This window comes from Dermacentor albipictus, chromosome 2 (genome assembly GCF_038994185.2).
Source record: "Dermacentor albipictus isolate Rhodes 1998 colony chromosome 2, USDA_Dalb.pri_finalv2, whole genome shotgun sequence".
Taxonomy (NCBI): domain Eukaryota; kingdom Metazoa; phylum Arthropoda; class Arachnida; order Ixodida; family Ixodidae; genus Dermacentor; species Dermacentor albipictus.
In genome coordinates, this window is record NC_091822.1 from 153,931,506 (window position 1) to 154,219,863 (window position 288,358).

Sequence of the window (288,358 nt, forward strand, 5' to 3'; positions counted from 1 at the left end):
CAATGACGCCAGACTCGCAACGCAAAATAACAACCATTCCACTTTGTGAAGATGGAATGGCAGCGAAAGCACTTTGATTTTCGTTTGAGAGCTTTGACTGCCATTCCATGGATCTTCACAGAGTGGAATGGTTGTCATTCCCTACCTGCCCCCCCCCCCTTCTTTTTTCTAATGCGCGAACAGAAGTGGCAGCAAAAGAAATATGCGCTGAAAATGCTGACGTGAGGCGTTTTAATTGTGTGATACTGCACTGTGAGCAATTGTGAAGAGCGTTAACCTATTGTTCATCATAATGCGGTCATTCATTTGATTTCTTTATTTCTCAGGTACGGCAAAGGGTTGGGACTTCTCCAACGTTTCGTAGGTTCCGACTCTATACTCGTGCAGCCGAACAGTGTCTATGGGATCATATTCTACTGCACCGTTTTGATCTGTGGTAAGAGGCCTGGAAGCATTGTTACCGTTCTTTTTTCCCCGTTACTTTGTCACCATAATAGAGGCCGAATACGTTTTCAAGCTGCTGGGACACATTTTTCACTGTGTAGGTATGATTGCAGTTACCAAGATGTCTGCGTGGAAAGGTACACCACCCTCTGATTGAAAGAGACTGTTCTACTCAGTCTGTCGACATAGACAAAAAGACATGAGCTTTGCATTAAAGCCTGTCCAATTTCCAGGTGTCGCAGCTTGCTAAATGCAGTAATACTTTGTAATTCTGCCACTTTTAGAAAGATAGTAAATTATATTTTCAGATGAATAACTCCTCTCTGTAGAGCCTTCAAGCCTTCACTGTAAATAAATAAATAAATGAATGATACACACAGTAATAATTAGGACAAATTCCTTTCTGAAGTTCTTTTGCACCTCACAGCGTTCTGTATGTGCACATTCTCTTGCTTGCAGGTATGTTCGATGGAAGACGCTGGGACAAACTGCACCTTGCTCTCTGCATCCTGTCAAACATCACATCAGTCTACCTCGCCTACCTCCTTTACTTTGTACTGTATTCCCTCTGCGTGGTTTGCGTAACAACATATGTGTGCAACGCCTTGCTCCTTGTAGGCAGCATATACCGTCTGAGTGCTGCTGATGTGAAAGCAAAAAAGGCGTAACTCAAATTTTCATTACCAAGCATAGCTGACCATGTGCACATTTGCAGCTGACCAATCTGTTGTGTGATACGGCAAAAGTATTTTAATAGCGGTGTGAATATCTATATGTAACTGTGCTGTGCCATGTGAAAATTCAACAGTGACAATGAACTAGCAAGGTGTTGATTTGCTTATCGAACGTTTCGCATGGACATTGTACCGTCGTTTGCTTGGCGTTTTGTTGTATTCAAAATTAGGTATGTCAAGAAACTGTATTGCATCTCTCCGATTCATGGAGGAAGCACTTCATGGTTAGTCTGTTTACACAGCCTGTCTTATTTCGCCTACAACAAATTTCCCTGAAGAATGTGTTTATGTGAGCTCTCCGCAGCTCGTTCTCTCACAAGTGGCAGATGACTGCATCAGCTTCGTCTTGAAAAGGTGTACGCGCCAGGTACCACAGATGTATACAGAGAAAATTCACTCTCGGAAAACCACAAATGCCATGGAACAAGATGTGCAAATGTGATAAACTTTTTACACGGGATTGTGCGACACTGTTTACCTGCACTCTGTCCTGCGCTGACAGTTTACGTGCACTCTGTCCTCATTGGATACACTTAAAAGACACCCGAGCATTTGGTCTAGTCATGTTGCTGCACTGATGCAATTGTGGGGTGTAAGCATGTATGTATAGAATGCTTTTATAGTTGTCAAGGTTGTCAAACGTGGTACCTTATGTGGGGGGTTTTCTTTGTGTGGTTATCAACAATCTTTCACCTAGCCTCTACTGTCACTCCATAATGAAGTGCGAACTTGAGAAAACTAACTAGAGGGCACATTTCCTTTTCCACATTCGCTCGTGTGTGACATTCATGTGATTTATATATAGACCATTACTTTTCGGTCTAAAGCACCTTCAGTGCCTGGCACGTGATGATTGTACATGATAATTTTGAGTACAACTGTACCTTCTTTTAGTGAACGCTGATAGAATTATCAGATATTATGAAGTAAATCTGCAGTAGTTATGTAATGAACACATGCTTATAACAAATATTCAGCAGATATTTTCATGCCACACATGACTTCTTTGTAATAAGGTTCAACTGTAGTATGAAGCATAAAAGAGCTGTTCTTGCTTTGTTTCTCCTAAATGACATTTCTGATGCGATAGTATGTATTCATTAGAGGTGCAAGGACTTCATGTGCGAGCATGAGGTGTTACAAGTGATGGAATGAAGGGCATTGTTGATAGGTAGGTGCATGGTAAGCCTTTGCCGCTCCATTTCAAGCTATTGCATTATGCTAATTGCGCACTGTTCATTTGTTGACACTGCTGTCACCCGAGAATATGTGTGCATGCATGCATGCTTTGAGTTCACTTAACATCACTAATGTGAAGTTATAGTCACTGTAGCAATTTACGCTCGCTAGTCTCTAGAAGCACATGCACTGCACAATTGGTTTTAGTAGAGAGCCCACTTCATTGCATGCGACACTGAACTAGGGTAATGCGACGTGCGCATGAGATTACATATGCTCAGAAGTTATTTACCAGCGCTGCTGCGCATTGCATAAGTGTCTCAAATGAGCCTTTTATGGTGTTCAAGTGTAGTACTTTTGTAACGTATATCTACAGATAAATATATATTTACTGCTTATTTTAATATACCATTTATACATGTGTTTTTCATGAATGTCTGTATATGGAGTCTTCTGAAATAAAGTGTGCACAGATTCTCCTTCCTTTTTAAGCATCATTGGTGTCTAGCTCGGTTGTCTGTTTTCTGTAAGCGGTGCGATGGAAGTACTAATACAGTGGTCCCAATGCATTGCAGTACTGAAGGTTTGAAAGGCAATGGCTTGCTCTTTTTTTTTTTTAGTTGAATTGTTTACCAAAATAAAGGTTCCAAGCTCATCAGGTCCGTGCAGTGGGTTGTAACTAAGGCTTACCATTCCTGTTTTATATTCTTTAAAATAATATTACAAGGTTTTCTAACTTTCATTCTCTACAAGAGTAAAAGAGAAATTTGTATTCTCTAATGAATGGTCACATAAATGTTTTACCTTAGCATTTAATATTTGCAATTCTTGTAGATGGCATACATTTTTGAACAGTGAGGGTTCAAGTTAAGCTGTTCCTGGAAACATCTACCTACATAGACGAATACTGAATGCTCTACTGCATTCTTAGTTACTCAAAATAAATTATGGTTTGGTGTGCATGTTACTTTGTGGGCTAGATATTACTAAACAATGGTGAATTAAAACAAATGACATCACAAAGAGGAAGCAGAACTGTATTTTTGCATTCAGTGTTGCCTTATTTGCACGAATATAATGCAATTTTAGAAATTTTAGGCTTCTGAATGCATGTCGCATTCGGGTTCATGACATGAATACGGCAGAATCTCATTAACTTGAACTCCAAGAGGACAGAGTTCAAACTAACAAGAGCCCCTTGAAATATAGCACCTGATCAATTGTGCAGTACAACGCACAAAACCGACACTAGGCTCGCATTGAAAGTGTTTCCTCCATCAGTGCGCAACAACATATGCAGGAAAAAGCCTAGGTTCTGTATAACTTCCGCGTGCAAAATGAGTAGATCACGTGACCAAGTGTGCGGCAATGTGATGAAGTGTGCGCTAAGGTCTTTCTGTTCAGATAGGAAAGGACCGCGCACTTCCAGTTTGGTCTCCCAGTTCTGTCTGTTTCCTGTGTGTCTTTCCTTGTCATATCTTTATGGCATGTGGCATTATGGTAGACAGCGAAGCAGCGAACCTTTGCCTTTAGCTCGGCTGGGTTTGTCTGAAAAGCAGTTCATGGGATTAAGAAATTTTGTTCAAAATAAACACTGCATGATTTTTTGAAGTTCAAATTCACAGGTTTTTCTTTTCTCTATTGAAATACATGGGACATTGCCGATGCCAACAGAGCAGTTCATATTAAGGGATTTCGAATTATCGGGGTTTCCCTCTAGTTGCATTTTTTTTTCTGGAACTTCAAACCGCAGTGAGCTGAACGACTATGCACAAATGCGATCACTACTGCATGCGGAGCCCTCCTTTGCATGCCTCCACTGTGCTAATGCGATCACGCCATCTGATCGTGCCATCATTGCTCTCCTAATTTAAGCTTATTAGTAATGCATCAATGTACTTATGGTATGTCAAGAACATTTCCAGTAATACGCAATTACTAATTGCGAGTTAAATAAATTAAAATATATGTCTGTGACCTCAAAAGGTGAAGAAAAGTCATTTCATCTTTACACTGCGTGTAGCTGCGTCTGCTGCGCTTGGCCTCCTAAATGGCAGCGGCACGCAGCTTAGCGTAGTCTGCCTTGGGGCCACAGCAGGCTATGCCACAACACTCAACTTTTGACTGGGGCCTTTACTCTCTTGGCTTCTCCGCTGTGTAGCTTTCAGCGTGCTAGCAGAGATGAAAAGAGAGAGAAAGCTGTGTATCGGTGCAATAACTCCACTTATAGTTAAAAGAGTCGAACAATTTTTGCAGCACGAGATTCGTGGGATGGCGTTCTTTAACAGTGAAGCCATTCTACGATTAGTTAGAAAATTGTTTCAGGGCCCCTTTAGGTTACAATAAGCTGTAGACGGTGCCTAGATAATGATGAGAGCTGTCATGTAGTCTTGAAGGGAAGAAAGCTTATCCTTTCTGTTGTGATATAAGGAAAATTATGGTTAGAAAAATAAATCTTAATGCTTTATTTCATGATGTGCACCGGTTTCATACAAAATCTGCTTCCCTGTAACAGATTTTTTCCCCGAGTGACATGGTTGGAAGTACAACATAGTGAAATGGTAAAGGGAGCGGCAACACGGTATGTTCACCTGGAAATGTGGCTATGTGACATCATGCTACATAGTACTAGTTTTTTTTTATATCACATATTTTTAGTAAGAAAGTGTTTACTGCTCTTTATACTGCTTTTTAAAACTACTAGCTTTACCTCAAGTGATATTTTAATGCCTTGAAGTTGCTGTCAATGCTTTGCTTTTTTAGTGAAATTGCAAATTTATTGCATCTGTGATCAACACTGCTAACTACAGGTACAGACTGTATACCACAGGAACATGAGATGAACATAAGTGGGCACAAACGGCACTGTGTGCATCTGTCCATGTTCATGAGCTGTACCTATAGTCAATCACCGCCAAAAAGCCAACATTCCATCCTCTTGCAATGCTGTTAAGTTCCTAACTTGCAGCCCATAATTCAATGCTGCTGTCCATTAGATGTTACTCAGAAGCTTAATGAGAATGTGGAGAAAGGACCAAATAAGCTGCTCTTGAGTGACAGTTTTAATTTTTCGATGCAAGATTCTGGATGTTAATGAGGGTGCTGATGGCTCTGCTGGTTCTGAAATGATTTTTTTGTATTTGGCAGAGAAACTAGATCCCAAGTTTCTGTTTTTTCTTCTTGGCTTTAAGCAGTGATGGTAAAGGCCCAGTGAACTTGAAGGCAGTCCTGCAGGAGAAATGAAAGTGTTGTGCTATCCAAAAGCAGCAATGCTACAATGAAAGGATATGACATATCAGGCCAATTTTTGAAGGGGCGGAACACACACACCGAATAGAAGAACAGCAGCGCATTTCCAAAACGGCAGGTGGTACATTTTGCATAGGATGATGAGCAGACGGCACATGATGCAGGAAACCAAATAAGTACTAAGTCAGTGACTAATTTGTGCTTTTCTCTCACTCTATCCATCTCCTTGTACTTGTACAATTCGTCTCCTTGAGCAGCACTGTTACATGCACACGTGTTTACATCAGGGAAGAAAAAAAAATAGTCTTCACACTCTGTTCACACAATGGCCAAGGTGCTCACAAACCCAGGCGACGCTATTTTAGTAACGTAAGTAGCAGCTATGAGGCAACAGGCAACCCTGCGGGGAAAACTGAATGGAACACAGAAATTCGCATTCAATAGGTCAGGCAACTTCATGAACGCCTATGCCAAGCATGAAATTATTCCACGAGATGAAAAGTTTAGTAGGAAGTTATACAGCACACATTAGCATATCAAGGCTGTATTCAGTTAATCACTCTTAAAAAATACTTTCACTAAGGTTACTTTTGTCTAGCACAGAACACGTTGGTGTCTTCAAAGGGCAACATTTCCGGCACTGTTTGAAGGCAGCGCAATTAGCGCTGTGCCATAAATGCTACTGCATAGACACTAATGCATCTGGTACAAATTAGGTGAATCCTCATGAAAATGAAATCGTCCCCTGCGAATATCGCCCTAGGTTGAAATGCAGGCATCAAAATGAGCAAATATTGTTTAAAGACAAGTTTGGCTTTCTTCTCGCATTGTTGGCATGCACGAAATGGGTACATGCTCCAACAGTGCATTCGGTAATGAATACATCAAAAATAGCTCTGCTGCCAAAGACAGTTAACCATGGAGGGTCACACTGTCAACGCGGCCACAGAGCCAAAGCTGGTGATTAGCTGGGCGAGAGGTATCCTTGGTATAAAAAGCTGTTCGTGGGCGCCACGGCAGCCAATAGAAGTGGGATAAGTTTGGAAATGTTGTCAACAGATGGCACTATGTGTCTGTTTCAGGGGTGGTCTGGTTTCTTTCATGTGCATTTTATCTTAACTTGACATTTCTAGAACATCTGCACGTGCATTCTGGCAACCATGTGCCTTGAAGAGGTGCAGTGGGTGCATTTCTCGTGTCAGATTCCACCAAACCCTGGCAAACGAAATCTGTCATGGCAGCATGGACTATGCAGTGCAAAAAGGAAAATAAAAAAGAAAAGGCGCCAGCACGACTCGGCGTAGCCTAGACCAACTGTGTGAGGCGAAGCTGAACACATGCTTTGAACAACAATCTTACATTGTGCCCCAGGTCAGCAATTAAAAAGTACAGCGCTGCTTTCTAAATGACTGAGTGTTTCAAGCTTTACCACACAAAAATGAATCTGTGATTGGTAGTTGGAGAGCTGAAATGAAAAGTGCTCATTCAGATTGCAAATGAGAGAGAAAGATAGAACATGTTTATTAGATGACTAAGTAAAAGGCAACCCCTGTGGCACTTTTAGTGAGCTACTTAGAAACTTCTTTGCATTTTTTCAGCATTTATTACTGTACAGAACTATTATAATGAATCCGACTGTGGAAGTTTACGTAGCGTGCATACAGGGTAATTTGAACAGAGGGCCACACAGGGCTCACAATATTTGATAGCCAATGGGTTAAACACTGCGAAGACAATTCTTTTCACATGATGACTCGAAGGCATTTCACTGAAATCTTTTTAACACCTGAAATTGTGCAGCACAGCCACAGGAAAGGTTCATGTTAAGAGGAATACTTACTGGCATGTAGAGCAGATGGGACTGAATGCACAAAAAACTGAAAAGAAACAACAGTGTCATTACTTTTGCAGAAGTTCCAATTGCAATCCAGGCACAGAGTGCTTGAGGCTATCCAATGCAAGACACCCGAACGTCACTTTTGGCAGATTGTTGAGTGTGATTTATTAAAATTAGTTACACAGAACTGCAGCAATCCACCCTACACAAATCCTTGGTACCTTCTTAGGTGCCATGTGTTCACTCTATATCAGCTCACTGCAAAGCTACCAAACCTTCTTCAATGAGCATGAAGGAAGGCAAACCTTAAGTAACTATATGATGATCTTACGTTTACCAAGTCTATTAAATAATTACATTCCAGGGTTTCATGAACCAAAACTATGATATGATTACGAGGCACATTGTAGTGAGGGTTATGGATTAACTTTTACCACCTCGGGTCCCTTAGCATGCACCTAAATTTAAGTACATGAGCGTTTTTCCATTTTGCCCCCATTGAAACACAGTTGCTGCAGCCAGTATGGAACCTGCAACTTAGCAAACAGTGCAACACTGTAGCCAGTGGGCTACAGTGGTGGGTGCCAAGGTGTATGAGACTGTTCTAAATTGCTTGTCTTTCAAAGTTCACAACACTCTAGTAAAGCAGTGGGGGGCTGGCTGAGAGATGGAGATCATTAAACAGTGTGTTTACATCACAGTGCTGTACTTACCAAAAACACGCGATCTTTTTCCCCTTCAATTTTCAATATGAATCTGCACTCCGCGCTGTATTTGAACACTGCTACAAATATAAAACAAAAGCCTTTTCGATTTGCTCCCTGTCATTGGGCTTTGCTTTTATGTGTCTCGGCTATGGGTGAAAGCTAACACTAGACCTGACGCGATATTTGCTCTGCGAACTTTCCTACACATCTGCAGAAGTGCGAGGATACTGAAGGTCCAGCTACGTCAAAGCAAAGATGACAAACAGGCTTATTGCATGGATAAAGGACTTCCTTTTTCCTTTGCTTATAGGCATTAGTTTAGAAGCAGTTCCATGATTTTTTCCCCCATGCCTTTGGGATTGTCATTTATAGCTGTAGCATCAGGTTCCATTTTCCTTTTGGTTTCCAATGAACCGCAATATATTCAATGACACAAAATTCAGTAACGTTACTGAACAAACCTGTTTCACAGAATATTTGCTAGCCATATCTATTATGTTTGCATGCAGCGTGTCCAAAGTGAGCAGAGGACCAGTCATTACCAAAACCTGCGTCGCATTACATGATACTGCTGGAGCAATCCAAAATTGGTATCACCATACAAGTCTTCAGGCACACCGGTCCCCGAAATGAAGACAGATAAATGTTATTCTGCAGATGTTCCCTTAAAAGGGCCTTGAACACTTTTCTAACCAACCATAGCAAGGCCTCACTAGCAAAGCACGTCCCCTCTCGAATCTCTTGCTGCAAAGGTACTTTAAAACCTTCAAGTATAATCGGAGTTAGATGTAGTTATTGCATCGGTGAGCAACTTTCTTTCTCCTCTCGTCTCCACTAGTGTGCTAGAAGCTACTCATGGGAGGTGGCAAGGGGGCATCGTCAGAAAGATGAGTGTCACACCGGCAAGAGGGCTTCTCGCGGCACCCTGTAGTGGTTGCGGCATTTACTTTACACAGCACGTCGCTGCTGTCTTGGAGCCCAGCAGCTATGTGCAACTGTCCTGTGTAGACCGGCAGTGCAAAGATGACATGCTTTTTCTGTCTTTTTGAGGTCGCAGACATACACACTTTTCATTTATTTACAACAATATTAGCAACAATAGTATTACAGTTGAACCCACTTATAACAATATTCAACTGCCTTGAAAATTCCACTGTTAAAACCGATAATCATTATAATCGGGTTGCACGAAAAAAAGAAATCAAAATGGGGGATGGCATAACTGTTCCGAGAAAACTATAATGGCGGGGAGGCCAGTTCTCCCCACCACCTTCTTCCATCCGGCCTCTCATTGTGTTGACTCGTTTAACTGTTTAACTCTGCTTCCTGCGTGCTGCGGTCACATGTTGTTAACAAGCCCCGGCTGTCGGCATTCAAGAGTGGCAATGCCATAACAACTGCAAACAGGGGACACGGGTGGCAAGTCACATATGAGCTCCGCCGAGGCATCGCTTTCGTGGCCTCAAAAGGCACCTTTTAAAAAATGCAGAAAGGTTGCTGTGGCACCATCCCAGCTTGAAAAATCAAGAAGAAATGCTGGGATGGGATCGCCACAAGCATCTTGCCACGTACTTCCCACTGGCTTTCATGAAAAATCGCATGTCCATTGGCCTTGCTTGCTTAACACGAAGCTTGCCAACATCTTTCTCCAAGGCATCCAGGTGCTCCAGGTAGTGAAGCGGAAGGTCCCTCACATAAACAAGTAAGGGACTGAATCATCTACAGGACTTCCCGCAGGGATAATGTGGAGGCAGCCTGTCCTATCACATCAGTGCTGCTGTTGTGGCCATCACTGTTGCTATCCAATGCAAGCACATTCACGACGATTGCCTCATCGGTTAGAAGCACTTCATTTCCAAAACTATAGCAGCACGCTTTCTTTTTACTGTCAACGACATGCATTGCTGATGATCAGTGGGCGGATCAGCCATGTTCCGTTTCAGCGGCGAGTCAAATGAGGCTGATAAACTACGTCACCAGGAATGACTTCAACGCAATGAACAAAGACAAGCAAGAGTGACTTAATCCGCTAGCATAATTGCACAGAATGAGGGCCAATGAGAAATCTGGGGGCAGCGCTGTCAGCGCAGCTGGGGCAGTGCATTTGCGTTTTGGAGGGTGGTGGAGCACAGAGTTGTGGGTGCAGCCCATTCATGTTTGGAGGGGTGGAAAGGCGACGGCAGAGATGTGTGTGAGGCTGGCGTGCATCTCTCAAGGAGAGAAGCACGCAGCAACAGTTGGGGTGGCGGGCGATCATGCAGCGGCTCACATTTCACTTTTTTTTTTTTCTTTTCAAGGATTTCGCATTCCGTTACCTTTTGGCACGGACACCTAGCAGCCAGACTTTTTCGTTATAACTGATAATGCGGCATGGGGACATTGTAGTAAGCGGGTTATTTCTCCATAGAAAACATACCAAAGTTTAAGGTGCAGCAGCAGCTTTTCATTGTTATGTATATATACATATATATAATCGATATAGTGTTAAAATTGGTATCGTTATAAGTGAGTTTGACTGTGCCGAGAATGTTCCTGTGATCACAAAATCAGCCATTAGCTGTTGGTGGTCTTCGCTGCTTGCGATGACGACATTGCGAAGGTGATAGCAAGAAATTTAGCAAGAAATTTTTTATTGTTTCAACACGAGATTGCAAATTTCCTACTGCATGCAGTGCAACAATATTTGGCTCGAATGTTCACAGGGGCCTCTTCTACAGATCCCCAACATTTTCTTTGTTGTGTTTCAGGGAACCTTTAACACTAAGGCCCCACCCACAAATTCTCTACTCTCAGTAAAAGTGACTGTCTGCCATGATTTCTAAAGTGTGGTCATCTGTCTAGCTGAACAATTTTACTTTAGTGTCCCTAAAAGAGGCCCTGCAACAATTGCTGAGCACAGTAAACATGCATAACCACTAGACAATGCTCTCATGAACTACTGAGCTGAATATTGCTGTACACGCAGCAGAGCCTATAATTGGGCTCAGAAGTGTACGCGTTTGGGCTGTGTGGTTCATGGTTTCTGCTCACTTCTGCTAAAGTGTCCTTTCCCTAAACTTCTTAAAAACCGGCCATTTTTCCGTATTCATTGCGGTGCACTGATGGACATTATAGCCATCGGCTGGATTTCAGGAGGTGTCACGACTAAGCAGTGCCTAAGGTAAAACTAAATCCGAGGGCATCTCATGACTAATAAGTGGATGGTGCCATCTGGTGGCCAGAAATGATTCCACTGTGTCAATACAACGACCTATGAGACCAGCCAATGCAGTGACCTAAACTTGGAGGCCATGCTGATTCCAAAGGTCAGAGCAACAATGGGCAGTGCAATGCAAAGTGGCACAAATTCCAGTGCAGCACCGAGGATGAAAAGCAAAGGAAGGCTGTCTAAGCACAGCAGGGACACCACCTGATTGCATCATAACTCATACAAGGTACATTAAAAAATATCAGGGATATTTTTAACAACCGATAATACCAGGCATATTCCACACATTTCTCAGAGCATGTTGGAGGGCTCCTTGAGTGAAGTAAAAAAAGAAACACAGCCTTACATGGCCAAGTTACATGAAACATCAAGAGCAAACTCACTGGAAAGGCAGACCGAGCATACATAGCCGATCTCGATGAGATTCCTGTGGCAAAAACAGGCTGCTCTGTAGTCTACATGAACTGGTGGTGGGAAGACCAAATAGTCTCTTGTTGACTTATCTGGAAGGAACAGCCACTGCCAAGGAATAGTCATAATGAGAAAGAGAAAAGACTATTGAAAACTTGAGACAAGTTGCTGTTTGAGTTAGTACTGTTCTAAGAAATCGGAATGCTGACTCGTCATATGTGTAGAAGGCTTTCATTATAAGCTGAGCCTCATTACAAGAAATACTTTATGAATGATTTTGAAATTGCATCGCCTGCAAGCCTGCCGTCAAATATCACTGGCTACCAGCTATTGAAATTATTTGCACTTGTTACATTCATTAATGTGAAATCACAGTGAAGAATGCACTTGAAGCTACCTCAGGACATGTGAGACATAAGTCGATGCACTCAAGCTACATTAGGAAAGTTATGCAGATCCCACACACGGTGGCAATCAATATTATGTGAAGCATTCTGCAGGTAGGTACCAAGCATTTATTGGGGTTCTAGAAAGTGATAATACAAGATGGGGCAATGCGTCCATGTAAGGCAAGCAATTTAGTGGGTGACACAAGCATGGAACTGCAAAGCATAAATGATGGAGGTGACAATGTCTCAAAAACAACGACAGCGAGGACTACCCTACAACTAACTTAATTACTGCACTCTGGTGAAAACACGTTACAACCTGTTCCATTACGACCTGGGTCAATCCTCAAGGTAGCACATTGGATAAATTGGGGCCCAATAAGTTGGCGAGCGTCTCGGCCGTGGCTGCGTGCGCAGCCGCACAGGCTGCTTTAGAGGTAATCTGCCGCATGTGCATAGAGTGGGCGTGTTGAGAGGGATTGGCACCATGTAAGCTGTCCTGCCGTGCATTTAGTATTGCAGGTTGTGTAATCTCGAGTTTCAATGACACGCTGGAGTGAGAGGCAGACGAAGCATTAGCTCCCCGCTGCCAGCACTTTTCCTGTTGGCGCCGTCCCAGTGCGGGCGACGCTATCAGCCATGGAGGATGGAGTGCACGTGAAGCGTGGCTGGCTTCGCTTAATTTGTGGTGCAGATGTGGAGATATCATCGACGTACGTGGCACTAAGGCGTATCATTCGTCGCCGACTTCCAAATTTATCAAAATGGATTATTTTCTCATTCAAATCTGCTTTCTTCGATTGAGTGATAATTCGTAAAATTCTGTGGCACCTTTTTGTGAAAGAAAAATTGATCGGTGGTTGTACTTGTTTGCATGAAAGGTATTTCAATAGAATGAATGTGTGTATGCGCGCGCGCCTTGGGGTAACCTATTTCAAATCCCACCATTGGATAGGTAAATTAAAAAAAAAAAATTCAAACAGCCCCAAGCTAGGTGAGATCAGAACACATACCTTCTGCAATGTGCTAGGTAAGAGGCCAAGAATGCTTTGGACTAGAAACATCGAAATGCACAGTACAGAGCCCTTGCAGAATTTTATGAAGTAACAGGTGCATCCTGACATTCTATCGCAAACTGGGTGACAACACCTTGCATAAAAATACTTTAAAACTTGGCTGCTTTTGTGGTCCACCCTGTATTCTATTTAAAATGCTTCAGAACATTGCCTCATTGAACTCAGACATGTTACGTATATAAGGCATGACGTGACTGACTGTCATATCATTTTAATATTGCTGATGCGCAAAATAACAAGAACTGCCATAGCTGGGATGAAGAGGACTTACCAGTAAGTACTGTAGGAGACCTGTGTGGTTTGGCACCTTCATGTACTTCCCACCAGTGATGTCACAGCCCTAAGAAACAATAGCGACACAGAGCAGGCTTCTAGCATCTCTCTCATGTCACAGTAAATGCAAACTAAATGGCACAGCTGTGCCATTGTACAAACAAGATGTCAAAATAATGCTACATCCAATTTTGAAATACATTCTTGACTACACACATGATTTTCTCTCACATAATTTTTGCAACATTTCTAGTTCCTCTCCATCAGCTAGTAGTTCGCACACTCAAAGCAACATCTCTGGAAATTGGATTTGAGCACAGAACAATGTAGTTAATTGAACAGATTGCCAGCTATCACTAGATTAACTGACTGGTAATCCAGTTGCACGGACGCACATAATGTCTCAAATGAAAACAAAACCAAACCACACGTATGGCAGTATTCCGCTGCGATCGCTGTCTGCGCAGTGTTGCAATGACCGCAGAAAAGGTTGCTTGCACAACACAGATATCTAGCTGTCTTACTTTGTTAGCATTTCAAACTTGTGGTTCTTATCCTTATTTTATCTTGGCATGTCTTGAGAGGACAAAGACTGCCGCAGAATTACCTTTTGCAGTGACAGAAAGCAAGTTTGTTAAGCACAGAGGTTATCTCTGGAAAACTGCATGCAAAATTTTAAAGAGCGTGATGGGCTGATTAGGATCAAGCAACTTTGACTCATTTGCCAATTCATTGTTCTTCACGACTATGTCATTCACTGGTTAATTTGATCATCTATCCATTAGTCATTGAACCATACTAGAAATAGTCATTTCAGAGTACGGCACACTTTAAATCAAGCAAATGTACTCAGCCACATGTATGAGATTTCAAGAAGTACATTACTAGAGTACATTACTAGAGAGCAGCAGATGATAATTTGTGGAAAGCCCTCAATTAATTTATTTTTTTTTACTACCAGGAAAGCTTCTTCTTTTTAAAAACATTAAAGAAGTGCAATTTATGACCAACACGAATAGTGGTAGCATAGGTCTATGCCTAATTTCTTGAATCACTGGCTTGAAGCACAAGAAATGAATGTTACTATAAGCCGCTGGACACCAAAACAGAAAGTTCACTGGTGACACAAAAAAGAAGCGATGAGGGCAGAGCAAAAAAAGCTCACCTGCTGAAGCAAGCCAGAGTCCTTTTCAAGGACACATGCATCTATGATGACATTCTGAAAAACAATGAGGGTTAATTCAAAAGCACAACTGCAAAATACCCATATTTTAATTTTTTGTCAACTTATATTTGCCAGCACCACTATTAAAGTGCAAAACAAAACAACAACAAATTCTGCGGTTTTAGGTGCTAGAACCACATCTGATTATGACGCACGCTGCAGTAAGTAATTTCGAATTAATTTTGACCACCTGGGGTTCTTTAACGAGCACCTAATTCCCACTACAGGAATATTTTTGCATTTTGACCCTTTTGAAATGCGGCCACCGAGGTCATGATTTCATCCTGCGAACTCGTGCTTATGAGCACAGCTCCGCAGACACTAAGGCACCGTGGGGGGGTTATAAAACCAACTTTCGTTGGCATACATACTCCTCCTGAACCTCTGTTGGGATTCGTCACTCGGTGACGCTAAAAAAGCAAATTACATTACGTCAGCAGAAACTCACTGATGTTGTGCCCCAACACCACTCTGCTGGCACAGTTTCTGCATGTGCAGTGCCCCCTCTGTGCCAGCCTGCAACTCCCCTAGAATGCCAATGTACAGCCTCTGAGACTGTCAGAGCCGCAGATGGTTATCGTGCAGTGCCAAGGATCTCGGAGTCAGGAGGACTTACAATCCTCTGTACAACACTGAGAAGATTAATATCATGGAGAGACATGCAGCCTTGAATGGCAATTTGTGCCTCAATTTTGCTCTCACTTGCCACACAATAAATGCTAAAAATTTTTGAAGAATGTACCTTACAGTTGCAGAGGTATACATCATGTTTGTTGTTCAGGCAGACTTGACAGAGCATCATTGCGTGCAGTTGCACATATCAATGCACAATCCTCCATGATAAGGCTATATTGCTAGGTATATTTTAGCAGATCGAGTACGATATACTTCGTCACACCTGTGCCACTGTGCGAGACGCACTCACAATACGACTGTTCATGCAGTTCAAACGTTCCGGCCACACGCAGAAAAAAAGGACCATTTTATCAGAGTTTGCCGATTATAGCGCATTCTTGAACACACAGGGCCATCTCAAGAGAATCTAGAATGTATGATGATTCTCCTGTAAATAGGCGACTGCCTGATAGCAGCGTCATATGATTCGATGACTACCAACTGCACTTTTTGCTTCCGCCACCAGAGTTCTACTTTGATTTAGAAGGCACAAGTTCACCCAATAAATAGTTACTTCCACGCTTGTTGGTTTCCTGTTTGTCTGCCGGCCTGCTTGCCAGCGCATGTCACTACTACATGACAATGCAAGCAGCCTGCATGCTGTACCTTGATGGGCATTCTTCTACAGGCATCCAACAAACACTCGATAGTGGTTAAAGAGGCACTAAAGGAAAATATAAAGCCAAGCTAGATCAATATATCATTTGTCCGTAAATCCACAGTGGTTTCCTGCATGCCCATGCGTCATTTTGTAGCATAGAAAACTGTCACGAAATGTCCCACTGATGTCCCCGATTTGAACCGCTCACATCTCGACAGACGAGTTGAAGCATTCTCCCTGTGACCTTCTATGGCACTGTCTGTGAACCAGACAGTGCTGATGTGACAGGTAAAGTAACATAATTCACTAACAAATGGCACCACTTCGATTTTACATTCTTGTCATTTTCTCACTTCAGAAAGCTCTGTTCTTGCTACCATTGATGAATTTGTTATTACTGAAGCCTAATCTTTCAATCTAGCTCGATTTAATATTGTCCTTTAGTGTCCCTTTAAGGGGCAACTGGGCCTTTGAGCAAAATTTTACTAAAATCTTTACTCTCCACGTTATGGTGCTAAAAATGCGTGCACACCGGTAAACTTATGGGCTAATTTTGAATATGAGGCTTATTTCTGCTTATTTCATTTCGTCCTAATTTTATGGAAGCTTCCTTCACTTATAGGGCAACTCCGGCGATTTTTCGGTGTCCGCTTACCTTTTTCAAGTTTTCAATATAAGTTCTCTTTTGCACTCTGACCATCAGTTTCAAATGATATGGCTGCAAATCATTCAGTTTTCTTGAAAATTAATTTCAAAGATTGGACATGTGTCCTCGACTCATGCCCATGAATGTATGACTGGCCACCCTGTGTTTGTACTGGCCAGCCTGTGCTTGTAACGTCAGAGACTACTACGCCACTTTGTCCAGAAACAACAAAGCTGGCTCCTTTTTCTACGAGACGACAGTCGACAACCATCGTTTTCACAGACATGATAACCGGTGATTCTCTCCATCTTGCCAAAGCACAATGCGTTGAGCTTGGGCACGTCAGCTGCCCAGCGCGATAGTAGCTGGTCAAAAGCAAATGGCAATCCTTCAGCACTCTTACTGTCACAGAAATTGCTGCTGTCTAGTTCGAAAGAGCTTTAAAAGCTCCCTGTGTCATCAGGAGACATCACCAGCTTCGCTCTTTTGGCGTTAGTGCTTTGTGTACTGTGTGTTTACATTACGGTAGTGTACGATCTGACGTCATCGACTCATTGTGACATCACACGAAGCAGCTACCAGTTTCGACTTTGGCACTTCATTTATTGGTTATTTAAAGTTACTGATGAGTTTCTAAGCAAATTGAACCATCCTACCGGTTACAGGGCTGTCAAGCCATTTGAAAATGACGATATCCTAATATGGGCAAAAAAAAAAAACGCCAGAGGTGCCCTTTAAAGAGGCCCTGCAATGCTCCTGAGAAAGCTTGTTGGGCAGCACTAATAGCATCACCACGAGGCGATGATTCCATGCACATCTTGTGACGGACGTGACATCAACGTGCGGCACTATGATCACTGCTTAAAAATGGAATGTGCGATTTCTGTTTGCACGATATTTGATTATATTTATGTTTGCGTGATATGACAAAACAAAAACTATGGCCTGACCTTCAACAGCTATTTTAGTTATCGCATAACTATCACACAGTCAGGTACAACGTGTTGTAACCATGGGAATGATGCACCAATATGCCATGCACATGGCGCGCCAATGTCCAACTTGCGGCAGCCGCTGTAACCATAGTAGAGATGCTATGGCCTCTGAGAATGGACCATGCACTGCCTGATTGTGGAGGCCGTGCTGGTGCCATCAACAAGCTGAGAAGCCTAGACAAACAAGGCATGCAAATGTTCGCTTTGTAACATGAATGTCCTGCTGCTAGCGGGCGCTGTAGTTTTACCTCATGGAAGAGTGAGATGCCACATCCAGAAGTGCGAAAATTCTAGTTCAGGCAAACTCTCATTTTGCTTGCATTTTGAAGTTTCTGTAAACGCAACTTGGGCTTGTGTTCGTTAATTATCCTGGTTACAGAGGTGGAAGAGGTATTTGACCTACTGGCGCAGGCAAAAATCTGATTTCGCACAGCGACAAACACCTTTGGTGCAGTGTCCAACACGCCTAGATTCAAGATATGCTTACGATTTCAACTTGAACAAAAAATTGAGCGGAGCTAGAATTATGTGTATCAATCAGAGATTCAGGCTAAAAATTACCAGAACAGTTCAATCAATTTTTAACAGTAACTAGAATGGCTTTCCTTGTGTGTATATCCCGCTGCAGAGTTGCTTCTAAGACTTTAGCGTTGCACATACGGTGCATCTCAAAAGAGCAAGAACAAAGTTTGCTAAACTAGAGCATGTCAACAAGACCATGCCCTGGAATGTGCACGATTAAACCAAAGTTACAGTTAAGACATCCAAGATGGCTTCTAATGTGCGCATGGCAGGAGGGATTGCCATGGTACATACACAACATGACGCATGTGAAAGCTGATTAAATTACAACAATGGAATCTGCTCTTCTGATCACGCAGTATTGCAAAGAATGTCCCCAGTCACAAGCAAACATATTACAAGATTTAGTGGCACCAGACATTCAACAATGCATTTTTTTTGGTACAATATCCTCTTTCGCGAGCTTCATGCCATGCTGGTACAAGATATAAACTGTAGCATGGACTAACATGAATGTCGCACACTGGCTGTACATTGGAACATTTGCCAGAGAGAAATGCAACACAAGCATAAAAACAGCGAATGAAGAACCGTTGGCATCTGTTATCCATGGCTATGGCCACCTCAGTGACTTTCACAATGATGATGGCGGCATGGTTTAGCTTTTGGTTTGTTTTACTGGCCGAGACCTTTCGCTCTTATGCTTCATTTGGCACAGGCTTGGTGCCATTTTGCACTAAAATGCTACTTTGAGCAGGACAGCACAAAGGATCACTCCTGGTGCAATTTGGTGGAAGTGGCGCAGCTGTTGCAAACCTGTAATTCGTCTCCATAGTTCCAGGAAAACACTCAGGTGAGTGCTTCTCTGGAACTATGTTTTACTCACGCATCTGTAGGTGCAACACATACCCATTACACGGTATAGGTAAGCTTAACTTTAGCTTACCTATACTTAATTACCTCATTAATTACCTAAGCTTAATTTGCCTTAATGCCTGTTTAGATGCAACAAGAACCATAAAACTACAATGGTAATGAAGTGAATGGCAGCTGCAATTACTAACCTTTTTCTGTGCAGTAAAGAAGACATTCATGAAGTTGAGGTACTGAGAAGCACTTTCACCTGATGCAGATAGCACCTGTAAGGAGGAAGAAAATATTTAACTATTCGTAAAAATTACACCCATCATTACGCTAAACTTACCAGTATTCGGGATGCTATTTTTTTCTGACCTGCCGTCTCCTTTTCTATCCTGTGAATGTCTGTGGTTTTTATAGGTTCAGGAGAATATGCATCAAACTCAACACAAGCAGATTATAACATTTAGTGCAAAGAAAAAAAAAGCGTCCAATTTCCGAAAAAGATACAACAAAGGGCAAGGCTGAGTCCTCCTGTGAGCAGGGTTTCCGAAATGTGTGATTCAGACTTATCTGAAAGTGAGAAGGAATACAGAAGATGATGTAAGACTTCTCTGCGCTGTGCCTAAATGACAAAAGTACTGCATTTGTTTCTCCTTCTGTCGCCCCGCAGTGAACAGCATCCTAATAACAGTCACCATGCCTACCATGTTGACATTGCATGTGATGTCAAGGCATGGTTGGGACACTCAAAAAATGCTGGTGGTCATGAGACAGTACAGTGTTACAAAGCACAGGCAAGCCACATCACTAACAAACTGTTGTGTTATGCCTTAAGTATGGGCCTCAGCTGCCCAACCATGATGTTGCCTGCTCCACAACATACACCAGCTGCCTCGCATGACATCAAGGTGTGCAGGTGAAGGTGCCCTGTTGGTTATTAGCCATAAAACAGTTCGACCAGATAGGATGCATGCATGAATCATAGGGTGAGTTTCCTTGCAATGTGGATGCCAGGATAATAAAAAGTGTCCCACAGTAAAACTGCTGGAATGGTGCAGGACTGATTTCAATAGCTGATGGTGAATGGTAGCTTTAAACAAATGACACAAGGGCAAATAAGAGCACAGAGTGGCATGTGAATGGTTGTTTAAAACAAATGATACAAGGGCATATAAGAGCACAGAGTGGCATGTGAAGCTTATAAGTTTTATTGCACACAATGTTATGAAGTACTGGAGTGTTCTCAGGAAATGGGTGCTGTAGACATGAAAGCAAGTGAAATGTTCAGGTGTAGTATGTCGAACTGATGTAATAGTACCAAAACTATGGAAGTGCATTTTCAAAGCATAAAATTAGCTTTGTGCATGCATTCCCAGGTTGAGTAGACACGAATAAATAGCATATAATTCTAATTACTCCTCTGCACATTGACTGATTAGTTTTGGTATGTGCAATGAAATTCATCAAATGAGAAGCTCATTAGGTCACGTATATCTACTGGAGAAAGCAAGAGGAAGAAAGCCCAGGAAAGCATAATGGAAACAGTGTTCTTAATTTCACGGAGCTATTTATGTTTGGCTCTTGATATAATCTTACAAAAGTAATTCCAAGTTCCAAACAAATGGTTTATGACAAAGCAATACAGTGCAACAATCGGCAACACTGCAATATTAGCGGTCACTTGTATCACTATTTTCACTAGAATGCCCATTTGGGCACATCCATATTCAATAACAAAGCATTTAGTGCAGCACAATTAGCAATAGCAAGATCATGCAATGAGAACGCTGTCTGGCCGTTGTCACAGCTTGCTGACAATAAAAACGTAACGTCTTTATTTGTGGCGTTATGGCATCACTTTTAGTACTCTGTTGCTACTGAAACACAGCTTTGCAGCACACTTCTTAGTCCTTTCTTAGAATTCTCTAAACATGATTTGCACTTGAACTAAAACTTACCTGACAAAACTAGCTCTTTAACGCCTTCCTTGATGGCATTTGTAACTTCGCTGAAGAGTTCGTACTGCCCATCCACTGAGACGGTTTCTTGGGCAGGGGGCTGAGCTTTGGGGTAAAGAAAAATGCTGAAAACAAAAACGGATGCATCACACACAAACCGTCACAGCCATTCGCTGCACCAACACACACTTTTGCCAACTGTACCTTTTGTGTGAATGGCAGGCAATGACTGCCAACCTGTTGCATGGGTTGAGCATCAGATGCGAATTGCAGAACACGGTGGCCGCATCGAGAAACCTTGATACTATCCCCTGCAAACATAATATACACTCAGTCATCAATCAGATGCAGCCACACACTCAGTAATCTGATACAAATGCCAAGTACACATGCTACACGGTGCTGCAGCAGCCAGTAAAACTTCAACAGCTGACCGTTGGAAAGGCGAAAACATTACATGTCCTGCAGTTCAACACAGGTACGTACGTACTGTATGCGTACACGCACAAATCTGCCTTATAGTAAACCAGAGCATTGCAATTGTCTCTTTGTAGGTAACGTTAAGTGTGTGTGAAGGACGTGTGTGTGTTTGTCGGTCTCCCATCAAGCTGAAACCCCCGATATCTTGATCCACATCTAAGGTGCGCCGTTCACAACACTAAACTCGGAACAGTACGTTACATGCGAACATAAATTGCACATTTGCCAGCACTGCAACATGCATGAAGGATGTGTTGCGACTTTTGGAACAAGGGATAGATACAAATGCAGAATACACGAAAAACAAAATGATGAGACCTTGCAGCAGACGCTCACCTCTTCATTCTGAAGTAAACTGGCGCAAGGATTTGTGTCGATGATCGTGACCAACAAGCTCCCTTCATCTTCTGTTCAAAAATAAATTACGGAAGAAATATGAACTATATGCAATCGTTATTCACGATTATCCGACAAGCAAGTTGAAATCGTCGGGACAATTATTAATGAAACGAAAATTGTTTGTTCGCTCGAAGATAGATTCTAAAGAGAACAAACGTGAATGATAGAACATACCGCAGGGCATGGTGAACGATATTTAAATACTTTCGCTGTAGTATGCAGTTAGAAACAATAGAGTATGAAAATAAACTTCGAAAACATTCTCAGTACATGAATGTACCGCGGCGCACCCACGATAAGCCGGTTTGCCGGCGACGGAAAGTTGCTTCAAAGCCCAAAACTATCCAAAAACTATTTTGCTGTCAAAACGTGAAGTTTAAGGATGGCGGCTGTGACGTCAACAATTGCTTATAAGCGTGGTCTTCAGAATTGTTCTTTTGATGTCGCTCGTAGGTGTTAGACATTCCAAACTTAAGAAATAAGCTCATTAACGTTTTATTCAAACGTTATTTTTACTTCAAAACTTAAGATGCACAAAAATAGAAAGTGTCTGCGTTCACCCGGTGAACGCAGCGCAAGCGTTAGGTTCACCCAAACGTCACGTCCGGGACGCCACATCCGGTCTTTGTTTTTTCACGTCCGTGATGTCACATCTGGCCTTTTTGGCGGCATAATATGGCATATGGCAGGCTCGGTGTGCACGAAGCGGTGGATCGCTTATTTTTCGGGCTTTTGCTTCTCGTAAGTATACTTCGTCTTTGCGTTTGATGTGCATCTACAACGCGTAGCTAATCTTTCGACTGCATGATGCCATATATAGGTGTTCTGTGATGATACTTTATAGCCAGGTTCCTCACGAGCTTTTGTGATGCATTGCAGGGACCGCCACACCGGCCAGCCAGTGCTACAGTGTCCTAATGCAGAGAACGTATATTACACGGAACTGCGCTCCTTCAGAGTTATTTAGAGTCTTTGTCAGAAGCACGTAACAGTAACATTACTTGGTTACGGTGCTGCTACATGGCAGAATATTTGAATGGCAGATGTCCCGAGTGCGGCATGTAAGTACGTACGTACGCGCGCTTGTTTAGCCTAAATAAGAGTTTCTATTGTTCCCCAATGGAAATGCACATTCCTGATGCACGGTTCAGATCTGCCGGCTAAGGGCGGTAGTGAATAAAGTCACCAAATTGCGGCCTCGTTGCGGTCTCGCATTGCGGCCTCATTGCACGGTCGGGAAAAATTGCTTTAGAACCAAAATTTCGCTGCGCTGTCAGTAGCCATTCACTGATAAGCTTTCTCCGCAGCGTAATGCTCAGTGCAGGTGTGATGGGGGTTGTGTGTGCGGTCGGTATGTGACCGATATTCCTGAACGCAGTGTCATTCAGCGATGTGCACAGCTGTGGCTGATTGTAGAATGTGGGCTGTGACAGGAGTGATGGGGACCATGCTCCTGCCTCGGCCAAGGTTGCAGCGATTTCAGAGCTGCAGGGATCGCCCAGGCAGAACCTAATCTCGGCCCTATGCTGCAGCTCCAGCTTCTTGAGACGGGCACGTGGTAGTGCCACGAGTGGGAGGACGTACCGCAGGCGTGAGGTGGCTACTGCATGGTACAGCCGTAGAGCCCACCTAGTGGTGCAGCTCTGTCCTCGGGCAACAAGCTGGGAGACTGCCTTGTGGACCCGGAGGACCTGGACATGCAGGGTCTTGACAGCAGGCAGCCAGGTCAGCCGGTGATGAACGTGTAGCCCCGGGTACGTCACTGCCGGGCTTCAAGGTCGCCTTCCAGTTGCAGCTGTGCAGCGGGCGGTTGCTCTTGGGTGGAGCAGCATGGCCTCCGTCTTCCTTGCCGAGATGGCAAGGCCAATGCAGCTCAGGTAAGCAGCGGCGGTGTCGAGGGCTCTTTGCAGAGCCGAGCGCGCACTGCTGTGGCTGTGTGGTGGATTTCGCACACATAGGGTGATGTGGTCCGCGTTGATGGAGGTATTCACGTGGTTGTGGGGGTCAGTCTGCAGGACAGCAAGCAGTCGGGCCAGGTTGAACAGGAAAGGGCTCACCACTGATCCTTGTGGGACGCCCTCTACCAAATAGGTCCAGGGCCTGCTGAACGACTGGATAGGGCAGGCCGTCAAAGGCCCCCTTCATGCCGATAAGCACCAGGAGCACGGCGTCACTGCAGGCCTTGGCCTCTTCCAGCGTGGAGACCACGTCCACGATGGAGTCCGCACTGCATCAGCTCCGCCGGAAGCCTATCTGCTCATCGGCCAGAAAGCAATGGCCTCCATCAGCTTGCAAGCAGCAGAGGTGAGTGAGACTGGCCGATAGGAGCTCACGTTTTTCAGCCGGCCTTCAGGATGGGGGCCACGTAGGCTGTGCGCCATGACTCCGGCACCTGCCCTGACTGCCAGATGTTTAAGCAGTCAAGCAGGTGCAGCTGCTCGCTGGCGGCCAGGTTGCGAAGCATTTGGGTTCCTGGTGCACTGGGCTCCTGGTGCACTGCGATGCTTGGAGCTCGTGCAGCGTCAGCGGGTCCTGGTAGATAGCCATAACCTGGCTCGATGGCCACCCTGGGTGGTGAGAGAGAAGGGAAGACGGAAAGGCAGGGAGGTTAACCAGGCTGAGTCCAGTTTGCTACCCTACACGTGGGGAGGGGAATGGGGAGTGAAAGAGGAAGAGAGAGAACTTAAGTGTAGGATGTCTATATTCGGGCACTCAAGTCTGTTGCCCTCAGGTAGCGAAAAAGCGCTCGGACTGCTTTCTGGGCCAATGAACTGTGAGGCCAGGCTCCCAAGACTGGATGACAGGCCATTTACAGAAGCGAAGAACCTGTGTGGTGGTTGTGCAGGCAGCTAGGCAGGCTGACGGAAGGCTGCCCTATCTTCAGGATGGCTGCAGTGCGTGGTACAGCCAGCGCAAACTGGTTGGCGAGGAGCTCCGCAAGGGCCTCTTCGCTGATGCTCAGCGTGATGGCCACGGCGAGGACAGGTTGTAGGCTTCCTCTCCTGCTGGTGAGGGATTTGAGCAGTCTCCAAGCCAGGGGTCCCCTGGACCTGCCTCGATGGCAGAGCAGAGGCTCCTCCTGCGCCGGGCTTGGCGTCTGCAGCGGGCATCTGCACGTCTGTACTCGGTCCAATGCTCTGCCTTGCCCGTCCGGATTGCTCCATGCTCCATACGGCGCCTGGAGGCACGAATGTTGAGCAGGTGGAGGTCCGGAGCGGGGGTATCTGGTTGGGTAGAGCACTGAACAGTGGCAGCCTGAGCACAATCCACGATGGCGCTCAGGAAGTCACGGCCATCGTCCAACTTGCTGCAGTGCTTCCGGAACAGGGACCAGTCTGTGACGTAAGTTCTTGACCTAGGCCTTCTCCCAGACCTGGGGCTGATCACAATAGAGAAGTGGTCAGACCCCCATTTGTCCGAAGTTGTGGCCCAGGAGTAGGAGCACTGCTCAGTGTTGAGGGAGAGGTCAATGGCCGTGCGAGCTCTGCGGTAGACGTAGATGGGCTCCCTGGTGTTCCAAGGTCAGCAGGCCAGCTCAGCTGATGGCATCTGTGAGGCCTTTGCCTCAGCGGGTGCAGCTGCGGCTTCCCCAATCCGTGTGGTGTGCGTTGAAGTCACTGCACAGGACTGCATGCCCACCAAGGCGAACAGCCAGCTGGATGAAGCTGGAGGGATCCCACGGCTTTCCTGGACGGATGCAGATGCTCGCCACAGCCGTGTCCTGGCTGCCAAGGCGTACCACAACGGCGCATGACTCCAAGGGGCCACCGGCGATGTCAGCAACAGGTAGAACAGCACGCGCCAGGGTGCTGCGGACATAGATTGCCGTGCGTGGCTTTCCTGGCTTATGGACTCCATCTAGGCAGGGTGCCACAGTGCAACTGCGTGTGGCACAGGTGGTGGCACCCGAGTAGTCGGGAAGCCGTAGGTTCTCGGCCACGGCATATGTCTCCAGCAGTCCGAGTACCGTATAGTGCGGAATATAGGTTGAGGTTTTTTCCCAAAAATATTACTAAAAGTTCACCCCTTGACTTACATACCAGCCCTTGGCACAGCATGAATAGTCGTCTGCCAGCATGTAGGAGCGCAGACCTTTCGGCATCCACATTGTTATCGCCCCCTTGGTGACCGACGCGGCCCAACTCGCGGGCGCTGCGCGGTTCTTTATTCTGACGAAGTTCTTTATTCTATGGCGCAGTGCACCCGGAGCTCAAAGACAGGGTGGCGGATTTTGTCCGCGAACATCGTGCCAGATCTTTGCCAGTCACAGCAGAACTCATCTGCATCAAAGCTATTGAGATCGCCCGAAAATCCGGACTGCCCAAGGAACAATTCAAGGGCTCCATTTATTGGGTTCGTCGCTTCATGCAACGCAAGGGATTCGCACTTCGACAGTGCAAATCAATCTGGCAGAAGCAGCCAGAGGCATACGAGGGCAAGTTGGTCGAATTCCAGCGCTATGTTTTCCGTCTCCGGCAGCAGCATGGCTACATGTTGGTACAGATCGGCAACGCTGATGAAATGCCGGTGTAGTTCGACATGCCGTCGCTCACCACAGTGTGCGAACGCGGCACAAAAGAAGTCGAGCTTCTTTCTACGAGGAACGAGCATTCACGGTGATGCTCGCGTGTACTGCAGATGGCAGAAAGCTGCCCCCATACATAATATTCAAGAGGAAGACGCTGCCGAAAGAGGCTTTCCCACGGGATGTCGTTCGCGTGAATGAAAAGGGCTATATGGACGAGGCCCTCATGCTCGATTGGATTAAGACCGTCTGGAATCGGCAACCAGGGGCACTCTTGCGGTGTCCGAGCATGCTCGTCTTGGATGCCTTTCGCGGGCACTTGACCGCAGGATTGAAGCTGGCACTCCGCGACGGGAGGACGGAACTCGCCGTCATTCCGGGAGGCATGACGTCAACACTTCAGCCACTGGACGTCGTGCTCAACAAGCCTGTTAAAGACCGTGTCCGTGAACAATATAATCAGTGGATGGCCGGCGACAACCTGATGACCCCAACCGGCCAGCTGCGCAGGCCGCCTCTCGTCACTGTGGCCACATGGGTGTCGCAGGTTGTGCTCGCTGCCCGACGATATGGTGGTGTGGGCATTCAAGAAGTGTTGCATAAGCAAGAAGTGTTGCAAAACTTTTTTGCATAAGCCAGGAAGGCACACAGGAGTCCAAAGAACTTTGTCACCAGGAGAAAAAGGGACAGCACAGTGGGTCGAGTCGTAACGAAACTTGCGAGCGTCCTGGGAGACGTCGGTGTTAAGCGGGGCGAGGCGTCTGCACTCTGCGAGGCGAGACACAAACTGTTCCAAGAAAGGAACTGATGGGGGTACAGGAGTCGAAAGGAATGATACATCAAGAATGAAACTTGGTGAACAGCCATAGATGAAGAAAAAATGTTAAAATCCAGTAGTACGTTGCGTAGCCATGTTATAGGCGAATGTCATGAACGACAGGATTGCATCCCCGTTCGTGTGGCCAGGGTAGATGTACAGTCGCATGCAATATGACTTGCAACACTCTTGTTCGTTGTTGAAGGGGCTCCACGGCCTGCGCAGCAGCTCTGACATTCGAAATAGCAGTTTAATAGACACCACTAATTGAAGCTGTGTTTCGGTCTGGAACTTACCATGTGTCTGCACAGCCGTACAGCCTTGGAACCCCTTCGACCACGGGCACTGGTGTTGCAATTCATATTGCACGTGACTGTACATCGCAATCAAGCTGTTGGTCTGCGCATGGTAACTGGAAGTCGTCTTGCGAATTGTGTTAGAGGCGCACAGAACTTCGGTGAGGATAGAAGATAGGAAGACTGCTGCGGTCACTGAGGAGAACGCGCGGAGCGCTGCGGTGTAAGATAATGTTGTGTAGAAAGAAATCGGCGACTTCAGCAGCAGTCCAGGATGGTAGAGATGCTGTCTCCGCATAGCGTGTTGGATGGTCTATGGCCGTTGCAATCCAACGATTTCCATGTGAGGTCATGGGAAGAGGACCGTACAAGTCTATTCCAACTACTTCAAAAGGCGAAGCGGGACAAGGCAGAGGTTGTAAAGAGCCAGAAGGAGCTGTTGGGTTTGCTTTGACAATGAACGCAGGGTGCAACATACTTCGCAACGGCTGAAGATGGGCCAGGCCAGGAGCAGCAACTTCATATTCTGTTGTAAGTCTTGTGGTAGCCTAGAGGACCAGTTGTCGCATGATCATGAAAGGCTTCAAGCACCTCACATTGCAGAGAACATGGTATGACCGGGACCCATTTGTTGCCATCGATGTGATAAATGTTGCGATGTAAAACCCCATTGTGCAGCTTGAATTGATTAAGTTGTCGACGAAGTCAGGCGTTTGGAGGTGACGAAGAATCTTCCATGCGTTGGAGAATAGTTCAGCAGTATGGGTCGATGCGTTAGTGGGACACAAGGACAGATGGGCTGTTGTGTCTTAGCCATTCGAGGGCTACAATGGGTAAAGCCGATGAAGAGGACTCAGGACGTACACAATCACGGAGAGGTTATGGTGAATCGTCATGATTCGGCAGAGGGTAGCAAGAGAGAGCATTGGTGTCTTGATGCTTCTTTGCAGCCCTGTAGGTGACATTGAAATCGTACTCCTGTAGGTGAAGCACACAGCAACCCAAGTGACCTGATAAATTCTTTAGCGATGAAAGCCAGCACAGTGTGTTATGGTCGGTAACGACTGTGAAATGGCGGCCATGAAGACATGGGTGAAATTTTTGCACGGCCCAACAGCAAAGCACTCCTGCTTGGTTATGGTGTAGTAATTTTCTGCACTGGTTAGTGCACGACTAGCCTAAGCAATTACTCGTTCGCGGAATGTGTTGTCGCATTGTAGTATAATGGCACCGAGACTGACTGCTAGCGTCGGTGTGAAAGATGGTGGGCGCGGTTGGATCAAAGTGGCGCAGTACTGGGTCTGACGTCAGGGCATGTTGCAAAAGCAGGAAAGCATGTTCACATTCGTCGGACGAAACAAAGGGTGCATTACTGGGGAGGAGTTGATGGAGCGGGGACGTAAGTGTAGCGAAGTTGCATATGAAGTGCCGGAAGAAGCAAGTCCAAGAAAACTGTGCATGTCTTTTTGACGCAGTGGACACAAAATTCGAGGATGGCAGTAAGCTTCTCGGGGTCCGGACGAATACCTTCTTTGCAGACTATGTGCCCCAGAACTTTGATGGCCTTGCTGGCCAAACTGCATTTGTGTGTGTGTGTGTATATGTGTGCGCGCACACGCGCGTGTGCGTGTGTTGAGCTGCAAACCAGCATTTGCAAGACAGGCAAGGACTTCATCAAGATGTTGCAAATGTTGTGAGAACATGTTTGAAAACACAATGTCGTCGAGATAGCACAGACAGGTTTTCCATTTCAACTTCTGAACTAAACGTAACAGCGCAAACATATAAGACGAGCCACAAACAGCGCCAGTGTGTGTCGTGTCTTTCTTTTTGTGGCTCGTCTTATATGTTTGCGCTGTTACGTTTAGTTCAGAAGTATGTACCAACTAGGCCCAAATGAAGTGTTGCTGAATTTCCATTTCAAGCCACAGAAGACTTATCGATCATGCGTTCGAATGTGGCAGGCACATTGCAGAGTCCAAAACGCATCGCACTGAACTCGTAGAGCCCATCAGGGGTAGCAAATGTCGTTTTTGCTTTGTCGGATTTGGACATCGGTATTTGCCAGTAGCCTGGTCTAAAGTCAAGGCTAGAAAAATACTCAGCACCGTGGAGTGAATCTAGTGCATCATCCATCCGTGACACGGGGTGAACATCTTTGCGCACGATTTTGTTCAGCGCACGGTAACAGACGCAAGAACACACTGAGCTGTCTTCGTGACAATTGCAACGACATGAGTGTCAACAGCTCAAGTGACAGTTGATCCACGAGGCAACAGTTGGGGTTCGATTTGGTTTATTGCAGTAAGCAATGCAGACCCCTCAGAGAAGCGAATAAGGCCAGGGGTAATCAGAATTGCTCGAGATAGGGTATGGTCATAGGGTAGAATGAATACGCCGCCATCCACAATGTTACAGGAGTTGACACCTATAATCTTTTCTCTAGGTGGCCAAAGAACGTAATCGGAAGAGGTGACGAGACGAATGCATTCTTCGTGGTTAGGAAGAGAATTGCCAGTGGCATCATCCAGTTGTGTGAGGCGCTGACGACAAGAGATAGAAGCAAACGCCAAAGATAAGAAGTCCCACCCCAAGATGAGTTCATGGGTCACTCACGAAATACGGCAAAAACAATGTGGTGAAGAATTTAGTCTATGGACACACAAACAGGACACGGTGCAATTGGACGAATAATAACCTTGGCCGCTGCACAAAGAGAAAGGCCGGAGTAAGGCAATTCTTGTGTTTTATAGAGTCCCAAACAGTCGCATGGCAATAATCGCCAAGCGTCTTGTAACATGGAGCCACCTCAGAATTGCGCCAAACAAAGATGATGGATGCAGCCAGTCTTGCCAGATAACTACATTTTGACTATTCTGTATTGTTTGCATTTTTTGTGTAAAAGGAATTGTCGCAGAGAGTTTTATCTTCAGTGGCCTTCAGTTGACGTCATCTGCTACAACTAGCACATAAGTTAACTCCATAGCACCACTAGGATGGAGACATTGTGTCGTGGGGTGCTTCCTTAAAAGTGGACAAGAAGATTCTAAAGGAAAAGTGTGAGAAGGTCACAGTAATAACCAAGGCATTTGGCATGGGAATGACCCAGCTGTGAAAGTATTATCAGATGTGGACAAGCATATAGTACTAAATGGCGCCTTGCACGAGTCCCAAGTGTCAAATGTAATGAGTATTGTGCATTGAAAGGGCCAAAAATGTTTTGTACATGCAAGGGAACACTATGGGCATTTGATAACAGTTGCTTAGATGTACTACATTAACAGGAACCAAACGAACTCCCTTAGACATAAGCATGCAGCAAATTCAAGGACTAGATGAAGCTTCAAAGAAGTAACTGCATTTCATGTAGGATAGGTGTGAATGACCTTTGTGCATGAGATCAGTGACAAAAACACTAAATGAATGCAGTACAGTGTCTGTATCATATCTTGTGCAGACCAAACTAGCCTGGAGTTTCAGCGTTCCTTGTCAGTTCATTTAAATAGGCACTACATTGTTCAAAGTGCAATATTGTTCTACAAAACATAATATGCAAGATGTAGCATGCTAACCCTCGTGGCTCAACAACTACTGAACCGAAACCTCAATGAGCAGTGAAGCTTCCTTGTAATTTTCATCGTAACCATACTTTCGCTCTTGAAAGTGAACCTCTTTAGTGAATTTGCTTGTGTATTAATTTTTCTTTAGGCAAGTATTTTTTATACATGTTAATGTCTCAATCCTGCTTTTTCTTTCCAGGGCTAAAACAAAATGCCTCTTATTTCACTTTGATCTTTTGACCTAGGAAGCCATCATCTGGTGCTGTGTACAGCAAGCACATGCTTCGGGCAAGGAGGGAGCCAGCACCATATCTACATCAGCAAGAACCTCGGTGCTCAAAATAAACATTTTCTGTGCAAATACCTGTCTTTTTATACTTCCAGCATGAATTAATAAGTTTCTTTTGCCTTCACATGCAGGAAGGTTTATAGGAATAAATAGTGACTGTTGAATGCCCAGGAAAAGCCTTGAAGCCATTCTACTTGTACAGTGATAAAGTATGTGTGTACTTGAACTTGATAGTTCAGAAACGAAAGGCAAAGTAACAGGCAAAATGCTCGGGGCAGCAGTCGTATAAATGTTAGATGAACACAGCTAATTGTGCTGTCCAGTTTCATTCAGTTTGACCAAATGTTGCAAGAATTGCCTTCAATATGAATCATTCAGTTCAGCCAGCTAAAGTCGAACTCGTACAAACTTTGGAATGTCTGCTGGGAATTTTAGCATAAATGGTATGTGTGCATCCTTCAGCAGCACCACAAGCCCAGTAAGGTTTTTGCGTTACTGTCCCCCCTCCCTTGGGGTTATTGCAGTGTCTACTTCACGTGCTTGAGGGTATAATGGAGAATGGCTCCATTCTCCAAAGAGAAGGCTATATAAATATGCAGTACAAGAGCTTGTAGGCCTGGTTATAAGCATTAATTAGATATGTATAGACCAAAGGCAATATGAATACAATATGTTAAATTGCATCCATATGTGGGAACTGCCCACATCAAAGGAAAGAAAGTGCAATACTTGCAACCTACCAACATAAACATCAGTCTAGGGAAGGATTCTGTAAGGATCCACTAAGTGGACTGTTTCAGCACACACTGATTAGGTAGAGCTATAAGCTGGTAGAGCAAGTGGCAATCATCACCATGGGCTCTCGTGCTCTATTCATTCAGCGTGTACTGGAATGGACAGTCCACTTAGTCAACACTTACAGACTAGCCCCCTAGGGCTGTGGAAGCACACAGTATATTAAGCTTAAGTCTGGAGTGTTACCTTCTGCTTATGTGGCAAGTCCTCCTGTTTACCTGTTCCTTTCAACTGAGAGCTGAGCACTGCCTAGGTTAAGTCAGAAAAAGCAACCAGCGTCCATAGAATTCAAACTATTACTATTTGCCCTATATAAGGGGACAGTGAAGCCTAAAATGACACTTGACTTGGGCCATATTTTTCGCGATATGCCCAAGAATATTGGGATTTCCCATCAATTTTACCCTTCCTACATCACATAGTGAACAACCTGAAAACTTGAACAACCTGAAAATTTTGGGGCGCATGAGCGGCACGTATAGTAGAATGCATTGTTCCATTGTAAAAAAAAAATTGATGTAACAAAATAGAGTGCTGAGTGTTACGTCTTTGTTACATCAAGGTTCAACAAAAATTAAGCGCTGGAAATCAGCGCTGGACGCACATGCAACTCCTTACTCCACAATGAAAACATTTGAGAAAACATTTTTTTTAAATACTTTGTACATTTGTATAAATACCTGCGGATATTCCTCTGGTTTAGCCTAATTATGTGCTGCCTACTTAACTTACTGACGCAGCATACGTATCATTGCGAAATTTATAATTTTTTGCTTTTAGAAAAAGCATCGAGTTATTGAATTTTGCGAACAGAAAAAAAATTGCAACTTCCAATATAGCGCGCTTCCTAGGCTATTAAATAGCTACAATGTTCAAGGAACGTACTGTTTCCATGAGTGGTTTACTCATGCAGTAAGATGTACTGCTCCTACACCTTGTAATAAAAAGCATATGCATCGACACATAGCAGCTGATATTCTTGCTTATTTTCTCATCACAGAGGTAGATGGAGCACATGAACCAATATGCTCACACAAATCAACGTGACAAACTACTGCGGAGACATGGCAACGAATTCTTTGTTTACCTTGTACACCACAAGTGCGAGGTTTGCGCATTAATTTGACTTCATGAAACCCTATTTATACTACAGGCTTTACGGCAATGCTTGCATGCAGTGCGGTGAAGCGCTCGACGAAACTGCACATATTATATGATTTGTTTGATATTAACTCGAGATGCAAACGTTTGTTCAGGCAGGCAAGCAATGTTTCCATTCACGCAGCGCACCAAAATAGCGAGGTATATGCATTGATCTGGTTTCATGACATCGTACTTTTGCCACTAGCTTTACGGCAGTGCTTGTGTATAGTGCTGCGAAGCACGACGGAACTGCACGTTATTATACGGTGTGCTTGAAATCCACTCGAGATGCAAACGTTTGTGCAGGCAGGAAACGAATGATTTAATTCACGTAGCACAACACGAGAGCGCGCTCTATGCAGTCCTTTGATTGAATAAAACTCTATTTCTGCCACAGGCTTCACAGCAATGCTTGTGTAGAGGGCTGTGAAGCTCGACGCAGCTGTAACAACATCCCACAGTACACCCGATTTTTACCGAGTTTGTTTTAAAGGGCCCCTCACAGGCTACATAACAAATTTTGGTTATACACTGAAAGTTGTTACGTGCCCTCTAAGAAGTGTTCTACCGCAAGCATTTTTCAAATTGGTTCATTAACAGCAGATAGAGAATGATTGAAGTGCCGCGAACGCATGATTTCAGGAGGCGAGCGTCGCCGCCTATATAAACACTCTCTCGACATTCCCCGTTTCGCCTGTGTAAGCAAATTTCCTTCACTGCGTTCTCCCATACCGGAGCCGAGGGGTCGCGGCGGGTATACCCTGCCGTCTTCCTTTTTTCACCGTCACCGGCACACTTCCGGTGACGGTGTCGCGCGAGCTGTTGCGCTTGTCTCGTTTCCTGTAGCGGACGATAGTGCGCGCTCTACACGAGAACACGTGATTAGCGGTATAAGTCAGTGCCCCAGCACTGAGGCAAACGCGAGAGGATAAAAGAGCATTCATGATCGCAATGCTGGAACACATGTAGACAATGACGTATAGTTTCGTTCTCTGCGCACGTGCAAACGTCGGGAAAAGGAGACGAAACGGAAATTCATCTCTCTTGCTACAGTGCGAAGTAAAACAAAAGCACCCAGACATTCGGGTTGTATTTTTCATTATTTCTCTAAACTTTAATTAGTTCACTGCAGCAACAGATTCAACAAGTAACTGATGCTGCCTTGAATCTAAGTCACGTGTCACTCTGAGTGCCATCACAGCACAGCCTGTGCTCCTATGCAGCAGCGAAGTTACGGGCATTCATCTGCTTGCTGCTGCGATAACATTATGACACTTTAACTCAGAGGTACGATTTTTGTTGTGTGAGATTATAGATAGCCAGTAGACTACTTGTCTGATGTTAAATGCTATGACCCACTGGCAATCCACGATGCACTCAACGAAAACGTTTTTATGCTGTGTGTGGCGTGACTCACCAGTGACCCACACGCAAGAATTCTTGCTCTTGTGTTGCCATCTGAGGTTTGAAATTGCAACTAATATATATTTTTATTGCATTGGACATGGGGTGGCATGTTTGTTTCGGAGAGTGGAGTGGCGGCGCATTTCTCAGTTGGGTTTCTTGCAAACGTTCGCAGCAGTCTTTGAAATACATGCCATTGGAATAAGTACCTGCATTTTTCTTGCTACTCCCAAACTTTTCAGCGTGTCTAATAGATAGATCCTCATGCCCCTTACGGATGAAAAAAAAAAGCACAATGCAGAGGAAACAAATAAACTTAGTTTTGGGCCAGAAGAATGCACCAGCAACTTCGCGATCACCAGCGGATGAGTCAAGTGCTTCAGTGTCAGATGTTCAGCAGTGGACAGTGAAATCAGTGACAAAGATAGTGTTTACGAACCATCACAGACCTCAGCCAGCATGTCAAATGGAGAGTCAGACCTGACTGATGATTCTGAGGTGAATGATTCAGGATACAATGCTCTCATTTCTCTCAGCCCATCTCTAGAGAAATGGACACCGGCAACAACCACTTCGCCTAGTGTGACACCACACGTACTCTAGGCCGCCCACTATCATTCAGTTGCCATCTAGCCGTTATGCTCCATCTTTATGTTCACTGTTTATTACGGATGACATTTGGCAAATGATGGTCAATGAAACAAACAGGTTCACACAAGTGTTGAAGTCAACTACTCCTAAATCTAAATCACGCTTGAAAAATTGGACGGAAACCAATGCCAAAGAAATTAAAGCATTTATTCGAATACTGATTTGTATTGGTCTCCTCCGTCTTCCTACTCCCAAATCTAAAGTTGAAAAATTGGATGGAAACCAATCTCCAACAAACGGAAGCATTTGTTGGAATACCAATTTGTATTAATCTCGTCCATCTTCCTATCCGAGTCACTACTGGGCAAAAAGTAACCTGTATGGTGTTGAACTCATTCATCAAAATATGAGCCGTGACCGCCTTCTCCCTACTTTTGAGGTTCCGGCATTTTGCGGACAATTAACTGGTTGCAGAGTTGCAGGATCATGTCTTTAAGATCCATCCTCTGGTAGAGAAATTGAACCAAAATTTTTGCCACTGTGCTTGAGCCAGGAAAGGAGGTTGTGATAGATGAAACAATAGTGCCATGGTGTGGCAGACTTTCGTTCTTACAGAGTCAGGCTGTTCAAGGCATGTACCAAAGACGGTTACAGGCTAAAGGTTGATGTATATGCCGGAAAGTGTGACTGAACAATTGGCATCGGACATGCCGAAGATGTATGCTTGAAACTCCTGCAAAATTACAAGGAAGTTGTGTGCCCGCTGTCCGTAGACAACTTCTACATGAGCTTGCCGCTCACTTTTCGCCTTCTAAAGGAAGACACTTTCATTCGTAGCACAGTTCGCTCAGTGAGGAAAGGGCTGCCAAAAGATCTCACTGAAGTAAAGGTTGCAAATGGCAGTGTTACCGAACTTCAGTCCAAAAATGGAGTGAAGGCACTGAAGTGGATGGACAAGAGGCCTGTTCTGATACTCACATCTGTCGCCAAATATGAAGCAACTTTGGTGGACAGTGGGAAGAAAACAAGGGACGGTGCACCAATCATGAAACATCAGGCCGGTCTCGATTACAATGCAGCAAAAAAGGGCGTCGACTATAGTGACCAAATGACGTTATACCACAACTGCCTTAGAAAAGGACTCAAGTGGTACAGAAAGGTAGCTGTTGAGTTGCTTGTTGGATGTGTCATCATAAATGCGTAGAACATTCGTGGCATGCTTGAAGGAAACTCTACGCCAATTATAAAATTTCAAGATGAACTGGCTCATTCACTGTTCGGCCCTCGTCAAGACAACATCGAAGAAACTCGTGGGAGAAGTGTCCACATGCTAAGAAAAACTGGCACATCGGCACACGACACTCAGTGGCTCTGCACTGGCTGCTATGCGGCCAACAGTACCAGCAGTAGCCCAAACACTATGGAGAGAGTGAGAAAAGTGACCACTTTCTGTGAATAACGCCCCGGCAAGCCATTCATCTGTTTGTTGTGCTTTAATTCTAAGCACAAGTAACCTGAGAAGCAAGCTAGCTTCAACTGTAAAGTGAGTAGGATGAAAACTTCAAGACATGGCTAATGTTCATACTAAATTTTAGCCTTTCTCTAACTAATAAATATTTCTAACACAGGAACTGACTTCTTGTCTTTTTTAATGGCAAGCACTTTGTAGTTCAACATAGGTTTCTAGCATCTTGAATCCATTGAGGGGCTACAGAATGTATTAAAGAAAGCTAAAAATGCATAATGTTGTGCTGAATGTGATCAAGACACATGTACAAGAAACTATAGTGATTAGTTCGATGAGGACAGTAATGTGCTTTATAGCAAGTTAGAACTTTGTTACCAACTTGCCCACATTCACATCTTAACAGATTTAACAATGTTTCCACTACGTGGAGAACCTTGATCTACAGTGCTTTTATCATACTGAAGAAGGTTGGTGTTCCTATTATAACACGTGTACTTAAGAAGCTCAATCTCTCAGGATTTCATGTTGTTTTACTTGACATAAGCTTACGAGGCTTACAGATTACGTGCTCGTATCTCAACGTAAACACTTACTTCCTTTTCAATGATTTTCATTTCTGTAAAAGTACAGTAAATTTCGTCAGACGAGAAGTGCAAATGTGTTTTTTATTCTTTCATACTTGGTGCTTGCTATTATACAACTTACTTATATCAACTTGCTTGTTTAGAAAACTCATAAAAAACACTCCCCCCACCTTCTTCTTTCTTCTTTTACTTTCCATTGACTCTGACTTTCATTATGCTAATAAACTTCAGAAGAGCTTGCTCTCAGGCTAGTTTGTACACACTGCTAAGAATGAAAAAATGGAGAGAAAACGGGACAAGAAAGAAAGGCCTACAGAATGCTGATTTGCGCGCGGCAATCTATATCAAGGACGGGGTGCTGGACCAGGGAAGCTAAGAAGCCGCCACAACAAACTATGGGAGCTAGGTGAATGGCTTCGATGTCCACACAGAAACATAAATATAGGAATGTTATAGAATTCTGTGTCATTCAACAACCCCGTGAATGTTGAAAAGTGGGACAGTGATCAGCTGCAAAGAGTTTCAGAGAGCTCCAGGGAGTGGGGAGGATGATACAGTAAGGGGGCTAGGGTGGTGACACGCATTAAGGGCATCAAGAATGAAGTGAAAAATTATGGAACACAGGGGGATTGTCTCATCACTGCTCGATCGCTCAACACCAGATAGCTGTGGCCAGTTGCCTTAGCTGAGATTCACCTACCCTGTCATAGCATGTGCTGTGCTTGCTGCTTTGCAGTCTTTAGAATAGGCAGGTGTCAGGGAAGCATGCCCATAATGCCTGCAATTAAGTAATAGGCGACTTGCAAAATAGTGCCCGCTCTCTTCCATACACAGCCATGGCTGAACCACTCACTAGCAAATCTGGTAAGAAAATAACGCTGACCTTCACTGTTACTTGGGCTGCAACAAGTCTGGGCTGCAAACAAGAAGACACAAGACAGAGCGCTGTCATGTTTTTAGCACAGTTCACTTTCCTAAGTAATGTACCAACAAGGTCATAATATACATTATATAAATACATCAATTTGTAAACAAAATGTTATTTTTAATATAGTCATTTTTAAAAACAGCACAAGGATGATAGCATAATTTTAGGTGTAGTCTTAGCAATGAAAAACTTTTGTCAGAAGTTAAGCAAAGTTTTGGCAACGTAAAAATGTGCATCCTCATTGCTAAAGCATTCCTGTCCGGGGAATGCTAGGAGTTTGTCTTGGTGTGATGTAAAACCCTCCACACATTTATATAGTGCTAGAGAGAGAGGTGATGGGGGAGTGGTAGTGGCCAGTGGAAATTCCTTCCCTGAAATGAATTTCTGGCTACGTCACTGAATGTCTGCAATGCCTTGTAATAGCAATAGGTCTTGGATGGAAACACTATAGATGATACCAGTGAACCTATTGAGCCTATTCCTGTTTAGTGAGGTGATGTATGTTTTCCCAAAGAATTATAGAAACTGTACAATGGAATGTTTTGTACCACCTGTAATAATCATGCTGTAAGAAAACAGAAAGGCTGAGCTTAGATGTTGTAGGAAATCTCTTAAGAGGCTCAAGGATCGGTAAAGATGACTAACTTCTGTATTCTCCACTCAACCCTCCACCTAGATTCAAATGCACAGCAGCCCCACTCCTTGACACAGGCGGTTGCTTAGCTTTAATTAAACTTCATGTCAATTACTGTGAAACACAGCGTCGTCTTCAGTCAAGGGGTGGCACTGCGCTCATCTCAGTGGAATGAAGCTTCCAGTCATAGATGGTTTCAGAATACAGGGTAAGTGACCTCACATTTTACTCTCTTCGTTGTGAAATCTAGACACCAAAGCCTCGGTTTGAACAAGTAGTGCTTTAAGCGCTCTCTCATGCATATGTTTGCTTTAAGGCAGAGTCAGCTTACTATTTCCTGCTTCTGCCACATGCAAATGACACAAAAATATCTCAATAAAATGATTGTGATTTAAGTGGTACACACTCTCTGCAATGTGATTAAATGTTTGTAATAAAAGACGCACTACTCATGTGCTGGTCAGCATCTGCAGCATTATGTTCACCAAGATAGCTTTTTTGTCTCAATATATTCAACATTGTTGCAAATTTAAGAGGTTTTGCAGCTAACATGTATCTGTCAACTTGTGTCTCGAGAACATACAGCTTTAGTTGAGAGGAGCGCTATATTGCATGAGACAAGGGAGCATTTTTAGACTGCTTGTTTTATTTATGTGTGAAAAACAATTGTGAAGGTTTTAATAGCAAAGTAATACAGTAGGTGTTGGCAACGCGAACAAGCCATGCAAAGTGTATGCATTAGAAATGAACTATCCAGATGAGGACCCCCCACCCCACTGATATATGTCAATGCTATAATATCAAATGCTGTGACATTTAACACATATGGTGACTAAAAAAAAAGGATAACTAAAGCAAGAGCAGCATTAATAAAACAATATCAACTGCAAAATTTATACAATTTTTCTCAAAACTTTTATCTTCGCATAAACTGTGGCATCACACACTGTGGGCACTTTTGCTAACAACCTTCACATTTCACTAGTGCTAATTCTAGCTTCCCTTTAGCTTCTAGCTTGATTCTAGCTTCCAGCTCAACTGCAATGTTTTGAACATCAGGGCATGTGCAAGTGAATATTAGTTTGTGATGGCCATGTGGATCTGTTTCTCTGCCTGAATAATAGGGAGAGGAGGGCAATATAATTGCCTTGAGAACTATTAAGCAGAAGCAGCATGGTGGATGAGGAGCAGTGGCCGGAATAAAACATTTCAGGAGTTCAATGTAGTAAGGATACAGGAGTCATATGATTAACTTCGCAAGAATATGAGGCCATTATAACACTAAGGGAAACAGACTGGCCCATCACACTGAATTTTCAAATATCCTAACTGGTCTAGAACACCTTGCACAGCTGCTGTAATTAGGAAAAAAAAAAATGTAGCATTGTCTTAAAAAGACAGCTTTTTTGTTTGTTTACTCTGCTATGCCACTGTACACATTATTACTATTACTTTTTTTTCTTTTGGAACAGAAAGTCACCATATGCCTGGAGGTTTTAGATCACCTTCTTGGTGTGCTCCCAATATATGAACAGTTCGAAAACATTAACATTGTTGCTTGGTTTATTGCCCAAGTAGAGCGGCACGTAACGACTGACTACGGAACCAGGCGTGTGAATATGCACACCCTGTATCCAATCAACCCCTATATCAATCAATTTTGTACAATTAGACCTCCATATATTGAACTTTAATGTAACAAACCGTTTTACTTTGGAGAACTTATTTGGTGTGCATATAGAAATCTTCAATTTATTGAATTCTGTTTATCTGCAATTTCAATTTACGGAAACTATAAATTCTTCTAAAATTTAAATGAGGATATGTGTTGCATTTGAACTGTAAATTCTATGGACGTACAAGCGCTTTCCGGGAGTAAAGCTTCACGATTTCCTTCCAAAGTTTATTCGACTTAAGGACAAAATTATGCAGCAAAGTTATAAACGACCACAGGTGACAAGCAGCTGAATGCGAGGTATCTGGTACAGACCCACGGGGGAAAACTTAAAAACCACAATAGCACAGATTCAGGCGAGTATGTAAACAGGCGAACTAAGCAGGGAACAAAAACAACACAGCACTGCTTTCATAGGTCCCGAATGATCAGAGTTTCGTCAGAGTTGGTGCAAGCACGCATCCGCAGATAAAACGGGCTCCCACCGTGCATTGACCAATACTTCGAGAGCTGACGCCTACACAATAACCGGGGTAGGTTACAGCACTTGTTTCTGCTCTGATCGTATAGTGTTCGAATGATGTCGCGACAACGCAAGTACTTGCAATAGGGGCGACGACCTTCCATAACTCCAGAACATCACAAAAGACCGTTTGCACATGTACTAACCAGCCAAACAAACTAACCACGGCAGCGAAGACCACTTAAATCGAACATACAACGCAGAAACACCTCGTAAAGGTTTCACCATAGAGAAAGGTTACACCTTGTTGCACAGACGCTCACAAGAAATTCAAGAAATGTCCAAAGCGCACTACCGCCGCCTTTTAAAAATCCAACGGGAGCCAAGCCAAATCAGTAATAAGTTGGCTATTTGGGTGAACGCAACGTACCCGTTGCGTTCACCGGGTACGCTCAACGCCGGCCCAAAAATATTTGCAAGTAGCCACATGGAGCCAACCGAGCCAACTGTAGCACCATAGGTAGAACTGGCTGCAGTCATCATCTGCAAGGACGAGCCGCACCGTGAGGTCGTCGGTGTACAGGCTGAACTTCTCTGCTTCTACACGCGCCAATCCCAGAACTTTTTCACGATGGCCGGTGGTTTTGCGACCACACTGTACAACAGTGTCTTCAAGAGATCCTCGACATTTGCGTTAGCCGCAATTGTGGGCGCATTTTTCGTGGAGCGCATCACGGACATCACAGCGAACACGATCTTCGAGTCGGTGAATAGAGGGGTACGTCCAAAACTCCATGCATTGCTTACCTCAGAGTAGTAAAGGGGCCTCCAAGTAACCCGCCCGTCAGCCTTGAGTCGCGCGGACCGTTTTACGTCTGCCCTACATTGTTAGTTGCGACCTACCGCACCAGGCAACATACGCGGCTTGGTCGTTACGCGGCTTGATCGTTTCATAGCTGGTCTGTACTACAGTTCAATGGCCGGAATCTTGCCCAGCAGAGCTCTCCTATGCCACTGCATGACGCAAAGGTGCCTCAGAAGCCACAGCCTATCTGGATATTGTAAACTTTTCATATGGAGATTTGATAGGAAGGGGCTCTAGTTCTGCTTCTCAGTAGGCCGGGAGCATAGCTCAGCGCCAATAAATCGTTTAATAGTTCTCGGAACTTTCTTCGAAACCTACTCGATCCATAATTGCTGTAATTTGTAAGGTTGTGCGAGGGCTTGCATTTTTATTTTGCCAACTGAATGTGCTCTTACCGCTGTTTCGGTATCGCTAAGTTGCACAACATAATTATTTGGTTCCCCGCAATAGCTGCGTCAGCGCTGCATTTCGCTTAAGCGTCGAGGTGCGCATAAAGCGGAGTTTTTTCTTTCCCCAGGATATACCGGAACATTGAAGACGCCATTTCTTTTTATCGAGCGGCGCGGACCAAGATATGAGCATTGCTACGAGTGAAGTTTCGGAAAATTTGAGAAAGGATGCTTTAAAAATTGAAAAATGAACTGAAGTCGCTGTATATCTTCCGTTATCAGGTCATCTTCGTGCATTGGTATGTCTGCTAATTACGTCTGCAGTTATACAGGATGCTGTGGTAACTGACACAACAAAATAGTGGTAGTAAAGTGACATGAAAACAAAATAAAACATGTTAGGCTGCTGTGCTCCTCACACAATTTTTCTTGCATTATTTTTACTTGCAGAAGCTGTGGAAAGATATCAAGGGCCAGTACGAGTAGAAGCTGCATCGGTCGTCGTAGTACTTGGAAGACCTTGGAATGGCCTCTCCACCATTGAAAAGCGGATTGTAGGCCAGCCGATTCGAACACTCGCCTGTTTAATAAGTAAAGATGTGATATTCACATTTAAGCTTGGATGTTTGCATTTTGTCATTTTTGCAACACATATCTGTTGTGCTGGCAGACATATTTAAGCCAAGGAAGGGAATGAAGCTGGGTTGGTTTCATCACTTGCACGGAGAACACCAGCAACTTCAGACAAGACGTTTTCACCATGTGTGCAGGCCAACTGCCATCAATGTTACTTTTATGTCGGTCATCACTTGACAGGTTGTCGAACTGACTCATCCCAGTTCACAGAAATTAGTCTGTTCCAGTTAAAATCCTAAACAAAAAAATTGTTCAGAATACTGTATGTTCATACATATAACTGAAGAAAGATTAGAAAAGAGAGCGAATTTATTTTGTAGTGGACGTTTCATCAGCAAATCAAATAAGTGGTCCTCGCAGTGACCTGACCTTTTTGCACTAAAGAAAGAAAAAAAGGCATCCTCTGCAGTCTATGCCAGTGTGAGTACTAGGAGTATATATGCTGGCTGTTCTCGATGATTCATCACATTCTCACCAACGCCTTGCTTTTACGGCCGCTTTGGGGCTCCAAAGCAGACTGCTGCTAGGTGCTCTTTGCCACAACAGCTTTACTAAGCACTGCAGACCTCTGATGCGGAGCTGGCACAGCATGCTGTGACAAACAAAAATTACGGATTACTGGCTAAAAAAATGTTTCAAAGGTGCTGCCTGTCCATGCGAGGCGAGGTGTACGCAAGGTAACTTGTGTTGCATAATCACTGTTAATTACATTTCAAAGCAAAAATTCGGGACTCCAAGGCAGGTTGCGTTACCGATTGGTACCAAGCATGCCACTGCACAATAACTGCTGTGAAACTACTTTAACAGTTTCGCTCTTTCGCTTTACGACTCGCAGGCAGAGTGACTAGGTGTAGGGTATAGTAAAAGTTTCATCCCTGGCCAGCTTGCACATCATTCTCTGTAGTTCATGTACCTTTAGTGGCTTTACAGCTAACTGAAATTTGTGTTAGAACAGTGAAGCATATTCAGGGCCATGACACTTGTTACAGCTGCCAGAAAGTATTGTTATATATAGAAGCTGGTGTATGGATATTGGTTTGAGCACCTAGCTCAAATTTTTTTCTGTTTTGCTTGACGTACTGCACATTCTGCAGAGTAATCAACAGACTCTTGGCGATCAACGCCTTGGGGCTAAATGGCTAGTTACGGGCACAGGTGACTGTGCCACTTCTACCTCTTGTAATTGAGCGAAGCCAATGGTGAACACAAGACTACAGGGCTAACAATGCAATGCACTAGAAATCCCAGCAATGTTGTACCTGTGCGACTTAAGGAATACATACTGCCCTTGCTAGAAACATATAATGTCCCTTAGTGTGTGGTATACTACGTTTACCGTAAATTATTGCATCTGCATGTTTTGAGTACACATTATCATAAGAGAAGTTGATGTAAACACCGTTTAATCTCAATACAGTCGAACCCAGATATATAGAATCTGAAAGGAAATTATTTGTTATATGTGGGTACGATATATGCGGGTTAGAGTGTATTGCAAGTTACTGCATATAACGGGAGTGAATCTAAAATGTTTTATCACTGTCATCAGCATGCTATGAATATACAATGTAACAAAGGTATTTCTGTGTTGGGTGCTACTTTATTACAATGAGGTCTAAGTAATTTTTTTTGTGCAAGGTTTCCTTTTGGCTACTTGACGCAGTCACATGATGCAGAGTACACATTGCTGTCGCACCTACTTCAATTATTTACACATCCACAAGGTCTAATGCAACCAACTAGCTATAGGAAGTACTTTCTCGATGGTGCTAGTGTAGGTAGCCTACCTCCACCGAAGTATTAGAATGTTGGCCAAAATTAATAGCCTTGTAGTGTGCTGCTAGCATGGTGGTCACTGACAAGCCTCGCTGAAAACAAAAGTGCCACTGCATTTAAAATTGATCTACAAAATCTTCAGAACAGGAAATCTTCCAGTAATTTCTGTAGTAATAACATTTCTGCTGGAGTTCTTGCAGTATTTTTCGTTTACCAGTATTCAATTCAGTTACAATATGGCACACCCTGCTGCTTGGGGCATTTGCAGGACGTTTAACAGAAACTTTGCAAAGACACCATCTACAGTGAGGCGTCACACTGGACATGTGAAAGTTGCCATTCCAGGATATCGCCACATGCCATAACTCGCCTTGAACACTACGAATGTCATAATGGCAGCATTTTTATTTCGTTCACTTCACAACTGATCATGGAACTCGGCACCGAAAGTATGACAATTCATTACTACACAAACAGGCAACATAGGTTCACATGCAATGTTTTTTCACTTATTAAATTTATATTGCATGCTGTTTTTTTTTTTCTAGCATATATACAGAAATCACGATCTTGAGAAAAATGCCTGGACTGATGGTACGCAATGGGTTATTAGATTCGGTGTGTGATGATGATGGCCTCCTTGATGCACTGGTCCATATTACCAAGTTGGTGCAGTGTTGGCAAGTCTTCTCATGCGCCTGAAATGAGAAAAAGCAGAAGGGGGGGATGTGATATAGCTGTTATACTTGCTCTGCATTGCATGCCTCCTCATTTGAAATACTCTTTCCAGTTATGTGCAGTAGCGCCATATCTACAGACAGGTCATTGGTGCATGAAAGCATGGCAAATGAAATTTGTAAGCTTGTGGAAGCACCAATTTTCTGGTTCGAAGCGAATGTTTCGAATAGTTACAGGATTTGCATAAGACTTTGACATAAGAGCCAGATGTTGAGAAATCTACTAAAGTTGGTGCTTACAAAAAAGGAAACAGATTCATCTCTGGGGTTCGCTTATTTTAAAGGTTCCGTTACTCGTAAATTTTAGTGCAAAACTGCAAGTTCAACATTTCTAACGACACCAGCAGCACAGAAAATTAGTCTACAGGCTCTTGCTTACTGTTATGCTTCAGTCTGTTTAAAATTTCATATTGGTTAAAGGGTCCCTGAAATGGTTCGGACAAATTTTGTAGACGCGTAGTATACAGCTACAGTAAATAATTCGCATCACAATTTGTGTGAAGCGTTTTATATTAAGAGAGCTACGGACGATTACAAGTTACCCTTCTCCATAGCCATGCATTTCCTCTTCAATTTGTTCGCCGAGTGATCGGGGCTAAGCACCGCCTTCACTGGCTCTGCGTCATAATGGAACGTCGTGTTGTCTACTTCCGGTTGTCTTGTAGCTAGCGTGTGAAGCCACTCCCCGCCAGCTACCTAGCAGTCAATCCCAAGAGAGAGCTAGTGAAGCAGCGTGTGTTGCGAACATTCTGTTGCAGTGCGAAGAGCGCCTGGTATTCGTGTAACAATGGATAGGTGGATGCGTTTTGATGGATAGGCGGAGGCTTTAACTAAAGCACCTCCATACACACTGCCGTTGCTGTGATGAAGGAGCTGTGATGAAAGAGGAAGATGAACGTAAGTAATACCCCTGTCAAGCGGGCAAGTTAAGTGCACTTACGGGGAGTGCACTTTGGGACTTTGAGTCACACTTTAGGCAACGCGCTTCTTAACGGAAAAACAATGTGCACTCGCAGTAAAAAAAAAAAAAAATGACGACATACTAAGACCGCATTTTTAAAGATATAAATTAACAAGAGAAAGCTGCTAAATAGCGATTGTTTTAAGTACACTTATATATAAAAACAAACTTCATCTATTTGTCTCAACAAAGAATGAAGATGCTTTTATAATAAGTGTGTTGCAAGTCAATGCTGGCCAAGCCGAATGCCTAGCCAATCCAAAACAACATCGCGGCGAGGCGGCAGTTGATCCTGCTCATGATGCTGCTAGAACAGAATATGAGCGAGTATATATGAGCAAAGACGGCGAGTTCGATATTTAGCTACACTGCAAATTGCCACGCACACGGCTCAAAGCACGACCGGCGTGGTCAGCACGGTTTCACACCAAAATACCGTATTTACTCGCATAATGATCGCACTTTTTTTGTCAGAAAAATTGAAGCAAATTCAGGGGTGCGATCATTACGCGGGTTAAATTTCCCGGGAAAAAAAAAATTTTTTTTTTCGTCCGCGTTTGCTGCGGGATGCGAGATTGCGGGTGCGGGACACCAAAACAAAAATGGCGGCTAGCGGAGCGAGCCGAACGCGCCGAACGCGATTTTGTTTTTCTTCTCGTGAGTACATTACGTGCATTGAAACAGTTTCTTCCGTATTAGTGATGAATAATATCGTTAATATCGGCAAGTTTGCGGCAATAACGTAGCCATGTCCACTTTGAGGGGACAGAAATAGGTGGGCGCGCTTAGCTGCCAGTGACAGAAACACATGACGGGCATGCTGCGGAAACTGCGGCATCTGTCTTCACTACTTTCCGCTAAGGGTGGGCGAATATCTTAGCTGTGTTACAAGCGTCGGCGTATGAATAGGGTACACTTTTAACGTATCAGAGTAAACGTGGCTACTATCATTGCCGCGCGCGATTTGTTGCGTGCTCACGAGTGCAAAAGCAGATAAAAAGAATCGAAGTGCGCCTTTATTGTTTTTGTTGACATCAGCCATTATAAAGCCAACCCATAATAAAGGCACGTTTGGTTGTACCTCATTTTGTCATGGAAGTGCGGAAAGTGATGAGAGTAATGAAATGAGGCATCTACTTAAGAATGTTTAGTGCGTGCAGGCCGCTTGGCTTGTCTTGAAGAGTCGTTCGCGTAGCATTCGACAGGTGGTAAGCGCGATCATTATTCGCTAGACTTAGCACACGACATATCGCTGCGGCAAGTTCGCGGTGCGATCATTACGCGGGAAATAAAAAAAATCGAATTTTGACGACAAATTTTAGGGGTGCGATCATTACGCGAGTGCGATCATTATGCGAGTAAATACGGTAAACACGAACTGAATGAACATGGCGGCGCCGCAGTGCCGCATCATTCTGGCGCCGTTAGTTGCGTACATGATAAATTCGTTTCTTCATTGTGCTGTTTCGCTTCTCGCTAAACACAAATTATATTGTTAAAAGCTGCTCAATAACTGAAATGAACTTTTGTGTCCTTTTTCTATGCATTACATTTTGCGTCGTTGAAAGCGTTGGTGGCGAAGCCAGGCACGCCTTCAAACCGTTGGCGGTGAGGCTACGCACTCGGTCAGCAAAGCGTGTTCCGTGAACGTACTCCGACTTGAGTGCACTCATCTGAGAGTACACTCCGCTGCGACGTTAAGATTTGGGAAAGTGCACTTAAAAACCGAGTGCACTCGCCGTAAGTGCACTTAACTTGCCCGCTTGACAGGGGTATAAGTCTGCATGGTCGAACCACTTGCTGGCCCAGAGCTTAAAAGGGCCGTGAGCAACCCCTCAGGCTTGGTGAAATAACATAGTCCGTGGATAGCATATGCTGCTGTGAACATCTCAGCCAAGTTTTGCTGTCGTATGCGGTGCGCGGAGCTCGCAAGCCGATCGTCAAGTCATCTTTCTCTCAAACGCTCTCTTTTTAACAGAAGGCCTTCTCCTCGCTCTCTTCTGGACGCTTTATTTGATCACCGGATGCTTCATTTCGTCATTCCCTTAGACAGCTGCTATTGGCCGATAGCCAACATCAAGCTACGATTGGCTACATGGTGTAGATACCACGGCTGCCGTGGGGTGTAGCCATTAGTCCACTGGCTAAACGCACTGCGGTTCACTCAGGACAGCCGCATCATAGGCACTAAAGGTGGAAGTCATGGCGTCTAGGTCAACATCCAAAATTAAATTTGAACTGCGTGCCATGGTGACAATTAGAAGGCAGGGTGTTGTAGGCAAGCCCCACTGCGCCGTAGCCTTTGCAGTGCAAGGCACTGAAGAAGGAACGGGAGCACAGAGGAGGCCGTGTTTGAGTACCAATAATTCTGCTGAATGCATCGAAGTACTTTTTACAGCAAAGTATTTTTCAAATAGCCTATCTTCACTTCAAATGCCTTTCCCCACTTCAATAAAATGTGGTTCAGGGCCCCTTTAACCCGTTCCGTTCTGAAAGCACACAGATGAACATGGTAGGCAAGTGCCAATGATCTGGAGCCTCATCACTGATGAGCACACTTTCTGTGATGGCGATGGTTTGCTGTCAGCCTTGGCTCTTAGGCCTAACCAATGCTGTTTAGTCTGGTGTTGACCACTAAAATATAGTTTAGTGCCGCATAGACACAAATCTATTCAGAGCAGCTGTACGGGGCTCAGGAAAGCCGTATGGCCTCTGCAAATAATAATCCAGCAGATGTAGAAATCAGTAGGCAAATGTAAATGAATTCGTCTTTGCCTTGGCTTGGCTATGAGCTATGCAATGCAATTGCTCACTAAAAGCGAAGTTGTCATTTACGCATCTTTTTTTAAATTTACAATATTGTTGCATGTACAACACTTTTTTTTTTGCATTCAGCAGTAAAATTGGAGTGCCAATTTTATGCGAATTTCGACTTGTGTAACTTCACAGCACCGCTGATTTCCCTTGGAGGTGTGGTGTCACGGCAGTGCGGCCTACGCTGCCGCAAAACCTCCTTTAGGGTAAAGGTCTGCTCCATCAGCATCACTGTGGTGGTGCAGAACAAAGCCACTAGCGGAAGATACGACATAAATAATTCGTGCAACTGTGAATGGCGACTGCTTTTACAAAGATTTGGACATCATATGGAGTCACGCGTGGACATTTTCTTTCCCCGCGATGTTGTAATTTGAGGTGCCGCTTATATGTGAAAAATATGTACTAGTATACTCATTTGTTTCAAAAACTTTGAATACTAAAATTCACGCCTAAGCAAATATCAAATAGCATAATATTTGATTGAATGTTTGCACAAGCCTAGAAATTTGATCACTCAATACCTCATAGTTGGTTCAATTGAGCCTACGGATGGCTAGAGAGGAAACATTTAGTGACGTGCAAGCTTTTCTTGTTTCCTAGTGCCTTATCAAAAATGTGAACATTAGCGCAGAAGTGATTGCATTTGAGCTCACTCAATCATTCACTTGCTCGAGCTTGTTGGCATATTTCGTAGCTCAGTTGCCATTTATGGTGATTAAGGCACGAGGTAAACAACATGCCAGTGTAGTCAGATAAGGATGCAGGAATTGGACAGGACACAAGCTATGCAAGGTAGCGCTTTTAGCGAAACTGGAAGAATGTTCTCAACAAGAACAGGTAATTCATTTGCACGGTGGGGAAGTGTAGGCTGTGTCGGCAATGCTTACCGAGTATTCCTGTCCTGGTCCCGAATCTTCTTTTCCATTTCTGCATCTGTAAGAGTCTCCAGGAATGGGCACCACTGGTCGGCCTCAGTCTGAGTACGGAATGGAAGCTCAACAGTCGGCAGTGGTGCCTCGCTGGATCACAGAAAAAGAAATAGAGGCATACGTTTGAAAAGCTTTCTTCAGTTTGCAATGAACGTGCGGAAACCTAGTTTCTTTGTGGCATCTATGTTCCGACAACTTCATATTGGTATATTCATCTGGTAGCTCCTTTCCTACAATTCCAGGCTGAAAGATCCAGCAGCCATCTCAATTCCATCCCAGTTAAATATGCGTCAACATTTGAGGCACGGATGTAGTCTCGTGTAATCTGCACGAGTGGCAGGTTGAAAAATGTATGCTCTACAGTCTAGCGTCTTGATGCTGCTATCGCGGCCAATGGCATTTGGCATGCTTTGACACCGTCGGTGAGGAAAGAGAATGTGGCCTAACTCATGCCATAGCCGCTTGACCATAATGCACCATGCACTAGCTTTGCATGCCGGTATACAGTTCATGTGCATGCGAGAATGTGTGCTCAGTATGTGCCTTCACCAAATGACAATGCGCTTGCTCGGCATGTGCTTGTGTGGATGCACTGTGGTAATAGCCGATTGCCACACCCTTTCCTACTCCGCTCAGCTCGCCAAACAGTACGTGGGGCAGATTTTTTAGCACAATTATCGCTGGTGCAACATATCCAACTTCATCGGCCGCTGCCTGGCACACCAGAGCAACGCCAGACAACATCTGCAAGCAATAATTCAGAACGATGCATGGAGGAAACTTCTAACGAGATTCAAGTACAGCAATGCCATTGTTGTGAGCAGGGATAAAGAATCCTGGTTGGACACAATGGGTAGCACTCCCAGTCACATTGTCCATCTTCACCTTGACATTGTAACTTATGGTCAAACAAAACAAGGCCAGACAAACAAAAACGCAACATTGGACGACAGCACAGGGTCAAAGGTGTGAATGAACTGCCTTACTGTTGCTGCTTGAGCTCAGCTATGTTTCACAACTGATATTTTAAAAATTCTGCATGTTCCCACCTGTACGTGCTCCCACCTGTAACTGTAAGTGCTTCGCAGTACTCTCTCTCAGTAAAAGGTGATTCTAAAAGACAAATCAAATATGTTTGCAGCACTTTCTTAAGCAACTCAAATGCGCTGCATAATTTTAGAGTGCTTGAAAATGGTCAGCTCGAAATGCTGTCAGTGTTAGCAAATAAAAATATGTGAGGGATCTTCAAATAAGGCGATTTGTTTATTATAAAAACTTCTGCATCAAAGAAAATTGCTTTTGTCACCCTACCTGAAGGCGTATGTTCGCTGGTGCCATGAGAGTTGACCACGGATGCTGTAGGCAATGGCGGTGACGAACTCCCCACCCAGGCCCAGCTCTGAGCAAAGCTTGAGTGCAAACTGCTCCGGGCTGTTCTCTTTCTCGGACATGTCCCATTCAAACTGGTCAACGAGGGAGATGTTGCCCACGTGAATGTTGAGCTGCATGAGAGGACAACAGCCTGCTGTACGAGCACGGTCTCAAGTGTTTTCTGAAGTCCCCACACTGATGCACTGCGGTGTGGGGAGCATTTTAAAGCACAGTACTGCGTTGTAAAACAACGCGGTACTTGCTCCGACAAGTGGCACTTTGCTTTCCTCGACTTTGACCTCTTCATTTCGTTTACCACATATGTAATGATGGTGCAAACATTTTTATCATTTAATGTTTGCTCACAAGACTGGGAGAGTTGGTGAATTTTCAGATCTAGCATAGAAGTTTCACCAATGGCACAAAACAGTGACAACAATATACTGTATAGACTTGTGTAAGGGCCGCACTCCCAACTTGGCAGCTCAAAATTTGGAAAAAAGATTTCTAATGAAGAAGCAACCGCATTTGGTGCACCGATGCCACATGTACGCATTGGAGAATTTTCGCACGCTGCATACTTTCGCATGCCGCTACTAGATGGCGAAAGCTGCACGTTGACCTCTGATGCAATAGTACATCCAGGGATCTGGGGTGTGCACAAGGAAGACTGCACCAACACCATTTTGACCAAAAGGTTCAGTCGCGTGTAAGAGCCGCAGCTCGCCAAAATTGTGGGGAAAAAAAAGGCGTAGCCCTTACAAGAGTCTATACAGTATATGTGCACTGTTATGCCAAGAAGGATGATCAGCACATCTGTTAACAGCTTTAACAGAGAGGCAATAAAAATGTGTTTGGAATAACTACAGGATATGATTCCTTCGCTTCCTCATCCCGAGTGTAATTTTGCATCACTGGCTTCAATTAACTCCTTCACCATGAGTGTTCCATTTCTGCTGTCTCGTGCACCTTAGCACACAGCTTGGTTGTAAGCCACTGCCCACTCTTGGCACTCGGACATTATCGACATCCAGGAGACTGGTCGGAGTTTAATTTTTTTTAGAAGGAAAAGTCCCAGGGCCAAACCAAATGAAGTGTCTTCTTATTGCGACTTTATACATTTTACGTACTTTACTGTTAATGACATGATGATGATACTTAGCAGGAAAATACTATGGATACACCTGCAATACCTACTGCTGTAGAAGTTGCACTGCAATAATGTTCCTTTCACAACTGAACATTCACATTTCCCTATGAACGCACTGCCCACAGTGACTGATCGTGTCTCCTGGTAAGCACGTAATAACTGAAACCAAGCCACTGATTCTGAACTGTGCACCCAAATGCTAATACGAGGCATTTACACGTACTAGTAGTGAACCAAAAGAAAGACGAGGGTTTTCACAACGAAAAAATGGGAGAAATGGCTTGTCATCCTATACGCCCATTTGGATGCATGTACCGTGCCTCTAGAGTTTTCTCTTCTTTGGATTACCAGTGGCTTACACGCAGTGATAAACAAATTTAGAAATGAATACTTATGCCACTTTGAGTGGCATAAGAACAGGCTTTTTATTCTAACAAACAAAGCCCCAACCAGATTTTCGAGATGTAAGCTCAGGGGAGAGGTCCAAGACTCGCAACTTGCCTTGATGATGACCCGCTGGTCAGTCTGGTCATCAAGCAGGTTGTCAGTTGGAAAGGCGTCAATTTGTTGGCGAATCGACTGAGATATGGCTGGCACAAAAGAGAGCGGAGGAAGGTCCAAGTCATCGCACAGGATTTCGGCAAACTGCTCCGGTGTAATCTGTGTCTCTGTAAAAGATGCCGCAAAGCTTTGTTAGAACAAAACATATTACATTTGCAAGATAACTACAAAATGAGCTGCGATTCTGCAGTAAGGCAAATGCACCTGCTTAAGAAAAAGAGCTGCAACATAGCCTGATACTTGGCAGTATTTATTCCCATGTTGTTCCTTCCTGGAAAAGTGCATGAAATTTCCTATATTTTTTACTTCAGCCACATTTTACAACATTTTCGACTAAAAATACTAACTATGGCTTATATTTCAAATTAAATAAAAATTTTGATGTGTAAGACATCAGCAGGAAGTTTTCCTCAAAGTACACAAAAGTGATCTGAATGATCGTAATCACCAGAGGCTCTCAAATTCTCAAATCTAGACCACTCTATAGCAAGAATTTGATGGTAGCCTTTAGGCTATCACACTGACAACAAGAGTCCAGCCAAGCTCCCAAGAGAACCTTCTTCAGACAAAGGCTGCTTGAAGAAATTTGACAAAAGCAAAGCAAAGTGCATGTGAATGAGTAGGATTCTCCGATGGCAACGTTGATACAAGCTGGCAGTACAAGTGAAACTTCGGCTTGAGGAACGAAGCACTTAGACACGTATACAAAAAAAGTTCTTATGTTTTTCGATAGTAAAGGATTAAATTATTCTTACTGACTACTGCCTTTTATTTAAGAGCATATTTTTGATTTCTGGTGGCCAATGTCACGATCAACAGTAATTTGTGGGCACTAAATTCCATCAAATGTGTAAACTATTTGTGTATTCAAACACAACTGTGAATTGGTTGCCAATTCATTTTACTTGAACTGAGTGCTGTTCCTAAAATGTAATGTTCTCGCAGAAATTAATGACGATAACATTATGCTGTTCAACATGTGCTTGCAGCATGCAAAGCTCGGCGACAGGTCAGACTCTGGTTCCGTAACACCTAGCAAACAATCAAGTCATGGAGTGACATTAACCCACCATTCTTGTTCCATGTGAATGTGTCACGGAGCTTGTGGCCCTCTATTTCCATGTCAAGCCGTATGGGGACAAGCACCTCAGGCTGAGCTGAATTCTCATGCAGCGTTGCTGGGTCCAAGTCATCATATCTAAACACATCCATCCATACAAATATCATTAACTAAACAATATGTCAACAAATATTTTGGCAGCAATTCAAATAATTCACCGGGTTTGCAACTCTGTACCAAATGTATAACAAACTACCTATGCGCGTTTCATCAAAGCAACACTTCCTTTCTAATCAGGCGCCCTCATATACTTAATGCACAACTTATAAATCTTGTACTATGCCTATTGCATAAAGCAACATGATAAACCACCGCCATCAAAGATGGACACTTGACACGATTAAGTAGTTGTCTTTTATGTTGTTGGTGTTCGAAGACAATGCTGAGCAGAAAATTTTTTTCGGGACTCCCTCTTTCACAGTTTAGCCAATCAATGTGCTCTCAAAGTGACGAACATCAAATCAAGCAAGGTGACACAACTGGAACTTATTAAAGAGAATATAACCCCAGAACATCTTATCCTGCTTACATTAGTTGCAAACCTCAGTACACATGTGAGGAAAAGCTTACAAACCACAGAATCATGGGAAAATATTCACAGACGATTATGATACTCCCTAATGCGAAATTTGAGTGCTGCTCTATATGTGTTTTCACTTCGCGATATACTGGTGGGCGCAAACAATCTGTCGCGCGAAGCACGTTGCAAATGGAGTGAAGCGTGGCCTGTGCCACTGCCTCGCTAATCTGAAGATTGCGAGAGCCAGCGCATGGGTGACGCATGAGCGCAATTCACAGCAGCCGCCACCGACAGACCTCCCAGCCACCATCACTATGCTGCGCTTTTCCTCTCACCCTTTTGCCACGCCCTCTTCCTCCACTTTCTACCTCACGGTTTCGCTGCACTTTCCCCTCAGCTTTCTTCCTCGCGTATTTTTTCCCCCACTGCGCTCCGCGTTCACTTTCATCTTTCGCTGTGCTCATTCGCTCGGTTACGCCGTAGGATAACGCCGACGCTCGCCGCAGAAACGGCCGCCTAAGAGCTGCGCTCCAGAAGCAGAATGCCTTTGCAGTTCACTCATGCAACCCCCCAATGTTGATTATTACAGTGAAAACTTGACCACACGAACACCACGGTGCTCCTGTAAATTTTCAGCTGTGTCTTAAAGGTCCCCTCGCCAGGCCCCATAGCAAATTTCGGTTATACACTGGAAGTTGTTACGTGTCTTCTAGGGAGCATTCTGCCACAAAAATTTTTCAGATTGGCTCATTAATAGCTGAGATAGAAATATGTGAGCGCCGCAAACCCATGATTTCAGCAGGCGGGCTCCAGTGCCAAGCAAGACGCTCTCTCCACTTGGCCCGTCTAGCCTTGGCAAGCGAAATTCCTTCCCTGCGTTCTCTCGTATCAAACCTTGAGGATCGCGTGACGCATACTTCGCAGGCCCCGCCTTAATTTTTTTCTCTTTTCTTTTTCCTGGCGCTACGCATTTAGACTGACAGCTAAGCACGCGAGCTGTTGTCTCGTTCGCGCAGCGCATAATTTTGCATGCTGTGCACAAAGAAACATGACTAGCGGTATAATTCAGTGCCACACGAATACCGAGGCAGAACAAGCTGATTGCAGAGCATGATCACATGCTGGAGCATGGTAGAAAATGGCATAGTTTTAATACCTATGCATGTGACCGCACGACTGTGGAACATGCAGAAAAAATGGCTGTGGCTTAGCTAAGGTTAAGCCCAGGATGCGAAGCATACTAGCCTTTATTTTAGTTGTTGAACCACTGTTTAGCCTGGTGAATTGCTGTTGCTTGGCTAGGTATATTTGGTTCGGCTAGACGAAGAAACAACTCATGCGTTCGCAAGAGGAACGGGAGTTAGGCCGCAGCACCGGCTGTGCGACCGCAGGCGAGCGCAAGAGTTGAGCCCGGCTTGCAGCTGTTGTGATGTCAGTGCCCTAACGGGAGCAGCGGCAGTTCGGCCGCAGTACCATCTGTGCGACTGCAGGCGAGCGCACGAGCTGAGACCCGGCTATGTAGCTAGGCGGCCGCGGCCGCAAGCGAGCGCTCGAGTTGAGCCTCCGCTTTTGCAGCTGTTATGACGTCATATGGTAGCTACGCGGCCGCGCGGCGCAGCAAGGAAGAGCGGGGTTGTGCAGCTAGTATGCTTCGCATAAAAGCGGAAGTAAATCTCTTTTGCTTCGGTGCAAAGTAAAACAAAAAACATGCAGACATTCCCTTTGTGTGTTTCATTATTTCTCTAAACTTCAATTCGTTAATTCAAGCAACAGATCACACAGATAACAGATGTCTCGAACAATTCTCGACGTCACGAGTCACCATGAACGACGTCACACTGCGGACTCGAGTACGTCATCCTCCGACATGGAGCGCGGCGGCCACGAGAAGGAAACGCGGTGTTCGGTTTGAAATTTCAGATCTTTCCGCGGCGTGTAGCGATGTAATACTTTGCAGACACGATCATCATGCAATGTATGCTCTGCACATGTCAGCTCAAAATGGCCGGACCTGGTGAAGGGCCCTTTAAGAATGAAGGAATTTAATTTCTTCTAGACACCTGTGGTGTATAAACTTTTGATAACAGTTGTACATGTGCTTATGTGTGACACTGCAATAATACTGGAAATTACTATTTCATGAGTAATAGGCCAAGCACTCAGATGAGTTTATAGCCATTTGCACTATATTATAGTTCTTGAAGCAACATACAATCTTAGACAGTTTTAGTTTAGCGTGCGCTATACCATTGCATACGCTATAAAATAGCGGGTTGTCACTGCACATGTGCAGAACGCTAAACAACCCATAGCGTATAGCGTACGCACCCTATTTCTCAGATTTAACATTAGCGTCTTTGGGTGGTTTCCGTAGTTTGTGTCAAACATGGCAGCGGTCCCGGCTGCCCGCTTCGAATTGAATTTGGTGCTGCTGCTGCAAAATGCACTTCGTGCATAGCAAATGACAGTGTAAATGACTTCAGCTTAGTCTCAGGCGGCTTCGACGACAGGGTATTATGGATAACCTTGTGGTGTTTTCGAGATAGCTTCTCGTATTGAACGAGCTGAAGCCAGTGAAAGAAACATTCGAGATATCAGCACCACCTATTGCTGCAGTTGGGAGATAGCCGCAACGACGGCATATGGCCTTTGCAATCCGAAGATCTCGCAGGGCAACTAAATCTGTAACAAACATGTGCTGCTTAGCATACGCTATAGTTGTGTACACTATACTATAACTGTCTATTAGCGTCACTGAGCCATCATTGTTGACTAAGAAAAACTAACCATTAACACTACTGTTACTAAACATGTCTCAAAACGCAGCTCATGCCTTAAAACAGTCCGTACAGATAACACACTTGCTCGTCCCCATATTTGCATATAGCTTTTTCCAATTAACTGTTGACGTCTTCCTTTGAGATTGCCACTAATAAAGACAAGCTGCATGCATGCACGTAAAAATAATTGTACGTACAAAAGTGGAAATGTGCGTATCTTCTTATGTGCTATCCTATTCCGATTGACAGGTGTGGAGCAGGGAACAGCATCCAGATGGTGCGAACTGTTTGGCAGAGTTGGCATCCATGTGGAGCCACGCTTGGATTTGGTTTCCCTGAGAAAAAGCAGAGAAAGAATGTCAGACGTGATGCCAGTGATACACTTTGATCACCAAAGCACTTTCGTTTTACCACTTAAAAGCCAGCTTCAATTAAATTTCACTTTTGCTGAATTGTTTATAAATGTGCAGTACTTTACTATTGAAGCAATTTTTTGGCTATGCCATAGGGATAGTAGTAGTCTAATTTTCTTATTAAAGGGACACTAAAGAGAAAGACTAAATCAGTTTTGATGGATAAAGCGTTACTTAAAAACAAACCTTTGTTAGTTCTGAAGAACTATATTACCAGAGAATAAACTGAAGATCAAAGTTCAATTTTTAAAATTTCCTACTGAAACAACAGCACCACTACGTCAGTGTGACCTCTCGAACTTGAAAGTATTTTTTTAAATATAGCTGAATTTTGGTTCTAGATAGTTGATGTGCCATACTTCAGGAAAAATAAATGGTGCAACACAGACGTGGACGGAGAAACACGAACAGGACATGTACAGGATGTGTACGTGTACAGGCATCCATCCTGTTGGATATGTTTCCCTGCTTGTGTCTGTATTACGCAGTTTATTTTTACTGAAGTATTTATATCATATTTATGGCCATTGTGGCTCAGTAAAAAACTAAGTTTAGTCTTTGGCTCTTTTAGAAGGACAATATAGTCCACCTTTACCAATAAAAAGTTAACTAGGCTCCAGCAGACGCACTTGAAATCCATGATGTCATGGAAAGCTGGTGCAGGTACTTGAAGGTGGCATCAGCAAGCGTTTGCTCTTGCATTTTCCTTGGTTTACCAAGCCTTCTTTCACAATAATAGTGGCTTCACTGGTATTGCAAAAGGATAACTTGCTACTACAGCTCAAATAATTGTTCTCTTTAATGTACCTTTAGGAGCCTTTACAAAACACCTTGGCAGATGACGTGACACAAATGATGTGACACAAGTCCTAGCATGTAGTCTATCAGATTTTCTGTGTGCCATGGGCACCACCTGATCTCAAATGTCATGCCAAGGAGCCATGCTGGTTCTTGACATTCTGGGTTCTGTAGCATTTCCGGTGAGTGCATATGGCGGTGTTTCTTTTTTTAATTCCGCATAAAAAATGCCCATTTTTTTTCAACCTTTCATGGTGCACCCATTTGCATTTCAAACATAAAATGTTGTACGAAGGTTGCAATAAACCTACACTAGTATTTGAAGCTAGGATTTTTCAAACGCACCAAAATTTCGTTGCAGTTGGCCTTTAACAAAACACGCCATGCAGGATAATCTGACGAAACACACTAGCACAGACGAAATAAAACTTTTGTCACAGATTGCATGTCAATGACATTGCAGTAAATCTTGCAGTTTCCATACACAAACTTACAAAAAAGTACCCATGAACCTAAAAAAAGTTGCAAAAAGCCACCAGATTGAAGATTAGGAGTGGCCGAATAGCGACTAAAAGGCACCAAAGTAGTCCACACATTGCACAGCTCTTTGTGAATATGGTAGGCATTGAATAAGCAATTAAGTTCTACGGTAACTCAAAACAACTAGTTCTAGGGCTAGTTGATTGATACATCGTGAAGCCATTGTAGGGCAAATTTCACAGGGCAAAGAAGAAGAGAAATGTGCGAAATGGCCTACACGAGAAAGGCAACTAGGAAAAAATGCACGAATACATTCACGGCACAAGACAACACGAATTGCCCCTTGTAAACCCACTATGTACTTCTAGGCATCTTCATAATCATCTCAGCCTCAAGCAAATATTTGGTAGAACCAAAGCTTTTAATTCCTCAGCATTGCCACAAGCCATTGCACTCTGGAACGGTGTTCCTGAAAGCCTTGTCTCCATCACTAACCGTTAAACATTCCATGAGAATTTTCGCACTCACTTCATGTAAAGTTAAATGTTAAGTATTGTATAGAATTTTTAGTCATTCACAAAATTCATTTGTTCCTATTTGTGCTCTATGTAATTTTGTTGTATTACTTCTTCCCACATCACTCAATGTTCTTACTGGAACCTGTGGTGTATATAAATAAATAAATAAATAAATAAATAAGAGGCATCAATCATATCAGTGACACTTCTAAGTATCTATTTGAGAATAAGACTTTTTATTTTTTTTTGCTGTGATGAACCTGTCTGCATGAGACTGTGCATAAAAACACAAGACTGGACACAAATTTCCAGTCTTCTGTTTATAGTGTGTTTTAGTTGAGCTACAATGGCTTCACTAAGTTATATGCAAGTACACAAGGTGAAGGAAGTGTTCCGAAATGAATTGGCTTCGTTTGTAGCTTTTTACAGCACCAAGGTGGATGACTATTTTCCATTTCATATCAAAGACATACCCCAACAATGATGAAATTTTGACAGATATATTTCAATAATGGTCTTGCATTTTAACATCACGGACAATTGAACTATTGAGTACAGCTGGGTACATGCTGGTGTAGTAGTGTAAAATGCGGTTCTTTATTCCAAATTTACTTTTATGACAATATTATAGTTATTGCAATAGTATAGGTAGTGGTGGTCTATACTGTTAGCAACAGCAGCTGAAAACTAGGCAAGCAACAGAGTAGCCGAAACTTTGATGGCTAAGGGACACCGAAAGTAGGCAAGCCTGAAAAGAGGCTAATACTTGAATCCAAGTGAACAAAAGCTACAAAAGATTTCGTTCTTTGTTCCTGTCTTGGCTGCCAGTAAGAAAAATGTCTGTTATGAAACTAGTAACAAACGATGTTACTTCTGTATTCTAGCACAGACAAAAAAAAGAAATTATTAAATCAGAAGTGCAAGAACCAAAGACAGTGTGAGAGGTGGGCAACATACTAGTATTGTTCAATCCAATTTCGCGTCCCAAAGCCCTTCTCTTTGGAAGCAAAAACCTATGACATCTTTATGTGATGTCCATCAACAGGCCCTTGCATTTTTGTAACTTGGGTTTTAGACTGTTCAGTTTGCAAAAATCATACTCGCACGAATGCAACGCGACAGTGAATATAACAGCAGGCACATTTGAGAACTCAACAAAAAAGAAAACAAGAATGCTATTCAATTGCAATGCAAGGTAAATGTTACCATGCAACCACTAGCCAAGGGGTTAAAACAATGTTGTAGCATTGCACAAAGTGTGATGTGCATAGACACAGGGCAACCTGCCCGTATATCAAGGCCTGAGCACCACAATGACTTATAGGACTACTAGAGTGCCAAGCAGCATTGCCCTCACTTTTAGCGCCTTTTCACACCTGTTGGTATGCTAATTTCTCCAGGACAGACACAGGCTGCTTTACTAACACAGCGCAGCCACAGTGAAACTGAGCTCACTGCAAAGCGAAATTTGAAGCCCTTGAGCACAGAGTATGCAAACAATATGCTGATAGATGTAACATGCATGCATATGCAAATCGCATATGCCTACTATGAATGCAAATAGCATGGCGCATGGTATTTTATTCTTGTTCCTTTCTCAATTCACTTAAAAGTGCATAAACGAAGCTGGACGTCCTTTCTTTTTTATTATTCGATGAAATGGTATTTACACCATGCACGGAGTGAGGAAAAAAATTACAGCAGAAGCCATCTCATGATGACTGTTGACGGTAATACGATTAGCATTATTGTTCAAGTCACATGAATATAAAAATTGTAGTGATAACTTGGGACCTCCGTTGCTTCAGCTACATGTAGCATACGCTGTCTCCAATATCGGCCCACTTTGCTATGGCCCTTACTTGCCAAGGCCACCCATAAGCATGATGGCAAGTTTGTGACGATGCAGTGAGGACGATGAGATGATGAAGAAGGAATGATGTCGATGGAACAACAAAGGCACTATTACAACAAATGTATGACAATGAAAGTGGTGCAGCAATGGCATAGAGGCAGAGCATCTGCCTCGCATGCAAGAGGACCGTGGTTCGAATCCCGCTGCCGCGCAATTTTCCACCGGATAAAAAAAAAAGAATGAAAGAAAATCTGTGTGTTGATAAAATTGCATAAACCGGCCTGATCCCGGTGACCAGAACCGGTAACACACTCCCTCACCAGAGCAAGACTGGCCACCATGGTGCAGTATTGGCCACAACCTCCTATATGAATACAACAATCAAACCCCGGCCCTCAGTCCCCAGCAGCTGCGAAGCAACTGACCACGGCGGAGGTCAGACCTGCGACGCAGCAGAGGGTGCTAAGAATCCCTGGCTCCGGACAGGCCGCCATTGGAATCTGAACCTGGAATCTGAATTTGGCAACGTTTAACGCTAGAACGTTATCTAGTGAGGCAAGTCTAGCAGTGCTATGGAGAAATTAGAGGGCAGTAAAGGGGATATAATAGGGCTCAGTGAAGTTGGGAGGACAAAAGAAGCATATACAGTGCTAAAAAGCGGGCATGTCCTGTGCTACCGGGGTTTAGCGGAGAAACGAGAACTAGGAGTCGGATTCCTGATTAATAAGGATATAGCTGGTAACATACAGGAATTCTATAGCACTAACGATAGGGTGGCAGGTCCTGTTGTGGAACCTAATAAGAGGTACAAATTGATGGTTGTACAGGTCTACATCCCTACATCCAGTCAAGATGACCAGGAAGTCGAAAGCTTCTATGAAGACATGGAATTCGTGATGGGTAAAGTCAAAACAAAGTACACTATACTGATGGGCGACTTCAATACCAGGGTAGGCAAGAAGCAGGCTGGAGACAAGTCAATGGGGGAATATGGCATAGTTTCTAGGAATAGCAGGGGAGAGTTATTAGTAGTGCTTGCAGAACAGAGTAATATGCGGATAATGAATACCTTCTTCCACAAGCGGGATAGCTGAAAGTGGACGTGAAGGAGCCCGAATGGCGAGACTAGAAATGAAATAGACCTTATACTCTGCGCTAACCCTAGCATCATACAAGATGTGGACGTGCTCGGCAAAGTGCGCTGCAGTGACCATAGGATGGTAAGAACTCGAATTAGGCTAGACTTGAGGAGGGAACGGAAGAAACTGGCACATAAGAAGCCGATCAATGAGTTAGCGGTAAGAGGGAAAATAGAGGAATTCTGGATCAAGCTACAGAACAGGTATTCGGCTTTAACTCAGGAAGAGGACCTTAATGTTGAAGATATGAACAATAATCTTATGGGCATCATTAAGGAGTGTGCAATAGAAGTCGGCGGAAACTCCATTAGACAGGATTCCAGTAAGCTATCGCGGGAGACGAAAGATCTGATTAAGAAACGCCAATGTATGAAAGCCTCTAACCCTACAGCTAAAATAGAACTGGCAAAACTTTCCAAGTTAATCAACAAGCGTAAGACAGCTGACAAAAGGAAGTATAATATGGATAGAATTGAACATGCTCTCAGGAATGGAGGAAGCCTAAAGGTAGCGAAGAAGAAACTAGAAATAGGCAAGAATCAGATGTATGCGTTAAGAGACAAAGCCAGCAATAATATTACTTATATGGATGAAATAGTTCAAGTGGCTGAGGAGTTCTATAGAGATTTATACAGTACCAGTGGCACCCACAACGATAATGGAAGAGAGAATAGTCTAGAGGAATTTGAAATGCCACAAGTAACGCCAGAAGAAGTAAAGAAAGCCCTGGGAGCTATGCAAAGGGGGAAGGCAGCTGGGAAGGATCAGGTAACAACAGATTTGTTGAAGGATGGTGGGCAGATTGTTCTAGAAAAACTGGCCACCCTGTATATGCAATGCCCCATGACTTCAAGCGTACTGGAATCTTGGAAGAACGCTAACATAATCCTGATTCATGGGAAAGGGGACGCCAAAGACTTAAAAAATTATAGACCAATCAGCTTACTGTCCGTTGCCTACAAAGTATTTACTAAGGTAATCGCAAATAGAATCAGGAACACCTTAGACTTCTGTCAACCAAAGGACCAGGCAAGATTCCATAAAGGCTACTCAACAATAGACCATATTCACACTATCAATCAGGTGATAGAGAAATGTGCGGAATATAACCAACCCTTATATATATAGCTTTCATTGATTACGAGAAAGCGTTTGATTCAGTCGAAACCTCAGCAGTCATGGAGGCGTTACGGAATCAGGGTGTAGACGAGTCGTATGTAAAAATACTGAAAGATATCTATAGCAGCTCCACAGCCACCGTAGTAAAGAAAGCAACAAAAAGAAAGAAAGCAACAAAATCCCAATAAAGAATGGCGTCGGGCAGGGAGATACGATCTCTCCAATGCTATTCACAGCGTGTTTACAGGAGGTATTCAGAGACCTGGATTGGGAAGAATTGGGGATAAGAGTTAATGGAGAATACCTTAGTAACTTCGATTCGCTGGTCATATTGCCATGCTTAGTTACTCAGGGGACCAATTGCAATGCATGCTTACTGACCTGGAGAGGCAAAGCAGAAGGGTGAGTCTAAAAATTAATCTGCAGAAAACTAAAGTAATGTTTAACAGTCTCGGAAGAGAACAGCAGTTTATAATAGGTAGCGAGGCATTGGAAGTGGTAAGGGAATACATCTACTTAAGGCAGGTAGTGACCGCAGATCCGGATCATTGAAATAATCAGAAGAATAAGAATGGGCTGGGGTGTGTTTGGCAAGCATTCTCAGATCATGAACAGCAGATTGCCATTATCCCTCAAGAGAAAAGTGTATAGAGAAAAGAGAGAAGCTGTGTCCTACCAGTACTCACCTATGAGGCAGGAACCTGGACGCTTACGAAAAGGGTTCTACTTAAAGTGAGGACGACGTAACAAGCTATGGAAAGAAGAATGATGGGTGTGACGTTAAGGGATAAAAAAAAGAGCAGATTCGGTGAGGGAACAAACGCGAATTAATGACATCTTTGTTGAAATCAAGAAAAAGAAATGGACACGGGCAGGACATGTAATGAGGAGGGAGGATAACCAATGGTCATTAAGGGTTACAGACTGGATTCCAAGGGAAGGGAAGAGTAGCAGGGGGCGGCAGAAAGTTAGGTGGGCGGATGAGATTAAGTGTGCAGGGACAACATGGCCACAATTAGTACATGACCGGGGTAGTTGAAGAAGTATGGGAGAGGCCTTTGCCCCGCAGAGAACGTAACCAGGATGATGATGATGATGATGATGATTAGTGTTGAATGAGTCGTGAAAATGGCACTTTGTTTGAAAACAGTGAGAAAAATACTTGAAAAAAATTAGAAGTCAGAGTGCTGACCACCAATTGAAATTTATTAAGAAAATACAAATGCATATAAATTTCCCACACAAGAAAAAGAGTAGCGGAAGCATGCATACAAAAGAAGGTGTATCTATGACTATCTAGGAACAATATATACATATATTTTTTTCCAGCAGGCTGAGCGATGCCTCCCTAGCACACTTATTTCAAGCTTAAGTGACGAAAAAGACGCCTCTGCAATTTCATGTTCCTGGTTAGGTGTTGCCTTTTTTTTTTTTTTTGGAACTTAGCCTTACTGAACGAAAGTGCACAAGCGCAAAATGTACAGTGATCAACTATGTGATTGCCGTATCTGTCTTTAGAGTTGTTGGTTAAGTTTCGATGCCATGAAGTATGTCCATGGTGCACCATGTAAATGGCATTGAACTTTAGTGCACCTTTAAAACAACCACTGCCATGAGTCCGTGTGGTACAAGCACTAGTGCTAGAACACGCCAGAAAATAAAGGAGAGAAGTGTGGCAATATTTGTGCAAAAAAAAAAATCTAAATCTATGGCATGCAGGCACAAAAAGAAAGTTAGAAAACAACCTTCCTCTAGGAGATTGTGGTTACAGAACAAAAGAATAAGCTGGTGTTACTTTCAAAGCAAACAGAGCTGCTAGTTGTGACACTGACGAGCACTGGGGCTAAAAAATTTTTATATCAACAAAGCTCTCCTGCACCTTCAGCTGTTAGCTGGCACGATAAGCAGCACACAGGGCAAGGGCAACAAGCACAAGCTATAGTTTCATATTTTCTAGCCGCATAAGGCATAATGCCGCAGCAATAGTTTCAGAAACTAAGCAGAAAGCATATTACATTGACGAGTTCTGCGAGTGCATGCAAGACAAAAAACAATATAAAAAAATCCAGCGTCACAAGAATTTTACACCAAATCCCAGCAAAAGTTAACATTCTTGCGACAATGTAGGTTTATACCAGTGCCAGCCAGCGATTTCCCACGCATAATTAAACAACTGAAGAATAAAAATTACCTTCAATATTATTCTCACATTTACACTTGACCCTAACCATCCCTTGTTTCAGGTCAGCAGAGCTACAATAATCATACCATCATAATGCACAGAGTCAACTAATACAAAGAAATGCAACACTGTGCACTTAACCAAAAAAAAAAAAAATTTTGCACTACCTTAATTAAAAAAAACTGTTAATAAGGATACTAAGCTCGACACCTATAGTATACAAACTGGTGTGTTCAAGAAGGGGACTTATGCAGCAAATATGAGAGAAACAAAAATTGGGGCGCCTTGGTCGTTGCCAACATCCTGGCGATAAACTAATAGACTTTAAAGTAAAAGAACTAATTAACCATTCGAAGTTTAAGTCCAGCATAATAAGCAACCAGGATTCTCATATGCTGTCCTTAAAGCTTGTGGGGTTTAATTACCGTTTCCACGGGTTGGATCCTACATTAAAGCTACAGATTTCATCGAACTTATTCCGCCTTGATGCAACTTTACTGTGCCGCCTCTGGTAAGGGTGGCTCTTAAGAAAGCCAACTGATAATGACCTTATTGGAATGTCCGACACACCGATCTGTGACTCGTGCAACTGTGAAGAGACGATTGAGCACGGTTTGTGTTTTTGTGATTTCTATGACAACGAATGTGACGTTCTTCAGAGGGTGCAAAACCGATTAGATAACAGACCATTTTAAAAGACTAAGATTCTCGGACCCTGGCCCCATGCGTCGCAGACTTACAAAACGACGCGGGCACTGCTACGTTTCATGGAGGCGAGTGGCCTCAGTGACCAAATATAGGAGTGAAGTTATGGGCATCCGCATGTACTCACACCGACAGTACCTCCTTCATTCCCTCCCTCTCCTTTCTTTTCTTCCCTCAAACCTCTTCGCCTGTGTAGGGTAGCCAACCGGACATGCATCTGGTTGACCTCCCTACATTTCTCCTTCCTTCCCTATCGTACTTCTCTTTGTGAGGCTTCCTTAGGATAGTTGTTTACAGCAGATATTCTGGGCAAGTCTAGAGCTTCTAGACTTGGTATGGCATTTCAGCCAACATGAGAACAACGAGTAGTAGATGAATTGGCCTAAAATTAGTCCTTTTGGCTTCTGGTGGGTTTGTGACTTGGCACATTGATCATTTTCGACAAGATATTGCATTGTACAGTCGAACACGTTTACAATGAAGTGCATAGGGCCTCCGAAATCATTCATTATATGAGTCACACTATCGTAAAGGTCAAGCCTCACTCCCCCACAATAGAAATGGGACAGAACTGTCCCACTGTTATACATGTCATTTCGTTATAGAGGCATTCATTGCAGAGGGGCTCGATTGTAAATGCAACGAGTCACAATGAGCATGCATGTGTGCATAGGCTTTATTGCCTTCATGCATTGAGAACAATATGATCTATTGGAAATTTCGAAGACAAAGCATAGTAAATAACTCAGCAAGAATGTTTGGAGTCACAAGCAAAGAGATTAGATAAATGCATGTACTACCCATAATTTCTATGGCAGCTCAACAACCAGAGCTCCAGGTTTTCCTCTAGTAATTATAGTAGGAAACACTATGCTTAAGGGGCCACCAGTACAAAGCACCAGGTCGGACAAAGTTCCACGAGGAAATCGCCACCAATTATCAGATCAGTGTGCTGTGGCGCACTGCACAAAGGTGCAAATACCCGAGCGAAAACCATGTTCTTGCCATAGCATGTGCACAAGTGTACATCTATGGGCATTGCTAATTTTGAAAGAGAGTGCAGCACGATAGTCAGTGGAAGCTTCCTGCCTAGGCAGAAAAACACAGGGGACACATTCGTGATGTCAACACGCCACACAGAAGCAAGCGGATGTCATGTCTTGTGCCCATCCAGAGCTTACTGCTTAGTCCTTGTTTAGTGCATGTGATTTGTTAATGGGGGTTGGAAGTGAATCCAACGATCTGAAAGGGTCTTCCTCAGTCGATGGACCACTCGCTAATTAAGCATCTGTTCTTCAGTAGCTCTTTGGCAGTGTATAGGTCTTTGTGAATAAGGAATTGTGGCATGATAAGGAATGTGTAGAGATGGCTCAATTCTCCTAATATTATTTCATTTCATTTTTATTCCTTAAAGACCCAGTAACGGGGTATTACATAAGGGGTGGGTTACACAGAAATAAGCAGAAACCATGTGTTACTCTATGGTGAAAGGTGATTGGTGACACTTTCTATGAAGGTAGATGGACAAGGGATGATAGCGGTGTCGCCCGGAAGGCCATTCCAGTCAGTAGCTGTACGAGGAAAAAATGACGTATAAAAGGTAACAGTGCTTGCAAGTAGGCGCGCGACTTGAAGTGCGACCAGTGCGATTAGATATGCATGTTGGAGGAGCAATGTATGGCGGGATACCCATCGAGCTATGAAAAAGTTTATAGAATAAAGAAAGACTGGCGATACAGCGGCGACATGAGAGAAAAGGTAAATTAGATTCTAATTTTAGTGATAACACACTTACATCATAAGAATACGAACAATGAATGAATCTAGTAGCACGGTTTTGAAGTGACTCAACGGCGTGTTGCATATAAGCTTGTCGCGGGTTCCAAATTGGTGAAGCATATTTCAATTTTCTCCACAGGAGAGTTTTATAAGCTAACAAGCTAACGTTCTTAGGTGCGTTATGTAGATGACATTGCAAAAATTCAAGTGTTTCATTTGCAGATGATATGACGTTAGTGACATGTAAAGCCCAAGAAAGGTCATGGCGGAAAGTGACCCCCAGATACTTGGACGATTGAACTGCTTCGATAGGAATGCTGCTAATCGCATAAAAAAACAAAAAACAAATGGAAAGTGGCGGCGGTTGAAAGATAAGGTTTTGCATTTGTGAGGGTTAAGTTCCATTAGCCAATCGTCGCACCAGTGTTTTTTATGGTTAAGATCACTTTCAAGGGTTAATTGATCAGAAGCATTGACAACAGTGTGATTAATAACACAGTCATCGGCAAACATTCGGATATTACAAGATCCATGAGTTGGTAGGTCGTTAATGTATATAAGGAATAAAAGCGGGCCAAGCACAGACCCTTGCAGAACGCCTGATGTTACTGGAAGGGAATCAGAGGAAGCATTGTTAACAAAAACAGCCTGAGAGCGGTTATTTAGAAATTCACGGATCCAATTTATGATGTCAGGGTGAAGATTTAACAGTGAAAGTTTGAGTAGAAGGCACTTGTGGGGTACTTTATCAAACGCTTTTGCGAAGTCCAGAAAAATGGCGTCACTCTGAAAATTGCAATCTAAGTTCGCATGTAAGTCGTTTGCAAACGTGACCAGTTGAGTTTCTCATGAAGAACCCCTGCGAAATGCATGCTGCGCAGGATTGAAGAAATTACTCGAATCAAGAAAGTCCATGATATGTGTGTAAATCACATGCTTCATGATTTTGCACGGGGTACTGGTTAAAGAAATGGGTCGGTAGCCTAGCGATGATTCTCTGATACCTGGAACGACCTTTCCATATTTCCAATTGGCAGGAAGCTGGCCAGTGGAAAGCGACTGCGAGTACAGTAAACACAAAAATGATGCACAAATGTTCTGTGTGTTCCTTAGAAATTTTGAGTTAACGTTATCGATCCCAGTTGATGAAGATAGTCTAACTTTGTCAATTATGGAAGAAATTCCAGATGTGACAAAAAAAATTGGCGGCATAACAGTTCCGAAGACACTGGATTGTACAGGGGATGGCATGTCGTTTTCTTTACTAAATACGGATGAAAAGGCGGTGTTAAACATATTAGCACATTCAATGTCAGTGGCCTCTTCACCTGATTCTTTTGTAAGAGCGACAGTGCATGCGTGGTTTGGGTTTATAACCTATCAGAATTTTCTTGGGTTGGTAGTCCGCATTTTCGGCAAGTCAGCGTGGAAAAAAGAATGCTTAGCGTCGCGAATTGCTGTTAGGTATGTTTTTTCCACTCTATAATATTTCAGCCACATGTTTTCATTATCCCACAGTTTGGCGGAGCGGAAGAGGAGTTTTTTCTTGTTTTCTAGTCTTTTAAGTGTTTTAGTAAACCATGGTTATAAAGGTCAGGTTGACATCAAACTGAAGCAGCCCCTTCCCTGAACTTCATATCAATAAATTTGGTTGTTCAGTACGTACTAAATAAAATGAAAGTAGAAAGACAGGAAATTCTTTCTAGCTTTACTGCAACTGTCCAACAGTAGTGGCTGATAGCTGAACGCCAGTCAGCAGAAGGGGAGGGGGTTTGGGAGGAATAAGGATGAGGAGAGAGGATAGCAAAGGCCGATACACAATTACAGGCAGATCGGGTCTAAAAGTTTTATACTCCTCAAGTAAAACAAGTGTTAATATAGAAGCAGCACCCAACGCCTCATGTGACATGCAAAACAACGTACAGAAAGAATAGAAAACATGGCAGACAGTTGCCAATTTAAAAGGTGGTTGAACCTGTACTCACTTCTCTGTTGTATGTGAATTAGCATCCAATTTAACTGAAAACTTAGCTTGCTGCCTCCTGTGTGTGTGAGGGGCGCCATTCAAGCTGTTGATATGTTTCAAAGACTGTGTTTTAACGACAAACCCCGGTGGTCCACTTCATAAAACGCCAAGAAAAGAAAACAGGAACACAGGTGAGAAAAAAAAAACACACTGAGCAATCTTGCTTCTGCACTCAACAGCATTTCTCGTGTTCTAATACCTTGCTCATGTCTAACATTTTTAGTGAAATACTATTTGTGTCATTAACTTTAGCTTAATAAGACTTCTTATGCAGTAGCACAGCTTTATGTTATTCAAAAGCAAACATCTAGTCATGATCTACTAGCATATAAAATCAATACTGTTGGTACGTTGCTTCAAATCATAAAAATCTTATGTTATACATAACTATACCTAATGAAAACATCCTTAAGAAATCAATCTCTGTGTGCAAGTCACATTATTTCCATTACTACTAACACTACATCATTAGAGAATGACAATAATAATATGAAACTTAGAAAGTACTTAAAGGCTCATTTAAATTAAGGCCTCTATTTCAACTCAACAGTATGCTTATGTGCAAGGAGTTTATGTCTATATGTCAGTTACATTTATTTGTCCACTAAATATGTTACATTGCAAAAGAACTGCCAAACAGAATAACATAAAACAAGGAAAGTGGTTTAGGTGTTCGCTTAACTCAATGTCTTTATTCAGTGATGGAACAGCCATTTGACCTTTTGGCACAGTGTCGAACGTACATCTATAATATTGTCCCGAAGACAGCTGATATAGCAGAGCCGGCTCATGTGCATTAATGAAGCAGTCAGGATAAGAATCACTAACTGGTTTAATTATTTCCACTGTAATTGCTCTCCCTCTACACACACTGCAATATAAAGCCACTTCTGCCATTCTGACCTTCAACAGGCAAGCCTCAGGAAAAGTTTGTGAAGATGCACTGTCAACAGCTATGTTGTAATATGTGCGACTGGACAATATCTGAGCCTCTTCTTCCATTCAACATCATCCTTGATTGAGCTCTACGAGACGCTAGTATGAGGAATACTGATATGCAGCACAAATGGCACGTACAAGACCGTGCACCAGTAATGCACTGAAATTTCACCGGAGAAAAACGCAACAAAAGGGCGAAAACAATGAAAAGCCGCCTGATGGCATCAGCTACATTTGTAGCTATGGCTGATTCATTGAATTCCATGATAATGATACTTTAATTAAGATTTGGCTTCCGTTTTGCAAATGAGGTAGCACCAATGAAATGAGGTGCTTGTCCTTATGCTTCTTTTGGTGCAGGCTTGGTGCAATTGGCATAGCTGTTCCATCACAGCTTTATTTCATCTAAATAGTATGCTTATCTATTATTAAGTTTGTGGATTACATTTTGTCTCTGTTACATGCTATACCAGAATGCAAAACTTGGAAAGTGTTTTAGGTGTTGGCAGCTTAATGTCCTTATTTTATCTAGGATCTTCACTAGATGAGGATATAGGTCATACGAAAAAACACTGTACGATAGGCCACCGTATGGTGGAGGAGAGCTACGTGAGGTGGACCGCCTGTCTAGTGTCTCCTTCCCACTCCTGCCCTGCACTCGATGCATCTGGATGGCAGCCACCACCCAAATGGAAAGCATCATCTACGGTATAGTAGAACTATTGATTTCACTACCCACGTACAGTGTAAATAGTGCAATGTGTGCAAGTCAGTGCAAAGCAGGGGCGGTATTCTCAGGAAATCACTTTTGGAGGTGCTATCACTCTCACGTGACTTGAGCACCAGCACCGTATATGGCCGACAGCGTTTCTGACACTGTGCCAAGCTCGTTATCTTCGCACGGTGCCAGGAGCACTGACGGCCACATACTTTGATGAGCCCGGTGCTGAGACAGGCGAAATCTGGCAAAAGGGATAGTTTGTCTAAAAGTGATCGCTCAAAAATACTGTCCTAGGAAAAATAAAATCATAACAACAATATGGTATTCTCCCATAGCCACCACCATTCAACAAGGCAACACGTTTTGCTAGCAGAACAGGCCAAAAGCCAAAACCAGCGGGGCCCTCACTCAAACCAGACGCCAAACAACATTTTCCAAACACCACTGAAGCGTGCAGTTCACCGCAGAGACACCAGAGGGAGCCAAGGAGGTGAGCAAGCAGCACACAGAGGGGGCCCGGAGCAGATGTGGCACACGATGTCCTAGCCAGCCGCAGCAGCAGTTTTTTTTCCACAACGCACCAAAGAAACTCACCTGGGAACTGGCGGCTCTGTGCTCACAGAAACGGCACGGTACTTGTCATCTTTGCCGTCAAAGATTTCATCCACCTCAGTGGCCCTAAGTAGGCTGATGCTTGTTGCAAGACTGTGAGGACCCAAGCCTGACCACGACCCCATCGGCGGTGGCACCAACAGCAGCAGCGGCAGGATCCACAATAGACAGACGACAGGGAGAAGAGAAAGAGAAAGAAAAAAAAAGAGGGGAGAGAAAGACAAAGTGATCAGGAATGAGGAACTCACCTGGAGACCGGGGGCTCTGTGCTCACGCACACTGCCTTGTACTTCTCATCATTGCCCGCTACTATCTCATCCACCTCAGAAACCCTGAGAAGGGAAACGTTGGTGGCCAGAATGTGCAGCCCAACACCTGTGGCGGAGACACATGGCGAGGAAAGGGAGGTGGGAGTGCTGTGGTTGCTCCAGCATCTTCCCGCACCGCTCTCAACGAACCACAATGCCAAGCCCACCGAGTTGTGCAGAGTCGAAACAGCCATCCTAGTACCATGTCCCAAACAGACGAGGGTACAAGTAGACAAAGAAAGTGCCGAAATTGGAACAGACAGTAAAGGAGGTCACATGCTTCAGCCAGCCACACTTTTCCATTCCCAGTGCATGCAACAGTTGTGGTAATGTACAGACTTCCTTCAGACTGACGTAACAGAAAGTCGAGGTAGTACTAGGCTGCAGCAGCCAGCCAACACTGGCCCCTCAACAGTGTCATAGCTGCATTGACAGAAAGCTGTGCTTTCTGAATGTACACACACTACTGCTCTACGCTTCTCACAAACATGCACACGAATGGTGATAACCCAAGACTCGGAAGAGTGGTCTGTGCAACTTTCAACAAAGGCTGCCTGGTACCAAGAAACTTGCAAAGGTGGGTTGAGACAGGTAACAACCTATATCAGTGGTTAGTCCTCAACAGATACCAGCATCAAAGGGGCACTAGCAACAGCTTCAACGAAAAATGTGGAATGTGTCTAGAGTTCAAGGGCATCATCTCCTCAAAAATCATTTCGTCAAACGAACATCCTGGGGCACTTTGCATAAACGATGCTAACAGCATTCAAATGCAGCCTCTGCCATGATTTCCTAATTTTACACTCCTATTTGTCATTTCTATGGCGCACAAATTTGTGGCGCCACACCCACATGAAACAATCCCTGCCATGATACACTCATCATGCTGATCTTCAGTATCAGCATGCCCTCCGAAATTGGGAGCCCAAGCAACAGTACAGTGGAATCCTTCACCAGCAGATCGCATCTTTACCTTATCAGAGAGGATATTACTGCATTTGCTTCTCATGTAGGTGCTGCTTTATCATAACGTCTAAATAAATTAAAAAAAATCCTAGACATGGTCACCATGGTAGTAAGAGTGTACAAATGTACGTGCAAAGTGAAAGGAATTTCCTGAATTTGAAAGAAAAAGCAGGCAATCTGTAGAGCAAAACATAGGAAGGTGTCTACTACAATGGCATTTTCAAGTTCCCCAACGTTTTAGAAAATTCCTTGGCAGTCTATGACCCTGGAAGCTCTGGTACAAAACAAAAATTGGTGGTTTATAACTTGCCGAGTTACTATGTCAGCCCACAATTTCGAACCGCTACCAGTAAGCTATAAATAAGGTGGGATGCAATATCAGGTTTGATTGAATCATGTGATTCATAATATTCCAACCACTCCACCAGCCTCACACAAAACCAGCATAAGACACCACTGCTTGTGGATGGCATATGTGCTCACTTAAAAACTCTAGTTGCAGGTGCAGCAATACTATTTGGCTCAGATTTTCATCACAGCATTGGCCAGTCACTGCGTTCTCCCCAATAATTGTGCTGTACGTCGGATGAAATAAGCAGAATGAATGCATATGGTCGATGCCTAGCTATTCATGGCTTATTATGAGCACATATGCCTGCAAGCTCCTGAAAACTTGTACAAGTGTATCTGCACTTGCCACTGCATAATGGTTTAGGTCTGAAAAACATCTGAAAAATGGTAGAAGGCTGCATTATCCCCACACCTTCCCAACGTTCACATACCTGTGGACAGTGTAATTAAAAAAATATGTGAAAACCTGTTAAAATTTTGCCCAAAATGCCACACTGTGGAGCCAAGAGGTGATTCATAAGTCCAGACAAATAAATGTGCGCATGCTTATTCCTCGCAAAAATGTGCTGAGCATACACTAAATGTACCTCAATACTTCATTCCCGAGCTGTACCAGAAGGATTCCACGCAGAATGAAGAAAAACCAAAATTGCTAGAAAGATATGTTAGATAGCTGCCTTTGCAAGATTCCTACAGTTGCTATTCGCACTTTCTGCATCTGTCTTGAAATCCTCTCCTCCTTTGCTGTTGCCTGCAAGGGTGTATTCATGCTATATGTCGGATCACCGACTCAGTAAGTAGATGAGTGTGATAAGACTTGACTGCAATTAATTGTCCCACAAGTGTTTCATCACAATTTAATAGCACTGAAGCATGTCATGCTAATTTCTACAATTCTGTTTGTAGCGTGAGTAAGCATCAGTTCTCAACCACGTTGCACAACTTTACAACATGCAAAGCATTCTGTGATTAAAGAACTGTGCTATGACTGTCCAACTATTCCAAGATTGAAGAACTGTAACATGGCAGCCCTTGTTCGATGGAGAGAAGAAAGGGTCTGTACAACATTTCTGCACATAAAGCTTGCCAGAGAAGGTGGGGACAGAGACCATGGAAAGCAGGATGCTTCACATGCACGCACACATGTGGTGAATGGTGCAGAGGGGTGCAGTCACATGGGTTTTCTGTCTGCCACAGGTAGATGGGTTGCAAATCCCGAGGCACGCCACTAATGCCACAGTCGGAATTCCGAAAAATACCCAAGCGGTGCGTGTTATGGCCATGCACTCTGCTGTAGGCTCCGTTGACATTCCAGCTCCATTTACTGCAATGTATTTCTGTGGCCTTTTCCCCCCAAATTTGACTTGTGCAATTAAAGACATCCCGGTAGGAACATAAACAGACACATGACATGCAAACACATGTGGATCAATGCCCACATTTTAGTGAGAGTAGAGTGGCATTATAACCCTTTGGTTTTGAAGCAACCGCTAAGGCTTGAAGCAAAATACACACACACATAAGCACATAACAGTCAGAGTAAGAAAGACGACAAAAGAATGTCTGGAAAAGGCATTAATGTTCCCGTAATTTAAACATGAGCACACTTCAGCTTAGTATTGAAAATGCCTAATTAAATCACAAATGTAACACACTGCAGTGGAAGCTATGGGTTATGTCAGCCATTCAGGAATGAGAACAGGCTGTGTGCCTAAGGGAAAGGAGGTCTTGCCCAATGTGCGATACTAATCCTTGTGTTATCCTTCAATCCAACTGCCCCTGCACATAATGGGATATTAGCAGTGGACAATGCATTATTCCTGCTTATGGCTCCTGGTAGAAAGGCACAGCTTGAAGCTTCCACTGCACTGCACAATAAGTAAGACAGAGCACACCTGTAAACCTACGATTACGCTGAACACAAACAACCACCTCAGTGCTCGCTTAACGGGCCCCACACAGAAGTGTAAGGTCCACGGTGAATTCTTCAGGGCTGCCCCAAATATAAAAATGATCTTACTGTCGTTTAAAAATTTGATGTTGCTTGTATGTCAGACTTACTTATAAGCTTAAGATTAAAGTCATGTATTCATACTTTCATATATACTTTCCAGCCACAGTCACGTAATGCAACAATTGTTGTTCATGCAGGTGATAAAACATCAGTGCTGCCCAAATAATGGGGAGGAGAGAGAGAAAGCTGTCATGACGTTTAGGTTTCACAGCCCAAATGCTAAGCTGCCGCTTGCTTTGGCCGGGTAAACAAGTTCACTTTATGGCCATCAGCTTTTGAAGGTATTCGAACAACGTGAAGATAAATGACCTACTAGTGCAACGCTTCAGTTTTCCAATACAGCATTCATTTAAAACAAACCTTGTGAAAGCGACTGAGGGGGAGGTCGATACCGTCTAAGGCATTCACTATATTTTTTTTCTTTTCTCTTTATCGTTTTAAGGCTAGTCGGAAACCACTGACAAATCTCTAGTAGCAAAATGCAGTGGTGGTTCTTTAGTCCAGCATGCTACTAGTCGTGCGAACTAGCGACGTCGCTTTCCCGGACATGGGCCATGATTAAACAAACAGCAAAAAAAAGGCAACTGGTTCACAAGCGAGAACAAATCTGCCGAACTGATAAAACAAGAGAAACCGGAGGGGGCTTCGGCTCTCGAGAAACTGAAACTGATATCTGCTTAGTTACACTCAGCAGCCGAATAAAAGCGCTGTTCTTCATTTCATTTTTTAAAGGCAGTGCTTCAGTCACGCGCGAAAAGAAATCGATAGAAAGCTTGCATGCAACCTAACCGAATTCAAATGATAGGTTACCTAATGAGGCGATCTTCTTGCGTTCGTCGACGGTGACCAATCGTCGCCAGAGCGACGGGTATTTCTTGTAAAGTGATCCACGAAACATACGAAGGTAGTTCCCCACCTAACGTAGACAAACAGAGCAGTTGACATCGTGACAAGCGATCAACGCGCCGTGAAACAGCTCTCGCCAAGAGCGAATGCCGGCGTAATAAGCGGAAGCACAGCACAAAGCCTATTCACCTCGGACCCAATATAGTAGAACTCGCCATCTTCTTCCAACTGGAAGGCAGTCGGCTTGTCTCCAAATGTTCGCATAGTCATTTTGAACAAGTATGTGAGAACCTCAGCCGATTGTAACTCAATCAGAAACTAATATGTCAAGTTAACTAGCGAAACGACTAAACACGACCCCAATGGACGCCGCCAACGGAACAGACGCTTCGTTTTGGCTTGGCTTTCTAACTGGCTTTAAATCAACACTGTTCTAGTTCTATTAGTCTCGGTTTCGTAATGGACGCGCCCTATTCTGTTTTTGACATCCCACATGATCCAACACCACCTAGATATCACATGAGGGCACTGCAAAAAAGAGTAAGCAATGCGATCACAGCATCATTATTTCGGTTGATAAAATGTTTTTGTGGATAGCTGATGCTAACATCCTTCTGTTCTGCACGTAATCAACGCTGCTACAAAGAACTCAGCAGCCCGCGAGCAATAATACAACAACGCTCTCTGTCTCCATTAATTGTCGAATATTCGGGCCCTCTGTCTATTCAGTGCGAATAGCAGTCTTTGGGAATTTCACCCAATTTGCGGTATGTTTATTTGTCTGTTTGTATTTTTTTCTGCTCTAAACTCTCTCACGCCAACTAGGCTCACTGGGCAGTCCATGGTATATAATGGGTACAACATCAGGCTGCATGCTGTGCTGAGGGAACCGGGTCTAAAATAAACAGTCGGAACAACTTGGGTAAGGGCTACTGGATATGTGCCGCTCTACAATGAAACTCCTTGACGCCAGTGGGAGGCCGTGTTGGCCAGCTCAGACCCGGTCGTCCAGACCAGGGCCGTGGAGTGGGCCACCCAGGTCGCCGTCAGCCATGAGCTGATGGCCATCTAGCACGGAATCGTCCGCACATGCGTTCTGACGAAAATAAAGTTTTTCCATATCCATCCATCCTTGACGCCAACCTGGGACTCGCGCCACACGCGAACTTCGTGGCGGCGCGGCTAGGTGGCGCACCATGTCCACAAGGAAGCGTGAGAGAGGGGAGCGACTACATTACACACCGCGTACATAACGCGTTTATGCGGCGGCAATACGGCGTGCGGCTACGTTGCTTCATTATGCTACGGGGTGATCATTTGCAAGTTTCCTGGAAGTAAAAAAAATCGCCTGTTGCTAACATCAACATACTAGTCCATATCCAAATTGGTGTCACTCTGTATATTCATTCCAAATGGATACGCCTTGCGAACTAACCGGCTACAATTCGCAAATTGCAATAAGTGCTGGGAAGTAATGACTCAAGAAATTGATTTATGATTTTCTTTTTAATTTTTTGAACATGTGTTTCGATTTCTCGAGCCAGTAATGTCCGCCTTTTGGAATGATCCGGCTGAGAGACAAAAAAGAAAATTATGCTCTCGGCCACAGGCGATGTTAAAAAATTCTGGAAAATATAAAAATTATCACCCCGTATATTTGTACGTTGTAGCATACCAATATACGGGGTGACATTGGTATTGGGTGATATTGGGTGAAATGTCAGTCGACGCATCGATCCGCCTCAGTGATAACTTCCTGTAATGTAGCATCTCTCTTAGTACGAAATTTCACGAGCCTGCTCCTATTTGTAATCCGCGAAACCGCATATTTCATTCGGTACGCGTTTCCGTCGCCGAGCACAAACGCCTGTCGGGGTGCCATTGCCTGCGGGCAAGCCACGTCGTTGGTCCTCGCTTGGGAAGAAACAAGCTTTTCGGGAGACGACGCAGTAGGCAGCCTCTGGCGCAACTGCTTTCGTTTCTTCTTGTTTAATTGTACGTTCCACCCCTGGTCATTCTTGGGCTCGTGTCCTTCCTTTTCTTTCTTTTCTGGGATGTCGGTGGTCTGGCTCTCGTTCATGTCACTGCTGTGGGCAATTTGCTTCAACGTCGTGGAGGATCCCGGCACTCCATCCTGCCTAGATCCCGTTGCCGCGGCTTCGTCGGTCGGTGTTATACCTGTGTCACACGGGCGTTTGGAAGGCCTTCCAACCGATAGTCAGTTGACTCAAAGGTCAAGTTCGAGCTGCTACACGGGCGGTTTCGACGGCCGCCGAGTCAATAGACTGCTATTTGCTGGTTTGCAAATTATTCGTTGCAACTTTGTTTTTGCCAGAGAGGTACAACTTTGCCTCTTGTAAAGGGCTTTTTAGATAAGACACTTACTATTTATTATGACCATTGCTTCCTTTGTTACACAAATGCAGCTTCCAGTGCATTCCAGTTTATTTCCATGTTTATGTAAGTTTCTAATATGAGTCTTGCATATTCATTTCTCACGTTCTGGAGTGGCAAGATGCAGCATTACTGTCTCATCGTTCGCTGTACTACAGTAGTGTTCACTTGTTACACTGAAGTATTCTGTACTAATTTCACTTTTTGCTCTTTTTTTGTATGGTTATTTTTTCTCGGCATTACCTTCTTTGATATATCCTAAAGGCAATATTTCCAATTTTGCATTGTTCCCATTTTTTTTATTTCTGTCACAGGATTGTTTTATGATGGTATGAGGTGGTATTTCTTTTTGTGCTCTTTTCAAGCTTCTAGCTGATCAGTAACATTGCTTGGAGGCAGTTACCATCCGATTCATACTCTCGCATTTTTCAGTCTACTTCTTCCGTTCGCTCCGATGTCACTTCTGCATAACTCTAGTCCATCTACTAGCACATGCACTTTACTATGATAAATTAGACACTTTAGTACACTCCAGGTTTTTCTGTTCATTTTTGTATGTGTACTTGGAATTTTGTTTATGTGCTAGTGAATGTTCACTTTCGAGTTCATTACGAATCCTTTCTGCGACTTTTGGCATTGTTGATGTACCTTTACTTCTATTTGCATTTCTCACACAGTTTGTTCGAACCTTGCATAAGCACTACATTTTAATAAAGTGTTTTTGCTTTGTCACAATGTTCTCATTTCATGCACTCTTGGCATGAAGGGCTTGGTCTGGCCACTTGCCAAGACGTGGCCATTTGTTCTTTGCAGGATGTCATTCCCATTGTGGTTGTAAGCATCGTAGCTTACTAAAGGCGGTATTAAGAATTTATTATTCTTAACAGGCTAATTTTCCTGCGACTTGGTAGAGGATGCGCCGGCCATGCGGGGAACAGTGCTTGGCACTGCGCCATGGCTCTTACAGCCAACACCTACGCTTCTACTCATCTGGGGCGCGATTGGAGATCGTTGTTCGAAACGCCCGATCAGTTTCACCTCACGCGATTGGCCTAGGCCGTGCCAACGGGTGCGGCTGACGACGTCTGCGCGGCATAGGCCAGTCGCGTGAGGCGAAACTAAACGCGTGTTTTGAACAACGATGTCTGATCGCGCCCGTCACCCGCGAAAATTAGCTTCAGATGATCGTAAACCTTTCAAGACCGCTTCTAGACCAGCTTTTTGATAACGTCCTAAAAACGTTTAGAAATTGGTTACGAATAGTTTTGCCAAAGGGATTACTTGTGTCTTTCCCAATCCTATTTCTAGACCAGCTTTTCGAATACGTCTTGCAGACCTGTTCTAGATCGTCTCAAGAAAGTAATTAAGCCGGACATTAGCAGAGATATACGACGTTTTCCCGCCGAAGTTCTCTCATTCGTGTCTTCTTTAACCCGTTTTTATCGTCTTGGATAAACGCTACGAAAACTTTACGTATCTCTTTTGTGCTGCCTGGGTTCACGCAGAAATTCGTCCTTTTTCTTCACGAAGACCACGAACTTTCTCTCACAATAAAAAAATTTGTAATGTCTATTTTTTTATGCGTTTCTCAGGCGTTTTAAAGTTTCAAACGCCTAAGAAACGCTATTATAAGATATCAAACTTCTCAGTAAACAAATGCCTAAAATTTTCAAGGCTAGCAAATGAAAGTGTACGCACGGTGCAAGTCCATCTATGGCCACCTTTACTTCAGGCTGAGCCTGTAGCAATAGCGGCTGCCCTTCGAGAAGTTCAAGTGACCTTTGGATTTCTTTTCCCACGATGTCAGCGATCGAGGAAAAGCAAGGCTGCCATCTTGGAAACATCCTCAGAAGTTTCTCTCAAGCGACCGCTCTCTGATGGTCTCGCGTATGCCGTCGGTGCCCAGTTATGGAACTTCGGCGTAGTTTGCTGGGATGGTGCAGCGGCTGAATTGGTGATTCCGCATTTCCAGAGTTTTTTTATGCTGGTGGCTTTGCGAAGAAGATCTTCGACGGTCTTCATTCGGTTTCGTATCATTCAGGCGAAAATTTCTTGCTTCATACCGTGCATGAGTAAGCGAACTTTCATCTCCTCGGACATTTCAGGGTCGGCGTGGCGCAATAGACAGCTCATTCCTTCTGTACAAATGGTAGCGTTTGATAGCTGCACTCGGGCGTCCAATAGAGCTTCGGTCCTTTCTTTCCGGCCAACGATTGTGACGGTCCTCAGCAATTTACAGCAAAACAAGTCTCACGTCGTGAGTGTGGACCCATTCTCGAACGGTGTTCTCGTGGCATCTTACAAGGAGGTATAGAGGTCCAGTTGCTGAAAGGGGCGATCCTTCCGAAAATCTCGAGCCAGGTTATGGATCATCCGACGAAACCCCATGGAAGGTAGATGGACCGCTTGGCTGATGAAGCAGGGGACGCTGAAACCGAGATTGTTTGTTCATTTGGCGACAATATTCCTGGTGGGCTTTGAAGGATTGAAGTCTGTGGCTTGCTGCTAGTCCGGGGCGACTTTGCTTCGTCGTGTTGGTGTAACGGCGCATAGCGATGAAATTCTTAGCAGACACGATCATGGGTACCCGTTGTATGCACTGCGCATGTCAGCTCGAAATGAGCAGTCCTTCTGAGGGGACTATTTTAAGTAAAACTTTCGCCAACTTGGGTCACAAAGCATATTCCACTAAGTTTGTGCGGCAAGCAAGGAATCATTTCGCAGTGTTTAGCCGTTAATGGCGCGCCATGCCCCTCCTATCTTAGGCTATATATGTTCGGAATTCTCTGCAGTACCACGTGTTGCACCACGTGTCAACCACGTGTTGCACCACGTTTGGGCGCTCACAAGCGCCCTGCAATGTGGCGCCGCTAGACTACGCCCAGTGTTCGAGAGAAGCATGAAGGAGTAATCGTGCTGCGTACACGCCTCATAGATAACTCGTTTCAGTGGTGGCAAAACAACATTCCAGTTACAACGCGCTGCTACTTTTACGCATGCGACACACTTCTGCTGGAACGTTTGTGAGAATGTCTAGAGTTAGCAACCTTCCACCTTCCTCCCAAGGCCCTCCACAAAGCCCAGTCTACGTACACCTTGTCAACACATGTACAGATCTGAGCTACTCTCGCACTGACCCGTCCTACCTCCGCGACATACTAGCGGTGTCCCTGCGCAACATTCCCACCGGTGTAGATTTTACAGTGATGAACCGAAAGCCACGGATATTGATGCAGGACATCAATACCCTCGAAGTACTTTGTCGGCCCGAGTGGATCCTCATTCACGCATGTGGAATGAGTATAGTGAAACCTATACCTCCCATCCCCGAGACAGTATATTGTATATTGTCGGCCACGGTTCTGGTCTAAGTCTTATAAATAAATAAAGCATTAATGTCAAGTAGTTTTCATTACGTCGGTATATATTGCACACCCTCCTGACACCACCATCAGTATGATCATCGTCATCATCATCGTATTTTATCTCCTCCGGAAGGCGAAGGCCTCTGCCTGCGATCTCCAATTACCGCTGTCCTGCGCCAACCGATTCCAACTGGCGCCCGCCAATTTCCCAATTTCATCGCCCCACCTAGTCTTCTGCCGTCCTCGACTGCGCTCCCCGATTGATGGTACCCATTATGTAATCCTAATCGTCCAACAGTTATCTAATCTGTGCATTAGATGGCTTGCCCAGCTCCATTTTTCTCCTAATGTGAATTAAAACATTGGCTATACCAGTTTGCTCCTGATCCAAACCGCTCTCTTTCTGTCTTTTAAAGTTATGCCTGACATTCTTCGTTATTTCACTCTTTCCGCGGTCCTTAATTTGTTCTACAGCTTCTTTGTCAGTCTCCAAGTCTCTGCCCCATGTGTCAGCACCCGTAAAATGCACTGATTGTACATCTTTCTTTTGAATCGTAATGGTAAGCTTCGAGTTAGGAGCTGGCAATGTCTCCCGTGTGCGATGTAACCCATTTTTGTTCTTTTGTGGAGTTAGTTTTCATGATCAGGGTTCCCTGTGAACAATTAACCTAGGTAAACGTACTCCTTCACAGACTCTAAACGCTTGTTTCCTTGACCGGCTATCGATCATTATCTTTGTCGTCCGCATATTAATTTTCAACTGCACTCTTACTCTCTGTCTGTTAAGGTCCTCAATCATATCCTGCAAATCGTCTGCAGTGTTGCTTAATTGAACAATGCCATCTGCAAACCGAAAGTTGCTAAGATATTTGCCATCGATCATTACTCCTAAGCCTTCCAGTTTAATAGCTTTAATACTTCTTCCGAGCAAGCAGTGAATAGCCTGGAAGAGATTATGTTTCGTTCTATGACCTCGTCCTTCATAGATCCATCCCTACTTGTGTAGAATGAAGGTAGCTGTGGACTCCCTGTAGATAATTTCGAAGGTATTGACGTAAGTGGTCTGTACTCCTTGATTATGTAACGCCTGTATGACTTCTGGTATCTCTACTGAATCAAATGGCTTTTTGTAATCTATGAAAACCATATAGAGACACTGATTGTACTCTGAAGATTTCTCAATTACCCGATTAATGACATGGATGTGTTCCATTGTAGAGTATATCTGCCTGAAGCCAGCCTGTTCCCTTGGTTGGATAAAGTCCAGTGTTGCCCTTATTCTATTGCAAATTATTTTGCGGAATATTTTATGTAATACTGGGAGAAAGGTAATAGGCCTCTGGTTAAGTAATTTGTTAATGTCTTCCCTTTCGTTCATCGGTATAAAGTTTGCATTCTTCCAGTTTTCTGGGACCTTTGAAGTCGACAGACATTTCGTATAGAGAGCCGCCAGTTTCCCAAGCATTATGTCTTCTCCATCGTTGATTAAATCGATTCCATCGATTAAATTCCATCTTGTCCTGCCGCTTTTCCTCGTTTAATGTCTTTCTAGAACCGTCTTACCTTTTGACGAGGTCAGAAGTAATAGGAGAAGTGTCTGTATCTTGTTCATTATTGCTTTGACTGGAGGTATCCTGATTCTTAGGGGTACTGTACAGGTCAGTATAGAATTCTTCCGTTGATTTTACTATACCTTCGAGATTGTTGATGATGTTACCCTGTTATGTTTCAGTGCATACTTCTTGGTTTGATCTATGCCCAGTTTGCTTCTCAGTGATTTCAGGCTGCGCTGATTTTATACGTATTCGTCAGTCTTCGTCACGTTATAATTTCGAATATTCCTTATTTTCGCTTTCTAGATCACTTTTGACAGTTCCGACAATTTTATCTTACCTCTTGAGTTGGACACTTTCATTCTTTGTCGTTTGCTTATTAGGCCCTTATCTATTTCGGAGAGCTAGCCTACTGATTGCCTTGGTGCCTTGCCTCCCACTTCAATTGCTGCCTCTATGGCCAGCGAATTACGGTTTCGTTCTTTACCTCTATGTCATCTTCGTCTGTCTGTTCTAAGACTGCATATTTGTTTGCGAGTAATAGCCTGAATTTGTCTGCTTTTACCCTTACTGCCTCTACGTTCGCCTGTTTCTTCTCGACCAATTTTACTCTTTCTCTCTTCAAATTGAGGTGTATCGTAGCCCTCAGATATATAATCACTACACTTTACCATACCTAAATCTTCTACATCCCGCACTATGTTGGGATCGGCAGAAAGCATGAAATAAATTTAATTTCTTGTTTCAGCATTAGGACATTGCCAGGTACACTTTCTGTTGCTACGCTTCCTGAAAAAGGTGTTCATCATTGGCAGCTTAATCCTTTCTGCGAATTCTACCAGCATCTCTCCTCTAGTGTTCCTTGAATCGACACCGTTGATGCCGATTGCTATTTCAACAGCCTGCCTTTTTCCTCACTTTTCTATTGAAGTCACCCGTTTCTACAGAATACTGTTTGCACTTTTTTCATTGCTAGTTTGACATCTCCATAAAACTGATCTACTTCATCATCATCGTCACTAGATGTTGGAGCATAAATTTGTAGTACGTTTAATGCATGCCTCTTATAAAGTTCGATTGCGACTCTTGTACCCTCTCATTAGTAATGTAGAATTCGTCAATGTTTCCCGCTATGTCCTTATACATTAGAAATTCTACCTGTATTGCTTCTTTTCTGGGACACCTCAATAACAGAGGGCATGGCCGTTATTCAGCACTATATAATCATGACAGTTAGTTTAATCTCATTAAGCGCAATGAATATCTGCTAATTCCTTAAAGAATCCGGCTAAGGTAGACGCACTCGAAATAGTTAGGGTGTTAAATGTGGCCGGGATCAGTTTTCAGTGGCAACCTGTCCAGGTCCAGAGATTTTTAGCACCTTCTGCTTGGTTACAGGTCTGACCGCCCCCTTGGTCAGGTGCTCCTTAGTTGCTGGAGACTTAGGGCCATGGGTTAATTGTAATAATGATTAGGGGGAGCGTGGGAGTGGCCGAATGCTTCACCAGGGAGCCCAGTTTCTGTTTTGGTGAAGGTGGTTCGTTTGTTGAAGCTTAGTGGGCTTCTTAAATTGGTTGTACCTGCATTAGCATAGTCCCATTCGCTCTCGAATGCTCGCTCTCGAAGTCTGTGAATGTAAAATTCAAGCTCATCATCATCAGATTAAAAAAAAACATCATAAAGTGATTTGAACTTCCGAATATGGCAACCTACCATCCGAAATAAATCAGTTAGCTTATCCCGTGGGCGGCGATGCTACCATGTCAGCGAAAAGTCCAGCCAGGAGGGGCTTGCGTGCCTACGAGATCCGTTGATTTATCCGCCATCGGCGGGTTTTGCTCATCGCCGTACGTTGCAGAGCATATAGCGTCAATTATCAGTGGTCCCACCATCGTGGTTCTAGTATCTCACGTACGCATGCGGCCATGAATGCGCCTAGGTACTCAATATATTTTCGGCGAATCTGATACATCAGATACGCAGTGAGGTGACAAGACAACAGATGCATATTCTAGAGTGGGCCTCACGAGGGATTGTATAAGCTGCTAGTTTGCATTCCGTGGTTGCTGTTCATAGTGTTCTTTTTAAATATTTAAGTCGCCTTAGTGCCCTGAAACAAATGAAGCCGACATGTTTGTGCCACTTTCAGTTGCAAGAAAAAGTTACACCAAGATATTTGAACAAGTCAAAATCTTCTTATCATTAGTGCAGGTGAATTTCAGGGGTTCCTTTTTGATCGAAAAAAATATGATCATAGGCACCTTTTGATCGAAGTTAATTTCCATTTGCCAGGTCTTGCTCCAGTTGCAGAAGGCACTGAACGTGTTGTTCAGCATCTCCTGGGGCATTTATTTATTTATTTTTTATTTATTTATTTATTTATTTATTTATTTATTTATTTATTTATTTATTTATTTATTTATTTATTCCTACCTCAAGTACCCCATTTGGGGTTTTACATGAGGGGTGGGCATGTTTAGGTCATATTTTCAATGAATGCCTTGAACGATGAATGACTGGAGTGGTGCACCGCTTCCGTAGGTAGACGATTGCGGTCTTTCGCTGTTTTAATGAAGAAAGGGTTAAGATGAGCGGTGGTGCGAGCTGGAGGGGGATAAACAGCCTTTGAATGGTTATGACGGGATGAACTGCGATGCGCAGGCGCGATGTCGATCTGGTGAAGCAGCGAGTGATAAAATTTGTAAAAAAGGCACCGTCTTGCTGTTTTGCGGCGGTGCTGGCGGGTTGGAAGGTTCAGAGATGACTTAAGCTTAGTAACGCTAGTGTGGTAAGAGTAGTCAGATTGAATGAATCTTGCCGCACGATTCTGTATAGATTTCAGTGCTGTGGCCAGGTTAGATTGGTGTGGGTCCCATACTGAGCATGCGTATTCTAGTTTGGGTCGAACGATTGTTAAATATGCTAGTAGTTTTACTGAGGGGGGATCAAGACGTGGACTACGGCGCAGGTAGCATAGCACATGATTGGCATCATTACTAATGATGCAAATGTATGAGGACCAACTGAGGTTATTGGACAAGTTAATGCGTAAGTACTTATAAGAAGTCACAGCACATATTTCAGAACCGGCGATAACGTATTTAGCTGAAATAAATGATTGACGACGATGGAAAGGAAGTAGCGACATTTTTTTGAAGTTGAGTGCCATTAGCCAATTATTACGTCAAGTTTCAATGACTTAAGGTCAGACTGGAGAGCACGAGAAGCAGCGTCCTGAGTAATAGGACGATAGATTACACAATCATCACTAAATAAACTAATTTTGGAAGAGCAACCTCTCGGTAATATATATATATATATATATATATATATATATATATATATATATATATATATATATATATATATATATATATATATATATATATATATATATATATATATATATATATATATATATATATATATATATATATATACACATATATAAAGAGGATAGTGCGCCAGGACTGTGCCTTTTGGCACGCCAAAGATAACGGGTGATAAATTAGACGAGCATTGGTTAACGTAAACGAACTGTTGGCGGTTTGTCAGAAAGTTGCGTATCCATTGAAGAACACAAGGGGTAAAATTAAGACGCGATATATATTTTTAGGAAGCGTCGTTCATGAGGAACCCTGCCGAAAGCCTTTTGGAAATCTTGGAAGAGGGCATCTATGGGTATGTTTGATCAAGACGCGAGCTGATGTCATTAATGAAGAGAACTAGTTGAGTCTCCCAGAACATGCCTTTCTGAAAACCATGTTGATTAGGATTAAAGAAATTAGCGGATGTTAGATGGTTTAGAACAGGAGAATAAATTATATGCTCGAGCCACTAGCTTGGAACAAACACTGATGAGGGAAATTGGACGGTAATTGTGGCAGGATAACGGTGATCCTTTCTTTGGTACTGGAATTATGTTATCTATTTTCCATTCTTGCGGTGCCACTACAGATGATAACGATTGACACTGATGTTGTTAGAGTACATGACACACAGTCATTTGTCTACACACGGAGCAGTGTTAGTAATAACGTTCTTTCATTAATGTAAATAATGAGTAAAAGTGGCCCTAATACGACGCCCTGTGAGACGCCGGAGGAAATATCGACTGAAGACGAGTGCTCCTGATTAAATAAGACAAACTGGGACCTGAGATGCAAGTAGTCTCTTATACAGCCAAGCACGTTAACTATTGCCGTGTATACCTCCGAAGATAGTGTCAAGTTCCATAAGTACCTTAGCATGACATACGTTGTCAAATGCTTCGGGGTAGTCAACAAAAATGGCGTCAGTGTGGCCACGATTATTAAGTGTAGTGGCAACGTCATGAGTGAATTCAATCTGTTGCGTAACCGTGGAGAAACCCGATGTAAAACCATGCTGATGATGTGAAATAATGTTGTTATTGTGAGGTACTCTATATTATGCTTATGAACCATGTGTTCTGGTAGCTTAGAACAAGTAGATAATAACGAGATTGGTCTATAACTGGAAATTCCTTGCCTCTTGCCAGATTTGTGTATTGGTACAACCTGAGCAACCTTCCAGTCGCTGGGAACAGTTTGTGATTCGACAGATTTTTGAGAGATGATAGTCCGATACAGCGCACAGTATTCCGAGCACCTCTTTAAGAACATGTTTGGAAAGTCATCTGTTCCTGCACTTTTACTGGTATCGATATTTAGCAAGAGGGTGCGAACTGCGCTGAACGTTATCTTTAGTTTTGGAAAACATTCTTAAACACTACCGCAGTGAAAAGTACGGATAATGCGGTTATCTTCAACAAAACGAGATTTAATCTATGTATTGAACGCTTCAGAAATCATGACGGCATTAGAACACGACGGTCCAATAATGACCATAGAAGTGGAGTTGGAAAGAGGAGGAAGAATCGTTTTCCAGAATTTGGATGGGTTACCTTTTAGGAATGTCGTCGTAGTGTTATAATAGTAGTAGTCTCCAGCATGCGGCATTTTAGCTTTAAGAATTTTTCTAAGTGATGTTAGCATTGATTTTATCGGGCATTCCGAGTGCGAGAGTCAGAGCGAAAGCGTTATATCCGGTAAATCAACTGTATAATCTTTCTAGTATACCATGGGTGCTTCCGGTTTCGTTTTGCACGCATTTTTGGCACGAAATCAGCTATGCACTCTTTGACAATGTTGTGAAACATTTCAACTAACAAGTCCACACCTAAGGCATCACTCGAAAACATCAACTCATCAAAGTGTGATGCAAGCGAGGCGACGATAGAATTGTCAGCTCGAGGAAAGTCATGGACAGTACTATATGTGGGTTTATTGGGCTCTATAGCAACCTCTAGACGGACAATTACCGCGTTGTGATCGGAGATGCCCTCGATGACGTCACATTCGCTATACAGGAGCCCATCACTCGCATCATATGGCGGTCGGTATACAGCGCCAATCACAACAGTAAAGCCACCAAAGTCAATTTTCCACCAAAAAGATTCGTTGTCAAGAAGCTCCGGTAGCAAGACGTATTTAATATCTTTAGAAATAAAAAGCGCTACGCCGCCAACGCGACCAACAGTCCTGTCATTTCTCAATACTGAGTAACTAGGCGGCGAAAGTTCACTCTCAGAAATGGAGTCATTTAACATGTCTCGGTAACACATATTATTGATGGTTTGTGACATTCTACAAGCCAGTTGAAACAAGTATATCTGTTAACCAAGCTGTGAGCATAAAATTTCAGAAGTGTCAGTTTCCTTTTACATGGAAGTCAGTTGGAATTTCTGGGTGCTATATTATCAGATGCCTTAACAAAGCGCTTTCTGACAATGCTTTATTCGTACCGAACACTGTCGATAATCAGGTGCTCTTGCTGCAACCGTACCTTCTTTGAGACTTTTCTGAGTTCCGCTGACTTCTGCCATAGAGATCTACGCACCTGCCGCACGCGTGCAGAAAAGTCTTCACTGAAGTAAATTTTTCAACCTTTCAGTTTTCGTGCGTTATTTAAGACATCTAATTTAGTTCGAACGTCTAACAGTTTGATGATGACAGGTCTATCTTTACGCGTCCTTTTTAGTCCAAGTCTGTGACAACGCTCGATGTTATCACACCTGAAGCTTTGACGTCAGCATGTGTTGTACTCAAGTGGGAAGAGCCTCAGGTGTCTCGTTCAGTTTTTCAGATAATCCGTTAGTAACAAAGCTATTCCGTCGTGACCGATTTTCCAGGTCGTCGTTCCAACGCTCCAGCTTTTTGATCATATCTTAGAGACCAGAAACAGTATTTTCTAGTTCCTGCATGCGGTCAACGACATCGGTAGTGTTGGCGACAAGTGACTCTAGTTTAGATAGACGATCATCGAAAGAGGCAACTTTAGAGGTCAGTGCTGATATTTCATTGCTTATACGAGCCAGTCCGGATAGAGATTCGGCCAACGTTTTCTCGGTAGTGGGAGCCGAATTGGTTTCTAATTCGGCTTTCGTATCAAGCGTTCGCGGTGACCTTACAAAGTTTTTTTTTTTTTTTGTAAGAGGTGCGCACTTTCTTGTGTATGTGTGAGAGAGAGAAAGGGAAGATGGAAGTTGGCTCACGTTTGTGGTCTGTAAAATTTTGTAGCTGCCTTTCGAATGGCTAAGTATATACGGCCAGGTTATAAGAAGTATATCAGTAGTATAAGATGGCGCTGCCGTATTCTGCCGCGGTGGTGGTAACAACTTTATTGAGATTCTGCTCAGTTATCTGGAAGGCCCGAGTCCTAGGACGGCCCCTCACGAGGAGCGACCCTTTCGGCCCAGGCAACGAGGGCTTTTTGTAATTTTTCATCCGGCGTTCTGAGCAGCTCCTCCCACGTGGGTCTGTTGTGAGGGAGCTGGCAGGAGCGACCTGGGAGGGGGTAAGCCCACGCAGCACCAAAGAATGTGATTTTGGGTAACCAATGATTGATTTGTGCAGTTTTGGCAAATTGGGGTTCCATTGCCCGTTGGTAATTATGGTCAGCCAGTGTGGGCTGGGGAACGACTTAGTTTGGATTCGACGCAGGATTGAGGCTTTAAATTTTATTCAACAAATCTCGTCTTTCTCTGTCCTCTCCCTGTTATGTTTACAATATATTCAAATCTGTTGAGTATTTCTTTCCTTATCCTGTACCGATTTTCATGAGAAAAAAGAAGCTTTAGATGTTTCATTTCTGCAACTTGGGCTGTCATTAAAATCTTCGCCAGTCATTCTGTCCCTTGCGGCGCCTTCGCTGGGATTCAGCCACAGCGGCCCCTGAATTGCATTGCGATTTACGACTTCGCTGGGGACACAATACGATCACCATATTAATTTTCCTATCTTACTTTTGATTCTTTAATTTTATTTCTGGATTCTAAATTACAATACCTCAAAATCCATTATACAGCCTTCTTCTCATTTCTCCACCATTTACACCTCATCCACAGTCAATATACTGCTTTACTTCGGTTATAAATTTATTGAAGCACTTGTAAAACCACCTGCTTCTTCGCCAATCCGCTGTAGCGGGTAAGAGCCATAGTAGCTAAACCTAAGATGGCGCGCAGAAGAGTCGCGCACGGGTGGATCCTATCCGTTGGAGAATACTCATCGTTGCTTATGATACTGACGGCGTCTTCCGCTGCTGTCGAAGACACATCCACGGAAACTACCGGCAAGTGTCTGAAATCCGCTATGTCTTGTTATATACGCTTTTATGTAACTATAGCACAAGCCGTGGCTCCAGCTGCGTCGAAGGCGAGCACTTTGTAGGCTGAAGTAACATTCAAAGTGCGCACTCATCGTCGTTTCGTCTTGTGGAGGCTATAAATGGCTAAATTCCGGCTTTTCATTCTTTTCTCTATTTCTATTTTGTTCGTTTCAGATAAGTTTAGCGAGGAGTACTGCGACGGGTACCGGTGGATTCACACGAAACCCGAGTGCATGAAGCGAAGCGGATTTGCGCTGCTAGGTACGTCACCGTTTAAAACGAAAAAAAAAATGATGCAAGACGGCCGGATAAGGGAGTATATATATATATATATATATATATATATATATATATATATATATATATATATATATATATATATATATATATATATATATATATATATATATATATACGACCAGCCACACTTTAGAGGTGTGTGACAGGGGGGACAATCGGCAGTGGTCTGCACTTTCTACCACAATGAGGTATGTCTCTAGATGCGATCACCTGTTGTAGGATGAAACAGCGTAAGTTTAGTAACCACATTAGTGCATACATCTGTACATATAGGCGGTAGGGACCGGAATAAAAGCTGCATTTATAGCAACTTGGCTGTTACCCCCACACCCCCGATAGTCACAGTGGCAACTTAAGCGCAACAGAAGTAGGCGTGCTTCGGGAAATTCACATTATACGAAATGCTATCCCGCTTAACTGCAGGGTAGCATTTTCATTTCAGCGAGAGAAGTAGCCCTACGATATATCAAGTCACAGCTCTGCACTCTTTGACGTCATTGCCTCCTCCTCTCGTGGCCTCAGAGATCGGGCACTACGCGCTGCCGTCGCCGTTGCCCTCCTCCTCGCACAAGCACACATCACCAGGAAGCGTGCTTTTGTGTGTGAGAGGGGTAGGAGAGTTAATCTTCTTGCTCCTGTTATACGCTAACCTGGCGTGTTTGTGTGTTCGGTATCAATGTGTATTTGGTCGGGTGCTGGGGAAGTACGGGTGCGGTCCACAGATGAGTGGTGCAGAAGTCAGTGTGAGCACGTACAATGCAGAGTACCCGGACTGGAAGACCCGGTACGAGGCGTGCGGCGACGCTATGCAGTCGCCAATCCACGTGGAATACCTGGACAGCCAGTTCCGCCAGTTCAAGACGCTTTACTACACCGGGTTCGAGAACCTCTACGGCTACGTCGTCGAGAACGGCGTGCATGGTGGTGGGTGGCGTCTGTATACATACATATACACTGTAAAATAATTTACCCCTTTAAAAGTGAAAAAGGGTGTAAATGTCTCTATAACTCACACCCTTAGGGTGTTATCTATATAATGGTCACCCTAAGGGTGTGAGTTATAGACACATTTACACCCTTTTTTGCTTTTTAGGGTGTAAATTATTTTACAGTGTACGGCGTCGCTTCGTTTCCGCACTTCGTAGAATGCTCTTTCCCTTCCTCCGTCGTGGACACCACAGTTATTCAGTTCCGCCATGCTGTTGATTTTCACAACTTTCGTTTCCTTACTTTTTAGAGCCAATCAAGGAGTGAGCTTATACCAGGTGTTTTATCTTAACCCTAACGTATATGTACTTTTAAATCACCCGCGGTATTCAGCCCAAATCTACTTATTGAGCTGGAATTCTCCAAAATGTACAGATTACATACACGGGAAGTAATGCGCGTGAAAATTAACAAAATCGCACTAATTAGATTTTCAACTACTCACTCTAACGCGCATATTGGAGTACGCGAACTTAAAGTAGTGATTTCATAAGGCACATCCACTTGGAACGAATTTTGAAACTAGTACCAGTTCTGAGATAAGCGCAGACAAACTTGTTGCAAGATTGCTGCTCTGTTGTTCCAGTTACTTTTTCGACAAAATGCCTTTTATGTATTGAAGTTTAAAAGTAACTGGAACACAAATGCATCACGAGCAGAAAACAGCGCTTCAAGAAAGGACGAAGAGAAGGACACAGATCACAGCGCTGACTAACAACCAAGTATTTTTATTACTTCAGTCAGCATAAATATACTCTACCACTATCGCGAAGAGCAGAACAAAAAAAAAAGGAACAGAAATTCGACATGTGCAGGGGCAATAAATAGTAATCAATGAGACAAGAAAGCTATCTCTTTCGGAAGGAGTGAAGTCGACGGGAAGCGACATAAGCCTCGCCGCTATTATGGATGTGAAAGGCTTCAGAAATAAGACGTGCGCTTTCATCGCGGTATTTTGAAAAGAAGGCCAACTCTTTAAAAGACGGCTTGCAGACGCATTCGATTTAATTCAGCGACGATTGACTATCTCTAGCTTGTTTTTGAAACTTGTTTGAGTGTTCGCGCGTGCGGTCATTGACGCACCGCCCCGTTTGAGCGATGTATTAAGTGCATTTCGTCGCAAATTTTCGGAATGCATATCTCGGAACTGGTGTCATCCTCAGTATTCGTTCCAAGGGAATATGACTTTAAATGTCAACTGCAACAATGTGTATATTGCAATGTGTGGCGTCAAGTAATTGGGTTTAAGCGTTAATTAGCAAAAAGTATTAGTTAGTCGTCCATTCACTCTCATTTTTTTTCTGCAAATAATTTCTGACTCTCCGAGTAAGCTAGCTCAAGAAGCAGAAATCTGCTACATGTCACGGGTGACGTTAACTATTTTGCTAATGATAAAATAAAACATCCCGTACATATAGCCACCCTGTTAGGCGATCATAGTAAAGAGTGGCGAATTCAGCGACATGGCAGAATCTGACAACCAGCCGACGGCAGGCGAGGACACTTCACCACAAACCCCTTGTTGACAGCACCAGACGTGAAAGCTGTAAGCAATGACGCCTCGCAATTAGGCTGACAGCCAGCAGAATGTCGAACTAAAACATTTTTTTTCTGTTTTGTTATAACTATGGATCGCAAAAAAAAAATGACAGTTGGAAATGCTTTGAACCAGCCTAAGTTCGTTTGGATAACCTAAGTATAGTTACGGGAAAACAGCATAATTTCACCTTGTACATAACCTCCACGGTGCTTTTCAGTTGAAAAAAATACAAAAAGAAAACATAAAGGAAAGGCCGCGAGCTATTCTTCGAGGCAAAACTAGATGAAAAATTCGCGTTGTGGAAGTGCACTTTAGAAGCAATATGTATCATTTCTCTCGCACCTACTCTAGTTTACGTAATAGTGTGATCAAAACCATCCGCTTAACTAGAAAGCGTTACTCTACTTATGCGATTATACGTAGCTCTCCCACCACAGAAATATTTAGACGGTCTTCCATTTCAAACGCCCACAATCTTATTAGAGACGACTGCCGTCAATACGGCCCTCGTGGGCCGGGAAGGAAGGAAGGAAAACTTTATTTGGTCCTGCAAGTGGTGATAATTCATCACTAAGCGGGCCGCTCCCACGTCGGGACCGGTAGGCCGAGCCTCACGGCCACATCGTGAGCCTGCTGGACAGCCCAGAATTGTTCATCCAGGTCCGGGCTGCGAAGTGCAGCCTCCCACCTGGACGCATTCTTGATCGCCGAGTCTTCAATTATTTCGCAAGACCAGAGCATGTGTTCGAGCGTGGCTAAAGCACCACAATCTTGGCAATAAGGCTCTGTATACGTCTCTGGATAAAACATGTTCAGTCTCCGTGGGCAAGGATAAGTACCAGTCTGTAGTAAGCGTAATGTGAGTGCCTGAGCCCTGTTTAGTTTAGGATGCCGGGAAGATTTGGCTGAATTACCAGAAAGGTCGAATTAACAAATGGCTACAAAATGAATGAACTAAAATCCCTTTGTTTTACTGCTTGTAGTCTGTAATGTGCTTTCTGCTTCTTGCCTGTTTTTACTAACGTATCTGTTTCCCGATGCGGCACGTCAAAAACCTCACTAAAGTCGCTGCCAGCAAGGACACGCATATGCCCGTAAAGAGAACTGGACATGCTATCACAAGTCCATTAAGTTGCCATCTTTTCTTTATATTTAAAGAGCACAAATTTCCCTTATTCAAGAGCGTTCGCATTTTAATGCGAAGCATTTTTTCGAATGTAAACCATCTACGTGGGCCGATCCCGAAAGCAGTGTAGTCTAACAGATCGTCTCAAGGTTATATTGCGCTCAGTTTTACACAGACGATGTAAGTGAACGACGGGACGTGGACGGACGTAGCGTAAACGGACGTAGCGTGGACGGACATAGCGTGGAAGAACGTAGCGTGGACGGACGTAGCGTGGAAGGACGGGACGTGGACGGACGTTGCGCTACGTCCGTCCACGTCCCGTCCTTCACTTATATCGTCTGTGTAAAACTGAGCACAATATAACCATGAACGTTCACCAACTAGCCCCCTTCATAGCTTTACTAAAAAGATCGTCTCAAGCAGTGACTTATAGGATTCTATTCGGAGCTCAGAGCTGTTATCAAGCGCCCACATAGCGCTCAATGCGACCTTCAGACCCGGTATAGAGAGTCGATGAAGCAATGTGCGAGCGTCATCCACCCTCGGATTCTAGGCATAGCGCATCCGGGTCCTTCCATAAGCGCGCGTTGACGTCAGCATGTGATGCCCATTGGGCTTGCTCTACCATAACTTGTGAATCCACCAGTGTGACCGCCAATGATGTCATCGGTCATGACACGATCGGAACCACAATCAGTCAACCGATGGACATTGAGTAATTATGTCAAATGATGTGCGTATGGATAATTGCATATAATCTAAACATCTAAAACTGCACATAGTTATATCTAACAATGCAATGACATATGAACATTTCATCCGGATTAAGGAAGCCACCAACCTGAGGGCGACATACACAATACCACCGGCTCTATCTTTTTTTTTTTTTTACAAAGTTTATTTCATCATCTTCACAACCTGCTCTGTAAGTGTTGGTCCAGAAAATTGCCACGGTTCGTGAGTACCCTTCTACTATACCAAACAACAACGGAGCGTTATAGCTCAGCGGGCTTACGGGCCAGCGGGCCCGGCGAGCGAGCGGAGACTAGAGCTACTGTATATGCTACCATATCATGAAAAGCCAACAAACATTGACGCCAAGGACAACATACGGGAAAAAACTTGTGCTTAATAAATGGAATGAAGAAGCGATAAATTAATGGAAAATAAAGTGGATGAAAAAACAACTTGCCGCAGGTGGGAACCGAACCCACAACCTTCGCATTTCGCGTGCGATGCTCTACTTATCGCACGCGAAATGCGAAGGTTGTGGGTTCGGTTCCCACCTGCGGCAAGTTGTTTCTTCATCCACTTTATTTTCCATTAATTTATCGTTTCTTCATTCCATTTATTAAGCACAAGTAATTCCCCCTATGTTGTCCTTGGTGTCCATGTTTGTTGGCTTTTCATGATATGACTAATAAAAATCGGGCCCCTCGGTTAACCCCCTTTCTTCTTGTATGTGCTACCAGGAACTCTAGCGGAGACGGCAGCGAAGTGCCGCATGAATGGAAGAGTTTAGACCCCAGCGTACCGCACATGCGCAGTAGCGTCTACGCTGGGACCTCTGAGCTACAACTCTCTAGTAAATTCGCGTTACCGGGCGCTGCAACTGAAGTTGTGGCCAACTGGATTGTCGGTCTACGGGCGTGTCTTATGCTGCGCGTTGCCGGCGGGTTCGCAGTCTACATGACCCTCAAGGACGGGACGGTGAGCCTCTACGGGGGTCCGCTGGCAGTCCTCTACAACCTGTCCCGCGCAATCTTGCGGTTCGGACGTCCGACGGGGCCCGGCTCCGAGCATCGTATCGACAAGGAGGAGTACGTCGCCGAGGTGCGCCGACTGAATTATGCACCTGCAGTTATGCAACTTGCAATGAAAATAATAATCTTAATTTTCAATTTTCGTTACAAGGTTGTGATGATGATTATTATTAACTTGTAACGATAATTATTACATACTATGTTGCTTCCTTTCTGCAAGTTTTTAATTCGTCGACATCAACCAGATGAGTCGATGGGTTCGAAATACGATACGTACGTTTTGAGCCCAGGTCATGGGCAACGGTCCAGGCAATCAGAGGACACGTGAGGGGGCGATGTCAGCTCCTTAGCGGAGCGCGAGAGGTGCTTATAGTGATGACTATTTCTAGTACTATTGGTATCTGCATTGAAACGGGGAGCCGGAAACTAGTCCCCTAGCCTGCTTGAGCTAATCAGGTTTTACTGCATCTGAGCCAGTGCAAAATGCTGCTCATCTTTCCTTGACCTCCTCGTATTTTCATTAAAAGCTCCATCTGAGTATTGTACAGCTACTTATTTCTGTAACGACCGCGGCTCTGTAGATACATTCCTTGCTTTTCCACCGATATTATGAATGTCTCTCGCTTATCTCTGGCGCTGACCAGTTAATGTTCCCACCGGCTTTGAGTTCATGCTCTTCTGGAAGGTGTGCGCTCTGTACGGTTCTTGCTGGATGAATATCATGGCGATGTGCTCCATCAAGGTGTGTCCAGCTGCCTCCGGACTTTTGCTTCAGCAGACGCTTGCCCCCATACGGTTGCGAGTAATTGTTCCGGTATGTTTTTGTCCTCAGGTAGCCAGCTCGATCCTCAAACTGCAAATAACTGTCACTTGTGTTCTCGTACAGATTTTCTCCCCTGATTTCTTTCTTTCCGTATCTGTAAGTTTTCACGGACGTTTTTGCTTCCATATTTTGTATCCAATTTACCATATCTGTTTCTCTCCCTCTGTTTAATGACTCCTCGTTGTCTTCTCACACCTTCAATTATGCTGTCCTTGGTTGCCAACTTTCTTGACCTCTTCCGCCATTTCATGTACACGCTTTCGAAGTGCGAATCTGTGTGATCTTCTGCCGCCCGCTTGTTCTTAGTCTTTCTATGCCCTTAACACAAAATGTGAACAACGACAAACGGAGAGGGTATTCTCGCTTCAGTCCTTGGTAAACTGCCACTATTTCTGCGCATTTCCGGCCTACCTACACAGTGCGTACTGCTCGGTTGTATATATCAGTCTGAGACACTCCGCGCGAAATCGTCATATATGCCTTCATGCTTGAGAACATCCTGTTGCAGTTCTCTGTAAACGTCTATCCGTAGCTATTAAAATCTCTACACATTAGGCTAGTACAAATATATGATCCCCTAAGAGCCTGCATGGCTTGAATCTCATTCTGTTAATTCCCCCGATATACAAGGTGTCCCAACTATCATGCACCAAGATTTAAAGATATTCAAATGCCACGTAGCTGGAGAGGATCAAAGTGTTGTTGTTTCAGATACTCAGATTATTATTTTGTTGCATTCCGCCTAATTACATAATTAATCTTAATTAGTTAATCAACTTCTCATATATTGTAATTAGATGAAAAGTGTCAATGCGAAAATTTTATATCAAAATGAAAAACTCCTGACACAGCTTTCTGTTGTTCAATACGTGTTACATAACAGTGTCCTTCCGAGCGTGAAAGAAGCCCGCGAATACACGCAATGTATCTCGAGCGTGTATGGAGGGTCTCTACTCCGGACCACCGTCGGTTGCGCTTTGCTTATCGAAGAGGCAGAACATATGTCGAGTAACCTCCTGAACAACAATTTGGAATGGCGGGGTGGGAAACGCGCTTTAAATCAAGGATCCGGCACCTCAGAAGAAGTGCTACGTAATGCCCACGCATTTTTATCTCGCATTTACTGCTATGTGTCGCCACTGAACTTTGAACTGAACAGAACACGTGGTACACGTGAACTTCATGAACACGTGGTATGCGCGCATGCGCTTCTTCCTCCACCCATGCAGATGCAGCTTCTGTTTTCCTCGAAAAAGCCAACCACGACCAGCTGCCTGTACGAGAACTCCGGCGTCGCAATAGTGTCCGTCCTCTTCCGCGTGAGTATATGTAGCCGCAGGTTGAGGCCCATGGGTCTCGCCTAAGAAGGACCTCACAGTGGTCAGAGCGCTTGCGCACATGTCCTGCCACAACGTGTACAGGCCATACACGTTGGGCCATGGAGGAGCTGTTAGGAATGGCCTGCCGAGGTGGAAACGTGCAAGTTATTTCAGCCCGCTGCACGTGTTTCGATACACCCGCGGTGGGGGTGCCCTTCAGAGAACCAGCGAGGACAGCGCTAACCAACCGTGAACGGCGGCGTTAATCCACCATGCGCCTAATATAATAATAGTCATCGCCGCTCTTTGGCTGTGCTTGGATTCAAGCCATACCTCTATAGTTGCATGCGATTCTAACTGCATAGCGAATTTCGCAAGTAAAATTTTACGCGCTCGCAGGCGAGCGTGTGTGCGCGGCGGCCGCATTTCTATGGGGGTGAAATGCGAAAAAACACTCGTGTACTTAGATTTAGGTGCACGTCAAGGAACCGCAGGTGGTCCATATTTCTGGAGTCCTCCACTATGGCGTGTCTCATAATAAGATCGTGGTTTAAACCCCATATATATATATATATATATATATATATATATATATATATATATATATATATATATATATATATATATATATATATATATATATATATATTTTACATTGAAATGCCATGGAAGACTTTCAGACCTCCAAGCAATTTGGCAAGCTCGATATTCGGAGTGGTAACGCCACTCCCACACCACAGCTAACGCCTAAACCTTCGCGTTACCCACTCGTAACCGCCCTACGAGTTTTATGCGAAGCATATTACGAGGGCTCAACCCAGCTCCTCGGGCGCGGCGGTGACCATGAAATCACGTGACACCGTGACGTCACGACAGAGGAGAACCGGCGCTCCAACTCCCGCCGTCGCTCGCGGCGTCGCGCCCCGCATCGGACGCGGTGCGCGTCGAGCAACGCAGCGTTCGGCGCGACAACGAAATGTGCGCCTGAGCAAGCGCCGCACGCCTGAGCCGACGCCGACGACACCGGCTTTTCTGCGACACGAGCTCCTTAACGCTGTCGCGTTAAAATAAAGGCTAGTATGCTTCGCATCCTGGGCTTAACCTTAGCTAAGCCACAGCCATTTTTTTATATCTACATTTCAATTAAACATGACAATTAACATCCCCTATGTTTCCTCTGGTTTCGTTGTGTATCTTAATTCATTCAGTAAGAGTCCTTTTGTATGTGACCTGCCTGGTTCCGTTATACCGTTCAGTGCAGCGAAAGCCCAGACAATTTTCACCGGCTAGTTCGCTCACTGTACACAGATGGCGCTTGTGCGGAGTCTAGCCATTCATTGCCTCAGAATTGACCGCGTCGCCTCCGCGGTGCTTCTATTCTCGGTTGCGGCATGCGTGTTCCCGTAGGGTTGTGATACATGAACACCGTACTTATACGTGTGTCACTCTGGCACTTTCGATGGCGATCAATCTTGATCGGGCTCGATAGCGGTCGAATCCGCTGTAAAAAGAGGCAGCGGAGGCCGACAAGCTACGGACGGACGCATTACCACGTTAGATAGATAGATAGATAGATAGATAGATAGATAGATAGATAGATAGATAGATAGATAGATAGATAGATAGATAGATAGATAGATAGATAGATAGATAGATAGATAGATAGATAGATAGATAGATAGATAGATAGATAGATAGATAGATAGATAGATAGATAGATAGATAGATAGCGGCGACCACGGGAGTGAGGTGGAGAGAATCTATACACATCACAAATCATGCCCTAGAAGACGCTCTTCTCTGAACGATGTAGCTCGCGCGTTGTGCAGGAGGTGCCGGGCAGCGTGGCGGCCATTGAGCCCCTCGTGCAGAGCACGCGGCAGCTGCGCGGTGTGTGGGGCGCCCGGGTGTCGGTGCAGCTGCGGCTGAGCTCGCTCATGGCGCCGTACGCGCAGCACTACTACGCCTACTCGGGATCGCTCACCTTCCCGCCCTGCACGAGCAGCATACCGACGCTGGTGATGGCCAAGCCGGCCTCCATCGGAGAGGACCAGGTGAACATTTCTTCGCAGCAGAATTGCTTCAGATCTGCGGAAGTCTTTATTGCGATAGGAATTATACAGATAGTCGTGTCTTATTACCGCCGTCCTGCTGTACCGATATCGACGGCGCATGCGCGGCTCGTGCGCGGAGAGTAATTAGAGGGTTTCCAGAGATCGCGAAGTGCGTTTGGCTGCAAGAAAGCTTGGGAGAGGCTTAATTTTCGCCTTTAAGAGCAGAACGCGATAGCATGCTAAAGTCCCTGACTGCTTCTCACGCTTCCCGGCAACTGCAGCTTATGCAACGCAATCTTTACCGGGAAACGCTTGCGGCGAGTGCTATGCACGAGGGCGAGCTTTCTGGTTCTTTTTTTTCTGTGCCCCGCACGGCCGGCGCCGCCGCTGCCGCGGATGCGCGCAGGCGAGCGCCATGTATAGTGGTGTTGCAAGGAACCGAGCGACGTGCGCCGCTCTGTGATTGGTAGAAACGCGGAGCGGGCCGTTCTGTGATTGGTGGAAAATATTGTCTCACGGTCGACGCCGGATTTCTGCGTAACGGGGCCCTTAGAGCTATCGCTTTAAAACGACGAAGCGAAGTGGACGCACGGTCAACGCTCGGCTCAATCGGCTCGGTGAAAGAGCGTTCTGCCTCGCGCTGCTGGCATGAGCACTATGCCAACGCCTCTTCTAGGAGGGCGTTGGCTGTGCGTCCACACACTGCATAAGCATATACTAGCGTTGCTGTCATTATGCCGGCAGTAAGGACGCTGGATGTGTGGTCCGAACTTGACGAATGCAAGATTACGCGACGACAATTTGCACCTGCGCAGGCGACAGCATAGGTTAAAAGAAATGGATATCAAAGTGCAAGAGTGATGTCAAGAAAACCGCCTTGTTATCACAGGCGTATGCGCCCTTGATCCCATTTCGCTGAATGTTGCCCGAAAACTCCGTCTCTTCATTTGAAATGCCGAATACGATCGTGTTTTCTCGTGAATGTCTTTAACTAGTACGTAGCTTTGGAACAGGGCCAACCCGGACCCGTTAGCAATTATTCTTATCAACTCTGTCTGCGATTCCAAGGAGCGCAACACGTCGACAACATGCCTAGCTTCGTCGTGTCACAATGTGGCAGCATTTGTGCGCCATGACGATGTGCATTAGAATTCTGGGATTTATACTTCTCGCATTTTAAAGAATGGTGCCGACAAATTTGTCTCGAAAACTTCAGCAAAATGGTTACATTGGGCAACTCTTCACTTCAGTTTTGGTTTATTTTCTGGCGTACGAAAGGGCAAAAGTGTAATTGGCAATAAACGAAGCGATAGTCTGCGCCTCGTCGTCTGCATGTCTGGTGTGCCCTTCCGCGTTAGTAGTCATACTCAGTTTCACTCAGCGCATTACAATATGAATGAACACCAACTATCCCGATTCCTCGCTTTATTTAAGCAGCTTCATCACGTGACATTCGGTAAAGGAGAGTTATCCTCCTTATTGCTTCTCAGCTCGCGCATGCGCATTGACCACGGAACCTTCTGCATGGGGCGATGTTCTGGTGTCATGCAGCTGACGCGGCAAAGACTAGTTTGTGTTTGAGAGCTGTTTTTTTTTTTGAAGAAGTAAAAAAAAGCAACATTATCACATGAAATCCGGTGAAGGAGGGTTATTGTCAAGGAGGCTTTCTTTAACCACCTTGGCTACTGTATCTTCAACTTCTTTCAGTTCACGCATGCGCAACGACTACGGATCCATCGTGTCATGTGAGATCTGGGGGGAAAAAAAGAGAGTTGTCCTCCTTTCTCGACTTCTGTCAGCTCGCGCATGCGCAGCGACTACAGCGTTCTCGAGGGGTGATGTTCCGGTCGTCATTGCTTGTTCGAGCCTTTTCGAGCTAGAGCGGCGAGAGTTCGAGGTCCGAGCACGACGCTCCCTTTTCTTTCTTCTGACAGACGACGTGCTTACGTCGAGCGGTTCTTGTTTGCGTGTGTTCGCGGCAGCCGGCGTAGTGCGTACGACCTTCTCTCCCGAGACGCTTGGACCGAGAACCGCTGGTCTTGCATGAGACGTATCTTACCAGACTGCTCGCCGAATGACTGCATTATGATGAGCTACTGCTGAAACGCCAAGCAAGTCGTGCAGGTCGAGTTGCTGTCAGCGGTCCAGGCCCGGCGTTGTGCCGTGATTCAACGAGCGTGTCGAATTAGGGACACTACCGCCCTTGAGAAGAGTCGGTCTACGAACGGCTGTAACGCGACCATGAACCGAGGTACAGCGCCCAGTTCCAATGCCCACTGACGACGGTCGTCCTTACGCATTCCTGACGGTCGGAACCGTGCCGCAGCCGCCTCCACGCATTGGCAAGACTGAAGGCGACCAACGTCCAGGAGCGAAGAAGACAAAGCCGGTATCGCGTACGTTTCAGCACAGCACGGAGTTATTTTGCCTGCCAAAGAAGCCTAGAGTGTCTCAAAGCAAGTACCATATTCTCCAACATTTCGAGTAGAGTTCAAGCTGCCAAAGCTGCAATTAAGTAGAGTTGCAGTGCGGCTACTCGATCTAGTCGCGGACCGATAACGAGAAGCCGGTCGAATTGCTAGCGGCAGTACGTAAGCCAATAATTTATGCCAAACCACGAGCGAGAAAGCAGATTCCCAAGCATCAAGTATGAAAGGTAGGCGCAAATTGGTACTGGATGGTCTTCAAGGCACTCCACGTGGGACGCACAGCATGCGCGCTCCAGAGACAAGCGGTGAATTATGTGATAACGCAGCTACAGAACAGAAGAGGAAGTGCACTCCCACCGTGGTCATTGAGCAGCATGCATCAAATACCCAGTTTAGAAGACCTGAGACACGACTGATGCGAAGAAAGAATCAAAATAAAACGGCCATTTCTGGACAGGAGGGTGAAGCTGCGGGCCAGAATGCCGCCTCAAGAGACCAGCAAGCATCACCAGCGTTTGAAAAGCTCGTAGCCACAACTTCAACCAAAACGCCAGCTGGGAAAGGCACCCGTACTGGAATTCCTGAGTCAAAGGTTACACGAGGCGTCAGAACGCGCGCCAACGCTGCTCAAAGGAAATTGGCACGGGCCGAAGCGTGCGCTACGGGCGATTGCGGAAATGCTCTTGAACAGGACGGCACCCAAGAAGCTGACTCTTCAGAGCTGGGCGCCGCGCGGAACAAAGAGAGCACCGGAAGACAGAAGCCGTCAGAGACAGACGCCCAGTGTGCGTTAAAGATGGACCGTTGTAAACAACCCAAGGCCACCGCAAGAGCGGGGCCAAGCGGAAGTCGACCCCGTGGCTCCGATTCGTCAGACCGCAATTCAAAGCCAGCGGCAGGACGCACAAAGGCACTGCCAGTAAGCGCAGTTGGGGGAGCGGCTCGCAATCGGCATCGCCGAGCCGACGCACCGACAGTTGCCACGCCAGACAACAAGGTAGCGTGCGACGACATGTACCAGTGCGAAGGTTTGGCTATCGGAGCCATACCAGATCATATCTTCCAACGCTTGGAACGGCTTTCGGACATTGTCATCCCGAGATCGGTGACGCCGCCGCTAAACTCCCCACACTTCAGTCCTGGAAGGGCTCAGAATAAGCGCGGAGTTAAGTCTTACCGTGTTTTACGTCAAGGAACGTGAAGTGCCGTGACGCGAAGAAAGCGCTCACAGGCCTCTAGACGCTTGAACAAATTTTAAAACAAGACAGGCTGAAAGAAAGCTGTCAATATGTCAGTAATGGGGACGATGACAGAGGATGAAAGGCGCTTTGATGAAGAACCTTTTGTTTTGTTATGATGGCTCGAAGACAAGACATTTTATGTAATTATTGAATCCCTAGCGAAAAAAATGTGCCTGTTGTGACATGAGGGCATTCATGTGTATTACTGTAAATATTCTACGAGGGCATAACAGTGGTGTTTGAACCATGTCCTTGTTTAAGCACGAAACACTTTCAGCTCCCGTTGTTGGCGACCTTCAAGAGACTTTGAGCCAAAATTTAGAGCCGTTATCCGGGAACTCAAGACGAGGACGAAATGAGAACATCCGGGCATCTTTGCGAGAACAAAACGATCATCCGAACAACCAGTCAAAGCTTAAGAAAATGCGGTCTCTGGCTCCCAACCCTTGGTGCAGGACCGCATTAAATACGCTAGTTACTGTCCAAGGAAGTTACAAATAAATTGCTTCCGATTTCTTCCTGTTTGTTCACAATTGCACTCATGCTGTAGCTTGTAGTGTGCTGAAGTTTATTTGTCATTTCCAATAGTAAAAGGCAGATACGGGGCACCATACGTTTGATTGTCATCTTTTGGCGCTGAGACAGGATTACCTGTGCTCTTTTCAACGCCAGCGGTCCACTAGATCCGCGGTGCGGGTTTAGCGCCGCCTCGAGAGATGGCGCCACGCTGCATGACCAAGCCGGCAGCGGCCAGCGTGCCGCGGATGGTTGTTTGAGCGAGACGAGATGCGCAATAAAATTGTGGTCTCCGCCTAAATAGCGGTGCTCCGCCGGGAGTCACCTAGACCACCGCGCGGGTCCGAGGATCCGAGCCCCTCAGGGGGACGATCAGCTCAGCCGCGTGTGTAGCGTGTGCCCGAAGCGGACGCTCGTTCGGTCTCCTATGGGAGCGAAACAGAGCGCCGCAAGGAGAAGGCCCAGAGTACAAGGAAGGCGTTTATTGTACGACCACCTTGGCGTTCAAGATATCTGTATACACCCGTTTCGGCGCGGGGCTCATGAGCCGAAGCTCCCGCAAGTCAAGGGGTGACACTCAGCTATCTCAAAACGCGGTAGCACGCCGCTATACGGGAGGAGGGCTCCCAACGACCGTGCTACCAGGGCAACGTTCTTTCAGCTCGGGGTAGCCTCCGAGGGCGACTCGGCGCAGTACGACCGCGCACGTCAAGTGAGCCGCGTCTCTTTGGCGTAGCCTTCAGAACAGGAGCAGCGAAAAGGTACGCAACCGCCTCGGGTCGAGGACCTTCGGCGAGACCGGCCAACCAAAGGGATGACCGGGAGAATGGGAAGTCAGTACGCACCGTTTCGCTGTCCGAGAGCTCCCCGCGTTGCCGCTCCTCGGTCGACTTGAGTCGCCAGGAGAGAGGGAACGCGGGTTCCCGCCCAAACAGACCAATCGGGTGAGCCCCTGGACCGTTCGGGGGCGGACGGCAGCAAGTGTTTTACGGTCCCGCTGCCGTTCGGCGCCCTCGGAGGAATGAGAGAGAGGGAAAGCGGTGGACCGCGCGCGCGAAGTTCGAAAGCGACCTCGCCGCGCTCGGCTCCTATGCCCAAAACGTGCTGCGCTATGGCGCTGCAACGAAATGGGCTACGTAGTCCCCACAAAATTCAGTCCAAGACAGGTTCACTTCGGCTCGGTAAGCTTTCAGCCTGCGTCGCATCGTTGCCGCATGTGCTTCTGCACCGTTCATTTCAATCAGATCGCCGTCACAAATGCTTAAGTCGAGCAATGCAGTGCAATGAAAGGAGAGGTAGGAAGCGTTTGCCCTAAACCGAGCAGGAGACTGCTCGAGTGTGGCGACAACGCCAGGATGATGCGGCCGTTCACGAAGGTGACAACACTCCACGGACCGTGGCCACCTACCTAAGGCCGCCTATTTGCAGCCGTCCTGTTCGACGCGCCAAGATGAAAAGGTAGTGGCAGACGCTGAGCTCACTGCACTGTCGGAAGAAAAGCGGTTGAAGGCGGCGGCACCACAGGGCAGCAAAAGACGCCATGTGGACCAACGTTTTTAGATCTCTAAAAACGCTGATGTGGACCGCAGTGCACAGTATGGCATCGCGTAGTGCGGTGTGGTGTGGTAGGGAGGGCCGTTGCGAACATGTACTACAAGATTGTGGCTAGTACCATCTCTAACCAATCTGCTTTGCCGGTAGCCATTTCATGTTTACATCTATTCTGATTACGGGAGAGCCAGCAGTTTATTTATCCGCGTACAGGTTTACCTTTATATACTTCACTAATTGCGGATTTCTATTCTCTGAATTTATTTGTGGACCCGCCGTGGTTGCTCAGTGCCTATGGGGTTAGGCTGCTGAGCAGGAGGTCGCAGGATCGAATCCCGGCTACGGCGGCCGCATTTCGATGGGGGCGAAATGCAAAAACACCCGTGCACTTCGATTTAGGTGCACGTTAAAGAACCCCAGGTGGTAGAAATTTCCGGAGCCCTCCACTACGGTTTGCCTCGTAATCAGAAAGTGGTTTTGGCAAGTAAAACCTCGTAATTTAATTTTTTTGAATTTATTTGTGTTCAGCTTAGCACAATGTATGTTCAGTGTACTCTGTCAGCAGATATGTGCTAGTGAACTTATGGAAGCGGATACCTGCAGTGCAACCGCATGATATGTGCAGGCCTAAGGATTGCTTAGAACAAGGCAGTCAGCTGGCACACACACAAACTGGTGAAAAAAGAAGGGAGGGGGTGATGTTACAAGCGCACTGTATACCAGTGTACTCGCGAAAATTGAATGCCACATTCGTACTACGTCTGCTGTGATCTTGCACACCGAAACGAGACACCTTGTCAAAAATTTCAGGTACGGTTACTCAACGTTACGCAAGACATGTTACGAGTTGTAGAATATTTCAAATGCAATAAAGTAAATGGTGGATGTAGCTTTCGACCGCATTTGTGCGAACCTTTCTATCTTTCGCCATTTTTGTCATATTGCCGAATTTAATGCATTATCTATGGTGTCACTGGATAAACTTTTCTTTTTTGACGACGATGATGATTTAATGGCATCCGCTTTGAAACCGGCCGGTGACAAATAGTCTCCTAGCCTGCCTGATTTTAATCAGGTATGCTATACATGTTTCTTATCTAGCATTTTTGTACACATCTCCTTAATCTTTTCTTTTTCCCTTAAATATCCACCTTGTGCCGCTGCTGATTTTACACCAGTACTCTAAATGCCTTTTGCTTATCTCGACTGCTGACCGGTTAATTCTTCCATCCACTTTAAACCCAAGCGCTTCGGGAAGGTGTACGTTACCTGCGGTTCCCACTCGGTGAATCTCTTCGCATCCTGTTAGGATGTCCTGCGTGGTCTGCGGATTTTTGCTGCAGCATGCACATGCCTCATCTATTTCCGAATATTTGCTCCGGTATGTTTTTGTCCTTAAGCAACCATCTTGAGTATCTTGAGCCTATCAAGGCACTGCCCTCTGTGTTATTGAAGAGATTTTCCCGTCTAATTTCTTTCTTCTCGTAATGCAAAAGGATGGAAAGTTGGGCGAGTTGGTACGGTGACATGATCTTGGATTGTAGCGCGAACTGAACACTCTGCGCTCGTCCTGTCTGCTCCTTTCTGTGTCCGTGTTCACTTCGCGCTACAATCCAAGATCATTTCACCGTACCAACTCGCCCAACTTTCCATCCTTTTGCATTACATTTCTTGGACACAGGGCTCTTTTCAATGTGAACGCTTTATTCTTTCTTCTCATTCTTGTAATTCTCCATTGTCGTTTTTGTTTCTATTCTTTGCATCGAATTAACCATCTCTGATTCCCTCACTTTCTTTCTGATGACTCCTGGTTGTCTATTTACAGTTTCAATTACCCTGCACTTGGTTGTCAACTTTCTTGGCCTCTTCCTCCATTCTGTGTCCGCGCTTTTCAACTGCAGATAATCGTGCACTTCAGCTGCCCATTTATTTTCATCCAGGTTCCGGAGTCTTTCTTCAAACCTGAATTTGATATGTGCTTCTCTGACTTCAAAAGAGGCCCAACCCGGATGGATGGACGGATGTTATGAGCGTCCCCTTTGGAACGGGTTGCGCCACCAAGCTCTTGCTATTATATTGCTTAATCTCGTACCTAAGTTAAACAATGAAAAAAAAAAAACACTATGAACTACCACGGCCAAATTTTCTGATCCCCTATTGCGAACTGTGCCTTTGCACGTCTCCGTCTTTTGTCGTTTCCCTACTTTTCTTCCATCAATCCTCCAATCTTGGCTGACAGCGCCGTTTCGGGGCTAATTCGTTGCGGAGCGCGGCGAATGGGACGGCCGGAGCTAAACCTGCGCGCGCACGATCTCTGAGGCAGATGATTGGTCAAACACTTACTAGAAGAGTCTGTTGCTAGGCCTTTTGGTACGTACTTTTAGAAACGATGGAACCCAACCTTTAAGAAGCAAACACCAGGCGAAAAGTAGACAGGCACAAAACATGGTCACAGTCAATGTGTTATAGTGTACCCTCGCTGTCAAAGAAAGAGATAGCTTATTTAGTTGAAATCAAGAAAAAGAAATGGGCATGGGCAGGCCACGTAATGAGGAGGGAAGATAACCGATGGTCATTAAGGGTTACGGAATGGATTCCAAGGGAAGGAAAGCGTAGCAGAGGGCGGCAGAAAGTTAGGTGGGCGGATGAGATTAAGAAGTTTGCAGGGACAGCATGGCCACAATTAGTACGTGACCGGGGTAGTTGGAGAAGTATGAGAGAGGCCTTTGCCCTGCAGTGGGCATAACCAGGCTGGTGATGATGATGATGATGATTTAGAAAAAAATGTGGTTACTAGATGTCATTTTGGGTTTTGATGATAATCACGTGGTATGCACGACGAATGCGCGCTTTGGCTGCCCTGCGAACTTCTATGCCATTGTTTTCATTAAACTTGTTGCTTGTTCCAGCGTGTGTGTGTCTACTTCTCTCCTGGTGCTGGCGTCTTAAAGGCTGGGTTCCATCGTTTCTAAAACTGTTACAAGATGTCGCTAGCAGCGCTACTGCTGGCGTCTTCCGCTGCGCGCCTACGCTGGTACGCCTCCGGTGCGACAAAGCTATTGTGCGATTCTCCGAAATTTCGAACAGAAACCGACTGTACTTCCGCTTCCAATCGGAGTATTCGAGTCGGTGAATTAATGCTTGATCTCTTCATACATGGAACTGTGGCCGAATGTCACTGGAGCCTGCATGCCACAGTCGTCCTTTGCAAGACCCTTTCACATCTCTTTAAACCACAAGCTGTCCGCTTGAATGGCCCTAAAATAGCTATGCGTGCAGAAACAAGTAAGCTTTCATGTTAATTCGCATTTCCTCCACATGTTTCTTTTATACCTTTAGAAGCCGGGTTTAGAAGCTATTCGAGTCGAGATGGTCGTTATTTGAATAACTCGAAATTTGTAAGTGTGCTGTCGTAATATGAGAGAGAACGTCGTGTGTGTGTGTATATATATATATATATATATATATATATATATATATATATATATATATATATATATATATATATATATATATATATATATATATATATATATATATATATATATATATATATATATATATATATATATATATATATAAGCAGCGATTACACTTGTGATATGTGAATTGAAATCTGACATCTTCCAACAGTAAAATGCTGCTTTCGCTTTGAACATTGTTTCATTGAGCACGTTCATGTGTGGCGTGCATGGGCGTTTAGTCGCAGTACAGCGTCTCACGAAGGAAGTTTGGGTGTTCCCTTTCGTATTACTGGACGGGGTGTAGATCAGCGTGCAAATGTTGCACAGTATTAGCACAACCTAAATGAGCAGATTTCTCGTTGATTTTGCCACGAACGCGTATCGCATAGAAGGTTTGTTCCATGCGATGGTCTACGTAAACTATACACGGTATATGCTTTGCGCCGCAGCTGGACATCCTGCGGAAGAACATGTTCGTGTCGCTCAACTACTGCGTCTACCACATGGCCGGTCAGCTGAGGCCCACCTTCGAGGCGCAGAACCGGGACGTGTACCGCTCGTTCAAGTACTTCAGCAGCAGCGGCGTCGGCCATGCCGAAGCACCGCCGACGGCAGCGTTGCTGGCGCTGCTACTGCTAAGCCTAACGTTGACGACTATGGCGCCGTTGCCCAACGCGTGGAGCATGTGCTAAGAGACTACGGCGCTGTTATACCCGACGTGTGGAGCACGAACTCGCGCAGTTCCGGATATCTAGTTAGCTTTAAATCGAACGACGACAGCTCCTGCCGTATACGATTCCGGGAGTCATTACACAATGCGTGTATGGTTTGTGGCCCCATATTGCTTTGAATAATAGCCTTCCTGTCGTTTCAATGTTCACTCGGAAGCAATTCGACCCTTGGACTCGCTGCAACATCGGTGGTTTATTTCACGCTATACATCCCACTGCACACGTTCAATTTTCTACGCTTCGTATATCTGATTTATCGAAGAGTGGGATTCCTGCGCGGCTTCGTATCACAGGGTGCATTGAATAGTGGAGCTCTGCAGCGGGGGTGAAACTGCACGCGTAACGATGCGAGTGACGCAGTATTTATACAGAGTCCATTGTTTTGGTGCAAATCGAAGCACTCTACGGTACTGTGTCTTGTCACAATATTTCGACCACGATTCTAATGTCGTTTCGTTGTTCCCTATATACTCAATACCGTGAGCGGTCGACCATGGTACGAGCGTTTGGCGCCGTCATATGTATCAATATACAAAAGCCGTGCCCGCATTACAAAATAATTTACGCCCCTAAATATGGTGTAAATCGGTCAAAAAAGCTCAGTTGGGTGCAAGCGTGAGTTATAGACCGATTTGTGTGCAAGGGTGCATACAGACCAATTTACACCTTTATTCACCTTCAAAGGTAAATTATTTTGGAGCGCACAAAGCTGCTGACGCTGCTATTTTAAACCCCCGGACAAAAGCACCGCTGAAGTCGCAGTATATCAGTTCTTGGACAGTTCATGCTCCGTAGTGCTAATCACGAGCGCTGCCATTTATGGTCACGTTAAAATAAAGCTAATAAAACTGTTTCTCATGTTAATGGTACGACAACTTTACGCACGGAATGGACGGCACCGTTTCGAAAAGCAGTGATGCTTATTTACATGGCACTTAGTTCTTCAACCTTCGCGATACATGTGTTGAGGTGCGAGGTACGAGCTAGAGCTTTACCAGCTTCTTAAATGGGAAGTGATGAGTTGGACTGGTGGTTATATTGGCAGATTATTAATTCAAAATTACGTTTACCCTTTTTATGACGGCAAGAAGTTCAACATTAGAGGAAAAAAGGAAAGCAGAGATTTTTTTTTCGAATTATTTTACCGTGCACCCAACAAACCATGCACCCAAAGCACGATTTATTGTGACATCAGATTTCTAGACAAATTTTTGTATATTTTTGTAGCCTCGCCAGTAAGTCGTTTTCTTTTTTTTTCCTTTTGAACGTAGCGCAATATTTTTTCGTTGTTAAACGAATCAGCTGCACTGTGTAGGTGCTGTCCGAAATGTGCGATATGCATAAAGGGGATGCTATCGTCCAAATTTCAAAGTGCCGTTGACACACTACTTCCGTTTTCCTATCATATTTGGCACCACAGAAAACTGTAATCCACCAATCTAACTTAATTTTGTACTTCTCTTTAGCGTCCTTTGTAGTTCGTGTCTGTGAAATGCATCACAAAGCCGAGTTCACCGAAGACAAAAAGAGCAATTGCCGCTTGAGTATCTGAGCAATTCGTATCCTACAATGAATGCGTCTATTTGTTATGTGACAGCGCACCTGCGTAATCCAGGATCTTCTGGATGAAATGCAGCTGTCCCGTGGGCCAAAATCTTAGTCCTATCGAAGCACGGAATCTTGAGTGGACCAATAGCATTTGTGTTCGGTCGATTTCATCCTGTGATAAAGCTATGCGGTGAAATTCATACAGAGCTGTGAGCTCGGCTTTGCCCCATGAATGACAATGCGTTAAAAGTTATTTTATTCCTGATGCAAAAAGCGCGAGGTGCTGTCTCTCGCGTTTCGATGTTCGTGGAGCTGCATATTCGCAGTCAAGTAGAAGCGTTTCTTCACATGAGGCTGGGCGACCGCTTCGCACCAAGGACAATGTAATGCGACAAAGCCGTATCCCTTTTTTTGTTGTTGTGTAGGAGACGAAATCGCCATATATCAGTTGAAAGGCGGCACAGTACTCACATTCGACGTTGACGAAGACTACAAGACGATGTAACTTATAGATTGTAGTCACACGATGTTTTACTAAAGTATGTTCCTCTTGCTCCGAGAGAGACGGCTCAGACTGTGTTCACGTTTCAACAATTGAGGATAAAAGTACAAAAATAAGATGTTACTGTAGAGCAGACAGCACTTTGACCATCGACAGGCTTTTCAACTCGCGCTAGCTATATATTCAAGACAGCCAGCATATAGGCATCTGCACGGAGAAGTGAGCTAGAGCAAGGACCTGGCCTGCCTGCTCAAGCTCTCGAAGCCTAACAGCCTTTGTGTACTTTGAATCAATACAACAGGAGCGGTCGTGTTTCCTTTTATACAATGGTGCTATATACCACAAACAGGTATCCGATCCTCCTTGCGTTCGACCACAGCAGTGGTAGCGGCACATATAACCGGCGGAGGGCAAGGACGCCAGAAGACAGCGCTTTTAGCTCAAAGTTATGATTTGTATATTTGTATACTTTCGCACTATACTGCACCACTTGCCTGCTATATCATGCCGCAAATGCGCAAATTGCACCATGCGAACATAACAACCGCAGCGACAGAGTGGCAGTACAGTTAATCCTAAAACGTGATACAACGATTTAGAAGCTCTATAGCTCTGCGAAATGGGCAATACATCCCACGATCCATGGCGTGCTACTCTGGACACTCGATTTTGCCATCTTGTCAACTCTGGCTCGTATAGTGCCATCTATGCCATCGTTGATCGGCTGAAAGAACAAAGATGGCGGAATTTGCGCGTATATCGCAACCGCAGAGCCCTCCTTTCGGTAGATCAGTTTTAAATGCATTTCACTTTCAGCAAGAGTTGATTGGTTACCGTACAGCTAACCGAAACGAATCTGACGAAACGATCGAATGGCACGGCTGCCATCAACGGTTCTTTTCACATCGCATAGTTTGGTTAGACCGGTAGGTTGCCCGTCGCTGCAGCGCGTTATCGTGGTGGACGTTACGTCACGCAAAAGTTGAGGTATCCCTGTAGGTGATCGATCAAGAATGCGGCACGAATTACCTTATCGACGCAATGTTAAGTGCCGCACCAAGGCACTTGTACAATACAACACTTTAGCACACAGTTGTAGGCGCTGTCTTATTTGCGCATGCGCAGGTGGCCTGCCACGTACGTAGCTACGTCTCCGGGGTCAGGAGTCGCGGTTGCTAAAAAAAAACGCCTCCTGCTAAAACACTCCCTTCGCTGAACCCAAAACAACTTTGACGGTAAACAACGACTCGGGACGATCGCGATCAAACTTCCTTCATGAAAAATTGTATACAGAGCAGAAACACGGCAAGAATAACGCTTAAAATAAAACGAGAGGGAGTGGGGGGGAGGGGGAGATGTGAAGGGCAACGTCGTGGGGGGACTCTCCTCGGGGCGCGTTTAACGGAAACGTGGCGCGTTATTTGGAGTCCGTGCCCGTCTCGACGTCGACGCTTTCGGTGAGCTGGCGCTGCTTCTTTCGCATGTTCCAGTGCAGGCACTCGGCGAGGCTGTCGAACCAGTCCGATATCTGGTCCTGGTCGCAGATCGAAGGCACCGGGTAGATGGACGTCGTCACCTTCAGGCTGCGTCATAGACAGAGAGGCGTCCCAGTGCCTCGATTATAGCTACTGCTCGCGCATTTGCTTTTATCTGTATCCGAACAGTTACACATCAAGAAAATAAGAGCTTAGATGAGTAAACAGAAACAATGGATACCAACGGACACAGAGTGCAAAGGCATTCGAGCGCTTAGCATTTAACGCACACCAGTAAAGTTCAGTCGGTCAAATGTGAATCTGAGCGCTCTACTACGATGCCTTTTCTGCTTACCACCCCCTCCCCCTCTCCTCAATAAGAGGTAAAGGTACACTATTGAGCGTAGACACTCCGTGGACTTTATAGTGTACATTTGGAGGACTATGTTGAGAAATCCCTGAACAGCATGAAGCCTACGAAATGAATTTCGTCTGTTTGTCGTCTGACGGTGGCAGACAATTTCTATCGCCGTCAATGAACTTCGCCTAGCAGCGAGTTCCGTTTGAAGAAAATAAATATAATAAATGTTGCTGTGTCTGTCTGCCGCGATTATTACGCACAGCTCTATGTATACGTCCAAGGATACGCATATGGGTAGAAAAAAAATTATTAAACGGCGTTCCCCAGCCTTACACAAAGCGCGAATTTTTCAGGCCACATATGGTGGAGTTGCGTTACAAGAACAAGGTGCACTGATTGCAATAACGTCGTGCCCTTCTTTTTTGTCCAAATGAACTTGCACGTTACGCCGAGAGAGAGAAAAGAAGTATGAGCAGCGGGACGACAACCCAATTGAAACATGCAATCGGCAAGACCATCCGCACGAAATGTCGAAAGCTGTGCAGGAAGATATCGTGGTTCGCAAAGCTGCGATTTTTCGAAAACAAACTGAATAAGTAGCACGCAGAAACCTAAACTGATACCCAAGCATGTAACAAACTGTCGCTTAAATCGTACAGAACTGGGCCAGTGGGTCCGTTGGTACTGCGTTATGACTGAAACACAAATATACAAACGACAAAGTGTCAATTAAAGCACGCTGCGGTGCTACATTCTTTAATTTTGTCGTTGGGTGTTTGCGGTTTAGCCATAACATGTCATGTAAGGTGGCAGCACCGATCAGCTATATTTGCTGTTCTTCTTCCTATAGCCATGCTCGCGGATAAGCCTTTACAGAAGCAGCCTCGGCGAGCTACCAAAGGCCCATTAGCGTACTCTCTAACAAATGAATTACCTTCACCATGATTTCAATGCGCTTCTATAGTCACGTGAGCTTCGCAAGCCTAAGTAAGTGAACTCGCCTTTCTCCATGTTGAAGCTCCTGACGCAGACGACCGTCGAAGGAGGCCCATACCGAACTTCGGGCTTCGGGCGATACCATTATCTGCGCAGAAAGGGGTGCGGGAAAAGAAGGATCAGGGGGGGCACAGTCTGTACACCTGCAGCGCTTGGTGCGAGAAACAGCCGCGACGGTCACCGGCACGCGGTGAGTTTGCAGAATACCGCAACACTCACGGCCTGACGTCTGCCAGAGCACACAGAGCTAAAACCACGTTCTGCCAGCGTCATTGTGCAAAGGCGCGGGCAGCAGTAATCATTAATACATTAGTGGCGTCATTTTTGCTTTCTTTCTCCTCCTAACTGCAAGAATAACAGCGCAACAACGAGCTTCTCAGGCGTAGTGGTTGATGAAAGCGTCACAGTACGGCGCTACAGTAGTTTTTCGACTCGGCGTGCTACATAGCGCTGTGCCACTGCCGTGCACGGACGTCCCCTGTGTTCCGGAATCCCGCGAACTGACACGCGTTTACGGACACCACAAAACTGTCCACGACAGACTGAAACGACCGTGCCGTTATCGCGCAACGGGGTACAGGCGTCGAGCGGTGGGCCCGCGTGTGTCCCGCACCTTGAGCTCCACGCCGGCCGGCACGACGATGGAGCGGAAGGAGAGAGAGTGCGGGCAGATGGGCGTCACCATGATGGCCGGCACGCTGGGGTGGATCATGGAGGCGCCCGCCGCCACCGCGTACGCCGTTGAACCCGTGGGCGTGGACACGATCAGACCTGCGCGGGTCGGAGGGGACAATCGGTGAACCCACGAGTCAGTGAGCCTCAATCAATCAACCGACTACAGTAAGTCAGCAATCAATCAGCCGGTTATGTGCAATCAATCAATCAATCAATCAATCAATCAATCAATCAATCAATCAATCAATCAATCAATCAATCAATCAATCGGTGACAAATTTACCCCTCGACTAGTTACCCGTAGTTGGTCAGTGATAAATCAATCAATCAAACAATCAATCAATCAATCAATCAATTAGTCGGTGAGAAAGTTACCCCTCGATTAATTACCCGTAGTCGGTCAGTAATCAATCAATCAATCAATCGATCGGTAGGTCCAGTGTTAATATTGGCGCAAAAATAGCTGGATCCATTGCCGACGGCCAGCCACCAGATTGGTACATGGACTGCCTATGTAGAACATACGCACTACCATAAGCAAACCCGCCGCGGTTGCTCAGTGGTGTTAGGCTGCTGAGCACGAGGTCGCGGGATCGAATTCCGGCCATGGCGGCCGCATTTCGATGGGGGCGAAATGCGAAAACACCCGTGTACTTAGATTTAGGTGCACGTTAAAGAACCCCAGGTGGTCGAAATTTCCGGAGTCCTCCACTACGGCGTGCCTCATAATCAGAAAGTGGTTTTGGCACGTAAAACCCCATAATCTAATCTACCATAAGCAAACAAAACCACGTAATAGACGTGTGTTTACGGATTAAGCACCACAGCAAATTGCACACCTGGTAGGAGGCAACGTAGAATACATCCAACCATTTCATATCTTTCATCAACAAAGCACATATACAAGTCTGGAGAGCCTGTAGCAGCTCTGCTGTGAAATTCCGAGTGTTGATTTGTTGGAGCTTTTTGCGTTGTGATGCAGTGATAGTACCTTGTCCCCCCCCCCCCCCTACCTACCCTCCCGTTTTCTTTTCTAAAATTAGCTTATCTGCCTTTCTCTGGGCATCCTTGCTCATGGGACCCGTGTTAAACAAACGAAGCCGCTATTCTATGATCACACACGTGACCGATGTCACGTGGTACGGTCATCAATATACACTGACCATCTCCCTGGACAGTGGTGATGAGTTTGCCGTCCAGGTAGAGGTCGATGTTGGACAGGTAGGGCGACGGACCCCGGTCCACGACGACCTCGTTGAGAACCTGCGCAGGTGCAACGAATTCTATGGTTACTTGGCCCGAGTGCTTTGATCCGAGCATGCTTGAAATATGCAACTACTAGAGACGTTCATGGCAGTAACAGCGCGATTAAAGACAAGGTTGAAGAAAAGCAGGGGACACAGAACGGCGCTGACTATATATGAACTAAATGTTATTGCAGAAAAACGAACAATATATACGTATAAAGGATAACTGTCACGTGGCCTTAACCCTCTCAGCAAGCACAACGAATCGCTGTAAAAACACAACCGTTAAGCTAAAAATGTAAAACTTCGAAGATGCCACACGCTTTAGGCGGGAAGAACAAACCAACCAACACTCCCCTCCCCACCCCTCCGCCCCCTCAAAAAAAGAAAGAAGAATGACAAGGCAAGCAATCTGCAAATAGTGTTGCAACCATGGACATACACCAACTTGCCCAATTCTCTGTCGCTGCAAGAAAGTTGTCACTCCCGCCAGCCCAGCGGTGTGCCGGACATCGATAACCGGTCAGCGATTGCTTATTGCAATGGCGATCTCTTGCTTTGCAGCTACTTAAGTGAGTTGAACAAGCGATGCACGAAACACTGTACATAAGGATGGCAAGCAAGGCTTCTGTTTTTCACTGCCGGTTACAAAAGCAGTAGTACAGTAGCTAGCTGGGCGAGTCGGTACACCTCCATTATTCGTACATCTCCATTCGTCGCCCGTGTTTTTAGTGCGCGCTATAAGTAATAAGGCTAGAAGAGCAGTTTACACGGCTGGCCAGGAACGCGAACAGTACTTATAACGTTAATTCAGCGCTTCTTTGTCACCGCATTCCGTCCTCGTTTCCCGATACTAGACTCGAGGGAACACACGCAAACTCAGTTTACCAACTACAGACTACTCACTGCCATTCCTAAGCTCGCGTTCGTTGATAGCCCAGTTGATGCATTCCAGCTTCGTTAGGTACGTAATAAAGGATAAGCGTTTCAGCTTTGCCTTACTGCACATGTACTGCAAGTGCAAAGGCAGTGGGATCAGCTAAGAGCGCGGGATGATCTGTGGCGAAGTGTGTTGTGTGTGTGTGTGTGTGTGCGTATATATATATATATATATATATATATATATATATATATATATATATATATATATATATATATATATATATATATATATATATATATATATATATATACGCACACACACAACACACTACATATATATATATATATATATATATATATATATATATATATATATATATATATATATATATATATATATAAGCATTTCATTTGGCAAGCTTACGCGATAAGCCGCGGCAGAAGGCAGTGGATTAATGGATTACAAAAGCATGATAGTAATCATGAAATGTACAACAGTGCAACAAATTATGATATCCCCGAATAAATATGAAATAAATGGTGAAAGACTTACAAGTACATATTACCGAGGTTTTGAAAAGCATGCAGAACTACAAAAAAATAATTCGCTACCGTACAATGAAAGTGCTACATAAGACTACTGCGAACAACGAAATTTCGGGCGAGTGGTGGCTGATCAGTAGGGGAAAAATGGTTGCAACCAAATAACGTAGGTGCAATTAATTATTAAAAGAAGGAAACGTCATACACTACATGCCTGCTGTGCACGTATAGATGATGATAATTATCGAACGGAAGACGGCAGATCTAGGCGCTATTGTACAAGACATTTATTGCTTTTGTTGCTTCAATAAAAAGATACGGTCGCTGAATTTTATGCCGTGCTGAAAGTAACGTTAAGCCGATGTTAAGAGTGTACAGTAAAGAAGTAAAAGGCGAAAAATAGACGGGTTGATTTACCATCGAATTAAAGAGAACAAATAACGAACAATAGAAAAAACCAAACATGAAAAAGACGCCATTCTGACAAAGTCATCCTTATCATGACTTAGCGACGCTGGCTAAATATGTAGTGTTTTCGACCACAACCTTGACATTTTGTCCGAGTTTCCAGCAAAGTACAAGTAACCAAGAGATAAGATGCTTTCCCAATGTAAGATAGCAAGAGCGGCAATAAATGAAAACAGCGACAATAAGCTAGAATTCTGCCTTCATTAAACTGGTTAACAAGACGCACAGAGGTTTGTCTAATATTTCTTTCTTAACGACCGAAGTTTTGAAGCATAATGCGCGCGAGCGCGCGCTCACACATTCACACACATTATGCATTACGCATATTCACACATCGTATTGTATTCCGGCCGAAAAAGCTTCTAGAGGTTTGTTTTTTTATCATATAATACTTGGACTAGTTCTTTCTTTCCTTTTTTTTCATTCTCGCAATTCTTTCCTCCCCCCCCCCCTTCCCCAATAAGAAAAGTCGCTTCGTATTACATGCAAGCTCGTCTTATACCGGGGCTTTTACGGTATTTATAGTGTATCATAGTTAAAGCTCAAGAACGTACTTGCTGTTGACAAGGCCCGGAGAGTCGTTTCTAAAGAAAAAGAAAAGAAAAGAAGAGTGCAGAAGTATCAAGAGAATTTAACAAGCAAGAAGTGAAAAAGTTAACTCATATGAGAAGAGGACGTTATAAATTGATATATAGCTTTACTATAGTTAAGTTCTCATTTAACACGTTTTTTATCACTTGCATTGCTGGTGAGTAGTGTGTCTGAATTTCTGCGATAATTAATTCATATTGTAAGTAAAAAGCTGACACTGACTGCTTTCAATGCGACTATAATTTGTTAATAATCAAGTTTCAGTTAGAGGTGAAATAAGTAACAGGGGAAGTTCCAGAGAAAGCTGCACGTCGGGGCCAATTCCGAGGTAAAGTTATTCAAATAGAGGTAAAATACTTAAATACGTATGAAACACATAAGAAAGTTCTCATTAGTCCAATATATTGTCGCGGTTGGCCTATAAATTCAGCGAGAAACACGAATGAATGAATGAATGAATGAATGAATGAATGAATGAATGAATGAATGAATGAATGAATGAATGAATGAATGAATGAATGAATGCTGGTATACTTACTAGGCAGGATGAGTTGCAGTTGAGATTATTGTCGTTGGGATCGCTCTCACTGCGGTATATGCTGCATTTTAGTCTGCTCCGTAGCGTGAGTGCAGCATGCCCTGCGCGGGGGAAAAGAAGCGCTATTCAGTGCGCGATGTAACAGGGTGTTTCGGAAAAAATCGTTCGAAATTTCTATAATATAAAGGAGCAAAAAGTAAAGGACTTCCTCTGGATTACTTTCAGAACAGTCGACCCACGTAATGGTGACACAAGCTCGTAATGAAACAAGTAATTCTACTGGTTGCATTAATTAATGCATTCTGGCGCTCTCTGCCCACTCTGACACCTTTCGTTTTGGGGCCCTTGCGTCACAAAACACCAATATCATCGTCACCAATTAACGGATTAAACAACAGAGCGCCACGTATTCCAAATGCAAGACGAAACCTGTTATTCGTTGGGAGTTGGTAACTGTCTTTAGAGATGCAATGAAGTTGACGCTGGTAATGTCTACAGCGCAGTCATTTCTCTTCAATTTCACTTCCCTCCTCGAACACACGCACGGTAACGCAAGTGAACGGCAGGTGGTTCGCAGTGAAATGGTGACGCGCTGGTCTCCAAGGCGGATGCCGAGGCCATACCTTCGAGAACGTTGTTGACCTTGTCCTGGAAGTGGTCAAAGTCGAACGGAGTGAGGAATCCCAGGGAGCCCATGTGGAAAGCCATCACGGGGGGCACGCTTTGCTGTCGACGCCAAAAAAAAAAGAAGAAAAAAAGAAAAAAATGGCATTCAGGTACTTAATCAGTCGGGGGAGTCTAAACCATCCATAGCTGCATGGTGCTTGTTAATCAGCTTTCCTGTTGAATAAGGTTTTGTGTGGTTTTCTAACTGTTGATACGTGGTGGGGTAAATGATCCTGACCCTCCTGCACAAAGTAGGCGTTCATGTAACGAGCGTACTTGCGCTACTTTAACTCAGTGTTGTGTGGTCGTAATTCCTAACAGAATGTTTGATTCAGCCGAGAGGCACTCGTTGCCTCAGCAATGTATGCATTCCTTGCAATTGGGATTCGACACACTTAGCTTATAGCGTGATGAATTGGCTCCCTCCGACAAATTATGCAAGTAATGTAAAGTTCCCCTGTAGCGTGTTTCTTTCAAGTGAGTCTTTCGAGCACTTTAACCGCGGTGACCTTTATAATGGACAGCATTTTCATTTCTTCAAAACAAAAGTCACAAGGGTGTCTCTTGAAGTTATCATGCTTTTACCAATCATTTCAGTGTTCCACGACCAAAGCAAGTGAATTGCTTTTAACTTGCGATTTCTAGATCCACCACAACGTTAAATGGTGCGGTTCTATTGAAGGTTACCGTATTAGGCATGCAAATTTGGCGAGTGCTGTGGTCAGGTGCTTGCGGAGCCCCTTTCACAAATGTTGCACGGATGCGCATCCGACGAGTGAACCATTTCTTCTATACCTCGAACGAACCAACCACGGGCCGAATTCACAAAACGTTTCGTTCGTAAGCGATTGGCCGACCACCTCCGTTAATATGTCCACCAACACGATTGGCTGGCATCTTCTCTTACGAACAATTCTGCAGCGTAAGAACGTTTTTTTTTCTTTCTTTTTTTGATTACGTTCCCGGATTCGCATAACAGATCGCGGTCAACCACGCACAAACAAGTACAAAGCGAGGCGTAGACAACACAAGCACTTGTGTTGTCTACTCCTCACTCTGTCCTTGTTCGTGCGCGCTTGACCATGATCTGCTAGCCCAAAAGCCGGTGCTCTACAGATTCGCGGCTCCGCCTTCAATGCACGCAGCTATACCGAGGAGACAAGACGTGCCCGTATCCAACGTCACACTGTTAGGCTGTACGGGTGATAATCTCAGCTGCTACTATACTGCATGCACCGTTAAAATACATTGCTGCTCCTATATATAAGAGTTAAATTCGCAGCGATTCTGCGCATATATCTTTCTTTGTTTCGGCTACAGGTGCAGCCAGTGTGCAGTAATGGAAAGGAGTGGCGTCCTGGTCACGGCCAATAGTTTCTCAGAGCAAACCCACCTGAAAAAGCGAAGAAGCGTACAGCAGCGTGCCGTCTCCGCCGAGACAGATGATGAAGTCGATCCGGTCTGTGAGGTCATCTCTGCCTGACGGAAAAGACAACAAACGCGGGGTCCGTTTACGTATACGCAGTCTTCTGGCCGATGCTGCAGGCGCAAAGCACGGGGGGGGGGGGGGGGGGGAGGAGAGGGGGGGGGGCATTGTACATGCAGCACTGTACATTTCGCTTGCCAGTCAGACTCTTTATCCGTCGCACCCAGTGGTTGATTGACAAGGGTGACAGCGGCGTGCAAGCGAACAGACAGGGGCGAAGCGAATGGAAACTGAATCGCTAGAAATGACGGTTCCTGCGCTATATCTTTTTTTTTTTTTTCACGTTACAATTTGCGGAGGAGAACATTTCCCCCTTCATGTGCGGTAACTGCTATACATACATTACTGCACAATTGTACTTCGAATAAGAAGAAAGAAGGATGATCCAGGCAAAGTGCGTCATTCCGGCGGGCCACCTTTCGACACAGGTCGGTTTCCTCAATCAGAACATCGGCTAGCTCTTCTGAAATAGCTCTTCATTGTTCACAGCACGTTTCCGCCTAGTGGCCTCTATACCTGAAGAAAGACTTTGAATGTTTTCGTTACTTTTTGAATGTTGTGTCAATGGTAGTAAGAAACTTCTAATTTGTAGGTGCACATAAATGTAAAGATGGGCATCTCCAATCTCACCTATGCTTTCTTGCATACCCTCCTCCGCTGTCAAATGGGAAATAAAGACTCATTCAGTCATGCTAAACTTTACCGCTATAGGTGTGAGTCGTCAATCTTTCTTTCTTCCTAGCCAAATTCGTTCGATTTTTTCATAGATATTTCGGTGGCAACTAGCCAGCTACGGGGAATGTGTACTTTCTGATCAGTACAGGCTGTTGCATCAGCTGTTTGTTGCAGCCGTTTAGCACCCGAGTCAGCGCAATTCCACTGTACGCAGCATCAAATGGAATCGGTTTCTCGGTACGCGTCGCTGAAGTAATATTTACATGCAACGTCGGGTGCTCATAAACTAATTCGGTAGCAGAATACGCGAACAAGTTAGATAGCTCTATGTCAATCTTTAGTGCTCAGCTACAATTATAACGCGGCATATTGTCGTTGTGGCACGGAGACCGCGTGTTGGTTCGTACTTCTCAGGAAAACTCACTGAGCGTTTTCACAATATTTTGGATGTTCTTTCTTTTTTCTTCCCGCATACTTCAAGCCGACTCAATTATCCCCATCCTGTAGGAATGACTATTTTACCACGACAGCGGCAGTGGCGTAAAAGCTGAAATAATTGGCGATGTTAAAAGAATAAATCAGCAGGAGGACGAAGTTAAGATACCGCTCCGTAGTTCCCCACAAACGTCCCATATATAGAGGACGTCCTCCACAGAATACGCTCTAGTGCGTAGTGCCGAAAATGGAGCCGCTATGGAAGGCCGCTCCTCCAGCTTACGCTGTAAATGTGCTGCGTGTGAGCCGCTCAGGCGTGTGATTTTTTTTTTTTAGTAATGCGTGAAAAGGTTGTTCCATCCGCCACCAGGGCCTTGAGTGGCGCTGATTAACAGTCCCGCCTCCAGGTCTCGTACACATCCACATATACCCAAGAAAGCAAACGAGAGGATAGCAGCCGCGTTGTAGATAGATAGATCGATAAATAGCACCGCACGCGCAATGCGGGCGGTGTGAATTCATCCCTCTCCGGCGGCAGGTTGTTATTTCGTCCACTTTAATTATCCTGTTGCTTGTTATTTCTAGATTTCGGTTAAAAACAACAGTTTATTTCCCCTGTGCTTTCCGAGGCTTCATTGTCTGCAGGGCTTCGTGCGGTTAATTACTAACAATAAATTGAGCATTTCGGTTTCGAATCTTCTCGTTCGAGTGACTATGTGAAAGCTCTAGCACGTCTTTTTAGTCTTGTCCATTAATTTTCAGTCGCTCTATCATTACGTTTTTTTTTTCTTTTTTGTTGCTTTTCTTCCTATATGATGTCGCTTGGCGACATGGGCGGTACCTTCGTTGAAGGTGCAGAGCTTGTCCTTGACCTCCAGGAAGGCCTTGTTGTTCTTCAGGAAGGGGTCCTCCAAGATGGCGTCTTCAACGAAAACAACCATGTTTTTGACCTGCCATGACAGAGAACAGAAGCATCCGAGTGGACACAGTGAATGTAGCGTTGCGAGTGACATTCCGTGCAAGCAACGTCAGTGCACAAAGGGCGCGACAAAGACATGCTGCAACGGGCGAAGGCGTATAAAAGTAACTCCTACAACCTCACTTAACGAAACCTAATCTACACACAGTAGTCTATATCGGGCCGCTTGCGCTGCCCCTTGGCTTCTGAACTTGCCTTTTTTCAAAGGGAGTTTGCTGACCAACAAGCAAGCCTCGATCCCAACGCTGGTTGCCTTTTGACGATTGTTCTTAAGTATGACGGGCTAATACTTGCAAATAATAAAAAAGAAAATATTCCAGAACCCAAGTGTAAATTCCAATAACAACGCTGAGGAGAACTTAACGTGTAGTTTATATATTGGGAAATTTAACTAACAGTAAATTAGCCTAAACGACGGCGCTCGCGCGTCTCAAGTGCATTGTAAGTGGGGACGGCCCGATAGAAAGCCAAAATTCATGCTCTCGCCTGGCGTCAAATCTTCAGATTCCGATTCAGAATTTGCATCATCTCCAACGAAATTGTTGGGGGTCACCCAGAGAAAAGCCTGTTACAAGCAACTTGAATGTGCCCGGGGGTCCTCTACGACAGCAGCAGATTAATATATGAAAGAAATGTACGAATACAATTGCGTAACTATAATGTGAAATACAGCCTAAGGCACAAAACGAATTACAATACGGTCACGCAGATACAAAAAAAGAATAAAAAGAAAGACAGAGAGTAGATGTGAACAGTAAACAGGGATGATTGTCATAACGTTGCCCGGCAGTAGGCATAAAATTTATGGCTCAACACATCTTCAAACGCATGTTATGTACAAAAGAAAAAGAGGAATCTAGAAACATTTATGGGAAATCTTTGCGTTGCAGGCCTCTACCAAACACCGAGCCAAGTTCCACACGGTGACGTTGCTAGCGGCGGTCTCTCGAAACAGGGACAAAGATTGCAGTTGTACGCGTTATATTCCGCTAGCTTTCCCGATTCATTTTCTCGTAAATTTGGTCCAGCAGTACATCGTAATGACGGCTAACGGCGTCAATCTCGCGGCGCTTCTGCAAGTTCGCGAGAAATGCAGCGGGTTCTCGAGAACCGGTGGTAACAACTCTTTTTGCAACCTCACCTCGTGCGGGAGGCCACATGTACAGTACGTGCGACAAGGACTACAAATCGATTTCCCCGCGCAATAGCTCTTCCTCCGTTTAGTTTCTTTCTTTCTTTCTTTCTTTCTTTCTTTCTTTCTTTCTTTCTTTCTTTCTTTCTTTCTTTCTTTCTTTCTTTCTTTCTTTCTTTCTTTCTTTCTTTCTTTCTTTCCTTCTTTCTTTCCTTTTTATTTGAACATTCAAGCACGTACGATGGCGACACTATATTTAGCATCTAGACCAGTATCCGGCTTTATTGTGCTGTTGTTCAAAGAGAATACTGAGAGAATATTGAACGTGCTTGAGCAGTGCGAAGTCCTCATCTTAAAGAAGTACTGGCACAACATTTTCGACATCGTAATTTTTTAGCGCACTTTGTTGAAATTATGTGGCGATGGCAGCGCGTATCATCATCATATTTTAATCATCATAATTTTCTGTCAGAAAAAGTCGCCCGCAAAAAAAAGTTTATTCGTAGCCAGTTTAAGATGCCATCACACGTCAGCGGACGTGTGAGCCGGCGTGCCGTGGTGGTGTTCGGGTGAGCAACTTCAGTTACGAGCTATATGAGCTCAGTTATGAGTTATGAGTTATGTTATGAGTTATGAATTATGAGTTACGAGTGGCACGCGCTTTGCTTCAGATGGCCCCCTTGAGTGTTTCATTGCGACAGCAATTACAGGGACGCTATAGGCGTGGTCACGCCGTCGTGAACCTCTTTGTGAACCTCTTTGATGCCTCCTTGGGTCCTGCGCACGTGGAAGGTGCGTGCCGGTCTTTCAATGAACGTCTTTGACGCCAGCTTGCGCAATCTAGGTACGTGCCGACGGGAATGTGCCGCTCTACAATGACGAAAAAGGCTCGTTAACTTTTTCCTTCGCTGGGCGCAATCAAAGCCATGTCACAAGTGTTCCTCAAGGTCAGCAACCGGACGCATCAGCAGGCCGCGTCACAGATGCACTGGGCACGTGCCGCTCTTCAACGAACCTCTCGACAGCTTGGGTCACTCAGTGTGTGTCGCCGGGTGTGCGGCAAGCGAGCGAACAATTCTCGGCGTTCGCAGGCACCGGCGCGCCACGCTTCTGGTCTCGGAGGCCACGCGAAGACTTCTCGGCAGCACCACCAGATGTCGCGGCGCGTCCAGAAAAAAAAAGAAAGCTCGAGAAAGGAGCCCGGTCGCCGCATCACACGTTTCTCAGCGTTCGTTCGCACCGGCGCGCAGTGCATTTCGGAGGCCACGCACAGGCTTCGCGGCGTCTCTGCCAGATGGCGCCGAGTGCTGTCAGAGAAGCGCGAAAGAGGAGTCCCGCTGCAGTACGCGCCTCACACATAAGCCGTTTAGACGGTGGCAATACAATTGCGTCACTGTGTTGATTCATATCTAAACGCATTACCGTGGAAAGTAATCGCAAGATCGTTATACAGCCAAAACCTTTATCTTTTTTTTGGTATTGCGTCCCCATGAAGATACAACCGTCGCGGCCGGAATCGAACCCGTGACCTCGAGCTCAGCAGCGCAACTGGACAAGGCGGCGTGCATCATGGAAAACTGAACGTGGGCACGATATATATCGTCCGTACACTGCAGTTCATAGCTGCGCGAATAGAATTGCCCGTTGTGCCTTACCCAGATGAGCCACTCGACGAGCTCGTTGAAGGGCTTGACGACGGTGGCGTCCATGGGCTTCTTGATGACGAGCACAGACAGCGGCGGCTTGTGCCACGTCAGCCGCTGGCCCGCGGGGTCCTGTATGGTCCTGGACAGCAGGGCACGGAGAACGAGGGCTAATTAGGCGCCACACCTCGGAGCTTCGGTTATACAGGCAATCAGCCAATGGGAAACAAGAACGGGAGTCGACAGCTGCACCGCCGACTAACTCCATTTCACAATCTCTTTGCGCTGCAGCGAAAGCTAGCGGACGCAGGAGCCAATCAGCGGAAGCCTACGTGCCCGGGACGTACCAATACGCACCCGTTGCACGCCACTGTCACTTTTAACACAAGGAAAAGGAATGCATTGCAGTCAGTTATTTAGGACCTTACAAAACAAACAGACATTTATGAAGTGTTTGAGTGCAGTCAACCTACGTATCTGCGCTACAACCGACGTCGAAACACGGAACTATAGTTTCGTGCTTCGGCGTCGATACTATTGCGTAATACGCAGTGCACGTGAAGCAGGTAGTGACGTCTTAGCAGCCCTCGTAGGGCTACGTTGAATCGCACATTGATGCTGAAGCAGAGTACAGTCGCTGGTGAACGAGAACGTAATTTCTGCCCCGGTTTCCGACAAGCGCCGTGTCATCCTTACCGTGTTCGCATAGCCTTCAAGGTACGCCACCTTTCAGAGGAATCTGCTTCCAAGGCTCGGCTTCCACCGCGGATCTGTGATAAGCCTCTGTACTTGTAACCCAACTTATCTCACCCTAGCTCAGCTTAGCCAAACGCAACTTAACCTAAGCGGTGTCTTACATCGTTCACGAACTACATATAATGACTCTCTCTGTCATCGTTGTATAGCAAACTGAGTAATCTTGACGGGATGTCCAAAGAGTGTCGCGTAATATCATAAGCTTTACTTCTCTAAATCTGAAAAGCACAACACAGGGGCCTATCATATATGTGCGGCATAGACTCGAAACTAAGTGCCAATTCACATAAAGCGTGCGCATTATATAGCTGGGCTTTGTGCGTAAAATCAGTAAAGTCGAAACTAGAAATCCCCGAGAGAAAGTTCTTGGAAGCGAGACTCTTGGGCTTGAAGCTTTTTCTTTTTTTTCCCCGGGGTACCTACTTCGAAGGGCGACTATAAGTAGTTAACGCGAGGAAGTGGGAAGGATGCTGTACGCAGGCGTTATGATGACCTACCTGTTTACTACTTCATTACAAGGAAAACTCTGGAACATCGCCAAACGAACAAGTTGGTTTTTGCGAGTGAGTGGTTTTTTTGCTGTGCGCCGTTTCCGCCTCTCTCGCTGCAGTTTGACAGAGCACGCAGGTCAGCGCTATACGACAGTGCGGCATAATTGGGTTCGAAGAAGCACGGCGTTAGTTGAGCGCGAGCGTGTCTGCGGTTCTGTGTGACATCTGTCAAAAACGAAACGCCTATCTCCACTGCGACTATATACGCACTTCAATATTTTAGAGTATTTTCACCTTCCATAACAGTATCCCGGTTTAAGAATAACTGGAATAACCGATAAACATATATACAGCTGCGCTGGTGCAGCTATCGTGTGTCGATGACGTCAACTATAGACCACTCAATTATAATTGCAATTACGACGCTCTACGCGTCTGCAGGTTAAATCTGTTGGGTGCAATATTCATCAGCTCACAACGCTTTTCGCACTGCTTCTGCCAGAACAAAGACTCGACACGAAAACGTTTCTGAGGCACTGCAGCTATATAAAGCACAACAATATGGCACTAATAGCGGTGTAGCCAAGATGCAGAGGTCGAGTGAGGAAGTAAGTAACCTTGCCAGATGAAATGCGATTTGGGGATGGTAAAGGAAGCTTAGTGAACCTGAGGAGGAAAATAGTAAAAGACCACAGGAGTGCTGGTAATACGAAAGAAGGAAGCAAGAAATCGAGTTTAAGGCAACGGATATTTTTCAGGTTGAACTATTTTTTAAGACGAACTGTGGGTCCTAAACGTAGGAAACAGGCGCGCAAGAAAAAAATAAAGTTGACGAGCTTGGTGGCATCCGTCACAAGCCCTTTTCAACGGTTACGCTCATAATATCCATCCATCCACTGCTGCCGTAGTAGTTTCCAGTGCATCGGCTATTACGCGAACCGCGATAAATTCACGGACGTGATGAACGTCTCTAATTGAGAACGTTAGCATAACGGCAAACGCGCTAGCGGAGAGCAGACGACACCTGCAGCGCCGATGGCGACATCGCGTGACGGTATTTTTAACCAAAAATACGCTGAACTTTTATCGAAACGACCGACTTATGTTATTTCGCGTAGACGCGTTGAGCGGCGATACAATAATCACGAAGGTAGTTGCGCATTCTCCTCCCGAAGAGGCGTACAATACAACAAAGTTCCTGCGCGCTGTGGTTGTGTGGTTGCGCGCTGTGACCAGCTGGTTGACCGGACGACGTCATTAGTGTTGCTGGCATTGAACTTTTTGAAGCTTTTTGGCCACGCTAGCACGTCAGCGTCATGTTAAAACTAAATTTCCATACGCATTTCGCACTATACTTTAGCGGAAAGCTCGCACGTTACGATTCCGCGCGATTTGTGCAATAATTCTACGGTGATCGCGAGGACTAATTTAACTGCGCATACGAAAGGATCCAGGAAGGATGAGGTAGCGAAGGCGTGACGAGAGTGGCCGAGTTAGCGGTGACGTCACTCACATGACCATGGCTGAGTTCTTGAGGATGCGACCGCATGGTCCGAACTGGTACACTGGGCTTGGCGCATTCAGAGACCGGGTTCTCCTGCACAAAGAAGAAAAAAAGAAATAGTTGAGAATGAGGAGCACTCTACAAACAAAGTCTAATAATAAAAAAAATACGCACGAATGAACGGTACCTCATTTTCTATCTATGTCGCTAACAAGCTGTAAAAAAAAAAGTATATAGTTGCAACGGCAAACGGAAGTCACTTCTCGCAGTAGGACAGCAAACATTACTGTCTAGAGGTAGGCCCAAACGGTAACCCTGACTTTCTGAAATAATAAATTCGGAGAAGTGAGTAACAATTCACTATAGAATCGCCCTCGCTGACGGTGTGGCAGGTGCGTTTAACAGCGGCACTTACCACATACCGCTAAAGTTTTCGAGTGTGGCGACCATGACGTCACGTGACACTACTCAACGGCACCTTACTACAGACATCAGTGGTCCAGCGTACACTACCCGGCAGAGGATTTCATCTGCTCTGACAAAACAAAAACGAAAGAAAAAAAGATACTGACGTTACAGAACCGACAAAAATTGCGAATGATTGAACCACGGTACAGAATGCGTTCTTCCCGCCAGTTTAGCATAGCAATTGAGTACTGTTTGCACCTTCAGCCAGGAGGGACGTCCAAGAACAGTGCAACCAATATGCATCGTCCGCAAATCGAGGGACCCCCTATCGTGCTCCCCCACCCGTTGCCTTCCTAAAACTGAAATACCAGCAGCCGCGCTTTGCACGGGTCAAAGACGGCATTGAAATGTCAGCCTCATTGTTCGACGCTTCGGTTCCTTCCTTTTATGCTACATACTTATGGTACGTGTTACGGAAAATAGATCAGTGACACGGCAGTCTGTACGAGTGCTTTGAAGTGCTTTAGGTTATATAATTGCACTTTTTACAGGGTAAATGACGCAATTTGGCAGGTTATTTTGAAACGCCTAAGTTGGTGCTTCGGGTAACTAAATTACAAAATTTAAATTCACAGAGCAGACGCATTTTCCCGTACGTGCTTAACGAAACGTAATACAGAAGAATCAACTTAGCAAGTTAGGTAGATGAAACTTTACGGTTGTAAATAATCTTGACTATATGACCGACGCCGTATACTGAAGGGCTACAACGAATCAACATTTGCGGTTCCTCAACGTTTTATACTGGGCACAAGGCGGACGCCTCCGTATGCCTTGGCCACATCGAAATGCGACTACAGCGGCCGGTTATTGGAGCGATATCATCGTGCTGCACAGCCGACAACAGCAAGCCGAAGATGCCGTTAGTTATACCAGATATCGCTAGATTATTTCGACACAAACCATATGTGAGGGAAGGTAAATCGTCTCACACCGCACAATAGGCGGCCTTGGCGTAGGGTTTTTAACATCAGGGTTTCGACTGGGGCTTAAGGTCGGCATACATTATCACGAGGAATCTACAACTGATCGATCGGAGATTGCCTCTTAAAGGAACGTCGCGAATGTCGCCTACCCTGTGCAGTGCCACTTTCTCTTTTCCGACGATTCCACCGGGAGAGCGCTAGAGCGGCGACAGGTTTGCCGAGACGTCCGTAAGTTTCCCATGTGGGCTCGGAACTACGTCAACGATCGGCAGCGACCACGCGCGACAGCTGATCGCAGCGTCTCAAATCACACTCGCGGTGGGCAGGTTCCCGAGGCAGGTATTGCTGCCACAAGCTAAACCGATAACGGGCAAAGGCATGCGGCGAGAGAACGGGCACAAAACGACGACGTTCACCAGCACTGATCAACGCTGTCCATGTCGTTCGGAAGGGCGCACGCTCGGACGAAGACGACGACTTGTCTTGTCTTGTCTTGTGGCCTCGAGAGTCCTGGCGCACCTCTGTGTCGTCTTCTTCTTGGGCGACCAACGAGGCGAGCTTCCGTTCCCAAAGGAGCATCAGATGCTACAGTCGCTGTCGCTGCTGCTGCTGCTTTTGACACCTCGGCTCAAAAGGGAACTGCGCGATTCGACGAAGGAGAAGACGACGTTTGCAACGGCGAGTTCTTGGTCTGCGACGCACGTCGTCGATGTCCTTCTTGGACAAGGATGTCACGTAACGGTTGGCGCCGAAGCGTCCGACGCCGCTGTATAGCCTGCCGCTGCTGCCGCCGATGCGCGCGTGTAGTGTTGTTGCTAACTGCTGCTATACAGAGCGTGCTGCTACCTCGGCTTGGAGAGTGATCCGTGCGACGCGGTCCGTGAACCCGACGGCTGTGGCGCTCGTCGTTCGGACAGCGCGGTGTGGGACGGAAACTCCAGCTGCCCTCGTACGACGCAGAGTGCGCATCGATTGCGAGGCGCCCTTGGACGTCAGCCGAATGCGTGCCTGACAACCGTTCGATATGTGCCGCCGCGTCGGGGGGGGCTCGAAGCACGCGGCACTCGGAGGCTCCGGTTAACTTTCGCTCGCTTTTGTTGTTGCTCTTTTATACATATTTTTTTCTTTAACGGAGCCGTTCATTTCCTGTCGAGGTTATAAAACTCTGAGAGCGCTCGTCCGACAGAATGGAAACGCCGTATAGAACGTACCAGCAATCAGTCCAGAACACCTGCATTTAAAAGCGTTCAGGTGTTGCAGCTGTAGGTCCTTTCAGAGCCCTGCCGCGGTGTGCACGAGCGCCATATACCACGTGCTTTGAATGAAAAGGCGCAGAATAAGAAAGAGCGCGCTTAATGATAGGAACTATTTTTTTATTAGGTGCTTTCGTTGCGTTAATTACGTTACGTTAATGTCTTTGTTGTTTTCATTTTTTTATTTTTGCAAAGTGCGTTTGTCACATGTAGGAGCTTGAAGAGTAGTGGGCGGGTTTTCTTACATTTGTTTAATAAGGGGGCGGGGGGAGGTAGTGTCAGGGAGGTCTATCTGAGGTACTACATTCCATTAGCCAGCTACACAGCGCTGGGGAAAAAGAAAGAAAGAAAGAAAGAAAGAAAGAAAGAAAGAAAGAAAGAAAGAAAGAAAGAAAGAAAGAAAGAAAGAAAGAAAGAAAGAAAGAAAGAAAGAAAGAAAGAAAGAAAGAAAGAAAGAGGAGTATGATGGGCGACGACGATGGCTGAGGATGATGACAGAAGTAAGATGCAACTCACAAACGGGCAAGCCTGCTCAAAGCCTATGTGTCCAGACCAGCTCTTTTTAAATGATCAAGTAAAACCCGGATGGCCCGAAAACTAAATATGCGGTCGTCACGCCAACGGCCCTATATGGCGTCCTCTTGACAAAGGTTAATTGGCTGCCAAGTCGAGCAAGGTCATCAGACGCTCTGTCGCTCTTCCTCGTGCTGTGAGGTCAGTCACACCGGGCATGTCCTATGTATAGTCACATGCAGGTGGCACAACTCACCGAGTCCGGAGACTCGGCGCGTCGGATTAGGCGCACGCACCCGCGCATAAACGCCAACCCCTGCTCAAGTCTGTGCGGAAGACTGGCGCAGCAGCTGCACTGAATTTTCGGTGGCAGCCTAAATGTTATCTTATAGGGTCCAACCTAGGAGTCATCTGTGTCAATTTTCCGAATTACGCTTCTTTTTTTCTTTCGGCACTTTTTGTACAAGACTTGAGAGAAGGCAGCTGGCGTGTCCCCTCCTGAAAACGGAATTCCAAGCAGTGGCTCCGAGTCTTCCAGTGGCCTTCTTCGCTTCGGTATCGGCCAGTTCGGAAATACATTGAAATGCACTGGGTTGGTCGTTCTCGTCCGCTGAAGTGTGCAGCTCGGCAATGTAAAGTATAAAGCCCCCGAAAAAGAAATTTCTTTTTTTCAGGGGCATTAGTGTAAAGAGTCAAGACTCCGTAGAGCTTCCTTTCATTACAACTACGTGTGGCTGCAGAGTAGATTACCGGTCGCTGAACATTATCCACACTTGAGGAGGTCAGCGCGAATTATAGAGAACCGCCCCTCTGTTTACCGCTGTTTCCGTGGGCGTTGGTGTTGTCTTGTTACGCAGGCGAAGTTTCGTCGAGTGGCACGATGTGATGTGCAGGCGCGACGAAAACCACAGCTGTCGGGGACGGCGATACGGACCGGTCTGAAAACGCCTTCTCCAAGGAGACATTATTTGGCCATATATACCCAAGCGTGACATGTCTGAGGCCCACGGTAGGTACAAAAAACTCACCAAAGGTTATTATTAAAAAGATTTAGACTGATAGGCTGGTGGAGCAGGTCCAAAAATACATTATTACTCATTTTACACAAAAGGGTGGGAAAATACGTAAGAAAACAAGGAGGCGGTCTTCACCGACGCAGCCCGCTATTGAGACAGGAAGAGTTTCGTGGCGGCAGTTACTAGCCACCGAGGCAACTACCTCACGAGCGTCACCGTGAACAAGGCACATGCCGAAGCGGCAGAGGAAGCGGCCATAGCACTGGCCCTCACACGAACCACAGCTACATACGTGATCTGCGACTCGCAAACGGCAATTCGCAATTTTGCAAATGGGCGCATATCGCAAGAGGAGTATCAGATACTCCAGCGACATCCCATACACCAGGGAGAGGCCGACGTTGACAACCGAAGGCATTTGCTATGGATCCCGGCACACACTGTAGTGAGCACCTCCAACGAAGCGGCTCACGGCGTTGCTCGAGGCCTGACTCACCGAGCAGCATCGGAGGAAGAGCCCCCGCGGGGTACTGCGGACGTCTGGGCATGGGAGGATCGTATGACCAGTTTTCACGACATCACGGCACACTACCAATTACAAAGACGCATATACCCATTCCCTCACGCTAGGTTAGACAGGACGCAAGCAGTACACTTCAGACAATTACAAACAGACTCTTACAGAAACCCCAGACTCATGCACGCCATGTATCCAGACATGTACACTACAAACAGATGCACATCGTGTGGCGAGGTTGCCACACTAAATCACATGTTATGGGAGTGTCGGGACCTAACAAACAAGTCGGGCAGTGCCGACCCCTCCGTCTCTTCCACCGCCAGCCTCCAGTCACGCTGGATGACCGCACTGCTCAGCTCTGACCTGACAGCACAACTCTGGGCCGTCCAGCGAGCCGAGGAAGCCGCTTCGAGACAAGGTATCGGAACCGCGTCCGCGGCGGGTGCCCAGACCCACTAAAAGACGCCGGACTCAAACCTTGCAGATTTGAAATAAAAGTTTACGCTCTCAAGGCAGTTCCTTTGTTGTTGTCGTCGTCGTCAACTGTAGCACTGCGGCACCCGTTCACCAAGCGCTGGAAGTGATTTTATGACAAATAGTGCATTTTTCGAGGCAATCTTAACTCTCCAATTTTTTCGATTAATGATTTAATCCCGATTAATCGGTTGATGTGGCATGAGAAAAAAAAAACAGTAAAGCAGCGATAGTCATACTGCTGCATGCAATTCCCCGAGGCTCTGCATATGATGGTCGCCACCCTGATTGGACTAACATTCCTGACACAGCATACTGTATCATGAGCCACTTGAGCATGAAGCTACGGGCTCGTGAATTAGTGAAGGTTCATCTTGGTTTCTTTAGGGTACCAGTTAATTTTCATTCGTTTAGTTGTGCATTACGAGTGCTGTGTTGCACAAAATACGGATGCATTTTGTCCACTTTTGCAGGTAAATAGGCGCGAAACCATAATATATATTGGTGTAGTGCCCGAGGTTGTCAATGAAGCAAGGCAACTAATGTTACGTGTTGCAGCTAATTGTTCGTGGCATACACGAACAATTATCCGTACCGCATAGGGCTTACCACTAACCCTAAACTGTGATAACTGTGACAACGTAGAGACAATGGAGCACATATTACTAGAATGCCTCGCGTACCGCAACAAGAGACAATTTTTTGAAGAACAAATGGACATGATTTGCCACGATCCGTTAACATTACCCAGCATCTCAGGTCCAAGGCCCGACCCTTCAAAACAGCGGCGGGTTTGGGATTTATTGTTCAAATACATGTCAGAAATTGGGCTAAAAGGAAACCTTTAAAGATTGAACCATTCATATACAAAAGCCTATATTTACCCGTCATGTCACCTGTAAATATTAGTATCAGGTCAACTTGCACATTTCATATTTATTTTTATTCTCTTTTTCTGCCACTCTCCTTTAGAATCTTAATCCTATTCCCCATCCCTATACAGAGCAGCATGCCTGCAGCGGTTGTATACGCGCCGGCAAACTTCAGTTTTTCTAATAAAGAGTCTCTGTCTGTCCCTCTCTCTCTCTCTCTTTCTCTCTCTCTCTCTCTCTGTCTGAGAGCTAGACTTATTTGCTTTGAGTTCACATATCTTTAACCCTTTACCTCTCGAATTGTATAGAAAGAAACAAATGTTTGCAAAATGCAATTTTTTTTCTAAGTGCTTGATTGCATAGGCACACTAAATATATGCCCGAAACGCACTAAAAATAATGTATTTATTTATAGAACACCTATAACAATTTGAGAAATTCTAGAAAAAGTTAGCTTTCACTACACTGATTGAAGTTCGCTTTTTCGTCGCCAGTAATGTAAACAAAAAAAATCGAGGACACCTAAGCACATGTGAGTTGTGAATGCGAAAGCATTAATGTCCAATTAAACGGCGCTGAGCGGTCCTGCGAGTCTTGCGCTGCGATTAACGTGCCCTAGCGGCACGTGCTTCTCGAGCCAGCAAGCAGCAGCAGCTTGCGCTGCCAACGCCTGTTGCAGCTCGAGGTGGCGTTTCGACCAGGAATCCACCAAGCTCATCGACGAGTAGGTCTGGTAGTGGGACTGCCCCGTGACTCGGAGGGAGCACTTCTCTTTCCGCCAGCCCACCCTTCCATTGTCAAGAAAGTGCTTCCTGCCCTACTTGACTTTTGTTGTGAAACGCAGCTGAGAGCGCGGCTGTAAGCCCCGCATTGCGTCTTCAACCTTCTTGTTATTTTTTTTCCGCCTTCTTCTTCTTCTCTCCGTGATCTTTTTCTCCCCACTCCCCTTTCCCTGTGCAGTGCTGTTGAGGTGTCCTCCTCTGAGAGACAGTTACGGCACTGCACTTCTCTCTTCCTCTCCTTCAAAAGTCATTACACACTAGATATAAACGCCCACTCCATACAGGAACATGTAAACGTCCGAGTTCACAGACAGGACACGTCAGCCCCCTCCTCACTGCACCAAAAGTATCCGCTTTAATACAGACGTCTTCCCTAGGTGACTAGACTAGGGAATCTGATGACTACGTCGCTGCCAATCACACACGTCGAATCGGACGCCCGGCCATGATAATCGCCCCATTCCGCCGAACTGCGCCTCCGATGTTGTATAGCTTCGTCCCCCGCATGTTTAGCAAGCGCGTAGCAATCTGGGAATCCGAGGTCGAAGCCGTTCCCACGGTAGCATTCGACGTTGGCCCTTTTCATCATTAGTTCAGGCTGTCAGGTGCAGCTAGAGGAGTCGTTTGTTGGCCCCCAAACCGTCGGTGTCAACGCTGCGTTCACTCCTGGATAGGCGGTGATGAATGGATGGGTTTGCCTCGTGGTAGACGTCCATTAATGCCCTTGCATCCGTGTTCGTGTAACCCGCTACGCTATCTGTGCCAATCTAGTAGAGGTCAGTACTAAGCTGGCAACAAGCAAAAAGGCTAAACCCCATGAGAGCGATGTTGTGCGCGACAAGAGCGATGGCATTGAGCGACGAAACGGGGCGTCGCGTGCACACATCGCTCGCTCTTGTCGCTAGGTTCTCGAAATCTAGAATTCGTCGCTCGTCGCGCGGAAGTGCCACGATAATAGCACCTAGGCAATAGCGCGAACCCGGAACTGGATGTTACATGAGTCAAGCACTACCGATTATTGCACGAAACACGCGCAAACGACCGAAATCTGATACGTGCAGGGATATGAACCTACTGCGAGACCTTCGGGATTAGTTCATGCTGCACTTTACAGTAAAACACATCAACAAATTAACAAAGCACGCGTCACGCCAGTTTCGGCTCGCATTTGCTGCCCTCACACCGGCAACACCAGGGAGGGACGTCGCTCAAAATCGTCGCTCGCGTGGGGTTCGCGACTTGTACAGGCGACGTGTACAAGTCGCAGCCATCTCCACCGCGTCGTTTGTCGCCGTCGCGCGCAAAATCTCTCGCACGGGGTTTATGTGCTAAAACACTCGCCCGCGTCACTACGCGAAAGTGTCTAAAAAAATTTGTATTCGGCGACTTTAATCGAAAGGTATATAATCCCAGCGAACGCGCGTCCTCCAAATGAGAAGTATAGCAAGAACGACGCGAACGAATATATACATGTACAGCAGGAAAACGGCTGGGTACCGGCGTATCCTAACGGTCGGTCTCAGCTTCGCGTGAAACAGCCGGATGACGGGATCGGCATGTCTCTGGCGGTTGCCGGTCGGCCGTTCAACGCACGTGTCCTGCCGCCTTCCTTCCACCCGCAAGCGGCGGTGCTTGCAGGGGAAGGGCACGCCGACGTCGTGGCCCGTTGCGATACACTTCGCATAAAGGAAAGGGGGGGGGGGTGAGAAGTACATTACAGCTGACCGGGTTTTCCTCTGCTTCTGTGCGGCTGGTGGCGGCCACGAATGCGGCTCAAGGCCTCCCCGCTTCGCCCAGCCCGTTCGCCGTATTCGTCGTCTGGCAGAGAGAGGGGGGGGGGATAATGGGAACGGCTCGTTAAAGAGCGGAGCGTTAACACAGCCGTCGGGGGTTCCTTAATTGCGTGTCCGTGCCGACCGCGAAATTCCCTTGCCGATAGGAAAAGTGTCGCGCTAATTAGACCCAAATGGAGCGGTCTCTTACGCGAATCGTAGCGACACCTCGCGCGGTGGGCATCTGCACGCGCATTCGCTCTGCCACGCACAACGGGGGTGGCTGCTTTAAACGCAGAAAGCCTATAAACTAAATAATAAGAAAGCGGCTAGCAGACATTTGCATATAGAGAGCGCGGCTGGTTTAAGATCACTCACTCATCGGCCACATGGCATCGAAAAGAGGTGAGACCCATATTGGCGGCAAGAAGGCGCAATCAGAATTGACTCTCGTAAGTGGCAGGGAAGAACGAGGTCGCGCAGGCTGGGGAGACTTACCCAGAGAGTATCTGCAAGACAAGCGCCAGGAGGCCCAATGAAGGAGTGGGCGAGCATACACTGGACCGGCTGTGTTTGATAACGCACGTGATCTGGAGTTTTTTTCACGAGAGCTCGCGTCGACGCTGTCGTAGTGGAAAACAACGCTTTGTAAATGCATCGGAATCCTATGTTGCACAGGCACATTCCATTTGTGCTCATGGCGCCCAGCGAGCTGCGCTGCACTTTCTCCGGGCGAGAGAGCAGAGGGCGGTGCGAGCGAATGCCACTAAATAAGGGTACACTGTGCCCCGCTATTTTACCTACATGGTTTATTTTCTCTTTTTTGTTGTTGTTGTTTAACAGTTCGAACAGCTGCACCGCTTTTTTTGGCGAGTTCATTGTCGGCCCGAGGCCAGCACCTGCCTGTGCAAAGGGCTTTACGCAAGCATCCGGGAAATGGCTCGTTTAAGTGGGGGAAAAAAAACGTATATCTCAGGGTCACGGCTGACAAAAACAGATCTCAATTTTTTTTTACTCACCGTGATAAGCGATTCGCTGAAACTGCACACGGTTTCTTGTCGGCATGACTAGTAAACCAAAGTACGTGGCAGCTGGCAAGCTTCGTCGTCTTTTAATCTTAGAATCTATGTGAAAGAAGACGTTACAGCCATTCCAGAATAAGGCCCCTGTGTCGTCACATGGTGACTTCCGAGATTCAGCTGCGTAGCAGGGACTCTCCTCTCTCTTACCCGATGAAGCAACATGCATACACCTGCCAGCTATCGTGCGTCATACAGCGTTTCCTACAGAAATTACTAGAGACGGCTCTAGCACGAGTGTCTACGCCGGCTTCAAGCGTGACGGTTTAGTCAGCGTAGGCCTGGCGGGGAACTAGATGGACTTGCCTAAACTTAGCACTTCTAGCTTCAAACGGTACCAAGGCTTTGCAAGTTGATCAAACAATATCGAGATATAAGCGCCACAATTTGTTATGATTGACATTCGGCGTCTTTAGAGAACTACGATTGCTTCGAAAGCTAGAAGGATAAACCGTAGTAAACAACGCCACAAGAACGTCCGAAGCCACAGGCACGAAGACCAGACGAATCGATGCACTAATTACCATCAGTTCCATGGCAGCTGAACGATCCCAGCTCCGCAGCTTCCCGTCGCAGTGTTTGTGTGAAGCACTGCGAGAGGAACATGGTTACAGCAAGGCAGCCGGAAACAGGAACTATAGTTTGGCTTCGTGGTTCAAAAGTGTTTTTTTTGTTTTGGCCTCGGATCATTAATTAAAGGAATCGTGCGGCGTGTTCACCTACGGAGCACGTGTTGTCTACGTCTGGAAAGCAAAAAAAAAAATTGTCTTCTATACGAAAGGCGCGGCTCCCTGCAGCCACGCCCGCTGGCGCAGACGATTAAACGCGCGAGACCCAGAACGAGTTGAGATACCACTGGTCCCGCGAATCGACAGCAGATTCGTTAAGCGGTTCAGGCCGCTGTCTATACGACACGGCAGATTGCATCGCGCGCCAGCTGCCCAGCCCATTGCGATAGCGTATGACGTTAAAACGCCTTCGCACGTTATGTACCCTGTGTATCGCATGCATTCGGCAGTCGTGCCAGCGCTGCATCCGCCGAGGCTGTTGGTCATCACACTCGTCGGAAGGGTCGATCGAGCCTCACAATCTGTGGTCGCTACCGAGGTTAACTTGGAGTGGGCTGAGAGGATAAAGGAGGACTACTTCAAGTAGTTCCTCCCCCACCCTCTATTCCATTGCCCCCTTCCCTTTAAAGAGGGATAAATAAAGTTTTTCGTCATCGTCGTCCCAATCTGTGCGACCGCCCTATCTCATTGCGCATTCCTGATTAGAGATGCAATGCAGATAATTCGCTGTGCGCACGCGCGATGCATGGCGTATAGCTGCCCGGACCCGAATGAAACGATAACAGCCTATGCGAACCACAACACACCGAAATTTCGAGATCCAAAGGGTATTGCGTACTGCAAGCCTTATCAACTGGTTACGCTGCGTTAACACCACGAAATTGAGTATAATATACAGTATGACCGACAGTACTTCCCTTGATAGGCCGCTGTTGTCTCCTTTTTTTGCTGCGACCCTTATGATTTATATATAGTGTGACGACGCTCCACTCTATTCCGAACGCAACGAATAACGAAAACGCGCGGAACCAAATGCGTAACGACTTGTATAATTGAAGGTGAAAGCGCGAAAGGTGACGCATGTACCCGGAACAGTGGAATATAGAGGCACGGAGAACTCTCGAATAACTGCAGGATTTCAAAACATCGCAGAAGCTTTAGCGCTTAAACCACAACGAACCATGCGGCTCACCATTCACTTCCCAACCCTGTATCGGCTTACCATTGATTTCCCAATCCTGCATCACGGAGCAACTTTACGAGTATATAGGCAAAACACCTAACCCGCAAGGTATTAGGCTCCGCGTCAACTTTTTTTTCAATAACTTGTGCTAGTTGCACTGCGAAGGTGTTTCAGAGCGGGTGATAGGTGACGTTCAGGCGAAGCAATTGCCGGAAACTTATGCAAGGCTAGGTCCGCCTGCAGCAAGCAACACCCCTCCTCCTAAGCGCTTAAACAACCGCTGAAGTTTAAAAATAAACATCGCATTGCACACCATCGAAGTAAAATGTGTGGCAACCGCGAACGTCGAACAACTGCAAACGTGCAGTGAGTGACCTTCAGGCGCTAGGCGTTACACCTAACAACAGTGAATCGAAGCAACGCAAATATGCCTTATGCCCAGTTTATTTATAAGCTGTCCTAAAGCGAAGCTCCCTCTGCCTGTAGCTCGGAGTTTTGGCGTTCGTCGTCGTTTCCTCGCCGATTATTATTCGGGAATATCTGTAGACAACTTGGGGCCACTGGGCATACGTGTCCGAATAGACAACTCGCCGCCGGCTGCGGCCTTGCCAAGTAAGACAACTTGGGTCGCGAGTATGGCACCCGTTCTTGGCCAATCCACCGGAATGAATGTTTGCTATACAGTGACCCGCAGGGTACGAAACCCTAGATATATTCAGATACGCGTCGTACATTTCTGTGCGTACATCTCACTTCGACGTTAATCCCTTGGCGTGTATCGTACACCGCTAGGCATACGAATGCAAGCCAAGGCCCAGGGACCACCACCAACGCCTCTCACAGTGCCACCCCCCGACGGATCGTCGACAATGTAGGAAGGAAGCAGCTGAACCGCCTTTCCTTTCCCAAAAACAGTCACCGCAGCAAGTAGACTTGCGAAAAAGTGATAATAAAACATGTTCCAATCAATCAATCAATCAATCAATCAATCAATCAATCAATCAATCAATCAATCAATCAATCAATCAATCAATCAATCAATCGCCTTCGCCCGCGTGATGCACGCAGCTCGACGAGGTTGTGTTCGTGTTACCCGCTAACTGCTGCTACCTCGCTAACTCAAACAAGTTTCGCGTTATTTTATTTATTTATTTATTTATTTATTTAGTCATTTATTTATTTGTTTATTTAATACATACTGCAGACCAATCTGGTCCAAGCAGGACGGGCAATACAATATACAGAATATCTGTTTTACACAAAAGGAGAACAACAACAAGAAAAGAAGCATGGTAGTACCAGAGGAAAAAACGCAAAAAGACATGAACATATAGTCATATAGTGCGTCATAAGGTTCTGTTAGGCTATTCCAGTCGGACACAGAACGTGGAAACATGGATTCAAACACCGCAGGGGTGTTCTTTGTTCTCCTTTTATTTAGAAGAGTTTGAAGTCCTGAGAACCTCTACAAACTTACTTCATTAAATAGCAAAGGAGGTAGGAAATCAGCAAAGTAGTAAAAAGAAATAGCAAGAAAAGGCACGCGGGATCACTGTCTTACGTAGGTGCACGGCCGATTTTGTTCGATTTAGAAAAGACGAGTTTAATTTTTCATTCGAAAATGAGGGCGCGAACCACGCGTACGTAGTCGTGTGTCCTTAGAATTGTCAATTCTGTAATAAAAATAAAAAAAAGACCAACATGGTGTTGGCAGTTAGAGTCACGACCTCCAAGAAACGCGGTCATGGCGTGGACGAAACAATGTCATGTATTTCTCGTTTATCACCAATCACGTTCCACAAGTAGGGTCGTCATGTTCAAACGCCATGTTGCAGTCATGCGTGTGTGTGTTTGCTTTTGTAGTCTCAACATGAACATCCCTGTTTGGTTATTGCTTTTAGATAAGTTAGGCCATTGCTCTAGGTTTAAAAAAAATTCAGTTATGCGGTTTCCCAAAGCTGCACAGTTTCCTACAATGGCGTCGCACCATCGTAGACAGCTCCGGATTAAGCTTGAGCACATACAGTTCTTTTCTTTTTTAATCGTGCACGCAAAACTTGTTATGCTCATTGGTTTTGCATTCAAACACCATCAGTAAGATGGCACCGCCGAATCGAACCCAGGACCTCAGCAGCAGAGCTCCACAGATAGCGTGAATCACCGCGGTGCTGGCTACTCCAGCTCGCATGCACATTTCGACCGCCGTCGTTTCGACGCTTTTGCTATAAGAGCGCTGCGCGACGAAAAATGGCTGTGGCTTAGCTAAGGTTAAGCCCAGGATGCGAAGCATATTAGCCTTTATTTTAACGCGACAGCGTTAAGGAGCTCGTGTCGCAGAAAAGCCGGTGTCGTCGGCGTCGGCTCAGGCGTGCGGCGCTTGCTCAGGCGCACATTTCGTTGTCGCGCCGAACGCTGCGTTGCTCGACGCTCACCGCGTCCGATGCGGGGCGCGTAGTCGCTGCGCCGTAGCAAAGCCACCTAGAAACAGTCTCTGTAGCACGCCGCAACCTTCGCTTCTCATTCCAACGAGCAGCTCTGTCTCCAGGAGGCATCTCACCTCGTGAGCGTCTAGCAGAGGCAAGCGCAGCTGCTTATATACCGCCGCGACGCTGCGAGCGACGGCGCGAGTTGGAGCCCCGTTTATCCTCTGTCGTGAGGTCACGGTGTCACGTGGTATTGAAGGCGACACCGCCGCGCCTGAGGAGCTGGGTTGAGCTCTAGTAATATGCCTCGCATAATAATGCGAATAACGCGTTACTATGAAGCGATACGTGCGGGGTCACGTGTGAAGTGAATAAATCTTTCGTGGTGATATAAGGTGGCTCGCGTTCCCACTAAAAAAAAAAGGAGAAAACACTTGCTAACGGAGGGGTAGGAATTATACCTTACCACGGACCCAACTATCGCGCCGGAGGCGAATATTCAAAGTATTTCCTCTATCCCTCGCCCCTGCCTCACCACCATACCCCTTGGCCCCTTATACACGCAAACTCCAACGACTGACCGAGCCCACGTGCTGCTTACTTTCGGTGAGCTGACGACACAAGCCATAGTCAGCATTGCAAAGCCGATGGCCGCCACGAAATCGATTGTGACGGATAAAGAAACTATAAAGGTATACACTAAACTGATGCGTTTTCCCTTCCACTTTATTCGTAAATATAAGACACCGCACCTCACTACAGTTGCATCCAGACTGATGCGGCCGGTTGCCTTCAGATCGCTTCGAAACATCTTACCCCGTGCTAATCGCGACAGGAAAGAATAAACTATATATAGTTTGGTGCAGGACAGTACCCGAAAAAAAAAGGGGGGGGGGGCGGGTTCTATTGACTGCGAATAAAAGAAGCCATAATAATGTAATGTCGGACAAATAAAGCACCAGAGTTAAATAGACGCACGGTTCAGGCACCGCAATAGTATGAACACCCAACTCTCCGGCAAACGGCTTAATGAAGACAGGCCAGTCGATGGGCGGACAACAGGAACGTGACGTATCGATCTTGGGCGTGCTCGTTGGAATACAGCCTACACTGTAAAATAATTTACACCCTTAAAAATGAATAACGGTGCAATTAGATCTATAAGTCACACTTTTACACCCTTTATTGGATGTAAGTGCTGTGAGTTATAGACCAATTTACACCCGCATTCACATTAGAGGTGTAAATTACTCTACGACCTAGCGAACGATCCCGCGACATGTATCGGACTCGCAACTAATGCAGGCGCCGGCCTCGACGAACGCTGTAAAGACGTCGCCCGACCTCGACCTCATCCTTATTCGCGTAACGCTGCACCCTTTGGACGGCACGTGAAAGCAATCAGGGCTGCGAGGAGATTGATTCTCTCTCTCTCTTTTTCCTCTCAAGGCTACAAACTCGTGTTTCGCGTGAAACGTCCCTGGAATAGGGGCGTCGACCCTGCGCAGATGGGGAATAAGACCGTGAAGACGGCCGACCACATCTGCCACCGCTAATTTCTAACCAATTAGAGCAAATAAAGTTTTTCCTCCTCCTCCTCCTCCTCGGCGAAACGTGATGACAAACTCCAACGGAAAAAAAAAGAAGACGCGGTTATCTGTCACTCCACGCGCCGTCCGTGTGCCGCGCGCGGTGCGATAGAATCTATTTTTATCGCGCTAATGGAAGAAAACGAAAAAACAACGAGAAAAATAAAAGTGAGATTCGGTGAGGCAAGGGACATCAATCAATGAAGAGAGACTCGCGTTAATAGGATAAAGGAAGTCTTTGAAGAAGGCGCACGTGTAACACATGAGTCTTTCAGCATGATGTATGCTTGAATCACTGTTGGGCTATTAAGGATACCGACAAGGAAGCGTGGACGGCTCTGCTCAAGGGCTCCCACGTGGGGATCGGTAAACGCGGGTGTAAGAGTGGAAGAGCGCTGCGATGGGCTGGGCGAAGGCTTTGAACGTTCCGTATATACACATACACAGCAGCGACAAAAATATTTAAAAATATATAAATAAACTATAAGACTTTAAAAAATGATATTCTGCACTTTGGGGCTTCCGAGCTAAACTGCTCAGAAAATTGGCGCTGCGTTATGGCACACCGCTAGAGATTCGAACAATAGGCCGCTTGAGCACTCACCATTACCCCGTTATTCGCGCAGCGTAGCCTAAAGCTTTCACGTGCAGAGTCAGCCTGTTCCAGGAATGTGTCGCAAAGAAGTCGTATAAATCAAACCAGTGTGTTCGAAAATTGCACGCGCTAGTGAGAGAGAGAGCTTGGTGATAGCCGAGGAGGTTCAGCCCATGCAGTGAAAGGCTTGTGATAATGGATGCAAGTCAGAAGATCTCTCTCTCTCTCTCTCTCTCTCTCTCTCTCTCTCTCTCTCTCTCACTCACACTCACACACACACACACACACACACACACACACACACACACACACACTCGTGTAAATTCAAGATACAGTGAGCACAATGAAATGAAGAGAAGTGGAAACTGGCGCAACATGCCATCTGAAATAAGCAAAATATTATCAATTTCTGTCCCCCTGGCGGCAACAGAGCACAGCCTCTTTGACAATATCGAGAAACTGAATACAACTTACAGCTTAGAAAGTAACCAATGCATTTGTTTTTCTACATGAAACCACAATATAACATATTTTTGTACGCTGCTATACACCAGTATTTCCTCAAGAACGTATACCAGTCGCTGAACTGCAAGTGCAGTGAGAATGCATCTCCTTCTTTCCGTGCGTTGCGAACGCCTGTGAAAATCAGAACTTATGAACACCTCACTGTAGTCCGCGTGATGTTTCTGAGTATAGCTCAAAAACCGCTGTCAGATCTGCTCTTATAAGACAACACACAAATCAATTCTTCATTAGTAATATACATCCGTTTTCTCCAAGCTTAGAACGACAGAAAGCTGAGCTATAGTTGGTAAGGATTCATTATGCAAAAAAGAAGTGAGGCGTGCAGACAGGACACAAGAGTAGAGAAGTGGCGTTCGAGGCGTTCGTGTTGTCCGCTTCTCTACTCGTGTGTCCTGTGTGCACGCCTCACTTCTTTTTTGCATAATTCTCCAAGCTATACGCCACCAAAACGCCGGTTCTTGACAGCCTAGCGTTCACAATAACACCCTAGTACGTGCGATAATCGATGCCAAATGTTTCCGGTTGAAGTATGCAACAGAAGGCAGAAATGCGAATACGTCACGTTATACGCAGACAATTTTTTTTTCCTGGCGCTTTAAAGTTAAGCGGTGTAACGCGTACGCACTCGCAACTTAACGCAATGTGCACACATACACAAGAAAACTGAAAGCACACACAAAGAAAAACTGAAGCATCAAGACAGACGCTGACTTCACTTCAGAATTATGAAGGGAAAAAAGGGAAACAATTCGCCCTTACTCAAAAGCAGAATGGACGTCTTCGGTAAGAAAGGCAATCGAAGTTGTTGGGACTATTAAGCAAGGCAGGTACTACATGCAAAGTTTCCAGGAAAACGTCCAAGGTGATATCAAAGGAATGGAGCTCGCGGGCGAACGGGTAAGTTACAAAGCTAAGAAAGGAAAACGCTCAAGAAATAAATCACGCCGAAAAGTAACTCCAGTGGTGGAAGAATTTATTCCGACCGCTCGCTGTCGCAGTGATCGCGGCTGGCGAAGTGAGAGCCGTCGCCAAAGCGTGCAGCCTAGTCAAGTGTAACAAAGCAAAAAAAAAAAAATGGCTGTGGCTTAGCTAAGGTTAAGCCCAGGATACGAAGCATACTAGCCTTTATTTTAGTTGTTGAACCACTGTTCAGCCTGGTGAGCTGCTGTCGCTCGGCTATATTTGGTTCGGCTAGACGAAGAAACAACTCATGCAGGCGAGCGCACGAGCCGAGACCCGGCTATGTAGCTACGCGGCCGCAAGCGAGCGCACGAGTTGAGCCTCCGCTTTTGCAGCTGTTATGACGTCATACGGTAGCTACGCGGCCGCGCAGCAAGGAAGAGCGTGGTTGTGCGGCTAGTATGCTTCGCATAATAATGATAATAATAAGAAAAACATGACAATAATAAATAAGTAAGTAAGTAAATAAATGAATAAATAAATAAATCCCTACAGCCATTTGTAGGATATGTTAATTTCTCGTTCCTGTCGCACGTCGCTCACTGGACGAAGGCGCACATCAACCGCGCCAACACGTCACATCGAGAGACGCGGTTTGTTGTGGCACGGGACATACATAACAGCGCTCGTCGCAAGCATGCTTGAGTTAGCCGCGGCGATCGAGTATACCAAGGTCGCGGAGTTAATGAAACCGTGATGCAAATCCGGGGCCGGGACAGCCGCGGAGGTCACGCAGCTGTCAAGTCGTTGGCGGTCAGAGGTCGGCTCGCCGAAGCCCACGGATCCGCGCGCTCGAACTTCATTTACCGCCGCCACCATTTCGACGCGGCGTGTCCTTGGCTGTCTTGCCCATATAGGATGCACCGCGTTTCCCATAACAAGCTCGCAAGTATAGGTGTGTCGAGTCACTCGCTATTACGTGACCCTCGGCGCACGTCTCTTCTTCGTACGAGGTCTCTGCTATATGCCCCGATAGCGCGTGACGCTTTTTTTATGACTGCATTCGCGAAAACCCGGATGGCTCGCGAGGCCCGTGTTCAAGTATGGGTATACCTTCTGCTCTGTATTGGAGGTTGCTTCAAAGCGTACAGAAGATAGCCTTTCCTCACGCACGAGCTTTGGCAAACGTAGGGGTCCTCAAAGGGCCCGCATTAATCGGGGAAGATGGTTATACGACTGCTGATTGCCCCTTTCTTTCGAGACACGGAGCTGACCACCAACGTTTGGTGGCACACCCTGCCTGACATCGTACGAGAGCGAGAGAGAGAGAGAGAGAGAGAGAGAGAAGGGAAGAAGGAAAGGCAGGGAGGTTAACCAGACTGCATGAGTCCAGTTTGCTACCCTACACGTGGGGAGGGTAATGGAGAGAGAGAGAGAGAGAGCTTAGGTGTAGGATGTCTATAGTCGGGTACTCAAGTCTGTTGCCTTCAGCTAGCGAACTGCTTTCTGGGCTAATGAACTGTGAGGCCAGGCTCCCAAGATCTTCGCTTCCGTAAATGGCCTGTCATCCGATCTACTCAAGGCACACTGGAGAGTCTCACGTTGATTATCCTAGCGAGAACAGTGGCACAGAAGATGACTGATGGTCTCTTCCCACTTGCACTTAGCGCACATTGGTGAGTCCGCCATTCCAATACGATAGCTGTAGGAGTTGGTCAATGCTACTCCTACCCACAGCCGACACAGCAGTGTTGCGTCACGTCGTGGAAGCTTCGATGGTAATTTAGGTTTCAGTGATGAGATGCTCAGGTGGAACTGTGGGCCAAGCATGCAGGGATAATAACCCCGCGTGCTGCGACACTACTACCACCACCTATAGTCTGAGTTTCAGTTTGTTTTACTAGAGGCAGGTTTCCTCGTAAAGCGAAGATCTCTCTCTAAAAAATACTATATATGAAAGCAAATTAATAAATAAAGGGTGGTTGGTTGGAACAGAACAACCTCAGCAGAGCTTTGGGTGAAAGGAAGGCTTGCGCAGCTGTTTCATACAACAATGCTACGTTCGTTCGGCCCAACTGAGACGGAAAGGAAAAAAAGAAATGAAGCTAGGTCGTTGCAAAAGATAGTGAAAATTAAAGGAGCGGATACGAATACGGGGTCTTTATCAATGTGATAGGCGTTGACGAAACATAGATAAAAAAAACATACTAAGCCGTGCTTTGGAATAGATTACTAGAAAACATGCAAAAAAAAAACAGAAAATTGGTTTCAGCTCCAATAGCATTTTAAATTTGACTCTGCTTTTGCTCAGAAACAGTTTTTTAACGGCTGTTACTTCTCTGTTGGAGCTAAAAAAAATTTTTTTCTTGTACTATTGCTCTTACTTAGCTGGCTTTCACCAAGAATTGAGATTTTCCGACCTCGTCCTGGTGTCCACGTGTACGGCAGAAAAAAAATAAAGATATGACAGCATTCGGGATCGGCGAGGCAAGCTGCTTGCAGGCGCGGCTCATCCGACAGGAGTGATTGCTGCCCTAGTCGCGCAGAATTGACCGACACGAATGACACGCTGCGATGCACGCAGGTTCCTATCGTCTCATCAGCCTCATCGAGACATTGGCCAGGAGAAATACTGTTCCATTAGACTCGCGCAAGAGTTAAAAATTATGGGGTTTTACGTGCCGAAACCACTTTCCGATTATGAGGCACACCGTAGAGGGAGACTCCGGAAATTTCGACCACCTGGGGTTCTTTAACGCGCACCTAAATCGAAGTACACACGGGTGTTCTCGCATTTGGCCCCCACCGAAATGCGGTCGCCGTGGCCGGGATTCGATCCCGCGACCTCGTGCTCAGCAGCCTAACACCATAGTTGCGCAAGAGTTCGCCGTCACTATGTGTTCCACGTCCATATATGTTTTTACTTCTTCCGACAAATATGCGTGCGTAAGAATAGGACAAATCGCCGCAGAAGCATGGAGGCTCGTTGCGCAAAAAAAAGAAAAAAGAATAGGTTTTACGTATTAAAACCACTGTGTGATCGTGAGGCACGCCGTACAGTGAAGGACTGCGCAATAATTTTGACCAACCTGGGGCTCTTAACGTGCACTTAAATCTAAGTACATGTGCTTTTCTTTTTTTTTCTTGCATTGCGCCTCTATTGAACTGCGGCCGCCGCGGACACGACCCAGCACGCTACCTCGAGCTGAGACTCGAAGTTATCAACAGAGGCTGAGCAAGGAAACACTCAGCCAAGAGCCATCTTTTCGATGAAGACGAGACACCATGTTTTTCTTTCTGTTAGTGTTGTTGTTCTTTTGATCATTCTGTTTCTCTTTTTCTTTTTTTTCTATTCCACTTTCCCTTCCCACCACGCATAAAATATAGTCGTGGTCGGCAACTGAAAGAACAAAAAGGTCACAACAAGATTTATTTCAGCCTTTCTCGCTGTATGTAGCTTTTTCTTTTTTTTTCGCCTCGCGTGTGGCCAACACCCCTCGTGTGTAAAGCCGCGTTTAGAGGCCGCATCAGGCATCAACAACAGCGCTGGCTCCAGGCTGGGGCTTTCCTTGTTCGCTCGCTGTTGGACCACACCATACGCGACCCCCCTCAGAAAGGCCAGTCGTTCACATCAACGACTTCGATAGATCAACGATGGTCTAAGAAGGTGTCATTGGCTGCAGCAAATGTCTTGACGATAAGAGGAATTGCATTCGCCAGGTCTTCTCAACCTGACAAGGACTAGTCTCTTTGTCCAACGAAGACTAGTCCATTTGTCGCAACGTTGGCTTTTGCCTGAGGCACCTTTCGGTAGAACACCGTGGAAGCTTATACGAAAAAGTAACACTCGGTTTATAAAAAGGAAGTTGTGAAAACGGACTGTGACCGACTATAACCAGTACATTATTTATTTATTTATTTATTTATTTATTTATTTATTTATTTATTTATTTATTTATTTATTTACGCATTTTTAATAACCAGTTTTCCTCTCTTTCTCTCTAAATCAAGCACTTAATTTCCCTTCGAGTTTCACGCAACATGCTGCCTCGAATCGCGGACACGCAAGAGAGCACGGTAGCTTCTTCAACCGGAGACGTAGTAAACGTACTCGTCGAAGAAGAAAGGTTTCCACGTCAAACGTTGCCACATTGTCGACAATTAAGAGCCGTCACTCTTCGGGTAAACGCCGGACTTTATTATGGCACCGACAATGCGAGCGACGGGATTACTGCTTCTTCAGCGATGCGCGCGGCGTCGCTGAAAGGGGGCTGCACGTAGCTCGTTCGTCGCCGTCACCGTCGAAGTTGTCACTCCAAACGTTCAGCCTGCAGCGACGCATCGCGCTATTTCCGCGGGTGTTTGCCACCGCGAATGCAACCGTCGGCACGCGACTCGACGTGCAACGGGCGGCTGCACGAGGCGTGAACGGGTACTCGCCGCTTGTTATTGTCGTAGAAAATTAAATTCAAGTGCGAGGTTTTACGCGCCAAAACCACTTTCTGATTACGAGGCACGTCGTAGTGGGGGAACTCCGGAAATTTGGACCAGCTGGAATTCTGTAACGCGTACCTAAATCTAAGTACGCGGGTGTTTTCGCACTTCACCTCCGCCCCCCCCTGCCCCCCCCCCCCCCCCCCCCCCCCGGAATGCGGTCGTCGTGGCCGTGATTCGGTACCGCGACCTTGTGCTTAGCAGCCCAACACCGTAGCCGCTATAAGCAACCACGGCAGGTTATTGTCGTCGAGTGTAGGAATTTGGGACCTGCGCGAAACGAAATCAGTCCCGCGAGACTCGCTCCGTGTGCGACATCCGTTTAACTGCTACGCAGCAGTGCTTAATTTTTGCGTGGGTGGCTCCATATGTCCCGCTACACTACTTTACGGAGAGCCGTTCGCGGTGTCTCTACCATCTCGACTTCGGCTTAGAATAAAAGGAAAAGGCTTGCGTATCCGTACTTCTCAACACGTGACCGTACTGCCAATTTGTAAGCGGCAGAATGGTCATAGCACATCGGGCTCGAAATTACACACACACACATGCACACACGCGAATAAGCGACGAATAAACAAGCAAACGATCGAGAAACAACCAACTGCGGAGCGCGAGACGTAGAGGTAAAATCGAGGGCGAAGCCCAGATCACGTGTCCGGCTTGTGTGTGGAGGCCCGCATGGCGAAGATGGCCGCCACGCGTTGCACGGACGCCCAGAATACTGCATGGGCCCCCCTATGCATATGCATCCAACGGTCCCGCGCAGCTTACGCGTGCTTGGTTCGAGTGTCACTTTGTTCCATCTAGTCCTTTTATGCGAAGCATACTAGCCGCACAACCATGCTCTTCCTTGCTGCGCCGCGCGCGGCCGCGTAGCTACCATATGACGTCATAACAGCTGCAAAAGCGGAGGCTCAACTCGTGCGCTCGCTTGCGGCCGCGTAGCTACATAGCCGGGTCTCAGCTCGTGCGCTCGCCTGCATGAGTTGTTTCTTCGTCTAGCCGAACCAAATATAGCCAAGCAACAGCAGTTCACCAGGCTAAACAGTGGTTCAACAACTAAAATAAAGGCTAGTATGCTTCGCATCCTGGGCTTAACCTTAGCTAAGCCACAGCCATTTTTTTTTTTTCCACGATGATTTGTCAGCCGATGCTCGGCAGTAGTAAAGCTGCCCGTGAGTCAAGCAGCTTTTCCTAACATCATCAACCGAAGGATGAAAAAGCAAAAAGAAGGGGGGGGGGACGAGGCGCAGGCCCATACGGCGATCTGGAGGCACAACTTCAGTACAACCGGACATACTATAATATTGCACGCGTATGCGTCAGATGTAGGGGAGTCGGGGCAGGAAACACAATCACGGAGCTCATCTATAATGGATCGCTTCGGCAAGTCCGCACAGCTCCTTAAGCGACGTACGCCAGAGCAGCAGCTTCCGCAGTCTCTCGCGCCACTGTTATGAAAGATCCGGCTTCTTTCCTCGTATACTTATCTCGGGGAAGAAACGAAAACAAGGGCTGGTTATATCGCTACACTCCGGCCTAAAGGACTCGCGCGTTTCGCCGATCATGGTGTGCGTGATCACGTAAGCAGCACGCACGTATAGTATAGACGATGATAAGCTACGCGCATACGCCTCCACCGGATTCAACGAGCCCGTAAGCGCACCTCCCCTCTACCCCTCCCCCCGCCATTTTGGTCATGTTTCGTACAAAAAAGATGGATACTCTTCGTAAGAAAGCGTTTACGAGGGGGCGTACGCGTTTCGCAAGCGATCGAGGAAAAAACGCCGAAGCGAAGGCCGCGGAACATCTGCCGGTGTAGCGACCAGACGACGCACACGCGTGCGCGTTAAGTCCCCGTCTCGAAAAGGAGGAGGAGGAAAAAAAAAACAACGAGAAATTGCTCGGCCGGCCACCCGAAACGAAAGACAAATACGTAATGACGGCAGCCACCGCGCCGTATGTCACGCCATGCAGACGTCCTCTGCTGTTTTGCCGCCTGGCAGCGCGATGAAACGAAACGCGCATGCGCACGGGGAAACCGCTGCCATAGCGGCAAGAAGACGTGGCTCAAACGCTGCCTGCAGCAAAGAGTGCCTTTTGAGCTTTCTATAATGAGAAGGCTTTCCCGAGCACAACATTTGCAACGGCAAACAACGTTACCGTTTTGCCGCCCATTATGATGGAGCATTGCGGTATGGCATCGGACAGTGGAGCAAGGCGACTCTCTCTCTCTCTCTCTCTCTCTCTCTCTCTCTCGTGTTCCGACTGTAGTACAACTCGGGTAACAGTATATTGCGGAGTCTTACACACAGCCAGATTCTAGTAATTACCGACGCGGTAGAGTGCAGTGCGTTGAATTAACTTCGGCTTACTCGGCGTTCTTCAACGTGCACCCTAACTGATCTCGGTGGACGAGCGTCTTTGATTTGGAAAGTAACAGTGCTAAGCGGGCAAGGACTAAGACAGAAAGAACACGACACTGGCGCTGACTTCCCACTGAAGTTTACTTCGAGGAATAATGACATTTATAAACACGTGGCAACAACTAAGCGACTGTGCATGCGCGGCAGGAGCCACCCTGCAGTGACGCGTATACCTCTGTACAGTGACAATCATTTGTTGCCCTGTCGGCCCGTGTTTATAAATGCGATAATTCCTCGAAACAAACTTCAGTTGTCAGTCAGCGCTAGTAGTCAGTGCTAGTGTCGTGTTCTCCTTTTTGCCTCAGTCCTTGCCCGTTTAGCGCTGTTACTTTCCAAGACGAGTTACCACCAACACGCCGAAGTTTCCCGTCTATAGTAAAGGAGCGTCTTTGCATATCGTATCTCATCTGAGTGTAACCGCTGCTTCCGGGGGGCGAACCCGCGACCCCATGCTCAGAAGCAGAACGTCACTGTCACTAGGCCAGCGTTCGGGAACTCATTGGACAACTCACGTGATGTTTGATCGCCATATTAAGCAGGGAATCCTCTCCGTTCGTGGTTGTATAGGCGTTACCAGAGAGTAATACAACCTCTGCGAAGTCTTCATCACGGTTTTGCAGCACTTCTTTATACCACGAGGCTCTTTGCAAATCCCATTTATAACGTTATGTTTTGAAGCCATACGAAACGATCTTATTAATCGTCTGTTCTTGCACTAAGCGTTTGTAATATACCACGAGGCTTCGGCTACAGTGTAGACGCTGCTCTAGAGGCGATGCGTGAATACACGCGGTGAGAGCATGCCGACGAAGCCGCGCTGATTGAGCACTAATCCAGGACAATCCTTCGGATTTTTTGTCTCCTAACGCTGGCGTGGTCTCAGTACTCGTTTCACAACTTTGCCAGATTCGCCTGCGATTTTTTTTCTTCGGGAGATGACACCCAGCATGCAATGCGTCTCGCACCATTGAACTGCTCTTTCACGGAGTTTATAGAACGACGCTGTCCCATCTTAACAGGCGCAAGTATCTGTACGAACATATCGGCTCATTCTTCGTATCTATGCTGTTGCACATTTCAAGCATCGCCGGCGTGAAAATGTCAAATGTGAATGAATGAAAAAAAAAGAATACCTAGTTGCGAAGGTGTTTCTCAAACTATAGGCTACCGTACAGCTATTTCCTGTGCCTCGACTCAGTGGTAGCTACCAACTCTACTGACAACAGTCGCACGAAAATTTTTTCAACCTCAAAAAGAAAGAAAAAAAACGACAATACGTCTTTGTTATAGCATAGACACTTTCGTTTCGAGTTGTAACGATTATAGTAAAAATGTGGCATGCGAAAGAACCTCTTGCACGAGCTCTCTACAGGTTAAGGCGCACAAAATGCAGCAGGTATGGGCGATGAAAACTGCGCATTACTGTTACAATTGAACGAAAGCACATATTCAGTCCAATCGTGACGTTATGAATACTAGGCTTGCTTTGATGACAGCATTACAAAGGAGGAGTTTCATTCTGAAAAAAAACTTAGCACTGGACTATCGCTTCAAAAATGTTCCGTTCATAAAGGTAAGAGATAAGGCGCGCAAATATTAGAATATGGGGTTTTACGAGTTAAAACCACAATCTGATCATGAGGCAGGCCGTAGCGGGGGACTCCGGATTAATTTTGACCACCTCGGATTGTTTAACGTGCATATAAATGGAAATACACGGGTGCTTTTGCACTGCGGCCCCATCGAAATGCGGCCGCCGAGGCCAGGATTTGGTCGTGCGACCTCGTGCTTAGCAGCACAACACCAAAGCCACTAAGCAACCACAGCGGGTCAAGGCGGTAAAAGCTGATCTACAGACGATCTTATTTTGCTACCACTACGATTCAATCGAAAATGATGATCGAATGTGCGAAAGCGCTCTAAGCACCGCCCGTGTGGCCTTTGCATTCCAGTATACAAATGCAAATGGCCAGCAGCAAGTTTTCATCACCCAGAATCAGACAAGGCGATAGGAAGCGACCTTCGTCACCGCCAAATTCAAAGCACACGCATCCGTTTTCGCTGTATCAAACAGAGTAATCAATTCAATGCCGGGTTGTTCGCAACGTTTGCTCCGGCAACGTGAGAAGGCCTGCAGCCTGCGAAAGTTGGGTACCGCCTTCATTCCATCGAACGTGCAAAAAGAACGAAACGTTATTTCAACATTTGATTGAGCAAGAAAAGCCGTTTGCCAGCTGCCTATAACTCGTAATGCATTCGCCAGGTCTGCGGCGACATGCTCGTACCCAGTGGCGTAGCAATAGGGGGGGCCGTGGGCCCCGGGTGCACGGGGCCAGTAGGGAGGGGGGGGTGTCATATACGTCTGAAGACACCAGAAAATTGTCGATATCCTCGCCTTCCTCGACTACACCCGGGGGGGGGGGGGGTGACAGAAGAGCTAAGGGCCCCGGGTGCCAGACGACCTAACTACGCCATTGCTCGTACCTGAACACGGCGATCCTGGACTTGAGTTGGGCCACGCGACACTTCTTGTCGCGCGGGTCTTCGGACGGAATGTCGGCAAACGTCAGCTTGCCGCCGGTCGTCGGGAACTTGTCCGTGCGGGCGCCCCCGCCACCGTGCAGCTCGACGTTGTTCACCTCGTGCACCACCGGCAGTTCACCCTTGCGAGACTCGTCCAGCTCCGGAACGACCGTGTCTTTTAGACTGCTCATGGTACACCGCCGAGTTCTGCGGCTCCCTGCTTCCAGTGCAACCTTGACGCGAATTCGCTGGTGTCCCTATAGGCTGGGCTGGGAACCTGGGGCCCGCGCAGCTTGTCGCCGGCTCCTCGACTGATCCTGCGAGTGCAGGACCTCGGAAACCAAGAGTGCGGCTTCGACCAGCACTACTACGTCGCGTTCGTAGCGTTTCCTTGTAGTGAAAAAGCTGGCCCTGCGGGCCTAGATTTCGATCAGCAGCTTCTTGCTCACTGATCCTGTAACAGCACGGCTTGAAGAACCAGGCCGGGATCTCTAGCACGCAGCTGCTACTAACTTGTTTCAGCCGTGCTCACCGCCGTCGTTATCTCGTTGACGACAATCGGTAGTGTAGCTCGCTTCCTGGCTCCTGACCGAACCCGACACAACGAGAACTGTCACCCGCTAACTCACTTTAGCGCAGACGTGAATGCTCCGTTGTCCTGTCGGGGTTGACAGCTTCTAACCGGTTGGACACCCTGTCCGACAGCAGTATAGCTGGCGGCTCAGCAGCGTGAGCCGGACGTCGTCGGCGGTCGCAGCGGCGCTCGGCGATTCAACGCTGATGCCGCTCGCTCAGGCGGCTGCCGCCGCAGCGAAGACAACGCAGCACAAGACGTCGTCGCCGACACATCCACATTTCGCGCGGAGTTGCCCCCACCGGGTCCCCCGCCTTTCGACTAGATAAACACGTTCTTCGTCTCGGCCGCACCACACCAGAAACACAAGCAGTGGTCTGTTCTCACCGCTTCGCTCGGGCGTTGCGACGAGAGCGGTAGAACCCACTCGCACGCAAGTTTCCTTTTCCACCGAACGCGCCCGCACACGCGCGCCCTCTCTTCCCCTCTTGCGGCAGCTGGCTTCGTCAAGAGAACGTCGTCGTCGTCTTGCGGGAGAGGGTTAACGAGGAGGAGACGCGATCGGCTCGGCGGTGGAGAGAACGGAAGGGGAGCCCCGTTTGTTTTGTGCACGCGCCCCTATTACAATTCCTACGCGGCGGTCGAGCGGTGCCTGTCGTCGTCGTCGCCGAAACGACCACGATGCCCCTCGAGGCTGTCAGGAATCGAGAGGGCGAGAAGGAGCGCACACACGCACGCGCGAGTGGCAATCTCAGCCGTGCGCGCGCGCGGCACGTGTATGTGCGCGCGAGGCGGCGCGTGTGAGACGGCGGCTGCTGCACTCCTTGGACTGCGCGGCCTCGATAATTATTAGCCGGCGCGTGAATTCGATCGCTTTCACTGGCGGAGGAACGACGTCTATCGGCATCGCGTGCACAGACAGAAGGGGGTGGCCTTCGAGGTGCATGCTTCGAGCCTTCTCCCTTTTTTTTCACGTTCGTAAGTTTTGCATACGTAACTGTTTTCAGGCTGCATACGTAACCGTCTTAGCAGTTCTTAGGCGCCCGTTCCTGCGCTGAGCGTCGGCGTGCCTCGGCCTCCGTCGGCGTAGAACTGAGCGAACGCGGAGCGCAACGGGTGATGAAAGACGGCGATAGGGAATAGAGCGCGAGAAGGAAAGGGGAGCGGGAGGGTGTGGCGAAAAGGCGAGGAGGATAGCGTAGTGCCCGCAAGACGGGCTCTGCGGAAACGACCGCTACGAGTTGGCGCCAGGGTATGCGCTGCTGTCGCGTGTTCACCGATGGCATGCGGTGAGTGCGTCAACCGATATCATATATGGAAACAAAGCGCTGCATGAGTTGCGGTCTGTTTGCGACGGCTGCTATGAATCGCGCACACGCGTCACCCGCGCGCTGCCTTTCGCGATCTCCTGAGTAGCGAGGCAGTCGTGCCACTTTTCGCTCCGTTTATACACACTTGAGAATTATAAACACTTGTACAGCTGCATTCAAACTTCGCATTAGGGAGTATCGTAATCGTAGGTGAATTTTTTCGATTCCAGGACGTTGATATAGAGCTCTGTACGTCACCAAGAAATACTACTTGCCGCCCTGGCTATACAACTTTATTACACAACTCTTCCTATTCTTGCAATACTGTAGTAACTTTACTGCATTTTAAATTAACCAACAGTGTGCGAACGAGGCAAAGTAATTGGCCAGAGCCAGCATTCCGACAAGGGACATTCCAGGTCTGCATCATCCTGTGAACCTCGGTCTTGTTTTATACGAATTCTACGTCTTATTTGGAATTATTTCAATAACGCCGTCGCCCTAGACAGCAATTCGCATTATTAGGAGTCACAAAATGTACATTTCGTAAATGGGCCCCCGTACTAGGGGCCATACACTGCGATACACTCCGAGCGTATTTCTATCGGTGCATATGAACGCCAATAAATAGGAGCCGAAATTTTGGTCTAACCGGTTACTGAACGTGCTTGCGCTGTGCTGCGTGACAAAGCTAATTGAATAGCGCGTTTTGTGTCTCTGCACTGTCTTCTTTTTCGGCCACGCAGTGCAACATTTGGACCCGCACAATGTAGGAATTCCTTAATCAAAAGACTAGCGCAAATAACAGGAACACAGACAGAGAAGACGACAGGACGAACGCTAATTTTAGCGCTCGTCCTGTCGTCTTCTCTGTCCGTGTCCCTGTTATTTGCGCTAGTCTTTTGATTAATGATGACACACCAACTAGCCCAGCTTTCTGCCTTGATCGGTAGGAATTCCTTTTGCCCGATTGTGTTCCTCTCTTGTCGCAAAATGCTCCGGACGGCCAATATTGCTAAAGGTTAACGTATATAGGCGAAGTGTCCACTCGATCCATTGATGACGCGCGGAAAGAAAAAAGATTTTGAGCAGAATCGTCACATTACGCTTTTCGCGTAATCAAATTCCAACTGCGCGTGGTTCGGGATCGCGGTGGCTTATTATTATTTTTTTTTCAACTTGGTGGTGGTCGGTGGCGCGCCAGGCACGTTGACGCTATGGAGTGACCGGAATTGCACTGCCGCGACAATGATGGCGACGCGAGCTGGCTCTGTCGAAAGGAGGAGGAGGGGCGAGGTCGTGGGCCCGTTTCCCGGATCTGCCGACGGGTGCCGCACGCGACGGCTTCGTTCACTTCCGTCTCTGCCTGGCTGCCGTCCGTCCCGCGTGGAGTGATGTGAGCGGCGGCGTTTTGGGCTTGAGCGAAGGCGGTCGGTGGCACTGACGTCACGCGTCGAAAGCGCCGGCGCACGGCCACGCAGGAAAGAGGGAAAAAAAAGGGAAAAACGCGCGTGAAACAAAACGCTTGCGTCTGGCGGCCAACGAACAAGAGATAACGCTCCCCCACCTTCGCTGTTCCAGTGTCTGCCGCCGAAGGAAGTTCCCCGTATATTCCGGGTGACGGCGTTTCCACTTTGGTATTCGCTTCTCTCTTTTGTGAAGAACTGGACGTGGTCGCGGTGTACAGCGCGTGGAAGGAACGGCTAGAACAAGTCATTCGTGTCGTTTTTTTCCCCCCTCCACTCGACGTGAGGATGCGTGCAAAAGTGAGTGATTGTCTTTGTCCCTGCAGTGCCGTTCGCACTTCCTTTTGTTCCGTTGACCTCCCCCCCTCCCCCCCTCCTTCTTTGCGCTGGCGTTTGTGACGCATGACGTCGTTGAAGAGTGTCAGAGGTCAAGAACGTACTGAGAAGCATTTTAGCGCATGAACAGCGGGAGAAATTATGTTTGAAGTTGCGGGTAGGCACCGGGGCCCAAGATGCGAAGCTGCAGGCCTTGTAGAGATTTTGTGAATAGCTGTGGTGCGTATGCGGGTCTTTCTGGGTTTGTCGGCCGCTGTGCGTCGGCGTGATTACGGTGCGTATCGTCTCATTCCTCACCCTACACCTGGAGCAACATTCCAGACCGTCAGACTCGCTAACACCCCCCAGCTTCTCCTTGAGGTCAGTACACTCTCTCTTTCCACGTCGCTTTATGATAAACCACTAATCACGAGAACCGTCTACGCTGAAATTCAGTACAGTGATCAAAATAGAAGAAAAGTAGTTGTGCGAATTAGCCTTCTCCCTCTCTCGTCGTTCTTTTTTTTTTTTGTACAGCATATAAAACACCTTTGTGCCCTCATGGATGCGTTTGTGCCATACTGTCGAAGATGTGCACCACCTTCGTATCAAGTGTATGAAACACAAAACTACGAGGTGGGCGCGGTCTGTGCGGAGACACAATCAAATAACATAAATCATTCAATTAATAACAATCGCAGAATTATGGGCACGAAATCTGCCATTAGTATCCGCAAGGACGACACTTAGGCCGGATTTGGTGCTTTTAGATAGCCGACCATTAACCCTGGAAAAAAAAAGTACATGTCCCAGGTTCGACAGCGGTTCGCTGAGAAAAGCACTAGTTACGTTACAGAACATTCTTAGAATATAGGAACACCTTAGGTTTATATCAAATCTCCGTGCCCTCTAATAAAAGATTGCATTACTACAGACACATGCGTCATGAAAGTTTTAGCTAGTTATATGATATGGTGTTCTGTGTAATTATGGCCCCACTCGTCTGCAAAACTGTGGAGTGTGTATTTTCACGGACAAATTCAACTGGCATTTATTTATTCAGGCGAAAGCCTCAAGTGGCTCGTTGCAGTGATTCATACCCGAAAAAAAAAACGGCGTCTAGTCCAGTGATGCAAACAGATATGTTGCAAAAATATCATCATCAATAATGGCTCATAGGCCGTATAAGCAAGCAAAGATGCTATGACTGAATAGGAATGAAGAAACGAAAGAAAGAATGAAAAGAACGAAAGAAAGAAGGAACGAACGAAAGAATAAAGAAAAAGAACAAGGAACGAAAGAACGAATGTAACAAAGAAAGATTGAACGAAAGAAAGAACGCAAGAACCCTTAGGTAGTGCATTAGGTACTCGCTAGTGTCGTTTAGGAGGTCGCCCTACCGCGCCATACGTTTACTTCACACTGCGGCTCGTTGTCTTGCAAGAGGTCTGACCCCTCCTATCGTATAACTTACCGCATTACCGTGTGTGCAGCATGCTTTCGCCTTCACGTGTTACAGAGATGTAACAGGCTGCCAATTTTTTATTTTTCTTTTTTTTACGGAACTGTGCATATTGTCACTGTACGCTTCCGCCGTCCAACGGCGATTTGAACACTACTTTGCCCTACGTTACTTTCGCCTACAACTCGTCTATAGGCATGGCACCACCGGCTATTCCCCATTTTACCTTCTCTATATGGACGCGAACCTTCTCTGTCTCTTCATACTTTACTCAGTAGCGCAAAGCGATAGCCACTAAGCTTGGCGCACATTCAGTTACTCTCGTAAACCGCCTGCTACCAGTTCAATGGCTTGCAAAAACCACCACCTTGGTGGTTTGTGCAAGGCCATCACCTGGTGGTCTTAAAGGCCACCGCCATGGTGGCCTTAAAGCGTTCTTTTTCGAGCTTCTTCGTTGTCGCATGTCAAACACAGAGATCGAATGCTGGCCGCAGAAATACTGATCTCCGGAAATAAGTAACGCAGGATCCAAAGAAATAGATATCTTTAGCTCCACGCGCTTAAGAGCTCTGCGTACAGAAAAAAAAATTCTTGCGCAATCGAAATGCGCATGCTCAGAACCTAGCGAACCTTCTTACGTCGCACGTACGCACGCTAAATGTATGCCCCTGCGTTGTGCGCCTTCGTACGTGAAGGGCTTTATGTATACGACCTTTATGTGCTGCTATCACGAGAAACTGCAGTTTCTCGTGATAGCTGCAGCACTATGGCATAAGTTTAGTGTAGCGTACAGCACAAGACTGAGCAGTACACACAGCTCAGTCTTACGCGGAAGTCAGGCGCTCGCGTTCAATGACTATTGAAGTCAAGTGTAATCTAAATCCGCGAGCGGCATTGGCTCCATTCCGCGAGTTCATACAACATAGCCAATTAGGCAGGCAGTTTAGAATAATATTTTGTTTCAATAGTCACTAAAAGCGAGGGAGAAAGGGCATATTGTCATTCACCCAATTTTGCCACGAAGCTACAAAGGAAACCATGCACCTCGGATTCCTCAGAAAGAAAGTTTCGCAGCTGTAAAAAGAAAAAAAATATGTTGGTCCGGGAATATATGATCCTAGACGAATGCGTTTCTGTGTATTCGCTCTACCATCTACGTTAGCCAGGAGGTTGGCAGGTCGCAAAGCTATAAGGCAAATTATTTGACAAGTCAAATACAGCCAGACTGAATACGACAATTCAGTTCTGCGGCAGCTCGCAAGGTTGAGGAAGGTGCACGAAATAAAATATGTATATATATATATATTGTCGCCCTGCCGACTGTAGCGCATGAAGCTGCGATTGCGCATTTCGCTTTCTTAGTTATCAGCAGGGGGTTTCTTTTGTATAGCTGACTCTGCGGCTATAGTCTTGAACAAACTGCGATGTACACACGTGTGTGTGTGTGTGTGTGCGTGTGTGTGTGTGTGTGTGTGTGCGTGCGTGTGCGTGTGTGCGTGTGTGTGTGTGTGTGTGTGTGTGTGTGTGTGTGTGTGTGTGTGTGTGTGTGTGTGTGTGTGTGTGTGTGTGTGTGTGTGTGTGTGTGTGTGTGTGTGTGTGTGTGTGTGTGTGTGTGTGTGTGTGTGTGTGTGTGTGTGTGTGATGATATGCTGGAGAGGTTAGCCTGGCTGTTCGCCTGACATGCTATTCCAGGTGATGGGGGATGATTACGGTATATAGAGTGATAAACAGTTCACTTAGTCACACATATAGCTATACGCTATAGGGATATTTACAAAGCTATATCTAAACAGATCTGGCGTTTCCTTTAGTGTCAGTTTAAGAAATGGCACAAGCCAGCTGAAACATTCTAATGTACATTTATAAGCCTATCCGCACTTCAGTCCACTATCAGCTTCTAGAATGCCGGTACGCGGTGTATATATAGGGTCATAAAAATTAATCTTTTATAGATTTCTTAAAATATAACCACTGGCATGTACGTGAAATCCACCTATGCACATAAGCTATGGGGCCAGGGGGACACAAAGTGAGATGATAATTGTCGCTCTCAGCCAACTAGTTAACTAAAATCGATTAATGAACTTCATAGCGACTGCAGTACGCGGCCATGTGTGTAGTGGAAACTCAAGAGGCCAATTGTACTCCTACACAATCCTATTTGGCAAAATTCGTCTAGCGTGCCCGTGTTCCGAGACATCCGCCTTCAAATTGTTGATCTCTGTTGGTATGTATTGCGCATGCGCAAGGCTGCGAGGACCGGCTCAAAAAAAGCTCCTCGCCGTGGTGTGACGCGGCTGTTGCGTCACACCCTTGCCGCATAACTTACGTATTAATTTCATTTTAATTTTGAGAAATGTGTAAAGCTTAATTCCGATCACGCGTAGAATAAAGGAGATGCCCGCCCGCAACGGTAGCTGACTGAAGTGCGGCGCCCTGCCGCGCAGCACGAGGAGGCGGGTTCGATCTCCTGCCGCGGCGGCCGCATTCTCACCTGACGGAATGCGAGAAACCTCAAGTAGCATTGCGTCCACGTAAAATAACCGCAGGAGGTCAAAAAATTAGGCTGAAGTCCTTCATTGCGGCGCCTATCAGACAGCCTCCAGTTGAATCCTAACAAACGAACCGAAAAAAAAAAACGACCTTCCGCAAGCTAAGCAGTCTAGACTATAATGCATCTTATCTACAGTTCGACTGCGCAAATATATTAGTGTAGGGGTGACATGGGCTCTTCGCGATAACGAGCAGGGCGTTTCTAATCATTGTTGTGCGGAAATTAAAATACCGACATCATCGCAGTGGGCCCTGCTTTAAGCTGGGAGAATGTAGGAGCCTATGTTACACGTAACAGGCCTTTATCAGCCCGGAAACATTGTTTTGAACATCACCGTGTGATCGGAGTCAGAAGTGTACGAACGGCCGGACGCCGTAGACGGACCTCCGTCTATTTCAACGGCAGAATATTTTTTTGTCCGATTCTTTTCCCCATGAGCAGTGTGATCGATGTACGACAAGTGTCCGAAATGAAATGCGCAAATCTGAACAGCGTTGAGCTTCGCTTTCGGTTGCTTTCTTGGCCGCTGACTTCGCTCACCTGACGAGTCGATTGGTTCCAATCGCTAAGCGCTCGCGCAAGGTTGAATGACAGCGAGCGTTCTAGGCAAGTTTCAGATGCAGAAATCCAACACCCGTACGTGTATCGTAGCAGCAACGCTTTGCAGCGCAAAAAAAAAAAGAAAAACAATGCGTGCAGCAAGTGAATGCCAGTCTACCTGCCGTTTTCCTTGTTCGGACCGCTGACCTCTCGCTAAACAATTATAGTTTGACTTGCACGGATGGCGAAATTGACCCAACCTTGCGAAAGTGGTAACGACAAAACAAGTGTACGCTTATCCGTGGCCGTGTTACATTATGAAAGCAGCGCTGCTTGTCTTGTGAAAGTGTTCGTTTTTTTTTTATTGCACGTGCATTGTAAGTTGTACGGTGCCTTTGCTTTGACGTTTCTGACGTGTCGAAAAACACGGCGCTGGACCTGTGAAACACATCCAAGGTTTTGTCTGTGTCATCGTTTCCTCACTCAATTTCGTCACCGGCATGCTGCATATGGATGAAAGAGGGTGAGGGTGATGTTGAAACACAAACTGTTTTGGCGCCCATTCTATTTTCGCAAGATTGCCTGTACTGAAGCGAATACCTGATTTGCATACACTATTCGTTGTTGCCGACACCTTGCCTTATCCCACTGCAAGAGCTCAAAGTCCTCTTTTAGATTTTGCGTAAGTTCTACTCATAGGAAGGGGGGGGGGGGATATCACGCACAAGCAAGCGAAAAACACGAGGAAGTTTAGCAGTCTTCAAGGAAGCGGGTAAATCACGGAGGACATACCCTTCTTTATATACTTAGATCCATTCAGCATGTTTCAGGCAGCTTCTTCTTTACTTATCGCAAGCACGCCTACGACACGATGGCTGTATAGTTGCCATGGTAACTCTGCGTACGTGAGCGAATACACACGGTTCGAGTTCGTCTTTAAGCATACTTCAACTGCATTCCATGTAGAAGCAGGAAAAGTTACTGTGACTGATTGCATAGGTGTACCGTTTGGTAAATCAAGCACGCGCGATAGTTTCAAAGCAGAGAGCTTCAATTTTAAAGGAAAACAAGTAGGTAAGGTCTAGTAAAAGTAACCTGCCACGTAGTTGAACATTCACTCTGAATCGTAATAAACTGGCTGTTTTCCGTCTCGCGCTACTGTAAGGACCGTTCAACGGACGTGTGTAAAAGGCTGCCCGGGTAGCCCTTGTCACTTCTTTTGAGAAACGAGGCTGTTGTTGTTCCTGTGGTTGGTTTTGCTTTCCTTGTGGCTGTATTAAAGAGAGGAGAGGGAAGGCAATGGGGTCAACCAGACGAGTGTCCGGTTAGCTAATTACCGAGATAATTACCGATATACACCGCAGTAAAACTTTCTACGGCTCGTTGCTAAGGCAACACCGCATTCACCAGAGGCGCTTTTGTACCGTTCTGAAGCATCGAACTCGTGACTGAGTGGTAGCGTCTCCGTCTCACACTCCGGAGACCCTGGTTCGATTTCCACCCAGCCCATTCTTGCAAGTTGTTTTTTATTCATGAAGTGCCTGCTGGGATTTATCGCTCAGGACCAACGCCGCCGACACCGACGACACCGGCTTTTCTGCAGCACAAGCTCCTTAACGCTGTCGCGTTAAAAGGTGCAACGCTGTGGAAGCTACGAAAGAAGTACGGTCACCAAAAACGCATCTCTCCGCGCGTTTCCGTCAATGCTTCGCTGCGCGCCAGCAGCGTTTGCTCGCGCAAGCATGCACGTGAGGCTGCCGCGACGGGCTGCAATGAAGATATAACTAAAAGCGAATTGATTATTTCTAAGGGTGAATCTCTTTTTTTTTTCATTCAGAACTGAGCTTATATAACGAGACATTTTGCAAAAATCGGGTCAAGAAACACCGAACTACTTCTCAGTGCGAACGCAGCCGCTGAAGAAAGTATCTCAAGCCTCCACGGCGTTGCACCTGATGTACGAAACGGAGTATATGGCGTTCCCGCTGCGATTATGTGTGCTCGTTGAGTCTTATTTCCGTTTGCGTTGACATGAGTATGTGGATTGCTTTGAAATTTCCACTAAAGCAGATAAAGCGTAATAAAGAAAACATGCTGCTCTTTAGTACTAATATTTATGGTTTTATTTATGAATTTATGGTTTTAAGTACAAACGCACATGGTTCATGAACCATTCGCACCAGGACTGCTTCATTTACGTAGGTTCCAACTGGAACTGGGTCTGCATGCCTGTTTCATTTCTTTTTTGACACACAAACGCGCGGCTTTATTATTTCAAAATCCACACGCACACGCACGTAAATGTCCTGCTATAACAGCGCATGCTGGGCCGCGCTTGCTTCAGCGAGGCTAAGGCGTTTGCATCAACTTCGTTTTTGGAGGCTTCCAGACGTCCATGCCAGCTGGACGTTTCGTTTTCACCAGCATGCCAGTGTGCCAGACCAGCACCTGCCAAGAAGGCGCCACCACGCCAGCTTGGACCTTTCTCTGGCCATGACGCAATCACACCTCGCCTTCCAGAAAGCTTGAAGACCCAGAAGCAGTCTTCATAGCTCCGCACTATTGCTGCTGGTGTCGCCAGACAGCGTTTAGCGATATTCTAGTCTGGATAGAATTCAACATTTAGCACGGCGCGAAGCAGCGCCCCCCTCCCCCCCCCGAGAAAGAAACAATATAAGCACAGCAACAGTCAAGAAACACACGGGGCAATGTTTCTGCCACAGGATATATTGCATATATGCGTTTGGCTAAAAGAAACAGGCTCTGCAGAAAATGGGAGTAGGTGCTTTTGTTTTGTAAAGTTTCCACAAGTGTCTAAGAATAATGTTCGGACAAAAGCCGAAAAACTATCCAACGAAATTTTGCACGTAAGGCGGTATAGCAAGCACGTGGTTTTATAGAGAAATATTTGGTTCCAGCAAGCACTTGGTGCTTGTCTACAGAACCAACATGGAGGAAAGAAACAAAATGGGAGGTGTCCTGAAGTCGTGTTCTTGAAGCCGGAAAAGCAGACATCGTGTTGTTGTGCCATCTCCCTTTGCGCCTCCACTCAGCTGGCCGGAGCAGGTAGGCGTGAGCTTTGAACTTGCTATGATACGAGCCGCCGGAAGTTCGTGCCACCGACGCGCGTCACAACAAAACTACTAAACTTCTGTGACAGCTTTAGTGAGGCAGACGCACTTCTGATGATGATGATGATGATGATGATGATGATGATGATGATGATGATGAAGCCTCAGACTTCACCCACACTCATAAACCCTAAACACAACTTACAAGCTTACACATCACACTCCAAAGTTAGCTTGTCTCTCGAACAGACTGTGCTGCGAGAAAGACACGGGCCGAAAAAAGAAAAAAAAACGTATGTAATTTTTCAGAGGCCTAGAGTAGCAGCGAGAGCTTCAGGAGCGCGGTTGCTATGGCAACGTTTACGATTGAGATACCAGTGCCAGTGCTACTTTGCGAAAAACAGCACGTGATTTCCCCGACACTTTTTCTGACACGTCCGTGCCGGCCGGGGCTTCTGCTATGCTTTCCTTCCTCCGTGATGTGGTTATATGTCAGTGAGTGAGGACTCAGACACTTCTTTGAAAACGTGCCGTGTATACAATACTTCGTACTTTGTATATGTCATCGTCCTGGTGTAATTGTGCCGCCATTGTGACTCGTTGTTCGTATTGTCCTTTGTTGAAATAAGCTTTTAGAGCAAAAGCTCTATTACGCCACGTCCTGCAAGGTCATTCTTCGCGTCGCGATGACATTGAGCCGCCGGATCGCAAGTGTGGTAGGTGTGACATCAAGCCACGTCATCCTCTGCGGAGAGGCGTCGCAGCTGCCCTCTCTCGGAGCCTTGCCGCTGTGGTACCACGTGACTAGGCGAGAGTCCAGAGGGCTAAATATAGTCCGACGTAGCGTGAGTGCACGCCATGGAGGAAGGAAACTGAGGATAGCCCCTACCCTCTCCGCGCGCTTTGAGAAAAGTGTGGAGGAAATGACGTAGTAGGTACCCCTTTGTTTTGCTGGTATTTTATTTCTTCGCTGTAGCGGCCCTGCCTTTCGGGCCACAATGACGGCTTTGTTATTGCTCTGTGCGCTCACACGTGTTGCTCTGTAGGTTTCGTACCGTGGCAAAGCGCCGTGCGGGCAGGTTTGTGTTGGTCTCTGTGTTTTGTTGCGCTACGTTAGCTGGACCGTGCTCTACCGGTTGTTGCTGTTGCCAGGTGGCACAGGAGGAACTAAAGTTGGTGAAATGAACGCGCATGCAACGCGGTACGCAATGTACCGCGCCACGGAAATGGCAACGGACGAAGGAATATCCGCGGGAAATTTTGCCCTCTTTGGCGGAATCATGCTAACGTGCTAACGATTGTTTAGTATTGCTGCAGAGCACGCGGGTCTGAGCAGCACGGTTGCGCGCAGTGCGGCGTGGTTTCGCGAGAAATGTAAACAAGAGAGGAGAGCTGGCCTGATAGGCGGAGCAGCGCCATGAGCAACGCCAACTTCCGGCTTCACTTTCGCTTCACAAAGAGTGACGTCAGGGCCTCTCCTCAGTTTCCGTCCTCCTTGGTGCAAGCACACGTTACATCACATTGGCGAGAACAACATAGTCTATTAGACCTGAGAACGACCTAGAGGGGCGCTGCGAGCGCCGCTCGCGTGACGTCAGATCACGGACTCGCGCCTGTCGTCTGCTGCAGTTCGGGCGGTGACCGGGCGCATTTTTCCAGTGTTTCCGCCGGTTCGCTCTCGTTCCCAATGTTTGTAAACTTATTACAGGCCTCACAAATATCTATTTTACGGTGTCTTCGTTCGCGACAATGAAATCAAGGAGTTTATTTCCTAGACGACAATATATTTCTCAAAGGCAACGCTATAGTGCCACCCGAGGGAGCTCAGCCCAGCCAATTACGGGTTTTTCATTCGCGGATCTACACTTTGCAGTGCTAGCTCACGTGAATAATAAAAGCATAGACGCAAAAGCACAGCACATAAGAATCCAGTTAAGATTCCATACCCACCATGGTGCAATATGCGTGTCACAATTAAGCGCTGGCTATATATGACTTCTACAACATCTATCGTAATTTTAACCCGCTAAAAGATGTTTGCTCACGACGAATAGTTCACGGTATGATACCGAATCATTCTATTTCTTCACAGAAACACTGAGCTGTAACACGAGGACTTAAATACCACTGCAGTTAAGATTCGGCCAGCACCACTTGCGTTTCTAACTGGTTCCCCCAAAATTAGGCCGTTCTTCACCGGTTAAATTTGAGTTGCGGTAACTTAAAGCAAAACTGATTGAGGCTTACAGCTGTTTGCAGCACGCGGAAAGGAATGTGCCAATATTTATTCCCTTTCCGTGCTACACGTTCAACTCACTTGAGCAATTTACTGGTGCTTCTTGCTTGAGGAACAGACATGATGAATATGTTTGGAGAACTGACACCGGCTGCTCGGGTCAAATATTCGAGTGAAATATGCCTTTTGGACCGGTTCACTGCAGCCAGCAAGAACTCGAAGCCCCATACCTTAGTGGTGTGGCACATATTGAAGATATTGTTCCCCAGTGGAGTTCAAGTGTTCATGTGAGGCTTGTGGTGTCTTGTTTATGAGGCGGGTATGCGAGGTTCTCTTTTGTGCACTGATGAAGCAAATAGTTTTCAGTTTGTGTAATTAAACAACGCAGGCTCGAGACATGGTGAGGCAGAATGTGTTTGCAGTCTCCATTTCAACGCAGCCTAAGCCGCGCTGTATAGTGCCTCGAGTACGCTATAGGCATTGTAATTGGAGCTGAGCTTCTTCATGGTTTCAATTCGAAGTTGTAGTGAACTGCTGGATTTCGCGAAGAATGCGCGCCTTGCCATAACGACAGTCGGTTGCTTCCGTTGCGGGAGGGGTGTGCCGTATCGTCGATAAAAGCTACTGAGGGCCGCTATGACACATTTCATCGTTTACATTTGATTGGCTCTCGATCTTAACCACGAAATTTTCGTTCGTGTGATTGCTGTTACGGTAATCGTGAAGTCATATATATATATATATATATATATATATATAGTCATATAATGAGAAGCCAACAAACACTGACACCAAGTACAACATAGGGGAAATTGCATGTGCCTGACAAATGAAATAAAGTAATGATAAATTAATGAAAATTAAAGTGGATGAAAAAACAACTTGCCGCAGGTGGGAACCGAACCCACAACCTTCGCATGTCGCGTGCGATGCTCTACCAATTGAGCTACCGCGGCGGCGTTTCCCCATCCACTTTCTTGGGTATTTATGTGTACTAGTAGAACCCCGGGAGTGCAAGGTCTGTGAGTGGGGGCCACTCACAGACCTTGGCGGCGGACGTGGAACGTCTATTTTGCCGCAGGCGTCACGAGAACGTGATCTTTTCGGGTGAAGGCAACTGGTCAATAAACCCACATATGCTACCTGAAGGCATCAATGTTGCCGGATTCGAGACCCTCGAATCCGGCAACATTGATGCGGAACGATGCCAATCCGATGAGAACGATGCCAATCCGAATCCACAATATACCGGCATTCCCATGCATACCACAGCGCAGCAGCGCCAGATTTCCCTCTAAGTAATGTAGTGAGAAACTCTATGTCGTCGAAGCTCCACCCCACCTCCAACATGTAAACACAACAGGAGCGATGCCTTGCTCTTCGATGGACGGATGGATGGACGACGGCTACACCCTTTGTAAGGGGCGGCGGCTGGCGCCACCTAGCCTTTTACTCCCTCTCACCCCCCCCCCCCCTTTTGTTTTTCCCTATATCTCGGCAATCGCTGAGGTTGCCTCCGCCGAGGCGGTGCCGAGGTGGTGCCGTCTCAACTACCATTCCGAACAGACGAAGGGCCCATTTCGCTTTCTCTAGGAAAGGTGCTTGTAGTGCGCATGTACGGTTAAAGAATAGAAAAGAGAACACACTCCCTGCTTCGCCGGCGCTTGGTCGATCAGTCTGACCAATCCAATACGTCATGTTATACCTTATGTGAATTTGTCACATTGTGCGGAAGGGTTCTGCGAAAGCTGTATTTTCATATTACTAAATGTTTTGAGATTCATGTGCAACATATCAATTTTGTCCGCTTTAGATGTGCTAATAGATGCAATGCACAGGATTGTGATATCATTTTTCGATGATGAGTTCCAGAGTTGTAAACGTGGTGGTGTAGTTTTCTGAAAATTTTCCATTTTTTTCTGCCAATTTTTGACGAAATACTGACGACCGAAATAAAGAATTCGAAACCAACAGTCACTAGAGTTTAAGTTTTTCCTTTAAATGCAACAAACCTCGCCAAATATGGCGCAGTGGTTGTCGAGAAAGATTAATTCTCCTTATCCATGTATTTAGATAGGAGCACCCGAGCTAAAGCTTCCTCTTAAACAGCGGAACAAACGGGGGCCAGATTAGCACGTTTCAGAGAAGCTTACCAAGCGGGAAAGCGTGCCAAGATCGAAGCTACTGCAACCGCCGCCGTCGTTCAGCAACACGAACGAGGAGGAGACGAAGCCGTGCATTCAAGCAACGGCAACCACAACGAACGGCTGACGAAGCACACCCTTCGGCTGGCGGCAAGCTCGACTGCGACGACCAGTTTTCACCGAGACCTCACAGACAACCCGTTCGGCAGCACGTGTAACGTGCGTGAAAGACTGTGGCGTAATTTTAATGAAGCATTGTGTGTTTGCATAGACTTTGCAAAAGCAAGGCAAGCAGACCTATCGCTTGTAATAAATACGTTTACAAGAATTAAACCTCAGACAGTTATTCCGTCTGAATAATACGTACAAAGTGGGCAAATGATTCAAAGAAATAACCGCTTTATACGAGTTAACGCAAAAATGAAAAACATTATGGTTCTTCGGTGGTTGTCGGTAGTGGCTGACAAAGCATTACTTTGTTTCATTTTGTATTAGCGACAGACGCTAAAGTTCTTTTTTTTTTTCTCAAGCGGCAGTGAAATAAAAATTTCATGCTAGGTGAACAAGCACACAGCGTCAACAAATTGTTGTTGGCAACATGCTTAGGTTAAAAAAATATTGTGGAATAATCTACGCAGCTATCTTGGGAAACTAAGTAGGTTATACTGAGTGGTATGTCATGGCGCTGCATTCGCGGTTGGCTCCAAGCACTGTTCGTTCACGGATGCCATTATTGTTCTGCTTACGTTGCTCCTATGGGGGCGTTCAACACTTCTGCTATAAGAAAGGAATACAGCAAGAGCGGACACTCCCCTCGAGTCCAGCGGCCCAATTGACTGCAGCGCACGAAGTCGTCGGGGTTAATACCCGAACCACACTTGCCGGCTCCGCTGCTTTATTTTTTTATTCTACAATTAAACGGCGCGCGGTCTTCGCAAGAATCGTTTTATTAATAAGTAAAATTGCGAGCGATCTTCACAAGCCTCCATGTAACATGTGCCACGTGCAATTTCATACAGACGGAAGACGCCTTGTGAAATGAGGAAATGTTTATTTCGTTCTTTATGAATGTTCGTTGCGGGCTTTTAGTGCATTAATTCAACGTGGTGGCACCAGTTAGGCAGCAGTATACGAAGCTCCAGCAGACGACGTCAGCTGAAAAAAATCAAGTTGCAAGCAAATGTTATTTTGGTATTAACATGGTAGAATAATGCGTGTACAGGTGAAGCGTGCGAAAGTGGCGAATGGGCGGCATTACAAACAAAAGCAGTTCGTATTTACACACACACGGCGTAGAAAAATCCCGTCTCGTTCGAAACAATACCGTACATACCACGAAAATATATATGCAAGCATTAACCTCTTACTGGGCCTTATTCTCTGCACTTTAGAAGCACGAATACACGGGCTACTGCGCGTTTCGCGAACTTGGCTACAACCGACGCGATAATACGCTACGAATACACAGATGTGGCCACAACACAGGCTCTCAACCAGACCATGCTGCACGCTCGCAGAATTCCTTCTACTCGCACTCAAGACAAATGCGTGCATGGGTGCCGTTCAGCATAAAGAATTTTCGAGTTACTAGTTCCTGGCGTTTGAGCTCGTAAACGTTATCTCTTGCGCGTTCTGCCGGCGCAAGCAACACACTCCCGTGTTATCACTCTTGACACTTGCTCGTCGCGTTTTCGACAAGCGTGAGTACCGAGAGAAGGCTTAAATTGTTGCGGGGACATAAAAATTGTCACAATCTTGCCGCAGTAAGATTCAGTACGCGCCAAACTGTCACCACGGCCGAGCTGCTTTTCGCTGCGTCACAACAGGCGCGGCGACCATGCCTCATAAGTAACAAAGAAAGTACCAAAATTAATTTTCAAACAATGTTGGGCGTCAGAGCATACGCCATGAACTTTTCTTATCGGTGTATTAAAGCGCGAAACTGGGCACCACGGCCGAGCTGCTTTTCGCTAAACCGCGTCACAGCGCCAGGCGCGCCCACTACGCTCTAAGTGTACCCTATAAAGTAACGAAATTGTCGCAGTAAAATTCAGTACACGCGAAACTGCTTCTCAGCACCCTGTGCGACTAGCGTGCCGAAAAACTACCGGAATAAGTTAATATTGGGGTTCATCGAAAGCGTCGCAAACATCTTCCAGTACGATTGATTATTTCAAATTAACTGCGCCAAGACGGCCGCGTTCTTTTTCGTTAACTGCGTCACAAGTCTAGCCTGTAGGTGCCGTGCCGTAAGCTTAATTGCTTGAAATGCCTCGCAGACTGTCGAACAAACTTTCTCACCTTGCCGTAGTCCAATAGTGCAGTGGTGCCATGTCGAAGTTCAGATGGAGCGCAAGAATTCGCCGGGAGCGCACCAAACCAGGCCAACACTCTAAGAACAGTTTACACCCTTTGGCTTGCCCCTTCTGCCACACAAAAATAATCGTCATCTGCCTTGATGCGTTTCCTTTCTTTATCGCTGCGAGCCCGGAACTTTCCAGTAACGAACGGTACGCGCGTTATCAGCATAGAACAGTTTACACCCTTTGGAGTGCCTCTTCTGATAACGCGCGTGCCGTTCGTCACTGGAAAGTTCCGGGCTTGCAGCGATAAAGAAAGGAAACGCATCAAGGCAGATGACGATTATTTTTGTGTGGCAGAAGGGGCAAGCCAAAGGGTGTAAACTGTTCTTAGAGTGAAATCCAAGAATTGGAGGACGCTTAAGCTTCGCCTTCAAGAGTGGAACGCGATAGCGTTATCGCACCCCGTTCGCGCCGCCTACTCAAACGATCTACGTCACCGAAACGTCGCGATCGGCACAGATAACCGGGTCGCGGCGCGCCATGAAGGCGGACGCGATCATGGGATGAGTGGGGCGCCGCGTGTCGGGGCAGCGCCGTACATTGCGAGGAGGGGCTCTTCTGTGTTTGCCGTAAGATGGCTCTGCGTGTGCGCAGAGCGCAGAAGAAATGTAGCGGAAACGTACTTCGCTACTCGTCAAACTGCGACTTCTGTAAGTTTCATGGTCATAATTACCGACATACACCGCAGTATAACTTTGTACGGCGCGTTTCTAAGGCAACAACGCATTAACTAGATGCGATTTTGTCGCGCTTTGAAGGAACGAACTCGTGGCTGAGTGGTAGCGTCTCCGTCTCACACTCCGGAGACGCTGGTTCGATTCTCACCAGCCCATCTCGCAAGGTGTTCTTTATTTATGAAGTGCCTTCTGGGATTTATCGCTCACGACCAACGCCACCGACACCGACGACACCGGCTTTTCTGCGACACGAGCTCCTTAACTTTGTCGCGTTAAAAATGGAAAAACGGGCAGACGTAACGGAACACGCCAACGCTCAGATGCGCGGCCTGCCTCGCTCGCTTCGGTGGTGTGTCTGACGAATGGCGCGTGCAGCTGGCTCGTCATTCAGCGATTCGCCTGTCTCTAGGCAACGGAAGTAAGCCCCAAAAGTTTAACTTAAATTATACCCTGATATCTTTACTTTTGCCGGGAAAGCATAAAAAAACAATTTCTGTTAATCTCATTTCAGATTCTTTTTTTTTCGATGCTTGCGGCAGCATACATTCGGCGTTAATACTATAGTGTGACGTATTTGCTGTTTCCACTTTTCGCCAAGTGTCCGCTCTTGTTATAGTCCTTTCTTTATGCTTCAACTTCCAAGTCACCACCAAGCGCATGGCTTCCATGGCTTCTTCAAGGCGACTTCTTCAAGGCGACAAAGGCGACAAAGACGACAAAAGCGACAAAGACGGGACAAAAGAAGACACATAGGGAAACACACAGCGCTATCTGTGTCCCTATGTGTCTTCTTTTGTCCCGTCTTTTAATCGCGCTACCGTACTCCCCTTGAAAATGCATTACAACAAGCCCACATTGCAACCCTCGTGTTCCATGGTTTGTTACGATCGGCCTGCGGGCGCTGGCGATCTTCGGAGAAGTGACCTCCGAAGCCTTCCTACCCCGCTGCGACGACCCGCTTTGTAAAGACGACAATGCGCCGTGTCAACAGTCGTACGGCGCCGGTATGTCTAGACGCGGTCGGTGGACCAGGTATTGCTAGTGGATTCACCGTCGCCGTCACGGTATGTTTGGGGCGGGGGAACTTCTGGAAGAGGATGTTTTGCGGTGCGGACTCACGGGCTCCAGAACCCGTCCCAGTGAATGGAGAGACGCGGCGGCCACTGATGGTGGGGTCAGCTCTGAGAACAAAGAGGCGCCTGCTCGGGTGAAGACCTCTGTCTGCGAGAACAATTTCACCTCGGTGTGTTCAGTGAAACCTGTACGGAAGTGAGTGTGTAAACCCTCGCCTCAAACGCGGTGGCTCCGATGACTTTGGACGCTCCCATTGGTCGAAGGTTGAACGGCCGTTTTCCCTCACCTAGGGATCTAGGCAGGACAGAGTGTATTTAAGCAGCCGTTGTCGACTATTCAGTGTGCATTCTCTTTCAGTCTTGCTAGACTGATGAACTGTAACGTTCTCCACCCTTCATGTAGATATTCTAAATAAATCCCATATTCCTCGTTCTCGTTGAGAACAACTCTCTCCCTTCAACAACGTCCTCAGCGTGGATGAGTTGGACGACGGCATGGGCCAGCTAACATCTATTTCATGCGCAACCCCAATCCTTAGAACTGGCTGACAGCGGTGAGACGGACTTTGCGACGTGGTGCTGTGTGTGTGGTGAGTGCTTGGTTCTGGCTTTGACTCTCTAGGCTTCATTTTGTGGTTGTTCAGTTTAGAATAGTAGGGAAGGTGGATTGTTGATTGTTTGCTAGGTTGTGTTTACCTAGGTATACTTAACGAGCAGGACAAAGGGAGTAAAGCAGCAATCATGGAGTTAAGGGCACTGCTGAGAGACGAATTTTTGATACTTGGTGAGGAACTGGGCCTGGAGGTACGCAAGGAAATTCTAAAATTGGAATTATTGCAGCTGATTTTTGAACAGGCCAGTGAGGAGGACATTGAAATTGGGTTAGAACTTTTTAGGAACAGAGAGAAAGGGGACATAGAGAGAGAAGAACGGGAGAGAGAGGAACGCGAGAAAGATCACGAGTTAAGAAAAATGCAACTTGGACTTGAAAGCAAACGTTTGCAGTCGTCTCAAGGAAGTGAAGGGGCTCTGGGACGATCAAGTGAGGCAGCATCATACCGCATGGACAAGCTCTTAAAGCAATTTGAGGTCGGCAACGACGTAGGCTTGTTCCTAGGAAATTTTGAAAGGACTTGTGGGAAGATGAACTTCGATCCGAGTACGTGGCCACAGCTGTTGCTGTCTATGTTGCCGTGTGAGGCTGCGGAAGTAATCGCCATACTCAGTGCGCAGGATGCATAAAATTTTGCGAAAGTTAAGGCTAGTCTTTTAAAAAAGTACCGTCTTTCAGCCGAAGCTTTTCGGTAAAGGTTTAGAAGCACGGGCAAGAATAGCGAGGGCTATCCGGAGTTTGCATACGGCTTAAAGGCCAACCTAGGCGAGTGGCTAAAAAGCGCGGAAGCGTAGTAGAGCAGAGACATGATTATTGAATCCATGTGTCTAGAGCAGTTTTACAAAAGCACCCCACCATCTGTGAATACAAGACAGAGGAAACGTAAACACTCTGGAAATCTTTGGCTGAATTAGCCAAAGAGTACGCAACGCGTAGACAGCTGAACGCCGAGGACGGAAATTAGGACGGCCGAAATTGACCGCGGAAACCATTTATGTTCCAAAAGGGTTCGCAGACTAGACGACCGGAGCCTGTAGAGGTGGATGAAAAGCTCTTAGAAAAGAGCAAGGAGAAATCAAACGGGAAAACCGTACAAAATGAGCAGAAAGGAAAATTCGAATCTTTTAGACCGATCCGCTGCTATATGTGCCACAAACTCGGACATATCGCTGTAAACTGCGGGAAGCCTAGCGTAGTTTTCTCCTACGTGGATGAAAAAGATGTGAATATGGAACTTGTAAGCCCATATCTTCACGCCCTGCAAGTTAATGGCAAACCATGCCGGGTGCTGCGAGACAGGGCCTCCACTATAGACATTGTCCATCCGTCTTACGTGACGGTAGGTGACTTCACGGGAGAAGTAGCATAGATCAAATAGGTTGTAGAAGAACACAGCCTGTGTTTGCCCATGGCCAAAGTCAAAGTCAGCTTGTGACCGAGGCTGCAGTTTCCAAATTTTTGTCGCTGCAGTACCCTTACATTTTTGGAATCGGTCGGATGAATTACTGCATGACAAAGGGCTTAAACTGGGAGAGGGCGTAGTACAGGCGTTGACGCGAAGCCAAGCTCAAAAAATCGCGTCGCTTTCGGCTGAAAATGCAAAAGCTGCTCCATTGGAAGTTGCAAAAGTGGTAAATTCAGTAACCGAATCCCAGCTAGGCTCGAGGGACGAAAAAACGGTTGAGGAAATTCTGCCACCAGCTCAATGAGAGCGCATCACTAGGGTGTCAAAGTTCACGCCTGCAGGAAGAGCCAGCTGACGCACTCGCAAGCGAGAGAGGGTCGGTCCTATCAGCGGCCTGAAAGAACTTTGATCAGCTCTTACGTGTGGACAGATTGTCACTGGCAGCCGAGCAAAAGAATGATGACAGTTTAACTAAATTGCATCGCACAGCTAAAGAAGGCATTGCTAGGCGCAACGTGACGATACTAGAGAGAGAAAGATTGTTGTATCGGCACTACAGAGACGGAAAGGGTAGGATTCTAGATCAATTAGACGTACCTACCAACTACAGGGAGGACCTTTTGAGTCTATCATGGAAATGGGTTGTCTGGCCACCTAAGCATAAACAAATCAAAGGAAAGATTGCTTATCGAATACTACTCCCCTGGCTGTTTCAAAGACGTAGAAAACTTTGCAGTGTCATGCGACGCCTGCCAGCGCTCGGATAAACCAGGAGAAACATAAAAAGCTCCACCAAAGGTAGTGCCCTTAATAAGAGAACGTTTCAGACGACTTGTGATTGACACGGTAGGAACTCTACCAAAGAAAAAGTCGGGTTACAGGTACTTATTTACCATGCTGTGTCCGGCTACAATTAAAGTTTCCGAAAGCAATGCCACTGAAAGAGCTCAGCTCCATGGAAGTAATAGACGTGTTTTTGTCGGTATTCGCACGAGTTGGGTTTCCAGCCGAAATTCAGGTGGATCAAGGGTCAGTATTCACCAGCGCACTGACTTCCACACATTTACAAAAGTGCGGAGTAAAGTTGATACACAGTTTCGTCTATCACCCTCAGTCAAATAGTGCAGAGAGGTGGCATTCAGTGATTAAGGGAGCTTTGCGGGCGCTGTGTTACGAACTCAGGGAGCACTGGGAGAATTGTCTTCCGGCCACTTTGTTTGCATTGCGAACGGTTCCTCATGAGGCTATAGGTTTTCGCCAGTAGAACTAGTGTATCTGAGGACACTCCGTTCTCCACTGAGAATGTTAAGAGAGATGCGGGAGCAAAGAGGAGAGAGTCCAACAATAGGAGAATACGTGCTAAATCTGCTGGAACGGCTAAGTGCAACCCAAGAACTAGTCGAAAAGAACATGGGAGTAGCTCAAAAGAACGCCGAGTTCTATGAAGACAAGAATGCGAGGCTTCGTACGTTTAACGCCGGAGACCTGGCAATGATCTTCAGACAGTCAAGAAAGAACAAGCTTGAAGTTCACTGGGACGGGCCTGGTAAAGTGTTGCACAAACTTTCAGATACTAACTATGCTGTGAAAATGCCCCGGTAGCAGGAAGGAGGTGAGGATATACCACTGCAATTTGATGAAGCCGTACGTAGAGCGGAGCGGAGTCGTTAGCTGTACCATCAAGGAGCAGGATCACACTAGTACCGAGTTTAATGATTATAAGGCAACCCCGAACTCTGAAATCAGGCTGGAAGAAGTGGTAAAACATTCGGTAAGCTCGCACGCTCTTAGACCCGAGTAGCTAGATGAGCTAAAAGGGATGTTAGGGGAATATCTCGATAGATTCAGCGATCGGCCAGGTAGAAGCGAAATAATAACGTATGAAAAAATGGCTGTGGCTTAGGTAAGGTTAAGCCCAGGATGCGAAGCATACTAGCCTTTATTTTAGTTGTTGAACCACTGTTTAGCCTGGTGAACTGCTGTTGCTTGGCTATATTTGGTTCGGCTAGACGAAGAAACAACTCATGCATTACTTCTTCGCCTTCAAGAGTGGAACGCGACAGCGTTCCCGTCGACCCGCCAAGGGGTGTAAGACAATGGGCTACAGGGCAGCGACTACGCGCCCCGCATTGGACGCGGTGAGCGTCGAGCAAAGCAGCATTCGGCGCGGCAACGAAATGTGCGCCTGAGCAAGAGACGCACGCCTTAGAAACAGCGCGTTTCTAAGGCAACACCGCATTCACTAGAGGCGCTTTTGTACCGCTTTGAAGCGTTGTACTCGTGGCTCAGTGGTAGCGTCTCCGTCCCACACTCCGGAGACCCTGGTTCGATTCCCACCCAGCCCGTCTTGCAAGAGTTGAGCCAAAGCCACTTCTCCTCTGTCGTGACGTCACGGTGTCACGTGATTTCATGGTCACCGCCGCGCCTGAGGAGCTGGGTTGAGCCCTCGTAATATGCTTCGCATAATAGAGCTGACATCAACCGAACCTGTAAGGTCAAAGCCTTACAGGATGTCTCCACGACAGATATAAATTATGGAGGCAGAGATACAGCCCATGCTAGAGTTGGGAGTTATTGAGCCTACTGAGAGTGACTACACGTCACCACTAATACGTGCAGAAACACCTAATAAAGACCATCATCCGTGTGTTGACTACAGGAATTTAAATGCCATCACTGGGGATCAGTTTTACCCAATACCCAACATTGAGGAACGAATCGGAAGAGTTAGTCCTGCTAAATACATTTCAACTATAGATTTCGTGCCGGGATACTGGCAAGTCCCCCTTTCAGGAAGTGCCAGCCGCTATGCCGCAATTATATCACATGTAGGCACTTCTCGCCCTCCCACCCTCAGCTTTGGGCTGAAGAACGTGCCGTTTAGCTTCTCTAGGTTAATGGATATTGTCCTAAATGACTTGCAGGCGTTCGCGTTGCCATATCTTGATGATGTAGCAATTTTTTCGGAGAGCTGGTAACAGCACGTATCGCACCTCCAACAGCTGTTCCGGCGGTTCAGGCAAGCAGGCTTAACGACGAAGGCGGAAAAGTGCAGGTTTATTTAGCTGCTCGCAGGTTACTTATCTGGGCCATGTTGTCGGTCAGGGCACGAGACGGCCGGCCGAGCTGAAAGCAGCTACGATTGGAGATTTTTCTCAGCCGCGCACGAAAACAGACATTCGTTCATTTTTGGTACTTGTGGGGTACTATGAACGGTACATTCCGAATTACTCGCATATAGCAAGTCCTTCAACGCAAATAGAAAGTCCTTTATCGACATTCTCTACATTTTTAGTTTTTCTTTTAAATGCAACAAACCTCACCAAATACGGTGCAGTGGTCGCCGAGAAATACGATTTCTCCCTATCCATGTATTTAGATTGGAGTACCCGAGCTAAAGCTTCCTCTTAAACAGCGGAACAAACGGGGGCCAGATTAGCACGTTTCAGAGAAGCTTACCAAGCGCGCAAGCGTGCCAAGATCGAAGCTACTGCAACCCCCGCCGTCGTTCAGCAATACGAACGAGGAGGAGACGAAGCCGTGCATTCAAGCAACGGCCCCACAACGAACGGTTCACGAGGCTGGTCCCTTCGGCTGGCGGCAAGCTCGACTGCTACGACCAGTTTTCACCGAGACCTCACAGACAACCCGTTCGGCAGCATGGGTAACGTGCGTGAACGTCTGTGGCGTAATTTTAATGAAACATTGTGTGTTTGCATAGACTTTGCAAAAGCAAGGCAAGCAGACCTATCGCTTGTGATAAATACGTTTACAAGAATTAAACCTCAGACAGTTATTTCGTCTGAATAATAAGTACAAAGTGGGCAAATGGTTCAAATAAATAACCGCTTTATACGAGTTAACGCAAAAATGAAAAACATTATGGTTCTACGGTGGTTGTCGGTAGTGCCTGACCAAGCATTATTTTGCTTCATTTTGTATTAGCGACAGACGGTAAAGTTCTTTTTTTTTTCTCAAGCGGCAGTTAAACAAAAAGTTCATGCTAGGTGAACAAGTACATTGCGTCTGAAATTGCTGTTGGCAAAATGTTTAGATTAAAAAAAATATTGTGAAATAATCTACGCAGATACCTTGAAAAACTAAGTAGGTTATACTAAGCGGTATCTCATGGCCATGCATTCACAGTTGGCTCCACCGACAGTACCGATAATCCAGACACTTGCTTTCGATTCTGCTTACGTCGCTCCTATGGGGCGTTCAACACTTCTGCTATAAGAAAGGAATACAGCAAGAGCGGACACTCCCCTCGAGTCCAGCGGCCCAATTGACTGCAGCGCACGAAGTCGTCGGGGTTGATACCCGAACCACACTTCCGGTATCGGTTTTGTGCGCGCGTATTTTGAATACTAGCTGGTGAACGCGACACGCCGGCTCCGCTGCTTTATTTTTTTATTCTACAATTAAACGGCGCGCGGTCTTCGCAAGAATCGTTTTATTAATAAGTAAAATTGCGAGCGATCTTCACAAGCCTCCATGTAACATGTGCCACGTGCAATTTCATGCAGACGGAAGACGCCTTGAGAAATGAGGAAATGTTTATTTCATTCTTTATGAATGCTCTTTGCGGGCTTTTTGTGCATTCATTCAACGTGGTGGCACCAGTTAGGCAGCAGTATACGAAGGTCCAGCAGACGACGTCAGCTGAAAAAGATCAAGTTAAAAGCAAATGTTATTTTGGTATTAACATGGTAGAATAATGCGTGTATAGGCGAAGCGTGCGAAAGTGGAGAATGGGCGGCATAACAAACAAAAGCAGTTCGTATTTACACACATGGCGTAGAAAAAAACAGGACTCATCCAAAACAATATCGTGCATGCCACGAAAACATATTTCTAAGCATTCTCCTCTTACCCGGCCTTATTCCCTGCACTTTAGTAGCACGAATGCACGGGCTACTGCGCGTTTCGCGAACTTGGCTACAACCAACGCGATAGTACGCTACGAATACACAGAGGTGGCCACAACACAGGCTCTCAACCAGACCATGCTGGACGCACGTAGAGCAGAATTCCTTCTACTCGCACTCAAGACAAATGCGTGCATGGGTCCTGTCTACAATAAAGAATTTTGGAGTTAGTAATCGCTGGCGTTTGTGCTCGTTAACGTTATCTCTTGCGCGTTCTGCCGGCGCAAGCAACACACTCCCTTGTTATCACTCTTGACACTTGGTCGTCACGTTTACGACAAGCGTGAGTACCGAGAGAAGGCTTAAATTGTTGCGGGGACATAAAAATTGTCACAATCTTGTCGCAGTAAGATTCAGTACGCGCCAAACTATGACACCACGGTCGAGCTGCTTATCGCTGCGTCACAACAGGCGCGGCGACCATGCCCCATAAGTAACAAAGAAAGTACCCAAATTAATTTTCAAACAATGTTGGGCGTCAGAGAATGCGCCATGAACTTTTCTTATCGGTGCATTAAAGCGCGAAACTGGGCACTACGGCCGAGCTGCTTTTCGCTAAACCGCGTCACAGCGCCAGGCGCGCCCACTACGCTCTAGGTGTACCCCAAAAAGTAACGAAATTGTCGCAGTAAAATTTAGTACACGCGAAACTGCTTCACAGCACCCTGTGCGACTGGCATGGCCCAAAACTACCAAGATGAGTTAATATTGAGGCTCATAGAAACCGTTGCAAACATCCCCCAAGTACGATTCATTAATTCAATTTAACTGCGCCAAGACGGCCGCGTTCTTTTTCGTTAACTGCGTCACAAGTCTAGCCTATAGGTGCCGTGCCGTCAGCTTAATTGCTTGAAATGCATCGCAGACTGTCGAACAAACTTTCTCACCTTGCCGTAGTCCAATAGTGCAGTGGTGCCATATCGAAGTTCAGAAGGAGCGCAAGAATTCGCCGGGAGCCCACCAAACCAGGCCAAATCCAAAAATTGGAGGACGCTTAAGCTTCGCCTTCAAGAGTGGAACGCGATAGCGTTATCGCACCCCGTTCGCACCGCCTACTCAAACGATCTACGCCACCGAAACGTCGCGATCGGCACAGATAACCGGGTCGCGGCGCGCTATGAAGGCGGACGCGATCATGGGATGAGTGGGGCGCTGCGTGTCGGGGCAGCGCCGTACATTGCGAGGAGGGACTCTTCTCTGTTTGCCGCAAGATGGCTCTGCGTGTGCGCAGAGCGCAGAAGAAATGTAGCGGGAACCTACTTCGCTACTCGTGAAACTGCGACTTCTGTAAGTTACATGGTCATAATTACCGACATACACCGCAGTATAAGTTTCTACGGCGCGTTTCTCAGCCAACACCGCATTCACTAGAGGCGATTTTGTCGCGCTTTGAAGGAACGAACTCGTGCCTGAGTGGTAGCGTCTCCGTCTCACACTCCGGAGACCCTGGTTCGATTCCCACCAGCCCCTATTGCAAGGTGTTTTTTATTTATAAAGTGCCTTCTGGGATTTATCACTCACGGCCAACGCCGCCGACACCGACGACACCGGCTTTTCTGCGACACGAGCTCCTTAACTCTGTCGCGTTAAAAATGGAAAAACGGGCAGACGTAACGGAACACGCCAACGCTCAGATGCGCGGCCTGCCTCGCTCGCTTCGGTGGTGTGTCTGACGAATGGCGCGTGCAGCTGGCTCGTCATTCAGCGATTCGCCAGTCTCTAGGCAACGGAAGTAAGCCCCAAAAGTTTAACTTAAATTATCCCCTGATATCTTTACTTTTGCCGGGAAAGCATAAAAAAACAATTTCTGTTAATCTCATTTCAGATTCTTTTTTTTTTCGATGCTTGCGGCAGCATACATTCGGCGTTAATACTATAGTGTGACGTATTTGCTGTTTCCACTTTTCGCCAAGTGTCCGCTCTTGTTATAGTCCTTTCTTTATGCTTCAACTTCCAAGTCACCACCAAGCGCATGGCTTCCATGGCTTCTTCAAGGCGACTTCTTCAAGGCGACAAAGGCGACAAAGACGACAAAAGCGACAAAGACGGGACAAAAGAAGACACATAGGGAAACACACAGCGCTATCTGTGTCCCTATGTGTCTTCTTTTGTCCCGTCTTTTAATCGCGCTACCGTACTCCCCTTGAAAATGCATTACAACAAGCCCACATTGCAACCCTCGTGTTCCATGGTTTGTTACGATCGGCCTGCGGGCGCTGGCGATCTTCGGAGAAGTGACCTCCGAAGCCTTCCTACCCCGCTGCGACGACCCGCTTTGTAAAGACGACAATGCGCCGTGTCAACAGTCGTACGGCGCCGGTATGTCTAGACGCGGTCGGTGGACCAGGTATTGCTAGTGGATTCACCGTCGCCGTCACGGTATGTTTGGGGCGGGGGAACTTCTGGAAGAGGATGTTTTGCGGTGCGGACTCACGGGCCCCAGAACCCGTCCCAGTGAATGGAGAGACGCGGCGGCCACTGATGGTGGGGTCAGCTCTGAGAACAAAGAGGCGCCTGCTCGGGTGAAGACCTCTGTCTGCGAGAACAATTTCACCTCGGTGTGTTCAGTGAAACCTGTACGGAAGTGAGTGTGTAAACCCTCGCCTCAAACGCGGTGGCTCCGATGACTTTGGACGCTCCCATTGGTCGAAGGTTGAACGGCCGTTTTCCCTCACCTAGGGATCTAGGCAGGACAGAGTGTATTTAAGCAGCCGTTGTCGACAATTCAGTGTGCATTCTCTTTCATTCATGCTAGACTGATGAACTGTAACGTTCTCCACCCTTCACGTAGATATTGTAAATAAATCCCATATTCCTCGTTCTCGATGAGAACAACTCTCTCCCTTCAACAACGTCCTCAGCGTGGATGAGTTGGACGACGGCATGGGCCAGCTAACATCTATTTCATGCGCAACCCCAATCCTTAGATCTGGCTGACAGCGGTGAGACGGACTTTGCGACGTGGTGCTGTGTGTGTGGTGAGTGCTTGGTTCTGGCTTTGACTCTCTAGGCTTCATTTTGTGGTTGTTCAGTTTAGAATAGTAGGGAAGGTGGATTGTTGATTGTTTGCTAGGTTGTGTTTACCTAGGCATGCTTAACGAGCAGGACAAAGGAAGTAAAGCAGCAATCATGGAGTTAAGGGCACTGCTGAGAGACGAATTTTTTATACTTGGTGAGGAACTGGGCCTGGAGGTACGCAAGGAAATCCTAAAATTGGAATTATTGCGCCTAATTTCCGAACAGGCCAGTGAGGACGACATTGAAATTGGGTTAGAAATTTTTTGGAAAAGAGAGAAACGGGACAGAGAGAGAGAGAAGAACGGGACATAGAGGAACGCGGGAAAGATTGCGAGTTAAGAAAAATGGAACTTGGACTTGAAAACAAACGTTTGTAGTTGTCTCAAGGAAGCGAAGGGGCTTTGGGACGATCAAGTGAGGCAGCATCATACCGCATGGACAAGCTCTTAAAGCCATTTGTGGTCGGCAACGACGTCGGCTTATTCCTAGGAAATTTTGAAAGGACTTGCGAGAAGATGAACATCGATCCGAGTACGTGGCCACAACGGTTGCTGTCTATCTTGACGTGTGAGGCTGTGGAAGTAGTCGTCATACTCAGTGCGCAGGATGCATATAATTTTGCGAAAGTTAAGACTAGTCTTTTAAAAAGTTACCCCCTTTCAGCCGAAGCTTTTCAGCAAAGGTTTAGAAGCACGGGCAAGAATAGCGAGGTCTATCCGGAGTTTGCATACGGCTTAAAGGCCAACCTAGGCGAGTGGCTAAAAAGCGCGGAAGCGTAGTAGAGCAGATACATGATTATTGAAAGCATGTTTCTAGAGCAGTTTTACAAAAGCACACCACCATCTGTGAATACAAGACAGAGGAAACGTAAACACTGTGGAAAGGGCGGCTGAATTAGCCAAAGAGTACGCAACGCGTAGAAAGCTGAACGCCGAGGACGGAAATTGGGACAGCCGTAATAGACCGCGGAAACCATTTACGTTCAAAAAGGGTTCGCAGACTAGACGACGGGAGGCTATAGACGTGGACAAAAAGCCCTCAGAAAAGAGCAAGGAGAAATCAAACGGAAAAACCATGCAAAAAGAGCAGAAAGGAAAATTCGAATCTTTTAAACCGATCCGCTGCTATATGTGCCACAAACTCGGACATATCGCTGTAAACTGCGGGAAGCCTAGCGTAGTTTTCTCCTACGTGAATGAAAAAGATGTGAATATGGAACTTTTAAGCCCATATCTTCACGACCTGCAAGTTAATGGCAAACCATGCCGGGTGCTGCGAGACAGGGCCTCCACTATGGACATTGTCCATCCGTCTTACGTGACGGTAGGTGACTTCACGGGAGAAGTAGCATGGATCAAATAGGTTGTAGAAGAACATAGCATGTGTCTGCCCATGGCCAAAGTCAAAATCAGTAGAACGTTCGGGGTGCTTGTGACCGAGGCTGCAGTTTCCAAATTTTTGTCGCTGCAGTACCCTTACATTTTTGGAATCGGTCGGATGAATTACAGCATGACAAAGGGCTTAAACTGGGAGAGGGCGTAGTACAGGCGTTGACGCGAAGCCAAGCTCAAAAAATCGCGCCGCTTTCGGCTGAAAATGCAAAAGCTGCTCCAGCGGAAGTGGCAAAAGAGGTAAATTCAGTAACCGAATCCGAGCTAGGCTCGAGGGACGAAAAAACGGTTGAGGAAATTCTGCCGCCAGCTCAATGAGAGCGTATCAATAGAGTGTCAATGTTCACGCCTGCAGGAAGAGCCAGCTGACGCACTCGCAAGCGAGAGAGGGTCGTTCCTATCAGCGGCCTGAAAGAACTTTGATCAGCTCTTACGTGTGGACAGGGTGTCACTGGCGGCCGAGCAAAGGAATGATGACAGCTTGACTAAATTGCATTGCACAGCTAAAGAAGGCATTGCTAGGCGCAACGTGACGATACAAGAGAGAGGAAGGTTGTTATATCGGCACTATAGAGACCGAAAGGGTAGGATTCTAGATTAGTTAGTCGTACGTACCAAGTACAGGGAGGACCTTGTGAGTCTCTGTCATGGAAATGGGTTGTCTGGCCACCTAGGCATAAACAAAATAAAAGGAAAGATTGCTTATGGAATACTACTCCCCTGGCTGTTTCAAAGACGTAGAAAACATTGCAGGGTCATGCGACGCCTGTCTGCGCTCGAATAAACGAGGAAAAACATGAAAAGCTCCGCTAAAGGTAGTGCCTTTAATAACAGAACCTTTCAGACGACTTGTGATTGACACGGTAGGACCTCTACCAAAGAAAAATTCGGGTTACAGGTACTTATTTAACATGCTCTGTCCGGCTACAAAGTTTCCGAAAGCAATGCCTCTAAAAGAGCTCAGCTCCACGGAAGTAATAGACGTGTTTTTGTCGGTATTCGCAGGAGTTGGCTTTCCAGCCGAAATTCAGGTGGATCAAGGGTCAGCATTCACCAGCGTACTGAATTCCACATTCTCACAAACGTGCGGGATAAACATAATACACAGTTCCGTCTATCACTCTCAGTCAAATAGTGTAGAGAGGCGGCATTCAGTGCTTAAGTGAGTTTTGCGTGCGCTCTGTTATGAGCACAAGGAGGACTGGCAGAACTGCCTGCCGGCAACTTTGTTTGCTTTACGAACGGTTCCACATGAAGCGACAGGGTTCTCGCCAGCAGAACTAGTGATTGGGAGGACACTCCGTTCTCCACTGAGAATGTTAAGACAGATGTTGGAGGAAAGAGGAGAGAGTCCAACACTAGGAGAATACGTGCTAAATCTGCTGGAACGGCTAAGTGCAACCCAAGAACTAGTCGAAAAGAACATGGGGGTAGCTCAAAAGAACGCCAAGTTCTTTGACGTCAAGAATGCGAGGCTTCGTACGTTTAACGTCGGAGACCAGGTAATGATCATCAAACCTTCAAGAAAGAACAAGCTTGAAGTTCACTGGGACGGGCCCATTAAATTGTTGCACAAACTTTCAGATACTAACTATGCTCGGAAAATGCCCCGGTAGCAGGATGGAGGTGAGGATATACCACTGCAATTTGATGAAGCCGTACGTAGAGCGAAGCGGAGTCGTTAACTGTACAATCAAGTAGCAGGATGACACTAGTACCGAGTTTAATGAGTATAAGGCAACCTCCAACTCTGAAATCAGGCTGGAAGAAGTGGTAAAGCATTCGGTAAGCTCGCACGCTCTTAGACCCGAGCAGCTAGATGAGCTAATAGGGATGCTAGGCGAACATCTCGATAGGTTCAGCGATCGGCCAGGTAGAAGCGAAATAATAACGTATGAAATGGAGCTGACATCAACCGAACCTGTAAGATCAAAGCCTTAAAGGATGTCTCCACGACAGAGATAAATTATGGAGGCAGAGATACAGCCCATGCTAGAGTTGGGAGTTATTGAGCATGCTGAGAATGACTACACGTCACCACTAATACTTGTAGAAATACCTAATAAAGACAATCATCCGTGTGTTGACTACAGGAATTTAAATGCCATCACTGGCGATCAGTTTTACCCAATACCCAACATTGAGGAACGAATCGAAAGAGTTAGCCCTGCTAAATACATTTCAACTATACATTTCGTGCCGGGATACTGGCAAGTTCCCCTTTCAGGAAGTGCCAGCCGCTATGCCGCATTTATATCACCTGTATGCACTTTTCGCCCTCTCACCCTCAGCTTCGGGCTGAAGAACGCGCCGTTTATCTTCTCTAAGGTAATGGATATTGTCCTAAAGGTGTTGCAGGCGTTCGCATTGCCATATCTTTATGATGTAGCAATTTTGTCGGACAGCTGGTAACAGCACGTATCGCATCTCCAACAGGTGTTCTGGCGGTTGAGGCAAGCAGGCTTAACGATGAAGGCGGAAAAGTGCAGGTTTGGCTGCTCGCAGGTTACTTATCTGGGCCATGTTGTCGGTCAGGGGACGAGACGGCCGGCCGAGCTGAAGCCAGCTACGATTGGAGTTTTTTCTCAGCCGCGCACGAAAACAGACATTCGTTCATTTTTGGGACTTGTGGGGTACTATCAACGGTACATTCCGAATTACTCGCATATAGCAAGTCCTTTAACGAAAATAGCAAGTCCTTTAACCAACAGTCTATACATTTTAAGTTTTTGTTTTAAATGCGACAAACCTCACCAAATACGGTGCAGTGGTTGCCGAGAAAAAACGAATTCTCCTTATCCATGTATTTAGATAGGAGCACCGGAGATATACTTCCTCATAAACACCGGAACAAACGGGGGCCAGATTAGCACGTTTCAGAGAAGCTTACCAAGCGCGCAAGCGTGCCAAGATCGAAGCTACTGCAACCGCCGCCGTCATTCACCAACACGAACGAGGAGGAGACGAAGACGTGGATTCAAGCAACGGCCCCCACAACGAACGGTTCACGAACCACACCCTTCGGCTGGCGGCAAGCTCGACTGCTACGACCAGGTTTCACCGTGACTTCACAGACAACCCGTTCGGCAGCATGGGTAACGTGCGTGAAAGACTGTGGCGTAATTTTAATGAAGCATTGTGTGTTTGCACAGTCTTTGCAAAACCAAGGGAAGCAGACCTATCGCTTGTAATAAATACGGTTACAAGAATTAAACCTCAGACAGTTATTTCGTCTGAATAATAAGTACAAAGTGGGCAAATGATTAAAAGAAATAACCGCTTTATACGAGTTAACGCAAAAATGAAAAACATTATGGTTCTACGGTGGTTGTCGGTAGTCGCTGACCAAGCAATATTTTTTTCATTTTGTATTAGCGACAGACGCTAAAGTTCTTTTTTTTTCTCAAGCGGCAGTTAAATAAAAAGTTCATGCTACACTCTAAGAAAAATCCCGGGGAAAACGGGAGTAACTGCGCCGTTAGTCCTAAAAAGGGCGCTTTCGTCCCTTAAAGGACTAACTGCATGAATGTGCGTGCCGTGTGCAAATTTCGGAGAGTAAATGTTTAGTCCCTGCTCGGAAAGAGAGCAATGGGAGGACGAACGGCAACAGTTACTCCCCAGGCACTTCGCTGCTTTCGTCCGTGTCATGGAGCGATGCGGCGAAAACGGTATTGTCTATAAATCGTGAACGGTTCGAAGTTCGTGCATTGTCTATTGAACTACATGCAAAGCAGCACCTTGCCTCTTCGTGAAAAAAATTACGTGAAACTTAAAACTGGAATGTGAAGAGGCATGTCCTTCGTGAGCACCCCATAAGTGAGCGATGCACATTAAATGCGCAAGTCATTGATAGACGGCTAGATTTTCTTGGTCAACAGTACCTAAGTTCCTTCCGTTCCAAGGAGGTTGCGAACTGAAGCGATGTGTAGCTCAAACGGCACACGCTAAGCGACAGAGAAATTGCCCTTCTCTGTTGTCTTAGAGGTGGCCCGTTTGAGCTCGCTACACGTATCCATGGCGTAGTGCCTCAGTTTAAATCCCCCTAAGAATACTCGGGCTCAGTTCCTTTCGCAGTCGCTTATGGTTGCAAGTACACTCAACGTTAGACTCTCACTGCATAGCTTGCACAAAATACGGAGTCACTTTTATATTGCCGCACTTGCGTTCCAATGTTTAACTATGTCTAAATATCCCGTCTTCCCAAGCAAGATGCCCGCTTTCTTTGGGACATCCTGCAAAGAACTTTAAAAAAGGAGCTTCCTATTACTGCGTTCGGAATAAGGTTTTTGCCATGTGCTGAACCTGACGGTGTGCCGGTGGACATGTTGATGCTATTGTGTATGCAAAGTGTGTGGCGAACTCGTATGGCTGTACGCAATGCTGATGTTGATGCAAGGCCAGCAATGTATTATTTTACCGAGAATGTTAATTATACAAGCGAAGTGTTGAAACTGCTAAGTGATCCGCCAAATTGGCTTTCAGTGTAGGACAGTTTGGCTTCGATGAAGCCATTTTAACATGACACATCAGTCTTAGTAACGACTAGACGTTTTAACATTCGGTTTGATTTGACAATATTTGTATGTACTTGCCAAGCCGGTAATAAAGAAAAAAAAAAGCGGCGTGGTGAAGTGGTCAGAGTACCTGACTTTTCTCTCGGGCACGTTTTTTTTTTCAGCTCATTAATTTTTTTATTAGGGTATAAATGCCTAATTTAATTAATTCCAACTTTGCGGAGCATCGGAACGAATTACAGTTACTCCCTTGAGGACCATCGGGCAGGGGCAACTGTTAGTCCCCGAAGGAGTAAGCGCATGGGGAGTAACAGTTCATCCCATGTCAGTTCGTCCCCAAAAGGACTAATGGTTGTGGCAAATCAGTTAGTCCCCAAAAGGACTAACCTCCCTACCCCTTTTAGTCCTTTTTTTCTTAGAGTGTAGGTGCACAAGTACATTGCGTCAAAAAATTGTTGTTGGCAATGTGTTTCGATTAAAAAAAAATATACTGAAATAATCTACGCAGATACCTTGAATAGCTAAGCAGGTTATACTAAGTGGTACCTCATGGCCCTACATTCCGGTTGGCTCCAACGACAGTGCACGAATGACATCCACCTGGATTCTGCTTACGTCGCTCCTATGGGGCGTTCAACTCTGCTGCTATAAGAAAGGAATACAGCAAGACCGGACACTCCCGTAGAGTCCAGTGGCCCAAATGACTGCAGCGGACCAAGTCGTCGGCGTTAATATCTCAACCACACTTCCGGTATCGGTTTTGTGCGCGCGTATTTTGGAATACTACCTGGTACGTGTTACGCCGGCTCCGCTGCTTTCTTTTTTTCTGCTACAATTCAGCCACGCGCAGTCTTCGTGCGGAATCGTTTTATTGATAAGTAAGTTTGCGAGCGATCTTCACAAGCCTCCGTGCAACATGTGCCACATGCAATTTCATAAAGACGGAAGACGCCTTGTGAAATGAGGAAATGTTTATTTCATTCTTTATGAATGCTCGTTGCGGGCTTTTTGTGCATTCATTCTACGTGTTGGCACCAGTTAGGCAGCAGTATACGAAGCTCCAGCAGACGACGTCAGCTGAAAAAAATTAAGTTACAAGCAAATGTTATTTTGGTATTAACATGGTAGAATAATGCGTGTATAGGCAAAGCGTGCGAAAGTGGCGAATGGGAGGCATTACAAACAAAAGCAGTTCGTATTTACACACACGGCATAGAAAAAACCCGTCTCGTTCCAAACAATACCGTACATACCACGAAAACATTCTATTTCCAAGCATTCTCCTCTTACCGGGCCGTATTCCCTGCACTTCAGTAGCACGCATACACGGGCTACTGCGCGTTTCGCGAACTTGGCTACAACCAACGCGATAGTACGCTGCGAATACACAGAGGTGGCCACAACACAGGCTCTCAACCAGACCATGCTGGACGCTCGCAGAATTCCTTCTACTCGCACTCAAGACAAATGCGTGCATGGGTGACGTTCAGAATAAAGAATTTCCGAGTTACTAGTGCCTGGCGTTAGAGCTGGTTAACGTTATCTCTAGCGCGTTCTGCCGGCGCAAGCAACACACTCCCGTGTTATCACTCTTCACACTTGCTCGTCGCGTTTTCGACAAGCGTGAGTACCGAGAGAAGGCTTAAATTGTTGCGGGGACATAAAAATTGTCACAATCTTGCCGCAGTAAGATTCAGTACGCGCCAAACTGTCACCACGGGCGAGCTGCTTTTCGCTGCGTCACAACAGGCGGGGCGACCATGCCTCATAAGTAATAAATAAAATACCCAAATTAATTTTCAAACAATGTTGGGCGTCAGAGAATGCGCCATGAACTTTTCTTATCGGTGCACTAAAGCGCGAAACAGCGCGACACGGCCGAGCTGTTTTTCGCTAAACCGCGTCACAGCGCCAGGCGCGCCCACTACGCTCGAGGTGTACCCCAAAAAGTAACGAAATTGTCGCAGTAAAATTTAGTACACGCGAAACTGCTTCACAGCACCCTGTGCGACTAGCGTGCCCAAAAACTACCGAAATGAGTTAATATTGGGGTTCATCGAAAGCGTCGCAAACATCTTCCAGTACGATTCATTAATTCAAATTAACTGCACCACGACGCCCGCGCTCTTTTTCGTTAACTACTTCACAAGTCTAGCCTATAGGTGCCGTGTCGTAAGCTTAATTGCTTGAAATGCATCGCAGACTGTCGAACAAACTTTCTCACCTTGCCGTAGTCCAATAGTGCAGTGGTGCCATGTCGAAGTTCAGAAGGAGCGCAAGAATTCGCCGGGAGCCCACCAAACCAGGCCAAATCCAAAAATTGGAGGACCCTTAAGCTTCGCCTTCAAGAGTGGAACGCGATAGCGTTATCGCACCCCGTTCGCACCGCCTACTCAAACGATCTACGCCACCGAAACGTCGCGATCGGCACAGATAACCGGGCCGCGGCGCGCCATGAAGGCGGACGCGATCATGGGATGAGTGGGGCGCCGCGTGTCGGGGCCGCGCCGTACATTGCGAGGAGGGGCTCTTCCGTGTTTGCCGCAAGATGGCTCTGCGTGTGCGCAGAGCGCAGAAGAAATGTAGCGGAAACGTACTTCGCTACTCGTCAAACTGCGACTTCTGTAAGTTTCATGGTCATAATTACCGACATACACCGCAGTATAACTTTCTACGGCGCGTTTCTAAGACAACACCGCATTCACTAGATGCGATTTTGTTGCGCTTTCGAAGAATGAACTCGTGGCTGAGTGGTAGCGTCTCCGTCTCCCACTCCGGAGACCCTGGTTCGATTCTCACCAGCCCATCTTGCAAGGTTTTCTTTATTTATGAAGTGCCTTCTGGGATTTATCGCTCACGGCCAATGCCGCCGACGACAGCGGCTTTTCTGCGACACGAGCTCCTTCACGCTGTCGCGTTAAAAATCGAAAAACGGGCAGACGTAACCGAACACGCTAAGATGCGCGGCCTACCTCGCTCGCTTCGGCGGTGTGTCTGACGAATGGCGCATGCAGCTGGCTCGTCATTCAGCGATTCGCCTTTCTCTAGGCAATGGAAGTAAGCCCTAAAGTTTAATTTATACCCAGATATCTTTGCTTTTGCCGGGAAAGCATAAAAAAATTTTTGTTAATCTCATTTCACATTCTTATTTTTTTCGATGCTTGCGCCAGCATACATTCGGCGTTACTACTATAGTGTGACGTATTTGCTGTTTCCACTTTTCGCCAAGTGTCCACTCTTGTTATATTCCTTTCTTTATGCTTCAACTTCCAAGTCACCATCAAGCGCATGGCTTCCATGGCTTCTTCAAGGGGAGTACGGTAGCGCGATTAAAAGACGGGACAAAAGAAGACACATAGGGAAACACACAGCGCTATCTGTGTCCCTATGTGTCTTCTTTTGTCCCGTCTTTTAATCGCGCTACCGTACTCCCCTTGAAGATGCATTACAACAAGCCCACATTGCAACCCTCGTGTTCCATGGTTTGTTACGATCGGCCTGCGGGCGCTGGCGATCTTCGGAGAAGTGACCTCCAAAGCCTTCCTACCCCGCTGCGACGACCCGCTTTGTAAAGACGACAATGCGCCGTGTCAACAGTCGTACGGCGCCGGTATGTCTAGACGCGGTCGGTGGACAAAGTATTGCTAGTGGATTCGCCGTCGCAGTCACGGTTTGTTTGGGGCGGGGGAACTTCTGGAAGAGGATGTTTTGCGGTGCGGACTCACGGGCCCCAGAACCCGTCCCAGTGAATGGAGAGACGCGGCGGCCACTGATGGTGGGGTCAGCTCTGAGAACAAAGAGGCGCCTGCTCGGGTGAAGACCTCTGTCTGCGAGAACAATTTCACCTCGGTGTGTTCAGTGAAACCTGTACGGAAGTGAGTGTGTAAACCCTCGCCTCAAACGCGGTGGCTCCGATGACTTTGGACGCTCCCATTGGTCGAAGGTTGAACGGCCGTTTTCCCTCACCTAGGGATCTAGGCAGGACAGAGTGTATTTAAGCAGCCGTTTTCGATTATTCAGTGTGCATTCTCTTTCAGTCATGCTAGACTGATGAACTGTAACGTTCTCCACCCTTCATGTAGATATTGTAAATAAATCCTATATTCCTCGTTCTCGATGAGAACAACTCTCTCCCTTCAACAACGTCCTCAGCGTGGATGAGTTGGACGACGGCATGGGCCAGCTACCATCTATTTCATGCGTGACCCCAATCCTTAGAACTGGCTGACAGCGGTGAGACGGATTTTGCGACGTGGTGCTGTGTGTGTGGTGAGTGCTTGGTTCTCGCTTTGACTCTCTAGGCTTCATTTTGTGGTTGTTCAGTTTAGAATAGTAGGGAAGGTGGATTGTTGATTGTTAGCTAGGTTGTGTTTACCTAGGTATGCTTAACGAGAAGGACCAAGGGAGTAAAGCAGCAATCATGGAGTTAAGGACATTGCTGAGAGACGAATTTTTGATACTTGGTGAGGAACTGGGCCTGGAGGTACGCAAGGAAATTCTAAAATTGGAATTATTGCAGCTGATTTTCGAACAAACCAGTGAGGAGGACATTAAAATTGGGTTAGAACCTTTTAGGAACAGAGAGAAAGGGGACATAGAGAGAGAAGAACGGGAGAGAGAGGAATGCGAGAAAGATCACGAGTTAAGAAAAATGCAACTTGGACTTGAAAGCAAACGTTTGCAGTCGTCTCAAGGGAGTGAAGGGGCTCTGGGACGATCAAGTGAGGCAGCATCATACCGCATGGACAAGCTCTTAAAGCTATTTGTGGTCGGCAACGACGTAGGCTTGTTCCTAGGAAATTTTGTAAGGACTTGCGAGAAGATGAACTTGTACGTTGAGTACGTGGCCACAGCGGTTGCTGCCTATGTTGCCATGTGAGGTTGCGGAAGTAATCGCCATACTCAGTGTGCAGGATGCATATAATTTTGCGAAAGTTAAAGCTAGTCTTTTAAAAAAGCACCGCCAAGCTTTCCGGCAAAGGTTTAGAAGCACGGGCAAGAATAGCGAGGGCTATCCGGAGTTTGCATACGGCTTAAAAGCCAACCTAGGCGAGTGGCTAAAAAGCGCGGAAGCGTAGTAGAGCAGAGACATGATTATTGAATGCATGTGTCTAGAGCAGTTTTACAAAAGCACCCCACCATCTGTGAATACAAGACAGAGAAAACGTAAACACTGTGGAAAGGGCGGCTGAATTAGCCAAAGAGTACGCAACGCGTAGAAAGCTGAACGCCGAGGACGGAGATTGGGACGGCCGAAATGGACGGCGGAAACCATTTACGTTCAAAAAGGGTTCGCAGACTAGACGACCGGAGGCTGTAGACGTAGAGGAAAAGCCCTCAGCAAAGAGCAAGGAGAAATCAAACGGGAAAACCGTGCAAACAGAGCAGAAAGGAAAATTAGAATCTTTTAGACCGATCCGCTGCTATATGTGCCACAAACTCGGACATATCGCTGTAAACTGCGGGAAGCCTAGCGTAGTTTTCTCCTACGTGAATGAAAAAGATGTGAATATGGAACTTTTAAGCCCATATCTTCACGACCTGCAAGTTAATGGCAAACCATGCCGGGTGCTGCGAGACAGGGCCTCCACTATGGACATTGTCCATCCGTCTTACGTGACGGTAGGTGACTTCAGGGGAGAAGTAGCATGGATCAAATAGGTTGTAGAAGAACATGGCATGCGTGTGCCCATGGCCAAAGTCAAAATCAGTGGACCGTTCGTGGAGCTTGTGACCGAGGCTGCAGTTTCCAAATTTTTGTCGCTGCAGTACCACTACATTTTTTCGAATCGGTCGGATGAATTACTGCATGACAAACGGCTTAAACTGGGAGAGGGCGTAGTACAGGCGTTGATGCGAAGCCAAGCTCGAAAAATCGCGTCGTTTTCGGCTGAAAATGCAAGAGCTGCTCCAGCGGAAGTAGCAAAAGAGGTAAATTCAGTAACCGAATCCCAGCGAGGCTCGAGAGACGAAAAAGCGGTTGAGGAAATTCTGCCACCAGCTCAATGAGAGCGCATCACTAGGGTGTCAAAGTTCACGCCTGCAGGAAGAGCCAGCTGACGCACTCGCAAGCGAGAGAGGGTCGGTCCTATCAGCGGCCTGAGAGAACTTTCATCAGCTCTTACGTGTGGACAGAGTGTCACTGGCAGCCGAGCAAAAGAATGATGACAGCTTAACTAAATTGCATCTCACAGCTAAAGAAGGCATTGCTATAGGCGCAACGTGACGATACAAGAGAGAGGAAGATTGTTGTATCGGCACTACAGAGACCGAAAGGGTAGGATTTTAGATCAGTTATTCGTACCTACCAAGTACAGGGAGGACCTTTTGAGTCTGTCATGGAAATGGTTTGTCTGGCCACCTAGGCATAAACAAAATCAAAGGAAAGATTGCTTATGGAATGCTACTCCCCTGGCTGTTTCAAAGACGTAGAAAACTTTGCAGGGTCATGCGACGCCTGTCAGCACTCGAATAAACGAGGAGAGACATGAAAAGCTCCGCTAAAGGTAGTGCCCTTAATAACAGAACCTTTCAGACGACTTGTGATTGACACGGTAGGACCTGTACCCAAGAAAAAGTCGGGTTACAGGTATTTATTTAACATGCTCTGTCCGGCTACAAAGTTTCCGAAAGCAATGCCTCTAAAAGAGCTCAGCTCCACGGAAGTAATAGACGTGGTTTTTTTCGGTATTAGCACGAGTTGGGTTTCCAGCCGAAATTCAGGTGGATCAAGGGTCAGTATTCACCAGCGTACTGACTTCCACCTTCTTACAAAATTTGCCGGGTAAAGTTGATGCACAGTTCCCTCTATCATTCTCAGCCAAATAGTGTAGAGAGGTGGCATTCATTGCCTAAGCGAGTTTTGCGTGCCCTCTATTACGAGCACAAGGAGGACTGGGAGAACTGCCTGCCGTCAACTTTGTTTGCTTTGCGAACGGTTCCACATGAAGCGACAGGGTTCTCGCCAGCAGAACTAGTGTATGGGAGGACACTCCGTTCTCCACTGAGAATGTTAAGAGAGATGGGGGAGGAAAGAGGAGAGACTCCAACACTAGGAGAATACGTGCTAAATCTGCTGGAACGGCTAAGTTCAACCCAAAGAACTAGTCGGAAAGAACATGGGAGTAGCTCAAAAGAACGCCAAGTTCTATGACAACAAGAATGCGAGGCTTCGTACGTTTAACGCCGGAGACCAGGCAATGATCCTCAAACCTTCAAGAAAGAACAAGCTTGAACTTCACTGGGACGGACCCGTTAAAGTGTTGCACAAACTTTCAGATACTATCTATGGTCGGAAAATTCCCCTGTAGGAGGAAGGAGGTGAGGATATACCACTGCAGTTTGATGAAGCCGTACGTAGAGCGGAGTGGAGTAGTTAACTGTACAATCAAGTAGCAGGATGACACTAGTACCGAGTTTAATGAGTATAAGGCAACCTCCAACTCTGAAATCAGGCTGGAAGAAGTGGTAAAACATTCGGTAAGCTCGCACGCTCTTAGACCCGAGCAGCTAGATGAGCTAATAGGGATGTTAGGGGAACATCTCGATAGATTCAGCGATCGGCCAGGTAGAAGCGAAATAATAACGTATGAAATAGAGCTGACATCAACCGAACCTGTAAGATCAAAGCCTTACAGGATGTCTCTACGACAGAGATAAATTATGGAGGCAGAGATACAGCCCATGCTAGAGTTGGGAGTTATTGAGCCTGCTGAGAATGACTACACGTCACCACTAAGGGCACATTCACACCGGCGACTTGAGGAGGTCGCGCGACCAAGTTGGTCGCTTTGCGACCAGTCGCAAATGGTCGCAAATGGTCGCCTCTCTCGAAAAGCGACCATTTTGGGCGAGTCGCTCTCTGCGCGATTTTTCAGTCGCGCGACCATGGTCGCAAAACTGATAAACCAATCAGCGGCGCACCGGAAGTGATCTTTCATGTGTCTACATCCGGCCTCCTCCGGCGTCGCATTCAAATTCCGCGTAGATTCCGAGAGTTCTCGCTGAGAACGATAATCTCCGGCATTGCGACTGCGGGTCGCGCTCAGCCGGGCTTGCCGGTGTGAACATCAGTCTCCTTCGGTCGCTTTTTGATTGCGAGCCGCAAACGGTCGCGCGACCTCCTCAAGTCGCCGGTGTGAATGTGCCCTAATACTTGCAGAAACACCTAATAAAGATCATCATCCGTGTGTTGACTACAGGAAGTTAAATTCCATAACTGGGGTTCAGTTTTGCCCAATACCCAACATTGAGGAACGAATCGAAAGAGTTAGCCCTGATAAATACATGTCAACTATAGATTTCGTGCGGGGATACTGGCAAGTTCCCCTTTCAGGAAGTGCCAGCGGCTATGCCGCATTTATATCACCTGTATGCACTTTTCGTCCTCTCACCCTCAGCTTCGGGCTGAAGAACGCGCCGTTTAGTTTTTTTTCTCTAAGGTAAGAGATATTGTGCTAATAGAGTTGCAGGCGTTCGCCTTGCCATATCTTTATGATGTAGCAATATTGTCGGACAGCTGGTAACAGCACGTATCGCACCTCCAACAGGTGTTCTGGCGGTTGAGGCAAGCAGGCTTAACGATGAAGGCGGAAAGGTGCAGGTTTGGCTGCTCGCAGGTTACTTATCTGGGCCATGTTGTCGGTCAGGGCACGAGACGGCCGGCCGAGCTGAAGGCAGCTACGATTGGAGTTTTTTCTCAGCCGCGCACGAAAACAGACATTCGTTCATTTTTGGGACTTGTGGGGTACTATCAACGGTACATTCCGAATTACTCGCATATAGCAAGTCCTTTAACGCAAATAGCAAGTCCTTTAACCAACAGTCTCTACATTTTAAGTTTTTCTTTTAAATGCGACAAACCTCTCCAAATACGGTGCAGTGGTTGTCGAGAAAGATCAATTCTCCTTATCCATGTATTTAGATAGGAGCACCCGAGCTAAAGCTTCCTCTTAAACAGCGGAACAAACGGGGGCCAGATTAGCACGTTTTAGAGAAGCTTACCAAGCGCGCAAGCGTGCCAAGATCGAAGCTACTGCAACCGCCGCCGTCGTTCAGCAACACGAACGAGGAGGAGACGAAGCCGTGGATTCAAGCAACGGCCCCACAACGAACGGTTCACGAGGCTGGTCCCTTCGGCTGGCGGCAAGCTCGACTGCTACGACCAGGTTTCACCGTGACTTCATGGACAACCCGTTCGGCAGCACGTGTAACGTGCGTGAAAGACTGCGGCCTAACTTTAATGAAACCATTTGTGCCTAGTCTTTGCAAAACCAAGTCAAACAGAGCTATTGGCGGCGAGGAGTTACGGAGTCGCCATCTATCGGAAGCGCCTCGCTGGCGTAGTATGAGGGATCACGTGGCACGCTCCTCATAGGATTTGCTGTCAGCGGTCACTGAAAACACCACGCGCGAGCTCTCCGGGACATTTTTGTGAGTACTTTCGAAACGAGAAAAGTTTCTTAGTGTCTAAATAATAATCTTGGGCAAACTGAAAGCACACAATCGTTTACAGAAGCTATCTCTTTACCGAATACGTACAGTGAACGCCACTGCGCGCGGTTGCCGCGATGGAGTCTCCCGAACCGGCTTCTTGCGTGAAAGGTGGGTAAACGCCGAGAGCAAACTATGTGAAATATGTTCTTATAGTGTTTGTATAACTAAATGGAGCGTAATAGAACGAAGCCTCAATGCAGCGATCGCGGAGATTCGCAGCGACCGACTGTGCGTCTGCATGCTTGTCCGCGCACTGTTTCGCTTTCTCCGCGCGCGCGTTTTCTCACCGTGCCATGAGCTTTAGGCCGCAGAATATGAGCATTTGACAGTATAAAAGCAACCATTGTTGCGTGGGCGCTATCAGAGCTGTTCAAAAATAATTTCATTGTAGAGACTTCGACGCCTACGGGGACTGTAATGTGCCGTCGCGACCATTCAGTTTTTCTTTCTTCTGAATTCTTTGACCTTTCAATATTATTCCTCGAGTTGCATCGCACTGTATGTTTATCGGTGTTCTCAGCGTGCAATTTCCCGCTGCTCCTTTTTTGTAATCCAGTGCATTAATTCATAACACAAACATGACCATATGCCATGCTTTTTTAAAATGTGCTTCTAACCGCTGCCTTTCCACTCCACTGAACTTGCCAGTATCTATAGCATCGACAAGTTCATAGACCAAACCGTCATGACATTAGTCGGGCAGCGGACTCGGGCGAGCGTCTCAGTGCGCGTTTTCAGAACATCGCAGACCGGGCGCCGTAGCAGAAATCTTCCTCGCGTCTGTGCTTGCTGCATACCCGAGTTGTAGCCGATGATTGTTTGCCGGTTTTATGTTTCGCGAGCCAAGCTTCACGCAGCTTCTTGTCCTGCGGCTACGTGTGAATAAGGCTGACACTGGCCTCCGTTACGTGCGTCCGGCCCTGCGGCACCGAGCAGTAGCCGACCATGTTGCGCGCCTTCAAAGGCAGCCACTACCTATTGTAGTGCTTTGAAGCGTTGTGAAGGAGACACTCGAAGCGGGAAAATTTCGCCACTAAATGAGGACCGCAGCGTACGAGGGAATTTAAACTCGTTTTCAGCTCGCTTCGGCGCGCCCGAAGCAGCCGACGCGGCCGCTATGTCCACGTGATCCCTCCTAGCACGTCACGCCGACGGTGGCGCCAGCTTTTCCAGTGGTGGAGCTCGAGGCCAATAGCTCGTGATAACTACGTCTACAAGAATTAAACCTCAGACAGGTGTTTCGTCCGATCAATAAGTACAAAGAGGGCAAATCAATAAAAGAAAAATATAAGCGAGTTGTACGACTTAACGCAAAAATGAAAACGTTATGGTTCTACAGGGGTTGCGGGTAGAGGGTGACCAAGCATTATTTCGTTTCATTTTGTATTAGCGACAGAAGGTTCTTCTCAAGCGGCATTTAAATAAAAAGTTCATGCTAGGCGAACAAGTACATTGCGTTAAAAAATTGTTGTTGGCAAAGTGTTTAGAGTGAAGAAAGATATTGTGAAATAATCTTCCCAGATGCCTTGAAAAACTAAGCAGGTTATCCTACGTGGTATCCCATCGCCCTGCAGTCACGGTTGGCTCCAACGACGCGCTCCGACGTTGTCGTCCGTTGTTTGTGCTTACGTCGCTCCTTAGGGGCGCTCAACACTTGTGCTAAAAGAAAGGAATACAGCAAGAGCGGACACTTTCCTAGGGTCCAGCGGCCCAATTGACTGCAGCGCACCAAGCCATCGGGGTTAATACCTGAAGCACACTTCCGGTATCGGTTTTGTGCGCGCGTATTTTGAATATTAGCTGGTAAACGCGACACGCCGGCTCCGCTGCTTTATTTTTTTATTCTACAATTAAACGGCGCGCGGTCTTCCCAAGAATCGTTTTATTTGTAAGCAAAATTGCGAGCGATCTTCACAAGCCTCCATGCAACATGTGCAACGTTAAAAAAATTAAATTATGGGGTTTTGCGTGCCAAAACCACTTTCTGATTATGAGGCACGCCATAGTGGAGGACTCCGGAAATTTCGACCACCTGGGGTTCTTTAACGTGCACCTAAATCTAAGCACACGGGTGTTTTCGCATTTCGCCCCCATCGAAATGCGGCCGCCGTGGCCGGGATTCGATTTCGCGACCTCGTGCTCAGCAGCCCAACACCATAGCCACTGAGCAACCACGGCAGGTAACATGTGCAACGTGCAATTTCATAAAGACGCAAGACGCCTTGTGAAATGAGCAAATGTTTATTTAATTCTTTATGAATGCTCGTTGCGGCTTTTTGTGCATTCATTCAACGTGGTGGCACCAGTTAAGCAGTAGTTTCCATAGAAAGCTCCACCAGACGACGTCAGCTGGAAAAAAATTAAATTACAAGAAAGTGTTATTTTGGTATAAATATGTCAGAACAATACGTGTATAGGCGAAACGTGCTAAAGTGGTGAATGTGCGGCATTAAAAACAAAAGCAGTTCGTATTCAAACACACGGAGTAGAAAATACCCGACTCATTCCAAACAATACCGTACATACCACGAAAACATTCTATTTCCAAGCATTCTCCTCTTACCGGGCCGTATTCCCTGCACTTTAGTAGCACGAATACACGCGCTACTGCGCGTTTCGCGAACTTGGCTACAACCAACGCGATAGTACGCTACGAATACACAGAGGTGGCCACAACACAGGCTCTCAACCAGACCATGCTGGACGCTCGCAGAATTCCTTCTACTCGCACTCAAGACAAATGCGTGCATGGGTGCCGTTCAGAATAAAGAATTTTCGAGTTACTACTTCCTGGCGTTTGAGCTCGTTAACGTTATCTCTTGCGCGTTCTGCCGGCGCAAGCAACACACTCCCGTGTTATCACTCTTGACACTTGCTCGTCGCGTTTTCGACAAGCGTGATTACCGAAAGAAGGCTTAAATCGTTGCGGGGACATAAAAATTGTCACAAACTTGTCGCAGTAAGCTTCAGTACGCGCCAAACTATGTCACCACGGCCGAGCTGCTTTTCGCTGCGTCACAACAAGCGCGGCGACCGTGCCTCGTAAGTAACAAAGAAAGTACCTAAAATAATTTTCAAACAATGTTGGGCGTCAGAGAACGCGCCATGAACTTCTCAGTGCATTAAAGCGCGAAACTGCGCACCACGGCCGAGCTGCTTTTCGCTACACCACGTCACATGTAGCGCCAGGTGCGCCCACTGCGCTCTAAATGTACCCCAAAAGGAAATGAAATTAGTTACAATAATTTTCGCGGTCAGAGAAAGCGGCAAAACTTGTCGCAGTAAAATTCAGCACACGCGAAACTGCTTCACTGCAGCACCCTGTGCGACTGGCATGCCCAAAAACTACCAAAATGAATTAATATTGGGGCTCATAGAAAGCGTGGCAAACATCTCCCAAGTACGAATGATTATTTCAAGTTTACTGCGCCACGACGGCCACGCTCTTTTTCGTTAACTGCGTCACAAGTCTAGCCTATAGGTGCCGCGCCGTAAGCTTAATTGCTTGAAATGCGTCGCAGACTGTCGAACAAAGTTTCTCACCTTGCCGTAGTCCAATAATGCAGTAGTGTCGCCAATGCCATGTCGAAGTTCAGAAGGAACGCAAGAATTCGCCGGGAGCCCACCAAAGCAGGGTAAACCCAAAAATAGAAAAACAGGCACACGTGTGACCGAACACGCCAACGCTCGAATGCGCGGCCTGCCTCGCTCGCTTCAGCGGTGTCTCTGACGAAAGGCTCATGCACCAGGCTCGTATTTCGTCAATTTGCCTGTTGCTAGGCAACGGAAGTAAGCCGCAAAGTTCAATTTAATTTATGCGCAAATATTTTCACTTTCCCGGAAAAAAAATAAAAAATAATAAAACAAGTTCTGTTAAAGGGACACTAAAGGTTAAAGTTAGGTCAACGTGGACTGTTGAAATAGCATCCCAGAAACCTCGAAACGCTTGTTTCATGCGAAGAGACTTATTTTAAGAGAAAATGCATCCTGAAGCGCCCGCGTACCTCTAACGCGCTTCAAGTCTCCCGCTCTCCGATCGAGGAGTGGTGACGTCATGGTCTCACAGTGACGTTGCGCCATTGGTGAATAAATGGCGCCTGCAGACGGCGCTTCGGCTTTTCTGCGCGAAACGCAAACGCGCGGCCAGAAACAAAGCCAAGACAGAGCCGACAGCAGCGCGAAAGTGGAACCAGGGGTAGCGCACTCTCAATTTCAACAAACGGCCATAGAGGGCGAAAAAATCGACCGCGGGCCGCTGCTAGCAAAGCCAGCGTAGTAGCATCACTTCGGGATGCTTACGTTAGTTTCAACATTTCCCGGTAGAGGCGTCGTAATAAGCGCAATTTTATCTTGCAAAATGAGAGCAGCATTCCGGGCAAGTTAGTAATCCATTACTTAAATGATATTGCGTGACAAAAAAAAAAACGACACGTACGTGAGAGAAGACGACACACCAAGCGCAAACTTTCAACTAAGTTTATTGTGCCACTGCGTCGATTTTATACATGGCATGTACCGTAATCGCGCATGCGCTAACAAGGAAATGAAGTGCAAATTCATGTAACATGGTTACGAGTCATGTGATGCCGCGTCCAAGAAACTTAAGTCTTTTTCTGTGAGAGCCAGAGACGGGAAGCTAACACACTTATCACCCAATTTCGCGATCATCTGCGCTTCAGATATTTCACGGATGAGCTGCGTGCTGCCACGGGAAACAATCGTGCATTGATCCTTAAGAGGCATGCATCCATGATCGCGACAGCGGATCGCCAAGAAACCACCAGAGCCGTTTTTTACATTGTTGCTGTGTTCGCGGAGCCGATCACTGAGGCAACGCCCAGTTTGTCCGATATATTTCTTCCCACATGAAAGCGGGAGGTTGTACACCACCCGGTGGACACACTCGACAAACTTTTTGCGGTGATGCTTTCTGCACTTATCGGTAGGGACGGCATTTGGATCCGTCAGCCTGCAAAGCCTGCCGAGCTTGTTGAGAGCAGAAGAAACAACTCTTACATTCGCCCTTTGGGCAATCTTTTTCAAGTTGTGGGATATCCCGCGCATGGAAGGTATGACACTTACTTTAGGGCGTGTGTCGGGAGGGGCATCGGCAACTGACTTCTGCGTACTGGATCGCGCTTCTCTTAAAATGCGTTCCGGGACAGACAGTAGCACCAACCTAGGATATCCAGCCAAGGACAAACGTAATGTTTGCGTTTCAAAGCTTACGTCCACAACATGACAGCAAGACTTGCTAAGGGCATTCTTGAAGCACAAACTGATAATGGCCCGCTTAACAAGCTTAGAATGTGCGGACGTATACGGCAGAAGTGGCTTGTTGGCTCGCGGCTCATACTACCAGCACGTGTGGCTGTCCTGAAAGTTCAGGCGAAGATCAAGAAAACAAAGAGACCTATCTACCGGCATCTCATGAGTAGTTTCAAGGGGGACTAAGCACTTCTGAAACGTTTCTACTCACAGTATGAACGCTGCCTTTTCTGTGTATGACTTTCATTGTGCCCTCCATTCTCTATGTAGAACTGGTGAACGTCTGGTTGAATGCTACTATAATAAATACCATGAAAGCAAGAAAGAACAACAAGAACTCGTGGCTGAGTGGTAGCGTCTCCGTCTCACACTCCGGAGACCCTGGTTCGGTTCCCACCCAGCCCATCTTGCATGTTTTTTTTATTTATGAAGTGCCTTCCGGGATTTATCGCTCACGGCCAACGCAGCCGACACCGACGACACCGGCTTTCTGTGATACGAGCTCCTTAAAATGGTTGGGACACCAAATTTTGAGGCTATAAAAAGCATGTTGTAGGCTGCTTCCGTATGCAAGGGCACCCAAAACGAGGTATTGGACGCTGTAAACATTTCAAAATAATTTTAATTCGGCTCCAAAAGGTCATTAAAAACTCCTTCTCGTAGTCGAGACCCATCGCTAGCGCGGCAGTTACTACGTCACAGAGGAGGAACGAAAATATTGACGTCATAGCACACTAGCACAAGAATGTGACGTGTGATGAGTAGCGATGAAATGCCGATTACGGAGCCTGCTGAGCCGAGCGACCGAGCATAGCCTCCACTATGACCGAGCTACAGGCATATAGAAATCCTTTCTTAATGCAAAGAAGGGGTAAGGCGTGTAGACACGGACACAAGAGGAGAGAGCGGACAACACGAACGCAGCACGGCGGCCCGCGAACGGCAAACTGCGTGCGGCGAGTTGCCGTGCGGACGGGCCTTTACACGTTTGAGTGCAACACTAGCCGGCCGACTCCGAAAGGGATCAGGATATGCGGCGTTCATGTTGTCCACTTCTCTCCTCGCATAGTTCGGCAGCTGGGAGCGGTCTCTAGTTCGCTTGGCCTTTCTCAATGTGAGGGCCCGTCCACGTTACCGGCACGGAAACTCGTCGCACGCCGTTTGCCGTTCGCGGGCTCCGTGCGACGGCGGTTTTGCTCGCGAACGGCGAGATTTCCTTGTCGTAGAGAGGACGGGCCTGGGAACCATTTGTGTTGCAGCCGTTCGGCGAAGCGGCCAATCAGCGACCGAGGAGCGGTCACTCTGGCACCGGCGGCAGCTTATCTGCCGCCGGTGCCAGATCTGATCGTTCGGCGCCGCCGATATCGTCGCTAGGCCTTTTCCGATTCACTTCAAAGCTAAAGCTTACGGCGCTTCGGAATGAATCACCGACTCTCACAAGCCGCAACATTTTCCTACCGTTGTTGTCGCTCTTCGCAATAATTATAATAATCGCCGCATGCACTTCGAATCGCCAGTTGTTGACCTCTGCTGGCAGAGCACGCGTATGCGCGAGCAGACGACGCAGCATAATTTTACGTCACTATATTTTGTGGCCCACGTGACCAAGCCATGTTGCGTTTCTCCTCTGTGACGTCATAGCATCCCCCGGAGCCCAGAAACCGAAACCGAAATCACTCGGTATAATAATGCTATTATTAAATTATTTATCGGATATATACGAATCCCGCTGTGTGTATCGCGCTACCTGAAGCATGACGCAACGATTGAATCAACAACCGCATGAACGAAAATTTTGATGCCTCCACCCCTTTAACGGTGTCGCATTAAAACGGGACCAGCGAGGAGCGTTCAACCACGTAGAAGTAAAGTCATTTCAGTAAGCATCAAAGAAAGGTTCTCCTATAATGGACTCCTGCGCACATATGTGTGTGATCGGATTTATTATAGAGCGAAGCTGTTAGATGCATGTCCCTGCGGCGAGCGTCGGCTTCGGTCTCGGCGTAACCGAGCGAACGAGGACAGCAGCGAAGGATGAAAGAGCGAACACAGAGCGGCAGATGAAAAAATTGGAGGACGCTTAAGCTTCGCCTTGAAGAGTGGAACGCGACAGCGTTCCCGTCGACCCGCCAAGACGTGTAAGACAATGGGCTACGGCGCAGCGACTACGCGCCCCGCATTGGACGCGGTGAGCGTCGAGCAATGCAGCGTTCGGCGCGGCAACGAAATGTGCGCCTGAGCAAGCGACGCACTCCTGAGCCTTAGAAACAGCTCGTTTCTAAGGCAACACCGCATTCACTAGAGGCGCTTTTGTACCGCTTTGAAGCATCGGACTCGTGGCTCAGTGGTAGCGTCTCACACTCCGGAGACCCTGGTTCGATTCCCACCCATCCCATCTTGCAAGTTGTTTTTTATTCATGAAGTGCCTGCGGGGATTTATTGCTCACGGCCAACGCCGCGGACGCCACCGCCGACACCGACCCCGACGCCGATGACACCGGCTTTTCTGCGACACGAGTTCCTTAACGCTGTCGCGTTAAAAAGACGCGAGCAGTGAACGGCGGACACCAAAGACAGCGGCACCTTCAGTGACGTGCGCGCGTGAAACTGGTTTCACGCGGACCCGCCCGACCGCTCGACGCGTACTCGTATCTCATACGAATCGCTAGTTCCGTACTATCGTCTGTTCGCATCAGCTCTTGCTCGAGCTTTTTTGGCTTGCTTGATTCGGTCTCGTTCACATTGTTTCGATTGCCATGGCTTGCGATTGTCTTATACTCTGATTGCATGCGCGACGCGAATTGTGTGCTGCTCTGTGGAAGCCACGCGGCACCATCGATTACACTGGAACGTTCGACAGGTAACGTAGGAAACCCGACGCGCTTGACCCGCAGATCAGATTTTCTACGATTGCCGACTGTGCTACATGTATATCTCCAATTCTTTACTTCGATATATCGCGAAATGAAAACACGTATAGAGCTGCTCTCAAATTTCGCATTAGGGAGTATCGTAATCATCGGTGTTTTTTATGAATTACTTGACGTGTGCTTAATGCGCGGAAAGAAGGAACCGTATGTCCCCTACCAGAAAGATACTTAAGTCTGAAATGCTTCTTTCTGGCATCACTACCGACAGCAGCAGATTTTTTATTGCTTTCCAATGACGTCACATCGGTGCACGGTAAGACGGTGACGTGGAGATCGTGGCGGTAGTACGTTGAGGTAAAGCTCACTAAAAATAAAACGTTTTCCAACATCTATTGTAGTTAAAAAGAAGCCATTCATGTACGAGACTAAGAGAAGTCGCCTACTCATTCTGAAGATGCAACACCAAGAGAACAAGAGACTGACACAGTGCTCGTTTCGTCCGCTCGCTGCATCTTAACCAACTAGCCCGAGTCAGCAGCTCAGCGTACCGAGCATTTTCGTTTCGCCCCGGCACGTCTTTTTCGCGGCTCTTAACTTGATCCTGATTTGAGCATCCTGGAAGGGCCTCCACCTTGATTAGCCAAACCGGTGTCCGAGCCTCTTCGACATTGACCAACCGAGGCCATCAGTCTGAGCGCAGACAGCCAACTTCCCCCTGTGTTCCACGTCACGAAGAAACACCAGGAAGAAAAAAAAATAAAGAATGCCGCGCGCGCGGTTCTCGCAGCGACACCGCTGCGGCGGACGGATGAGTGGGCCACGCCCGCGGCCGCAGGCGTCGGGCGCGGGGTGATCTTTGACCTTGTACCGTCGTCGCCGTCGCCCCGCGCGACAAGTTTCTTGGCTCGAGTGGCGAACCTTGCAATTAGGCCCACTCTCCCTCTCTCTCTCTCGTCCCCACTGACAGTTGCGTGAGCGCGCCTTCGTCGTCGCGACGGCTGCCAAACACGGGTGCATGTGTGTGTGTGTGTGTGTACGCCAGCTTGGTGGCGGTGCTGCAGTGAGTGAGCAGGACGGACAACTCCCGGCACCACCGTCATTTCCTAAAGTGAAGGCGTGGGACTTGAAGCGGTTTCTCGCCGGGAAAGCCGACGTCGGAATGCCACGCGAGCGCGCGATGTTTCTACCACCGCCACCACCACCCGCCCCTGTGGAATGCACACAGAGGGAATGAACTTTCCAGGAGAAGACGATCCGAACCTTTCCGAGGCACCCGGCAGCAGTCAACGAGCCGAGTTGGGCAACGTCTTTAGTGTCGTCTCTGCCGGGCGTTTTACGCAACTGGTGTCAACGAATTAAGGAAAGAAGAGGCCCATCACGGACGCGTCGTGCCAACGGCCCGTGATAGCGGCCTGTGTTGAGGAAGCCCAATTTGTTTTTTTTTTAACAATCTGCCCTGTCAGCTATATAGTCACCGAAGAATTGCACGTGGCGATTTTGAAGCGTTCGCACCGATGCACAATCGTGACGCGAATTCGAAGAGCTGAGCCTTTCGGCATGGCCGCCAACTAGAGAACAGCGCGGCGACGTTGCACGCTGGAATGTGGGCCAGGCACGCGTTCTACATATTCAATTAGCAGACGATTCCGAATAATTCCTCCCGATTAGCAAACCCATGCGATCAATTCATTTCCAACGAAGTTGCACTTTCGATGAACCCAAAGGCAATTCCTAAGCGTTTGCCGTGGAGGTATACACACATTCTCTGCCCAATTTCGGACAAGTTACAGGCAGTTTTCAAGAAGATGAGCAGTCCGCGCACATAAAAGGCGATTCTCGTGCATTTCTCATGAGGATGCATTCCCCGTGTACTTATAGGCTATTACTATGCAACTGCCATAAAGGTACACTTCCCGTGCAATTTGGGGCAATTCTCAAGCTGTGTCTACGATGATGCGCCTCCAATGTAATTCCAGGCAGTTGCTACACAACTCCCGCGGAGATGCACAAGGCGCCCGCACGCAGCTGTGATTGCCCGAAATGCAATGCAGATGTCTCCGGGACTTTTCTACGCGCTGAAGACCTATGCCGAGATTGGCAGCCTCCATCTATAGTGCACCATGTGCAGACGTATACACTACTCTGTACCACCATAACTATGGCATAAGTGCACATTTTAATGGCGAGACAGACTACAGTCGTTCCACTTCTTGTTATTTGCTTTTACTGCCAGATATAATGCTAAGATCTGTCGAAGAAACACTGTAGGAACAGTGGGAATAGTGCGCAGCTACGCGCGCGACGTCAAAAATGCATTAGACTGCCCCCGGCGCGGCAGTCACCCGTGAATCGCTCCCGTAATTTTCACTGCCGTCGCCCCGTGCACACTTCGCAAAACAAACAAACGTCAAAACGAGCGCAGCATTTATTCTTATTCTAAGTAAGCATCAGACGTTGCCGGTTTTCATATTTAGTGCTGTAACAGCCGCGGCAGTATGTCTTACTCACATTGCCAATTCCGAGAAGGGCGGCAACCTGCAGCATACACGAAGCACATCTTGATTCGGCGTACGCGCATCCGAATGCAGTTTTGAAAATACACGGGGCCTTGATATAAAAGGTATAGCCTCATTTTGCTTACAAATTACAGTATCTTTATACTGACGCGCTCGCATAAAGAAGTCCACAATAACAAACAGACCTATATGTCAAACATCGCAGGTGTTGAGCGTAAAGTTTTGTCCTTATATTTTGTTTGCGCAAAGCAGCGTTTTGAGCTGTGCCTGGCAGGATTTTTTGCATCTGCAGTAGTTTAGGCACGCAAGCGTCATAAACGTCTCGAAGCGCGATTCTTTTTTTTTTTTGAAGGGTGATTCTGGTAAAGAAAGAAGGCAAATAAACGATAGAAACGATCACTTCGTAAAGCTCGATATGTAGTAAAGAGTGGAGACTAATATAAGATGAGAGACCACGTCAAACAAGCATGCCGTTTTGTGAGTGAAAATTGTCGCGTTAATAGTTCGTTACACAAATGCTCCTTATAAGTCTTTCTCTGTCCCTCTTTTCAATCTTGCGAATCGAACTCATGGGGCCACGTCGATCGCAATAAGTGCATCAGTTAGGCTCTATACACGTAGACGCTAAATATGCTGTCTCTTACTTCAGTGGCAAAACGCGTGCATCTTAATTAGACTTAAGCCGGGGGGCATTGGCTGGGCGGCAAATATTGTAATCATTTTTGTTCATGAATTTACGATCTCTTGTGTGAAATATAATGTACGTTATATGTGTATTCGTTTGTACTGATTTTATCCGCTGTTGTAACCGTGGGGTCTGGGACTTCTGTCAGGCCTGCGTGCCTTTAGTCCCAGTCTCCCCTCGCTCGGACGAGAAATAAAGTACATATGATGATGAAGTGAAAAAAGCTTGTTTTCTTGACCATGTGACGCGTAGCTTGTTCGAAAGCGTGCATATGCGCTGAGGAAAGTGAGAAATCGAAGGCGGTAACTTTAGGCGGCGAGAGCAGGTACAAATCTAGTCCTCGTTTCTTCACTTTATTGCCTATTTTTTCTTGTATGAAGAAGAAACGTTGTGACACGTACGTACAAGCGAACGCGTCATGTATTCCTTAACTGACGGTACTTTTCCAATATTCTGCACACACGCTACATATGCTCTTCAGAAGGACGCACGTATACTAGGTGAGGCCTATGCCGAGGGGGAAAAAGTGCCATCATTTGCCTCCGATGCCTCACCATTTGATGGATTTGGCTCTGAAGTTGAACCTGACAACGAATACTGGTGTCAGAAAATCTAGCTTCGAGCGCTCAACGACGCCCCCATGGGGGGATTGTTGCTTTCCTTCTCTTTGTGTAACTGTACGTGCACGCATGTGATCGTTTCAGTGTGTGCGCCCTGATGTGTTTAATCTGATGTGTCTGACGTGTGCCTGATGTGCGCGTATGATTGTTTGTGTACACTAGATTGAGCGTGAGTGAAAGAGTGATCATCACGTGTGCACGTGTGTGTGTGTGTGTGTGTGTGTGTGTGTGTGTTCGTGTGTGTGTTCGTGTGTGTGTTCGGGCTTACAAGCCTCCCAGCTCCATTGCCTTCCTCTCTACTGATCAAATTATTATTTTTTCTGTCTTCACTATGTCTATGCACGTGTGATCGTCCGTGCGCAAGTGTGCTTAAGTGTATGTATGTTTTTGTGTATCTACTTCTTTGTTAGCGTTACCGTATTTGCGTGTTTTGTGCGTCTGCATCTGTGTGCATTTGCGTGCCAGTGCTCTTCAACCCTTCCGACATCCCAGTCTTCCCATCTCCGGTGCCGCATACTTGCTCTTGGCGTCCTTATTGATCGGGATATTTTGTGTGCATTTGCACGAGGCAGGTGCACCGCAGTGCCTGCAGCGCGTGCCTCATAATCATATCGTGGTTTCGGCACTAAAAATCCCACAATCTAATTTTATTTTATTGCCTGCGGCGTAAGGCCGCCGCATCGAACGGCTTGACAAAGTTAGCGCAGGGCTGAAGGTGTAAGCAGTCGCGAAGCAGAACGCGTAATGCCGCTGGCGACAGCTTCGTGACTTTCCAGGGCGTTGGTTAAGTGATGTAGGGGTTGCATACATTTGTGTATTTTAACAAGCTTCGTCTTCTTCCTTTTAACCAGCGTCGTCTTCTCACGAATAAATCTTTGGCTCATTTCGCGGCCGCGATATTAAAGGAGTCTGCGGGCTGCTACGAAATCACTTACGGCGCAAAGCATTCAGCGAAACGCGCTGCCCCTCGGAAATTAAAATAACTCCACGGACGCAAGTGCGTTCTCACGTCGTCGACCTTGAAAAAGAAAACATGGTCATGGCACGTTTTGCTGAATGATATATCGAGAGAGCTTTCGCTTAATCACAAGCTCTTCTTCGAATCGTAGAGGACGTCTCAGAGTTCCGTGTCAACGGCTTGGATTTCCACTTCGGGAAGAAAACCGGGTCGTTAATCACAGACGGCGAAGGAAAGTGCAGAGTGACACGCTTCGGAATTATCCGATAATCATCGCATTTACCCGTGCGTATCAGAATGTGCAATGCATTCGGGGAGCACGTTATTCTTTCTTTCCAATTGCTAGACGAGTCATTCACTCGAGGTACGTAAGGCAAGCCGCGGTGATTCAATCAATGGTTTTATGGGTGCTTTTCTACAAAACCAATGGGCATGGGCAGGACATGTAATGAGGAGGGAAGATAACCGATGGTCATTAAGGTTTACGGACTGGATTCCAAGAGAAGGGAAGCGTAGGAGGAGGAGGCAGAAAGTTAGGTGGGCGGATGAGATTAAGAAGTTTGCAGGGACATGGCCACAATTAGCACATGACCGGGGTATTTGGAGAAGTATAGGATGCGCTTTTGCCCTGCAGTGGGCGTAGCCAGGCTGATGATGATGACGACGATGACGACAACGACGACGACGACGACGACGACGATGATGATGATGATGATGATACAAAACACGAGGTGGCTTTTTGGATTCGCGGCCCACGTTGCCCGTAGTACGATTGGAATGGAATGCAAGAACGCTAGTACACTGAGTTTAGAGCGCACGCTAAATAATACCACGCGATTTAAATTTCATGAGAACGTACGGCTATAATACAGGATAACGGTGATGCAGCCTCAAACAGCGACAGTCTGCGTCGTTCAGCTCGGACCTGCTGTGCCAAGTCTGGCTTGTCCAGCGAGCCGAGGAAGCCGCCAAGGGCCAACAACCCTTGGCCGAAACCTAGGCGGGGTCCAGGCCCACCCCACCAAATCTCAGAGCACTCAACAAAGTTATTTGAATGAATGAGTGAAATTTCATGTGAACAGGGGGAACGAGCAATCGAACGAAAAAAAAATTATAGGCGTGATGTTACGAGATGAGAAGATGGTGTTGTGGATTAGAGAGGTAATGGGGTAGCCGATATTATAGGTGGCCTTAATAGAAAGAAATTCAATTCGGCAGGAAATATAATGCGTGTAGGCTAGATAACCAGTGGTCTATTTATTACAGCTGCAGAATGAGTGCCAAGAGAAGCGCAGTCGAGGACGACAGATAGCTATGTGGTGTGATGTAATTAGAAAATTTGCAGGTAAAGGATGGTGTCACGTGACGCAGAAAAGAGGTAATTGAAGGTGGACGGGAGAGACCTTGATTGTGCGATAGACAAAATAGGCTGTCGATGATGATGCCGGTGATGATTATGATGCTTTAAGTTAGTCCGGATCATTCTACTAGCAGCCCATGTTTTTTTTTTCTTTGCGGAATTACACGCACTGCACCCCCTGAGGCAAATAACAGTAAAGAAATTGCCCGACAATGTTCGTTGTCTCTGTCAGCTCTTTTGCCACGTGCTCTAGATATCTTGTCACTGGTTAATTTGATATTCACTGCCTTTTAATTTTCGCCGATAATAGTTGGCTGGCGTCCAGTCAAGCAACAATGAAGGAGGTTTCTTATCTGTGACGTTTTACTCGATTTATTGCACTTGATTGACCACGCTTGTCGTTAAGAGGTTTAAATTTGCGTCGTGCTACTTGTATACGAAGCTAGTGGTTTTCTTATGACGTATTTCTTGCGTCTGTAATTCCAAGACACCCTTCTTTCTGTCGACGAATACAAGTCGTCGGCGTCAGGAAAATGAGTTATTGTATAAGTGTACCTTATAACCACGTCGTGACAATGTAAGCGGTACTTTGCGCCTTTGTCTAGAATAAGGAAGAGTTCTTGATCAGTACTATGCAGAGCTACAGTTACTGATTACCATTGTCGTTATTATCATAAAAACGTGTCTTCACGGCGTCGGAGGCGACGGCCCAGCGCAGAAAAGAGCGAATAAGCACATTTAGCTGCTGTGCGTTATATTTTATACTGAAAGCAAGAAATAAATGTACAATATGGGGCTATTCAGATATACGCACGGGATAAAATCGTATGCCGAAGTGCTTTTTGTTTCCATGGGGTGCGGTTGTTCTTAGAGTGAAGAGAAAGACGATCTATCGACGAATAGATCAAGAAAAGCAGCGTGGAAAAGGTTGCTGTATAACAAGGGCTCACGCAAATGTAACTACTACAAATTTGTTGCAGTTACATTGAGGTAGACTAGTTGACAAAGCGAAAGAACATTATAACGCCAAATATTACAGTTGCAATTGCTACGATTTGGTGGATATCTCTCGTTTTCGCTTTATTAATTACAGTTATCTGTCACAGCCTAGCAATAAAAATGACGTATATAGGTTTCCACTGCCTAAATAGACTGTTTCAGTACCAACAAATATAGAAGCTATTAGTTTAACTTCCACGGAATTGGTGCAGTCACCGGAGGAGATTGCGAAAGGTATAGAGAGTCGATTTACGTCACCTTTACCCTATCATATGCCGGCACCTGAGCAAGCTGATGAATTCACAGGAGTCACATTGCAAGAATTAGTGAGAGTGGTAAAATCACTGCCAGCTTCAGCTCCAGGTCCTGATGGCATAACTACAGCAATGATAAAAATAATACTCGAATTGTCTTCCCAGGAATTGCTTAAGGTCATAAATTTTTCTATCTAGAATGCATGGATTCATCGAGATCGGAAAGTTGCCAGAGTAATCCCGCTACTTAAAAAGCAGGGCAACAGATACACAATAGATAACATTAGGCACATTTCTCTGACTTCAAATCGCGTAAAGCTAATCGAGAGAGTATTGTATGGTCATAATGAAAGGTGTATAGGCGAGAACCAAATAGTAAGTGACTCTCAGATAGGATTCAGACTCGGCTGCTCAGTTTGGTGTGCTCGTGTTGACTTGGAGAGTCGAAAGCAGCTTGCTTGCCGCAACAACCAGCGCAGGTCTTCGCAGGTTCAGGTCTTCGCGTATCCTTTTGGTCGACTCGTGACTATGCCACAAATAATGACCACATTCCGGTGATTTTTCAGATTATGTGCCCGGTAACATTCTTAGTGTCTCCTGCGCGAAAATACATAAATTAAATTCCAAAGTTTTTTGCGATCATCATTGGCTGCCCTATCAGAAGCGAATTTTAAAGAAAAAGCATTCAGCATTTGTTCACTCTTAGAGGGCACCCGTGGAAAAGCTGAATTTGTGGTTCACTCAGTCAATAAAAAACCCTATTCGCGCTGGTGGAATGATGACTGCTCGCTGGATTATAGAAGAATAAATGCCGCCTGGAAGAAACTGTTACATAACCAACGCCCGAAAAATTGGCCAGTCTATAAATTAGTGGCCGCTACATTTAAACGTACTGTATTAAAAGCAAAAGATGAGTACGACATAAATAATTTTGATTTTCTTGCCAAACCCAATAACAAACGAGCGCTATTCTGTTTTCTTAGATACAAGAAAATCATTCCGTTGCCGGTAAACGTCAAATCTAGAGTTTTATCCGCACATTATATGATCGAGTCATTGGAAGCTCTAGCTAAAGGGCTGGAGCATCGCTTTCCTTCTAATGTTCGTATTCCTACTTTGATTTTCGATATTGATGAGGATTTGACGGAGATATCTGTAGATGAATTGTCATGTCTTGCAGAAAGTTCCAACTGTGGCTCGAGGCCCTGATGGAGTCACCTCGGCCACGTGAAATATTTTATATAGAGAGTGGCAAGACGATCTACTAAACATCATAAATTTTCAGTTAGAAGAGCTTGGACTCCACCAGAATGGAAGATTACAAAGATTATACCGTTACCAAAAAAAAAAACAAGAACGGGAGAGAGTTATACCCTAGACAACATTGGACCAGTCGCCTTTGCATCGAATTTTGCAAATTTGATAAAAAGAGCCTTACGTGTCCGCGTTATGAATGTTATTAATACAAGAATGCTTTTTTGTCCATGTCAAATTGTATTCAGACAGGGGTACTCAATATGGCGAGCGCATATTGACCTGGGAAGTAGTACACAACTTTCACGGTGCCGAGGTAAGTATGCGGCATTGGTTATGCTTGATATCACCAAAGCACAAGATAGCGTCGAACAAGAAACATTGGTAAGCCGGCTGCTAGAACATAAGTTCCCGAAACATTTGCAAGCATTGATTGCGGAATTTCCAAGTGGCAGCGAATTTTATTGCTTCCAGAACGTCTTTTCATTGAGTGCATATAGGCAGACAAAAGGAGTTCCACAGGGCTCAGTGCTATGTCCGGTTTTATTTATTATTTTACTGAGCTCCATTCCATCCCAAGAGAACATGTACACTTACGTGTATGCGGATGACACTGCATTATTCTCGTCGCCAAAGGATATTCAAACACTTTACGAAAGCCTGCAACGGTATTTGCCTGTTCTAGAAGCTTGGCTAAATTCCGTTATTCGGGCTCTGAACGTGAACGAGTGCTCATTGTTCGTATTTCCTCTGAAGGACCCAGTACATGTATTTCTGTCCTACCAGCTCGATTTCATTCCACCAGTAAATGCTGTTAAGTATCTTGGTGTTGTATACGACAGCTCTCTTTCATGGCGTGCACACGCAGATTATATTGCAGCTATAAGGGCCTTTGAGCGGTGGGCTCGTTACGTAGACTGAGCAACAGTCCATCAGGAATGCGCAGGGAGACCCTATTATAAATCTACCTTACGTATGTGCGCCCGGTCCTGGAATTCGGCGGTGTCCTATACTCTGGGGCGCCTATACTCTGGGGCGCAGGCATTAAGGCCATGTTTAGGGCTGCCTAAATTTGTACCAAATACTATTTTGTATCTAGAAGCAAGAATTCCTTCTCTTGCAATTCGGTTTCATGTGCTCGCGGCGCAAGGGCGTACGAATCACAAATAAGACGTTGCCAAACACGAGTACATTTATCATCCTAGTATGTTTTTCGATGCACGTTGTTCTCGATTCCACACTCCTCAAATTGATTTTGTACAACGATCCGTTGAACGTTAGGATCAGAGAGGTAAAGCCCATTTGTGACGGGGAAAATTCTCCTAACACCCAACTTGACGATATTTTTCCAAGCAACGCAAAACCTTATCGAATGTTAAGTGCCGTTTTACAGGATTACTTAATAAAATCACAAACAAATGTAGTCATAGCGACTGATGCCACGCAGAACCAAGAAAAATGTGTTATTGGTATATTCAGCCTTATTCTCGATTGGTAATTTTCCCTGCGGCTTCCAGACTTTGTACGAATACTTCTTGCAGAATTTTCAGCAGTAGTGCTAGTTCTTCGTAAATTAATCCCAACAATAAATTACGTAGCCATTGTTACTGATTCTTTGTCCTTGTGTACTTCACTCACAGTACCTAATGAATCTCGTGTTCTGCAAGTGTTTAAATCCTTAGTACCTCAACACTTAACCCATAATCCATTAAGTCTGGGTACCTGGGCATACAGACCTAGTCCTAAATGAAACGGTTGATTCGTTGGGGAAGACGTCGCTAACTGGCCCAGGCACTCAAATTCTCGATACACCAGCTTTGATCATAGCTGCAAGATTTCGGAGGCAAATGTTGACGCGAGAATTCTCTGTACCATCTATAACCAATTCGTAGGATTTCAAACATTTATCGTACCCCTAGAAGAGCACTAATTGTCAGTCTAGAAAAATTGAAGTAACTATTAGTAGGCTTCGCTGTCGCATAACTTCTTTAATTTTTTTTATACAGGGCTGCTCTGGCACCCTCACCGATTTGTCATGTGTGCAGGGAAGATTAAACCACAGAACATTTTTCAATTTCTTGTCAACGATTTATTAGCTTAATACGAACCCTAGAAACACCACTCCGCATTTTGGGATTAGATTTAATTGTTAAGAATGTGCTTTCTTTGTGTGCCTCTACACTCGGGCGTAGTGACGGGAAGGTTAGCGCGGCCATCCAAGATGTTTATTTAGCTCAATCTCTCAACAAAAAATTTGTTTAGCCTCCATTTATTTCACCAAAATTGAACTTGAATTGTTCCTACTTTGTGGCCATGGCAGAATTTTCGGATTCATAAAATCATGCAGTCTCTATAATCTCTATATTTCGATTGCAACTTCCCTATTATAAAATTATGACTTACTTCCCACTTTTGCATGACCTATCCGATTCTTGGCCAGTCCCACAGAGTGGGTACATGCCAGTAGATCACAGGGATCTACATCTACATCCAGTCCAACAGAACAGATAACCAGCGCTACACAGCGCAAATGTTTCCTGATTCAGACATTCAGACATGTAGCAACACTCGTTGCCACGACGAGTGCCACGCGAACATTAGTGTTCGCGATTCGATAGCATCATTCAACGACTACCAGCGTACTCGGAACAAAAGAGCATTGGAAGCTCCAGTTGTTAGAACGCTTGTACACCCCAATGACGTACGCTCCCTCTGTTTCTGCAGAAGCAGAAATAATTTACTCCATGGAAGGAGTCAAGTAGTCCCATCGAGGAGTACGAGAACTCACTACTATGGGCTTATAGAGTTGGCTAGCTACCGCTGCAGAAAGGAGTCGCTAGCGCTCTCTTTGTTCTTAGAGCGAGGGGCACGGGAGGAAGACAGTGGATGTATGGACCAAATCGCCTAGTCATTTACAAATATCCATTACCCATATCACTGATCGCGTCGGGGCTATACATGGCACATGCATGAAGAACGGAGGGCGTACCAGTCCTGGCGCTACACTTCTGCAATCGAATATCAGCTGGACACTTCGTGCTTGGAGCGTGATTGAGGCTCTTGTACTGTTGCACTTCCGAGAATTATGGGAGAGCTGTCATAGGGACACAGCCACAGTTTCACTATCGTATAGGCACAAACCTGGGCATTCACGTTCAAATGCCCTCTAAAGGCATTAAATGCATTCCCTATGGAAAGTTTGTTGTTAGCGTTTTCTCTTCTGAGAACCTTCTGAGAACAGAAGCTTCTCTTCTGAGAAGAGAACCTTCTTTTCTGACTGTCGCATGACAACTTAAATCTCAAAGTAGTGCCATCGCCAGTGAAAAACAATCACCCACTGTCGGGCATCGATCCACTGAGTTTGTTTACCTTTGAATGCGGAGAGCACCATCACCTGGCCACGAGAAACGAGGGCTGGGTAAATCTGATGTATTTGCAGCTGAAATCGAAGATTAAAATCACTTCGGACAGCTGCTCGTCCAGCGCCGACACATCGTTGGCCTATGCTTCCGTGAAACCTCGATGGCTGCAGTTTCAACGAGCAAATTGACAGCGTCCTTCAGTCGGGCTGCAGCTGAGGGGTCTGCCGTAACGGCCGGACGTGGACGTGACCAGGGTGCAGAAACGGAGACCCACCGTCAGTTTTTTGAATAAAAGATGCATTTGATTGGGCTGCTAATGTGTCTTTAAGCGTTGCGGATAGCGCTGCCCGCCACTTAAGCGAAACTTTCCAGACAATGACCTTAAGTGAGTAATTTGCATCTTCAGCATGTGTTTATTGAAGCTCTAAAACTAACTTTACTTTTTTTTTCTTCAGAGATTCAAAGTTCGTGATTGGCGAGTTTCGTTAAGTGGTTTGACAGTTTCCTTTCGAGGAGATTACGTTGCGGAAAAAAATCTTGTGACTCAGTGTTGTTCCACGTAGATAAGTGTCCCTCTGCACATGTACAGAGGAGCACGCTTACTGCGCGTAGCGTTTAATTACTGAATGTGAGTGCTTCAAGTGATGGCATTAACTTATTCAATTACTTCACTTCCATTATCACATTAGCCACAATGGTTGGACGGTAAGGAACACTGAAGTCGCCTTTCAATTATCTTATCGGACGAATATCAGCTTCGACCATTTCCCGCTGGCCAAAGTGGGAAATAGTCGTTTAGTAGCCCTTCTTTTTTAATCATTTAGTTGGGTTTCTTGGTCTTCACGTTTCTGAGCAACACCTCGCTTACGAGAGGCGGCGCAGTTCAGGATTCTTGGTTATCTTCCGGTAATAAAGTTGTTTTTTTTTTCACGGAAGGCATATTTGACCTCACGCTCCGAGCACTACGATGTATAGCCACTGGGCAACCGCGGTTGGTTGGTTGTCCTGGCAGCGTCGACTGAAATTACGTGAGCTTGTCATGCAGATCATCAGTACAGAGGCTCACTGTTCGAAGTGAACAAAGCTGCGTGTCTTCTCAGCGCCGCTCGCTTCTTGTATAAGAGGTGTCACTCATCAGGCATGCATCAGTCTAACAATCCGGGTCTTGTTTAGGAATCCCTTGCTGTTCACTTTTTTTTCCTGGTGGAGGAAGTATCGCTCCTTCTGCCCGGAGTAGTATTCACAACCTACGTCATCTGTTCCAGGGGAGTATTACTTGATGGCTTTGCAAGGTGTTCTAAAATTGTGCATGCTCTGTTCTCGCACTTTTTTGGAGGTGGTTGACAACTTCTGCGGTTAGGGTGATGTACAAGTAGGTGCTTCCCAGTGTGACGTAAGGGAACTATGTCTTTGAGCTCATGAACAGAAAGCCACTCGCGTTCAAAACGTAAATGAAAAAAAGTATTCGTGCTTTAACCCGTAATATCATAAACAACTGTTGTCAAACGGCGGAAGTGCCACCTTGTACCGCGGTAAACATGCATGTGCGTCTGTGTCTCTGGAATCTGATAACTACAGCGTAGAAACGCAAATGAAAGCAGTATATGGGAAGGTGACAATGCAGTCGATATATTTCGTTGTAAAAGGCCGGTGATTAATTACACTGGAGGCAGAATGAAAAAAAAAAGCGCGACACAGTGGTGGAGTCTGACATGAAAACCCACCTGCAGGTTACATAAGTCACCAATCCAGTGAGTTCTTGCCGCATTCCTAGGCTGGCTGCCAGGTTACTGTTAGAAGCTTCAGAAATCGCGGCTTTCAATCTATGTGTGTGAAAGCGTCATCGAAATGCCGGTCACATTAACCGTGGCGGCTAATGTGACCTGCACGATCGACGGTCCATGGGTTCGAACACGGGTGTTTAAGGCTTATGAACCACACATACCAATACGTCCCGCCCTTAACCCACAACAGCCAACAACGTTCGACAGGCTGAATACGTCGGTGATATGCTTTTGAGTTGGTGCGACATTACAAGGAGTCCAGGGTTCTTGAACAGCATCGAGAGATGATCATCCCGCATCGCTCACTGCAAGAGCGCGAACTAGAAACTCCCGAGGACGCTTTCGCTGAACATACTGGTCAAAATCATACTTTTTCGATACTCAGATATGTCGCCCACGAAAGTCTTGTAGGTAAAGAACTGTCTATGTACCTAAGCAACGAGGTTACACAATGGTTTGCTTCGTTTCTTTCAGAATACAGGGAGGGAACGCGAGAGCGAAGAGTGTTCCGAAGATAACTTTCGGCGACTCTTCGCTTGTAGAACTCGATGTAAACTGCAAACGTTGTCTATTTCGTCGAAGCATGCATGTCACTTGAAGTTCCACTAACTGACATTGTGTCTTACTCGACAAGGGAAAGGCTCACTGATATGCTGTCGCTACACACGCTTACCGACCTGCCGTCTCGGGTATTACGGCGCTAGGGCAAAAGTCAACGAAAGAGGTACCACAGTACGCTACCGCCTTCCTCACTCTTATGCGTCCCCGACGTAACAAGCTCCCGGGAGCTTTCCTTCTTCCTTATCAAATCCAGCACAGCGTCCCACTCACTCACCGGTCCGGCGGCGGCGGCGGCGGCCCGTGGCACTGGACGTCACCGCTTTTCCGGCGTCCATCGCTCTGAAGGCCCTCTTGACAAAGCGGCGGTTAGCCGTGGACTCCAAGCGTACAGGCCTCTCACTCACGGTGGCGATTCACCGGGAGGGGGGGCGACGAGTCGCGGTCTTCGGCCCGTCCTCGCTACCCGCTCGTTACGCCGCGTCTTTCGAAACCCTTCCGGCGCTCCTCAAGCAGTACGGCAACGGTCACGGAGCGCGAGCGCCCGGAGCGAAGCTCGGGAGGTTAGGCCGGCGGACAAGGCCGATAATTCCAGTGGCGCGCGCTCGCAGCCGCACCGGAGGGGAGAATGAGCGGCGCGCACATCTCGCCGTCTGCTCCACCTGCAGCCGGCCGGGCGGGCGGGCCGTTATTGCATCGCTTCTTCGCACGTGATCGGCAACTGCCGCGAGAAGAAAATTTGCCAGTTGTGTCGCCCCCCTTTCACCTCTCGTCGCCGCCGTCCGCTGATTGTGGAGCGAAGGACGGGAACCACCACCACCAACGACGGAGCGCGCGCGCGCGCGTGCGGTGTAGAGAAAAAGAAAGAAAAAGAATGAAGAAGGCACTCAGGGTAGTCGTAGTAGAAGGCACCGCGCTCGCGGCCAGGAAGGGTGCTGGATCGCCGTCAGCGAGTGCTCGAGGCGCCAACCTGTTGGCAAGCGGCGGCTGGTTTCAATATTCAAGAATAAACTCCAGCTGCGGCCGCGCCGATTCGACGGCCACGTCGTGGTACACCGTATATGCGGCGCGCGGTGACGGTAGGCATCGGCGCGCCTTCGTTTGTGCTGTGCCGGCAAAGGAGGACGGGAGCCGTAGGACGAAGGGTGCGGTGGATGCCGCTACGTGACAAATAACAGAGAGGTTTAGTCTAGGGAACGCAAGAGACTTGCGTACGCAAGAACTAGGGGCGACAGCACTGCGCATGCGCAGAACCGTCTGCGCATGCGCAGTACCGTCGCCCCTAGTTCTTGCGTACGCAAGCCGCTTGCGTCCCCTAAACTAAAGCTCTCTAATATAAAGAAGTAGAACTGTGGGGGTTAAACGGCCCGAAGCCGTAGAGTAAGTTATGAAGGACGCCGCTGCAGGTAGTAAGCGTGGCTTGACGTACGGCGGGACTAATTTTCAGCACCACGTGTTTCGTGTAACAGATCTTCTGTTTGGATACGGCAAGTGCGATCTGCACGAGGTGACATGACGAAGGTGTTGCAGCGATGCTGTCATATTCCATGCGTGCAAATCAAGGCAATAAGTACGTAAGTAAATAAACAAACAAAACGAGAACCTTTAATAGCACGAATGTCCTCGGCATGCGAGTTTAATCGATTTGCACCACTTTTCAGAAGTCTATTTTCTTTTTTTCTTTTTTTTTTGTCGATTGCTCTCCGAAGCGCGAATGAGCAAAGGAGAGTACTGTCAATTCAGTTGTCTGCTCTTGTTCACTGTACTATGCCTATTTGATTGCAAATATGCAGGTTAATTGTCTATAGTGCGATATAAATGTATTCGTTATTGTCTCTGCGTGTTCTTTCATGCCCTCGGTGATCTATGAAAGGTTACTGCCGGAACTCTATCACAAAACGCAAAAAATTTATTACTGCCAGGAGCGTCAAGAGCGAAAGGCACAATCCAAGCACTAGTGTGTCTGCCCGCTTCCAACGCAGTCGAGTCAATTATGCTCCAATCACTATTCCTTAGCACTCTCAGATATTGCCTTTAATGCGATTAGCATTCTTGGCATATTTCACTCACTTTCCGGTATCTATATTTCTCACTGTCTATCTATCTAACTGTTTTCTCACCAACTTGGCTGGCTGGCAATCCGCGGTCTGATGGGTGAAGCATCGGGCTGGCTTTGCTTGGGGAACTGCGTTCGGAACCAACAGTTGAACCTGCTCAGGTCACTGAGTGCGTGACATTGAGTATAGCTCAATTTGAATTAACCTGTTTCACGCCAACTTGGGTTTCACGCCACTAGGTATATATGCTACTGTATGTGCGGCTTTATAATGACAAAAAGAAATCCTTTAAAGGTACGGACACACTAGCGTCAAAACGCGCGCGGCACGCCGCCGGCGGCAAGAACGCCGCGCGGCAGAGAGGCCACATCGGTTGTGTGCGCGGCGGCCGCCGCCGAGTCACGTGACAGCGCTGATCTCGCCTTGTCTCGAACTGCGCGAGCATAGGCGCGACATCGCCGTTGTCGCGCGCTTTTTCCTTGCTCCGAGCAGGCCAGCTCCTCGTCCCTCGTCATCTACCGCGCTGATCGCGTTGATTCCTGCAATGGCAGATGCAGACGACGATGTTCTGACGACGATGAGCGTTTTGGTCATTGTGTGTTCTCTGCTGTTGCGACGGCGGCGCGCGCAAAAGGCACGTAGACGAAGGTTTTGGGTGCACCCCTGCTGGCGCTACCGAGACGTCGAGGGGCAAGCGAATGTTTTGCTCCGCAGCCCACCGCTAGAGCACTCTAAACAAGTGTGCTCACCCCCGCACATTCCTGCCGACGTGAACATTCAGCGGAAGCTCAGATAAAGAATGAAAGCAACTCACCAGTCAGATCGAATGTTTTGCCGATGATCACCCACCGGTTCATTTTGGCGTCCTTGTATTTATAATCCGGATGGGTTTTATCATATAGAAAGGGGAACAAGCGAACAGTCTCTAGAAATTGCTCCATCATATTCTGCCGGTTCAAATTCATTTTTCACCGTGGATGCACACGAGCACGTGGATGCACATAAAGCAGTCGCGGCTGGCTCGGAGCGCTCGGTCGTCGATCGTGGTTCCGCCGCCGCCGCTGGAAGTAACTTCGGCAGTAGCCAAGAGGTGGCGCTTAGGAGAAAGCCCGGACGTCTCTCATTGGTTCGCGGCACGCGGCAAGCCGCCGAAAATGGGTCCTGGACCCATCCTCTGTGCGGCAGACCAAACCGGTTCCGCGGCAGGTTTCGCGGCACGCGGCGCGCCGCCGGCGGCGCGCCGCGCGCGTTTTGCCGCTAGTGTGTCCGTACCTTAAGACTTGCCCGGTACCGAGCAGGATCGCGGTGGAATATTAAGACACACGCCATACGCGGACTTCGGGGTGGCGCCGCTATACGTGGCGCTGCGTGTCTGCGTAGCCCGAGAGAGGAGCTCGGCTGCAGACGCACCCCATACATGACGCTTTCAGGCGGTGGCAATACAATGCATCGCTACATTACTTCAATGCGAATCGCACTACCGTGAACATTCATCGTGACGGGATTACTAAAACTTATACAAAAAGTTCCGGCATATAGGCCAGAACACTTTCTATAACTTTTAGGTTTGTTGGCTAAAAGGGGTTCACCTTGAGTGAAGTCACTTAAATTCATTCAGTTTTCAACGGCTGCCGCGAATTCCAAAGACGCACGCTCACTATAACAACCGGAGAAACTAGGAAAACGCCGCAACGTGACATTTGCATAAGACTAATTAAACCAACCGGTAGCATCGGAAACGGGAACGTATTGATCGCAGGATGACCGCTTGAAATATAGGAAAAGATTTATCAGCCGACATAAACTGACAAGGTATAGTGAAAGCAACGCAATAATTCTATACTGACTTGTACCTGCCCTTTTTAGTTTCGAAACTGCTCCTCCCAAAGTGGGCGCGTTTTGTGCCTAGGCACTGAGATGGCGCTGCGGTCGAAGCTTGCGCTACGCTAGCCACGCTGCCGTGCAGCAACGCTGCCGACGCTGCAGTAGCCGTGAGCATTTGCATCGCGTTTGCTTGTCGAGTGGTCCTGATTTTTCCCTGTAAGTGCGTGTGCATTATCGTGAGTAGTGTGCAAGTTGCGCTTCAGCAGCTTTCGGTGTATGATATGGTGTGGTCGGTGTGGGCGATCATGTTGCCCTTGGAACCTGCAAGTGTGCAAGTAGTGTGGGCTACCGCTCTTGATCGCCAGACTTTTTAAAATTTTTTGCTGTCAGAAGGTAGGCGGTGCGTGTGATTTATCTTCTTTACAAGGGGTAGGACTGGGCAACCAAATACCAACGTGTTTCGTGCCGGGATGTAACAGCGGGTAGCGGCGTAACACAGAGAAGAGGCACTTCTCTCCGCCTACCGATCCGCGTCTCCTTGCAAAGTGGGAGAGAGCGATACCACGCGCAGACAAAGTGTTGCGGGAAACATCCAAAGTGTGCAACACCCACTTCCAAGAAGGGGGCATTGTGAAGTCGTATAAATTTGTAATCAACAGAAAAGTGATTGAAATTTAATCGGGCACGGAGTATGGCCTCTCAGGAGTGACGCAGTTCGTACCGTATTTCCCAATCTCCCGCAGTACTTATCCTGAAATCGTAAACGGAGAATATCTCAAAAAAAAAGAGAGCAAGCGTCGAAACAAACGCAGAGGCAACTCAGAGTGACGCTGCAGAGGGCACGTACAAAAGCAACCGCAGCCCGTGCAAATCAGCTGTTTGAATGCTAATGAGTTGGTGGAGAAGAGCCCGTCTTCGCGGTTGCCTCGACAGTGGAGATCGGCAACTCTTGAAGACTAAATGGACAGCGATCACAGATTGTTTTTCACGAGGCACGAATGGAGGGAGAGGTACACACAACATCGAAGAGTCGTAGTTCGCAAAGACATGACCTACGTAGTATCTGCCCGCGAAAAACTGTTGCCGGCGTTGCCCATGGATATGGCAATCACTTAAGATCCGATAAAATGATGAACGTGACCTCCTGCATGAATTTCAAAAGGGATACAAGGGCTTCACAAGACTCTCTACCTCCTTAAGCAACGCTTGTGATTGGACGCGAGTTTGTGTCTGGCAGCCTTGTTTGTCCTTCAAGGAAAATGTTTAGCTGCCTGAAAAGCATAGAACAGACCATTGTGCAAGCATCAAAAAAAAAAGAAGCCCTTGGAAACCTTTTCTGGAGGTCTTTAGATGCCCTTGCAAGACAGGGACACACTATATCGATTGCCCAGAGCATAGCTGTGATATTCCAGCATACATTGTACACTTCTATTTGGTCACACGAATGCACTTTTTTCAGGAGAACGACTGACTCCTGACTCGAACGTTCTCCTGACCCTTTTTCAAGAGTCAGGAGAACGACAGTGCCAATAGAGCTCGGAGGGAACGTAAAAAAGCAAAGCTCGTGTGAATGGTAAATGAAGTGAAAAGGAGGGTCTCTGAAAGTGTGAAGAGCTTTAATAAACTATCGTATGCTAACACAAGTCCGCTAAAACATCTCTGTAATGTTTTTATTTTATAACTATTTACCAGAGATAGCAGAGCAATGGCAGCACGATATGCATTTATCAGGTAGTCCTCTATATGTGCCTTGTAAACTAAGAAGTCACTTTATGGATCCTCTCTAAACGACCCTGGAGGGTGCATCTCGTCCTTACTAATATCGGGGGAAATGATCAGGCTTCGTTGTTTCAATTTTTGTTAAGCCGGACTTGCACAATATCGCGTTCGGAAAACAGGAATAAAAAGTATTGGCGATCAGCGTGATTGATACGGAGATGTAGCGTCACCTTTCAAGAGCAAGGGCGAAATAAACCCCTCATTTCACCATAGAGATGCGGGAGGTATGAAACGCCAGCGCCGAGATGCACAGACGATCAATTAGATTCCCCCGATTTATAACGTTGTTTACATATGTTTTGATCAATGAATGTTGATTAACACGCCATACAGGCGACAGCGTAGTTTTCTACAGCGGGCTTAAAGCGTTTAAACGCATCAAAACCAAAAGCACAAAAAGCACACGCGCGAAAGCGACTATTCTGCCGAAAACTAAATGGAATCGCCAATGCCCACTTTTTTCTAAATCATTGATCGTTTGTACGCATACGTGGACTAACTCCTAAAACTTGTACAGCGCAGATAATGACGCCGTGAAGCGTGAGCAACGCGTTCAGTTTAAGCGCCGCGCGAAAGCACAACGGAACGCTGCGCGCCTGCAGCAGACGACGCGCCTGATTGGCGCAAACTTCGACAGCAGCGCCGCGGTGGCGGGCACGGAGGCGGGCCGCATACTCGCTTCGGGTGCGGCGAGGGGATGCGGAACTGAAAAGAATCTATAAACGGTGACCTGTACAGTACCCGGAGGAGTCAGGACGCCTCCATTAGAAACAACAATGAACAGGATACAGAAACTCCTCTTATAGCTAGCGATGAGGTCAGAAGGGCCTTACAAGACATGAAACGAGGAAGAGCGGCAGGAGAAGATGGAGTAACGGTCGACTTAATCAAGGATGGAGGAGACATAATGCTTGGAAAACTGGCGGCTCTTTATACGAAGTGTCTATCGACTGCAGCAGACCCAGAAAACTGAAAGAATGCAAGCATTCTACTAATACACAAAAAGGGAGAATTGAAAAGTTATAGGCCTATTAGCTTACTCCCAGCATTATATAAAATATTCACCAAAATAATCTCCAATAGAATGAGGGCAACATTGCACTTTAGTCAACCAAGGGAACAAGCTGGCTTCAGGAAGGGATACTGTACAATGGATCACATGCATGTCATTAATCAGGTTATCGAAAAAACCCCAGAGTACATTAAGCCTCTCTGTATGGCTTTCATAGATTACGAAAAAGCACTTGATTCAGTAGTGATACCAGCAGTCATAGAGGCATTGTGTAATCAAGAAGTACAGACCGCTTACGTAAACACCCTGGAAAATATCTACAGATTCCACAGCCACCCTAATTCTATACAAGAAAAGTAAGAAGATACCTATAAAGAAAGCGGTCAGACAAGGAAACAATCTCTCCAATGCTATTCACTGCGTGCTTGGAAGAAGTATTGAAGCTATTAAACTGGGAAGGCTTAGGAGTAAGGATCGACGGCGAATATGCCAGCAACCTTCCATTTGCCGCTGGCATTGTTCTATTCAGCAACACTGCAGACGAGTTGAAGCTAAACATTTCGACAGAATTGTCTGTCTGGTTGGGAAATTGATTAGGACTTTCAGACTGACTCCAACCGAATAAGTGAATTTTATTAGCCCGACGTTTGGGAGCCTATTCGGCTCCTTCTTCAGGGGTGGCGGTGTGCAACTTTTAAAGAGTCTTTTGTAAAAAAGGAGGGAAGAGTACGGAAGGAGGGGAGATACTTCACAGGTGAGAGGGGGGGGGGAGTGAACGGGTGAGATGGCTGCAGTGGTGCTGGTCGGTTGGGATGACCGGTGCTGGGGGAGCTTGACACCACCTGCGAGAGTGCCACTGGCGGGAGGCGGCCACTCGGGAGGCGGGGGGGGGGGAGGGGGGGGAACGCAGACGTTCTGGTGTTGGTGACCTCGAGCGGAAATTTACCCGCCTAGGCGTCCTTTTCTTCTTTCCGTCATGTCGCCAAGGCCATGAATATACACCGAGTTAGGTTGCCCTTCACGTGGTTTATGTTACCCCCCGTATTCTGAATGTGCCATGACTGCAGTAGCGGTCTTTTTCGCGAGTTCGTCTCTATATGAAGGATTTGGGTTTCTTGGAAAGCAATTTTGTGGTCGGCGTCTTCAGAGTGTTCGGCGACGGCGCTGCGTATACGGTTGAATGTTCTGACGTCGTTCTCTTGACTGATTATTTCTTTTAGTTTTGTCGCTTCCCCGATGAACGATGTCGGACAGCCGGTACAGCTGATTTTGTAGACGACGTCTTGAGCTTTTTCTTTTGGTGGACGATCTTTTGGTTTAGGGAGGAGGATATTGAAAGTGTTTATCGGTTTGTGCGCAACATTGAGGCCTTCTTTTTTCAACATTCGGCTGAGCGCTTCGCTGGTACTTCTGATGTGTAGGATGGACGCTCGTTTCTGGGCTGGGGGAAAAGTCAACGGCTGAAGGTCCCATAGTTTGTTTCTTCTTTTTTGTTGTCGGGTTGTTTTTCGAATTAAGTCCCCTCTGTATCCATTGCTTTTAAGTTCGTTAAAAACCGTTCTCTTTTCTTTCTCTTGATCCGATGAGGAATGAGTTTCGGCTCTTTTGAATAAAGAATTTACAACAGACGCCTTGTGGTTTGCCGGATGGTCGGACTCGAAGCGAAGGTAGCGGCCCGTGGGCGTTGGGTTTCGGTAGACCGAAAATTTTAGAATGCAGTCTGTCGGTGTAGCTTGTACATCTAAGAATGGGAGCGATAAGTTCTGTTCGCGCTCATATGTGAACTGTATATCCTGGTCTATGGCGTTTAAGTGTCTCTGAAGATTTTCGACTTGCCCCATCTTCACGATGCAGAAACAATCATCCATGTACCTGAGGAAGACTTTTGCTTTCGGGGAAAAAGTACTTAGAGCTCTTTCCTCGAGTACGTTTACCTAGGTAAACTAATCACAGGGAACCCTGATCATGAGATGGGAATTCATAGAATAAAAATAGATTGGATCGCATACGGCAGACATTGTATCCTGGGAACGTTCCATTTGCGACGCGCTGGTCTGGATGCCGCTTGAGTACGTGGCAACGAATTAGCAGACGAGCGTCATCCACTTTGCACAAAATTTCAGGGCAGACACAGTCGTTATGAACGCAAGTGGAAGCCAGCAGATCAGCCTCTTCATTTCCGGCGATCTCTACGTGTGAAGGTATCCAATGGGCAACGAGAGACACTCGGTGCGATGCGATTTTGTTGGCAGAGTCAGTGACGCTGCGTACAAATGGACACTCAATCTGACGGCGTTGTAATCTGCTATGGTTAGCGCGGGAGTCCGTAATGATGGCAATCGTCGATGCGGGTAACTCCTCTTGCACGTATTTCAGTGCAACATTTTCGCTGCTAGCTCCGCAATTGTTAACGAGGCTGGATGGGGTACATAAAATATACGTCGTACTTGAGCCGAAGAGCAGAAAAAGCTGCAGAGGCGCTTTGACCACCGCTGTGCACAGACGCAGCTGTGAATACTTGAAAATAATCTGGAAATCTTTCCACCATGTGCGACTGAGCCAATTGGAATATTGCCAAAATAGGCTATGAAAGAAAACGCAAATAATCGAGCTGATAGCTTTCGAAGAGATGTGCATAGCCTTGGGAATATATTAAGCTCATTCGCGGGCAATCCATCATAATTCGTGACTCAAACGGGATAGCTGGGTGCCCCCCACCTGAAGCGCGTCAGTTAGGGCGGCGCCCGCGCTGAGCTATTTCTGGCGCCCTTAGTGACCGCGTCTTTTCAAGCTTTAAAGCATTGCGCATGCAAATTTCCACATGCAAACCATGTTACCATGATTCCGGGATGTGTCATCGGAGCTTTCATTGTTGCTGATGACTACGTTTTCTTTTTTCTCGTAGTTTGCCTTCCTATTCGAAACGTGGGAGGCCAAGCTCGCCCTCGGGGTCCTGGAAGACCAACGACAGCTCGTCGCTAGGGCCAAGAGGGCAGTCGAAGCCAGAGGGTTCCTGGACTAAGGAGCCTTCCCACCTTAGGGTGATACCGGGCCTCGCTCGGGACACTGTTTCGAATATTAAACGTTTCTCTCTCTCTCTCTCTCTCTTAGTGGGTAAGTCAGAACGAAACTAAATATAAGCATGTACAGGCCCGTTGCAAGAGCGGCTGCAAGAGCGGCTCGTAAAATATATAAATTAATATATGAACGGTGGCTTATATAAGCCACCGCTCATAGTCTTCAGGTCGCTGACTCTTCCCACCGCTAAGTACACTGTCGCGGACATTCTTTGCCCCAGGGAACGCTCGAAGCATAGATGGCGGGTGGCGATGACTTCTTGCGAGGTATTCTGCGTCGAAAATGGGTGGGAAAATAGCCGGTGTTGGGCAACTATTATCCAAGGAAAACAAGCGACGTCGTATAATTGATGCATTTGCAAGTTAGCGTCCTAAAGAAACAGGGGGCCTATTCATCTGTGGCTCTGTTCAACTCGGACCGCCTTGCGGCCTCGGGTGCATGTTCGGGACTCAGCATAAAGTCTGTTCTGTAAGGTGTCCTAACATCTTGCCTTCCTGCGCTCTGCGTGGGTTTGGGACTACCCGGGGACCTCGTTGACCCTCTTTTGCACCCTTAGCTTTTGGTTTACCCGACTTCTGTGCATCTGTTGTCATTTTCCAGGCTTTTCTTTCTTCATCTATTCCTGCTTTGTGAAATCAATTAGCCGCCACCATTATGAGGTGACTTTCTTTAAGTCTCATTTATTAAAATAACGGGTGTATGGGAGACGAGAACAAGAATACGAGTTCTACCACTTGGGAGGACCACCTTCATCGCGCAGGCACATGATAGACACAGTAAACCAGTGTTTCGCAATCCGGTCCGATTTGGAAGCGCCGTAAAAGAAACACCGGCACAGTATATTCTCTCTGCGTATCAGATGGCAATTGTTTTCACACGCTTGCGAAGCGTTTGTGACCTTCTGGACAGTATTGCAGTCGGCAGTTACGTGATAACATTGATGCTCGGGCAGAACGATAAAAGAAGCGTCCCGCGGTGCTAACGGGCCCAAGATGGCGGCGTGCCAACGCTTCCGTAATAAGCTCTCGCCTTCGCGTCGCCGATCCTTGGCAGCATCCTTGGGGATCACGTACACAGCGGCAAACAACGGCAAACAACGGCTTGCTATTTTTAACGCCAAATTGTCGTTGTTGCGGGCTTTGGTACTACAGCGTACAACAACAAGCCAGGGGCTGGGCGCCCGCGCACAGTCACGCGGGAGGCAACATAAACACTTATACTGCAGGCGATATCGCACATGCCTCAGCTTACGCAGTGGCGGCTGTATCGACTTCTAACAGACAAAATAATATTTCAGGCGATTTTTAATCGACTATCACCGTCAACGCAGCCATATCGTGAAAACAAAAAAAGAAGTGATGCAGGAGATGAGGAGCAGGATGAGGAGGAGGAGAGATAGAGAGAGAGAGAAGGCAGGGATGTTAACCAGAAATGCGTCTGGTTGGCTACCCTACTCTGACGGACGGGAAAGAGGGAATAAAAACATGAGACAGAGAGAGGGATGGCGAGGGGAGGAAAGATGCGGTGAGCTCGCGCACGCACGCGGAGGACCTGAGCAAGTCAAAGGCGTTCACATCGGCCAGTCGCCCTCAAGGAAGGCAAAAGCGCCTTCACAGCTTTTGCGAGTCGACGAGCGACGGGGATGGTCTTCAAGTAGCACCTGCACGAACAACGGCCGATCGTCCAGGTGTCGCAATGAGATAGATAATGTTTGTCTTTCCGACTGATATCGTTGACAGTGGCACAATAAATGTTCCCTATTCTCTTAGTCGCCGCAGACGGCCCTCGCAGCGCAGTCTGTCATTCTAATGAAAGTAGTGTACGTCTTCGTGAAAGCCAATCCCAACCACAGCCGGTATTGAAGCGACACTTCACTTGGGTGAAGCCCGGGTGGAGGCCGAAGTTGGAGCGAAGGGTTCAGTTCGTGCAGCCTGGTGCGCCTTTTATTTGGAGTACTGTGACGCGAGGGCGACGCAGTATTCACGGAGGCATAGCCATGTGCGCTTTCATAAATGCGATTAAGGGGACTGATAGTAAGGGTTCACTGGTCGCCCCCCTGAAGAAGGTGCGCGCAGCTGTCGAGACCAGCCCAATCGTTCGCATCTTTATGGCTCCGTCGACTGGTCGCTTCCATCTCCTCTGACGGAGCATACGCGGCGTATTCGGCGTTCCTTGAACTCGGAGTCGCGGGACAAACACGCAAGCCGAACTGCGTTACTCGCTGTCGGAGAGGAGGAAATCGCAGAGGCACAGACACAATATGCAAACAGCATAAATCGGAGTCCGCAAAAGCTGCCAGAAAAACGCTGCCGTGGAAAACGGCGTGCACCTGCGTTTGTTGAGAGACGCCAGCATTGCATTTGCCCGGTCACGATGCACAGACACCAACAGTGGCCTGTGGCGACGCTCTCTGGTGATCACGTGACAGAAGTGCTATAAACCTCGACGATTGCTCCGGCGCATACTCCGTGCCCCGGCGACAGGGTTCGGAGCTCTCGACGTTGGAGCCATGGAGAAAGAAATGCCGGAGAAGAGCGATCGAATAACCGGTGCCCAAGGCGCCCGCTCCTTTCCGAGTATATTCCGAGATAAAGCTTCTCGCGGGAGCGGTTTACAGAACGTTCCAAAACGACTAAGTGTCATTAGTTAGTTAGCAGTATACGAAGTTTCGGCAGATTTATTACCGGGGTCCTTCAATACTTTCCTTCTTGTTACGAAACTACCGCCTGACGTTATATGGGAACGTTTCATAAGGCTCGCGCAATGGGCACAAACGGAAACATTATGCATATATATATATATATATATATATATATATATATATATATATATATATATATATATATATATATATATATATATATATATATATATGTGTGCATTTCATTTGGCATTTGTATTTATGTGAACTGGTGGGCTAATATATGCACAAAATCCCTATAAAGAATGGCGTCAGGTAGGGAGATACGATCTCTCCTATGCTATTCACAGCGTGTTTACAGGAGGTATTCAGAGACCTGGATAGGGAAGAATTGGGGATAAAAGTTGATGGAGAATACCTTAGCAACTTGCGATTCGCTGATGATATGACCTTGCTTAGTAACTCAGGGGACCAATTGCAATGCATGCTCACTGACCTGGAGAGGCAGAGCAGCAGGGTGGGTCTGAAAATTTATCTGCAGAAAACTAAAGTAATGTTTAACAGTCTCGGAAGAAAACAGCAGTTTACGATAGGTAGCGAGACACTGAAAGTAGTAAGGGAATACATCTGCTTAGGACAGGTAGTGACCGCGGATCCGGATCACGAGACTGAAACAATGAGAAGAATAAGAATGGGCTGGGGTGCGTTTGGCAGGCATTCTGAGATCATGAACAGCAGGTTGCCATTATCCCTCAAGAGAAAAGTGTATAATAGCTGTGTCTTACCAGTACCCATGTACGGGGCAGAAACCTGGAGGCTTACGAAAAGGGTTCTACTTAAATTGAGGACGACGTAACAAGCTATGGAAAGAAGAATGATGGGTGTAACGTTAAGGGATAAGAAAACAGAAGATTGAGTGAGGGAACAAACGCGAGTTAATGACATCTTAGTTCAAATCAAGAAAAAGAAATGGGCACGGGCAGGACGTGTAAGGAGGAGGGAAGATAACCGGTGGTCATTAAAGGTTACGGACTGGATTTCAAGGGAAGGGAAGCGTAGCAGGGTGCGACAGAAAGTTAGGTGGGCGGATGAGATTAAGAAGTATGCAGGGACAACATGGTTACAATTAGTACATCACCGGAGGAGGAGGAGGAGTAGATTTTAATGGAGAGAAAGGAGGAGAGGTCGGCCTGGAGAGCGTGTCTCTAGCCTGCTACTCCTCACTGGTGAAAGGGGAAGTGGGAAATACAGGGAAAGGTAGGTGGCGGGTGATTATGTTATGGTACAATGATATACTATATACACGTTGTCCAATATGCGGATGCGCACTGTAGACGCAATACACGTACGCGTAATCTTGTCCATACAAAACGTAATCTTGTCACAAAACGTTATTGCACAAACACATTTCGCACTGACTGCACGTCTCACAGCTTCTAGAGGCGATCGTCTAAACCAGTCTCACTTAAAAAGTTCAAAAGTGATGTTATGGCACGATGGGCACAGTGAACACTCCTCCACGCGCCCAAAAGCTTTTCTTCTGAAAAGGGGCGGGAGTCCAAGCTGTCAACAGTAGATTTGGGTGTTCTTCGTTCGGCCGCATGTTGAGGGCACACGCAAAGTACGTGAGCTATTGTCTCGAGAGTGTGACAGACTCTACATTCAGGGTCCCGTGTTTGTCCAATCTTGTGAAGGCATCGGTTGGTGTATGCCACACCCAGCCGTAATCGATGAATGAGTGTTTCCTGACTTCTCCGCAACCGAAGTGGAAGCCGGAAATCTAATCCAGCGTCAAGTCTATGGAGGCGCTCTTGTCGATGTTCGGGGTTGCCCCAATGTCAAGCCGTAGAAGTTTTAAGGGAGGTAAGGAGCAGGGCGTTAATGTCATTCCGGGAAAAATGAAAAATGACCGGGGTAGTTGGAGAAGTATGGGAGAGGCGTTTGCCCTGTAGTGGACGTAACCATGATGATGATGATGATGATGATGACGACGACGACGACGACGACGACGACGACGACGACGACGACGTTGACGACAACGCATTGTGTCATTTCCAGATTCGCCTGCTTTTGTAACTGTGGCCTGAATCAGAATTCAGAAGGCATACACTTGGGGCTATTCTATCATTGGAAACCAGCCGCGTTGAGCATTTATCGGATTACGCTGCACTGCTGTCGTACTTTTTTGCAATCACGCGTAAAAGGCATCCATTTAAGTTTTCAGTTTCAGTGCTTGCATGGTGCATCTCTCACCGCAGATATAGCGACAATGCCTAACATTTGTTTATTGCGTATTGGACTACCTGCCTTCCCCCCCCCCCCCAACCAAGGGCACCTAAATAACCTAACTAACCATACTAATTAAAAAGCTGAACCTACTAATTAAGCCGTTTGGTACCTACGGATATGGCTCAACCCCCTATGGGGAATCGACCATGAATCGGGCGGCAGTAAGTAAAAAGGGAAAAATACTTAAATATAATTTATTAACTTAAAGATGATGTTAAATTAATACTAATGGTTAACATCAATTCAGGCCATATTATTTTAATATTTGTAGTTAATATTTTTGTGTTCATACTCGGTAGAGTAAAACGATAACATTAACCCGGCAATCTATTTGATTCCCTTAAAAATTAAATATGGCATCACACACTTTGCCGTTGGAGTGTCCTAGTGCCGACGCCCCAAGAGACAATGTCACAGCAAGCGTAACGCCCAATCCAAGTTGGCGAAGGGGACCTTCCAGAAGTCGTTTTCTGTGCACGTCGGACCTACGACACCCTATAAAGAAATGTTCCATAGTTTTAAATTCGCTGCAACAAAAAATATTGAGAGGAAGGTGCCAAACCAGACCTGTGGGAATAAAAATTAAGTATTTCTATTGGGCAGCGCATTCTCATGAATGAAACTTCGAATGATCTTGTTGAATACCATCCGCTGTGCCAAGGGAATCGTAAGGTGCTGAAAATCGGTGTTAATATATATCATTTATCATGTTTTTCTTGAACACAACAGTTTTTGAATCTTGCATCCGTGATGTATGCCAAAGGGTTTTAGGATCCTCAGTACCGAGCCTTTAAGAGATGCCGCCGCTAGGCCCGTCTGCTGACTCGCTTAAAGTGAGTCCCATGTGTCCCGGTGCCTATACCAAACGGATGAGGCGTAAATGTTGGGGGACGGATGACTGAAATTCTCTCAAAATAGTCGATCAATTTATCACTGATAGAGCAGAACAAACGGATAAGGAGTCGGTTATGATTACGGCTGAATAAATAGATTAGGGAAGTTTTCGTAGAGCTAGAATGATAGCCAATAACTCCGCCTGAAATACTGGTGTTAAGTCGGGCAGTTGTAGAGAGAAAGACCAATTTAATGATGGCGAAAAAATGCACACTCCTGCCTTCTGTTCACCGACAGACGGATCTGTGGCTATTACTGTGTATATAGGGACGTTCTCAATGTGGTCGTCTAACAAACATTCTGAGGCCCGAGACAGCGACTGGCTGGTTCTATTGCTTAATCTGTGGTAAGTGTGGGTGCTGGGACGATGTGCTGCCTGCGTTACAAGCCCGATTAAAAGTCTTCTATCCGAATGCCTATCTATCAGGATCGGCTCATCGCGTCCCCATCTTCATTTACGCTGTCTCCAATATCGGCCCATCAGACGATCGTCCTGGCAGAGTAGGGGAAGCCCCCTAAGAAGGCTTCGCTTTAAAAGAAAGTGCAGCCAAGCATGCCGGGCCAACCCGACCTGTGGAAAGAACCAACAGCAACAACTTGGATGGATCTACTCCCGATTAAGATGATTCGCTCAAGCGGCCTCTTGCGTCAAACAACGCGTTGTGGCCCGTGTCCCGAAACAGAATTATTGATTCTAGCACCGATCTCCGTCGTCCCAACACAACTGATTTTCGCACGATAACCCGTTAAGCAGGGAACGGACGCATAGCGCTGCATGCACCTACTGGTCTTGACACCTTTGCATGAACAGCACACAGTGCGTTCTGTGAACAACACGGGTATGTAATTAGGATATTCTGGAACTGAAACGTTTCACGCTTTCAAGGAAAGAGTGACTCGAAAATCGCAGTTTTATCAAAAACGCGCGAAAACGAGAAACATATCTTGCGCAAGCTTGGTACATTTACCTAGAAGGACAATTGCGGGGCGCAATTTTTATTAATGACTACCATACGATGATGATAAAGCCACGGAAAGCAGAGGGGAAGCTATTTCTAGTATTAACTGAAATCTAAACATTATAAGCTTGTTATTATATATATGTTATTATATTAAATACTTGTTATTCGTGATGGCAACAGCATTAACCCACAGACGTGACACTGTTCGTGCGAGACTCTGGCAAGGTATCAACAGCGACATTCCCACAGGAGCTACCAATATTCCGAGGCTTTCCAGTGTGTCCGTCCCGTGGTTCGGTCGAAGAGCCGACCGTCGACGCTCTATACGCTCGAACGATCCCCGCTGAAGCTTTACCAGAGAAACAGCCGCATCGGCAGCCTCTTGAATAGCGGCAAAAGAGAGCTGCTTTCTCCATTTTCGGTTCAGTGGTCTCGAGACCGCAGTGATGGTGGTCGCTATGTGCTGCAGATGGCCTCGGTGCGCGTGCGCAATTCTAATGACGCAAGCAAACGTTAAAAGAGCGTGTTTCTGCTCACTAATAGTCCAGCACTGGGATGGATGGATGGATGGATGGATGGATGGATGGATGGATGGATGGATGGATGGATGGATGGATGGATGGACGGACGGACGGACGGACGGACGGACGGACGGATGGACGGATGGGCGGACGGATGGACGGATGGGCGGACGGACGGATGGACGGACGGACCGACGGATGGATGGATGGATGGATGGATGGATGGATGGATGGATGGATGGATGGATGGATGGATGGACGGACGGACGGACGGACGGACGGACGGACGGACGGACGGACGGACGGACGGACGGATGGGCGGACGGACGGACGGATGGACGGATGGGCGGACGGACGGATGGACGGACGGGCGGGCGGATGGATGTATGGATGGATGGATGGATGGATGGATGGACGGACGGACGGACGGACGGACGGACGGACGGACGGACGGACGGACGGACGGACGGACGGATGGATGGATGGATGGATGGATGGATGGATGGATGGATGGATGGATGGATGGATGGATGGATGGATGGATGGGCGGACGGACAGACGGACGGACGGACGGACGGACGGACGGACGGACGGACGGACGGACGGACGGACGGACGGACGGACGGACGGACGGACCGACGGATGGACGGATGGGCGGACGGACGGATGGACGGACGGACGGATGGGCGGACGGACGGATGGACGGATGGGCGGGCGGATGGATGGATGGATGGATGGATGGATGGATGGATGGATGGATGGATGGATGGATGGATGGATGGATGGATGGATGGATGGATAGATGGATGGATGGATGGATGGATGGATGTTGCTATGAGCGTCCCTTTTGAAACTGGGCGCTGGCACAAAAGCTCTTTGTTCTTATTCTGCTTAATGTCGCACCTATTTTCTAAAACACACACGCACGCACACACGAATTCACAGCATCAAACTTTCTGAACCCTTATTAGGAACTTTGTTTTTATACGGCTCTGTCGTTGGTGGTCTCCCTACTTCTCCGCCACCAAACATCCAATCACCTCTTCTAACTAATTCCTAAGGCGGGCAAGTTTACTGTTCCCTTGCTGTCCTTGAACCCGAGGGCTTCAAGGATGCCAGAATCACCTAAACCGACAGCTGGGTAGATATGTTCACGACCTTCGTAATAAATGTTCCTTCATTTCCTTCTGGTCGCAGCGCCAGAGCTCTCTCCCACTAGTGATCCTTGTATACAAAACTCTATGCTCACAACATGCGCATCAGTTACAGGGTCGAACGGTAATCAACGCGTTTCTCCACTTCCCACCGGTGTGGGCCGCACCTGCTCACCGACATCGCACCTCGCCGGCATCCGCGTTGAAAAAATGGGCGGAAATCTTGTTCACGCTAAACGCCCCGCCGACCGAATGGGTTCTCCGCGCACCGCGTGTGCGACCCGCGAAGCGCGAAGAAGCGTGCGCGCATTCTGTACCCTTCTTCACCGTTGGGCCGGGTGGGCTGCGGCGAGCGGTGACGCTTTCCTTTGTCCATGATCATCGCACCTCGGAATGACCGAACTGGGCTACGGGGACGACCCGCGGCAGCTAGACCGGCGCGCCGTGGGCCGGCTGGCTTCATGGCCGGCTGCATTCAGCGTCGCGCCCGCCGTCAGCCGCCACGACGATGCCGCCACGGTGAGTCCCACCCCACATCTGCGCTGCTGCCTTGCGAATGCCATTGCCTTATGACGACGGGCCGAGAAGTTAATCTGAGCTGGGCGATTGGTGAACGTTTTGGGCCATAGCTGATGCTCGTTCCGTTTGAGGTTTGCTGTCGCGCCAGAACGCTGATGTTCAAGCCTTGCGAATTCCATTGCCTTATGACGACGGACCGAGAGGTTATTTAAGCTGGGCGATGAGTGAATGTTTTGGGCTATAGGTGATGCTCGTTGCATTTGAGGATTGTTGTCGCGCCAGAACGCTGATGTTCAAGCACAAAGCACAGTACGAAGCACAGCGCGGAGTACACGTTGGAGGGCTATATTATGTATTTGGAAAGGTAAGAGGCCTTGTGGCAGTACGCATCGTCGAGGCAACGAGGTGACACATTGGGTCTAACGGACCGGCATAGTAGCCTCGTGCGGCTAGGCGAAAACGTTAATACGGAAGCGTTCGCGAACCGTTAGTTGCCGTTGGCTGTGTATGCGCTGACCTGGCCGCCCTGAATGAAACGCATGCAGTGCCGAGTTATCCTTTCGGTGTCTATACTGCGCATCATAAGACGAGGCTTTCGACTACTATTACTACACGCACATGCGGGAAGAATGCACTGGAATGCCGTCCGCGCTTCGTGAGCGCTACGTCTTGCATTTACATAAACAAGCAATCTCATGGCGGCTACTGCTCGGCACCGACAGGCGCGTAGGGTAGCACCTACAAACGCATGACTTCAACGTTCAAACTTCAAACTACAAAAAGAAACTTTGCAAACGTGCATAGCGTCTGCCCACAGCGTCACTTCGTCCTTCTCTGTCTGCCCTATTAGCGCATGCTGTCAGGAGTGAGAAGCAGGGATGACGTACGTTACAGTTGAACTTGGAGCTGGGCTAGTAAGAAAAAGAAGAGGACGATACCAGAGAAGCTTGAAAAGGGACTGTCGTGACTATTAAGTACGGCTTTAACACAATACTATGTCCCTGTGACAATACACAGGGCATTCGTAGTGAATCTATCAGCACTTTTAATTAGAAAGAGAATTGGAGCTTGCTACGCAAATGCTGCTTGTACCGGTGGTTTATATGCTTTGGCTTAAACAATTTTCGCGCGTAAGTCAACAAATGCAAAATTAACGTACTTTAGTAAATAACCCTTAAGTATCGCTGTTACGGCATAAGCTTGTGTCGTAAACTTGTAGATAACCCTTTTCGAAGACATCTCTATTCTGTTTGATGCTTCCAGAGTCCATCTGTGTCACGATATTCGCAATCACATTTTACACTCGGTACGCCAACTCCGCATCGCAAGGACGAACCCCCTCGTGATGCAGCTGATTGCGATGCAAAGGGCGGAGCCATTGTTGTTTTTGCGAGCCGAGAGCAGAAGCGCATCTGTTGTCAGCTGCGCCTGGCAAAGCTTGCTAACGTGGAGATTCGTCTTGATGTCGAGGCAACCGCCTGTAGGTGCAAAACTGCAGTGTTCCGAATGTCAAACTTGATTATGAATATACCGGTAAAGGCGTGCTCTGCTATTTACACGAAAAATGAGATCGCCTTCGAATACGATTGCCTTCACCTTCGATATATACGCCTCCAGCTGGATGTTTAAAATGTTACGTAGGAAATTCATGTTGATTATGTATTTGTGGATTTTATATGCTCGCGATCACTCTGTACACCAAGGAGCATATCTAGATCACTGCACATGCAGAATTTGTGTTGCAGTATAACCTCTTCTTAAGAAAATTACCGATCACGCTCTTAAGGTCCTGTGTAGCGTGTTATACTATATGTTCACAGCATGCGATCTTGCGACGTAGCAAACCTATAGGTAGAAGCTGCGGCATAATACAGACTGGTGAACCTTTTTAAATACATTTCGTTTTGGGATGTCGAGCCAAATCAGTTATTCACTCAAGGAATCAATCAATCAATTTGCGCTGTTGAGAAGCGGTGAGTATTTGCTATGTACACATCACAAACGTTGGAAAAGAAAACTCGCTGTAACAAGGGTGTCTCGATGGGATGGCATTCGGAACAAGGTGAATATCCGTGCCGCAGCTTAGGATTACCGTACTTAAATAGCGAAGATATCGTGAGGGGAAGTGCCACCGTGATCGCGGGCATAAAGCGTGCTTACAATGCGCCTACACTCAAAATTGTCTTGAGTTTCGATACTCGCCTATGCTTAATTGTTTCTTTGTTTTTGGTGTGCCCAATCTGAAGAGAGAGAGAGACACAAATATTTCATAGATGTTGGCGAGAAGGAGAGAAAAAGCTTAGTGGTATCTGGAAAGGCTACCTCAACGACAGGTTCGGCATGCTACTCCAGGTGTAATAAATGGTTACGGATGAAGGAAAATGCGACAAAACGCACACACACGCAAACACACACACACACACACACACGCGCGCGCGCGCGCGCACACACACGCACACACGCACGCACACAAACACACACACACACACACACACAAACACGCGCGCGCGCGAGAGAGAGAGAGAGATACGCGCTTACACAAAAGTTATTTACAGAGTCCTATGGAAGACTGTGTCCTGAAAGAAATTGGGGGAGGGGACGAAAGGGAGAGAACGACGGAGAGGTTAGCCAGTGTAAGTACCGGCATTTAGGGAATGTCTGCCTGAAGAAACTCCTGAAAGGGCGGTGCATGAAATTAGCCATGCACTCGGATACCGTATTTCCTCGAGCAAGTTTTCCCCTATGGTGTCCGGGGCGCTACCATGACCCATTCCTCCACATTCCTCCGTGGCAATGCGCAAGTCATCGCCGCCATCATTTTCTCTGTTCGATTAGTTTTCGCTGCGAGCTCGGCCAGCTCCTTCGGCTCATCTGCCAGCCGCGCCGGCAGTGTGCAGTGGCGACGAAGCGTTTGAGAGCGTACGACGCTGCATTTAGACTTAATAATAATAATAATATTTGGGGTTTTACGTGCCAAAACCACTTTCTGATTATGAGGCACGCCGTAGTGGAGGACTCCGGAAATTTCGACCACCTGGGGTTCTTTAACGTGCGCCTAAATCTAAGTACACGGGTGTTTTCGCATTTCGCCCCCATCGAAATGCGGCCGCCGTGGCCGGGATTCGATCCCGCGACCTCGTGCTCAGCAGCCCAACACCATAGCCACTGAGCAACCACGGCGGGTTCATTTAGACTTAAGGTCGTCGAGTACGCTGAGTATCATGGCAAGCAAGCATCCGACCGCAACTTCGGCGTCGAGGACAAGCGCGTACGTCGGTGGTTGAAGCGAAACATAGGAGCTCGCCGCAAAGAAACAAATCGAGGAAGGCATTCCGCGGGAAAGCGCGCACGTTCCAGGAAAGCGTTGTCGGAAAAATTAAGACCAAATCACCCGGTCCGGTGTAAGGGCCACACCTCGTCAAAATCTCAAAAAAAGAGGTGCGGACCTCAGACACGTCTATACGGTATGTGGGTATCGCATACACCCGCCCAGACAATTCACATAACGCACGTGGCATTATTATTATTATTATTATTATTATTATTATTATTATTATTATTATTATTATTATTTTAATCGGTAGTCATAGAACGGAATCTTCGTCGGCATAGAGGCATGAACACGTACACATAATGAGGGAGGAATTTCGTCATATGGAGAAGCGCTACACTGACCCAACAGGAAGCCCCGGCGCCTGCGCCAAAGGCGGGCGGCGACAGTTCCGGCACGCTTTTTTTCCCTGGGAATGCGCAGTGCACACTGTAGCACGCCCCGACTGCGACCTTGTTCCCCGCTGACAGACAGGCACGCCTCGGCGGCCTTTGTTTGTTGCCGGTTACGCACACGTAGCTACGCGCACTCGTGGAGTGGAGAAAGAAAACGCGCCGCGCAGGGAGAGAAAATAAAGAACGAAAGGACGAGAGGCGGAAATTTCCGGGCGACGGGCGCAGGAGACAAGGTGCGCGGATCTCCGAGTACACGATGTGCGCGCACATGCGCGGCGCGGCGTGGTGACTGCCAGGTCCGAGAGAGTTTGCGGCCCTGTGACGCCCACGGTCACGGGCATTCGTGCGTCGACGGCGACGTCCAACTGTGCCGTCACCGTCGCCGCCGCCGCAAGGAGCTCGGCAGCGCGTGAAAATCGTGCTCACCGTGATACGTGAGCGATGGGCGCGCATTATTCACGTGCCGAGTTCAGATAACCGGCGTTCGCGTAACCGAGTGCTTTCCGTTTATACTTCTTTTTCGTTCTTCCTCCATCTTTCTCTAGTTTACTTGCTTTCTATCTTTATTTCTTTAAGAAACATTCTTTTTCGGGCTCTTCCCTGACTCGAAGTGATGTGCGACCTTGTCCAAGAATCTGACACTGGGTGCCCGCCGTGGCGCTTCAGAGGATACGAAGTTCTGCTGTTGAGCACGAGGTACTGGGCTCGAATCCCGACTGCGAGAGCCGCGTTTCGACGGGTGTAGAATGAAAACATTCTCGTGTTGTAAGATTTAAGAATACTAAGCTCCAGGTGGTCGAAATTAACTCACTGACGGCGTCTCTTCAATTAAGCGCTTGTATTGCTTTGGGACGTTAAACTTCATAAATGAATGAATGAATGAATGAATGAATGAATCAATCAATCAATCAATCAATCAATCAACCAATCAATCAATCAATCAATCAATCAATCAATCGGCCAGTAACTGCCAGTAACTGCCAGTATTTTGAAGCAATCTGGTGCATTATACGTGCCTGCCGAGCAAGCGATAGCTTAAAAACGAGCTTCCATAGCTTAATTACCTGTGTGCGTTAATGGTCGACAGCTGCTATTACGAAGCCGAATGTCAGTGTTTACACATGTATTGCCGAAACTATGCAACGCCACGTCTCTTTTATTTACAAGCACTCAGCTTCCGTAGTTGAGAGGTTGCTTCAGGACTAGAAATCGACTTGACAGTACAAACAGCGTGGCGAGCTTATTTTTAATCGCGAGAGGGCTCTGTGCATGTAGTAGTGCATCAAAATGGGCGCCCTCAGCAGTTGCACAATAATGTCAAGCCGCCGAGCGCATTTGGGAATATACTATAGCGCGAAACGAGGAGTCGTTCTTTGCCATTTTGTTTGTTTGTGTGCGTTTTGTTCGTTGTGGGCTAGCCAGTAACATACTTAGATGGGCTAGTTGGTTGCTGGCTCGATGGAACATGGTTATAACGGCGCGTTTCGACGACAGGACACAGAAGGAATGCACACAGGACAGTCCCCGAACTTCAATAGCAGTGCGTTTTGAGGACAGGGCACAGAAAGAATGCACACAGAAAAGTCGCCGAACTTGAACTTCGGCGACTGTCCTGTGTGCATTCTTTCCGTGCCCTGTCCTCAAAGCGTGCCGTTATGACCATGTTGCATCAAGTTTGAGTGGGCGCTTATATTTTAGCGTCTGTGATGTTAGCAGGGGTCAGTCTATCATCCGCACCACGCGTGACTGAAGCTCAATTCTTAAATTTAAATGTGCCCAGCAATCTGCCCACAGAGCGTAGGGCACGGTGATTTTGCATTGCACAGCAACATAGCGGCGCCGGTTCGTTTATGGTGACACCACTCGCGGCACTTTGTTTGCGTTAACAGGCTGCACGTTTTTAGATAAACGAGCGTATACTGACCGTAAAACGGAGTAGACGACGAGGGTGACAATGAAATCCGACAACCAACCTTTGACAACCCTATACCATACGCATAAGAGATGTTATAACATGTTGTTTCTCTTACCCCCCTCACGCAATACTCCAGTTGGAGCCTGTAAGGTATGTGTATAAATAAATAAATAAATAAATAAATAAATAATAAATAAATAAATAAATAAATAAATAAATAAATAAATAAATAAATAAGAACGATGCCTTCTGAGAAAATTCGTGCCGTTAGGGTCAGTCTAAACGTTTCTCGCTTTTCTCGCTCTATACCGGAAACCGAGGGCAGCGCCACGCCCTACAAGACGTTTCCATCAAAGAGAGAGCACCTCCTCTCTGCACTGCAACGCTAGAGTTTACAAAACGCACGCGCATGCGCAGTCCGCATTGCTCTTGAGCAAGGGCTCGCGAGAGCTCACAGAGATCCAGAGGGCATTGTGGCGCCGTCCAGGGATTACTCGTTCGAAAATTCTTACACTCGCACAGAACTCTCCCCGTCAGTGAAGGGGCAAGCTAGAGGCACTGAGCTTCAGCACACGTGTTACTGCGCCAAGAAGCTCGAAAGTATTTGACAGCGCTTTTTGGGGTGCTAGTCTGGCGTATAAGGAAAATGACTAGGAAGGACCGTCACCTGCCAACCTCTAAGCTTTATCATATATATATAAAGGAATCGCTCTTTCGAAACAGGTCCTGACCACTCGATAAACAAATGGCTTACTCGAATACGTTTCTCACAGCTGCAGCGGTCCAGCATTATTTGCTGTTCTTTAAAAACCGATGCACAAAATTTTTGAGAGATTCAACGTACGTGTCCACTGCTGCATCGTCGTTTCCAAACGGGCTGTCCAGACCTGGTCTCGCTTTCTATCTTCCAAGATCGACGGGCAATTGGCACGCATGCACGAAGCGGTTTGAGGAGGCCGCGTGGTGCTTTACAGTAAAGCCCCTCAATCTCCCAAAGTAGCGCCATTCACTTCTCTCCTCCTCCGCTCGGCGCGGCCTCGACGGTGGCGCCGCCGGCAGTGGGCCTGCCGTAGCAGACGACGGCTAACACGCTACGGGAGGAAATCCGCGGAAAAGTTCGTTCGAGTCCTGCGGAGCAGTTTTTTCAATCTAGATCTTGCTTTGTCAGTCGGTAACTGGCCTTAAGAATGTCGTGTCGGATTTGCGGAAGAAACAGAGAAAAGCACCATTATTCAAGGCGTATTTAAGGCGTAAAGCGCGCGCACGTTGAAAGTTCGTGTTGCTGAAACACGACACAAGCACGCGGTGTGCTCAGACACGCGAGTAATTACCAGAGTTTCAGGTTTTGACAGCGCGAAAGTATGTGCACGTGGTTTCGTAGGTTAATTTACGTACCTGCAGGATGCTTTTGTTCGGCCGGCGCGTGAGAGATTCCGACTGTCTGCGGTCAGCAATGCCTGGCAGCAGGGCCGTTTCTGTTCCGCGCCTTTTACAGATGTACGTAGCTCATGCACAGGTTGTGGTGGCCATGAGCAACGTTTTCACACATAGGCGGTATAGATAATTTTAACAACTTACCAGCATATGAAATCGTTATTTATTTATTACAGTGCAAATGGTTAGAATTTGATAGAAAAGAAAGAAGGAACTTGATGGGACAACTGGAAAGAGGTTCAGAAAATAATTATCCCCCTCCCTCATTGGCACCAGCAACACTTTTGTTGAAGTGCTAATTTTATCTCTGTATACTACGTGCGTCTGTATTCTTTTGCGTTGTAAGTTTTCACAAGGAAGCAGTGTTGCGTTAACTGGAACAGTCAAGGCACACAAGACAGAAGAAAAGTTGATTCTTGGGTTTTACATCCCAACACCACGATCTCATAAGGCACGCCATAATGGGGGCTCTGGATTAATTTTTTTTGCAGCTGGGGTTCTTTAACGCACCCCCAATGCACTGGACACGGGCCCGTTTTGACACGGGCGTCAAAAGAAGAGGTTGGAGGAGCCGTGTCACTTAACAAAGCCGCGCGTTCTTTGCCACTTGCTCGAAGTCAGCCCGCCCGATCTTGTGAATCCACACTTTTCTTCGTTTTGCGTTGCGCCCGGCGGATGGTAAAACAAAAAGCTTTTTGCCGTCACTGGGTCTGTTGTGGCAACCGTAGGCGCAGCAGCACGGCATCGCAATTAAGCACTCGGCCCTAACACATTGTATAAAACTACCGCGCTCCTTCAAACCGCCTGCCGTACTTCGTCGCGGAGGCCCAAAAATGGGGGTCGCAGGCCCAAGATTGGGGGTCGCAGCGCGCTGGAAAGAAAAGATATACAAAAGCGCGGCGCCTGCTCTGCGCCGGAAAGAAAAAAATATACAAAAGCGCGGGGCCCGCTTTCACGTGACACAGATTGGCCAATGGGGGAGCGGAGGAGGCTGGGGCGACAGGAGGAGTGGAGGAGGAAGCGCCTGGGTGAGCGGGGTGGCGGAAAGATCTAAGAATGGCGCTACTTTTGGAAAATTGAGGGGCTTTACTTTACAGGGGGCTTGTGGCAGCTGTACGGCGACCGATCCCGCCCGTTGCCTCCCATTTCAGTAATATACTTCCTCCTTCTTGCGCGATGGACGCACGCCGACGTCACACAACCGGCGCGCGATACGCTGCGCGACGTCGGTCTTTTGCGCAACCAATCTCTCTTTTTTGTTTTTCCGTCTCTGTATATACGCGTCCCACTGCATCGCTGCTTGGTTGCTCGAGCGCCTATATCGTTTCCGCCACCCTTCGCTGCTGTGCTGCTGCAATACGCGAGTCGCATGGGATAAACCGCAGCGCCATATATCCCTTATGAAAATGACTGTTGAAATGTTGTTGGCGTATTGTTGACGAATTGTTGACTCAATAGCCTTTCAACAATACCTCAACAATTATTGAAACCGCAGAGCAACAATTGAACAGTAAAGTTGTTGGGAAGTTCACAACAAAAAAGTAGTTGACTAAATTTTGTTGGTATATTGTTGAATAGTATTGAGTGTTATTGAGCCATTGTTGAGTAGTTTTCAACAATAAAGTCGTTGACTAAATGCTGTTGACTTATTGTTGAATAACATTGAGTCACGAGCAAAATTGAGTTTCGAAGTATATGTGAAAACACACGCACATGTGTATGTGTGCACATGTGCATGTGTGTGTCTTTTGCACATATATGTTGCTTTATTGATCAATTGATCACCATTGCATATATACAGGGTGTTGTTTCACGCTACTTGAACCATAGCATCGTATAGAGCCTGGCGGGAGCGGCGTTAAGGAACACGAGGCGCAAGGATACGCGGTAGAAGTGGCCCACACAGGCTGTGGTAGTGCACTGTGCAGAGGATCCCGCTTATATAGCGCCCGCCCGAGAACCACTACTATTATTCGGTAGCGTTAGCTTGCTCACGACTTGCGCGTCAGTACATGCGATCATCCCACGACATCAACTATATAGGGAAGTCTCGAGCTGGAACCAATGTTTCAACAAGAGGAACAGGTCCTCGTCAGTGCAATATAATATAAAGCTGCTGCTCTTGGATCACTTCAAGTCAACATGTTCGTGTGAACCTCAGTCGTGTTTAGAATGACCACTCTATAGACGCTATGCAGGGTCCACTTAATAGGGAACTTTAGCACGTGACCCAAATTTAATGCCGCCTATTCAGGAACACATAAACCAGATAAACGCTTTAATGATACACCCACGGGACGTATTCAAGTAAATGTCATTGCGTATGAGAGAGAAAGTGAAATTCTAGTGACTCTTGAAACTTCTGTTCCGACTTTCGCGTTCTCATTTAGAGCACGTAATATTTCACGACGTTTTCCGATAATTGTTCAGTTTAAAAACTCTCAAGGGCGAAATTTATTAACCTTTAACTCTGCGCCGAGAAACATTTCTCGCAGTTTTGTAAACTGCATCCATTACAACATCTAAAACGGACAAACCTGAAGTAAGAATTTATAGCTTACGCGAATTTAGTTACAATGTTTACGGCTTCGCAAATGTTCAGCTCACATATTTGTGGCATATTTCGAAGGGGTGCATAGTGCATCAATTCTGTCCACATTAGACGTCTTATTAGGTGCAGCTTGCATAATTGTCTTACTGTCATTGTGGAGTTACAGAATCAGAAACTTGATAGCTTTTGTTTCCTGAAATGTTGCAATTTTGCACAAGTTTGAATATATTATAGACTGCCTAAATAATACGTATGCTTCAGAAAATCATTATATCTTAACATTTCTTTTAAATACAACAAACCTAATCGGTGGAAATTCTTAATGGAAAGGGGGGAGGTTGAATATATTGGATAAAGTGCAGCGCATTAACTGACGCTCCGTAGAGGACACCTAATCAAATTTGCTGCATTGGTTGCCGAGAAAAACGATGTCTCCCTTCCCGAGTATTTAGATAGGAGCCCTCGAGCTCTTCCTCTTAAGGGTTGTGTGTTGCACGTCCTTTTTATGTAGTAGACGCACATTTATTACGACGCGTGCACATAGAAATCGCTTGGAACTGATGAACACAGGAGGCCCGCCTGCGTGTGCCATCGGCCCGCAACCTTCACATTGAGCACGGAATCATCAGAATGTGTGCTCAGTGCATGCTTCACAGTATAGTTCGCGCAGTCTTCCTGTCCTTGTAATGCCCCCAGTCCCACATCCGAGAAAATTAGAACAATGAGTTCACCTCTATTGCTGCCCACGTAAGGTACATATATACAAAAGGCAATGAAATGCTGTTTTAGTAATAACCTAATGTCCTTATTGTAGTTAAGAGTTCGACGGAACCCGTCTGGTCAGGTAAAAGCATTGTTCAAAATGAAGCATATCACTGACCAAGGTCAGTGTCCTGCTTCATTTCGAGCAATATAATTATTATAGTAATTGGTTAAATAGCAGTTCGTTTGCTGAACTATTGCAAACTGAAAACTTCACTCCAGCATATAAAAAATGGGGCCCTAAAGCAGAATTATGCGTTATGAAAGCGATACACAATATAAAATAAGTCAAAGTTACCGGGCTAAGCTATTATTAGGCACTGTTAGGGCAAGAATTGAAAGGAAAGAAATAACAAATAGAGAAATCTACAGTGACGGGTTTTCTGCAGCTGCTTAAACCACCTGGCCGCTTTACTTCACTGGGACATTTGACCTTTTTCTTTTTTTTGTCATAACAACTGAGTGCTCCCACGGGGCCACACAATTTTGCAACACTGTGCGTTCAGACGATCGAAATGGCCTCGGATACACCCGGCCACGGATGGGCATGATTCTGCCGGTGCGTATAATCACTTTCCTGATCGACTGACTCTGCCGTCAGCCTTCGCATGCATCGCTGCACAGGAACAGATGCAGAAGGAACAGAGCAAGCACGAGATAACGGAGGAAACGCAATCATAAATGTGAACAGCGGTGAGACGTATATTGAGTGCCTTCGCCGCTGCCGGCAAGGCGGGTATTGTTTGAGGAAACGATATTGTGAGGCGTTTCCCGACACCAGTGCAACATTTCCGCGAGCACCGTCTAAGCTTGCGTCAAGACTGGGTCAAGGTAGACGTCATGAAGTAATGTTGCGTTGAGGATGTTCATTTATTGATGCGAAAGCGACAGATGGTCCACTGAGCTAAAAGGGCGGCGTCTGTAGCAGCGAAACGGCGCCTAAATTCCTATTGGCTGCGACGCCGCGTTACGAGCGCTCCTCGACGGAGCAGAGAGGGCGAATAGGAACACCTGCTGTCGCGATAGCACGCCTGGTATTGTGGGAGGGGAGAGGGCATCTCCGCGAGGCCGCCTCACCATGGAGGGCCTCGGCGGAGCAGATACGGCAGCACAACGGTCGGCGAAGCGGTCACGTGACGCGAGCGTGCGCATGCCTGCGTCACGCTCTCGGAAGCCACCGCGCTATCCGTATCTCTCTCTCTCTCTCTCTCGATTATAGTTTTAAAAAGTAAAAATGAACTGAATCGCTTTCCACTATAGCTATAGCGACGTAATGAAGTTTTCGTAAAGGGGTTGCAAACCGTTGGATCAAATTTCTGTTAAGGATGGACTAGGGTTTTACAGAGAGTTAACTTAAAGGAGTGCAGGCACCAAATTCTCGGGTGACAATTCCTTTTTACTCTTGGATAATACACAGCATCTAGACGACCATAATAACGACGGCGTATGGACGATCGTGCACTCAATCACGAAATATCGCGCGATTTCTACAGCACGGTTTCTCGTTGCCATATTCCCGCCAGCAGGGGGGAATGACCTTTCGATGACGTCAATGTTGAGCACCCGACGCTAGGGCAGTCACGTGAACTACCAGAAGCGTCGACGACAGCAAACTCATGCCGTCTGCTGCTCAATTCAAAACACGTTCGTCGCCAACGTTTGTCGCCCTCGGAGCCAGGTGGAGAACGTGGAGGAGGAGGTGGAGCACGTGAAGCCGCTCTAAAAATGAGTCACCACCAGTGCCTTTAACATCACATTATTTTGTTCTCACTAACGACGTTTTCATGATGGCTATCGTGACGAGTCCGGAGAAGGGAGTGCCGTTTCATTCATAGACATTAAAATCCAAATAAGTTACCTTTTAGCCGTCTGCTGTAAGTCATGCTTTGTGAATGCGTTCCTCGCACACTAGCAAAGATAATGTTACATTCAATTCAGCCCCTTAATTTGGTGTCTACACTCCTTAAAGAGAAGATAATGCATCGGAAAGGTTACGGCGTAAGTTGCCTAGCATGAGGTTAGCATTGTTAATGATGTGTTCTGTATGTAGTTCCCAGAAGTATAGGTGTGGATGAATGTAAACTTTCTCGAAATCGAATAGGAATACTAAGCATTGAATATCGGATCGAACATCCCATAGTCATACACAGATGCATGTATTTACAGCAGAAATATTTATTTCGGCATAGTGAGGTACCACGCCTGTACTGACAAGTCTAGAAAAGACAGGGACAAAGGATCAGTTTTAAACACGAGATCTCTAATTGTCCTTTAAAAACTGCACTAATAGTATCTGAACATTATTATAGCCTGATAACAAAGAAGCTTCCCAAGGATGGATGGCTGCTGTGTGACTATAATCGGGGACTACCTAAGAATTACCAAAAGCCTCGCTCACAAAACCGCAGAGCACCTGCGTTTCCCCTCTGAAGGAGCTGAAAAGCAGGTGGGATGATTTGTAAATTCCTATCGTGCGAAGTGCTCTCATCTTTTTTTATATATTTCTTCCTCTTATTTTTACTACGTCGCTTTATTATGAATTCTGTGCGTGAACTGTTGCCGACGCCATCTTCTGTTTGGTGTCTCTGCTTTGTAGCCCTGAGCTTCACACTGCCCAACTGTAATCGGAGCAACGAATCTCGTCAGGCTTTGCCTTCTGTTGTGGCTCTGTTTTATGGTCACAGAAAATAAACGCTCTCAATTCAAGCGAGGTGAGCCAGATGGAGCCCGCTCAAAGTTTAATGATCTGTTGCTCTGTTAATGTAAATACCGTAGGCTAATTGCGAAATCGAAGCACGTTATTTTAAGCTAATATGTTAACTTTGGCCCAGCACCGACGTCAGGATCACACACAAGATTTGCCAAGATGCTCATGTTTCATCCTAAAACCAGCGACACGATCACAGGTCTGTGCGGAGGAAACAGTTGTTTCAAACGCGCGAAACCTCATGACGTCACGGAAATAAGCGAAACCGATTGGCTGGCGCATACGTGCAAGTTGTGTTCGAGTGGGACAGCGTACGTACACCCTTTATTATTCTTAGATTGTCACCGACTATGTAGCTCTCCGAAAACGCTAAATAAGTGGTTGCCGAAAAAAAAAGGTCAAATGCAGCGAAAAAGAAAGAGGAATTCTACAAGGACTTGTGTGCCGTAGACACATGTAAAAGGACCAATTGCTGCAAGAAAAACATCCCTGGTTGTAGCGCGAAAGATAAAACTACTACACGATAGCCTGCCGAAACACTAACTGATAGACTGCGAGCAACAATCACAGGGCGCCGTGCCGCCTAGCGCAAAACCGTTCACAATATTTGCATTATCCGTTTTCTTTTCTGCACTGCTTCGAAATATTTTGTCGGCTCACGTTTGACAATTTGCGACACTTTGTTTAGCAGAAGGAAGAACAGTAAACATACTTTTAACAGCCACTTGTTGAGAAATATTTGGTCAGTTTCGAATATTCTAAAATAGCTAATAGTTTCTTTTCGAATACGAACAGTTGGTGCGTAATATTCGATTTGTATTCGAAATTTCGAATATTCGTCCAAACCTAGTTTAAGATAACGTGAATGCCTAGATATTTGTATGAATTCACAGCGTACAAAGGTGTGTTCTTAGGATGCTATTTACACTATTGGTTAATATTGGTTCTAGACAGGCGCATAATCTCACACTTATAATTGTTAATATGTGATTCCATTTGCCAAGTGTCGCACCATTCAGAGATCGCATTTAAATCAGTTTGAAGGGCAGTAGTGTCAGAATCATTCTTTATTTGTTAAAATATAGCATAATCGTCAAGGATAAGGTAGACGTACGAAGAAAACGAGGAGGAAAGGTCAGTGATGTAAATCAGGAACAAAAGTGGTTCGAGAACGGATCCTTGTGTTACCTCTGATTCTACTTGTGAAATCCCTTGACAAAGTCCAAGAAGAAACAGTCGGCACAAGATTATCAGTCTAGAATATAACATGCAGGTGGTGAGTAAAACGCATTAGTTGCGTGTCAGATTATGTTTTTCTAAAGCCACGCTGTGCATGTTTGAAAAAGGACGTTGCCTCAAAGAATGAGAGGAGGTTTGTAAATAAGACATGTTCGATTTATCTGCAACAGGTGCTCGTTAGCGAAATCGGAAAGCAATTTAAAGATGAATTTCTGTTACCTGATTTACAGAATGGAACCATCTCACCCAGATTTCCATTTCGTGCAGAGCAGACGCGTTTAACGATTGCTGAAATATCCTTGCTAATATTACTGAACAAACACGTTTAATACTTTTGAGAAACTTGCTGTTGAGATTTTCACATCCAGGAGAGGAAAGGTGTGGTAAACAGCCGATTGGGATGGTGTTTCCAGGAGCGTCTGCAATCACTGGCGCCATAGGGACGTTGTCTTCATGTTTTCCTGTTCGCAAGGGCGTATTGCAGGATGCGGAAAAATAATTAGCAAATAGGTCATCAGTAAATGTGCCACACGCGTTAGCAGGAATGACTGCGCCGGGTGACTGTTCTAAGGCTCTTGATTGATCGGGTATTGATTATTTGCACAATTTCCTGTGGTTAGTGTTGAGTATACCACTGGTAGTGTAAATGATATAAATTAATCTTTCGCTATTTTTAGCGCTCTTGTGTATGCGTCCGGTGCAGATCTCCAGGTTTCCCATCAAGCGATGGAAGCTGAAAACTTCGCTAGGCGATAAGGATTTGAAGCGGTGATACTGTAAGGAACGAACACTTTTTTGTGGCACGAACTTTAGTAGCAACCATACCCCAGTTAGTGTGCACTGAATGGCTATGAAGATTCTCAAAGTCTTGGAAGTGGCTGAGCGGTAATAAAAATATTCAGCAGACCATCATCACTAATTCTCGGCAAGTACGGAGCTCAAAATTCACGCAATATTTGAATTTTGCTCCAGTTGTGCGTTAAAGTGTTGCCAACGAAAAAAAAAAGAAAAACAGCATGACAGCTTACAGTTGAGGGTCATTAAAAATGGAGCGCTACACGAAAGAACAACGCGTTTTTATTGTTGAGCAATAGTTTAAAGAGTAATGAGGGTTTGGCAGCTGCAGTTCGCAATTATTGTACAAAATGTGGTCGAAATAGTAGTCGGAACTGTGAAGAGATTGTTTTTTTTTTTTGAAGTCTAAGGTTTATGCCAACAAACCCGCCACCACCCGCACCTTGAAAGACGAAATTGAGCCCTGTATCAATGAAATTCATCCACACTTTTGCAAAACAGTCATGAAAGCTTTCAACAAGAGAATGCGTATGTGCCAGCAAAGACGTGTAGACCATTTACCCGATATGCTATTCCACACATAACTCTACACTGTATACTCTATGAATCAATAAAACAAATACAATCTTTAATTACAAACCTGTGTTTTCTATGACCATTACTTCTTGCGTGAACTTTGGGACATATACATACATATATATATATATATATATATATATATATATATATATATATATATATATATATATATATATATATATATATATATATATATATATATATATATATATATCAAAATCAGCGCTGGTTGATACAATCAGGTTAAGTATATTGGCGTCGCTGTTGACACCCTGGGATGTTGTAATACTAACTGTGAAAAAAATGAACCAACAGAAAGCTGAATGCCGATTCCAAAATTCATTAGCTGACGAATGGCACAGAACAAGGGGACGAGATTCTCCACATTGTGTTTGGAAGCGTATCCTCAAGTAAGAAGATGCGAGTTGAAGGAAAACACGAGATTACCATGTCAATGCTGTCGTGTAGTTCATTATGTAGACGGCGAAGGATAGCAACGGCTTAAAAGAATAATTCTCCTGTGTCCCAGCGTTGGTAATACCGAGATTATTTCAAAATCGATTTTGACCCGTATGCGTGAAGATGGAATGTCTTTTCAAATGGCGAGAAATGGGCCTCGAAGAAGACAGACAAAGTGAGTTTTGAGACACGCTCTTGGACACATCTGATAAGACTTAGTCACTTATTGCGAAATGTAGTTAGTTATGCATAATGTTTTTGCTCGTTTCATTCAAACGTGAGCGAAACGCAGATGTACCCCACCGTTCTCAGCCACCGCGCCTCATTTGGCTTTGAACTACCCCCGCCCCCATATAGCAACTAATGATGCCTACATTATCATTCCTTTATGATTTGCTCTCTTTTGGAATGATGCCTACACTAATTATGACAGAATTATTAAATTAGGCAGTTTTCATGCTCAGTTCTCAGACTCTCTGTAAGCCAAAATATATCTTTGCATGTTTTGTAGACTACGCATGCTTCAGTTAACGTTGCTGAGCTGTTTCAAATTTTCATTGAAGAAATGGCAAGGATAAAGGCTCTATATATGCACGCTTATACTAAGGTGTCAGAGCGCATATATTTTTGCAGTACGAATTGATAAACAATTTTCGCGCTGACTTCTGCATGGGAAGTATTACATTTTACCTCGGTCAAAAAAAAAAAAAAAAAGTGGTGGGTGGAGGATAGGTGGGGTACTATTTTATTAGTCGCAGTACAGACGCAAGGGATCGAGATGTCAGTTTAGTGCCACTCTTACCTGCTAACAGCAGCACCCGGTCCGCAACGTTGTCGGCGTCGATACGCCACTGTTCAGCACGCGTATTTGATTTGATCCACTCATTTGTGTGTGTGTGTGTGTGTGTGTGTGTGTGTGTGTGTGTGTGTGTGTGTGTGTGTGTGTGTGTGTGTGTGTGTGTGTGTGTGTGTGTGCGTGTGTTTGTGTGTTTGTGTGTGTGTGTGTGACCCGCCGTGGTTGCTCAGTGGCTATGGTGTTGGGCTGCTGAGCACGAGGTCGCGGGATCGAATCCCGGCCACGGCGGCCGCATTTCGATGGGGGCGAAATGCGAAAACACCCGTGTGCTTAGATTTAGGTGCACGTTAAAGAACCCCAGGTGGTCAAAATTTCCGGAGTCCTCCACTACGGCGTGCCTCATAATCAGAAAGTGGTTTTGGCACGTAAAACCCCAAATATTATTATGATATTATTGTGTGTGTGTGTGTGTGTGTGTGTGTGTGTGTGTGTGTGTGTGTGTGCCCCGCTACTGAAAACAAACCCCAGACTGTTGACGGCGTTGTCACGGATCGCTTCGCTTCGTTTTGCCTTGCCCTTACCAAAATGGCGGAAGGCGCTTTGCAGCCGGTCGATAGAGAGCGCTTAAAATTTTGAATACCCCCTATTTTTCCTATGTGCTGCAATATTGAGCCAATTTAACAAAATATATATATCTTACGATGGACGCTTCACAACCTGCAGATGTCAGGTGCCTACTTGCTCAATTTATAGCCAAAATTTCTGGTGTAGCCTAACGTGGGGAGGGACCTTTTAAGGTGTGTCTAGCAAAATTTTGAAGGCATTAATTAACGAAGTAGCAAATAGCTTGATATTTTATTTCCAAATCTTCGCACGCATTCAGGGATTCGGCCTTTGCTGACTTCATTCCTCATGCCTAGCTGTATACCTGGTGCCTGTTTTTATACAGCACACTTTAAAGAAAAAGGAGCTGGCGCACATGTATGCCCCTGCCGTTTTTTTTTTTTGGTAGGCTACGTGACTAGGCATACATTAACTGCTGGAAAATTTTCAACGATAATTTCGTTAATGAACTAAATTATGCTAAATAGATTTTAATTACTAACAAGACGGTACATGTTATTGGAAAGTGTGTGTGCCTCCATGTGTGCGTGTTTTCTTTTCCTTTCTTTTAGCGTTTTCCTCTCTGTCATCTTTCTAACCCCTATCCCCCATCCCCAGTGTAGGGTAGCAAACCGGAGACTCCTATCTGGTTAACCTCCCTGCCATTCCTCTTCATTCTCTCTGTCTCTCTCTGAAGCCGGAGAGCATGTCCGTTCAGCCGATATCCTAAAGCAACCATCACTTTCAAGATACCCATCTCCAAAATGTGCCAACGTTTGAAATTAAAAGTTAATTAGCATATTTAAGTCATTTAGCTAAACTATCGCTGAATTTTTTTGCTGATAAAGCCCGCCTAATCACGTAGCCTATCAGCAAGAACGGCAGCACCTGTGCCACTTTGGCTGCCCAGCTATATATATATATATATTGTGGTCTTCACTAGCAACGCTCACGGCGCGCACGCTGCGATTCCGCGCGCGCCGGACGACCACCGCGGGTTCGAGCACTCCGAGCCGCCACGCGTGCAGGACACCGCGCGTCCGCGCCCTGCTCCGGCCCGCTCCGTGTGCCGACGCGCAGCTGCGCGGGTATGCGCTCCGCCGGCCCCGCAGCTAAGGGGAAGGCGAGACCGCGCGCGCAGCAAGGGAGACCCTAGGCAAAGCTCTCGAGAAGTCAGAAAGTATATTTATTAAGCTGGGAGTCAATACAAACACACGTTTTAAAGTCACGTCCGAATATGAATCTAATTAGACAAAACATGGCCGAATGGTCGACGGTGGCCGCTAGAATGGCGCACCGCGACAGAGAGAGAAACAAAGAAACGAGGAACAAAGAACAAAGAACCCGAGCAGTAAGAATTTGCCTATCCTTCGGTCAGCGCCTGCCATCGTGCGCCCCACAGCAGAAAAAAGGGAAATAGAGAGAAACGACAGACGAACAGTCGGTGGGCACGATCGGCAGACGCTGCCTCAGGACATCGAGACGACGGAAGAGTGCGCGCGCGCCCGCGAGGCCGGGACCCGGACGAGCCGAAGTAACCATCGGCCGGCGGCGGACAAAGGGGGCCGCCGCCGGCAGAGAGGAACACGTACGCACCTTCCGACGCCCCGATGTGGTCTCCCCGGGCGCCTGTCTTGCGCGCGCTTACCCGGAGTGCACGCAAGCAGGGCCCGAATCCCGCCAAAATGCTAGCCAATGGCGAAAGCCTGTTGACCTTCGCGTGGGCGGGATGACAGCCGAGTGACAGTGTTTTATGACCCGCTGCCACTCCGTCCAGGCAAGGAGGAGAGGGACACGGAGCCCCCGGCAACACAACGCAATGGCTCCACACAACCTCCGCGAGAGCCCGAAAAAACTGCGCGAGAACCGGAAACCCCACAATATATACCAGAAAAAAAAAAACAGTTCTGGGTCTGGGTAAATATTCACAGTGAAGTAGACGCGCGTATGAAGCGGTTTATTGACGTTTCGACCGGGGTCCGGCCTTCATCAGAATACATTGCATGGTGTCAGTACAGTTAATATACATGTGCTTATCGACCAAATGAAGATACGTTTACATGAAAAACGAATAAAATGGGCGAACAAAATGCATCTGAATCGTTCAAAGGATAGCTGACACGTTGACGATTGCCAACATATCATCTAAAAGACAAAGCATAAAAACGCACCGGAATTAATTGTAATAACCAATCGCCACGTGACAACAAAACGTCAATATGTGCTCAATATGTGCTATGTTATCAAGCAAACACAAACACACGAATAGCGACGTATTAGTAGCAGAAGGGACAAGCGACGGGCTACAAAGCTGGCAACTCAATTTTCCTACACATTCATTCATACCACACGCGACGGTATCAAACTTATATATAAGGAAGGATTCGCGGGCTTCTCTATCATAATTTGAACGAAATCCAGATTCAAGCAACGTGACTCTCAGTTTATCAAATGAGTGGTCAGGAAGATGCACGTGTCTTGAGATGGGCAGGTTTGGCAACGTGTTAGCGTGGGATTTATGACTGTTAAAGCGGAATCTGAAAGGCCCTTCTGTTTGTCGGATGTATCGTTTTTTGCAGAGCGTACATTCAAGCATGTATATTACGTTTTTTGTGTCGCAGTCGAAATCGCCTTTGATTTTTTAAACAAAAGTTGGAAGATGTACTAGTGACTGTTGCGATGTGACCATGTAGGGGCATACTTTACATCGCGGTTTTCGACAAGGATGGCATCCGATGGTATCAGGGCAGTCAGTCTTAGATGATGATGCTAGTATGTCTAGAATATTTCTAGCATTACGGTACACTGCTCTGTCTCACGCAAAAAAAATAGGTAGTAAATCACATGAATTCCTGATGTCTATAGTGATGAAGCAACAAGGGGGAAAACCACCGTAAGACCAAAGTGGGCAAATGGGATCCTTCCGAAGGTGCTTTCTTTGTAATAAAATGCAGCGAAACGTCTAGTTCGAAACAAATGGCTGCATCATCTTATTGAACCGATGACACCGATGGGGTGGACCCATACAAGACCTCTATGGGCACAAGTTGAACGGAGGTATACCGTATGCCCCACCTAATCTTAGCCGCGCTGTTAAATAGAAAGAAAAGAGAGAGAGAGAGAGAGAGAGAGAGAGAGAGAATTGTATTTCAGGACTTTCGGTGTTCGGTCGTCAGAGGCCTGACAACTGAACACCGGCCTCTGTGTGCCTCCTGGATAAGTGTAGGACACTATATCCGTTAGGCAGGATACCAGTAAACTATCGCAGGAGACGAAAGATCTAATCAAGGAACGCCAATGTATGAAAGCCTCTAACCCTACAGCTAGAATAGAACTGGCAGAACTCTCGAAGTTAATCAACAAGCGTAAGCCAGCTGACATAAGGAAGTATAATATGGATAGAATTGAACATGCTCTCAGGAACGGAGGATGCCTAAAAACAGTGAAGAAGAAACTAGGAATTGGCAAGAATCAGATGTATGCGTTAAGAGACAAAGCCGGCAATATCATTACTAATATGGATGAGATAGTACAAGTGGCTGAGGAGTTCTATAGAGATTTATACAGTACCAGTGCCACCCACGATGATAATGGAAGAGAAAATAGTCTAGAGGAATTCGAAATCCCACAGGTAACGCCGGAAGAAGTAAAGAAAGCCTTGGGAGATATGCAAAGGGGGAAGGCAGCTGGGGAGGATCAGGTAACAGCAGATTTGTTGAAGGATGGTGGGCAGATTGTTCTAGAGAAACTGGCCACCCTTTATACGAAATGCCTCATAACGTCGAGCGTACCGGAATCTTGGAAAAACGCTAACATAATCCTAATCCATAAGAAAGGGGACGCCAAAGACTTGAAAAATTATAGACCAATGAGCTTACTGTCCGTTGCCTACAAACTATTTACTAAGGTAATCGCAAATAGAATCAGGAACACGTTAAACTTCTGTCAACCAAAGGACCAGGCAGGATTCCGTAAAGGCTACTCAACAATAGATCATATTCACACTATCAATCAGGTGATAGAGAAATGTGCGGAATATAACCAACCCTTATATATAGCTTTCATTGATTACGAGAATGCATTTGATTCTGTCGAAACCTCAGCAGTCATGGAGGCATTACGGAATCAGGGTGTAGACGAGCCATATGTAAAAATACTGAAAAATATCTATAGTGGCTCCACAGCCACCGTAGTCCTCCATAAAGAAAGCAACAAAATCCCAATAAAGAAAGGCGTCAGGCAGGGAGATACGATCTCTCCAATGCTATTCACAGCGTGTTTACAGGAGTTATTCAGAGACCTGGATTGGGAAGAAATGGGGATAAAAGTTAATGGAGAATACCTCAGTAACTTGCGATTCGCTGATGATATTGCCTTGCTTAGTAACGCAGGGGACCAACTGCAATGCATGCTCACTGACCTGGAGAGGCAAAGCAGAAGAGTGGGTCTAAAAATTAATCTGCAGAAAACTAAAGTAATGTTTAACAGTCTCGGAAGAGAACAGCAGTTTACAATAGGCAGCGAGGCACTGGAAGTCGTAAGGGAATACATCTACTTAGGGCAGGTATAGTGATTGCGGATCCGGATCATGAGACAGAAATAATCAGAAGAATAAGAATGGGCTGGGGTGCGTTTGGCAGGCATTCTCAGATCATGAACAGCAGGTTGCAATTATCCCTCAAGAGAAAAGTGTATAATAGCTGTGTCTTACCAGTACTCACCTACGGGGCAGAAACCTGGAGGCTTACGAAAAGGGTTCTACTCAAATTGAGGACGACGCAACGAGCTATGGAAAGAAGAGTGATAGGTGTAACGTTAAGGGATAAGAAAAGAGCAGATTGGGTGAGGGAACAAACGCGAGTTAATGACATCTTAGTTGAAATCAAGAAAAAGAAATGGGCATGGGCTGGACATGTAATGAGGAGGGAAGATAACCGATGGTCATTAAGGGCTAAGGACTGGATTCCAAGGGAAGGGAAGCGTAGCAGGGGACGGCAGAAAATTAGGTGGGCGGATGAGATTAAGAAGTTTGCAGGGACGGCATGGCCACAATTAGTACATGACCGGGGTTGTTGGAGAAATATGGGAGAGACCTTTGCCCTGCAGTGGGCGTAACCAGGCTGATGATGATGACTATGACCACGTTGAACGTAGGAGGCGTACAAGAAAATCACGACGCCATAGAAATAAGGAACTCCCACAAGACGCGACGAATATACGTGAAATTCATCAAACGCAGTCACGTGGTGGGGATGCGCCATCTGTGCTCAAATTTAAGGACTACTTGCCAGCGGTCACCGCCTTCAAGATTGCCTGATCGGTACACATAGGGACCAGGCGGCTAGAGTGCACCGTAGCATGGCTAGGTTACGTCAATGGTTTTGGAGACCATGTAAAAACAGGCCATAACGAAGACTGCGACGTGCACCAGGCCGCGAGTGCCGAACAATAGGTCAGCCAGTGCATGGCCCTGGGAGGAAGAAGTAGTTGGCATGGCCTCATAGAATGTGCGACGCTGCGGCGCTTTTAATCTTGGAGGCCACAAAAACAAACGTTACGGTGCGCTATGCTCCCGAGAGAGGTCGCTAAGCGTCCGTAAACGGGTAGTTGAGTACAAATCCGTGGCAGTGTGGATGATGATAGAGGGAACGAAACAGTAGATTCCCGTTAAGACGAACACAAAGGTAACACAAAAATATCACAGAGCAAGTCTAATGTGTTGGATGCACCACTTCTGGTGCATCCAAATACCCAAGTCACGAAATAATGAACGAATCAACAGCGAAACCGAAGCCAATCGTACAAAGCGATCTTTTTAGTATTTGCATGGTACAGAACATTATTTTTTGTGCACTCATCCTTACCCAAGCTATTGAGCAGTAACTCGAGGGCGCAGGTTCACGAGGGCGCGGGTTCGTCTCCCTGCAGTGGCGGGGCGCATTTATACGGATGGCGAAATGCGTAGGCACTGCTGGTTCGCTTATTTCAAGTGCACGTTAAAGAACTCGTGAAAAGAATTTTGAGAAGTAATGCTACTAAAGAAGAAAGAATGATTTGTCAGCACCAATCCCGAGCCTCAATATATACCTCATCTCTCACAGCCCAGATGTATTGTTTCGGAACGTTGCACTGATCAACTAATGAATGAACTAACGCACATAGAGAATTTATTAGAAGAACATCTCTCGCAGTTCAAATGTATTGTTTCGGAACGTTACGCCGATCAAGTAATAAGTTAACTAACGCACATATGCAATTTATTGCGAGAAGCCGCATGCGGTTAGCTGACGCGCTTAGGCCGAATACCAACGCAGTATTCTAGCATGCAACAAACACAACATTTAAGCAAGTCCTCGCAGAACACCTGTAATAGGGGAACAAGGCCGAGAAGCACTTTACAGCCTGTGCCCCATCGTGTGTCATGCTTGATATGTGTTGACTGAACGTCAAGCATCATGACCGTCATGACTGTCAAGTGAACTGGCGGTTAATTTTATTTATTTATTTATTTATTTATTTATTTATTTATTTATTTATTTATTTATTTATTTAGGCACTCTAAAGGCCGCCGATGGCATTACATAGAGGGAGGGGGGGAGGCTATACAAAATAGTTGTATAGCTCATAGGAACACTGAACAAAAAATTAACTGATTTGAATTCCGTAGAAAGCAGACGCAGTGGTATAAAGGAATTCTAATGACTCAGGTAATTAGTTAAAAACTTAATTAGCGAATCTGTTATTATTATTTATTATTTATTAGCCGATTATTCATCTCAATATTTTGTGCAAGTAATGCACGCCTCTTCGAGTAGACCCGCTCATGTGCTGAAATTGCGCTATCTGCCACATACAATTTTTATGAATGCTTGAAAGTGTTCGCTGAAACATCCTGTATAATGCTGCATCTTTACCGTTCCTTTTAACGTGCTTCCAGAATTACTTGGGGTCCTCTTTTAATCGCATTTAATACATTTAACAAAGCTGTCTTTCGACAAGTGTCGCAACCTTAACTTCGTGCGATATTTCTGTCAAGTTTTACAGCTCGTCAGACATGACACTGTTAATACAGAAAGAAGAATATGCTATTTGTGTTTTTTTCTCTTTTTTTCGTGAGACGGCGCAATTTGATTGTGAAGCAAGGCTTGCTTTTTCGTGGTCTTGCCCTCAGTATCCAAGATGGTACAATCGATCGCGCAGCTCGAATATTTTCTGCTTCAACAATAACCAGAGTTCATTGACACTGCTGACTTCTGCTTGGGTTTCAAATGAACTAAAATACCTATATAGCAATTCACTTATTGATGCGAAAGCATCAACTGGCACACTGAGCGAAAAAGCCGGCCTCTGTAGCCGCGAAACGGCACCTATATTCCCATTGGCTGTGACGACGCGTCACGTGCAAGCCTCGGCGGTGCAGATTGGTCGAAAAGAAACTCGGTGTTGCGTGAGGGGAGACGGCATTGCCGCGACGCCACGTCACCCTCACTCTCGGATGTCTGTGCTATCCGCGCATTCCTCGTACGCGCAAGCTCTCGCCTGCGTTCTAACTTTGCCTCCACGAGGTCACGGGATCGAATCCCGGCCATGGCGGCCGCACTTCGACGGGGGCGAAAGGCTAAAACACCCGCGTACTTAGATTTAGGTGCACGGTAAAAAACCCCAGGTGGTCCACATTATTCCGGAGTCTCCCCACTACAGCGTGCCTCATGATCAGATCGTGGTTCCGGCACGTAACACCCCATAATATATTTTAACTTCGCCTCGGTAATCGCTAAAAGCAATTAATGGCTAATAAACAGAATAAATTAGAAGGGAGAGACGTTAGCGGTAGTGAGTGTCGAACCTACGCCCTCACGCTCAGAAGCCGAGTGTCTCACCCACTGGGCTAAGCCATGCAGCGCTTCCTAGATAGCAGGCCTGTGCACTCTGCTTTATGAGATCATGCTACTTGGAGCGAAACTTACATTTCCAAGCACGACGCGACGAAAGCATCCACCGCGACTTGCTAGGGATCGTCCCCATTAGTTTCTATGGCAGTCGGGCAAGGTATCATGACGTCACGTAGCGAAGCGCACCGGCATCGTGCTACATAGCAGGTGTGGGCCAAGTGACTAAACGCGCTCGCTTGCCCTCAAAAACTTCTTATCTTCTAGCTACCACTCCTCTAGCTGTAAATTTTGCTGCACAGCCAAATCCAATCTTAACCGCACTACGTGGGGATGCTAGGGCACCCTCTTCTCCCGTCCCTCCGTAAATTTATAAGCTGCGAGGAGCAGTGCGAGGCTGCCTTGCGCAGCTCCAGGCCCAATATCCAGGAGGCCATTCTTGGGTGGGCTGAGGGGGTTGCGAGAGACTACCATGCGTAGTACTCTCCCTCTTCTATCCCTCTACTCCATTCCTTCATAAGTAACAAAGAAAGTTTTCACCACCTGCAGTCCAGAGGGCTCGCGACAGGGCCGTCAGGTTCCACCTGATGGTCCCCGAGTGGGCCTAGCCAGGTGGCATGGCGTTTGCTTACGTCTATAATGGACAAAATAAAGTTGTTTCACTCACTCACTCACTCACTCACTCACTCACTCACTCACTCACTCACTCACTCACTCACTCACTCACTCACTCACTCACTCACTCACTCACTCACTCACTCACTCACTCACTCACTCACTCACTCACTCACTCACTCACTCACTCACTCACTCACTCACTCACTCACTCACTCACTCACCACCTCATCATCACCATAACTGGAAGGACCACTCAGGTGTGTTCAATTGGACATTAGCGCTTTCGCATTCACAACTCATAAGAAGTGCTTAGGTAGCCTCAGATTTTCTTTACCTACATCTGCGTTTTTTAGTGATGCACTCCGCGATTACCACACGCAAATGGTCGAACGTAAGCCAAAGACACCTTTGACGCAACAGCCTTGTGGTCACCTATGCCAGGAATTAAATGCGTAGAGTTAACCAAATCAGGTCTACTAGTCAACACCAAGTCTAATATGTTATTTCCGCGAGTTGACTCAAAGACAGCCTGGTTGAGCGCATGCAGATTCACCAACTTCATCATTTCCATATTACAACATCCCGTCACAGAAATGTTGGTAGACGGTTCAGCTCATTTAATATCAGGTGAATTGTCCCCGCCTATTACCATAATGTCTGCATGCACTTCATCAAGTAAGCTTTGAAAGTGAGTGACGGCGTTCGGCGCAGATTTTTAGGGATGATAAAAAACTGCATACTGTTGTCGCCAAGCAGTTTCAAACTTCAAGTTTGCAAAAAAACGGCATTGCATGCATTAACGTCAACTTGTTCGTTGACAGGAGAAAATACTCGTATCTATGAGAACAATGAATGCAAGCGCTCAGAGCACACGTCAGGCATATTGCTCGCGCCCCTCTCCACTATCTCGCCTCAGTGCCAGAAGACCGCCCACGTCCCTGTTTTGTGTCAGACGATACTGCCTTATCGTGTATACCAGCCATCTGATTATACAGCAAGAGTTTTGCTTCCTCCTTGGTGCTTGGCTCGGCCACAAGTTAGACTGACAGTACCCGGGATTCAAACAAAGGCACAACTCTCATCACCAGCTCTCAAACAACGTTCGTTGCCCTTGCTGTACTTGCAGTACAAAGATCATACCCACATATACACTGAGGGCTCAGGATCTGCAGGACCTGCAGGATCAATAATTTTTTTTGCAAGTTTGAGACATCGCATCAGACTACACCTACAGCCCCGGAGTTTGCTACTCTTCGTATCGCATTACGCATAATTCTACATGAACCACCTCAAACGTGGAGCATTTTCAGCAACTCTAAGGCAGCTCTACATTGCTTGCTTTCCGTCTTACGCCGCGGACCCTACGAACAACTAGTGCTACAAAATCCGAGAGCTCCTTCATTGCCTCGTCGAGCAAGGACACGACGTCACATTTCAGTAGCTCCCTAGCCACTGTGGCATATAATGGGTAATGAACAGGCTGATGAAGCTGCTCGATCTGCTCATGAAGACGGCGTGCAGGAGCCAATCCCGCTTTCAAGAAGAGATGCAGCAGCGCAACTTCGAGTGCTTGCGTATGATGCCTTACAATGGTTGTGGAACGCACCTATAGTTTACAGCACGCACGTCTATATACATCGACTGGACCCCTGTCTGCAACTTCAGCCTCCACCTGTACGTTGCTGACCTGAGACAACGGTGCTTTATCAATTGTGGCTTGGCGTCGCATTTACGAAGTCGTTTGCTCTCCGTATCGGATGGGAGGATAGTGCTGCGTGTAACCACTGCGGTGACGGGGAAACTAATGAACACGTTCTTTGTCATTGTCCCCGATACAGCGCACACAAGCAGTTATTCGCGACTGCACTGGCACGCCTTGACCACCGGCCGTTGTCGGAGCAGACGGTCTTGGAACGCCGACCTATGCAGTCGTCACACCACACGACAGTGAAGGCACTCTTGAAATTTTTTTACTTTCGAGTGGCCTATGGAGAGACTGTAGTTCTCACGAACGTTCACGACTTTCCCTACGTTTTTTTTCCGTTAGTTTGCTTTTTTCTCTCCGGCTGTTTATACGTATTTCATTTCCCCTTACCCTTGCCCCGTCATCATCATCATCAGCCTCGTTACGCCCACTGCAGGGCAAAGGCCTCTCCCATACTTTTCCAACAACCCCGGTTGGAGGGCAGGAAACCAGAATCTCATCCGGTTAACCTCCCTGCCTTTCCGATCCCGTATATATATATATATATATATATATATATATATATATATATATATATATATATATATATATATATATATATATATATATATATATATATATCTGTAACATGTGTACCTTGCAGGAGCAAACCTCATGATCACAAATATCCTGGCATTGGCAACGTTCAGTATCTGGAACAACTGAACAGTATCTACGAAAGAGTAGAACTCGTCAATGATGTGTTTGATATCCGCGACAATTTAACAAGTGGAATGAAAGATTGACGGAGCTAGACTGGCATGGTCATTTGTTCAATGCAACATTCCCCGTGTCGTCATGATAAACACATTTTTGTCCATTCAACAAAAGATCATCATACCTAAGCATTTCATTATCACTGTCTCTTTTCTTGTGATTTTCCAATGTCTCATAATATGTTGCTTCTCTTTTCCCCCGTACTGCCTCAGAGAAGTCTTCAGAAATGTCGATGTTGCACCTTTTAAGTTTCTTATGCTGTACAGAACCAACTGTTTTCGTTTAAACAACGCGAACTTCTCAAATATGAGCTGATTTTTACTTGTTTTAAATTTATCCAACCTATGAGCACTTTCTTTTCAAACTGACTGGATATGCCTAATTCTGAGGCACATATTTTCAAGATGTGTCTTTCGGTGTCGGGTCTTGTTTCATGTGCTTCGGCATCCGGTACGGCGTGAAAGACAAAACTGCACCTTCTGCCGGCAACATTTAAACGTAAAACCTCCGATGCTCGGCCTAGCGCCCTTATTTTTCGCACTGCTTCACAAATTTTGTGACTGCTGAATTAGCTGAGCCAAGAGTAGCTAGTTTTTGCTCTGCTGAACTGATAAGGCTACCCAGCTCATCTATGGCCAGCGTGTTTGCTGTCTGCGTAGATACATTATTGATTAGTCTTGATGTTATCTTAACCTGCCAAAAACTGCGACAAGGTTTCCGCTGTGGAAGGTCTGGAATTTAGATCTACGTCACTGCAACAAACACGGGAGAAGAAAAAAAAAAGGAGAGGCGACTTAACAGTCGAAACCTGCATACAGACCCATGCTGCACCCCCGACGGCAACACAGTACACTCAAACAACTTTTGGCCTGGAACCGGCAGGACATAGATCACGTAAAGAAGGCGAACATTAGTATTACTAACCGGCGAAATCAGTAGAAGTAACGGGAATAGCACCACCATAGCTTTGCCGGGTCCGTGCCCCACCGCAGCACGGAAATTACCTGTCGTTGGAAGGCCGTAGTCCGGTAGTCTGGTTTGTCTGTTGTCTGGCTTATCCGTAGTCTGGTTTATCTGGTAACCGTGCCAAAAAATCATTGACGGGTACGGCACATGCACCGAAAGCAGGATCGTCGCCTGTCGTCCCGTTGGAATTGTCCAGTGCTGTGCCATTTTCATGCGGTATTGCTGCTTGATGTCGTACCAGTGAACAACGATTCGAAGGTGGAGTGCGCCCCGTTTCTGGCCCGTCGCTCTCGAAATTATTCCGCCGCTCTCCATCACGGTGTCTCTCATCGTCATTGGCTTGCTCTGGGGCCTTAAAACCAGCCGGTCGGTCGATCAGGAACAAGGTTATTGAATTTCATGCTACTGTTCTTAAAATAGGATCTGCCGTTATACAAGATGTGCCTGGTGTTAAGAGCTTAGGCGTTCTCTTTGAGGAACACCAACAGTGCAATGATCGTGTTGATTCTGTCCCAGCAAAAATTTCGAGAGTGCTACGTATCCTCTCCCAAAGTGTTGAAATTTATTTTCTCAGTGTATCAAGAAACGATTATATTACTCATTGTTTTGCTATGTCATTAACTGTAGCTTTCTGGTGTGGGGCATGGCTACTTTTTTCTAACAATAAAAAACTATATACAATCCAAAAACAGGATGTACGCAATATTGCCAATGCTACGTTTGATAACACCCCCAATCTTGCTTTTGAACCACTTAACATAATACCCATAACAGAATTATACAATAACGTGCTGGTTAAAAGATATAAATTTATCGTTATGCAATATGCCTGTCTTGTTAAGCTATCCAATTTGAAGCATAAAACGTACGCATACGAATCCCAAACACTGGTTTATGCCAAAAATACGTACGAGTTATGGTCGACAAATGATTCCTTATCGACTACCCTCTCTATTAAATTGATACAATGATATTGTACTATAGGAGAATGATTTCTGCTTGTTCTTGCGTGAAAATACACCTTCGAGTGCAAGTTGTAGGGTAGTTTGTTTTTTAGTTTTACCTACAGGATTGTTCCTTGTTGTTTCTGTATAAATTGCCGCCTTGTAATTATTGTGTATGTTCATATAAGCCAAGTTCTTTGTACGAGCCGTAGACCTTCGTCAAGTCTGTTAAAGGCTTTTTGTCTACGTCCCCATCATCATCTTAATGATGAAAATAAAAAGGTCCGACTGTCCGTCTGTCTGTCCGTCCGTCCGTCCGTCCGTCCGTCCGTCCGTCCGTCCGTCCGTCCGTCCGTCCGTCTGTCTGTCTGTCTGTCTGTCTGTCTGTCTGTCTGTCTGTCTGTCTGTCTGTCTGTCTGTCTGTCTGTCTGTCTGTCCGTCCGTCCGTCCTTCCGTCCGTCCGTCCGTCGGTCGGTCGCATAGCCGAAACGCGTGTCATACGTGGGAGAACGTAGAACGCGTTCTCATTTGCTGTTGGAACTTCAAGCAGTAAAGTTGTTCTTCGAGGTGGACAGTGAGTCATTTTGAGCACCATCCTTTCAGTGCAAAAAAAAATTGCTTTAGCTATGGAGTAACACGTCTTCACGGTGATCTAATGCAAAAGCCTTCATAACTTTCTGTGAAACCCATGTGGTATATACGCATTAGCACTTAGCATATATCTCTCTTTGTGTAAATTAAAAAATTTATTTCGTATTACTGTACTATGTTCATTGACGAGTGTGCAATCGCAGAAACTGTGGAACGTGCTGCGCTGTGGAAGTTTTTCTAATTGTTTATTGATTGTTTAACTTGGGGGACGTACTTTCTTGCTAGAGCCCTTCCCGTATCACATCACGTTATCACCCTTTAAACATGGCACCACTTACTGTCTGCGGAAGAGAGGGTGATACAAAAGAGCCAATGTTATCCAATTTTATCAAAAGACACGAATTGATAAATTACGCGATGCCAATTCTGGAGGCAATTAGTCTGCCGATGACCTCTACATATCGAACTGTTCGGCGTAAGTGTTAAAAAAAACTAATTACGCAAACAGTGTCTGTAGAAAAGACGGCAAAGAAAATCTGAAAATCAGGTTACTCACCCAAAGCTGTCCTCCGAAGGTGTTCCACTGCATGAGGAATGAGCCCGCTGAAGACGCAGCGTGCTAAAGAGCCTCGCAAGGACAATGAGAACAAAAAAATACACAGCTGCAAGTTCTCTGTTTGCGTGTGCGAGGACGGGGAATAGTTTCGCGAGCCTCCGCGTGCAGTTGAATAAGCCGCAAAGGCTGCAACAACGGCGTCGTTATCTCTATTGGTCGCTGACAGTTGCTATACTCTATCGGCGAATATACGCGCGCTATCGCTCGTGGCATTCCGACGAAGGGAAGCCGTTCTCTCCAGTGAAGCCAGTGCACGTTGTTTGCAACCTGCCGACTCCCTGATTATTCAGCTACGATATATAAGGTGCACCTCCTGACATTTGGCGCGAATAAAACGCCAACAGCTGGCTGTACTTGGCAATCTATTAATTCCATTTTCATCATCCAGTATTTCTTACCTATAGGTAAGAAAAGCTTTGTCTAAGGACCGCAAAACTACCGTTAAAACGCGAAATGGTAGTTGTGACGTAGACAGAAAGGAGCAGGGCAATTGTTTAGAGTGTATAGTTGGGTAGCTCATCTGCTATTGAGTCGACATTGTTTGCAGCTACAGGCAGCGAGGTTCTAAGGCTACGTTAGGGAAAAAAGGAAGAAAGAACAAGCAGTAACGTCGTTGTATACTTCACAGGCATCCTATCAGTCACAATCTAATTAAGATAAGACAACGCGTTGGTTTACGCCACATCTTTATGTTGCGGCAGGGGGCGAAGCTTTCAATATGAGCTCCAACACAGTGCGCGAGTTGAAAGGGGTCCCAAGACTGCTCAGCGCCGCCAACATACGAAAAATCTGAGAAATAAATGCCGTTTCAGTTATGGAATACTACAGGACCAAATTCCGAAACTACTGTTGATTCACGGAGTCCCGCTATAACGTTGGCGATTGTGCTGGGCCGCGCTACCAGAAAAATAAAACTGTGCAACAAGTGCCGATTCACGGTGATGCGTTGCCGCTGTTGACAATGTGTTTTTTACCAGGACAAAAGCTTATTAAGCTAGTTTCATTGAATGCTCTGTTAAACTACGTGGTCGAACGTGAAACAATTTCTTTTCGCACATCGGCGCTGCCTTGCAGTCTTTGAGCTCCTTCGAATACGCACATTGTGTTGGAGCTTATATTGAACGGGACTGAACGTTAGTCAGAAAAGCGAGATGTCTACAAACAAAACTAAGTGCGTTATCACGACAAGAATGCCAGTAAAACGGTTTGAACAAATCATCTTTGCGCTCATTCAATTCGCTTTTGGTTTTGTTTATTGTTTCCTGCTACTCAAACGCTGTTCCGAAGCATCGAAAATTCAAAGGGAGGTGCAAGAACCACTGAGGAAAACAAAAACAGCTGATATATTTGTGAGTTTTTCATCGGAATCTGTCGAAACAAATAATTTATGTTCGTTTTAGGGCATTGTGATGCGGCAACAGCTGTATGTACAGATCGGATGGACGTTGTGCTGCCGCAATTGCATAATTGGTTCACTTGTTTACTATATCTTTCTTTTCTGTACCACAGGTGCCGGGATACGGAGTGGACACGCTAAGGGATTCTCGTCAACGAGCGCAACGTAACTGCATATAAAGAATCCATTACCTACCCGCAAGAAAAAAAAAACGAACAAGCGTGCAAGGCGTCCTTACCGGTCACGATCCACGAGGTTGCGGCAACGTCTTACCATGACGACCTTTTGACTCAGTGGCAGAAAGCTGGAAAACTCCATTATTGCGCAACTTAGGCACAGTAATGTCGCACCATCGTTGAAGACGTCCAAGTATTTCAAGAAGAACGGGGTGGACCTTCTAGCCAAGTCAATCCGACTGTGGTGCTCCTGTTCGTACCGGTGTTTCGGGTCCTGCGTGGTACCCCCTGCTTAATAAGTTTCAACGAGCAACACCCGTTTTTGTTGCAGACGACGCATTCTTCGACGCCGCGGTGTTGCTGGCGGCTTCGGTAATTCGCTCAGCAGAAGTGATTGGCCATCTACACGTACCCGGTATAACGGGCTTGGGTTGCTTCCTACATGCAAACCGCTTCGTCACTCTGCTGTGGCACAGTAAATGGATACCTCTAATCGACCACTTCCTGTCTTTTCTGAAGTCACGGATCCTTAAGGCTAAGGCGATCTGTTGCCGATGGCGGCGTGGTTTATAATATACCACATGAACAAATTTCGAAACTACTGCTGATTCATGGGGTCCCGCTGGTAATTGTGTTGGGCCGCGCCACCAGAAAAAAGTAAAAAGCTGTGCAAGAAGTTCCGATTCACGGTGTTGCGTTGCCGATGTCGACAGTGTGTTTCTTACCAGGACAAAAATTTATCAAAGTAGTTTCATTGAACGCTCTGCTAAACTACTACGTGGTGCAAATTTCCGAACTACTGCTGAGTCACGGCGCCGCGTTGACCTCCTGACGGCCCGACCATACGCTATACCCGGAGGAACTGCGACACAACTGCCGAGTCATGATACACCCGGCGCTGGTGGCCTCGTATCGGGGTGACGTATCGGCCCTCTGGTGGATGCAGCAACACCACCGCAGCGGCGGCGCTCTGGGGCGGGGCCATGCGGGCCCCTGCCTGCGGCGCCTGCGCGACTCGGCGGGCGCCGGGTGCGCCCACTACGCGGCCAGGGGAGGCCACGTCCGCGCGCTGAGGTTCCTGGTGCTCGCGGCGGGCGTGCGGCCCCACGAGAGGGACGCCTTCGGCAGCACGGCGGCGCACGAGGCAGCGGCGGCCGGCCACAGCCGGGCTCTGCGCTGGCTGCTCGCCCGCACGGTGTGCCGAGCAGACGACAGGGACGGCCACGGAGACACCGTGCTGCACGTCGCCGCAAGGTCAGACGCCGCCGACGTAGCCTCACTTGTTTTTTCAGACTCGGTCGAGTGGTCGAACGTTTCACGTTCGCCGGGGTTCGGTGAGCGATGCAGAAGTACGGAGAAGATAAAAAATAAAATTGGCCAGTATGAACTCGCAGCGCGAGATCGGGCAATGTGTTTTCCAGATCGTGTGCGATTGAAGATTGAATCATTGCTCTGTGGCTGGTGTCGAGTGCGATTTCAAACCTGCAATAATAAAAAAAATAGGAATCGGAACGGGTGGCTACGCGCGCATTTGCTATAAAGCACGGCACATTTTGTGTGCACGATGCGATCTCTTCACCAAGAAATGTCTAAAAATGGGTGGTATAGATTCGTCAAGCTAATCAACAGGCGCTTTTACTTGAATCTCCAATGTCCTCTCTACACTGCATGCGAAGGAAATGGGACAGATAGTCAACTCGAACCGAAATTCTGGTTTGCTACCCAACACGGTGGCATAGGAACGTAGAAGGGTGACAAGGAATTCTAGAGCGGGAGGGACAGCGCGTATAAACACACGCGTACACGGCAACAAGAGGTAACACTATAGTCGATACTGAAGGCGCTTGAGAAAGTCTGTTCCGAAAGAAAAAAGCAGCTTTGCCTTCGTCATTTTTGATGCAACGGCCAGTTGATGTCAGCTCCTTCAAAATAGTTATTTCTAAAGGTGGTCAGCCATGGAAAAGGGAACTATACTATACTACGCAAAACAAACCACATTATACTACACCCTTAAAAATGTTTGCACCTATGAGGGCTCATCTTGTCCCCCAACGATAATCGTCATCTGCCTTGCGTGCATTTCCTTTGTTTAACGCTGCAGCGCTCCCGGTACTTCCAGACCATAAACGAAATGCACGTCGTCAGCGTGACACTGCACTCTCGACAGGAAAGTAGCGAGCGCTGAGAAACGCAAGAAAGGCAGGTGACGATTCTCCTTGTGGATCAATTAAGATAAACCTCAAGGGGTCCAAATATTTTCAAGAGCGTGTAACGATGCACGATACTACACAACGGTCTACTGTATCATGCCATACTGTACATTGAGGTCGTTGGGTACCGCTGTGTCATTCATACTGACTTCAGACCTCTTTCACTTTCAGTTTACAGTGTACAGCTGTACAGGGTGTAATAAGATAAAGGAAAACGCGAAAGTGTTTTGCGTGTGTGGCTCCAACTTCGGTACGAATGAGCCGTCTTTGAAGGCTTCGCGAACATAAGTGCACTTTCAGGAGCTTAACGTCATTCTTTCAAACAACGTTTGATGACGCTTAACCTACTTCCCCACTGCTTTTGGGTTTCAAGGGTGCGCTAATGTCTCAGCGCCTCAAGAATTAGGGTGACAAAACAAGTTCTGCAACGATATGTACTTGGAAGCACCTGGAAACCCCTGAGAGGTACGAGTGCACGCCACTTCAAAAAACGTTCTGCAGAGTGTTCAGTGTATCGAGATGATCAGTGATCCAAATCTTGATACTTTGTCCAGGTACAAAAGCCGTTGACAAAGCCTGACTTTGACCTCCAGATAAGATATTTGTCTCATATGGCCAACTAGTGCTGCAATGCGAGCTTGTTGGTATGACATCTTGGAGTACGATTGTAGCGCATATATAGACGAAGACGCAAGACACACGAAAGATACAGACACGACGCTACCTGTCTGTGTCTTCGATGTCTTTCGTCGTGTCTATGTTACCAATCCTGCTCCAACATTATCTCATAAGAACGCGTCTTGAAAATCAACTCCTACAGTTGACGAATAGGAATTTGCTCATGTCTGTTAAGCTGAGAACCTATACTCAAGGGACACCCGACCCCAAGAAAGTCATCAAAGCAGAGCGTTGGTCGTCCTAAATACAATGAAGAAAAGCCGAGTTCGCAGGCTTGTGTGACGCAGGTTTAATTTTGTTACATGGTGGCTAGTTCCACTTGCGTTGCGTCGGTCCACTTCTCTACGAAACTGTGCATGTCTCTGCGTGTTCCTGTACTTGCTTCTGTGGCTTGTTTTAAGTCGCGCGCGGGACATTGCATTGATGTTCGCCATATTATAGTCTCTAACAGTTAGACTTGCCGGAAGGACCTCGGATAGGACCTTCTCGCGCATTTATGCGAGAGACAGGTCGACTGATTGACACGTGGTGACACATTTGGCGCAGAATGAGACGCTCACACGGAGCAGTTGCCAGCCAGGTCTGTCACGCTAGCACCACCTGCAGCAGCATTACAACCACTATACCACCACCCTGTGCTGTTTATTGTTTTCTATGAATGAAGAAATTCAGCCCCGCAGTGATGGTGAGAAAGCCGGAGTGACGCGGAAATGCTCGAGCGTCCACCTCGTATGCGGGAAGTACACTCGGAACGAGTTTCGGTGCCTCCGCGAACCCACCAATTTTTCTAATGGGCAGAGATAACCCACGCGGCCCGGCGCTAGGTTGTTTGTAGGGGTTCTCATCTCGAGAAGGGGGCCCCAAATGGAAATTTGCAAAAGTCTATGGGCGTCCCCTTCTTCCACCGCAGCAATGGCGAAATAGTCCAGCATCCGCCGCTCCTGTGGGAGGCAGACTATAGTGCATGCTGCAGCCGGGGTACCTGCCGGTAAAATAAGTACGCGCGCACTGCTGGCCTGGTGCTATAGGCAACTGTACGAGAGCTTCACGAAATGGCAATGACACCCACCTGATGGGGACATTGCTGGAATGTAACTGGTGGCTATCCTTTTGAAAGTGGAACATCCCTTATGAAATAAGAATGTTGCGAATCAGACGTCTTACTTTTTAGCTAAAATAGTGCAATATGCAACCAAAGCAACAAAATTTCTCCACGCCATTTCAGCCACAAAAATGACCGTCTTATGGCGCCATTGGCTGCCAAATACACGTGACGATGCCTGTTATGTAGTCCTATGATTATCTCTGCCATGCACTTTGATGTAAAGAGTGCAAAACTGCTCCTATTCCTTACAAAAATGAATTTATACTGTCTATAGAAAGCCTACAGACTTTTTATAGACGACCTAGCCATTCTATAGATTTGTTATTTTCTTGATGCAAAGTCTACAGACTTTCTATAGATGCAAGTCGATAAGGCTTCCATTTCTTTTTGTCTACTCACAGTCTATAGACGATCTATAGGAAAGATCGATGATGTGTTTGTTTCTTTTTGTCTACTTCCCCTCTATAGACTACCTATAGACGAAAGTCGATACAGTTTCTATTTATTTTTGCCCATACATTGTCCATAGACTGTCTGTAGATGAAAGTCGATAAGGTTCTTTGTTCTTGCATGTCAAGCATAGCGATCTGTCTGACCTTCTCCCAAGCAACGCACCCAGGAAAGCCGGACTACTGGCCGGGGCGACCGCTTGTGCCCGTCTTACAAACCGGTGGAAGCGTGGCCGGTGGGGGGATCGAAACACGCACCTCCCGCAGCCGTGGCGGACGTCTTATATATACCGAGTTTGCCAGCGGCTGCAGGCTGCCATTCTGTCAAATTCCGTCATGTTGGCGTTTCGAGTCAAGCAGAGAAGCCGCACGTAGCAGCCCTTTCGGCCTGTCAGAGCTCACGTGAGGAAAACTGAACAACACGCCGGAATGTGATAGTGTTTATATTAGGCCCGAATTCCCGAATCTTTTTGTTCGTAAACGATATTTGCCATTGGCCACTCATCTTCGATGATATTATTTCCAGCATCGGGATTGTCAGCAATGTGCTCTAACGAACAATCTTGACACAAGAGATTTCTGTCGGTACGGGCTCTGATTTGTTGGCGGCCTGAAGCCGGAACGATGCCGGGACACGATGCAAACTGCGCTGTGTGGCCAGAGCACGTGCTCAAGCCGGTTGGACAGGAAATTAAAAAAAAAATTTTCTCCCAACCAACGCTATTCTTTGCCCAGTTGCAAAAACTCGGAAAGTTGCCTAGTTTCCCTCTGAAGCCCTATTACGGCTGCTCTATCTATAGCGTTAATAGCTCATTTCTCGAATGCCCGGTGAGAACACACGCCCTTGCTCGTTTCCTATTTCTTTTTTTTTTGGGGGGGGGGGAGGGAACCGTCTTACAGTTTTAGGCAGAATCGCCTGAGAATGAGGTCTGATGGAAGGTGTCTGGGAGCAAATAGGCGCCCTTCATTTACACTCGTTTGCACAGTAGCTCTCGCAAACGAACGAACAACCACAAGAATAAAAAAAAAGACGAGTTAAGTAAAACTGCAAGGGAACGTTGCAAACGAACTTGAACGTAGAAGTTAGACCGCGAGCGCGTTGCATGTTTTATTTATAAACTGAATAGGGGGCCCGCCAGCGGCTACATGCCTCGAGGTCGGTGGTGGAAAGGTGGCCCATAAAGCAGGCGGCCGACGCACAAAAGCGAGTGTAATAGTCCACCCGCTTCCTTTCAATCCCACCGTTTCTCGAATAACTGTGCAGCGGGGTTGAAGCTACAGAACCTTACAGGTTCGCCACGGCGGCGCAGCGGTTATGGCGATCTACTGCTAATCGCCAGTATCGCAGGTTCGATTTCCAGCCGTCATATGCATAGTACTATGCCGGGATTTCTAGGAACGTCTAAGCGGCACTGAAGTGATACAATAAATCAGTTTAGTATGATTATGTCTTCTTTCAAAACTCTCTTTTCGTTCATTTCGCGTTAAGAAATTCAATACTAGAAGACAAAAAAAAAATGAAGGCCGTACTTCCACTTGTTGGATTTCGCACCGAAACTGTATAGCGCCGGTATGCCATCGTGACGTCATGGATGTCAAAATGGTTCCACTCATTTGAGCCGTTTTTGCGCGACGAAAAACTCTCGAATCGTGCTAAGTTCAGTCTTCGGCTCTTTTTAGAATGCGATGTAGTCCGGCATTACCGGTAAAAAAATATAATGTTAGCAATGGTACGAAGCAGGCGCCGTCAAAATCCATGACGTCACAGTGCGCCGGTGTGGGAACTTCAAGGCAGCGTCGCCACCTGTCTCTCAGCTTGTTGTGTCTTTTGTGGCTCGCAAAGCATTCACTGTAAAATAATTTACACCCTTAGAAGTGAAAAAAAATGGCTGTGGCTTAGGTAAGGTTAAGCCCAGGATGCGAAGCATACTAGCCTTTATTTTAGTTGTTGAACCACTGTTTAGCCTGGTGAACTGCTGTTGCTTGGCTATATTTGGTTCGGCTAGACGAAGAAACAACTCATGCATTACTTCTTCGCCTTCAAGAGTGGAACGCGACAGCGTTCCCGTCGACCCGCCAAGGGGTGTAAGACAATGGGCTACAGGGCAGCGACTACGCGCCCCGCATTGGACGCGGTGAGCGTCGAGCAAAGCAGCGTTCGGCGCGGCAACGAAATGTGCGCCTGAGCAAGAGACGCACGCCTTAGAAACAGCGCGTTTCTAAGGCAACACCGCATTCACTAGAGGCGCTTTTGTACCGCTTTGAAGCGTTGTACTCGTGGCTCAGTGGTAGCGTCTCCGTCCCACACTCCGGAGACCCTGGTTCGATTCCCACCCAGCCCGTCTTGCAAGAGTTGAGCCAAAGCCACTTCTCCTCTGTCGTGACGTCACGGTGTCACGTGATTTCATGGTCACCGCCGCGCCTGAGGAGCTGGGTTGAGCCCTCGTAATATGCTTCGCATAAAAGGGTGTAAATGTATCTATAACTCACACACTCAGGTTCTGAGTTTTATAAATCACACCCTAAGGATGTGACTTATAGACGCATTTACGCCAAAAATAACGCACAGCGCGAAGGACAAGGACAGCGAGAGACGACATACACAGCGCTGTGTATGTCGTCGCTCGCTGTCCTTGCCCTTCGCGCTGTACGTTATTTTTGATCATGAATTACCAACTAGCCCGAGCAACCACCCTAGTACATTTACACCCTTTCGCACTTTATGGATGTAAATAATTTTACAGTGTTCTCTCACGGTATAGGGTGGCTTTTCTGGGCAATGTATAAGGATGATTTACTCGTATACAATTCAGCCTATTCTTTTCTGCCCCTTTAACAGACGGTCCGCATTAATTCTAAGGCTCTCAGTATAGATTCCCTCGTAGCCAATAGGTGTAGCTTTGTGACGTCAAAGGAATGAACGCGCGATGACGTATAAAAATGATGTCTAGAGTTATATGCACCGTCACGCGGCATGGTGTCTTACTAGAATAAATAAAAAAAATTAAGTTCCTGAGGTAAGTTCGGCTTACATTTAGCAGCGAGACCGATGCTACATAAGGACATAAAGAGACGATGAGATTAAAGCTAGATTTGTAGATTACACTTATTGAATGCAAATATATCTAGCCTGCATCGACCTGCTTGATACTGCAAGGAAGCAAGCAAATAGGAACTACGGATGGCGACGTCACCTCGAAGGTTTCGCCTGCGCGAGATCTTGTAAATTCTCGCAGTGTCTGAAGCAGGGTAGTTAATCGCGTAATAATAAATAAACTCCTGCGCTATACGTACATCCGTAGATTAAACAAAAACATCCACCTACAGCAACTTTGGGGCACTTCTCCTGCGCAATAATAATCCTTGTAATCTGGAAACGTGTGGCATCATCATGACCTAACAAGTACTACGGACAAAGACAAAAAAAAACTGTGATTGGTTTTTTTTTGTTCTTCCCCGTCAAAATGCAGGGAAAGCTTTTTGAAAGACTGAGCTAGCCTGCCAGTAAGTAACTGCAAATAATCAAAACTTCTTTTTTCTTGAGGCGTTGAGAAACATGCAGGACTCAACTACCAGTCTATAACGCACTAAACTTCTCGGTAAAGTTTTTTTTTTAATTTTGTAGACTAATAACACCAAAGGACACAATTGCATTTAAGTCGGCTGTTATTTGTTCTTATTATTTACTGGCAAGTTGCGAAAGAGAAAAGCTCATTTTCTTGTTTTTGCGTAAATGCCACGATCGGGTGTTGAATGCAATCTTTATGTTTTACGTTGATAATGTAACCGTCTATTACTGTTCGTTTTGGTGAATAAAGCACTTTTCTTTGACTAAATACCATCCCTGCGAACTGTCCCAAATTTTACGAATTTTGGCCTCCCTTTTTCTACGATTTTACCAACGTTCCGTCATGTTTTACAAAACATATAATGTTGTTTGCTAAAAATGTTCGCACGTCAGTCTCCGTACCTTCCGCTGCAAGACTTGCGATGACGAAAGGTTGCAAGAAGGAAGCTTGCTTCGAGCAAGCTTATACAAAGGAGTTCTTGAAGCAGGCGAAATTGGCTACAGCTGAGTCGCGGGAAAAGTAACTGACATATGGGAACAGTTTGTTGCTTGTCATTATTTGCTGTTCCAAGTTCATTGTTCCTCGGTGTGCCGCGCCTAAAATTGAATCCCCATTACTAAACTGCATGCGTATCGCTGAAAAGACATGTGGTAAAAGAAGCTTTAAGAAAAATACCTCATATCTCTCCCTCACCTTCTCTAAATTTTACGAATTGTAAAGTTCGCAGTTTGGTAAGGTATGCTAACCACAGGGATGAAGACGTAACGGTTGATTCTGCATTCTGAACACTAAAAGAAATACTTATGGGGTACGCCGCAGTGGGGGGCTACGAAATAAAATTGACCGCCTGGGGTTCTTTAACGTGCACCTCAATTGGAGAGATTAAGTGCGCCACGATTAAGATTGCCCGTCTTACTTCGCCTCCTCCCCCTCCTCTGCCCCCCTCGAAATGGCACCACCGTAGCCGCGGGGTTTCTACAGATTTTCATACCATTTCGGCGGTACTTGAAACCGCACTTCACGGGTGCTTTTCGTCGTCTGTTAAGACAACACGGCGTAGAGCGTATTAGTGTCGGCTGGTGGCAATAGCACTATCAGTCCACCTCCATACAGTTCCACACGCATCTGACTTCATATGCGGCAAGAAGGCTTCTTCTCCAGTAAGTTTTGAAAATGGACTGAAGTTACCGTGCAATTTATTCTACAAGTGCTCGTCAACACGAACACGCGAGTGATTGTGAAGTGCTCAGAAAAAATTTATTTTTGTTCTATGTATGTATGTATGTATGTATGTATGTATGTATGTATGTATGTATGTATGTATGTATGTATGTATGTATGTATGTATGTATGTATGTATGTATGTATGTATGTATGTATGTATGTATGTATGTATGTATGTATGTATGTATGTATGTATGTATGTATGTATGTATGTATGTATGCGTAACTATCGTCTTTTCTCTGTTTGACACTTCTCCCTCTCCTTCTCTCTCTCTCTGCTTTACTTTGTCTGTGGGGGGGGGGGGTCACCTATGAATTGAGAGTAGTATCCGGCGCCGCCAACAGCCATCAATATCTCCTCGTATACAGTTAATAATAATAATTTAAAAAGTGCGGGTTTCGGAGGTTAACGCAGAGCGTGCCTAACTTCATTCCCAGCTATCAAAACACTGCACGAGCCTGGCGAACGCAGCACGCGCGCCGCGTATCCGTCGAGCGCCATTGAAACGACGTGGCCTTCACGCTGCGCGAACGTAAGGATCGGCGCAGGCCACGGCCTCGCCGCTCGCATAACGGCAGCCTGTTTTGGGCTACACGCAGGAACGGGAGAGTGAACAAAGAAAACAACAACGCTGACCTGCGTGTCGGTGTCGAGTGTTAAAAGAAGCAGATATAAGCGGCAAAAGAAGGAAATAATAAATGACAAGCGCAGAAAACCGGAACCGCGAGACCAATGGTATTGTCAGAGCAGGATGCGTACCAAGGA

At 46.4% G+C, this 288,358-nt stretch overlaps 6 protein-coding genes and 2 long non-coding RNA genes across 17 annotated transcripts in view; 4 read left to right on the forward strand and 4 right to left on the reverse strand.

The window, feature by feature from the left end:
- Nucleotides 1-2,854, forward strand: part of Vkor (Vitamin-K epoxide reductase) — a 3,666-nt gene extending 812 nt beyond the window's left edge. The window contains exons 2-3 of the mRNA XM_065430250.2: nt 327-436; nt 904-2,854. Coding sequence (XP_065286322.1) covers nt 327-436; nt 904-1,112 — 319 coding nt within the window. The 3' untranslated portion in view covers nt 1,113-2,854. The remainder of the gene's footprint in view (nt 1-326; nt 437-903) is intronic.
- Nucleotides 2,855-5,401: 2,547 nt separating this feature from the next.
- Tfb4 (transcription factor B4) lies at nt 5,402-22,227 on the reverse strand. The gene is made up of 12 exons (XM_065430248.2): nt 22,044-22,227; nt 21,807-21,877; nt 21,195-21,301; nt 20,991-21,115; nt 19,540-19,602; nt 19,376-19,434; nt 19,236-19,310; nt 14,673-14,726; nt 13,506-13,574; nt 11,742-11,877; nt 7,447-7,483; nt 5,402-5,585 (listed from the first exon to the last, which is right to left on the reverse strand). Exons 1-12 carry the CDS (start codon nt 22,051-22,053, stop codon nt 5,510-5,512), a joined length of 882 nt encoding a protein of 293 aa, XP_065286320.1. The 5' UTR covers nt 22,054-22,227; the 3' UTR covers nt 5,402-5,509.
- Nucleotides 22,228-22,523: 296 nt separating this feature from the next.
- Nucleotides 22,524-31,421, forward strand: LOC135900707 (uncharacterized). 3 transcript variants are annotated; one of them, XR_011512192.1, is made up of 3 exons: nt 22,524-22,610; nt 22,749-23,746; nt 23,878-31,306. It is a non-coding gene; the product is annotated as an uncharacterized lncRNA (long non-coding RNA). The 3 variants fall into 3 exon arrangements; XR_011512194.1 differs by lacking the exon at nt 22,524-22,610 and adding an exon at nt 31,313-31,421 and having other exon boundaries at nt 22,617-23,746; nt 23,878-25,211; XR_011512193.1 differs by lacking the exon at nt 22,524-22,610 and having other exon boundaries at nt 22,617-23,746; nt 23,878-24,173; nt 24,715-31,306.
- Nucleotides 31,422-37,408: 5,987 nt separating this feature from the next.
- On the reverse strand, nt 37,409-41,676 carry LOC139056159 (uncharacterized). The gene is made up of 2 exons (XR_011512195.1): nt 41,248-41,676; nt 37,409-38,257 (listed from the first exon to the last, which is right to left on the reverse strand). It is a non-coding gene; the product is annotated as an uncharacterized lncRNA (long non-coding RNA).
- A 3,418-nt stretch (nt 41,677-45,094) lies between these two features.
- Nucleotides 45,095-77,827, reverse strand: Snr1 (SWI/SNF related, matrix associated, actin dependent regulator of chromatin, subfamily b, member 1). 2 transcript variants are annotated; one of them, XM_065448530.1, is made up of 9 exons: nt 77,614-77,827; nt 77,389-77,494; nt 72,922-73,048; nt 57,851-57,988; nt 54,304-54,431; nt 53,174-53,340; nt 51,463-51,653; nt 50,110-50,241; nt 45,095-45,405 (listed from the first exon to the last, which is right to left on the reverse strand). In XM_065448530.1, the coding sequence occupies exons 1-9, from the start codon at nt 77,692-77,694 to the stop codon at nt 45,366-45,368; spliced, it is 1,110 nt and encodes a 369-aa protein (XP_065304602.1). In that variant the 5' UTR covers nt 77,695-77,827; the 3' UTR covers nt 45,095-45,365. The 2 variants fall into 2 exon arrangements, with proteins under 2 accessions (XP_065304602.1, XP_065304603.1); XM_065448531.1 differs by lacking the exon at nt 72,922-73,048 and adding an exon at nt 73,188-73,314.
- A 14,441-nt stretch (nt 77,828-92,268) lies between these two features.
- Nucleotides 92,269-114,659, forward strand: LOC135915456 (carbonic anhydrase 7-like). The gene is made up of 7 exons (XM_065448540.1): nt 92,269-92,389; nt 92,600-92,686; nt 93,488-93,649; nt 98,066-98,214; nt 100,197-100,286; nt 102,116-102,340; nt 111,991-114,659. The coding sequence occupies exons 1-7, from the start codon at nt 92,272-92,274 to the stop codon at nt 112,231-112,233; spliced, it is 1,074 nt and encodes a 357-aa protein (XP_065304612.1). The 5' UTR covers nt 92,269-92,271; the 3' UTR covers nt 112,234-114,659.
- Nucleotides 114,660-115,577: 918 nt separating this feature from the next.
- LOC135915455 (NAD kinase-like) lies at nt 115,578-227,136 on the reverse strand. Of its 7 annotated transcripts, none has more exons than XM_065448534.1 (13): nt 226,682-227,136; nt 190,523-190,577; nt 131,875-131,958; nt 129,127-129,256; nt 126,202-126,310; nt 124,158-124,243; nt 122,722-122,824; nt 122,099-122,199; nt 121,524-121,553; nt 118,993-119,092; nt 117,768-117,925; nt 117,160-117,242; nt 115,578-115,905 (listed from the first exon to the last, which is right to left on the reverse strand). In XM_065448534.1, exons 1-13 carry the CDS (start codon nt 226,740-226,742, stop codon nt 115,740-115,742), a joined length of 1,266 nt encoding a protein of 421 aa, XP_065304606.1. In that variant the 5' UTR covers nt 226,743-227,136; the 3' UTR covers nt 115,578-115,739. The 7 variants fall into 7 exon arrangements, with proteins under 7 accessions (XP_065304606.1, XP_065304610.1, XP_065304611.1 ...); XM_065448538.1 differs by lacking the exons at nt 190,523-190,577; nt 226,682-227,136 and adding exons at nt 133,676-133,737; nt 133,768-134,268; XM_065448539.1 differs by lacking the exon at nt 190,523-190,577 and having other exon boundaries at nt 226,682-227,131.
- A 52,089-nt stretch (nt 227,137-279,225) lies between these two features.
- Nucleotides 279,226-288,358, forward strand: part of f (espin protein forked) — a 412,459-nt gene continuing 403,326 nt past the window's right edge. Inside the window, exon 1 of the mRNA XM_070534112.1 lies at nt 279,226-279,611. Coding sequence (XP_070390213.1) covers nt 279,241-279,611 — 371 coding nt within the window. The 5' untranslated portion in view covers nt 279,226-279,240. The remainder of the gene's footprint in view (nt 279,612-288,358) is intronic.

Excerpts from the sequence above, each read along its gene's own strand:
- LOC135915456 (XM_065448540.1), top strand. The coding sequence starts at position 92,272 with ATGGCGCGCAGAAGAGTCGCGCACGGGTGGATCCTATCCGTTGGAGAA. Across the intron at positions 92,687-93,487 it reads AAGCGGATTTGCGCTGCTAG|AGTACCCGGACTGGAAGACC; the intron begins GTACGTCACCGT and ends CGTACAATGCAG. Across the intron at positions 98,215-100,196 it reads AGGAGGAGTACGTCGCCGAG|ATGCAGCTTCTGTTTTCCTC; the intron begins GTGCGCCGACTG and ends CCACCCATGCAG.
- LOC135915455 (XM_065448532.1), bottom strand. The coding sequence starts at position 158,958 with ATGAGCAGTCTAAAAGACACGGTCGTTCCGGAGCTGGACGAGTCTCGC. Across the intron at positions 129,257-131,874 it reads AAGAACTCAGCCATGGTCAT|GACCATACAGGACCCCGCGG; the intron begins GTGAGTGACGTC and ends CCTGCTGTCCAG. Across the intron at positions 124,244-126,201 it reads GCTCTGCACCTTCAACGAAG|GCAGAGATGACCTCACAGAC; the intron begins GTACCGCCCATG and ends CTTTTCCGTCAG.
- Tfb4 (XM_065430248.2), bottom strand. Across the intron at positions 21,116-21,194 it reads GCCTGCCATTCACACAAAAG|CATTTTTCTTTACCCCAAAG; the intron begins GTACAGTTGGCA and ends TTTTGTTTTCAG. Across the intron at positions 19,603-20,990 it reads TAAAGAGCTAGTTTTGTCAG|ATAAGTCTGAATCACACATT; the intron begins GTAAGTTTTAGT and ends TCTCACTTTCAG.
- Snr1 (XM_065448530.1), bottom strand. The coding sequence starts at position 77,694 with ATGACTATGCGAACATTTGGAGACAAGCCGACTGCCTTCCAGTTGGAA. Across the intron at positions 73,049-77,388 it reads CAAGAAGATCGCCTCATTAG|GCTTGGGTCCTCACAGTCTT; the intron begins GTAACCTATCAT and ends GGTCGTGGTCAG. Across the intron at positions 51,654-53,173 it reads ACCAGCGGGTCATCATCAAG|CTCAACATTCACGTGGGCAA; the intron begins GCAAGTTGCGAG and ends CCTCTCATGCAG.